Source organism: Chironomus tepperi, unplaced genomic scaffold, assembly GCF_022539635.2.
Source record: "Chironomus tepperi strain 1889 unplaced genomic scaffold, CSIRO-AGI_Ctep_v1 contig_445, whole genome shotgun sequence".
Classification (NCBI taxonomy): domain Eukaryota; kingdom Metazoa; phylum Arthropoda; class Insecta; order Diptera; family Chironomidae; genus Chironomus; species Chironomus tepperi.
In genome coordinates this window covers 3286508-3530300 of record NW_027226567.1, presented here as the reverse complement: position 1 = coordinate 3530300, position 243793 = coordinate 3286508, and the positions used below count along the sequence as shown (strand labels likewise).

At 32.6% G+C, this 243793-nt stretch overlaps 14 protein-coding genes, 3 non-coding genes and 1 pseudogene across 31 annotated transcripts; 9 read left to right on the top strand and 9 right to left on the bottom strand.

Annotated features, from left to right (window-relative positions):
• Nucleotides 1-387: 387 nt before the first annotated feature.
• stg1 (stargazin-like protein) lies at nt 388-22070 on the top strand. The gene is made up of 9 exons (XM_070650621.1): nt 388-766; nt 1414-2339; nt 4861-5033; nt 8025-8153; nt 14388-14528; nt 18037-18251; nt 18460-18560; nt 19197-19904; nt 21545-22070. Exons 2-9 carry the CDS (start codon nt 2014-2016, stop codon nt 21963-21965), a joined length of 2214 nt encoding a protein of 737 aa, XP_070506722.1. The 5' UTR covers nt 388-766; nt 1414-2013; the 3' UTR covers nt 21966-22070.
• On the bottom strand, nt 22021-24030 carry LOC139098418 (putative autophagy-related protein 11). Its single transcript, XM_070650622.1, has one exon. The coding sequence runs from the start codon at nt 23943-23945 to the stop codon at nt 22626-22628; it is 1320 nt and encodes a 439-aa protein (XP_070506723.1). The 5' UTR covers nt 23946-24030; the 3' UTR covers nt 22021-22625.
• Nucleotides 24031-26601: 2571 nt separating this feature from the next.
• LOC139098257 (excitatory amino acid transporter 3-like) lies at nt 26602-31189 on the top strand. The gene is made up of 5 exons (XM_070650391.1): nt 26602-26864; nt 28160-28667; nt 29716-30437; nt 30499-30598; nt 30685-31189. The coding sequence occupies exons 2-5, from the start codon at nt 28219-28221 to the stop codon at nt 30911-30913; spliced, it is 1500 nt and encodes a 499-aa protein (XP_070506492.1). The 5' UTR covers nt 26602-26864; nt 28160-28218; the 3' UTR covers nt 30914-31189.
• ast (protein asteroid) lies at nt 31174-34015 on the bottom strand. The gene is made up of 2 exons (XM_070650390.1): nt 33503-34015; nt 31174-33436 (listed from the first exon to the last, which is right to left on the bottom strand). Exons 1-2 carry the CDS (start codon nt 33933-33935, stop codon nt 31344-31346), a joined length of 2526 nt encoding a protein of 841 aa, XP_070506491.1. The 5' UTR covers nt 33936-34015; the 3' UTR covers nt 31174-31343.
• A 360-nt stretch (nt 34016-34375) lies between these two features.
• Nucleotides 34376-35279, top strand: PIG-X (Phosphatidylinositol glycan anchor biosynthesis class X). The gene is made up of 2 exons (XM_070650335.1): nt 34376-34515; nt 34596-35279. The coding sequence occupies exons 1-2, from the start codon at nt 34394-34396 to the stop codon at nt 35197-35199; spliced, it is 726 nt and encodes a 241-aa protein (XP_070506436.1). The 5' UTR covers nt 34376-34393; the 3' UTR covers nt 35200-35279.
• LOC139098203 (putative inorganic phosphate cotransporter) lies at nt 35239-39654 on the bottom strand. 2 transcript variants are annotated; one of them, XM_070650333.1, is made up of 6 exons: nt 39447-39654; nt 36997-37400; nt 36563-36832; nt 35974-36504; nt 35463-35595; nt 35239-35398 (listed from the first exon to the last, which is right to left on the bottom strand). In XM_070650333.1, the coding sequence occupies exons 1-6, from the start codon at nt 39538-39540 to the stop codon at nt 35355-35357; spliced, it is 1476 nt and encodes a 491-aa protein (XP_070506434.1). In that variant the 5' UTR covers nt 39541-39654; the 3' UTR covers nt 35239-35354. The 2 variants fall into 2 exon arrangements, with proteins under 2 accessions (XP_070506434.1, XP_070506435.1); XM_070650334.1 differs by lacking the exon at nt 39447-39654 and adding an exon at nt 37570-37737 and having other exon boundaries at nt 35242-35398.
• A 3349-nt stretch (nt 39655-43003) lies between these two features.
• Nucleotides 43004-58666, bottom strand: LOC139098202 (uncharacterized). 2 transcript variants are annotated; one of them, XM_070650332.1, is made up of 21 exons: nt 58215-58666; nt 57883-58070; nt 55378-55449; nt 54738-55210; nt 54337-54677; nt 53708-53915; nt 52202-53047; nt 51682-51858; nt 51144-51287; nt 50381-50492; nt 50258-50299; nt 49613-49770; nt 48843-48966; nt 46906-48258; nt 45069-45137; nt 44685-45008; nt 44429-44632; nt 44006-44157; nt 43829-43940; nt 43632-43729; nt 43004-43501 (listed from the first exon to the last, which is right to left on the bottom strand). In XM_070650332.1, the coding sequence occupies exons 2-21, from the start codon at nt 57950-57952 to the stop codon at nt 43325-43327; spliced, it is 5256 nt and encodes a 1751-aa protein (XP_070506433.1). In that variant the 5' UTR covers nt 57953-58070; nt 58215-58666; the 3' UTR covers nt 43004-43324. The 2 variants fall into 2 exon arrangements, with proteins under 2 accessions (XP_070506433.1, XP_070506432.1); XM_070650331.1 differs by lacking the exon at nt 46906-48258 and having other exon boundaries at nt 58215-58664.
• A 2174-nt stretch (nt 58667-60840) lies between these two features.
• Nucleotides 60841-61865, top strand: LOC139097965 (cytochrome c oxidase subunit 5B, mitochondrial-like). The gene is made up of 3 exons (XM_070650019.1): nt 60841-61010; nt 61289-61462; nt 61536-61865. Exons 1-3 carry the CDS (start codon nt 60932-60934, stop codon nt 61640-61642), a joined length of 360 nt encoding a protein of 119 aa, XP_070506120.1. The 5' UTR covers nt 60841-60931; the 3' UTR covers nt 61643-61865.
• A 523-nt stretch (nt 61866-62388) lies between these two features.
• Nucleotides 62389-65534, bottom strand: Ccdc85 (coiled-coil domain-containing protein 85). The gene is made up of 4 exons (XM_070650018.1): nt 65353-65534; nt 64865-65269; nt 63613-63999; nt 62389-62950 (listed from the first exon to the last, which is right to left on the bottom strand). The coding sequence occupies exons 1-4, from the start codon at nt 65422-65424 to the stop codon at nt 62663-62665; spliced, it is 1152 nt and encodes a 383-aa protein (XP_070506119.1). The 5' UTR covers nt 65425-65534; the 3' UTR covers nt 62389-62662.
• A 133-nt stretch (nt 65535-65667) lies between these two features.
• Nucleotides 65668-87565, bottom strand: LOC139097963 (uncharacterized). 4 transcript variants are annotated; one of them, XM_070650013.1, is made up of 9 exons: nt 87010-87565; nt 72140-72526; nt 71881-72081; nt 71216-71335; nt 70738-70812; nt 69103-69211; nt 68776-69035; nt 68044-68106; nt 65668-67260 (listed from the first exon to the last, which is right to left on the bottom strand). In XM_070650013.1, the coding sequence occupies exons 2-9, from the start codon at nt 72504-72506 to the stop codon at nt 66407-66409; spliced, it is 2049 nt and encodes a 682-aa protein (XP_070506114.1). In that variant the 5' UTR covers nt 72507-72526; nt 87010-87565; the 3' UTR covers nt 65668-66406. The 4 variants fall into 4 exon arrangements, with proteins under 4 accessions (XP_070506114.1, XP_070506115.1, XP_070506116.1 ...); XM_070650014.1 differs by lacking the exon at nt 68044-68106 and having other exon boundaries at nt 87010-87563; XM_070650015.1 differs by lacking the exon at nt 70738-70812 and having other exon boundaries at nt 87010-87562.
• A 364-nt stretch (nt 87566-87929) lies between these two features.
• sw (short wing) lies at nt 87930-94628 on the top strand. Of its 9 annotated transcripts, none has more exons than XM_070650090.1 (10): nt 87930-88012; nt 88354-88542; nt 88604-88747; nt 88809-88942; nt 89388-89420; nt 89779-89799; nt 91000-91050; nt 92821-92973; nt 93033-93189; nt 93247-94628. In XM_070650090.1, the coding sequence occupies exons 2-10, from the start codon at nt 88400-88402 to the stop codon at nt 94430-94432; spliced, it is 2022 nt and encodes a 673-aa protein (XP_070506191.1). In that variant the 5' UTR covers nt 87930-88012; nt 88354-88399; the 3' UTR covers nt 94433-94628. The 9 variants fall into 9 exon arrangements, with proteins under 9 accessions (XP_070506191.1, XP_070506188.1, XP_070506189.1 ...); XM_070650087.1 differs by having other exon boundaries at nt 89358-89420; XM_070650088.1 differs by having other exon boundaries at nt 87930-88063; nt 89358-89420.
• A 1371-nt stretch (nt 94629-95999) lies between these two features.
• On the top strand, nt 96000-101737 carry LOC139098269 (alanine--glyoxylate aminotransferase 2-like). Its single transcript, XM_070650405.1, has 7 exons — nt 96000-96203; nt 96268-96386; nt 98698-98935; nt 100299-100398; nt 100469-100723; nt 100786-101355; nt 101420-101737. The coding sequence occupies exons 1-7, from the start codon at nt 96136-96138 to the stop codon at nt 101513-101515; spliced, it is 1446 nt and encodes a 481-aa protein (XP_070506506.1). The 5' UTR covers nt 96000-96135; the 3' UTR covers nt 101516-101737.
• Nucleotides 101738-102589: 852 nt separating this feature from the next.
• LOC139098108 (location of vulva defective 1) lies at nt 102590-141858 on the bottom strand. Of its 2 annotated transcripts, none has more exons than XM_070650229.1 (7): nt 141724-141858; nt 135339-135806; nt 120815-123771; nt 117525-117612; nt 117279-117384; nt 112809-113003; nt 102590-112149 (listed from the first exon to the last, which is right to left on the bottom strand). In XM_070650229.1, the coding sequence occupies exons 3-7, from the start codon at nt 123309-123311 to the stop codon at nt 111220-111222; spliced, it is 3816 nt and encodes a 1271-aa protein (XP_070506330.1). In that variant the 5' UTR covers nt 123312-123771; nt 135339-135806; nt 141724-141858; the 3' UTR covers nt 102590-111219. The 2 variants fall into 2 exon arrangements, with proteins under 2 accessions (XP_070506330.1, XP_070506329.1); XM_070650228.1 differs by having other exon boundaries at nt 141728-141858.
• A 59133-nt stretch (nt 141859-200991) lies between these two features.
• Nucleotides 200992-205200, bottom strand: LOC139098502 (ubiquitin-like modifier-activating enzyme 1 pseudogene; annotated as a pseudogene).
• Nucleotides 205201-222756: 17556 nt separating this feature from the next.
• LOC139098262 (phospholipase B1, membrane-associated-like) lies at nt 222757-225533 on the bottom strand. Its single transcript, XM_070650398.1, has 2 exons — nt 224572-225533; nt 222757-223625 (listed from the first exon to the last, which is right to left on the bottom strand). Exons 1-2 carry the CDS (start codon nt 225478-225480, stop codon nt 223359-223361), a joined length of 1176 nt encoding a protein of 391 aa, XP_070506499.1. The 5' UTR covers nt 225481-225533; the 3' UTR covers nt 222757-223358.
• A 13193-nt stretch (nt 225534-238726) lies between these two features.
• On the top strand, nt 238727-238798 carry TRNAM-CAU (transfer RNA methionine (anticodon CAU)). Its single transcript has one exon. It is a non-coding gene; the product is annotated as a tRNA-Met (tRNA).
• Nucleotides 238799-239269: 471 nt separating this feature from the next.
• TRNAM-CAU (transfer RNA methionine (anticodon CAU)) lies at nt 239270-239341 on the top strand. The gene has a single exon. It is a non-coding gene; the product is annotated as a tRNA-Met (tRNA).
• A 2121-nt stretch (nt 239342-241462) lies between these two features.
• Nucleotides 241463-241534, top strand: TRNAM-CAU (transfer RNA methionine (anticodon CAU)). The gene has a single exon. It is a non-coding gene; the product is annotated as a tRNA-Met (tRNA).
• The last annotated feature ends 2259 nt before the right edge of the window (nt 241535-243793 follow it).

Here is a 243793-nt window from a genome sequence, read left to right as displayed (position 1 = left end):
AGGGCTTTAACCGCATCTAATCATTTTCTATTGTAAGCAACGGCACTTCCACTAACTAATACAACAATAGCAATTGGAATTGCCTATAGTAAAACTTGTAAAAGCTTTAAATTCTCTCAGCATGCGGCATGTCTCATTGATGTTGTTGTTGTACTTCCATGTGGAAAATTTTGTATTTTTATTTATTTTTTTCCTTCTGTTCATGCTGCTGCTGCTGCCTTTTTTTCTTCTCCTCAACATCGTTTCGAGAGCAAAAGGAAAGTGTATGGCGTACACACATTTTTTTTTCATCATATCCTGCACTTCGCTACGAATAAAAAAAACAACATCATCATCATTTTGTCTCGTGATATTGAGCGGTTAGGACGTGAAAAGTTTGAATTCTTCGAGGATAAAAATTTTTTGTGCTTCTTGCCTTTTTCCTTTATTTTTATTTTTTTAATATTAATGACATCACAAATTGAACAAGTTTTTGTAATAAAAATAATTTTTATGCTAAGGCATCTTGTGCTTTAATTTTTTTGTTGGCGATACAAGAAGATGAGAGGCAAATTCCTATGAAAATAAATGGTGGGAAAAGGACCGTCCGAGAAAAGCAAAAGAAAAACTGAAATGAAGTGAAATGAGAGTGTGCTTAATTGGGCAAAAATTGTAACATTTTGGATAATAAATAAGTGAAATTATTCTGTTATTGTTGATGAATGAATAGAAATGGAAGGAAAAAGCGAATAAGAGAACAAAAGGAGGATATAAAGATGGGCAATGAGTGAGATAAGATGAAAAACAGAATCATAAAGAAGAAATCAAATTATATCAACAATCAACACACCGTCAAACTTTTTCCATTACTTTAGCGTGTTAAAAAAATAATATAATAAAATATAAGTGAAAAACCGGGGAAGGAGGAGTGAGGGAATCAACCTTGAGAAGCCAGAAGAGTAAATGAAAAGCGAAAGGAATTCGCAAGCGTAAAGGAGGAAGTTTTGAGGGAACAAGAATTAAAATTCGTCGTTAGTTTTATTGCCATACACGCATTTCTCTGTAATTCTAGATTGCTTCTTCTGAGAGTTTGAAGAATTAACGTGCTTTTGTGGTTTGAATTCATAGTTTTAACCCCTTTGGTTTTGATTCTTTCAAATTTAATTTAACGGGTTTTTGAATTTATAGTTTTAAACCCTTTCACTTCAATTCTTTCAAATTTCACTGGATCCGTATTCAATTTCTAAGCATTAAGAAGGAATTTAGATCCATAATACTCATTGTTAATGCCAATTGGATGATTTAATGATCAATTGTTTGATAATTTGACTTATTTCATTATTCTGTAACGGAAATTAATTCAAATTTTTCCTAAAAAATTCATAGTTTCAAACCCTTTGAAAATATTTTTTTCTTTGTTTACTTTACAAACAGAAAATTCAATTAATTTGTGTAAAAATAATTAAAATTCGTACAAAATTGACTAGAATATTCAAATAAACAACAATTTACAGCATAAACAGACAGTTATTAAGACAAATCAAATTTAGTAACACGAATCCATAAGTGAATTTGCTGCAAGATGAGAAAGTTTTTTTCTTCTTTCCAAAAAACAGTGTGTCGGTGTTGTGATAATATGTTGATATTCTAACCGCGTAGTAAATACGAAATGGAATCTAAAAATATCATTTAACATCGAGATTCATGACGATTTCGACGAGCATCAAATAACATTTGGATGTTGTACATCTTCTTCGTTGACTAAGAAGAAGTAAAGTTACTAAGTAATCATCATATTGTATCACGAAGGAATAACAAATTTCTATAAAAAAGGAGCAAAAAAAAGTGAGAAAAAAACTGGCGAAGCAAGAAAAAATGTTAACAATAGTGAGTAAAAGTGAAAGCACATATAGAACACAAAAGGAAGGTGATCAAGTGGAAAATTTCTTGAATATAATCTTGATGGTGTGAAGAACCTTGTAACAATAATAATAAAAAATAAGAGTAAGCGAGGAATGAAAATGTAAAAAATATATGAAAAAAATGGAAAAGTCATCATTGAATATTAAATCTTTCCGTAACTTGCTTTCGAATCAGAGCAAGAGCTATAAAATTCCACCAGATAATTATCAACCAACTGAGGTTAAAATTATTAATGGCGCCATTATTGATAATGCGGCAAACTGCAGCATTGAGGACATTTATTCAATAAAACATCATAAATCCAACAATGTTGCTAATAACGAGCAACGTTGTGATCGTAAGCGAATACACGATATGATTTGCGGAAATTTCATTAAATTTTTCAGCCATTATAACAGCAATTTTTGTCTCCCTATTTGCACTCCAATATCGTCAAGGTAATTGCTTAAAAAAATGACAATTTTTTTTCTAGGATTAGACACTTTACGCGATGATTTATCATTAAAAATAATGAAGCTAATGAAAGGTGTCGTTATCTAATTAGTAGCAAACCTTGAATCATCCTTTAAGATTAATTACACGAGCATTAAAATGAAAAAGCATTATAGCATTTAAGATAAATCAATTTCATCCCATTAATTTCTAACGCGTCTCATATGAAATTTGTTGTGGGAAATAAGAAGACTTAATTCTATAATTGAATGAGGATTAATTTAAATGTTGGTGGCTTCAGTTTAATTCCTTATCGTAAAAAGAAATTAAATTTCAATACATTATGTGTATTAATTGCGCTGATTGGATGTAGAGTTGTTTTAATGGGAGGTTTTCAGGGAATATTGATGAGATCTCGACTGGATTTCGAATATTAGACAGAAAACAAACTTTTAGAGACCTATGAAGAGACAAGATAACCTAAACAGGTACTTGCATTACTGGAGTTCGGTCAAAAACCACAGACTTGCGTTGCCAGATATTTTAGATGCTCAGATTTGCAGTTTTGAGCTGTATCTTACAGTTGGTTTATGTATTACCTAACTAAAGACATTAATATGTCTGAGCAGTAATTTAGACATGGAAACCTCTCTAGTCAACGAAATTACATTAGAACTAGATTTTAATTGGATTGTATTAAGTTTCACTCAAGCTCAACTAACTGGTTAGGCAAAATCAAATCGACAGAACTCGATGTAATAATTGAGAGGTTGCCCTTTAGTAGGAAACGAACCCAGGTTCTCACAAAACAGAGAGAGTTACTGATATTCGGCCTGTTGACTAACCGCTCGACCATAGCGGCTTAACTCTCACACTAGCAAATTCCCTATTAATTATGACTCACTAACTCAGATTCCAGCAATCTTTTAGTTTAATTAAGCATTTTCCTTGACTATTTAGCAATTCTATATAGCTTAGTTCACATGATCATGCCTTTCCAAATCTCAGGGGATTCTAGTTCAACTCCTACTCAAACCAAGAGATTCAGACATTAAAACTAAGATTCTAGACCATTCTCAAATCTACAAGTAGTAACAAGTTGCTACTAGCAACTCTGACTTAAAACCATCAATATAAATCTTTTTAAGGCTTCTTTCAATTTAATATTTGTAATTACGACTCTTACACCAAAATGTTAAATGCCAGACATTCATTTAATTGTCTCAAAAACATTATGGGGAAGTGTCTACATGAAAGCTCTGCCATTTCTCATCCCCATTATAAGTCTTTTAATCCATAAATATTTTCTCTACTTTTTAAGGGTTTTAAGATTGAAGGTCAAAGTGAAAAAAGGGAAAAAAATACCTTTAGGCTGAATTAAAGCACAGAAGCTTTTTCAGATCCGGTAAATGATTTTCGAAAAAAAAAGTTCTGCTTGTAAACTTCTTACGATATATATACAAAATACGTTCCAATGAGCAGGAAACGTCCTTGAGTGAAAATTAATTTATTTTTGTAGGAAATTAATGGAAAAATCGAGATGTAATTTGACTAAAGAGATTATTGACAGTCAGGGATTTAATTTGAGAGAATTTTTCAAAGAGACGTAAGTTCAAAGGTGGACAACCAGCGTGTCGCGGCACGCTAGAGTGTCAAAAATTGTTGGAATTGCCATGAATCAAGGACTGTATTCCTAATTCAACGGTATTCCAACTCTCGGAGGGGGACAAGTGCACTCAATGCTCCCATCTCCTGGCTATGTCCATGCCACGAAGAGTTGCTCGTGTGCTGTTTGTGTCGAGGCTTACCACCAATCAGAGTTAATAAACAGGCACCTGTGACAGGCAAAAACCATACAAATACTTGATAATTTGTAAAGTTTTGGAAGAAAAACTATTCAAATTATCAATGATTTGTCACGTATCATGTAGCAACTTTGCCTCCAATGTATGCCGCGAAAAACCAAAGGTTGTCCACCCCTGCACTTAGCCTTAAAAACATTTTTCATCATTTCTCAGAAATTCCATTTAAATTGAGAAAAAAAATTTAGGTATGGGATGAAATTCGATCAAATCAACCGTAAATTTAAAATGTGACAGAAAAGTGTCAAATCCTTGAAATTCGCCAATAACTAGATCAGCATCTGAAGATGACGATAAATTTATTTATTTTTCATGAAAAAAAAACGAGAAATAAGACGAGAAATTTGATAACGTGAGCTGACAGTGAGAAAAACATCCTAAAACGATATAAATTTAATATTTTTTTGGAATTTAATTTCTTTATGTCGGAGTTCCAGCTAGATGACTTGCGTAGCTAAAAAAAAGTCTTTGAATTTTGACATATTTCTGCTTATTTAAATTAATGAATTAGTGATAATTTTTCATGCAAAAACGTCACTGCCGTCTTGAAGGATCCAAATTTAATGCTCTTTTCTTCTCCTTTTTTGTTTCCCTTCCTTTCGCTTGTGTACACACAAAACATACGCATCAAAAAAAACCTCGCTGCTTCAATATAATCCGTTAGCATTTGTGTGATAATCGTAATTGCTGCTCTTTTTGGTACCTCTTGGATATCAACAGAAGAAAAAATACCATGGCTTCAGGTCAATTCATCATTTTACCGTACTAATAATTTCTCAGTGTCGTATGTAATAAAATCATCAAATGCGAGTTTGTGGATTATTTGTACAAGACTTGGTAAGGATTTATTGTATTGTGTTGTTGTGGGCAGCATAAATTGGTGCCCACCATATGATGAAAACGACCATCTATAATAACGATAATAAAGTGATGAGAATAAATATAAATCATATTGTGCCTGTGGATTTAGCGCATTTCTGTTGAAAAGGGTTTTTTTTTGGAATGGGGCAATAAATTGTGGTTTGGGGTTTATTGACTGTGATTGTTATTTACTGGACTTTTAAAATTTGAATTTTAAAGCGTTTTGGAGATGCAAAATTTTGATGAGATGCAAAATATTTTGGCATCTTTTCACCTCGTTTTTGCTTGTTTTTTGATAAAAGTCAAAGCCTACTAAGTCAAATTGTTCAAATTCATTAACAATCCTCAACAGAAATTCGCTAATCATGAAGTACATAAACGAAATAAGAAGAAAGAAGGTTATGTTCAATCAGTAAGACGAAATCAAAAATCAAAGTAGTCGGAGAAGTTGGAAGGAAAAAGGAAAATAATGAGGAAAAGAAAATAAAAAAAATATCGAAAAGAGTATATTTTCCCATTGACTGACAGAAAATTGAATTCTGCGATTTATAGAGTGGAAAGTTTCTCGTATCCGCATTTAACGAATAAGTTGAAATTGAATTGAATTTTATCAAGTGACACTTTAAATCAATCGACTGTATTTACCCAATCTTCTTTATATTCTGTCTCTCTTTTTTTTCTATGGTTTAACTTGACAAAACTTTTTCATTTTTCCTCTTTACAATCTGTCGTTCCATAGACATTATGACTGTGTTTTTTTTTATCTTATTTCAAAATGATGAAGGGAAATAGGAAAGAGCGAGATGGAGCAAATTTGAAAAGTGACGGGAAATGGACAAAACGATTATTTCCTCTCACCTGCCATTTGCTTTGCCAAATTCAATTTTCATTTCTTTTAAATTGAGTTTCCTTCATCGCAAAGTTAAATTTCTCTCAAATTGCTTCGAGGCAAACAAAAAAGAAATTTTTTATTTTTCCGCAAAAGAATAAATTTCGTTTTCCTGCAATTTGTTTAAATTCCTTGTGTATGTTTAATCAAGCTAATATCAACATGTCCCAAGCTGAAACCTTTTTAGTGGTATAAAAAAATTTGTTAAGGCTTCTTCGTCTTTCTTGTTGGCTCAAATATTGTCCATTCGACTGCTTCCTTTGATATTTTAAGGGTGAAAATTTAACTTTTAGAATCTTAAAAAGTTTGAAAAGTTTTCAGAGTTGAAGCACGTCTCTTTTTGGGAGATTTCTTAGGTTAAAAGTGCTCACCTGAAGAGTTTGATAGCAAAATTTAGCTTGAATTTATGGATTTAGATGGATTTTGGTATTGCAATCTATCAAAAAAATGTGAGCATACAGTATGCCTCAATAATTGACTGCCAAATCGCACTAAATCATTCAAAAACTCTTTGAAATCATTTGCAAATAAACGCGTGAAAAATTGCGGGAAAAAATCAAATTTATGAATAATTGCTTCTGTTTCTAACATAAACCAGTCATTAAAATTAAAATTCAAACAAAAAATCAAATCCAACGCAGTCAATGAAATTTTCCAAAACAAAACACAGCCAACAATTCTGCTTTTAAGTTGACTTGTTGAAAAATCAAGCCCAAAACTCGCTGGATCGAAATGATTTTTAAACAAACGCGACCTTACCCAAAAATAAAAAGTTTCGGTGTTTCTTCTAAAAATATACCCAACACCTTCAGCAAGCAGAATCATCGATTTTTTTCCTTTCTCCTTTCTCGTCAATCCAATCAATAGCAATTAGGAATAATCTAGCAACCTTTAATGATGTCCGTATAAAAAAGCAACGTCAACATCTAATTTGTTACGGAAGCTGTCAAACTTTTTCTTTTTCTCTCGGGGTAGCTTTCTTGCTATAGTAGATACATGTTGCATTCTTAGTGCCTTTAACAAAAGAATTTCTTATCTTATTACGTTGGGAAGTAATTTTTCTGCAAATCTTCAATGGATTTGTTGCTGAGTGAGGTGTAACAGTTGGGGATTCTTGCTTTGATAGGTTGAGAGTTTGGTGATGCCACAAGATATGGCATAGACCAGTGATGGGCAGTCTTGATTACTTACTTTGCTGGCCGTACAGATTAATTGTTATCTAAAGCCTTCCTCAGATGACGCTTAAAGCTGGCTATATCGCTGGCTTCTGTCTGGCAATATCGCAGGTACTATCGCTGGCTTCCATCTGCCAATTACCAATACCATATGTCGAAATCGACAGTTTCCTTCCAAAAGTTCTTTGGTCTTCCACGAGCCTCTTTTACAATCCACAAAGACAGATTTAAAGAGCTTATTTAATGGAGTTTCTAGAAGGATGGGCAACCTGCGTTTTGAATTGTCATGAATCTTATGTCGTGTGCGGTTTCAGTCGTGACTCATCATCAAGATGTGCCCTAAAAAATAAAAGCTCCATTAACTGCTTACCAAAGTCGCTGACATCTGCAGACACAATTCTATAATGTCTATGTTTGAGAGACAGACGTCACTGATGGACGTCCCCCCACAAAAAAATCTCCATAGAGAGAAAAATATTCTGTTGTTATGTGAAAAATTCTCTTTGAATTTCTTCTTTCCATTTCCATCAAATGATCACAAATTTTCCTTTTTCCTTCTCAATCTTTTCATCCTTCAATCCGACAGAAATGAATGCAGAGAAAAGGATTCAAAAATCCTTTTTTTTCATAAATCATTCATTGATAATAATTCAAATGGAGAAAGAAAAAAATCCTATCCATGAATATCTTTACTCATAACAATACACAGTATAGGTATACCGAAAAAAAATTCATGTCACATTAAGAATGCAAATGACTGTAAAGATTCATACCATGAGACATGCTTGGCAGAAGCACTTCTTTCTTCTGAATTTTTATGTCTTCTCATCTCATTAAATTTAAAATAAGAAAAATGAATTATGGAATTATAAAATAATCAAAATATCATTGTTGGCAATGCAGCTTTAGACGACAATCGTACAAAGACAGATTTTACGCATAAAAATTGTACAAGAATAGACTACTTTGACGTAGATAAATATCAACCGGATCCTAGGGATTCAACAAATGACTCTACAAATGTGATTCCATGTGAGTATTATGATAATTTTATGAGTTGAAGTAATTTAATTTTGGATAATTTATGGATGTTGGCAAGGGTTGGATGCTTATTGCGACTTAATGTTCTTTTTTCGGATTAGAAATTCTGGGCAAGCATCCTAATATAAATTCACCAAAATACCATAAAAAAGTCAATAATCTCTCAATAAACCCAAGATCCATAACTCAACATATCCTTAAGATGCTCAACTGCCTTTTTTTCGTCAATCTTTAACTATTTCATCATGTCGAGGGGAGACGCAAGCTTAACACATTCATAAAATTTTACAGCATTTAAATTAGGCTCATATCACGCTTCACACTGGCGCACATATGTGTCAACAAGCTGAATAAAAGGCAGTAACAGCATGCAAATTCTTTTTGCCTTTTCTTTTCGTATTTGTCGTTGACTGTAAAGATTTTTGGGGAGTATATGTCAAATACATAATATTGTCACATTCTCATAAGATCTTTCGTCATAAAAAAAAGGCAAACGTAGACATAAGAAGCATACCTCAAAAGAAAATAAGAATCGCCATCCACAACCGAGAAAACCACTTCCCTCAAAAAAAAAAACTTTATGCCTTGACGAAAAAGCAATTGAGTAAATATATGCTGAATGTTGGTCGACAAACTTTCTCATTCATTATAATATTTCCAAGTGCTTTTTAGCTATTTAACCATTAAATTTACATTTTGTCTATTCAACAGCCTTCATCCGCAAAAGACAAAAGAAATTGAAGGACATCCACCCATAATTTAGCGATTTTCTCAAAAGTTTTCTTCTTTTTTCTGGATGTCAATAGATTTGTCTGAGATTTGTCCGTCTGTCAATTTGTATTAGTGATCAGGAAAGGTCAAGCTTCTATCAGCAAACAAACTCTTTTTTTTAGAACAATTCATTTTACGATTCCAACCTGTTGCTCTGTGTATGGGGAGATGTTAAGTATCAATGTCTTTCTAGTTTGTTTGAGCAGTTCTTTGGTTTGGAACTAATTGCAAGGCTTCATTTCATGAACTTTCAAGAAAGTTGGATAGAAAACTTTAAGTAAAAGTTTTAGTCCACATGCTGCAATGAGAAGAAAGATGTCAAAAGTAATTTGCTGTTTTGAAAGCAAATGAAATTCAGAACCAACAAAATGTCTTAGGGATGATATCACAAAATACTTTTTTCATCCAAATGATTGCTTAAAGGCGTACTTTTGGAAATTGTTCCATTTTTATCATAAAAATTGTTCTTCTTGTCAAGGGTAAGACATTTGAGAGGATTAGATTGAGGCTGGGGTGTAATTCTACTTAAGGGGAGGAGGGGTGGGTTTTAGGATTCAAACCTCCTTCTTTTTGAAGTAATGCTTTATTTTGCTAAGGTCTTAGAGGTCAAATCCGAGGCAAATTATGAGTTTGATACAAAAAATCCTCTATATGGAGATTAGGATGGATTCCTTTGGAGTAGAATTACTTCCACTCCTTGATTGCATGTACTGACATAACATCATTAGTCTTTTTCTGGTCAGTGAAATGCTTCACATGAAATAAACTTAATGCTTATTTATTAATTGTTAATATTAACCTTCTCGGTCAGAAAAGATTCCAGAAAGTTAGGCAATAAATCAAAATTTTCAATGCTAATGACTGGACTAGTCACAAGTATTATATCCATAAAGAGCATGTAGATGAACCTGAACATTTTTTTGGTGCTAGCATCTGCATTTAGATACTTAGATATGTAGCAGGATTCGGTCAAGAACCACATCTGTGGACCTGTGTACTTACTTACTTACTTCGCTGGTCGTACAGATCAAGTGTGATCCATGGCCTTCCTCAGTCGACTCCTGAAGCTGACTCTATCGCTGGCTACCGCTTGCAATTATCAGTTGATCTGTGTACAGGTCTACAATTCCTGCATTTTAAATGCACAAGTCTGCAATTTTCGGCTGTACTTGGTAGATCGTCCAAGGCTAGAATCCATCAGTTTTGGATGAACCCTATTTAGTAGTCATCATATAATATGTATCAGCACTAAAATATCTCGACTTGAACTGGTTTTGCTTATCTAAGTTCACAATTTGAAATAAGGAATTCCCAAATTTCTTGTTTTAGCACAATTAAGTTTTGATAAACTGCTGATTCAAGTGCTTTCTGTTTATTTTGCTGATGTTAATATCAAGACTTCAAACTGCCAACTTTCAAAAGACCAGCTATTTCATAAGAAACTATGCATGAATAGACTAGAAAATTAATAATAAATTTTGTAAACAAAGATTCAAAAAATATGAAATTTTTTGAAACCAATTCAAAAGTCAGTTCTCTTGAAAAAATATGCTTTCCATTCCATAATTAACCACAAACCTCAAACCTTCTGCCTAGTGACGAAAAGTTCTTATTTTTCTGGCTTGAAAAAGCTAAAATTGAAAATTATTCAAATTTTTTGTAACTTCTGAGTGAAAATAAGAGCTTATAGAGGTAGGTTTTTATGAACTTCAAAGCACATTTTAATTGCCCATTTTGTGGTGTTTTTCTATCCACTCAATCGCTTTTCTGTCTCAATTCACACCTCAATGTGGAACGAGGGAAATGACTCAATGAAAGATAAAAGAGGCAAATTTATCGCGTTTTTATATAGAATGTAGCACAAATTTCACAGTTATTTGAACAATGAAAGGAAGGAGGACATAGCTACAAAAAAAAATTATGACCACATTGTGCATGTATATTCTAGTCTATAGTGATGAAGCGTGCGGCAGGCGTGTGGCCAGAACTTCATCAAATGTGGCTTAATATTCAATTTCTATTCATTTGAATATTCTTTTTTTATTACGTTGATGTTATGTCCTCGCCCAAAAATAAATGTACTTTTATTATTCAATTGAAAAAGTTTTTTTTTTTTTATGCTGTGTCTATTATTTGTACAGCACATGAAATATGTTGCGCATGTTGTAAATCTAACTTTTTAAAATAATGTTTTCCTTTTTTTATATTCTCAGAAGATAATTTTTTTAGTTCTGAGCAGTGGTGGGCAATCTGTGTGCTGCGGAACACTATTGTGCTGCCATAAAATTTTTGGAAATGCTGTGAATCATACCCAGAGCGACACAAATGAAAAGGGCTCCTTCATGGAGCTTTTAGGGTTAAGCTAAACCGTTAAATGAAGGCAGCTTCAATTTTGTATTAGTAAAAGAGGTTTTGAAAGGGTAGTGACGAGCAATACAGGTGTTCAACGCCCTTCAGCCTGTCCTACCTAAGTACCTACTTTCACCTCTATCTAACAGACAAAGAGCATACTTTGAGTACACTCACTTTTTTGAGTATGCTCATTTTTAAGAAAAAAGCATGCTTTGAGCTCATTAATGGGAGCATTCTCATTGTATGTTAGGCTACATGGTGCACTCCTGGCTATGCCAAACCGCTAAGGTGGTGCGGTACTAACGAAGCCGATTAAGTTTGAGTGTAAGGTCTGGCGAGCACATTCTTGTTAAGCATTCAAAAGCCACGAAACGCAAAGAGAAGAATCAACGGACAGTGGATAGAGCTGTAGACAATCCCCTAGTGCGCCCCTGCCAAGGAAGCCAAAAGGAATTATGGAGCCTTAAAAGCTTCATGGCGGGGTCTTCTTCATTTGTATCGCTCTGGTATGATTATGATCCAGCCTTACAACCAAGGTGTGCCACAAAAAGTAAAGATTAAGCACCACTGATTCAGAGCAAACTATAATAAAAAAAGAAAAGCATCCATAAAGTCAGGCATAACAAAAATCATATTCACAAACAAGCTGAAGTACAAAAGAGCATGACAAATGTAAAAGAAGTGTTGAGTACGAAATAAGAAGCTAACCCTTAAGCGTTAAGAAAATAGAATAGAAAGTCATAAATAAAATTTTCATAACTTTTTTTTTAGAAGGGCACGAAGCCATCAAAAACTGTTTTCATTTCCCTTTTTTGTGTCTCTCTCTCACTCACTCACTCACTTTTTACAGCATCTAGATTCGACGTCACTCAAAATAATAAAAAAAAGGCTTCTTATCGTATATACTCAATGCTCTCATCCTCGAAATCTCATTTTTCATATAGATGTGCCTCATGTTATTATAATGTTTTGTCATGACTGTTTAAGGAACAGAACAAAAAAAAGCCTTTTTTTTTGTATCAATCGATTGAAATGAATTTGATGAGACTTTTCACATAAGTATTTCAAATGCTTTTTTGTGCTTCGAGCGGAACATCCATAAGATGATGATATTGCTACACTCAATTTGTTTTGTATAAAAGACCATTCTGAATATTCCGCTGGATGTTCATTCTACATTGAAAATATACAGCATGAAAAAGTTTCAATGCTTTTGTATTTTAGCGCATATCTTTAGGGCAAGCTTATAAATTCTTAGAAACATTTTGTCATAGAATATTGAGGGGATGTCCAGCTTATGGCTAATGGATTTTTCCTTTTGTAATGGAAGTGGAAGTAAAGTGTCTTGTGTGGTCAAATACTTTTAATACTGCTTATGATGAAATTCCTATCTATTTAAAGAAGCATCAAACAAAGTAAATTCCTGTCCATCGAATGTGAAATACAAGCTCGACAAATTTTTTTGAAAAGGATACAGTGCTGTCTTTTGTGTATCACCAGAAGGGGTGAACCGATTGTGTGTAAAGTGCAATAAGGATTACTTTTATTAAAAACTGTTTGTTAGAATTGAGCGAATGAACGTTTGTACAGCGTTTCTGCATCATAAGCTTAACAATGTCCTTAATACCCTAAAATTCATTCACAAAATTGACAAATTGAAGAATTTCCTCTAAGGACAGTTAAGGTTTAACTTAAAAAGGAAATGAAGTTTCTTGAAAAATTACATTTTTTGATGGATAGCAGTCTTCACTAGGGAGCCGCTACGTCGACGTATTAACGGTAATAAGCGAAGTTGCTGTTAGGCTTTCTCGGTAGCGGGGCGGATATTGGACGGAAATTCCCCGTCCTGTTCCGCGGTTCATAAATCATGCTTACTTACTTACTTCGCTGTTCGTACAGTACAGTTGTGATCCATGACCTTCCACAGGAGTCGCCTAAAGCTAGCTCTATCGCTGGCTTCCATTTGTCAATTTCCGATACCAAGTGCAATACTTTCTAACCGTAAATCATGCAGGACCGGAAAACCTAGAAAGCCTACTTGCACTGTAAGAACCATGGCTGTAGATTTCGACCAAGTTGACAGTATAAAGTCCAGTTTGTCGCATTATTCCACTCGGTTGACGATATTATGTTCATGAGTACAGTAGAATATTGAGCATGCTCAAAAGAGGATACTCTTTGCATGTTATGATACACAATTTCAGATTCCATACGCATTTTAATTCCATTGTTCCTTGTTAAAAGCCAGAATTATTCATATTTCAAAGTAAGCATTATTTACACATAAATTTAAAGTTGTTAGCCTCTTGTACACAGCATATGAAATAATTTTATACAAAACAATAGAAGCTATTCCCACAATAATTAAGCTCACTCTCTTCCCCTATGGAAATAACGCTTAAAACAGATGAGCAACGAGGGGAAAGACACAACAAAAATGGAAGCTTTTCAAAAAAATTTAAAATTATTGTTTGTTGTTGCTGTATTGCGCCCTCAACATAGAAAAAATATTTAACATAGCGCTATGTAATTCTATACTTTAGGTAAAGAGCAGCAAAATTGTTCGATGCTCAATTAAATTATTCACATCAGTGAATCTTTATGAAACTTTGCTGCTCATTTTCATTGAAAATAAGAAGGTGTTGAGAGTTTTGTGCTGTCTCTCACATACATACATTGAGTCCTATACATTTTTATTCCCGTATAGCTATGCATTGAGCATATGAAGTGGAAAAACTTTTACATCATCAAAAGATGAGATGTATAATATAAAGCACTGCTCTATATTAATATGGATGAATAAATTGATGTGAAAAGTGTTGTTGTTGTTATGTTATGCAGGATGAAACTTTTGCTTCAATAACTTATTAATAACTACTTAATTCCTTTTATCATGAATACGATAATTTAATTCTTTTCGTGCTTATTACTCCAGAAAGTAGCGTGATATGAGGAACTGATTTATTGCAGGAGAAAAAAAAAACAAACTTTTGCGTATCCATATTTACCTTATATACTTTCTATCATCATTCTTATTATTAGATTAATTACTTTAATGGCTAATTTATATAAATTACTTTTTTTTTCTTATCTTCCTTACAGATACAATAACCCTTTCATCACCATTGCTGATAATCTCTTTTATCATTCTACTGATTAGTTATCTCCTATTTTTATTGGCAATTTGTTCACAAAAGTATAAAATATTCTACTTTGTTGCCGGAATTTTATTCATTATATCGGGTGAGCATTAATTTTCTTTTCTTTCATGAATGTTGTGCGGGGGTTAACAGGATATTACGTAACGGAAATGAGAAATGGGATGATTAAAGAAGAAAATATGAGCTTATGGAAGCCATAAAGGCTTGTTTTTGAAGTTTCATCAAATTCTGATCTAAAAGCTCATATTTCAAACTATTTCCTTTAAAAGAACTGACACGTGTGTGATTGTGAGAGGCTGTATGCTTCATTTATAGGATATTTGTGTGATGTCGAGTCATATACTTATGCAAATAGACAACACTCTATGTAATGGCTGAGAGATCCGTCTCAAGTGGGAATCGAACCCACGTACTTACAAGATAGTGATGTAGATATCAGGTTTGATGTCTAATCACTCGGCCACAGGAACCTTTCCGTCGCACTGACAGATTAGACTATATATGGCTCGATAACCTGGATGACATCCTACTCAGACACAACAATTTGACTCGAAAAATGACAACCAGTCTTCTCGAGTCTCGAACTAAAGTTAAATGAGTTTAATGTTTGGTTCTAAAGATGACAAACCTAAACACGACTAGATTTAAGGACCACAAATAGTATCACGATGACATTAGTCGTCCTTATAGTTGGCCATATAACTAATCAAATAAGAGCCTATTCACTCGGAGCTAGACTATTTTATCTTCAAAAACCTACTTCGAACTGGTCGTACAGATCAAATGCAATCCATGACTTCCGTTAGACGTCTCCCAAAGCTGACATTATCGCTGACTTCCGTCTGCCAATAACCGATGCCAAATGCAAAACTGCCTCTAGCTGAAAGACCTTATTCAATGGAGGTCTTTCAATGAAGGTCCTCACAAGTCACTTATCAATATATTCTAACCATAAACAGCGTTACATAATATCCAAACGTCTCCCCCCTAACATCTTGTTCTTAATATGTTTGTATTGATGAAGTGAATGTTTATTTATGTTTTGGATGCTTTGAATTATAAGTTGGGGCTATATATATTTTTTGTTGTTTCCACCGAACTGATACGTTTTTTGGTGAATTTGATCAGCTTTTCCTAAATCTTTATACTAACTTATTTTTTGTTTCCCTTTGAACTTCATCCTCGTAATACACACAGGAAAATTTCCTTTTTAAATGTAATTACTCGTGAGATGGAAAGAAGAGAAAATCCTTTTTGGTTCTCGTCCGCCCACATCTTTCTTTTAACTTCCTATCTCTCTATCCTATTATTTTGTAACATATACTTTTTTTTTGTGGTCATGTCTTTTTTTTTTTTGGAGGTGAATGATAGGTGGGATGAAAAAAAGCATGAGGCCGTATAATATTATACTTTATGTTTTCATTATTACATGCGGATGTGCTTAATGGGTAGAGTTTTGTTGAAATTAATCATGTCCATTGTTTTTGTTCCTTTTATTTCCTCTTGCGATTATCTACTTTTATCATCATCATAGTCGTGCGTATTTTTTTTTTTTGTGATTGAACATTGTAAGTCTGAATAAGAAGAATATAAATCGCTGTTGATTCTAATGATATTCAGAACGTACATACGCATTCATTTTGCGTGAATTGAATAATGGGTGCCAATGGAATTTTCATTCTTTTATTTCACTTTACATTTTATGTATTTATATTATTTTTTTTCTTTTATTCATCTTCAGCTGTGACTTGACTGTTGTGAGCCATATTTTAGAGACGAAGAAAATGTTTCTTCACTTTTTTTTATATGCCGTACAGATAAAATAATATACGAGAATTGCAGAAATAGGAATAAGAAATATGGAATACTGTACTGCAGTGGTGGGCAACCTATTGTTTCTTGAGGCACTCCTTAGTGGAAGGCCTCGATTGAAACTGTATACGGAACCCTAAACCTGACATTTGCCACTTTTCAGGCGATGATTAAGATAGCCACGTCACAAATTGACGATGAAAATCATGATCCTGGCCTCAAACCATAGCCACGTCAGCCCGGAGTTATATCTATGGCGAGTGCCTTCCGGTTGACATCCTGCAAGTTCAAGGCACCAACTGTCAGTGACCCAATCAGTAGCTTCCAAAGCAACACAATATAGTCACTAACATGCCCCTGAGTCGCTATACAGAAATACGTGAAAATGTGAGGCGTTTCCAAAAATGTTTGGCGGCACACAGGTTGCCCACCATTTTACCACTGTGTACACACAGTACGTAGTGCAAAAAATGGAAATGAAATAGAAAATGATAATTTTACCTCAGAGTAAAGTCAAAAAAGAAAATCTATGAAGTTTTATTTTTCACTCAGACATTCCTTCCTTCCTTCCCATCCGCACACTTTATCTGAAAGCTTTCTATCTCGTCTTAAACAGAATTCACTATAAAAGGGAATAAATGAAAATGTCATTTTCCCTTTTTTTGTTGTGTGCGAAATGAGTTTTACGACATTTTATAGCTTAAGTAGCTTCTTCAATAAAATTAATTATTACTGCTAAAGCCAGTTGCTGCGTTTGAATCTTAAGACCCGATGAAAAATGCTCTTAGAAAGTAAGCAAAGCAATTTATAAAGTAATATTCTTCATTTTATCCAGCATAAAATGCGGAACAAAAGTTTTCTTCTGATGATGAAAATTGTTTTGTCTTCCAACTTAAAGAATTTCAACTTTGAATCTCTCCGCAAAAATAAAAATACAAGCTTTCTTCTTCCATCTGTTTGTAATTTCCTTTTCATGCCTATACTTATAGTGCTTTGGCTGTTTATTTTTATAGTACACCCTTGATACACATTAAGATTTTTTTTTTGGTTCAATATTTGTCCATTATATTTCTAGTACGATTATTGATCCGTGCTTTGCTATTATTCCTTAGTCATTTAACATTAATGTTGTGTGTAGTTATTATTATTTTAATGTTATGGAGTTTTTAAATTGATTTTTTGGATGTAGGGCAAGAGATTTGGTGAAATTTTACTAGCTTTATGGTTCTTTTATGATTTTATGAGAATGTTTTGAAAGTTTTAATGAGTTTTTACCTTTGTTTCTGCTTTTAATGATGATTGAAGCTCTTCTATTACTGAAAAACTGCTTAAAATCTGTTACTATGATTGAATTTCGATTTAACAATAAATTTTCTCGTAAAATAAACAAAACAATAGATTTTTACAATATTCAAATTTCAAAAAGTCGTTAAACTGAAAATAAATAAAAAAATGTAAATTTCCTTTTAATTTATTTGTAAATAAATGCCAGAAGTATTCCATAGTAGTTATATCATCCCTAACGACTGTTTCCGTACATTCTTCTATGTTGTGCATGTAAATTTTATCATATATCACATAACAATGTAATGACGAAACACAATTCACATGCTTTTTAAGCTTTTTTCATATCATACGACGAATTTAATAATAAATATCATACAGCATAATAATTTTTACATGGATCATTACCTTTTTTATGGATTTATCCGTCATCGTAAAAAGATGATTTTCATGTTTGATTTGAATATTTATTTATATTCTTTCTTATTGTTAAGGTCTTTTAATGCTATCAGGACTGATTATGTTTATATCGATCTTCAAGTCTGAAGTCTTCCATAAATTGCGCCCATCAAATGTGGATCCTATTTTCAATTTCCATTATGGTCATAGCTTTATACTCTATGTTGTCGGATTTATTGCAGTTGAATTGGCCGGAATATTAAATGTTTGCCTCTTCAACAATCTCCAAAAGGCTGAGGAACTAAATCAGGTAAATTATATTTTTTCTCAATAGACTTAACAATCCGACTTAATTTAATTCATTTCAAATTCAACGATGTGGACAGAAATTGTTAAAATCCACGTAAATTTAATTTTTTACGCAACATTCTTTTCTGCATATCATTCTGATTCCTATTTTCATTTCCGATTCTTTTTTTCTACTTCCTAAAAAATATAAAAAAATATGAAAAAATCAGAATCGTTTGCTGAATAATTATATCAAGCCAGGACACACGACATCGTCATCAACAGCTAGCAATCATCACAGTCATATTGCCTATCCAAATATAGAAAATGGGTAAGTCTTTATTTACACTCAAATTTTAGCAATTTTCTTATTCTCATCACGTTCCAATTTAGACCCTTCCTCGCTCATATCGATCTTTAATTTGGTCACGACTCACTATTGCCAAGCATATTGAAGTATTTTAGTTTTTCTAGACGACTTTTAATAGATATTTTATGTTTTATTGTCTTTTGGGGAGGACCTTAGCATGAATTTAGGTTGAATTTCTTGGATTTGATTATGGCTTAACCTTGAATTAAATACATAACCTCAAAATATTGGGGGGAAATCCTTTTTTGTGGAAAGTTACTTGACCTCGAATTTCTTCATTTCCATGGCAAGCTTTTTGCCAATTTATTAGACTTCCATGATCAGTTCAGGATTTTTAACCTCAAATTGCCTAAAATCTTCCAGGAAGCATCATCTTTTGAAATTTTAGTGCTGTTTACATTCTTATGAAGCATGATAAACAGAAATTAAACCAAATTCCAAACAGATTAGAGTCAATTCTCATCAGACAAATAAAAAGTTCTTCTTAAATGTCTGAATACTGACAGTTTTGCGAGCGAATTGACTGCTAGGGCTGAATAAATATATGTTGAACATAATTGGAATTGACTTGTGCCTTTTACATCTTCTTTTTTTCAGATACATTCCACGAAATAATCTTCATTGTTCGATGCATACAGCATCATCTGCGATATCACCAAATGTAAAAGTCACAAACGACTACTTAAGCATGCCTTTAAGAACAGCAAAATCACCACATCATCATCATATACTGGATTCCACAAATCATTTCAATGCATTTAATCATGTGCCATTCACACGCAATGCTTCAACGTCAACATTAGATCTTGATAATGAGCATGATGATGGTGACTTGATGTCTGGAAAAAGCAATCGTAGAATATTGAAAGATAAATCAAACAATAATAAATTGGACTTTAATAATATTTGCGGAATGATGAGATCGAATAAATCGAAAGATTGTAATACAAATTCTAATATGTATCATCGTATAAAGCCAGCCAAAAATATTTATTACATTAAGGATCAAAATGATGACGAGGAGCCGAATATTTTTATAGTCGATCCAAGATTCTATAAAAATCGTAAATGTGCTCTCCAAAAGTCCCTTGAGGATATAAGAATGCAAAAATTAAATAACAATACATTTACATCATCTAGTCAATATCGTCATCATACAGCATGCAACGGATGGAATAATACTTTAACGGATCGTGGCGTTTGTGGGAGTAAAACATTACCACGTGACTTTTCGCGACCAAAACAAGCACGACCAAGTTTAGGAGGCTTTTTGGAGAACTTTTATCAAGAGTCGAATGAAAATAGGTGAGGTATAGGCACGGCAGACATAAAAAAATAAACTTTAACTCTGATTAATGATCTGAACAGATGGGACTTGGTTGGCATTATTCTCAATAACAATGCCAGTTTTATGACGTATCATTTTTCAGCGTTTTAATAATGTTACATCAGCTCCAAAAAAATTGAGTTTGACAATTTAGCATTTTTATGGAAATGCTGTGCAATTTGTTATTATTTAAAAAAAAAAAACACTTTTTTTGACATTTTACAAATGTGGAATTAATATCAAGTAAAATGATAATTTAGCACTTCTCGCGAAAAGCTGACAATACTTGGAATTTTTGATGTCTTGCATAAATTTTAACTGTCTCGCAAAAATCAAAATTCCAAAAAAGAAGTCATTGGGGTGGAATTTTCTTAGAAGGAGTTCGCCAACTCTTTTTATTCAGTCTTTGACTTGCTTTTTTAGCTCTTTATTAATTCATTTAAATTGCTTTACGATATTTCTGAAATAAAATAGCTTGACGGATACTATAAGGAGCTGTTCGTAAATGACGTCAATTAAATTTTATTTTCTCATTTACACCACAAAATTAATTAATTTAAAGTCTCACACAGCTCTTGACGTCTATCACCTTATTGATATAGTGAGACTAGAATACAACCTCATCAAGCATAGTGGTTTCAATTTAATGGTTACCCGTACATTTTTGGGGTTGCTCATTTATTATCCCGATCGCCACAAACGAAGAAGGCTCCGCTAAACCTCTTTAACTAACACTAATTGGCGTCCATATAGCTGTCAAACGTAGCAGGCTTTGATTTAACAAAATATTCATTTGAGCCTTAACTTAATCACAACCCTTCCTTGCATAAGCATTAAGAAAATGTGTTGTTTATGGAAAAAGGAGTTGGAAAGAAGTCGGTCACGGTACTTGTCAAGTAAATGACAGAAAGATAAATGACCTAAATTATATTATTAAAATTTAATTTGTAAGGACTCTTTGATGGAAATTAGTTCTATATAATTCTATTTTGTGTTATACAAATGCTGGTATACAGTTTATAATGTTCTCTAAGCAGTTCTGTATCGAGCAGCTAATTGAGTAGTCATTACGTTTTAGAATCAGATTTGATGTCAGGTTATATTCCATTCAGAGCTTGAAGAAGACTCGACAACATGAGCCGACTCGACTCTATCCAGTATTTCAGTCGACTTCGAGCTATTGTTCCAATTTCTCAGAAATTTACAATATTTACCCTAGTTAGATCCACTACAATAATTCTGATCCATTCAAGTACATGTCCTTCACGGTGAATTGACAGCCATCGTAGCTTTATTATTCTAAACACTTCATTCATTAATCCATTCATTCATTAAGCTTTTTACCAAATTCCTAGAAAGCTTGCTCTAATGAAAATTTGAACTTAAAATAAAAACCGTCCGAAACCCTCAAAGAATTAGAAATTTAAATCCCACTCAGTCAGTCAAGCAGATCACTCAATCTAATATTTTTTGTCAATAAAGACACGTTCAGCATGGAAATAAGGGCAACAAAAATTATGCCTCATTATGTACATGTTGTTATCATCAAAAAATATCAATATTTATTATATTTTCGTCCTATTTATCATCCTTTTATTATCCTTTTCGTTACTTACAGATTAAATCAGTTAAACCACAGCCATAATCATCATTCACATCATAATTTACACAATCATTATCACTCGAGCGGACATTCCTTTCATCACCATAATTCGTGTGACGAGCTTTCATCATTAAAATCAAATAGGAGTTCATATTGTCGAAATGTTTTTGATCCACAACAACAACAACAACATCACCAAGTTCATCATCAGGAATATCAATGGCCAAAAGTAATTCCCAAATCTCCATCATCGTTTTCAATGAACTCGTTTCGTATCAATCGTCATGCGGCGATGTGCGATGATGGCACAAATTACAATCCTATTGAAGGCTTTGATTTAGATAAAATTGAGAATGAACGGAGGAAGTCACATACGAATTTGTTCAAGGAATGTCGACAAAATGATTTAAAGAAAGAATTTGGAACTGCCGTATAAAGTTAAAGAGAAGTGAAATAAATAAAATATTTATTAAATTAAGCATATTTTATGTTTTTAATGTGATCATATGAAGGTTTAAACATTGTGTGATTTATTGAATAGACGTTGAATTTTCCTAAATAAATAAATTGTTGCTAATGTATTTACTAAACAACTAAACAAGCAATCATACATAGACAGGACTTTGATCATGACTGATAATTTGTCTGCTTACTATTGTTAATTTTACAGAATCTCAATTTTTCCCGCTCTTTTTGTTTTCTCACTAAAAGTTTAAAATGTAAGTTATCTAGCTTATTTCACAGAAAATCATTAAGTAAGCAATGTAAATAGACATAAAAAAGTGGCAAGAAAGGCATAATACTGTCTAAATATCTCCTTTAAAACTCAAATCAGCAATTGTGCAAAAAAGTAATTATTTTGTTATCTATTGTTTACGTCGTGTTTACGTTATTTCGCGAAATGAATTTCTAAGAACAAAGAACAAAAGAAATTCTGAATGGCAGTAACTGCTAGCAGGCAAAATATTGCAGTAAAAAAAAAGAACTTTAAAGTCACAATCTTTAAGAGTAATCAATTATTCTGAAGGATTCAAGAATGTCCAGCTCATTAGAGCAAGACCGCCTCAAGTCTCTGTGAATACTAAAGATAAGGAGATCAAATGTTTTTGTCATCACTAATGTCATCTTCAAATGATGTCGTACTGTAAGAATGTGGTTCATTATTCTTGATGGATGAGCTTTCAGCTGAATGAATTTGTCGACATTCATTCAGATCTAATTTCGCGAGTAAATTATTTTCTGCGACATTAGATTCTGGTTTTTGATTCTCTTCATTCCTTACTTTATTCTCGCTTTCCCTCTTCTTATTCATGATATCAATTTCAAGTGTTTTCTCAAGAATTTGATTTTCTTTTTCCATGTTCTCAATTGTTAGAAATGCATTACGATAAATCTCATTCAGATCCTTTGTTATCTCTTTTTCAAGTGGCTCTTTTAAAACCAAAGTTTTATGAACATGTTCTGCTTTTAACGAACTCTTATGATGAAACTTGGAAAGCTTCTTCTTTTCCTTTTCCAATTTTCGTTGATAATCTTTTTGGATTTTCTTCTTCTCCTCGTTTAATATTCGATAAAATGATTTTGAAAACTTTTTGAGAAACTTTTTACCATTCTCTGAATTTTTCATGTCATCAATATACTCTTCATAGTTCTTCTTACTGTTCTTTTCCTCATTTATTGTCTTGATATCATTACACAACTTTTCAAAGTTATTTACACATGAACTCAACTGTTGCATTATTCCCCCAACATAGGAGATAATTGATTTTGTGTCATCATGACTTGAACTTTTCTTCAAGTCTTCTAATTTGTTCGTAATCATGCTGATATTATGTGACATTTTATCTAAATTCTTAGCAATTAGCGACACGCCACTCTTTGACCTGTTTCGTTTGATATCTGGATCTAATAGACTATGATTCCTTCGTTTACTAACTTTTTTTGTTGATTTAGAACTACATGATATTTGTGATACGTCCATGACCTGCGCTTTTATTTCCGTTTGTGCTCCTGACGTTTTACTCTCTACCACACGATGATTTAGGATTAAATGCTTGAGTAAAAGGCTAATTAATGATTCATTCGATGATTTGTACTTTGTTATAATTTGCTTAACTGTTTTATCTTCCTTATTTAGTCCTAAAATTTGCATATATTCAACAATTTCTTTATCCTCGTACCTAAATTTCTCTTCGTCAAAGTTTGGAAGGACGTGTGGCTGTATTTCGGCAGATAAGACTGATAATGTGAAGAAATATTTCTCACAATATAAATGTTCAGCATGCATTGAGTTGAGTACGTAAGCCTTTGGATTAAATGATTTTTTAAGATTCTGGATTTCAATTGCCTTTCCGATTGCTGTCTTTTGAAAATCACTGAATAATTGTTTCCTTAATTTCTTCTGTAAATCCTTCATAACTGCTTTCTGATCTATCCATGATTCGATTATGTCTTTAAATTCCTCTTTTGGAATCTTGTTAATTTCATCTAAATTTATTTTATTGCACATTATGCAGCTAAAAATAATTATACAAACAAAATATCGGAAATATCCTTGTTATCAAAACAAAAACACAGAAATAAACTGAAATTTTAATTTATTTGAAACGGAACGAAATGGAATGTGAAATTAACGGTCATTTGAATTTAAATTTTACAGAGTATGAAATTCAGAATCGTTGTGTAATATTTTATGTCTTGATTATTTTTAAATAATTAATCTTATCTGTCCGTTAAATTTTTAGAATAATTTTTTTCAAATTGAAAACTCTACAAATTCTCTTTGCATCACTTTAAAACCGTACAAATTTTTTTTCGCGTCTTTATTTAAATTGTTAATATTTTCATTATTTATTTCTTAATTTGTTAATCTAACTATTCAAAGCTCTCCCCCTCAATTAAAGTAGAATCTAAGTTGTGAAATTAATTGAATGTTTTAAGAAATCGCAAGTGCTTTGTTTAGATAAATTATCGAGTAATTGAAAGTGTTTGCATATAAGTTCCAGTAAATCTAACAGCACGAATCAATTACATCATTAAACAATGACTAGTAATATGTGATATGAATAAATTAAGATTCCATTCTGATGAATAGTCTGGATAATCATCAAAACTGAAGTTATGGAGAAAGGTAAGTGGAATTTATGCATTAATTCTCGGAATATTTTAAAGTTGACAACATTCATTTCACCGGCTTATGTTTATAAATAAACTAATTATGGATTCTTGTCCATGCTTTATTTAAATACGTCAATTTACTTTTGTTTCTCTTCTCTGAGTCTTATAAACAGATCCATATTTTTGGCTCAAAACGGCTTAACAACAAGCATGAAAAATAAGAAGAATCTATTCAAGGTCATTAAAAATACTTAATCGCTGGGCATAAAGGCACACATAGAATGAAAGGTTGTTTATTGCCTCATCTATTTGAAATCTTTCATAGAAACAAGTTCCGAATCTATTAAAGCTTTTAAGGGCATGATTAAAATAGTGAAGAACTATTTTGCATAAAATCCCAATAAATTAAGGTGATTCCTGATGACGAAATCAATAATACTATCCAAAACTTAATTCATTTACATATGTCGCAGAGTGTAACGGTCTTGACTTCATAAACAGGAAGTCAAAGGTTTTATTTTTTGTGCGATCTACCACAACAATAGAAAAGTTAAACAAAAATATCTTCAAATAATACTTGTTCACCTCGAGATTCCAATTAGTTGTTCCCTTTAAGCTGCGTCACACACTACCGAACAGTACATCACATTTGTATTCAAAGGGCTATGCTTAATATACTTAAAATAAATTGAAAAAATACCCGAGAAAGTTTCATTAAATATCAATTAATTTCAACTGATTAGCATTTCTCAGAATGCTAATCAATGCATGCATACCAAAAAAGTTTCCATTAAGTCTGAAGATGTTCGTTCTGAGAATTTTTTTTTTGGAATTCCCGTCCACTTCCAAAAGTCAATCGTAGCGGTATAAATTAACTTATAAGCACATGATTATTATTCGGAATTACCAATAATTTGAAGACTGCAGCTTATAATTGTGACTGCTCAGGATATGAAAAGGAGTTTGATTAATAGGTTGCTGTGATTAATGAATGTTAATACTTAGATTTAAATTAAATCCGACGATTAATATTAAATCCGGCTTAAAATCCAGAAAAGTTCTAAACTAACTCAATCCAGTATCATAACAGTACAGCTCGGGTGTTCAAGCCACAATTGCTCAATACATTTTTCGTTGATGACTGCCCATTAAAGTATGTATCAAGAGAAATTAAAAGGGCTTTGATTCGCCGGAAACTAGTTTTTACTTTCTAAATTATTTGGAAATACAAACAACAATTTTGTAACATATTTTGATGAATTTCATGTGCTGTGCATGTGAATGAGGTAGACAGAAGGGCTTTCGATTTCAGCTTCAATTGTTATTATAATATTATTAACTAATTTACGCACAGACTATTACGTAAATTTTTAATGATCATTAATTTGGTGAAAAAAAAGTTTATTTGACAAATGAAAATTGATGAAATTTTGGATATAATCAGCATGCTGACTAATTTAAAAGCTTCATGTGAGTTACTTATTTTAGAATTTCACGCTTTAATCTTGTCATGTTAATCTCGGAAAAATTTTGTTGCATTCTAAGTCTCATTAATTCCGTCATGTTCTCATCTCAAGCTACAAACAGGTTGAAGTGCAGCTTTTATAAAGGGAAATGGTTTTATGGCCTGCATTATGCTGTCTGTCTATTTACTGTTGAATTATCAAATCTGAATTTAACCGCTATTTTATTTTTGAATTTTCCAAAAATCAGAAAATTTCAAATATTTTTCTACCGTTAATTTTTAAATACTTTTTGACCGTTATTTTTCAGTCAAAACATTGTTCATGTCATTCCAGTGAAGTGCGCTTTGAGTCACATTTAACCACATCCATAACTAGTTTCTACAGCTTAAAGAAAATTTTTATGAAAAATATTGTCAGATATAGTAAAAATAAACAATGTGAATGTTATAATAAAGCTCTCTCGCGCCTCAGTTATTTTCTGACTGTCAATCGGTGTGGTTGAATTTTAAAACAACTGCGTACATAGCCTCACATTCGTACCAGACAATCGATTTGCTTTTATTAAAATAATTTTTGCTAATAAAAATTATTCTTATTTATTAAAAAACGATAAACGCGTATAGAATAAAAAATTTCATTGTATTCGCCGGAAATTCAAGGTGTTTTCAACAGACAGCAACTTTTTTTTGGCAGTCAAATTATCACTTAACATTGTTTTTTATGAAATTAAAGTGATCATCGTGAATATTCTTGTGAGTTTTGTGTATTTTTCAAAATTATTTTGTGTTTGCATAGAAGGTTAACAAGTGGGAAATTAGACCTTAATTGAGTTATTTTGGGATATTTGTGGAAATTCTATTAATAGATGTGTTAAGTTAAGAATTGGTGATAATGAAAGAAACGGTTCCAAATTAGGAACTTCTTAAGATTTATTATTTCCACGAATTAGTGTTAGTTAACATCTAAAGCATTGAATTTTTATGTGCGTCATGAGTAAAGCAACAACTTAGAAGCATTAAAAGAAGTCAGAATTCAAAGCTAGAAAATAACGAACTTTCAAAATTTAAATGTCTAAAAAGTTACAATTTCGCTTCATTTTAAAAGAAATTGTAACGTTCTCAATTGATTTAATCTTTAAAACCTTATAACAGCCACATCATTTGAGGCAAAACCATACAAATCCATCCATATTGTCAATGTAATTTGTATGGTTTTCAGACATTCAAATTTAAATTTTCCGTTATTTTCAACGTTCTTATCTCCACGAAGATTTGAAGCTTCAATCTGATAAATTCAATAATTCATCATTCGCCCAATAAAATTCCAATAATTCACTTCCAATTTTCTGTTAATGAATATACGAAATTTATTCCAATAGACAATAATTAATTAAATATGTCACAACAGCTGTATATTGAAAGACAATCTATTGAACCATGACCGTCTGCGTTCGAAAAAAATTTCTAGTTCCTTCACAACATGATTTTTTATCACAATAGAATGTTGGCAAAAAAAAAAAGCTTTTTAGAATGCAACACAGAGATTGCAACAACGACGCAATGATGTGGAAAAATCAACAATTTATTTAAATAATTTATGCAAGAAAAACAAAATATTTATAGTGACAATAAAATTAATAAAAATAAGGCAGAGATTATTATCTGTGCTGCATTGAGAGCGCTTAGTGCTGGAAAAAGTTTGTTCTTCTTGATATTAAGTTTGAGTAGTTTTCAATGCCGATTTATCTTAATTAAATTATAAACTAATTTAATGGGTGATTAAAGCAGTAAAAATGTGTAAATTTCGCTGACATGCTTTGTGGAAATTCCAATGAAAATTGTGAAATTTATACATGCAATTTTCTAAGATCCAGAAAACATCCAGCGATGAATCTTCTTAGTTCTAGACATTAATCATCGCGATAATGATCATAAAATAATCTAATTGAGTTAATATGAATTACTAGCTTGTTAAATATTTATTATTTGATAAAGCAATGTACAAAATCATTAAAAATTAATCAGACCTTTTATATTTCCATTTCCAGAACAAAGTGGAATCAGATCAAATAGTAATAAAATAAGGAAAAGAAGAAAAGCAATCAAAATGAAAATAAAAGTGAATAGTCCGAATGTAAAAGAGCATTTGCTGACGATACTGACAATTGGTGCTGTGATTCTTGGCGTCGTCACTGGAATGATTGTCAGAGCTGCTGGTCTAGATGAGGAAACGCCGAGATTTAATCCACGTACTGTTATGTACATCAACTTTCTTGGAGATTTATTTTTGAGAATACTTAAATCTCTAATCTTGCCACTTATCATCTCGTCATTAATTGCTGCTGTTGGGTCATTAGATATCTCACTATCAAAACGAATAGGAACACGTGCCATTGCTTATTATCTACTTACAACTGTTATGGCTGTTATTCTAGGAATTATTTTGGTTGTTACTATTCGACCTGGAGGTGATGGGCTGGATAATCGTGATAATGGAGGCAGTAAACCGTCAACACGAGCTGTCACGACACCTGACACATTATTAGATTTGGTGAGGTAAGCAGAAAATTATGATGTCACGGAATTCAACATTTTGATTAACAAACAACGTTATTAACTCAATCTGCTGTTTGTTTGTTATGAGTGGGATGTGCTTTTCCGTATGTAGACATTCGAGAAAAAAGTTTAATTATGCTGTGTTTATCGAGGAATTTTCCATTAATCTTGAGCTTTAAATCCTTGATGTGGAACGGAATTTTCCTTAATCCTTTTTAATGACATGCAAAAATTTTGGAATATATTTGCATTTTAATTGAAAATTTAACGGATTTTTTTGAATTTTCGCATCATTTTTTAATGGGATGCAAAAATATTTGAATAATTTGTTGCCTCTTGATTGAAAATTTAACGGATTATTTGAATTTTCGCATCTTTTATGAACGAATTGCAATAGAATCGATCAATTTATGACTAATCAAATGTCAATTTAATGTAAATTTCCTGGATTAATCAGACATCAATTTAAATCATCTCAATTGTATTACACATTCTACATGTCGGAAAATTATCAAGAAGTCGTGATTTTAAATGCCTGATTCATCAACACAAATCAACTGATGAAAGTAAACTTGACCGTGAATAGCATGAATGAAAACAAAATTAACATATGTACATAACCGGGCTTGTTCATGCATTTAAATTCAATAATTATATTCTGAACAGAATTAAACTTTTTATATTCACACTGGCTTTTGATTCTGAGAGGATATGGTGCGTTTGGTCTTATAGACCGAGCTACATAAATGTAGAAGGCTCCGCCACGGGTACAAAATAGAAGCTGCCCCCGTTTGGTGTTCCTATATCATAACAGGTTCTTATACCTTTTAACGTCCATATGGCTGTCAAAAACTGTCAGCTTCCATTTGGTGCTAATAAAAGAGGTTTAGCTGAGCCTCAAAAGCTCCGTAGCGGATCCTTCTTCATTTATGTCACTCGGGTAGTTATATCACTCATGAATGCTGTGAATATTCTCATAAAGCATGATCCCCTTCATCACTAGCTTTATATTTGATTTTCATTTTTCTCTTGTTTGTCATTCGTCTAGAAACATTTTTCCACCAAATTTGGTACAAGCGGCCATTCAGCAATATCAAACAGTTCTTGTAAACAACTCACATCCAGACATGAGTCAATGGAAAATAACAGGTTCTTATACAGACGGAACAAATATTATGGGACTTGTTGTTGCGTCTATAGTATTTGGTATAGCTATTAGTTCTATGAGGTCACAATCGAAGCATTTATTGACTGTTTTTAATGAGCTTAGTCATGTTATGATGAGAATTACACGATGGGTCATTTGGTTAAGTCCTTTGGGAGTTTTCTTCTTGATTTTATCAAAAATAATGGAAATGGACAATATTTTATCAGTATTCGCAAAACTTGGTCTTTACTTCCTGACTGTCAGCGGTGGAATAATTTTTCATGGTTTTGTCATCCTTCCTTCAATTTTCTTCTTCCTTACACGAAAAAATCCATTGAAATTTATTGGTAATATGGCTCAAGCTATTGCAACTGCTTTTGGAACAAGCTCATCGTCGGCAACATTGCCTGTCACAATGGAATGTTTAGAGGATAAGAACAAAGTCGACGAAAGAGTTTCAAGATTTGTATTGCCAATTGGAGCTACAATTAATATGGATGGAACTGCTCTGTATGAAGCAGTTGCTGCCATTTTCATCGCTCAATTGAAGGGAATTCAGCTTTCGATTACTCAAATTATTGCTGTTAGTGTAACAGCTACGGCGGCATCGATTGGCGCTGCAGGTATGGTTTTGAAGCATGATATTCATGATTATTGAAAATTAATGGATTATATATTTAACAGGAATACCACAAGCAGGTCTAGTCACTTTGGTGATGGTATTGGACACTGTTGGATTACCCGCAGAAGACGTGTCACTTGTTATTGCTGTCGATTGGATGCTGTAAGTGTCCTAAAGTTTAAGCTTAATAACTATTGATTTATTAAGCATAAATCCATTAAAATGAATCTCCATTCTCTTCCCCACAGTGACAGAATCAGAACAGTCGTAAATGTCCTAGGTGACTCATTTGGTGCTGCAATTGTAGAACATTACAGCAGAAAGGAACTGTCGAATTCATCATCAACTCAAACAATTGAAGTTCAACCAGCATTAAAGGGAAATTCAGTACAGCCGCTCACAATCGATGATAATGAAAATAACTCAGCTAATTCAAATGGAAGGACTAATTCATCATTTATGGATGAACGAGTGTAAATTGTATCAATAGTACTAAATCTTACCAGTGACATGCCTTTGTGATTTAAACTTCATATATTTATTTTATACCTTACCTGTTAAATGTCATAGAAACAAATCATGTTGATTAGTTAACTCACAAAAAAATCGAAGATTTTTATTTCATATAACGGTAAAAATAATTTTGAACAGAATTTGAATGAGAACGGTACAAATGTTTATATTATTCAAATCTCAAATGACCGTTATTTTAAGCTTTTGTGAGTAAAGAACAGTTAAATTAATTTTCTCAGATTAAAAAATAGTTTAGTAATAAAATTTATTTAATTCCATTATTTTTAGTACTACATAGTTCAGTATTAGGGGATCCTCATTATGAAAATGTTATATATTTTCCAGAAAATAAAGCTTTTCAAATTGAAGATCCCCCACAGTAAAGTAAAACAATTCATTCAAAGCTTTTCAGCAGCTGTGAAAATTTGTTATTCAAGTCAACAAACTCATCGTTATCTGTTGATTCATTCTTAATACAATCATTCTCAAGTGCTGTTTGTTTTACACTTTTATTGCTGCTTTTGGGTTTCTTAATTTTCTTTGGCACTTTCGGCACATTTTCATCAACAGACGAGATTTCTTTCGATAAATATGGCAGTGCTTTAAGACATATGCTCAAAATTCTATTGTATATTATAAACAGTGCTGTCGAGTGCTTAAATAGATGATTCCTGATATAATCTATAGGATTTGTGCGGGATTTGAGGCTTATGTACATATTGTATAGGAATAAACCGTTGAAATAATTTTCAATTTTGATATTCTCGTATGGTTGATTAAGGATGGCATTAAGAGTGTACAAATTGTAAACTACAGACTGTAGTTCTGCATATGTATGCACAACTTTTCTCTGGAAATCTGCATGCTTTCTTGCGAATTTTGAGCTTATTGCAAAATATCCAATTAAATTTTCCATGCACAGTAAAGCTTCTTGTTTTGTGACACTCTTAATTACTGCCTTCAGATCCATGTCTACATAAGTCGTTTCGGGTATTAAAGCTTCTTTTGCTTTTAATTCCTTAAAGAGCTTTTCGTACTTCTTTTGGAAAACTGAATTGTCGCGATTGATTTTGTCACACTTTTTATCGACAATAGTTAATGCAATTAACGAAACTATAGCTGCACTAAGATAAACTGAGTCTGCTGATGATGACCGTTTGATCCAATAAATTACAGCAAGCATGTAGAGCTGATGTGGTTCAGGGATGTCCTGCATAAATCCCATAACTTCCTCGGCATTCGAAAAACTTCGATTAAATATTTGCTCAATAAATTTGACATTTTTCTTTTGTGTGGGATCAAAATCAGTCACGACTGGAAAAATGTCACTTTCAATTTTCTTTATTTCGTACCTCACTTGCTTTACAATTCGCGTGTAATAATAAAGACGCGGAATTCGCGGTGAGTGTAGGAGTGAATAAATAAGATTTAATATTGGATATGAAACGGCATTGCTATCATTTCCGCTGAAATCTTCAACCTGTGGATAATTTATATATCGATGACTGCGGAATAAATCTACAGGAAATCTTGGAGTCGATGCTGTTTGATACAAATTAATAAACCAGTCTGGAAATTTGAAAATTCTCTTTTGATAGACTTCAACAGCGACTGCTTCTTCCTCCTCACTTTCTACATTTTCCACAAAATCTTCATCTTCGCTATTTTTGGCCTCAAAGCCATCACCTTGCCCGTCTGAATTCTCATGCTCCTCTTCCTCAACTTGCTCATCGTCTGACTGCTCTGCGTTACTGCCATTTTCATCCACTTCGCTTTCTTCTTCCTCTTGCTCTTCTGTTTCACTCTCGTAATTCATGATTTCATCTAAAGTCATGTCCAAAATGTTACTTTCTTCTTCTACCTCAACATCATCCACAAAACCAAAATATTCATAACTTTTTGACTTTTCAAGTCTGTATCCACTCATAGCTAATTTAATTTGATACCAAAGTTTGGGTCGTTGATATTGCTTTACACATTCGAGAATCTTCTTTACTGCTGAATGTAGAGTCTCGTGCTGTAGCCAATTTAATAAACTATGAATTCTTTTCTGTTGTGGAGATAAGTTCTTCTTGCTTTTCTGTCCTTTACGCTTCCTGACATTTCTATAAAACTTATTGAACCATCGTCGACTTATAAAGTCATTTCCAAGCATTATTGCAAATAGTGGCAACATATCGTTGTCCAAAAATCCATCTGTTAAATTTTCAATTGTATAAATTGAACAGTCAAGGTAATTGTATTGAGTCTCTTCCACTGTCTCATCCTTATCATCTAATTCTATCGTGATTTTCTTATTTTTTCGTTTGATGTTCTTATGACCTTTCTGCTTCTTCCCCATAATCTCTACTTCTATGGTATTGCTTGCAACTGTCTTCTTGTAAACTTTTGGTGTAATTGTTACGGACGGAATATATTGGCCATCAAAGATGTAAAAGTCAGAATCATAAGATAAAACTGGACAATTTAACTTTCTTGCGAGTATTGCTGTTAACAATAATTGAATTTATGTTAATTAAACTATTTATTCAGTACTTTTATTGCTTAACTTACCTAATTCATTGTCAGCTTCATAAAGACATCGATAAACTTTGATATTACAGTGCTTAATGGCACTGACAAAAACTTCTCGTATTAACAGTGGAAGGACTAAATAACTCTCAAGTGGAACAATATACTTAATTACTCCAATTCTTGACCTTAATCTTTCTTTTGTTGTCTTCATTTTCTTCATTTCATATCCACCATCCAGCAGTACATACGGTGTGACATTACATTTCTTTAGTAAATTAAAGAATTCGACAATGTGACGAAAGAATTCATCGTAATTGCCACCGAATGCTGACTGTCCATGATCTATTTGCTTATAAAGTTGAGCACATAAGCTGTCTCCATCGATAACTAAACTACAATCGTGTAATTCATGTGGATCTAAGTATTTACTTGCATTTTTTGCAATAAACGTTGTTAAACCGCGAACTCCCATTGTTATGTTGTTTAAAACTTTTTACTTATCGTGTAAATTTAATTAAATTAATTTTACAATATTGGACCACATTTGTTTGTTTACTTATGTTTTGTTATGCAATAAAACGTTATACTTTACATCAACATTCGGAAAATATTTGAATTTCCAAGAGGATAGATTTCTAAAATTTGAATTAACGGCCAATGCTGAAGGTATGATTTTTGTAACCATGCTTTCAGGTAAAGAAAATGATAGCTCTAAATTGACTGTATGTCTCCAATTTTCCAAAATAATCAGTAAAATTTGAAAATTTCATCACGAAAGATTTTAAATTCAATTTGACCGATTAGCTTTTAAAATCAATTAATTTAATCTCAACAATCCATGATAAGAACATGTCCTGGAAAATGCGCAATAGGCAACATGAACTCAAAATCATTTTAAAAGAGCTTTTTATTAGAATATGAAAACAAAAAATGATATTTAATAATAATATAATATTTTACTTAATTTACTTAATCTTTCGAGCGATTCTAGTAAATTCCTTAGAAGTAAAGTCATATCTGAAGATGGAAATACTAAATTCAGGATTTCACAGGTGGGTTTTCATTCAATTTTTCATCAAAAAAAAATTTTCAATTCACACCCATTTAACATAATTATTGTAATTTCTCGTAGGGAAATCAAATACAGTCTGAAATTTGCGCCAACAATGAGTTGTGATATTGTTCTTGTCCAAGAATTTCCAAGTTCCGTTTATGTCGACAATGATCAGTTATTTAATTTAAATAAGTTTAATAAAATTAAGTCATTTGTTTCATCGTACGTTGATGTAGAGGCACCGACATCAAAATCATCACCATTTAAAGTCTACATGTTTGAGCAGATAAAGAAAAGTGTAAATATCACGCTGCCAGTGCACTTTCGTTATCATGATCCAAGCGATAAGAAATTTAATCGAGTAGAAATAGAATCGCCACAAATATTCTTCATGTCCGATTGCCCGGCACTAAATAGAAATTCGAGAACAACATTACTGCCATGTAAAAATAGCTCAGAGATAACAGACTTTTTTGATCATACGTCGCCATATTATTGTCAATGGTCTGAGACTGAATTTCATAGTACACCAATCACCTTAAGTTTCCTGATTCCCGTTGGAAATTCCACATCGTATCCTTTCGTACTACCTGTAACACTGTTCATAAGCTGGATTGCATGTCTATTTCTAACATATGTCATCATCAAAAAGTCACGGGAAATAAGCAAAAAGGTGTTATGAAAGAAAAAGTGAACAAAATTCTTTAATTTTTAAGTAAATAAACATTTTAATAAACTATAAATTAACGTTAAATCTTTTCTATATCGACAATCTTTTTTTTTTATCTACAATTATAACTTTACAGTCTTAAAAAATAGCATCTTAAATAAATAACATTAATATTCCATAGCTGGATTCTCGACTCCTTCTATCGTATCGTCTGGAATTGATTTAAAATTCACTATTATGCAATGATTTTAAGGAACAGCATTCATCTAACTTACTTCTCTTCCTGTGTGCATCTGGATCATTCCATGGCTGTGTGTTTGCTTTACCAAATATGATAAATTGCAAATTTCCAAAGAAGTATACTCCAGCGGCGATGAAGAATATGATTCTCCATTGGAGTGGATCACTCTGTAAAAGGACATAGCCATTAGCATAATTAAATAAAGCTTGAAAGTCCATAAACGGAATATTCAGTCGAATATTCAAATTGAATTTGCATGTAAAGTTAGTCTATCGCAATGTTTTATGACCATTTATCACGACTTTGCTAAATAATTTAGTAGCATTTCAACTTGAATATTAGAATTTTTTGTATTTAATGTCAAATACAGTGCATGCTTCGTTCCGACAAAATACGTACGCAATGACTACGTTACGTCAAAATTCGTACGTAATGCCTACGCTACGTTAAAATACGTACGTTAATTTTTACGTAACGTAGCCATTACGTACGTATTTTAAAGTTGAATCAAATTTTTACGTAAATCAACAAAAATTCATACTTACAGGATCATTGAGAATAAATCCGACCAAAAGTGGAGCAATAATAGACATAATATTGGCACTGCAATTGGTAATTCCCATAAGAGTACCGGAATGATTTGGTGATAAATCAATGTGATTAATTTGAAATCCTAAATAAGTAGCGGCATTAATGCCAACTGCCAACGTGACTAGACCAACAGCCATTGAACTTTGCTCTTGTGATGTGATATACGCCAAGGCGATTAAAGCTAAGCCTGGAATCCAAAGTCCAATTGTGTTAAACAATTTTCTTGAAAATTCGACTTGTAAAATTCGTTTGTTTGTCAGCCAGTCCGCAAATGGACTTAGAATGAAACTCATAATCATCATGACAAAGTATGGTAGTGCTGATAATAATGCATTCTGTTTTATATTGAAATGCAATACACTCTTCATGTATGATGGAATTTCTGTGAGTAATGTCCAGAATCCCCAATTGTGCGCTGAATGTGCAATCACTAAACTTATTACGGCTGATGATGTGAAAATTTCTTTCCATGGTGTCTTGATGATCTGTAAATTAGTGGAAATAATTAGAATTGAATTAGGTATGAAAATTTAAGTGATATACCTTAGCATCTCCAGTTGTATTCAATGAAGTTTCAATAAAGTGCCTTTCTTCGACTGACATTCTATCTCTGCTGTCTGAAGGTGAACTTGATCCATAAAACATGAATAAAATTGCCCAAACTAATCCAAAAACTCCAGATAAATAGAAAATTGATGGCCATCCCATTGCTGAGGACGCTAACACTCCAGAAACTGCCAACATCATAACTGTACCAAATTGTGCACCAGAATAGCAATAAGTTCCAATAGTTCCTCTTTCACTTGGTGGTGCCTGGATAATTTTTAAACAAACATTAAGGTGCTAATTTAATTAATACAAAGATTGAGGAAATAATCAACAAAAAATGGACGTCATTAATAAAATGACCCAAAGTTACTAATTATTGTCATGCAATTATCCTCAACTTTAGCATATTTTAACTGATAATATTTTACCCATTTAGCAAGTAATGTGTGAGTTGATGGGAAAATACATCCTTGACACAGCCCTTGTACGACACGTAATGCAACGACTGCTTTCCATCCAAAAGCAGCAAATGTTGGAGTTAATAAGCATAAAAGTGAGCACAATGTGATGGATACGAGCAACATAATTTTTCCTCCAAAATGTTTGGCCATTTGACCGCCTGGAATTTGTGTGACGACATATCCCCAAAAGAAGGAGCTGAGAACCATCGACTTTTCCTTTTCGTCCCATTCATATTCTGGAAAATCGGGATTTGTTGAGTTTCTGTCGGTAATTGCAACGATGGCAACAGACATATTAACGCGTTGTGCGTACGCGATTGTCAGACATATAAAAATGAGCAAAACTTGTACATGACGAAATCCGAAACCATCTAAAATGATATAAAGAAATGGATATATAATAAATTTGTATGGCATATATTGAGTTTCTGCCAGCGTATGCAGTTATCAGCAAATAAATGCACAAAAAGTAGATTATTGACTTCAAAACTACAAACATATGGAACTATAATAATAAATCTCTTTGTTATTTCTATTGACCTGATGTTCCTTCATATCTTCTATTCCGGACACGAATAGATCCGTAATCCATTTTGGAATAATATAAGTAACTTTAACTTATTTTAAATCCATATGAAATATTAGACTAAGAACTAATAATCACAAAATTAAATTGTAAAATGATCTACGTAGCAAGAAGTACAAATGTACAGCTGACAATGAATGAGTATAACTACATTTACTGCTCACCGATTGGCTTTGTTTGAGTATTTTTTCGTCTCTTTTTATGTACATTTCTCTCCTCTCTGTGTTCAGGCTTGCAACGAATGAGAGATGAAAATGAAAACGTTGATAATCATGCTTAACAGCTGAAAAGCTTCATATGTGATATGATGAAGTCACACAGTGGGAATCAGACAAAAATGAATGCAATTTTTTATCATTTGCGTACAAAAAAATGTTAATGACTTCATCAAAATTTTGACGTGATTAGATTGTAGAATGGAATGTTTTGATAGAAACACATTTTCAATAGGCACTCAAACTAATTAAAGTGATTTGCGATGGGAAATTTAAGGCAAATATTTGGAAACATTTTTTCCACTTCAGATAAGTACGCAAATATACACTGTTTTTTAGCTACTTTTAAGGAAATAATGCAACATTAATTGACAAATTATTATTGACTATCTATTGTACAGGAATTAACAATATTTGGATGTCTTCTTTGCCTTTTTCAAATACCTAATTCTTTTTCAATTGTTTTGACGACTAATTACCATTATCACCTTTTCTAATTAGCGGAACTCGTTGTGGCTTAAACTTTGTATTGTTTATTCTTGTTCAGAAGTGAAATTTTTTGTTTCTTTACCTAATAATTTAACACATTTAACTAATTATAAAACAAATCACAGAAAAATGTCATTAAAATGCCGCTTTGACGCAAAAAAATTACTGAATTTGCAAAAAGAAATTATTGACATTGGATTAGTAAACGAAATTTGAATTTGAGAAAACCGTTATATTTTGATTAAATTCTTTTAAGCAATAAAATGCTACAAAATGATTTAAATGCTTGAAATTCCACGAACAGTTGTTATTTTAAAGATGTAGCAAATGTTTATGTTTTGTCTATGTCGCGAGAAATGTCATAAAATGCACAAAATTAATGTTTTTGTTGAGAATGTCCGAGAACCATACAAATACTTTTAAAATATTCAAAACCATATAATTCCATTTAAAATTGAATTTTCCGTTAAATTATTAATCAAATGATTTATTGACGTAACAAATTTAAATCAGTTAGAGCATATCTTCTTCTATTGATAATTACAGCATTTAACATTATAATTAGGCAATTTCGTTCAATAATATTGAAAGCTTAATTATATAAATTCTAGAATAATTTTCAATTTAATTTATTCATCATCACGGCGAGACTTGAAGGAGCCGAAAAACGAAACTTTCGCACCTCATACATCATAAATTCAAACAATCACAAATATTGTCAATATCAAATTTCCAATCAATTTGTCAACATCGTTAGTGAAACTTGAGAAACCAGTAAATATTTTTGTGACATTTTTGATAAGTTTTGACTTCTTCCGATTAACAGTTTATTTAATTATAATACAAAAAAAAATAATTCTCAAATTAACTGTCATAGTTGTAAAAAGTAATTATAATGGACGGAAATGAATAAAATATGAATAGGTTTTATTTTTTGCTATGACGATAACCGCACAGTGCTAAATTAATGTAAGGCACAATAAAAATGCAAAAAAATTAATATTATTAAGTTTTTGTGGAATTTTTCGTTTTTAAATCAATTCGAGATGCACATGTTTCACTTTTTGTCATTTTTAGATCTGATTTTTTATTGGAACTTGTTTTATCGTGCTGTAATTAACACTTACATTGAAGTTTCTGCTCGTCGTCAATTTTCTTTGATTTTTCGCTTTCTGCATTATTATCTGCATTGGATTTCTCTTGTGTTGTCATCGTTCCCATAATTTTTCTTATCTTTCAAGTTTCACTTTCAATTTTTATTTCAAATTTTTTTTTATTAAATTTTTTGGCACTTCAAAATTATTCCAATGTATTGATTATTTTTTTCAGAATTATTTCTGAAATTAATTAAAGAATTTTTTTTCAATATTTTTCTATGCCGCTTATTTCGCACAACATCACGATTTAAATTAAAAACAAAAACTAACAATTAGTTGTGAGTAAACGACTGCTTTTATATGGATGTTCACATTTTGTATTATGGGGGTTTGTTGCTACTACATGGGCTAGCTCTATTCTCTCTATTATTATTTTGTAATATAAAACTCTCAAATGCTGATTTGTTTTTTGTGGGATTGATTTTTTAATAATTTGATTAATTTCTCCAAAATTAAGATACGTAAGATAACGTACGTAAAATTAAACTACGTAAAATCAAGCTACGTAAGATAACGTGCGTAAAATCAAACTACGCAAAAATAACGTACGTCAAATTAAGCTAAGTAAAAATAACGTACGTAAAATTCAACTACGTAAAATAACGTACGTAATATCAAGCTACGTAAAATAACGTACGTAAACTCATGCTACGTAACATAACGTACGTGAAATCTTGCTTTTTCCAATTTCTAATAGTTTGTAGTCGCCTAACGGGCTCCATTAACTCCTCTAGTTGATAATTATTCTCCCATTTAATGAGACTCATCCATGTTACAAACATTATTGCCTCACATGTCGTTCATACACTTTTTCCACTTGAAGTCTTTAAATTTTTTTTTTCTCAATAGATAATTTATTGATAGTGTATATTTGCTCATTGATTTAATTGGAAGAGAAATAGATAAGTACAGCAATGATAAGATCTTGAACTGAATTTCTCAACATAAAGGTATTAAGACGATGATAAGGTGTAATATAAATTGGATCACTGTCAACATGAAAGGAGCCGTGAAGAAATTTCTTAATTACAGCAATTTAATGTTGTGGAAATAATAAACAATTAATAAAAATTTCTAGACATATGAATCTTGTCCTACAAATATGTTTATTTATTTCTCTCCGACGATATGATCTTCGATCTTGTCAATGTTTTGTGCTCTTAATTAATTATTTGGACTAAGATTGTTGTTGCATTTTGAACCTTTAATTATTCTAGTCAATTGATGATTTTATTTCTAATCTTGAAGTCTGATATTTGTGTAAATTTATGACTGTGCATTCAAGATTGTCTAAATGAAACTAGCTATGCCTGGATATACCAACCATTAAAAGCATATCAAATTCACATAAATAAGTCAATAATACAACAGGTAATTAAGCAATTAAATTTGACTGTATTTAGCGAAAATAGCAACTTGATGACACTGCTTACTGCAAAGAGGTTATCAGGAAAAATTACACGGCAAATGCCTGACGATCCTTGTTTAAAAATGAATTAAATTTTGTTTACAAATTGCTGACAAACTCTAAAACATGCTGTTTTTTTGATAACATTCCGATGAAAATGACTTTATAATAAAATATCTCATGTAACAGCATGCGACACGTTTAATAGACAGGACTGTGTCGGTTAATTCTAAAACATATCAGTTTACATATTGAAAATTTATAGCATTTCCGTAGCTGATCTTTTCAGCACATTCATTCAATCTGCTAAGGGAGTTGTGTGGTGATGACGTCATGCATTTATAGGGAGGGTTTGGGGATATGGATCGGCGTAGGGCTTCTAATTACAAGGGATTGGCTAAGAAAATAGATTGGCTAATTGAACGTCATCTGCGTATAACTCCTCCCTGAATGCATTCGATTTTGAATGAATGAACAGTCATAACCGTTCAATTCAAAGAATCTCCAGCCATAGATGGTATTGTCATTGATTTTAGATATTTACAACAAATTTGTTTCAAAAAGACACAAAAACATTGATGTGCAGCACAATCAGGCACAATTGAATTGCATTTTATTGCGAAGATGCGCATCATTGGAACTACAAAATGCCAATTCCGTATATGATGTTGACCTTATGTTATGATTCGTGATGTCGTTGCGACATCGGGGATTTATTTTTTACTCTAAATTTATTTATTTATTTATTTACATTTAGTCATTGAAATTACAGAAGTAATTATTAGAAATATAATTAAATCTGAAAGAAATTCCGTTATATCCAACTAAATGATCGCACTCGAATGATTATTATGAAATAATGTATTCATATTGCGTCTCGATATTAAAGAGTGCATTAGTCTCAAAGACTTTTCTATAATTAATTTTATTTTTCTACAATTCTTAGTTTGTTCGAATTCAATGACATCGGCTTTCTTGTAATTTCCTGATGCCTCATTTTTTGCATTTGGAATATTAATTAGCCATCACGTGCTCTTCAATACTTTTAATTTTGTTTTGATATTGATATTAAATTGTTTAGATTCAAAAGAATTTTTTCATTGAATAGTTGGTGATTTTGTGATTGATTAAATGAATGGAACGTGTGTGAAATAAAATTGCAGAAAATTGTAGTGTTGCATTCCAAATTGGATTTACTAGTTGAGTTTGAAAGTGAAAAGTCAGAATAGATATTCTGTAATTTAAGACTTTTGTTGATTGTTCTCAAATTTTCAATGAAAGTTTGTTGCATCTTTATGGAACTTTCTGCGTCTTTAGAATTTAATTTGCATCTTCATAACAATTATGTGGTTTTGAACATCAAATTGATCAAATTTGTATGATTATGTACTGAAAAATGATGCAAAACTTTCGCATCTCCTGAAACATTTGTACAGCTTTGAATTTTAAATTCTTTTAACCCGTTAAATTTTAAAAATTAAAGCTTCAGGTTTTTTCACATTTATAAATAACTCTGAATGTTGGTTCAATTATAAACAACTATGAATAACAAGCCAATTTCCAAGAATTCCCATCAGAGTGCCAAAAATAGCAACAATCTAAATTTAAACCCTCAAATTGGGATCAAGCTAAAATTAACAACTTTCAAACTTACTCAATTCCGATCAACTTTTAAAGTCGTGCTATAAAAATTGATTTGAATTGAATTTTCACGTCAATTAGCATTGAACTTGACAGTGTGAAATAAAAAATAAATAAATAAAGCACTTCTGTTTACAAAAACAACAAATTTTCTTTCTTTCTCTTTCTACGTATTACACACAACTTGATATAATCGGCTCGGTGAATTTATTACTGAAAAGATAATGATCAAGTGTTAAATGGATGAAATAAAAATAATTTAATTATTTCCACAAGTGCGGAATCTGAACAAATTTTAATTGAAACACGTGGAGAACATTTTTTACTCAAATTTATTTTTATTTAAATCACAATCTAGCGCGAATTCACATTTTTTTTTATTATTATTCATAACATTACATTAATTTTTATTTTTATTTTTTCACATTTATATCTTGTGAAGTTTTCATGTCATCGTCGATGACATTTTTATAACACTTTAATTGATTTTTATTGCATACAATTAATAAGTTGTATAAACTTTCTCATAAATCTCTCTACATATATATTGTACAATTCAGAAAGAATTAAAAGCATTGACATAATAAAAAAATTGAGAAAGAATACATCAATACGCAATAAAAGGAAATTATAAATAATTAAATATAATAACTGGTAATTAACAACACTATAATAATTGAGTAAGTGACCACTAAACAGCTAATTTATGAAAAACATTCACGTGATTTATAAATTAATTTATTTGATCCCAGATTTACTTCCAACAGACGTCATTAGACTTACATTATATATTGTCTGTTTACAATTTCTCTTCCTCCTGTAAACGAGCAATATCTCCTTTATTTATATAATAAAAACTAGCTGTACGTCCTTTAAGATCCTTCATAACTCTTTTAGCACCATTTTTGATAAGAATTCTACTTATAGCTTCAACATTGTTGATTCCCATTGAATAATGAAGAGCGGTTCTCTCCAACTGAAAGATTACAATTATTTACTGGATGTTTTGGACTTGGATCTTGAAATTTGAGTAGAAAAATACTAAACAGACTCAAAATACTAATTCTATTCAGCAGTTCTTCTCAATTTTCAGTTATTAAACTTACATTATCTCCAACTTTTAAAGTCTGTCTGAAATTGCTAGCAATATACTCAACGATTTCTTCATTCTCAACTAAAACAGCAACATGCAAGCTGCATCGACCTATTAATTTAAATTTATTGATAATAAAAATTGTAACAATACTCTGACGGCAATGGAGATCAATCTAAAGTGTGAAAAAAATCACAATTTGTTGCTTACCATAATAATTTTTTGCACGAGCCAGTTTAGCTCCGTCATTGTATTGGAGTGTCTCCTTGACTGTCTCGAGATCATCATGACGTATGGCAAACAGCAATCTTTCACGATTTTCCTGCAATATTCGAAAGTTAACAATTATAGAATATTATTTACTTTCACAGAATGTCTCAGACTTACTTCAAAATCGCGTATCTGATCAAGGTAAGTCGCTAACTCGTGATGATTTCTTGCTTTTGCTACTTGAGCTATTGATGCACCATCATTATCAGTTACATCGACTATATGATCATAACCGTCTAAAACCATAGCCACAAATGTCTCGTAGTCGCCTGTAATAAAGTTGTTTTTTTTATATGGATTATAAATCAGAGTATGGAATGCTGTGATGTAATGATATGGAAAGTTTAAGCATTAGTATGAAGCTTCAAGGTTATAGGCTCGTTCACTTAAAAGATCATCATTTAGGGAAAATTGGATTAGGATCTTAACTTTTATGAATTGATTTGATTCTCGATTAACGCCAAATCCAGCTTTACATCGACTTGATGTTGCCAAATCGGTACCCAATCAATTTCAAGGTATATCAAAGTTGACACTCACCTCTCGCAGCCATACTTAAAACATATCGATCAATTTCTTTACAATTTTCAGGCTGACTAGCTTGTAGTGAGACATCGCGTGCTGTTCTATAGATTTCATCACGATATGTCAAGCTCACACCAGATTCTTCAATTAATTGAAATAATGCATTCTTGCCATGTTGTCGTGCAGCTGCAAAGTGTAGCATGCTTTGTCCATGTTCATCTGCAATTAGGCAATTTAATATCAAGGAAGCCGTTCCAAAAAATGTTTCTACCTCTTTCATCCATTCCAGGCGTGACGTCATAATCTTCAGCATGATCATCAATAAGATTCTCGACACTTTTCTCCTTTACTGGCATAACTGTTATTGTTTTTGATGATAATGGCTTAACATGATTCTGAATTACAGCTGTTTTTATTTGTGGTTTCGGTGGTTCTGGTTTCGTTTCAATTTTTTCGCTTTTCTTATTGGCCGTTGATGTTTTCTGTCTTCCATCCACCGCAAAAGTTTGAAGATAATTTGCAAGGAATCCGATTGGGTCGCTTGGTCGTAGATTTGCAACTTCAGTGAGGCCTTTGATTAATGGATCTCCAAGTGCTTGAATAGAATATGAGGTTATGAATTGTTGGTGACTTAAAAGTTGTTGGGACTACTTACATGTTGCAAGATAACGACCCTCTTCAGTTCTAAACAATGGGATTTCTACTGGCGCGTTACTTTTGTATTCTAAATATGTCAATTAACAATAGCAAGCAATTCATTTTTTGAAAGAAATAGAAACAGAAGAAAGAGAAAGTACATTCTACATTATTACATCTACTCATTTCATTCAAGCTAGTCAGAAACTAATAAAAAATATAAAATGAGGAATTTTTCTTAAACAACTTTTCCTTCATCAATTTTTCACAGTCAACCGATTCTTATTTACGTTTTTTTTTTTCTTCCTTTTCAATGAGTTTGTTATATGAAAACTTTGTTGGCACAGTTTGGCTTTACACACACGCACACAAATAAATCAAAAACAATACAAATGAAAAAATTCAAGTTTTTACGTGAAAATAATTTTGAAACAATAAAGTTTTTTGAGTGTCAATCAAATCACGTCATGCTCCTTTCAGAAAAATAAATGTGCAAGTTTTTTTTTAAAAAATTTTGAGTATTTTCGCTTGTTTTTTTTATAGCCAAAGCTGTGCAATAAAGGTTTTTTTTTTGTTGGAAAGATTCTGTTCTTTTTTGGATAGAATTTAGTATTAAGCATGGACAGATTAGTGATTAAAGCGAGCTAATAGACCAAGTGAGCATGCTTGTTCTCTGTTTGGAAAGGATGTGATTTTAAGCTTTTATGATTCGTAAATGAATATTTCGGAGTTTAGGTATTAAACCAGGTGTTGAACATGTTTTAGGTAAGGACATCCTTGTTATTAATTATGGATTTCGCAGAATACGTTTTCTTAATTTTTATCTAATCATATGATGGTTGAGTGGCAAAAAATCTTCCGGCATTTCCAGAAGTTAACTAAAATATTTTGGCAGAAATATTTTGGGCTGGTTCCGAGATGTAAACTAAATTTTTCGCCGTAAATATGAGTCCAAGTTTGATGTCATAATATCAGCAGAGCAATTTCGCGTTTTACAATAAATATGGTGACGCATCGATGCCCTAGCAAGCAATTTGTGCTGTTCGGGTAGTCAATTAACACATCAATAATAGAGATTTAAAATATCATCGTCAGATTCTTTTGAAGTATTCGAGATCACATGTCTTAATATTCTTTATTTTTAGACGCAACATTTAAATGCATGACAGTTGAGTTTGGTCATTAAGAAGGTTTTAAGTCTGATTAGAACATAGTTAGTGTAATGATCTAAACTAACGAAGTAATCTAGACAGTTCCTAGTCGGCTAGTTGGATTTTGATGCATTTTTCGTGATTTAGTAATGTAATTCGGTTTTAATGAATTGCAATCGTCAAATGAGGTGTCAACATAGAACCAGTATATGAATGTTGATCCATAAGAACAGCGAAAGTAAAGCAAACGAAAAATTCCAATTTAGCACCTAAAATTATCACAATAATCCATAACCTGTCCATGCATAGATAGTTAAATAAATTTATTTTCATAAAGTAGTTTAAGAAAAACTTATGGAATATATGGAATAAAAGTTATAAGCATAGAAAGCATAGCAAGATGTTTTAAAAAAAATTAAAGCAAATGGTATAGAGAAATATTAAGCATAAAATAAACATTTAATAATTATTACTAACCCGACGTATAATCTCGATATCTATGTCCCATTATACAAAAAGCTTTCTATAAAAATCTTTCCAACATTCGTTAAATAGGTGTGAAGCTTTGAGCATTTTTTTTCATAAATTGAAAATAAGATAATATGTACATCTATGATTAAGTCTAGGTAATTTACTTCTATACACAAAAATATTTTACTGCCTATAATTACTCGTTGATATTTGCTAAGCTATTTTTCTTTTTGCGGAATATTTTCAGCAGCGTTTCAGCGATGTGCATTGAATTTGACATTGATAGATCTTTTTCTAATTGAAGTATGTTTGAGATGGCACTACAGAATTCTTGAAGCAATTTCCATTCTGTTGTGTTCATGCATTGTGTGTTTGATACGAGTATAGAGTCAAAGTTTGTTCGTGTTTTCATGTGTAGACCTCGTATGAGGCATAATTGACGTAAGTTCTCCATGTCTTTACATAAATGTGGCAGTTCAAGTGTCACTGTTAAGCGTAATGATGTTCCGAGATATGATGGTCGAGATGATAAATATCCGAGAAAATAACTATGACGAAAACTCAAAGCATGCTCTAAAAATAGCATAGCACGTCCAATTTTACTGTATGCTGATCCAATGTCTGCGACTTGATTCACTGGTGTACAGCATAAGATTCGCATATGTTCTTGTACATTGATCCACGCTACTAATGTTCGACTTGCACTTACATAAACTCCACGTCCATAAGGGTAATATGGACCATTGATAGCTTGAGATTCAGGCATTTGTTGATGATCCAAATGGTTTAATAATGGAATCAATAAACCATTAGTCGCCAAGACTGTTCGAATTTCAGATGGATTTTCCAGCACCTCATTCATTGTATAATATTGTCCAAGACCATCCTCATTTATTGCTGCTGCAAATTCCTTGCTCAGCAATTTTCCAGTCATTATTCTCTCAGATTGCTCAATTTTTCCAATTGTCAAATTCAACGGTAGCTCATAGTCTTCTAAATTTCGACAGCATTCGATGACTCCTCCTGTCACCCATTTTGCATGTGAATCCAAGTTCCAAGGGATATCCTGTGGCTCATTTCTTTCCACTCTTATTGGACTATGAACTGAATCTTCTGTATCTATTGCATATGGTGGGAAAAACTCCATTTTTGGATGTTCCTTAAGATTATCTTTTTGGTTCATTCCATGAAGATCTTTAATTAATGGTACGAAGAACTCTTGAAATACTACATAGACATCAAAATCAGGTGCAACAACTCCAGCATTTAAGTCTTCATCCACGCCTCTCTCATTTGATGTCTTTTTCATTGCCGGCCAAATTACATCGAATAAATTGTGATCCAATCGCGTTTGTCGATGCTTAATTTTCTCAAAAATCGGTCGTTTGAGGAATTTTGCTAAATGTGACGTAACCGAGATTCGCATAGAAGACGCGCTAGTCGGAAAGGAACCGGTTTTATTACTTACAATCGATTGATCAAAAATTGACGACCGTTTTTCATGAATTAGCCTATAACACCGCTCTAATGTCGAAAGGACGTCGGGATCATCGAGTCTCCTTCTTGCGCTATGGTAATCATCAGGAACTAAGGATTTATCATTGTTATTTCTTATCAATATTATCAATTTTTTTTCTTCTACTTTGGAACATTAAGGAAACTTAACTATTCATTAATATTAATTATGTTAATTATTATTAGATATTTTGCAAATTATATTTAAGATATAGGTAGTTGATGATATCAAAACAAATCAATTTACATGTGATTAAACTTTTTTTTTAACAACATGCTAGAAATGTCTGCAAGCAGGATTTTTTGGAGCGTTTTTCGCGTTTCTTTGGCACTTTAAATTTTTTCTTTGCTAAAAATATAAAATTTTGATTACTTCCAATTAGGTTTTATTATTTTTGAAATAATTCAAAAAGGCACACAGACAAACGTTTAATTCAAGTAAGAATTTACCCCAAAAAGGAAATGGTTAAAATCAAATTTATGGATTTTTAAAAAAGAGAGAAATAGAATTTAGATGAAAAATAAATCAATACGCGAAAAACGCATTATAGGAAGCTTATCATATAACAAAGTTTCATTGAATAAATAATAGAAAAATTAAAGGAAATTAGTTAAAAGTGCTGTGGTGTGGTGATAATAAGAAAAAAAACAAATACCTTGATCATTTAACATCTCATCTGCTAATTCTTCGGCTGCTCCGAATGATTTGAGCAGCTCTTTGTGAGATAAAATTTTATCAGACTCATCGTGGTTCAAGTAGAATTCGGCTGAGTTTCCGTACTGAAAAGAGAATTTAATGAATTGTTTAAATTGTTAACGATTCACAAATGTCGAGTTGATTAGCTATAACAGTCAGAAGGCACAATTTCTTATTTGTTTCTGGATCTTGGAATACGAGCCAAAACTTTAATTTGCGATGAAAATCGTATATAAATATTTAATTTGATAGATTTCTTTAGTCTTTCTTCCCCTATATTTACTTTTTTCCCGTTTGCTTAGATCATCCATGCTTTAGTCTGCTTTGTTTAGTAATTTTCACATTTAAGTCAATTAAAATTCACTAAAAATTCTTAAAAAGTTTTCTTTTTCTCAATGAACGGATTAAAAACATCCGTCCAACTTGAAGTTGACTCTGAACAAATCTAAATAATTTTCAAATTTCCAATGACCAGTAATAATTTAATTAATTAATTCTTCAAATATTGCATTGTTAGCCTTTAATATTAACTAAACACTTTGTGTACAATATTAATAAGGCTAAGATCAGGAACAAGTTCAATTCCTTTGCATCAATTAACTATTCACCCTACAAATCGTTCAATTATCCTCGAATAAATGAAAATCAATTCCCCACAATTATTCAAATACCAACAAACAATAAGTTCAAGGATATACTTCAGCAAATTAAAGTCTCAACAAAACTTACATTGTCAACAGCCTTTGGATTAGCTCCTAACGTCACTAATAAATTATAAAAATGTCCATTATCCTTGATTGTGGCTGCATAATGTAAAGCAGTTCGATTTTCATCGTCGGTTGCAGCAAGTGTTTCAGGAAATCGCGAGCCAAGATATCGAATTATAGCTGCAAATTAGAGAAAATATTAAGAAATTGTATAGGAATTATTATTAATTAATTAATTATTTAAATCACTTTCGTTTTCCTCTTCTTCATATCCAGACTCTGAATTGTGTTGAGACATTTCAATAGCTTGTAAGCACTCGACTGACCAAATTGAAACTAAACACTGAAAGCGACTCAATGCTATGTTCATTTTAAAAAAAAAGTTTACTTCTTTATTCTAAAAATCAATAATTGACCATGTAGATTCCTTGAAGACAGAACTTTAAAGTCTGTGGCAAATACGTGGTGATCGATATGTGCTACTTTTCAATACTAACATTAACTATCAATTTAATATTGACTTTGACGATAGTCTCTTTTAAAACAGGACGCATGGCACAAAGAAGAAGAAAAGGAAAGCACGCATGTGGCTGGTTATAAAATTTTAATCATGGACTTATCCATATCCTTCAGATTATTTAAAATATTCAAATGTATAGTTACATACCTGTATGTCCGAAAATTATAGCGACATGTAATGGCGTGGTACCTGCGGATTGGTCAATCAAAAATAAATTTTTTTGGATCAATAAAGTAGTTCGAGGATTAAAAAGAAGTTTTGAGTCAATACCGTTTGGGGATATTTCATCTTTTGCTGTCGAGAATTTTCTTCTATCGAGAGCAGCCTGTAAATCTCGTAGACTGCCTTCGCGTGCTGCGGCATGAACTTTATGAATTTTTCCCTAGAATTAATAAATTGAAATGATATTGAGGTATAGTCTGTTGCAATATTGTTGATGAATTGTGAAATTTATGAGAGACTTAATAGAAACTCTAGAGTTTCCGAGACGAGTTGGATAGTATCCCAATTTAAGGCAATTCTATTAAATCATTCAATTAAAATTTGATGAAATCCATCGAAATTCATCGAAAGTTTGACAGAAAGCAATAACTTCTTTAAAACTTATCTCGAGCAAGATTCTAACGTGCATCCTAACGATTTTCAGTCATAAACAATCTGTGATAACTTGAAAACTAGGCAGATGGTCAACTTATTAGTAAATTATTAATCTGTCTTGAATAATTTATATTGTGGATCCACTTGGGATCCACATTTATTTGGAACAACAATCAACAGTTAAACAAATAAATTCCTTACGTTTAATAGGAATGTTCCCAAGAACTTCCGATTCCTAACTGTGTATTTTAACACATAAATTGCCTAAAATCAGGTCTATATAAATAGAATCCATAGGAATTGTTAAAATATTCAATCACTAATCGAAGTATGAATAAATAATGAAGCTATGGAAATTCGTAGACGATATCTAACTAATATATCAAATCACATCCACAAGCCAAATCCCACAAGATTATAAATTAAGCATACTCACCATATAAATTGGAACATTGTCAAGAAAAGCCTGAATATCAGGTTGAGTTGTTGTCTTTCCAACCAATTTATTACCATCGCCATTTAAAACTAATATTGCTAATTGTTCCATATCTCCTGAATTGATAATTTTCTGGATATTATCCTAAATTGTCATATTTGTTAAATAAAATGGAAATAAAACAAAAGAGTTTAAGAATCAATTATTAAAATCGTAATTCACATGATGTCTATTCATATGAGAGAATGGTCTCGTCTCTAATACTGTATTTCTACATGCATATTTGTATGATAAATAAAACTGTAATGCAATATATATCGAGCAAGAAAAATAAATTAAAAAAATTATTGGTCATGCAAAGTCTATTATTCTGTGAATTATTATTATATATAGAATATGTATGTTAATGTAAGCAATTGTGAAGCCTTGATTTAAACTTTTTTTAAAACTGTTTAACTGTCCGTCATCAATTGACGTTTCAGTTACGCAAAACGAAAGCATGTAAAGGTAATGGAATAATTTATGTTTTCATATTTACTTCTTCTTTATATGGTTCGTTGATTTCGCCGTTCTCCTCATCGCGAGCTTTCTCGAATTCTCGTCCTTGTGACTCATTTTGCTTTTCAGGCTCTTCATGTACGATTCCCTCAAACGGTGGACTTGGACTTCCAATATCATTCTCATCAATATCCTCATCATCTTCATCCATTTGATCCTGTTCATTTCATTACCAGTTTTACAGTTTATTTTTTCATTTTTTTTTATAGATTTATGTTTTTTTTTTTACATATTAAGAACAGAAACAGGAAACATAGGGGTGGAAAGGATTTGTATCATAGTTAATAGCTTAGTCATAAATGAGTTATAGGTTGATAGGTAATTCTTATCTCCTAAAAATTTGATTTAGATAATTCTGTGTTTGCAAGCGTGTATCATACATAAACTATAATTTTTATATATTTTTTTTTATGTGAGCTTTAAAAAAAATTCTAAACAAAAATAGTCATCACTAAGAAAAATCATAACAAGATATTTTTCATTGGAAGCATTTCATATACCTCGTTTGTATCATTCACATTTGTGCTGTCTCCAGTCTCTCTGGTATTGTCAGCACTTATCATTACATCATCATCATCGTCATGACTTTCAATATTTTCAATTTCTTTATCATTTAATGACTCATCATTCCCATCATTATGTTGCTCATCATCTTCTTCTTCTTCGGGAATGTTTTCTTGATTATTAATTATTAATATGTCGACATTATTATCGTCATTTGGATTGTCGTCTTGTAAATTTTCAAAATTTTCACCTGATTCTGTTTCGTTATTATCATTGTTATTCGTGTCGGACGATTGTATGCGACTGTGAGACTCGATGCCATTTGTTTCATATGCCGAGTCATTATTATCATTATTGACGATCGTTTGTTCATCATTATCGGAAGTGACCGACTCTACTTCTTCTTGTTGTTCTGTTTCTATCAGAGTATCCACGTTTTCAGGTGATTCTTCTTCATTCTGTTCAGGTTCTTCTTCATTTTCTGAAGCTTCTTTCTCAATTTCTTGGTTTTCTTCTCCATTTTCTGAAGGATCTTTTTCAACTTCTTGATTTTCAGAAGCTTCTGGCTCCTGTTCATCATTTTGTGTATCTTCTAACTCTGATGGCCCATTCTCTACTGGACCTTCTTCCAAATTTTCATTTTCTGTCTCTAAATTCTCATTTTCTTCAGCTTCTGCCTGTACATCTTCATCTTCAGGCACTTCAACCTCATAATTTTCATTTTCTTGCTCCAAATTTTCATTCGGGTCACTTCCATCAACATCTGGGTCAGCATCAGTCTCATTAATTTCAACAAATTCATTACTATCATTAGTATCTACTTCATTATTCCCTTCTGATTTCTGAAAGAGAAATTTTGAACTAAGTTGTCATGAACAAGAAATTGAACGATCAAAATTGGTGTAGGAAGTAGTTTATTTTTGATCTATGTTCTGAGAGTAATTGTGAGTCTGAGAGTATTTCTGTTCTATGCAAAAAATTTGTGTGATTTAAGCTGAATTTCTATGTAAAAAAAATTAAAATAATTTGATTGTATGCAGCATAGGGTGCTAAGTAGAGTTGGAAATTTTGAATTTTGAATGTGCATTTAAATTGTTATTACATCTTATTATGTCTCTAAATCTAAATTGCTTCAAAAAAAATTAATTATCTTTAGCTTTAAATTGCGTGATTTATATTTTTGAGTAATTGTGCGACAAAAAGCATTTTTATTACTCATTAGTGATATTTTAAGTAAAAATATAAGGTATTTAAACATTTCATTTTTATTTTTTTGATATCACGATAGTCTAATGTATAGGAATGAAAAAAGAGAAAAATAAAATATTTTCCCAATGATTCATTCACAATTACAGTCAATTTATGTCATGATGAAACATTGCTTATACTTTTTCTCATTAATTATTCTGATGGGGGACACATGAAAACACTCATTATTGTTTATAGAACAAAAAGGTAATAAGAAAAATATTTTAGTTATGGGAAATATTGATTGTACTTACGATATCTGAGTCATCTGGACCTTCGGGGTTGTCTTCTTCATCATCAGCGTCACCATTCATACCGTTTTCCATGCCATTCATACCAATTTTATCTTCAGGCAATAAAGTCTCAGTCTCGGCCGTCTCAACGGTATGTACATCATCGTCGTCATCATTCATCTCGTCTGTTCCATTTGATTTTGCTGAATTATTATTGAGGTCTTTTTTGCTGAGAATTAAAGTAATCATGAGATGGATATTCTTTATTTTAACAGTTTTTTGCATCAATTTGCAGTTTTTTTGCATCGTATAAGTCACAAAAGAACAGTAAAGATGCAAAATTATTGCATCAATATAAAGAAAAGCAAGCTTTTATGCATCATTTTAAAATTCAAATTTAAAGACGCAAAAGCCTTCAAATACCATTTCTGCTTCAATTTTTCAACAAATTCAAAGATGCGAGATTTCTTGCATCAATTTATCATTAAATCAATCAAAATTTTTAAGCAATCGATTCAATTTCACCCAATTTCAAATCAATTGATTCTGTAATTGAGTTGTTGCACAGTTAACTGTGATCCGATTAAATTTTAACTAACTCCATCAATAATAATGATGATGAAATGTCATCATCGACTTTGGAAACTTACTTAAAAGTCTTTGGACGTTCATTTGTCGTAAAATTAGCTTTCTGTACATCTTCTTCAATATCATCTCCATTATTCATATTGCTGTCAGTTGTACTAAGTATTTCAAAGGCTGAACTTGACTGCTTCATGACATTTTCTGTGTGATTATTACTTAAATTAATTTCAGATTGTGAGAACTTAAGAGGTGGTTGATAAAATTTGGCAGGTAAATTATCCCATGAGAAATGTGAAGGAAATCCTTGTTCAGCTATTCGTGGTGCATCGGGTATGACAGTTAATAATCCACGATCAATATCTTCGCTATTCTTTGCCTTTTTATAAAAGGCTGGCGTTCGTCCTTTCTGTTAATTAAAATGAACTTATTTAATTAAAGAAATGAGAATAAATTAATTAATTTTTACCCCATCAATAGCACTTTCATCAGCACCAGCTTGAACGAGTAAATTAAATGTCCTTTCATTGTTTCTAACTGACGCTGCATAATGCAATGGAGTCTTTCCACTGTTGTCAACGTCTTGCACAGCATTTGACCACGTTTCAAGCAAATATTCAACAATTTTTGTATGAGCAAGACCAGCTGCTTTATGTAGTGGAGTTAAACCATTCGTATCTTTACATGATAGCATTTGAGGTGGAACAGGCGGCGATGTTTTTGTTCTTAATAATTCAATATTATTTTCAACAACGGCTGTATGTATTGACTTAATAAGACCCATAAAATGTGGAACATATTCTAAAAATCTTTTAACTTTTATATTGCTTGCTACTTCACGTCTCAACTTTTGTCCATGACCCTCTAACACAACTTTCATTAATTTATCTATGTCCTTATCGTGTATCCATATTCGAATGTTTGACGGTTTGATGACTAATGCTTTTTTTTATTTGATCGAATGAATGAAAGAAGAAAAAGAAATTGAAATGGACAATGAAATTATCGATTATATTTATTGCTTTTTGCCTATCATTATGAATATTTAATGGAACATGCATATAAGGGTTTTGTTGTTGCTGTATAAAGTAATATTTCTGGAAAATTACCATTCGCTTTGCTCGCAATATTTTTTGTAAATTCAAAATGAATTTTACCAAAATCTTCATTATGTGGATAGACTGTAAATTAAGGTCAAAGAAGAGAGAAAAGCAATTGTCAATCATTAATAAAGAATTAATAGCTTTTCTTTAGTTCCTTTTAATTGCGATTAATTAGTCATATTCAGGGCAGTTAATCTGGTGTCTGTGACTGAGTAGCTGAGACAAATATGGATTGTTGTGGATGTTTTAGGGAAGATAGGTGGATGGGGTAAGGGAGTCGGATCACTTGTACAAGGGGCAGGAGGACACAATTTAAATACCGGCACATATAAAGACTTAGATATTTATCGGAATTCGGGAAAATATCAATCAAATCCAAAGATTGTTTACAAAAATGACGACATTTTAATGACCATAGAACTTGCCGAATCCTGCTTTAAATTTTATAATTTCATTCAGAAGGTCACCCGCTCCAGTCCCACGCCATAGAACAACAAAACAAACATGTTAATGTCTTTTAGATGTCACTTAATTACTTTGACCATCAATAATTTTCCAGACTTAATTTAATATCAATTCCTTATGAGAAATTATTACCATTATCTTCGGCACTCAAAGGCATTTTGTTTGACTTTAGAACTTTAAACTTGAACTTTAATATTTCACAATGTTTACTAAGACAATATATTCACTATTTGACTTTCAGTTAATCCAACTTGTTCTGTATTAAGCAAACGACTGAAGGATACGATTTATTGAAACTAAATTTATTCGTTCAAATAGATACACAAATACAGCACGATTGTCGATGTATATAGAAGAAATTATCCATTGGAAAATCGTTAATTATTAATGTCCCTCGGTGATAGGACTCGTATGGCGTTTTAATCATGGTTATTTGATGTCTCACGATGAAAAAACACAAAAAAAAAAGAAAAAGTAAGTACTCGTTTGTGCTATTCATAATAAATGAGGTTGATACATTGATATGAATGCTCTATGGTATGTGCATGAATTTATTTCCAGTCTAATCACTTCCAATATGACAGTCAATTAAATAGATTTTTCATGAAACAAACGAGTCGTCATTACATCCTAATGATTTGCAGAATAAGGAGCAAATTGGATAATCATAATAATAGTGTTAAAAGCATTCAATCGACCTTGGATCTTATGAATATTTGAAGTCTTCGTTATTTTATGGAATCAATGTACGTGAGAAAATACATTAGAGGCAAAAAGGGAAGTAAGGTAAGTAACATAAAGACAAACACGCAATCGCTTCTATTTGACTTGTATTGTTGAGTACTCAGTTGGAATATGAAGAAGTATTCGGTTCAAAGATTCACCCAAATGCCATTAGATAGTTCCTTTTTTTAAGCACAATAAATAAAGTAAGTTAATAGGTGAATATATTTAACTTCTCATGATATTTTTGACAAGGTGAAGTCATGTTTTGGGTAGTTTTTTTTGGGAAATTCGTGTATATGTGTAAATTCGGCTTTAAATTGCCTAAAAAGGATCATTTGCTTAACAAATCTAATCTGAATATCATCAACTGCCATTTTATATTCAAAAATTATCTGGATGATGCAAAAAACTGAAGCAAAAATTTTTTAAATTGAAATAACCGTTAAAAATTGTGAAATCATTCGAGAACTTCAAAAATCTATTTCTAGTTTATACGCACATTAAAAACTCAAAACCAAACATAAATTCTTATTTAAGAAATCATTGCATGTTTTTCCATCCATCTACAAACACACATATTTTTTTATTATCTATCTATTCATCGACAATAATGCATAAAATTCATTTTCGATGTTTTATTCCATATCACGTCGACGTATTTAGATAGTTGCTTAAGTGAGCATGAAAATCATACAATAAAATTGTATTTCCATGCGTGTTGTCACTTATTGCTTTTGTTTTGTGTACATATCCTTATTCAAGATGCACGCACATACTTCTTTTGATAAAGTGTATATATTGACACCAATTGAGGGTAAAATTTAAGGAAATAGGTGATTGATTGGGAGATAATATTTATTTATGAGCTCAGGAGCTTCTTTTATTATTAATTCAATTAAATATCAGAGGTTGAGAATGTCTAGGTATTTTCGGTTAAAAAACCGTTATGAGAATTCAAATTTTGGAACCTTACAAATGTTTAGATTTTTTGAGACTTTGTATGGTTTTTGAAAGGAATTTTACAGTTTAAATTTCAGTTTCATGTTTAAAAACCATTCAACAGTTTCGCATTTAATTCAACATTTGTAAGGTTCTGAAACAATTTTCAAACATTTTTCGGTTAAATAACGTGGACCTCTGAATTAATAATAATACTAAGTAAATAAGAAAATCGTTGGCGACATGAAATAATGACAATAAGTAAATAATAGAAATGGGTCATTTCATGTTCGTGTTCAATAGATAATTAAATTAATCGCAATTAAAGGATGAAATGAAGGAAACCAAATCAATAAGAATTAAAAAAGGAGTAAATTTTACCTTTTGGAGCTGATGAATGGAAGTAAAGTCCATGAGAATTATGTCCCACGTTTCTCTTTTTCCGATTCATATCGACACTTTGGAATTACGTCGCAAAAATTAACACTTATTAACCTTCAACAATTGTTTTTACCTTTTACAATTGCACGTATTTACATAATTTTTCATTTGCATATCGCCGATTGATGCTTGGTAGTGAAAATTAATTAAAACATTTAACTATAAATTGAATTTAATCATAAAATTCCGTTTTTACTTTTCTTATTTTTAAATTAATTCACATATTTTATATTAACTTAATGGGATATTTACTACGTACGTTATTCACTCACTTCTGTTTAACTCCTTTTTAATGGAAAACAAATTATGATTTTTTTCACTATGTACATGCATTAAAAAATTGTTTGCAATGACCAACAACACTATTATTTTTTTATATATTCACAAACTATATATTGCTTCATGTTATACTAGCCATCGCTTTCAACAAAAATATATATTACACTTCCTCCTTTTTTGCATATATTACAAAGTTTATTCACATTATAGCACTGAAAACGGTCGAGCTCATGATAAACATTTTGTATCCTTTTTTCACATTGTATGTACTATGTTATTTCCTAGTCAAGCTGTTTTTTTTTATTTCTTTTACTTTTTTTCAGTCTGATCCGTTCAATGTTCTTTTGCGATCTGATGAATGAAAATTTTCACTCACGAGTAAGGCTTTCCTTATTTTTCTCTGTTTTCTTTTCCCTCCATTCGTGTTTGATGTCTGAAAAAGCTCTTCGAGTTTACATTCATGCAGTCGATTTAAACAGAAAAAAATTGGAAAGGTTCTTGTTATGTTGATTGACTGAAGAACTTAAGCGCACTTTCGAAAAAGTAATCAAAGACTAAAGTAGTAGATTAAAAGAAAAACAAAATAACTAACTTTAAACGTTTAACGGTTTTCAACATTTTGAATTTCTAACAGTTTTGTAAGTTCAAATTTTGAATTCAATGTGTTTCAAATTATCGATTTTAACGGGTTTCAAAAATTTAAATTTTAAAGATTTTTTTCTAACAATTCAAACTTTTAACGGTTCCTCAAAGTTGTATAAAGATTAGTAGTCACTGTGTGTTTCGAGAACAATCTCGTGTGTCACCTAGTCTGCCACTTAACATTGTAATTAAATGCATTAAGTTAGTGTGTAACACAAAGTGCTATACCATAGCTCCATGCTTTAAAAATGCGCTTAAAATTGTCTTTCACAAACAAGAGCGAGAGAGACTGACAGAAAGCTTTCAATATTCAAATATATTGTATGTGTCGTGTTCTTAATGGAATAAATACTTCTTTTTTTTCTCCTCATAAATTATGAACACACAGCTCATTCATAGAGTACATAGTGTCCATTCACTATAGTCATGTAAAATTATTATTTTTTTTATTCACTTAATGCACTTGGGCAGGAAAGCATAGTTCTTGATCGATAGATTATTTGTTTATATTTGTAACGAGAACCACTACTTATCTATCCAATGTCCTCAATTTCTTAGTTAGAAATAAAATTATCTTTTTTAAATTGATTTGGGGGTAATTTAGTTATTGCTCACTATTAATTCATTGACTGCTCTAATTAAATCGAAGGATTTCTTTAGTTCCAATTAATTGCCTCATTTAACATCCAATGAGCATCATTCAATATTTTATGTATCCTTTAAATACACCAATTATTTCAAGCCCTTAAATAAAATATTTTAACATCACAGCTTGAATGCCTATCAATCGAAATAATCAGGAAAAAGCTTTTAATATTGTGCGAACGGCTGAATTGAATGCTAACGTATATACGGCTCAACAAAAACTGAATAAAATTGCAAGAGAGCCGAGAAAAATGGCATGAAGGAAGAGGGAAAAATTGTTTTGTCATGACACTACTTTTCCAATATATTATGGAGTTACTGATACCTACATGTCAGGGTTGATGCGATGGGATTGTTACTTATTTGAGTTTAAGTAAAGGAACTGAAATGTAGAAATCATTCATGCTGAAAATTAGTACTCTAGCAGTTCTCAAAAGACTTAGAAGGTACTGTCCGCATCAGTGGCATTGACACATAAATTACCAGCCATAAAGCACCTTCGTTTCATATCCTAAATAAATTAAAAGCCTTAATTTTTAAAATTTCAATTTCAACCTAATCCTAAAAAATTAATCGTGAGATTTAAATTAAATCCCCGAATTAATTAAAAGCTCATTAAAAGCTTTCCAAAAGTATTGATGTAGTATGTTCAACTCTTATCTGATCTGTCAGTTTACTTAAGGTAATCACGGATAATCACTTATTAATTTATGACAGATAAACGGTCATGTCATGTTTCTTAATTAAACCATATCCAACAAAAGTAAAACAAGCAGTTATTTTAACTTACTGGATCTGCTGAAATATCAAATAAATACTGAAACTTAGAATCTTTCGTCAAGATTCCTTTTCAAATACCAAAAATTCCTCATATTATCCTAGCAACTCTGGTTACATGCTTCATATATGTTAGTTATTGTTGCTTGCATAACTAAATTGTTGTAACATGCGTGTAGATTTTATGGAATTGTCTCACCTGTATAGTATATAAAATGTGTTGCGGAATGGAAAATAGATATCTAATGATAACATTTTTATGGTATTGATAAAAGTTTGCAAATAATGGCTTGCGAAATGTGCTTTTTTATGCCTAATAATAAGATCCAGTCAGGATTCTTATTTTTATTTGAATAATTTATTATTAGGAAGTTATTGGCATTGCCAGAAGTTGTAGTAATAAGAATGTATGAAAATGTGAAAGGTTGCTGAATTTAAAAATTATTAGCTCACATATTTCCAAAAATATATCATCAGACGTACGTGACTAAGGAAAGAAAAAAATAACGGTCGGAAAAATTTCAAAATTTTATAACACGCGTAGTTTGAGATCCTTTCAGGGTTTGAAATTGTTCAGTTCTTCAGGGAAAAAATACGAGCGACAAAATTTCATTAAAAATATTGATAACGAAATTCTAGGAGGAAAATGGCATCTTTAACAGGAAGAATTGTACTCACTGCTGCCCGCAGAAACATCCAATACACTCCAGTTCGTTTCTGCAAAAGTAAGTAGCTGTGAATCATTTTTGGAGTGTCAAAAAAAATTTTGTAGTTGATTCGTTGCATAACACTTTTTTATCATATAATCGGCTAAGAACCACTAGATACACTAGCTAACTATGATATTTTTGGAATATAAGATGAATTATGTCCAGTGAAAAGGTGAAAAGTGCAAAAAGTTTATGAAAATTGTGATTTTTCAACTAATTTTATTTTAACCTTTTTCATTTTCATAAGACTCCTTTTCTTGATTATTGATTTTTATCAAATCTTTATTTTTCAGTGATGAATGACCCTCTTGAACATGCCACTGGTATCGAGAAGCGTGAATTGCTCGCCAAAGCTGCCGGAAACGAGAATCCCTTCGACATGAAAGTATTTAAGCGCGGTCCAGGCACCAAGGAAAGTCCAAACTTAATTCCATCAGCTTTCGACGCTCGTTTAGTCGGTTGTATATGTAAGTTTGCAAAACTATTTATATACTGCCAAACCTGTTAATAGCCTTGAAAATATTATAAATTTAACTTTAGGCGAAGAAGAACAGACATACGTCAACTGGATGTGGCTTTATCAGGGACATCCAAAGAGATGCGAATGCGGACACTGGTTCAAATTAGTTGAAAAAGCTCCAGTCTAAATTCCTCACAACATAAAGAAGCAACTACCTTCAAATTATATGATCCAATTTGAAAATATAATTAACTATAGTTTTTCGTGTTAAAGAGAAAATGGAGTAATTCCCCAGCAAAAGAAGATTGAAATAATGAAACTTAAAATGTGGAAAATTTAATTTCCCGAACAAATTATTTGTGGGAAAATAAAATTTATCAAAAATTTAGTCAAAAAAACTTGAAAACTTACTTGGAGGAGTTGTTACTTAGTGCTTTTTAGATTTAGATATAGCTTTTGTGATTTATTTAAATTGTGCCGAAATTAAGAAGAAGCAAAGATGTCACTCGTGATTGTTTGAAGCGCATTTTCCATGCATAGAATTGCAATGATGTCCTGATCAATATGATTTTGTTCGATGTAAAAAGCTGAAAAAACGCAAGAAAAAAACGTAAAGGAGCCGCAATGCAGTAAAATGTTTAATTTAACGAAAGGATTAACGTTTTGCATCATTTTACGTAACGTAAAGCGTTACGTATTTCAATGTTTTACGTATCGCAACATTTTACGCAACGTTAGGCTGTTGTTGCAATGTTTTACGTAACTTAGAAACTTACGTTCTTCAATGCTTTACGTAACGTAAGAGTTTACGTATCGCAACATTTTACGTAACGTAAGGATTTACAAATTGCAACTTTTTGACAGTTTCTGAAAATGTGATTAACATAAGAGTATTGTATCTTTGGAAAATGTGCTAAAAACAGTCATACAACATTTTACAGTATATAAAAATAAATTCATCATTTTTTTATTGTCATGTACGAAGAAAATCTAATATCTAATACGAGATTCACTTTCTTTTTTATCTGCTAAAAATGCTATTGTAATACTTTCAATTAATTCCTTTTTGTTTGACACTTTGAAGAAATGCATTTTGTAGGATTTGTTAGGAATGGAGATGAGATGCTAGTTGTGGGGGTTAAATAGGATATAAAGGGAAGAACAAATTTAACTTAATTAAATACGATTAATATAATAATAATAATTTTCAATTATCATGTGATGTGTCTTCGAGCTTCTTTAAAACTTTGTTGTACATCTCGCGAACAAGCGGCTCATTTGAATTATTCGCCCGTTCCAGTTGTTCTCTTATTTCAAGTAACTGAAGTGATTTGATTATAGCTTCTGGCCGTTTGTGTAATTGTGTCTCAGGCTGTGATTTACCTTGTTCAAGCTCACGAATTTTTAGCTCCAAACTTCTGACGTAATTAAGTGTTTGATCTGTTGCTGTCGTCCGGCTATCCGAGGTTCCAGCTGATGGCCGTAAATTGTATTCCTAAATTGTGGTCAAGAAAACTTTTTAAGTATGCAGCATACAAAAGTTTTTTGTTAAAAATAGTAACATAGAAGATTAGATAAAAGTCAACATAAAGTCACGCTCTACTAGTGGAAATGACTTAACGAGAAATTTCATGGGCTTGGTCATGCTTTAGACAAGTGTTGAAATGTAAGAATCGTGAAATATGTGTGGATGATTGTCAAACATCAGAACATAGATGGGTACAGCTCAATATTCGTAATTAGTGGTTATTTGCAAACGACTTTTGTGCTTTCAAAATTTAATCATCAATACTCATCTATGTTGAGTGAAATGTTTCGTAATCGTGTAACCAATACGACTATATAATTTAATTAATTTAGTCTAATTTTACAGCTAATCTGACACCATAATCGTTAAATGAACATGTTAATCGTTAATATTCCACGATAAATTTCAAATTAGCATTGCAAATGAAAAAGCTGTCGAGCTCAACACAAAGTCAATTCACGCATCGATACCTCGAAGACCATGAAAATATCTTTAAGACGTGTAACAAACAACGACTTTCTGCTTGATTGGTTCTTTTCAAATGGTAATTCTTGGAACTTATTGTACATGAACACACCCAAACTTCTACTTACTGCAAAATTAAAAATCAAGTCAGACTTAAATCTTACCGGGAGATATCGTGTGATCTGTTCATCGGAACTAGATCCATCACCATCATCCCTCATAAGTGTAGTAGTTGCTCCGCAATTGGCACATAATGTACTCATCCTTGATCGTTCCTCGTCAAGATACAGGCACAACTCTTTCAATTCTAAATTGTCTCTTATCAGCTCTTGCTGCTTTTCGTCAAGCTGCCGAAGCTTATTTTGATATGATTGAACTTCCGATCGCATTACGGATGCTGTATATTTTCCAAATCGATTCCATTCTCTTGCTAATTTTCGTCCTTTTTGTCGATCATCGTCAAGGAAGCAGCAGAGATCACGTAATTCTTGATTGTCGTCTATTAAACGAGCGTTAGCTTCTTTTAAGGCACGTAATTCACCAATTAAACTCTAAAGAAATAGTAGAAAGATAAAAGAATACAGCAATTAGACGTAATAAGCTTAAGATCATTTATGGTCTACAATTATAATTCTCAACCAGTTATTTAACATACAGACACAGAATTTCACTTTTCCTTTCTTTTATGCACACACAAATCAGTGTTTTTTTTCCCACACCAAGATTGCATTTTTATTTATTGTAAAGTTCATTCATAAATGCGAAATGATATATATTGTGAAAATGTTACTTTGTTCCTTTCACTGATCTTCGTGTCTGCTTTTCTTTCAAATATTATTCCTCAACAGGTTCCCGACTCTTTTACATTGGAGCCAGAGAAGATGAGAGGTGAAACAAAGTATAAAAGAAAATTTCACATATGGTGATCATGCAAAGATTTGGTGATGGCCGGAAGATTTTGGACATTTAAATTTTTAACTGTCATTTTAGATTTGAATTTTTGCATCTTTATGTCGATAAATGATGCAAAAATTTGAATATTTCTGTAACGTTTTCTTGATATTTTTAGAAAAGCAGCATTTAAATTAATTTTTTGAACTGGTTCCTTAATTTGTGATACACAGAATTGAAGGATAAACAATTAACTAAAAGATCCAGTGCTTATTTAGTTTCACAGCAATTTCTCTAACAGAAATCAAAATCATCCCACTATTAACACTTATATCACATACGGCTAAACCCACAAAGATAATGAGTATGCTGGATTGGTTAATAGTAAATGAAATGTCAAAAAAAAACTTTCACAAATAAGTGGGTCACAATGAGATCACATTTCTTATCAATAATTTTCCCTTTAATTGATTTTTGCACATGAACTTGATCCTCACAACTATTAACATTAATTAATTAATTTACCTGAATCTGAGCATTTGTTGATGTATGCGATGTCGCAGATGTCGGTGGATTTGTATTTGTATTTGATTCTGTTTCTGATTTTCTAACTTGAAATTTAAGCATGTCTGTTGGAATTCTTGATGGATATTGTAAATGTGATTTTTGTGAATTTTCTGGCGCTGATATTGCCGTCGATGTTGTTGATAATGCTGGCGACGCGAGTGGCGTTTGATGTAATCCAGGCGATGGAATTAATGACGTCGCAGTTCCTGTTGAATATCTTCCTCTTTGTTGTATTCTTCTTGCTGGATTATTACTATTTAACGGATTTGGTGGTGGATTGTATCTTGGTAGTGTCTGTTGAAAGTTGTTTGATGGCTTATGAGTTGGGATATTTGATACTGGCTGTTGTTGTTGTGATTGTGGCTGTGAATGAGAATAAAATAATAAGAAACATAATAAAAAAAATTTATGTTTTATTTTTGAGACAATTTTTTTACGCAACTTACTGGTTTTGTAGCGGTTAAGATGATATTTCCGGATAATTTCATTGGCCCATTACCCTGTGGCGCTTTTTGCATTGTTAAAATGCAACTTTTCGTGGGAAATTAATAAATTTACGTTTACGCATCGAAAAAAAATGAAACCTTTCATTAAGCGTTCGAGTAGCAACTTTTGACTTCAGCACATCCAATTCTCGATCACTGATCAGTTGTTGACAATTTATCGTATACAACTTGTACGAAACAAAACAAAAAACTGTTGACTTGATATTTTAACGGCTTTTTTCCTGTAAAGTAACTTAGACTCAAGTAATCAAATAATTTACTGCTTCTCATATTCGTCTTGCTCTTTTATTATTTCGATTTATGCTTTCCATATTTTAGAACATAAGTTATAAATTAAAGAAAAAAAAATTGTCACAAGAATTAATGATGTAATGCATCAACATTCATACATTTATGGTAGATTAAATAAAAAATTTTTATTATCCGCTTTCTCTCTTTCAATATTTTGGTATAATGAAACTAGATAAAGTTAATCGATACACATTCCTTCTACTTTTTACCGACAGAGATAACAATTATTGACTGACTTCTATGGCTTTATGCTTATCATTTTTTGTAATTGTTGGGGAAATTTTCATGAAATAATAAACGAATTTCTAATTCTATTTTCGTGTCACTTAATGAAAGGTCATAAGTAAAGTCAAATGAACTTTCATGATAAGTAGTTAATTGAAATATAAAAGCCTCAACATAAAATTTAATTCTTTACGTACGTATTTAAAACGTACGTTTTTGATAAATATAGAAAATTTACGTACGTTTTTGTTACGTAATATTTCCTTACGTCTACGTAAAAAGTACGTAATCAAAAATCTTTAAAATCATAATAAAACTGGCAAATTAATGAAATTATAAATCTCAAATCATCCTTCATCTCTGTCAGTCAAGCTTCTACATCAACATGATCAAAACATCATTCTTACATTTATGATTAAAAAAACGATTAGAATGAAATTAATCTCAACCCTTAAATACTAAATCATAATAATTAAATTTAAACATTTTTCGGTGCATCCATAGCACAGATGATAGCTTTAGTTACAGCTGCTGCTGAAAGTGATGCATGATTCTGCCATTTCTTTGTTGTTGTACCATCTTTATAGTCTGATATTCCTTTAACAAGAAGGAAACTGTCTCGGCAATTGCCAACAATGCTGTCAAGAACGGAATTTAATTCAACATCTGTTGCCAATAAGCCGTATTTCTTTGAAAATTCAGTTCTCAATGTATCAGATTTAACTAAGTCATAGCCACTTCCGATAGGTCCCAAATGAAGCCTCATCGTTGGCACTTCACTAGCGTCTGTTGTGTCTTGTGGAAGAGGATGTTGAACTTCAATTACGTCACGATTTCCAATATTCATATAAAGTTTGTCGGTATTTGCAGCTGGTCTTGAATAGTCATTATCAATTTTTCCTTTTAAATGTCCCAAACCTTCCTCGAAATATGTTTCCCATGGTTTACCATTAATTTGTGCTTGTAATGACTTTGCGATATCTTGAAGACATGAATTTACTGGATAATAAGTTTTCAGTTCTTCTTCATTACTGTAAACATAGCAATATGGCTTTTCTTTAGTTTCAGTGCTTACAAAACTGTGGTCTGATGGAACTGATGACACAACAACATCACCAAGTCGTACGTGCTTCTTATAGTCTGTATAATGTGGAATTCCACCAGCAACACCAACAATGAAAACAAAATCAACCTTCTGGAAAGTACCAAGTAATCTTGTACACGTATTTCCGGCTGCAATAGATGCCTCACGTGAACTTCCAACTGATGGTAATTTTGTGCTGACAATACGATGAGCTCCAATATTTCCAAGTGTATAGACATTCGATTCGCCTAAAATAATCAATAAAAATGTCATTAAATTCAGTTTAAAGTCAATAAATTTAAAAATGTGCGAGACAATTTCATCATTTAGACATTTTGTGAGAAATTTCATATTTTTTTATGGCTTCTGATGATGAATTTGGCAATTGAAATGAGATCATCGATGATCAATCTGCTTGTAGATCAAATTTCAATTGCAAAACTTCCTCAATCATTTTAGCAAATAAAATAGCTCATAAATGTGGCTACATTGCATCAGAAATGTAAACCACAGTCTACAACAAATTGTACAATATTTGAATTGAATTATTTATGGATTCATTCCCGAGCAGCACAATATGGTAATGCAGTAAGTTAGAAATCACATGACTGCCATCAAAATCATGTGCTGCCCAGAAAATCCATTCTAAAATGCGCAATAAAGTACAAAATCTCTCAACAAATGTCCAAATTTTCGATACAAATACATTGAAAATACATAAAACGTGATTTTTTTATTCTGTGTATGACCAAGCACCAAGTACAAATGTGATATTGACTGTGTCAATATTGCAAAAATATATGAAGTCACAAAAAAAGTATTGCAAATGTATGATTGATGTCACAAAAAAGGTTCTGAATGAGTATGAATGTCACAATTATTAGGTATATCCAAAAAAACACAAAAAGTAATTAATTTTTGTGAATTTCCGTCCTTTTATCACAAAAAAACGTTACGTGAGCTAAACACACAAGACTTTTGCAATTAAGAAGCGATACGTCATTTGCTTTTTCTTTACGTTAGGTGCTTACCAAATCGTTTTTTCTTAGATTTACGTCTTTCGAGACCATTTATGTCTTTTTCTGGTGATGTTCCTAAATATTTTCATAGTAGTGTTTTTAGAAAAATATTTTCATAATGTTTATTTTTTTGAGTCATTTTAAGTGTTGTCAGTTGTCACATATGCATTTTTTTTGTTTGTATCATAAAATTTAGAGGAAATTTTATAGCTTGAAAGGGTAAATTACAGAATTTATGGTCACTAGAGACCAACAGAAGCGCATTTTCCAGTTACAAGATGAATTTATTACAGAAAATGTTCTTAAAGTTTGTTTAAAGTCATCAAATTATGTTGTACGTAATGTTATTCTTACGTACGTAATTCTACGTAAGCAATTTTACGTAACCTGAACGTACGTAACAAATTTTACGCAACGTATACGTACGTAATCAGTTTTACGTAACGTATACGTAAGTCAGAAATTTTAAATTTATTCTACACAGCACTCTTTTTAGCCTTATTTTAGCAAAATGTGACAATATTATGTACCAAGCTCAAACCTATGAAGCTAAGCAATTGAAAATCAGACAGATAGACATTACAGTCCCTTTCCATCTTTCGGAAAATGCGCTTGTAAAATGTTAATAAAAAATTATTGACTATTTTTCAGTTCTTATTTTCGTTGTTAATAGAAACATATGGAGAGAATGTTTATTAGGGAATAAAAAAATTTTTTTCGTATGTTCTATTTTCAGTAACTCACCTACTGTCGTATATCGCACAAATGTTTCCTTATTTTCCAACATTGAATCAACGGCTATTTTCTCGCAATATTGTGCTGTAATAATGGCAATTGTTGGCTGTTTATTTGATGCAATTGTTGGCATTTGTTTAACGATCTTTATTTCTTTATCTTCATGATGAATTCTCGTGAATGAATTGAATTCCATTGACTTGATGAGACCGCGTTGTTGTAATGATAATAAAATTCTATAGACCTCATCTTCTGGCCAACCGTAATCTCTGTAAGTATAAAAATAATTTAAATATTAAATTGAAATATTGAATTAAATAAGAAGAAGCTTCTCACCTTGCAAGATCGTCTACGGCAACTGGATTTGGATATGCTTGTTCAATAAGTTCAAGTACTTTTTCCGGTGTCAAGGGTATGATTTCAAACTCATCATTTTCAATTGAAACTGTAATAAATAAATAAATAAAAAATTATGAATATTAATGTCACTCATCCTACTTGTAAACAGCCGAAAACAGTGATTTAATTTTAGAAAAAGTAAAATTATTATCTGATTTATTATACAGCATGTGAAAACGACAAGTTCACGATAGGGGTTAATTGAGTTATTTTGATGAAATCAAATGAAATTATTATTTATTTTTTTCTTTATTAAGAGAAAAAAAGCCACAACGAGGAAAGTTTTACACTGCAGTTAACTAAATTATCTTTCAGTTCCCTTTCAATTCCGTCAAATAAAAAAATTCCTTTCTCGCCAAATCTACACGCGATCAAAAACTTTTACATTTAAAATCAATAAAAATTCTTGTTTTTGCTAACCTACAGAAGTTTTATAGCTTTGATTATTTTTAATAATAGCCTTGATGCTTCAAAAACATGTGAATGAAAAAAGTTTTTCCCAAATGAACTATAATTATCTTTAATTGTCTGTTCTTTGTTGGATTATTAACGGAAAATTTGAAAATTAGATGCAAAATAATTTTAAAGATGCGAAAATTCGATTCAAAGATGCAAATTGTTACTGATTTTTCTCACAAATTACGGAAAAGATGCTGACATTCGATCTTTAGATGCAGAAAACTATTCAAAAAGACGCAAATAATTCAAAAACTAATAATCCGTTACAGTTTATTTGCATCATTTCAATGTCAATTAACATTCTAGCCCGAACCCAATTCTAGTTTAGTTCCATCTAGATATAAAAACTGCAATTCCATTGTATTAGTATGAAAAATCAAATATTTTCATCAAACAAATCAATAAAGAGCAGCGGAAAAGTTTCTAATATCTTCCCACATAAAATTTTTCCCCCTAAAACGACGAAATATAGACGTGCTCTAAATCGAAGCCAATCGATCACACGATGTGATATCAAAGAGAAGACTTTGAAAATAGTTTGAAATTAAAATTCGACGCTAATTGAAGTTTTTGTAAAGCATTTAATTAATTATTTCGTCATAATGTTCATTTATCACGAAGTACTTGAGAGATCTGCATACAATGAAGGAATTGCGGTGTTTAAAGTCATTTCTCAAGTCATTGGCAACCTGTTGCACTTAATTAAACAATTAAAAAATTTCCCATGGTTAACAAAACACAAAAAAGTAAGCCGATATAAAAAACCACACAAAACAGACACAAAGGAGTTGTTATAGACAAAAGAAATGTCACTCAATTTATTTTTATCCATTTCCATTATTTTAAAAAAAAATGTTTAAAGTGAATGTAAATAGATCGTTTCCTTTTGAGATTAAATGAGAAAGAACACATAAAGTTTATGATAAGCGTATTTGACTTATTGGATGTGATTGCAAGCGATGGGGTGTATATGAAAAAAATGAAATTTTATTCGTCTTAAAAACTATCGTTAAAAAGTTAGATCGCAGCAAAAGGAACACACATAATGTTAACACGGATGTTATTATTATCCATTGAATTCCAACCAAATTTGCTTCATGACATAATCGCTACCTGCGCTTCCTGATAAGCCTCGACAATATTTACTATCAAAATCACCAAAGCAATAAATTAAATGACCGGGACGAGCTGTATTTTCAGAAAATAGATTAGATATTACCATCACCATTAGAGATAATAAAAATAAATGATTTTTTTGATGATAAAGAGAGAAAAAAAGAAATTTTAACAGTTTTGTTTTATTATTTTTCATCATAGATCAATGTTCTTTTTTTTATGAATTATGTACAAAAATAGAAGTAGGAAATTTTATTCATCAAATTCCCAATCACCATAAAGAAAAGAAATAAAGGAAGAATAAAAAAATTTCTGATTTATGGGTGAATCATGTAATATTATTTTTAATTGTTTATAGATCATGTTTCATCCACAAATCGTACTCTTTTAATTCGTACGCTACTGACATCCGAAGAAGTAGCATTATCCGTTTCCGGTTTATTTACATTCAATCTTTCATCATTTAGATACTCACGTGGACGTGATGGTGGTGCGGATGTTTGCTCAAGTATTCTCAGCTCTATTTCAACTGATTGAATTTCGTTGTAACCTTTCTGCATTAACTTCATTATCTTTTTTATGAATCCAACGTAATCTATAGTTTAATTTTGTTTTAAAAAGAAGAAAAAGAGATGAATTTTTAAAGTCTTTTGAGATTAGGTTGTCTGGGTGCATTTTTGACTTAAATGATTATTTGTCACACATTCTAAAATATGTCAACATTGGTCAACAAAATAAAGAATTTCAATAAACTCGATACGTAAGAAATTTACGTACGTAAAGTGCATTCCGTAAGCAATTTACGTACGTATTTTAGATTAAGTTTACGTAAATATCCTTACCCTTTCTAAAAATACGTACGTAAAACGATTTTCAAAAGCATTTTACGTACGTAATTTATCTTAATTCACGTAAATTGTCTTAGAAACGTAAACTGAAAATACGTAAGGACTTTAAAATCTTAAATTAATTAGCAGAAATTCCCATTCACTTCAAAATGCTTCCCACTGCCAAATCTTGAATATGAATCCATAACTGAATTATAAAGGAAATAATAAATAATCTTTCCCAGACGAGAAAAAAATGCACCCAAAAAACAAAAATTAAGTCATCACGATTTATTGCAGAAAGTTCCATTACCTCTTGGGAATTCTTTGGGTGAGACGAGTTCTCTGAAGAAATCTTGTGCAACTTGTGCTTTTAATTCGCCGTCTTTAAGCCATTCTCTAAACCAAAAGCGAATTGTTCGTGATTCTTGTGTATGTTGATCTGTTTTTGCGCTTACTAAGAAGACTCGGAATTCTAATGTTAAATGCGGTGCAACTTTTGCTGATTTCTGATCTGTAATTTACAAATTGAAATGCAATAAATCATAGAAAAATTGCCATAAATTACATACCTTTTACAATATCTTTATTAATAATAATTCCTTGATGATCTCCACCTGCTACATGAACTCTATCATCGACTTTTTCTACCAATTTTCTTTCAATTAAAATTACAGTGGAGTTTGATGTCTTTCCTTTCGGCGTCATAACGACCTGCTCATCGCTCGGCGGTACAGTTGTATAGTAATTATTATTTTTGATATTATTTTGATGATGATAATTGTCTATATTGTTGTTATTATTATTATTGTTATATGTTGGAGAACTGTTATGCTCATTGTACGAAAGCTGATGTTGTTCTGATCCGTTTTGTATTTTATTTTTTGGCTTTGGTGGAGGAGCCGGTGGAGAATTTCGTGGTCTTGTTGTCGTATCCATGACAATGTTCTATATTTGCACTGTATAGGAAAAAAGAAAAACAAAATATAGAATTTGTTTTATTAATTCATTTTTTATTTCATATACACATAAGTTTTGTCTTACTTATACAAAGACATGACAATTGTATTGCCAGATTTTCATGCAAGCTTTATTCCGTTTTGTGTATAGTTTTTAAAATAGTGTTTCAATAAGGACGAGAAAAGCCTTGGATAAGGATTTTTTGCAATATCGTATTGTAGGTTTAAGTCGGTTTAAGGATGAATCGAGTTGGATGCTGAGTGTAATGTAAGTTGTGTCGACGGACAAACAGTCTATTTTAACGTATAAATGACTATAAGTGATCAATTCGTAAATATTCACATTGTTACTAAATTTTAAAGTAAATTATGACTTAATTGTTAATTATCACGTCAGTAACTGGCAGTTATGTTCATTTATCATCCTCTGATAGCAAAATACCTTCAATAGAACCCCTAAACACATCCCACCAAAACGATCCCGTTCCAGAACCAACATTCCCAAAAAGAGTAATGACATTACATTGACAATATTTACTACAGCACCGAGCAATCAAATGTATATGTAAAACTATTTTTGATACCATTCAGTGCCATCATAAAGCGATTCCCAAAAAGAAAACTTTTTCATTTCCTTTGTGTGACGATAAACAAGCAGCAGACAAGTCAAGCATTGATTTTCATTCCGTTTGAGACTAAAGAACTTTTCAATTACATTTTGTTTGTAAGGTGTAAAGTTTCCATTTAAATCTTCTTTAAATAGCCTCCGCGTCGTCTACTGTATTATCGTTATTACATGTTGAAACGTAATATAATACAAAATAAAGTTAATCTGTTTAAGAAGAAGACAATAAAATATTTTTATGAATTTTAAGGCTGTTTACTTTGGGACTGTTTATGAATGATTGTCAGTAAGATTTGAGTTTTTAGACTCTTTTAGGTATAAAAACTTCTAGATTCCCCTAACAGACAAAGAGCATATTATGGTTCAGAATGATCACTACGGTACCTAAAAGGAGTCTTTTCGCCTGTTAAGATCCATTACTAATAAAACACGATAGTGACCAGTTGAAGAAGAAGCCTCAGCAATAAATTTTGCTGAGGTCACTTCTGATCATCCCTATATACTGTAAAGTTACTGTACATATTTGCTGACGTCACTTCTGATCATCCCAACAGACAGTAAAGAATTTTTTCATCATGATTTTCATTTTACGCTAAAACATTTTTCTTCCCGTGTGTGCCTTTAATTTCGCGAAAAACATTGAGTAAGTCGATGAGCACATGTGAGATCATGAATGCATGTGGCCAAAATATTTTTTGTTCCTCTTCTTCCTTACATTACTGAATGGATAAATTTAGTTTACTGTAAAAAAATGGTTTAATTTTCTTACACAAAAAATACATAAGAAGGAATTTATTATTATTCGATTCGAACTTCATTCGGGATATTTGAAACATGTTGTGGGTATGAAGATTAATTTATATCTAGCCATAATGACTATAGATCATTAAAAGGCGCTAAAATTTTCTCGACAGTTTAGACTATCAGATTTTGATAGGAAAAATAAAGGTATTTTGTGTCAGAGGTGAGATTCTGGGTATATCAGGTGTATAGCCTAGTTAATACATAAGGTATATCCATGTTCATACCTACAAGACCACCCTTGAGTTAGTAACAGCTATTTATAGAAATAATGACGTCTATACATGCAATTTCTCATGAATTTCCACATGTGTCATTCACTGACATTCATTATATAACTTTAATGTTAGTGTCATCAGCTGTGCTGCCTACTTCAATGAAAATAAATTTTCAATGTGAACAGTCTTCAATTTTTGTTCATGTTTTCTGAGTGATCAAAGAGAAGAATTTTCATTTATTGCTTGTTATGCTGCCGTTTTTGTGTATAAACGTAAAATACAGAAAAAATATACACAAATTCAGTGAATTTCTCATATTTAGAATATATGAGTGGATTGGGTAAGCGCAACATCTTGGCACTTAATTTTATACACATATCCAATTAAATTTGAAATTTCGAAATATTTTTGGATTTTTTGATCTGTGAGATATGAAGGAAATTTAGGTTTTGGATGTAAAGTAGCTTCTCATGTGGAGTGTGGGTATCTTTTTTGGATATCTCAAGCTTTAGAGTACTTTTTCTAGTTTATCTAACGCTTTGATTAGTTTTTAAGCATAACCTGAATAGATTTTAGGAACTAAGTGTAATACAGATCAAAAATGTCATAATTTAATGCAGTTGCATGGTCGCCGCTACTTCGTTGCGTAAACGACAACACGTGAATGTGTCCTAAAGGCTAAATTACGCATTTCATACCCATGGGGTCAAAAAATGAAATTCGCAGCATTGAGGTGTACAAGTGTCATATTTTCAAATTAATTCCAATTTTTCCTTAAAGAATCCACAAAATTACACAATAATCACTCAACATTTATGCTTCAAAAACAGAATTCACCCAGCCATGCCTATCACTTACATAACTATTAACACAGATGATTTATTACATAAAATTTTCACGAATAAATCATTCGCACAATCATCATTAATACTTTATAATTTATCGACATTTGAGAGCAACAAACATTTTTTACACTTAATCACAAGTGGCTGACGATCAGCACAAGTTGATTTTCCAGCTCTGGAGAAAATTAGCGTGCAAAATATTTACATAATCGTTTCAAGCACGTTTTTTTCTTTCTGTGGAAATACTGTCGGTAGTAGTATACGAAATTATTTTACAACTAACATAAATAACTTCACCTGAGACTACCAATATTGATGCACAATTTACTCTAGGACAGTAATTTTATGGAAAATCTTTAAATATACAAGAAAGTCCGGTACACAAATTTGTCCAAAAAATTATGAAAAATTTATTTGATGCCTCAAAAAATGCCAAGAAATGAAAAATTAGAAAATGTGTTCATCGGAATAAAAACATTATTTTCAAGCTAATGAGAAGTGCTAAAAGAAAAATCGTTGTTAATAATAACAATCGGCAAGATTTTTTATTTTTTTCATTTATTTCTCATGTTGTGTGTGTTTATAACTTTTGTATTTTACATCTGATCTCTTCTTTTCAGCCTCACCATTTGGGGTCTATATTTCATTCTCGATGCATTTTTTCATTCAACATTGATATTCTCCATAGAACAAAAAGATTCACATAAATTTTAACATAATGAAATTCAATGTCTGATGAGTAGGAGGAATTGAGGCCCGAGCGACACAAATGAAGATGACTACGACAAGGAGCTTTTAAGATTCCGTCAAGTGCGTAAATAGACAGTATTCCTTGGTAATTCTCGGAGGCCCGTCAAGACCTGTGCCCCAATGCCACCCCCCGCCCTACTTCTACCCTCTACGCCTCTGAGCTCTGCTTAACCTCTTTTATTAGTACCAAGTGGAAGCTGCCTCCGTTTGGCACCCATATGGCTTCCAAATGCAGGCGGCTTCCATTTGGTACTAGTAAAAGAGGTTTGGCGGAACTTTAAATGCTCCATGGCTGAGCCTTTTTCATTTGTGTAACTCGGGAAGTTCTCATCCATATAACATTGAAACGCATGATCAATTGTATGAATTTTTGTTATTCGCTTGTTAAATTCTCTAAAGAAAAGAGAAACAGCTTAAATAATCAAACAATGTTTTTTGTGTATATATACAACGACAGTCGGCAGCTTCTTGTGACCTTATTACCCATAAAGTTTTATTTTTTTGTTAATGATTCAAATGAAATAATAATAATATAAAATGAAATGTCTACAATATGCCTACACGATTGACTATGTGAAGAGTATTTCATGTTAAATAAATTACAAATGAGCAGAAAAAAAAGAAAATTAATTTATGAAATAAGAGCACAGAACAGCTTCAATAAATTGGAAATAAAAAAAAAGTTTTGCACAAAATTTAAAGAATGGCAATTTTAAAAAATGCCTACGCTTTAGGAATTTCATTAATAAAACTGACTAGTTCATTCACAGCTAGGGGTGTCGATTACAAATCCCAAGTATTTGGGATTTGGGGTATTTTGTAAGGATTTGGGGTACCCCAAATACTTGGGTTTTGGACCCAAGTACTTGTACAAATCTTTATAAAAGGGATTTTTCCTATATAAATAAATTTTTTCATATTATTATTTTTTTAGTTCTTCAAAATTTTATTATTTATTAATATTTTCATAAATATTTGGTAAGAAAAATCTAGGGTTGGCCAAAAAACACTACAGATCGGCATTTTTTTTTGCCGGCCCGTAGTTGAAAATGCATCCAAGTGAATTTTTATTATATATGAAAGTTTGTTTTGGTTAATTTTAAGTCTAGTGTAAGTTCCAATTTAGTGTAGGAAAATCCAGTCAAAAACTTACAATTTTCCATAAATTTTCACTTTGATAAAAGAATTTTGAGGTGAAAAGTCATAAATTTCCAGGATTTTTCAAATTATTAAGAAATTGTTGGCCAAAATTGCCATTTTTTGCAATTAAAAAAAATTAAGATAAAGGTTGACGTTTTCGAGAGTTTTATAACCTATTTGAGAAAATTCAAGTCAAAAATCGCAGTTTTATTAATTTTAAACAAGATTTACAATAGTAAATAACAATATATGGTTAAAATTTGACTTGCATCTAGATGCGTTGGCCTAAAATCCCAAAAAATACGCCTATTTATAATTATTTTTTTGTTCTTATTTTGGATTTGGGATTTGTACAAGTACTTGGGGTTCAGGGATTTGGGTATTTGGGATTTGTACAAATCCTGAAAACCCAAATAATCGACACCCCTATTCACAGCACATGAAAATAAAAAGAGGGAGTCAACTTGTGACGTCATAATCATGATTGCACATATAATTGTTGCTGCATGATTTATTTATTTTTAGCATATTTGTTATCATTTCGCAGAAATAATATTAATTATTTTATTGAAGCACAAAAGCTTGCAAATTTGAAATATGGAAGGCTTATTCGCATAAATGATAAGGAAATGCCTCGATATACAATAAATGGCAGTAAAACATTTTATTAATATTTGGTGATCACATCAAAATGCCAATTTGCAGCTTGAATTGTGCTTTAAATTGGCATTTAGACGATCGTTTAGCTAACTTAATATAAAAACAATTTTGTCAATTTCTGTCCAAGATCACAAGACTGGAGATTTCAGCGTTATTGGAATACAAAGTAGCTTCATAAATGGATATACAAAAGGTCAATGCAGTTTAGAATAAATAGAAAGGCATACAAGCTAATACATTATTCATCTACATGACCATCAAATCAGATAATCAATGGTGATCGTAAGCCATAACAAATAAAATGGAGTTAATTTCTTGACTTTTTTGTATTCAAAGCTTGAAATCTTCTTTACATTCTTACAATAATAAAGACAAAACTGCTGAGATAATTTAAACATCATAAAAAGTTTGAAGGCCGCTGATCGGTAGTTTAGTAACAAATATAAGTAATGACGGGTAATGACAAGGGCATTTCATGATTGTTGTTATAGAAATGAACCCCTTAGTGGATAAATTTTAGTGTTAATATAAACAGAATCGTAATGAATTCTTCTCTTTAGAATCAGGTCAGTTTGATTTATATGTGTCGTTTAAGTCCAGGCGTTCAAAAGGCAACTTGGTGTAGAACAGCAATGAAAGAATGTCAGCTCAACGTGCAGACTGAGAATTAGTACAAACTAGGTGACAGAGCTAGTAACAGAGTCAGAAGGCTTTCCTTCGGTTGTAACCTAAGCTCCACATATGAACTTGACTGCAGTAAGTAAATCCAGGCAACGAATATTCAACTCGCGATTCTTTATAAATTATCAGAATTTAAAAGTTTTGCCTGCAGCAATCTGCATTAAAGCAATGATTATGACAGACAAGTAATCATAGCATGCCACATACTAAGGTCAAAGTCAGCCAAAGTCGAATGAAACTGATTTCAACTAACTATTGACGTGAGCATTGAGCAGAGCTCGAAGTCGATATGGTTGAAGTCGACTTGAGTCGACTCGACTCGACTCAAAAACACTAAACTTCAAGTCGACTCAAGTCGAGTTCATTTTTTTTAATCGACTTCGAGTCGACTCGAGTCGAGTGTTTTTTTTCAAGTCGACTCGAAGTCGACTCCGGGTCGACTTCAAATCTCCAAGAAAAATAATTTTTTCTTAATGAAACTCATTTCTTTTTGCGCTTGTGAAGTATATATTTACATGCAAAAAAATTACCAAATCAAATTTTTCAGAGTTCATTTATGGGGCCGTTCACTTATTACGTTACGCAAAAAAACGAATTTCTAGACCCCCCCTCCCCCCCTCGTTACAAAATGTCGTTACAAAAAAATTTTTTGGTTGAGACTGTTACAAAATCCTAGACCCCCCCTCCCCCCTAAAAAGCGAACGTAATAAGTGAACGGCCCCTATTCTTTTTTGATTTTTTTCATGCAAAAAACTTTCAAAAAATTAATAACTAATAGTCATTAATTGATTATCTTGTTTAATTTTAAAACATTATAATAAAAATAACAAATAAAAAATAAAGTAAGAGATTTATAAACTTTTTCTAAATTTCTTTCTGTAAAAAGCTGGAGAAATTCCTATTTCATTAATTTTTTGAAAGTATCTTGCATAAAGAATCAGAAAAGAATTAAAAATTTGAAAAAAAGTAGATTTTGCAATCTTTTTATATGTAAATATATACTTCACAAGCGCAAACAGAAATGAGTTTGATTAAGAAAAAATTATTTTTCTTGGAGAATTGAAGTCGACTCGACTCGACTTCGAGCTCTGGCATTGAGTCTACTTCAGTCAATGTTATCCAATTTAGAAACAAGCAGTCTAGCATAAAATTTGGCAGTCTAGTCTAAGATCAGAGGTTGAATAAACATCATTTATCACAGCCAAAACTATCTAGCCCAAAATATTTCAATATCAGCACGCACACTGTCAATGTAATCTAATTTAAAAGCCATTCAATTTATGCGCGGTCTTATAATTAAATTAAAAATTCATATAAACTTGATACAAACTGAATAGTAAAGTCATAAAAGTAGTGATGAAAAGAAAACTACATTGTGAAGGTTAAGAGATCACCGATAATACATTAGTGCTGCTAATTTTATTATCAAAATCGTAATCCTAACAATAAACCTTAATAGATTACATCAAACTGCAATCAAATGTACAATAAAAATTGAACTCTGTTCATCATTCGACACAGAAAAAAATCACGTCCATTACACAATAACTGTAGTAAATTTGTAAATTGATCATTGATTACTGTTAGATGAAAAATATTTTTTTATAACTTTTTTTTTCGGCATCCAAATTTTAAAATTAATTAATGAGATCTATTTTTGTGCTTTTTATTTTCAAGCCAGTCGGAACCTGTGCTGCTTCTTTTTATTCACTATGAGGAATTCAATTATAAAACCGCAAATCAATTCAATTGTATAGAAAATAAAGTAACAATTCATTCCATTATCATGCTAATTTAGCAATTGTTAATTGTTCTTGTAAAACTTCACAAAATGAAGTCTATAACAATCACATGCAGCTGTAAGCATTTTTATGATACAAAATAATGTCAACTTGCTTATCAGCTGACGATCAATCATGTTCCACTTTACAAACATTTATAGAGGACGTTTAAAAACCTGTTTTAAATAACTGACGTCATTTTTGCACCTTGTGACTCATTCAGAATCTCCCCAATTCATATATCTCGTCCTACACATACAAAGTTTTTGATGTAAAAAATATGAACATAGTGCAATGAGAAATTCGAGTATAAACATCATGTTTATTTATAGCACGAGCCACTTCATATGTGTAAATTCTCACTATTTTTTGCTTCTTCTCCTTCCTTTTCAATTCCATTTGTTGAGTTGGAAGTGATTATTATTGTAATTCCACAAGTGAGCATCAGAACATAGACATGTTATACTTTTTTTTTAATTCACTTTTATCGTTTCGTAGTAGCGTAAACACATGACAATAAAAGTCGCATAAATCAAGGTCACGTTGACTTGACTAGCAAGTAATTCATTTTATATTAACGTAATAAAAACAAAAGTTTTAAACATTATTATGAAAAGTGAAGTAGCCAGTGACTTCACTCAATGGAACATGAATATTGTATATATGGATACGACACATCCGTTCACTTATACCAAACAAGTTAATATGGTCATTCGCGTTTTTGGGGTTTGATGTTATGCTTTAAGTGCATTTGTGCATGACTTGCAGACATTTTAACGCTGTATTTGCAAAATTATGATGTCATTCACTCTTACAGATATAATGACTGCTTATGGGAAGTTAAATTTTTTGATAAATGAAGCTTTTATATGTATTAATGGAAACGTTTTGTTAATCGTTGCTGTTTGTCTTGAATTTATAATGATGAAAAATGTTTGTTGAGCTGGATAGGGGAGTGATCGAGTGTTGAGAGTATAAATGTAGCAACAAAATTGCAGCAGTCATAGGTTTGAAGATCAATAAAGATATTTACTATGTTTTGAAGCATTTGTACTGAAGATGAAGCTCAAGTTGAGCTCAAGGTTGTTAAATTTCATCAAATTAAAGCATATCATAGCAGAATCAAGCATCAATCTATATCCTTTAAGCAAGTGTAAACATCAGCTTTTATTGCGATTCTCAAAGCGAATGCAACGTGCATCATGATGAATAGAATGACCTATAAACTCTTAGATGAGTACATCACCCTACATACTTATTCTTTGTGTACATTTTCTAGAAATATTGCATCATATTCTAGCACCTTTCGGTTGAATCATTAAAAATCTACAAACATCAAATTCTGCGTATAAATGCATTCTCATTTAATATTCAATCACGATGAATCATGCTTGTCTATTTACAATACCTATACAGTAAGTAATAAAAATTTGAAGTTTCCGTATAAAGTATTAATTTGGTTAATGATCTGTCTATTGACTGTTGAGTTCCAAAGAAACTGTAAAGTTGATCATAATCTAAATTTATAAATTCCGGCAAGTCCGGGATATATCCACAGCATTTATTTTCCCCCTAATTAATTTTCATACAAAACAAGAAACAATATATCTCCTTCAATCATGAGAAGCACTTCCATCATTACTGTTAATTTAATGATTTAAGTATGTGGTTTATCATCAATCTAGTTGCCAGCAGTGGAAACCACCCACGTATTTTATGGTGGATAAATAAAAATTGAGGAAATTCTACATAAAAAAAGAACTTCTTTCTATGTTGCTGACTATTTAAAAAATGTTCTCATTCTCATAATTAATGGTGTGCGTCGGTTAAGTTAATTATGATTAAGAGCACTGCAGTATTTTTCCAATATTATGCTAGCTCGTGTCAAAACTTTTCATTTATAAAAATAGTTACTTTTTGTTTCAAAAAATAACTTTTTTCGAGGTGCGTCAATGTTTCCATGTTGTCTAAAGCACACCTTTGCTTTCATCAGGATGGGCTTTATTTAATGCAAAAAAAAGTGGCAATATGGGTAACGAAAGAAAATAGTATCGTGTCATGGTTTTTGGCAGCGATGAGTTTTTCCCAGATGATTATCGTGTGAATGTACATTATGCGATGTCTGTCTAATTTCATTATCAGACAGAAAAAAATTGACTGACATGAGAACTTCATGATGAGAAATAGAGAGGATGAACTAGACATGATTTAATGGACATTTCTGTAATAATTACTTCTGCAACATTTTAAGCTTGTTTTGTAAGTCAATAAATGAAAATTTTTATGGATTGATCGACAGTTTTATTCATAATTTTTTATGGCGACTATAAATCGTTAATTATTAATGAGACTTCCGATTAGCACAATGTGGCGAAGCACAATCATGGTGCCGCATGCCATCAGTAGAGTTTTGAGACCTTTAATGCGGCGACGCTGCGTGCCCTAGCGAACACCCATAGTTGACAAAAATACGTTGCAACAAAATGATGGCAAGTTAATGTCCAGTGACTAGATCTAACGTATTTTTGTCAACTCGGGCACAGTGTGCTCTTGAGGATGACTGAAAACCAAATCAGTTCATCTCTTAAACTTTACAAATATTTAGAAACAAATTTATTTTCGCAAAAATATTTAAAAACTAATCTTTGCTGCTCGTTTTTCTTTATGATAACCTAGCATCCTCATCAAAGAATGAATAAAATAAACACAAAATATCATTTCAAGTTTTAGAGCTCAATGTGTTTAACAAATATTCATGAGAAACGTCAGAAAAGACGTTTTATAACTTGTTGGTCTAAATTTTATTATTCAATTTTCCTTAAACATTCAGTAAAATGAGAATATTAAAACTAGGCAAGTGTGAATTATGGTGAAAATGTTACAACAATTGTCATTCAACAGCTTGTAACAATAATATAATTGACCATTCGTATGAATACAAATTAAAAGTTAAGGTATAGCACATTAACAACGTAATGTGTCTTCAAAAATAATCACAATAAAATTTTATACGCAACAAACTCTTTTTTTATGATTAGGCTGAATAAAATTATCGTCTACATCCATGAAATGTGTATTATTTTGTGTCAAAAGAAATACTTTTCAGTCACAATTTCCGGCAGTTGCTCTACTAGCTCGTCAATCTAGTTTGCATCAATATAATCTAATCAATTGATTTCGAAACGAACCGGTTCGTCTGCAAAATATTTTAAGGTGATCAAAAATCATGAATGAGGGACGTTTGACTATGATGTCTGTCATTGAGGCTGACTTGATTTCCATAGCTTAAATTATTCATACAGAACGAGAATAAAAGAACTCATGGTAGACCAAAGAACTCCTAGAAGAAATCTGCTGACAGAGATAGTATTGCATTTGGAATTGGCAATTGACAGGCGGAAGCCAGCGATAGAAACAGCTTTAGGCATCATCTGAGGGAGGCCATGGATCACAGTTGATCTGTACAGCCATCAAAGTAAGTAAATAAGAACGATAATAAGCCTACAAAAATGCAATTTATCACTTGACATCACTCACAATCATCCCCAAAAGCTAATCTGATCTGCATTGTATTTCATCACATGCCAAAATCACTTTCTCAAATTAACAAAGCATGAAAAGATCACTTTATAATATCAAATGACGTTATTATGTGGTTAAGTAAGTAAGTCATGACGATACGCACGCGTCATCAATAAAAATAATATTGGAAGTGAACACCTCAAATGCTATTGAGTGATATTTACAAGGAAATGTTTGTGAGTCACAGCTCCGATGACTCATGTGGCTTTCTTATCACATCACAATTTAGTTTTGTTCATTCATATTTTATTGAGTCCAAAAAAATGTTCTATGTATGGAAATGCCATAAAATGTCAGCATTAACAGAAAACGACGTAAAACAGAAAAAAGGTGTTCAAAAGACCTTCAGTTGCGGTTTATGTCATTCCTTTATTAAGTTTTGGAATTGAAGCAATTTTTATCGCTTATTTTGGTTATAAAACGTAAGCCGCTTCCAAATTTAAACATAAATAATTGAAATTGTAGATTCTAAATGAATTTACAGTCGCATAAATAATAAGAGATGGTTTCTGAATTCGCCACAGTTTATTGCATCAGCAGATACGTGCAGTTCTTTTAAAAAATAAATGTTTTTATTTTCCCGAAACGCAATAAAAAGTGAAAGAGAAAGAGAGGAACAATCGAGTGCAATATGACAGAATGAAGTAATAATACCTAAATTTATATCTTCATATACAGCTTTTGCAACTGTATGTGTGAACCATGTGCCGTAAAAAACTAGGGAGAGTGAGATAAGGAAAATAACAATTTTTTGGAAATGCCATTAAATATTTTTACACTCTTATCCCCTCTCAGGAACTAAGAGACAATACGTATGCATTATGTTTTTCAGGATATTTGAATGTAAACAGGAACAACACAACAGATGGGAAGTTTTGCTGCATCTCTAATACAATGAAAACATTCTCAAGACAATACGTAATAAACCGTATGTGTTAAAATGTCCTCGAATATTTCAATAAATTCGTTTGTTGCACTGCACATTATGGTTTTTGAAGGTCTTCCGTTATACCGAGAAGTAACAGAATGTTGAATGATTATCGGAAGATGTATAATAGAGATATCAATTGAACTCGGAACAGGAAGTAAATTAAAAATTAATATTAAATATTCATTGAGGTATTGACATGCAATAGTAATTGGTCGTTAATTTGAAATTAGATAGGTAAAATTAAGGCTTGTTACCTGCTCGTAAAAGGCCATTACTTTCTAGAATACTTAAATTAATGAGGCTTATTAAAATTTTGTCAAATTGTCAATTTCTCATAGAAATCAAGATTGGCAAACAAAGTTCCAAGAAAGTCTATCCAATTTCAAGAGACCTGTCATTTAGAATATAGCTTCAAAAGTAAATAATCCAATGCAAATAGGATACAAATGAGAATTCTCGTATTTACTCAAAAAACACTGACCACTTTCCCCTCCTTAATATTTAAGTAGTCAAAAGTGAATGACCGCTGTCTAGTAAAAGCCACAGAATGCAAATGAAATATTTCTGATTTTTTTTTATGGCTTCTCTCATGATGATTATGTGGTTGATTAGTTAGACAAATAGAATGCAAAAACGACAGTTACACAATTGGTGGTCAATTCTCATTTAAGATTTTATTACAAATTATGGCGAAATTCTTAAATATTCTAGGCGTCTCCGATCTCTTGTTAATGTCATTACATATTTATAGGGACATTAAAAATGACAATGAAGATGGGGTTAGCATTTGATGTTTAATTGCATAGGAGAACGGACAAGGCTGACTAGTAAACATCTGAATATATGTATATTTAGATTTTTCAGGGATGTACCTAACCTTTACAGGAAAGGAGCATGTTCTCGAGAGCTTGATATTCTAAACTATACTTGATGACCATGCTCTTTGCTTATTCTACACTTGAGAGTTTGCTCTTTGCCAGCTAGGATCAAATGCACTCAATATGCAAAAATATTGCCAACGACCACAAGTCCATTGAATATTTCACACCCCATTCCTGCAATTTTTAATCAATTTATTCAATATTGCATCCCACTTAATTGACATTTATAAAAAATTCATGGATCTCTGCCAGAACGTACACCAATGACATGATTGCAAATTAAATTATCCATAAACGAATCAATATTTAAAAGCACATCACTGTCACTACAGGCTAAAAAATTTCCTAATTAAAATACCTAATGAGAAATTTTTTCTCTCCCATCATTCCTACTCCCAACAATCCATAAGTCACTATACATCTAGATGATGGAAATGACAACTCATTTTCTTCGTACTCAATTTAGCTCAATTGATCAATAACGTTTCATTTCCTTTAAAAAAAAAAAACATTTTCAACTTGTGTCGTAGGCATCTCTTATTTTATATTTTTAAAGAAGAAAGTTTTGCAATAATGACTCATCTAAAACACGATCTTGACGTTGTTTTTCTCATGAAGTGATTAAATAAAATAAAAAATAAAAACAAGAGAAAAGAGCTGCTTGAGGAGAGATGACGAGAAATGTGTCACAGAACAACTTACACCGGTGAATAGACAAATTAAAATCTTTTTTATATTTATAAACAAAGAAAAAAGTCCGATTGAAATGTGACAAGAATGAAGACGAAGATTCCTCGACCCGGTTGTTGTTTTTGTTCCTCAATGTTGTGTGATGAAAGGAATATTTTTAGACTACGAGACGATGGGGAACAATTCATTAGTTAGGTCAGAGCTAGTGTGAAATTGAATATGAAGCAACTTGTGGCAGAAGACTAAGAGAAGAGGATGGATATAGTGCAGTAATGGGCAACCTATGTGCCACGGCACCGATTCGTCGCGTGCGATATCGGTCGATACTTAATACTAAGATTGCCCACCACCGTTATACTGTCTGAATCACCAATTTTCCGATAGACGTCATTAACAGACAACCCATGAGCACGTCTGAGAAATTCGAATGGAAATACTTTCTTTAACATAGATTACAGTAAGATTAATCCAAAGACTACTTAAGTCTTGTTTATGCAGACATTCTGAATACTTTAAAATTATGATTATTACTTGATAGATTACAAAAGAATTTCACGCTACTTCCATTTCTTTGGAGCGCAACAAATTAAGCTTGTAGAGCGATAATGAAACTTATCGTCGTTGCCGACGTCGTCATAATCATTTTTTCATTATTTTGGCATTTTGCTGATGTCATTTTTTCCGCTTCCAACAATGTGATGTATGTGACACTTGCTATTAGCTTTCTATATACCGGCATTTTTCATGTCGGAAAATTTATATTGTGGAAAAACTTAAAATCAATAAATCTTGTCGCGTGAAAATTTCCACTATTTTAAAAACTAACACCAAAGGTTTGCGTGATTAAATTTGGGGGAATTTTCCTGTTATTAATAAAAGCATTTATAGTTGACCTTACCTTAGTTGATGTTTATTAAATTGCTGCTTTTTTTCAATGGCAATTCACTCAATTCTAATGAATATGTAAAAATCCTTGAAACTTTATAACTTTGATGTGAATTCACTTGTAGATTTTTTTGCACTTTTTGATAATTTATTTCTATTGTTATACACTGATATCGAGGCTCAATATACTTTAACTCGACTTTATATACTTTTGATAAGAATTTTTCACACAGACAGCTTCTGCACTTTTTTGTTTAAAATATAAACTCTTTATATATCTCTCTATAAAATTAACTACACTCGCGTGCACGGAAAATATTCGTTCTTATTACGAGAAATGTCAAGCGATGACTGAGAGGAAATTTTATTTTGTCCGTAGACTACTCACTTTATTTTTTATTTCGTACTCTCTGTTTTGCTTGCCTCATTCATTCGTCTGCTGTGCTATTCGTAAGTGTATTTGTGTTAATTCTTTGATGACGCAATATTCATGATCTCATCTTAACAGACTTTCGTTCCTGGATGTTTTCTTTTAGGCGCGATATTATTATTATTGATAACTTTTGAGACTCTGGATTTACTCTCGTTAATTGATGTAATTTAATTAACACTGTATATTAGAATATCAAAGGTTCACTTAATTATTTAGTTATTAACACGTTAATTCAGTTATTTACAGAAATATCCGGCAAGAATTTTATAAATCACAATAATTAACAATTTTCACGGCTTACTTAAACAATATTCAACAACACATAAAATTATCAATACATTCCTGAGATTTTCAATCAATTTGTCGCACAGATAACAGCTTAATTTAATTAATAAATTATAATTTAACATTCGGCTTTTCCGTTTGTTTTCAAATATTTGCGCAACTGGCTGTTTCCCAATCAACGGTCAAAATACATTCAAAAATTGCGATTCGCAGGAAAAAAATTTCTTATTAGAAAAAAGTTGTGTGAAAAATTCAAGAGAAATTTGTTAATTTAGAAAAAAGACTGCTGATCTCATTGGTATAAGCTTAATTATAATAGTTTTTGTCTCTGAAGTGTGTGACTAACAAAGTAATTGACAATCTAACGTCCTAAATGTGAATTTCAAGCTTTTATTTAACTCACAAAAAATTTGCAAAAAATCAATATTTTCACTTTTAGAAAATTGCTTAAAAAAGCTTATTTGGACACTAACTTTTGGCTATTACTGCTATAAATTGCTTAACTAAAACATTAATTGGCTATCTAATTCGCTATATATGCATTAAATGTTAAAAATCTGTTGCTGAATATTTGTGTGATGACGCATACTTTTTCTTCTTTTTAATATTCATTTGTTTGCCTACCTCATCTACCTTTAGATCAGCAAAACTGGAGAGTTTAGATCGTTTAAAACAATTTTCTAAAATGGAAAGAAAGGTAGAGTTAGAGCGTAAAAAGGCTAAATTGCAAGCCTTACGCGAAGAAAAAGAGAGGAGACGAAAGGAGAAGGAACAAAAAGACTTGGAGGATGCTAAAACTGGAGTGGCTATCGAAAAAGATACAAGGAAGTTAGTCGGAGTTGGTATTAATAATCAATTCTGACATTAATGAAAATTTTCATTTGTTTAGAGACCTAGACGAGATGCTTTCATCGCTAGGTGTGGCTCCTGTTTCTGAAGTATTGTCCTCCTTATCTTCCGTGACTTCCGTCACATCAGATCATTCAATGCAAACTCCGGATGCAAGCTTACAGCCAACCTTAAATGGCCAAAGGTAAATTCGAGATTATCACAAAGAAAAAATTTTAATTCTAACGGGATGTCCCATATTGCAGCACAAAAGTCAAGAAAGCTCAAGCTTTATCGATAGTTCAAGTGCAAGTAACGAATATTCAACCAAAGGAAAATGTTGTGTACACGAAACAGACACAAACGACTAGTTCTGGAACTCATCATGAATTACGAGATGGTAAGTACTAAAGAATTAATGATTTTTTGTGTGATTTTCAAACATTTCTTTAGCTTTGACACACAATTTTCAACTAGTAGTAAGCAGACAACCTCATTAATTCATTATTACTAATCACCTCAGTAAGAAAATTCGTAGTTTGGACTTTTTTGATGTTATTTTTGGAACTTTTTTGCCTTATTTTTTTGTATATTTTGATTTTTGTGCATCTCATTTGATCATAATCCATAACTTTAGTCCTGCATTCTTTGAGAAACAATCATGTAATTAGAAACTATATCGTGATTCTATCTTAAAAAAATATCCAATCGTGACAAAAAAAAACTAGCTTAAAGTTACCTATACAGACGAAGAATATATTCTAATATTATTCTTTAAAAAATTCACTAATATTGAAATAAAATAACAAAAATAGTTCTTTCTTGTCATTCTTCGCCTATGTCAGGATTAATTGAAGATTGGTGGCGACCAAGAAAAGGTAAAAATTAACAAAAAAAAAAACAAAAATGAATGTGATGTTAAAGAATGTGCAGCTTTATTGCCATTATCAAAAACACTATCAAAATTTTTCCGGACCACACACAAAATTTGTTTAAATTATTTTAATTTTTTTCGCGATTATAAAGATTGGAAAATAATGTTTTTATGTTGGCTTTATTTATGTTCATGATGCAGACAATTGTCGTTCATCAAAGTCTTAATTTACAACTAACTTTCTAACACATTTATTTCTCGATAAACAGCTTAAATCGCTTAATGGATATCTTTTAATTCAAGAATCTAATTTAAATTTTCTCTTATTTCTCTTTTTTTTCGTGACTTTTTTGTACTTACAGCTCACGCAACCGATTACTATGGTAAGTGATTTGTTAATTTTGTTCCATTTGTTTTTAGAAATAATCAAGTCAAATTCAACACATTAAACAACATTAAATGTAGCAAAGAATGCTTCATAGACATTCTGACTATGATTCTATATGCGAAATTATAAGAAAAATCTATCGAGAAAATGCTTTTCTATTATCTCTTTTTTATATTCAATCAAATTTATTTTATTTTTAATTTCTCCACCCATTTTTTTACCATTAGTTTATAATTTATTTAAATTAAGTAATATTAAGCATGATAAGCGACATCATCAATGTGCTATAAAAACGATGTAATTTTTTCAAATAAATCATGAAGTTAAAGTGATATTTTTTATGATGCGATTTGCGAATATTTATGAATGGATTGGATATTTGCTAAAGGTGGTGCATAAAACATAAAAATTATTACTTAGTAGACTAATACCTACAACATTTGTTGATTTATTTTAAGATTTAAGAACTGTATCGCTATCAAACTAATATAACTGAATTATTTATTTTTTTATATATTTTGTGTAAGAAAATTCATTTCATTTCGTAGGGCGTCTATCAATATTTTGTGATATTAGATTTGCTAACGTTGATTTGAAAAACGTATGTTGTTTTACGTACGTAAATTAGTTACGAAAACACTTTTACGTACGTAAATTAGTTACGTAAACACTTTTACGTACGTTTCTTGCTTAAGTGATCAATTTTACGTATGTTTTTGTTTACTTATACATTTTACGTACGTATTTAAAATATGTAACTTATTATACGTACGTTTCTCGTTATTTTACGTACGTATTTTACTTATGTAATAAATTTAACGTACGTATAATGACTGATCATTTAAATTTAAATTAATTTCAAAATTAGACGCCCTACAGAATAATCTCATCAATATTAAGCACATTGTTTTTGTTTCATTCTTAATTAATTTATTTTATTTACTCCCAATGATCACTTTTAGATTATTTTTTTTATATCTTTTATTAAATTTAATTATTTTCATTCTCTTTTTTTCGTATGAGTGTGTTTCATGTTTTCGATAGTCTATATGCCAAGAAAAATGCATCCAAAAAAATTTGCCAATTTCTTGATTGTTTTGAAATATTTTAAAACCCAAAAAAAATCTTTTTAATTAATGAAAAATGAACAGAACAAATTTAGTTAAATTGAGTTATTCTCTCTCTATTTTTTAAGATGAATATAATCTTAATCCAGGGATCTTAGAATGGGAAGATGAGTTCACAGGTAAGAGATGATAAAAGAAAAGAATACGGTATTCTTTCTTGTATATCTTTCGTACTGTGACTAAATAACTTTTTTTTTTTTATATAAATAATGCATAAATGCCTTTATTAAATATTTGTTTTGCCATTAAATCAAAAATATATATTCTCGTCGCACGATCATAAATATCGTGAAAAAAATCATTCATAATAATTATGAACCTATAAGTAAAACTAAACTATTGCAACGCTGAGCCGAAATATATAATTTATGTTAATTTTTTTTTCATTGTTTATAATTTTTTTTTATTCTGGTTTCTGTGTGAATGTTGAGAATGCTGGAATTTTTTGTGCTTGCTATTGCCTGCCTATCTTGTTGACATCCTTTAAAATGGCTTTCACCTATATCCTAATGTATATTTAGATACTAATCAATCACTCATCGTTAACTATTTTTTATAGAGGATACGGACACTTTGAAGTGGAATTTACTTTTTTGGAATAAATGTGGAATGACAAAATTTTCTCTCTTGGAAGTGTCTGAATCTTTTGCTTGAATTTAGCATCATGACTAACCTATATGCTATTGTAAATAACCATTCATTATTCCCTCAACTGACCAATATTCTAATCACAAAAATAAATGTCAAATAATCGATTTCATGAAAGAGAAAAATTTCGAATAAATCGAGATTAAATAATTTAAAGAAATTAAAAACAAAATTGGGTGGAGAAATGTAAAATCAAAATTTATATATTAATAAGAATTCTATAATTATGAAACATAAGCAATATGTCTAAAAAACAATAGTTGCGTGACAATGCTAAGAAAAAAAAAATTGTACATAAAATCGCAACATTGCACTTCGAAACTCAAAAAAAATACACACAACATTAACGTCAAATAAACTAAAATGTGGTTGAGAATCATCTAAACTAATGAACAAATCATCGTTAACGACATAAGCCATCGGGTAACTTGAAATAATTAGTAATAGTGTCCGTAAATTAATATTTGAAAGAATCTTACGTAATGGAAATACGTACGTTTTTTTACTAACGTAATGAAATTACGTACGTATTTATACTTACGTATATTTATTTTGCATACGTAGTTTGATTTACGTAACTACTTTACGTACGTAAAAAGACTTACGTAAATAAACTTACGTAATTATTTTACGTAAATAGTAGTCATTCGTACGTATTTCTAATAAATCTCAGTTCTATCTTCTTAATCACAATAAACAAACATCCTCCAATAAATAACAAAAAATCCCCACTTCCAAACAGTCATAGGTAACTAAAGCAACTCAGACAGAACCAACCAAGAATAGAAACGGATTGATTAGATGTTTTCGTTTAGTTTCAAACTGCATGATTGACCAACAAACAGATTTCCTAGTTTTTTTGATTTGTTGTCTTATTAGTTTTTTGGAACCACATTTGATTTTATTTGATATTCAAGTCTGTATCAAAATTTTACTCTATGCCTTCTTATTTTCCTTTTTAAAAAACTAAAAAATTTATGCACATTGTACATAGAAACTTATTTATGATATTTGTACGATTCATAGCTTCCAATTCACTTTTATTATTTTTTTTATTGCACAATTGTTCTTACTTAGCTGCATTTTTATGTATGATAGATAAAGAGTTTTGTACATTTTTTTTTTATTAAATTTTATTATTGCAATTTATTATGTCGAAAGAAATGAAAACCATAAAAAAGTTCGGTTCTTAGCAATGTTGAGTTTTACTTATACAGTGCTTACTTTTGGGGACGCTCAAGGCGATGATGAGGAACATTCATTATCACATTTGGATCATGGAGGATTTCATTCGAAGCTACCACCTGGAATATTACCGCATGGATTGCCGACTGTTAAAGAAGTCGCACCAGCTATTACGCCACAGGAACAAAAGAAAGATGATATGAAAATAGGTAAATATTATTAAAAATGATAAAAAGTGCAATAATAATAATTCATTCATTATTTGCAGCTAAGGAATTGTCTGAGGAACAAAAGCAAATGATAATCTTATCAGAGGATTTTCAACGTTTTGTTTTAAAGTCTGGAAAAGTTATGGAGAGGGCATTATCAGAAGTTGTTGACATATATACAGATTATATCGGTGGAAGTGAATCTGACGAGGGATTGTGAGTATTATGTCCCTATTAATATCAAATTTATAACTTAAAAATCATCAAATTTAGGGATGAAAAGTCATCAGCACGATTATCACTTAATCGAGTCTTTTACGATGATCGATGGTCGAAAAATCGATGTGTAACATCATTCGACTGGTCAACACATTTTCCAGAATTAATGGTCGCATCATATCACAATAATGATGAAATGCCAAATGAACCGGACGGTGTTGTAGTCGTTTGGAATACAAAATATAAGAAGCACACACCAGAAGATGTCTTTCATTGTCAGAGTGCTGTAATGTCGACATGCTTTGCTAAATTTCATCCAAATTTAATTCTTGGTGGTACTTATTCGGGACAAATTGTATTATGGGATAATCGTGTGCAAAAACGTACTCCAATTCAAAGAACTCCGCTTAGCTCAACTGCACATACTCATCCAGTTTATTGTCTAGCTATGGTTGGCACACAAAATACTCATAATTTAATCTCAGTTTCATCTGATGGACGTTTATGCTCATGGAGTTTGGATATGTTGTCACAACCACAAGACGTACTCGAATTACAACAGAAACAGCCAAAACCAATTGCTGTCACATGCATGTCATTTCTTCAAGATGAAATTAATAATTTCGTACTAGGCAGTGAAGATGGATATGTTCATTCTGCATCACGTCATGGCAATCGATCGGGAATAATTGAGACATATGAGAAACATTTAGGTCCAGTTACTGGAATATCAACACATCAAAATCAAGTGTCATCAGATTATTCACATTTGTTCCTTACATCGTCTATTGATTGGACGATTAAATTATGGAGTTTAAAAGACACAAAGCCATTATATTCATTTGAAGACAATTCTGATTACGTTATGGATGTTGCATGGTCACCAACACATCCGTCATTATTTGCTGCAGTTGATGGAAGTGGTCGATTGGATTTGTGGAATTTAAATCAAGATACAGAAGTTCCAACATGCTCAGTCGTAGTTGAAGGTGCACCAGCATTAAATCGCGTTTCATGGACACCTTCAGGTCTACACGTTACAATCGGTGATGAGTCTGGTAAAATTTATGTCTATGATGTTGCTGACAGTATTGGCGTTCCTAAAATTGATGAATGGCAGAGATTTGGAGCAACTTTACATGACATAAAGATGAATACGAACGAAGATTTTGAAGATATTGATAAATCAGCTTCCATTCCACAGCAACCATCATCACTGACAGGAACATCAGTGGTTTAAATAAAGAATACGTGATAAAGTTAAGATAAAGTGCTTGATATTTTTTATTATACTTACCTAAAATATCTTAACAAGATTTACAATGTCATATTCAGCTATTGTTCTTTTAATTAAAAAAATCATAATTTATTCTCTATGGATAGTAATGCTGAACAGTCTAATAAATGAAAATCATAATCCTTAATCTGGTAACATATTCAACTGTATTTTGTTAATAATTTAACTTCATAAATTACAGGATTTTTGCGTTAAATTATCAACAAATAAATATTTGCGCGGGAATCTTATTATCACACGTAGTCCCCAAAATAAACAAACAATGAGAACTTAATTGCTAGACAAATATTTTTAAAAATAGAACTGCGCTCTAAATATAAATTCCTTCAATGACCTATGTATCAACTACTTGCTTTCTAATCAGTATATTGTTCAATTTATGCATTAGTCAATTGATAGTGATGGGTAATTCCTAGAAGATAATTGTGAGGTGCTTTATAGGAACAAACAGTTTCATTAAATGTGAGCAGTTCAATGTACAAAATTAATGCCTTTGTGCAGTGGTTCTCAAACTAAGGGTCTTCGAACAATACTTAATTTGCCGTTAGTGTTTCATAAACGAAATGGGCAGAAACTAAGATGCCTTGATAGCTCAGTGTACACGATGTAGGTCACGAAAGCTGGTGTGAAGTTGGACTCCCAGGTTCGAAGCCCACAATCAATCTAATGATTTTTCAGAAGTTTAGATACATCAGCTTCTTCCAGGTAAAGGAGTTTAAGATGAAAATACTAAGAATTTGGGCATCGAGAGATGTTGGAACGGATCATGAATGATGTAGTTAATAGGCGAGAGAGATATGAGAGTCGACATGAAAGGACTTTTATTGAAAAGGACCTGGATACGTTGTGACTGATTGAATAATTGGAACGTGACCTGACATGAGCACAAGTTCAAATATTTTATTTACTTACTTCCTTGGATGGGGCGCAAGTAAGCATATTGACGCGCGGTATTTTAAATATATCAAGAGTTTTTAATTATCCGCTGAAGACCCAAAATTAGTGTAGACGGTTGTGGTCTGCTTACCTGGACTTTATAGATCATAATATTGAGTTAAAATTTCCAAAAGCGTTGATTTTGCGAAATTTCGCAATTAACATTGAATACATGCTGATATAAGTCTCAACAGGTCTCAAATTCAGTTTTTAATTGATTAACTAAATTCCATAAGTAGTCCCGAACAGCACAACGTGTTCGCTAGGACACTGTATTGACGGGAAGACGCGAAATTGCTCTGATGGCACCACTTAGTCTCCATATTAAACTATAGTACTGCAAAAAAACAACAATCCCAATTTTCCTACAACTCATTAGTCCCATCCGTGAGAAGCACGTGTTTGTGTATACTACGAGGAAGCATTAAAAGATAAAGAAACAAAAAAAAAGTTCGTAAAAAAAATTCATTCGTATTTTTTTTATTCATATCATCTTCTTTTTTTTCGCCGAGCACGTCCATAGAGTCGATCGCATACGAAAAAGAGAATTATTTAAGTCGGCTTTTGAGGAACAAATTCATTCACTTCTCTCTTGAGTGTCGACAAAGTTACACGATATATATTTATTATTCCTGTGCTTTACAGAGTGATTGTGTATCAAGTTGTAGATTTTTTTTGCACTTGTTGTGTAACTTGCTGACCGTAAAAAAATGTGTGAATCTGGTGCTGAAATTTATCCAAAGGATCAAACGATTGAGCTACGCAATAAAATCATCGGGTATGAAAGTTTTTTAGGGATTCCTAAAATCGAATTTCTAATTCCAATGCTGATGCCTTTACAGAAAGTCTTGTTCTCTGTTCTACAAATCGGAACCATTAAAAATTGTCCGCGGTGAAGGACAATACATGTTTGATGAGAAAGGAACCAAATATTTGGACTGTATAAATAATGTTGCAACGGGTGAGTCCAATTAAACCTTAATTTTCGTTATCTCGTAGCTTAATTTCTTCGCGTGTGCCTTAAAATGTTGTGTGAAAAAATAGAAACTGACCGTACCGAAAAGTTTAAAGTACGAAAAATTAAACGGCATTGAACTTTTGATGCATGATAAAAGAGAATTTAGGGCATAAATAGTACATGATTATCAGCTGACGTCCTTTACGGATAAAAATAACAAAAATTTGCTGCAAAAATTGGCGATAATTTTTTTTCAATGTCATGATAAGGAGTTGTGTTTTGAGAATATATTTAGAAGCTGTATAGTGCGCACGTGCGAAAACAGGCTTTTTTTGCTCGCTCTCAGAACGACATGCTAATAAAAATATTAATCAGCTGTTGATGATTCTTTGTTTATTATCACTTAAAATGCGAACAATCATTGTGTTTATTAAATATTGAATAATCTCTACTGATCTTGGAAACTTTCCTTTCCATAAAAAGTTTACTTGACATGATTTTAATCAAGTGACAGTTGCAAAACTACTTTCAATACTTTCCAAAATGGTTGAATTATTTTTGTGTTGTTCTGAATTTTTGGGAGATTTTTGGCATACAAAGTTGATGATAATTGTGTTAAAAAATATTTTGAGGTGTGTGTCAAGCATGTGCATTCCTTTGGCATTAAAAATGGAAATATGAATGAATTGTTCGTGGTAAATTTCATAACATATTGAGTTTGGTTAACAGAGCTCGAAATCGACCCGAATCTTGAATGAATATGAGTCGACTTGAGTAGACTTTTTCATACAAAATTCAAGTCGACTACGAGTTCTGATGGTTAAGTTAGCACGAACTCAATCTCTTAGGGTTTAAAAGATTACAGCTGGTGAAAAATCCAGCACCAGGCAGACGTTAGATTACTTTTGATTCGAATTTTGTGTGTAACTGTCACATGGTAGTGCAACACTGTCTCTACGACACATATTTGCCTTTTGGAAGAAGTATTACTTAAGATTTCTTGCGAACAAAGATCATGACTTCTCAGTATTAGTTTCAAGATTTGTCGAGTCTTCGGCAAACCCACAAGGGATTGAATTCTCGGTTTCAATCTCCACAATCTGTCAAGGCCGATAATTCTGTTAATGACATTCTATAAGACACTTGTGAGTGAAGTCCAAACTTTAGCCTCAAACTAGAGTCATGTCGTTCTGAGGTTGGGGAATAGACTGGGTTGTTGGCTATTTCTATCTCGTATGCTTTTCTGGAGTACAGACGTCATAGTAACTAATTTAGAGCTCATTATTCTTGTGGCCTTAATATACGCAATTTTGTGCTATATTTTATATATCAAAAAATTCCTCATTAAACCTTAAATCAACCTTGCTATTAAGTTGTATGAGATATCGGCAATTTCAAGTAAGTCATTCGTACCATCAAACGAAATGTCAATCCATTCCTTTATATCATTGTTGCAACTCAGACGTTGATTAAACCTGTTATAATCTAGACACAATTTATGGCCCAATCAGAATCAAAACTTAATAACTCGCAATAAATAAATATAAAGGCAGTCTTAAAATCTTCTTAAGTCATTGACAAGCACACGACCAAAAAATTAATTAATCAAACTGACAGATAACGACCCAATTATCAAGTACTGACCTACAAAATTCGTGCCATCCAAGTCAAGTAAAATATAATCTTTATGGACACACACTCCGTAGTTCGCGATGATTATAAATAAAGCATCAATCATATTCAAATCTTCAAGCTTATATTGCGCGCCATTGTAATCAGTGGATTATATGTCTCATATCAAGTATGGAAGATGCAGAAATTATGGAAAAATTTTCATTAAGCTTGTGCGATTCTGTTACTTATCAATTAGCATCTGTTCCATTTTTAACATCTATTAGTGACTCAAAGTCAATGCTTGCTGTGTTTTTCTATTTACTATCGAAACTGAGCTCTTCCAAAAAAATGTTCTACACGTGATTGTAGCATGTGACATAAATGTGCTGAAGCATGTGTACTTATACATCCAATTTTTTTTTGTTATTTTATTATCAGCTTATTCTGAAAAGTCATTGGAATTTGTAATGCAAGCTATAGGGAAGGCTTGTTAGTCAGTGTATGCCTCTTATTTCCAATCGTACTGTACATTCATGTTACTGATAAGACATTTAGTACAATTGAATCATGAAATAAAATAAAAAAAGTGGAAGTGATAATGCCTTAATGTACAGTTCACGTGCACATCATGAGACTCGTGATACAAAATGCGTTTACAAATAGCTTACTAATCGCTCTCTTTATCGTCTCTTTTTTACAGTTGGACATTGTCATCCAAAAGTAGTTCAAGCTGGATCAAAGCAAATGGGAATTATATCAACAAACTCTCGATTCCTTCATGATGAGATGCTTGTTTGTGCACAAAATTTACTCAAACATTTACCGGGTGATTCACTGTCGGTGTGCTATTTTGTCAATAGTGGATCGGAGGCTAATGACTTGGCATTGAGATTGGCGAGAGCTCATACTAAGCAAAGGGATATTATCACTTTGGACCAGTAAGTATTTGAGGATGAGATCAGGAATAAAGACTAAAAGACATCATGTTGGAATCAGGCTTTTAAGGAATAACCCAGTGTATTAACTTAGTGGATTTATCATAGCTCATTGCTGGAAAAATGAAAATTCAAGATTGAACATGATTATCATTATTTTAGAGTAATTTCATTTACTTTACTTACCTTCAAGTTGATAGAAGGAATCAGATCAAGTGTATGACTTATCAAGCTTATCTTTAAAACTCTATCTCAGGGTTTGGGCTATGATTTAAGTGTATTTTGTAAGGTCAAGACGGAGAGCTGGTAGTCGACTAGGGTAATAAGTTGGTATCGAGCTCTTGGTCTCTAAAAAGTAACCTTAAAGGAAATATCCTGAAGTCTCTATTAGTGTGCCTGCTCAAGGCTACATCTGTGAAGTTATTTAATAAATTTTTGTTTACAATTTGCTTCAAAGTTCAAAATTTGATCCTGAAAATTTTGTAGAGTTCAAAAATTTAACGGTTTTTGGAGACTTACCGAATTCAAATTATTTTAATAACGGTTAATTTTAACATTCCTACAAATAAATCAGCCAATAAATAGAGTCTTGTTCAATCCTAAGCGTGATTTCCTAAACCTTAATTTTCATACTGCATATCGATCAAGTCTTTAAATCAAATCATAGCTGTTAAATCACAAATTCATTTAAAATCTCTAATTTCTACAAGCAATTTAATCTGCTTCTTCCTATCCTCTAAAAAATCGAAAATATAAAGCTTGCCAAAAATTCATACACACCTCCGATTTTTGTCTCGTGCCTTTTCCTTTGTTGTTTTCTCTATTTTAACAAAACAAAATAATAAATTCTCTAGTTGCCGAGCATGATGACAATTCTGTATACGCGAAAGAGCTAAAAATACAAACTCACGTTATTTATACTTTATCATGATGAGCGCTGTCATGTGAGGACGAAATGATATACAGAAATGATTTAAGCTTTGGACTCTTTTGTTTGAACTTTCTATGACATTGATAAGAATCTTTATTTGCAATCTGATATCGTGTTGGAATTAGAGAATGTAAACTTAAGCCTTAAGGCTTTTTTTATCAATTGAGGCTGTTTATATGTAATTAATGACATGATTAATCGATTTCTAATCGTTTTATTGGGGATATGATGCTTGACATTCGTACATAGTGAATTCCTGAGGTTATTCTCGCGAAAACCAGTAAGATTTCTAAAAATAATGCTTAATCTGTGCCTGATAAGCATTGATTGTATTAACCTTCATAATGTCTTTAAGTACTTTCTTATCACTTTTCTAACTATCTGCAATAAATTCTTGAGAAATTAATAAAAACATATTTTTTTGCTCCCCTACAGCGCTTATCATGGACATCTGTTATCAACAATGGAAATATCGCCATACAAGTTCAATCAGTCATCGAATATTGACGTGAAAAAGCCAGATTATATACACGTTGTAAGTTACATCAGCAATTAATTGTTACTTGTCATGTTTTAGTGATAAAACTCACCTTTGTTGTTTTTAGGCTTCCTGCCCAGATGTATATCGTGGTAAATATCGTGATGTCGACTATCGAGGATGTGATATGGCTGAAGTTTATGCAAACGATGTCAAAGATATCGTTGAGAAAGTTAAGAAAGAAGGTCGTGGAATTGCTGGATATATTGCTGAATCATTACAAAGTTGTGGAGGTCAAATCATCTATCCAAAAGGATATTTACAGAAAGTTTACGATATTGTTCGTAAGGCTGGTGGTGTTTGCATTTCTGATGAAGTTCAAGTAAGTCCTCAAACCCGACATTAAGCTTTAAACTTCAAAATTAACTTATTTTATTTCTTCAGGTTGGATTCGGACGTGCCGGAACGCATTACTGGTCATTTGAAACACAAGACGTTGTACCTGATATTTTGACAGTCGCTAAACCAATGGGAAATGGACATCCAGTTGGTGCTGTTATTGTTACAAGAGAGATTGCTGAAAGCTTTGCACAAACTGGTGTGATGTACTTCAATACGTATGGCGGCAATCCAGTCTCATGCGCTATTGCCAATGCTGTCATGAATGTTATTGAGGACGAGAAGCTGCAAGAAAATTGCTTGCTTGTTGGAGATTATTTGAAACTTAAAACAGGAGAACTTATGGTTGATTTTGATTTAATTGGAGATGTGAGAGGATTGGGATTGTTTGTTGGCATTGAACTTGTTAAGGATAGAAAGTTAAGAACTCCTGCAACGGAAGAAGCTACATTTGTTGTTGACAGAATGAAGAATGTGCATAAAATCTTAGTCAGCTCTGATGGACCTGATGAGAATGTTATTAAGCTCAAGCCACCAATGGTCTTCAACAAAGACAATGCTGACCAATTCTTGGAAGGCTTCAGAGAGTGTCTTACGAAGCTTAAGGAGATGGAGGTAAATTTATTAAATTGGCAATCTTGTAACTTGATGCTAAAATTGAATTTTCGTATTTTTCCAGAGTGTAAAGTCAATCACAACACAAATTCCATGCAATTTGACTATATCTGCATCCAAGATCATTGAGAATCGGGAGCTTACTGTCAAATCTATTTGAGATTAACTTTAGATTTTAAGCTTTTAATATTAATGTGTAAAGTTTCTAGAATTAATTGACTAATGTATATTTAAAGACATAAAATTAATAATTACGAACTTAATCTCATTGCTGATTCTTTAGTTCTATAAGTCATTCCAAAATTTTGCTATTAAAATATTTAAAGTACCTACCTTAATTCATGCATAATTATTGCAAATAAAAAATAATTATTAAAATTTTTTTGGATTCTCTTTTCATTTGACAATATATTAAGTAACGAACGATGGATATCGCTCATACAAACTGACCAGTAACTCCATCTTTTGAGAATATTTTTAATTTTATGAATGTTTAATGTTGTTGCTGTAGTTCTGTTAATATATTTTTATTTAGTGTTTTACTACAAAAAAACATAGGTATTTATTTCTGAAAGATCTTCACATTTTATGTGTCTCAGGGCTAATGACAGTTCATCTCCGACCTAGACCTATAACTTATAGTGGGATCCGAACCAAATTGTTATGACTTTCAAATCGAGGCGACTTCCATTTGATTAAGAAAAGATCTTATGCAGAGCCTCAAAAGCTGCGTGACGGAGCCTTCTGTATTTGAGCTGATCGGGAAGTATGGCTTACTAAGAGAACGTGACAAAAGAAGTGAATGTTTATGGACAAACTTTTAGATGACAAAGACAGTAATGCACTTAGAATTACAATATCTAGTGATAGAATAATCTTCAGGTGCCAGTTAAGTAATTTGGTAGTAAGCAGAGTTCGAAGTTGACTCTGATCCTGAATTGACGAAGTCAGCCTGAGTCATCTTCGAGTTTTCTGTCAGTAAGTACAGTAGTTTTTAGAGCTCCTAGTCAGTATGAAATCGATTCGGCTTTAAATTGAAAAAGTTCAGACTGCAGTGACAAATTCATGTGAATATGTTGTTCAACTTGTGAATTAAATTCATACTGATGCAATATCATTCGACATAGACGAATTTGTTCGACATAGACGAATTTGACCCTGCTGCCGACCTATTAGAAAAATGCTGTAAGATATTTAAATAAAAACAATTTAATGAATTTTTTGAATCTTTTTGTTCATTTTTTTATTACATGTTTATGAAGTTATATGTGTGTTAAAGTACATAGAAGTTAGAAGGTAAAATATCCATGAAATTTCATCTTCATGATGACTATTGATTTATTTTTCTCATTTTTTTCTGTTAAAAAGTTGCCGAAAATTTTGAATTTTAAAATATTTAACCTTAAAATTCAAAATATCCAGCCACTGAAGTTTCTTGTCCGTCAAACATTGATTCATCTATTTTTGTCATTTTTATTTTCAATTTCTTATCAAAATGGTGGTGCATGAATGTATTTATTTCCTATTTTTTATCATGATGTTTATGGGTGAGGTTAGTCACCCTATAAAGGAACATCAATCGACTTTAAAAGTTAAGGATTAGGTAAAAAGATTAATTGAATTTGATTTTTTTTTCATTTTTTTTTTTGTCATAGTAATAAATTTCAACTACATTCACTATACTATATGGAAAGATTCTAACAACAGCGTTCATCTTATTACATAATAAATATATGAAGAACTTTTTTTTTTCTTTTAGATACCGAAATTAAAACTTAAAAACGAGAATTTTTTATGTAGGAAATTGCATTTTATGCAAACGAAATTTTTAATGTGGGAATTAAGATTTTGGTGCAAGGGGTGGTAACTTTTTGGATATCTCCAGTGGATAAATCAACTAGTTATAACGTATGTTTGTCCAATCGTGTATATTTCAGCTAATGAAGTCGACTCGGGTTTTGAAAGGGAAAGTCGACTTCTATCGACTCAACTTCATATAGAAAACTAGTCGACTACGAGATCTGAAATTTTTATTTGAAGATTTTAGCTATTCAAACAACCCAAGTGGACAAAAAAAACAGAGGTCGAAGCCAAGTTGAGTTCACCTAGTTCGCTAAGAACTGATTGAAATTTGTATGAAATGTTATACTTCACAAACGATAGCAGAAAATAATTGCATGCAAATTTTAATCTGTTCTTAGCAGAGATTAGACTCAGACTCAGATTTTGTCGAGTCGACTTAAATTGACTTTTCCATACAAAATCCGAATCGGCTTCGATCTCTGGTTTTTGGCGAGCCAGATCAAACACAAAATCTTTGAAAAATACGTTATAATTGGACATAAACTTGTCATTAACTAGTTACAACGTATTTTTGTCTACTCGAGAGAGTTTGTAGTTTAATTTCTCAAAAGCACATGGCATATTAATGGCGAATAATCTGGCTTTACCTGCTTGAGTCTACTTCCCTCTACGCCATGTGCCTTCTGGGATTTTAATTTGATTTTCCGGTATTTTACCAATTCAAATTTCAGACAAATCTAATTTAAATTCTAATATTCTCTTCAAATATTTTCCCAAAAAGTTACAATCCCTTGCAATTCATTTTAGTGTCTTTTTTTTTGATTTAATGAAACTATCAATTTGAATTTATTTTACAAAATTTTCTTGCATAAAACTATTATCAACATTTATTTATAATATAAATTTTTTCATTTCATTTCATTAGCTTAGGGAAATTTTTCGTGTATTTTCTTTAAGGACAAAATTTTTCATTTTTTCATTAAGGGGAAGTGAAATTTACAAGCATTGGCACGTGAAAAAATTTTTTTTTTGGCATTTTTCAGCACAATATTTGGCTAATTTTTTGTCTTTGGTTTTACGCTTTAAATGTATCAAATTTTTTTGTCTTTTTTTTTGCAAACTTTTTTGGACATTTAAAAAATGTTAAAAATTAAAACATCAATGTGTCAAAAAATTAAGTCTCGAGCATCACACTCGACATCCTTAACATATTTACTTAGCTGCTGTTTATGACATTTTTGAAGGAAACTTTACATGGAACTTAATTTGACAAAATTTGTACACAAAAAAAAGTCACAAAAATTAAAAATTTCATTTTTTTATTCATCTACAGATTTTTACTTCCTTATGTAAATGCCTTTCACACAAATCATGACAAAATTTGATCGCTCAGAAGTTCTCTTCGTTCATTTTCATCTCTTTAGTGAGTTCCTATAATTCCTATGATTATATTTTTCTTAATTAATTAACTACTAAATCTTTTTTTAAATGGACTGGAATGGATAATAGTAATGGAATTTTCATTGTGCTGGGAATTTATGAGTATTGAAAGTTATTGCTAATGAGTTTTCTGAAAGTTTTTTATCGGTTATTTATGGATGGATTGGATTATGTTCATCAATTTCTTCTTGGATTGTGAATTATGGAATCTCAGTTCTTAATGAATTTGGTAGAGAAAAATTGGGCTAAATGGGGTTAAATGGGAGTTGTAGTCTTAATTGAGGAGGATGTAACTGAGTGTAGGAGTTGATTTTGAGCAATATCGTTTAATTGGACGTGACTAAGGTTTACTGAAGTATCGGTTTTGATGAATTTTGGAGTTATAGACCGAGACTGAGACCGATATTTAGACTTCAAGAAAGTTCTTTGAAGTTTCGATTATGATGATTATTCGAGACTGAAACCACAACGGTATATGTCCCGATATTGACTAATCTCTAGAATTCGAAGACTGTTCTTGGTTTCGAGAACTCTTAGACGTTCCTAGGTGCTTCTGTATTTAGTTTGACTTAAGATTATCTAGGACTAAGACTAGGGTTTTGGTCATTTGTTATGAATGATATAATCGGTTGCACTACTAGACTTTACTCCTAATGCCATCCTAGACTGAGCTTAGGTTATATTCTCAGACATCCTTAGTACGTTAAACAATTACATTTGTATGACTATGTAGAAGTGTTAATACCTAGTATTTGAGTTACTCAACAAATTTCAATAAATCTACTCGAGGATCAATCTGTCGACTAGAGTTACCCTAATCTAATGAGATATATTCTTATGAAACACCTTGAATGGTTGAATCATACCCTAAATTTGGTAACAAATCACCTCAAATCATCAAATTTCTACACATTTATCCTTAACCCTTCACTTCAGAAACTACTCTTCATGGCTCTTCATCATAACAACAACTAAATTTCATTTCAATGTCATATTGAAGCTTAAAATCCAAGCATTCCTCAACACAATTTGAAAATTTCATCACTAATCCCTCCCAAAATCCCCATTTCTTTGACATTTTTAATGCGTATTATTTTATCATCAATTTATTTTCGTTATTTCATATCTAAAATCCACTTAAATTCGAGCTTTACCACTACTTACTCATCATTAATTTATTTTTTCATCATTTTTCAAAATATTATCCATTATTGTTAATTATCATTAAATTTAAATTTTTATTGTTTGTTGTAGTAACTGGAAATAAAAAATATTTATTTTGTTCTTATTCTTTATCCATTCATTCTGTCTCATCTATCCGTACCGAGGTCAACAAATTGCGTTACTGTAAAAAGTCTTTCATTTTATGTGTGAGCATCGTAAGTGAATTTAATGGATGTGTTGTAAAATTAATTTTTTTTTTTTTGGTCAGCTCTAGGAAACAGTTACAAATTGGCTTAATGTAGCATGATATGATGTTATTTTCAATGGAATAGACAACATTGTTTGTGCATGAAGTCTTTTTTGTGTTCGGAAAATGTCAATTTAAGGGTTGGAAAATTGGTGCTTTCTGGTGAAATTTAGCTTTAAAATCATAGGTACGGCCATTTCTATGACAATAAACAGCTTAGAGCAGTTATCTAAAAACATGTATCCTTAAGAATTTTAGGTATGCTGCGAAGTATGATGACATCCCAATTTTACATCAGATACATATGTGGGTACTAACCTGGTGCTTAAGCAACTTTGTGAAGCACTGATTTATTCATCAATTTAAAGCGATAAGGGTAGAGTGATAATGGTTACCACCACTAGAAGTTCAAAGATAGGCACATGGATACAAGAAGCTATTGCAACTATCTACATGTAATGCGCATCATATCCATACTAAGTCTTCACGATGTCAATTTCGACTTTATTGGAATCTCTTGTAGTCTCGGTCTCGAAAATTCATCAAAACTGAGACTTCAGGAAACCCAAATGTGTGATATCACAGCTTAAATCATTGCTGATGTCGAATCAGCTATAGACTGTGTACTAGAGGGAATCGCAAAAATTCAGGAAAAGCTTTAGGGAGAGACTCTCCAAAAGAATCAGGGGGTTTGATTCCCGAAGTCGCATGCATTTCCAAATGACATTCACTATTGCTAACTTCCCATAAAAATCCGATCGATTACAAAACATCGATTAAAATACATTAAATTGAAACAAAATTTCAGCAAAACTTTTCCATTTTTCCTTTCCATTTTGATCTCTTCATGCTACATTAAATTAGCCATAAATTCAATTTTATTTCCTAGATCGTAAATTTTTCCTATTTTTTTGTGACATTTTTAATTTTTTTTTTCTTTCTGTGCATAAGGTTTGAAATAGAAATGTGAGTACAATACCTAATACACTACATGGTATATGTGGATTTAAGGAAGTTTTAAAGTCTGAGGAAGAGAGATATTGAATGCTGAATTTATATTTGTGTCTATTTTTATATTGTTCAGGATCTAATGTCATCATGATACGATTTGTAATCTTTAAGACTAGACATCCATACAACTGATGAGATAAGTCAGTCTAATCGGGTTATTTAAGTTTTTTTTTTTTGCGATTTTGAATATTCTTGAGCAGCACAATTCAATTTTAAATGGATCAAAATCAGCCGTTAAGGGGTCATCAGGGCAACTTCGTGAATTACCGATGATATGGACATGAAAAAGTGTTCTGGCAAACATGATGTGCTGTTCAGGGCAGTTTAGAATTTGCAGAGCCAATAGCCTGATTCGCCATTTTAGCACAACAAATTTAAGCTCTTCTCTTAGCTCTAATTGTACTTATTAAGGATGCCTCCTAGACTACAAAGTTCGTTGTCCTCACTGAATTTTTGACCTCTGACCCATTTTAATAAGAAGATTCTATCTATGCCAAACTTTTTATCCGATTATCTTCTAAATCCAGTCCTATTTACAACAAAAAGGGTTAAACTTCTTAAAATATTCAACTTAGCGATCCTTTGGACATTTTTTCTCAAATCTCATTAATAAATCAACAAATTCCTTTTATAACAAATCGCCAATTTCTGTTACAGATCGGCTGATCCTGATAAACCTTTCGTCCCTTTTGGCGTTTCGGCTTCTTATTATGATGATCTGATAGAATTGAACATACATGCACGATGAGCAGAACAAGAAAAAATATTCTTTTAGTCAGATCAACAGACCCAAATAATAAGAAGAATATAAAAGGATTGGCTAACAATAACAAAAGGACATGAAAAGTCCTCAGCATGTAAACTTGATTATTTTCTCGACACAATTCAGCATAGAATATCTGTTTCTAGCTCAGACCTTTAATATTACATCATGAACGCATGTTTATTACATTTACTTTGATTCCTTTCTCTGTTTTTTGTTGGATCTAATGAAAATCTATTGACCTACCGACTACATTTTTTGATTTTTATCTATCCTCATGCCTCGTGTATGACAAGAATGAAAATTTGTTGATTTTTTTTTGTCTTTTTTTACATTAAAAAATTAAAACTTTTTTTTTTCATATTTTTCTTTTAAATTCTTATCAAAAAACATTAGTATCACTTATTTGACGAGGACGGCTGTGCATGACATGAACCGGAAATAAAAGGAGATTATGAGAGTGAAATGAGTAAAATATGCAATTGCATGAGCTTTTTTCTTTGGGGATGATGATAATAAGTCTGTTGGAAAAAGGTTTTGGGATTTGAAGATTCATGGGAAGTTGGAGTTAGTTCCCTTTGCGTTTATTTTTCTGTTGCTGGCTGGTATTGTAACTTGATATTTAAGTTCTTTGGATTCGTGGATTGAATCTTGTCACTTGTACTTGCATCATTCTCAGAATATCTTCTGACTTATTCTATATAAGACTATGCTTGACGATACCTCAGTGTTCTGATTCAGGTATCGATACTCAATACTTAACACTCGAGTTATTCAATATTTTTTCTGCAAAATTCACTCGATATTCAATACTCGAGTACTAGAAAATCGATCAAGTATCAATCATTGGTACTGAAGAGTCGATATAGATTCTTCTTTTTCCTTTATCGCATAAAGCAACTTCTCGCATAGATTCTTTTCAGTCTAGAGCATAATAAAGTCTCGAGTAAACCGATGTCTAGTTAATACACATCAACAGTAGCACGAGCAGCATCATTTTGTTGCTAGGCTTGGCTCAGTAACAACAAGATATGATTGTAGTCTAATGGTTGCATAGCAGCTGATTTAGCCCTATTTTCATGTTGAAATATGAAATTGGTAACTTGATACTGTTCGGTAAGGACCATTAAGGACCGGCATAGAGGTTAGGTAGTCTCGGTCTCAATATTTGTCGATATCGAGACATCAATATTTTTAGTCTTGTTCTCTATTAAGTCTTGGTCTCCAAAATTCGTCGAAACCGAGACTGCAGGATGCCCTTCTGTTTGAGTTAGGGTTAGGTTCTCTGCTAAAACCATGAAACAATTCCAAAAGCCCATTTTCGAAGATCATGTTTGATTTTCCACAGATTAAGTCAATCGCCAGCATTTCAATATTAAACTATTCTCAAACTTGCTAGACCTTACCTTAAAATCAAAATCGAAACCATTTAGTCAGCATTTTAATCCATTTCTAAAGAATCTACATGGTTCCTCCAAATATATTCAATGCCCACATCAATGAAAAATCAAACAATACACATTTTTTCCAACAGATCCCATTTGTGCCTTAAACATAAAAAGTAACTTGATTCTATTTTGAATTTTAAATTTGTTTTTTTGGTCCTCTCACGGAAACATATTCAAATGAGTCAATGAGGAAATGTGCTTGAAAGAACCATTTTTGGAATAATTTTTTTAAGGAAAAAAAAGTCAAATGAATTTTTAAGCCTTTTTCAAAGTTCAGCCTTCGTTTTTAATTTTATCAGATTCCTTTTCCTTCACAAGATTCTTTTTTATAGCATTTTGAGTGGGTTGAGATAAAAACTTTCTTTTTTCCTGCTGCTGTTAATGATTTTTATAGGCTGAATCTCTAAGTATTATTAGATCATACATTAAATCATACATTAAAGATTAGGTAAAAATCGGAATGACGCAGTAAAATGCTTGAAAAAGCTTTCTTTGCCTTCTAGTGCCAGCAATTAGAAGTGGGTTGATTTATAATTGATCCATTTCAGTTTACGATTTAATGCTCTGCTTTTTGCCGTTGATGGGAGTAATTTTTTGATAATAATCTTGCTAATGCTTCTTGATAGACAGTAATTGATCAAGAAAGGATTAATATCATTAACAGATTAGTTTTGATAAGGTATTTATAGAATTAAGATATGATGTTTAGCTTGGAGCTGTGAAGTTTTGAGTTTTGAATTTTAATTTTGATATAGCTTGAAGTTGACAAGCTATTTTTGTAGAAATGGGTAGATTTGACTTAACTTTTTCATGTAAATGACTGTGCCAATTTGAAGTTCTTTATACAGATTTTAAGAAAAATAAAGTCAAATCTCAGTTAAATGAGCATACTTCATTCAATTTAATTAAGCATGCTCAATTTTGTGAGCATACTTATTGGCAAAATCCTTATCTATTCGGGATACAGTTTAAGGTTTATTGAAGATAAGTAGACACTGCAACTCTGAGGTATCAATCCCTTTATTGTGAGCAATTTACGTCCGTAAAGATAACAGCTATTATCAATGGTCTATATCATAATTATTAGGCTTCTATGCTCTTTATAGAAATGTTTTAAGTATTAATCCTATTCTTGGACAGATCAACAATATAATGATTGACTATAGGAATCGAACCCACGAAATTAATACTCAGACCTATCATTTAGCTAGTTTATAGTTTAACTTAGTCGACATTTATATTAAAAACCGATGTGACTTCGAGTTCTACTTCAGACTTTTTCAGATCAAAAGTTCCAGATTAAAAATTTTTCCATATAATTTCTCAATATTCTTCTTTTTACACTGGCTTTAAACGGCATCAAACTATAAACTAACAAAGCACTTGAACCCTTCAACCCACCCACTACACAGATCAACCTCATTTATAATCCTCAAAATCCGATAAAAATCATCCAAGAGGAAAAAGAATCATACGCAATCAATATTATTTTTTCATATTATCCATTGTGATACTTGACATTTTAAACAATACAATCCACTATCACGTCCAGTAAATTCCATCAATTTTTTTTTTGTCCTCCCCCTTTATATTCAATCATTAATCACACTACATTGATTAAAATCCTTTTTATTTTTTACTTCCGTTCTTATTTTAATCGATAAATAAATAAATGGAAATGACTTTTTTCATTCACAATAATAAAAAGAATCACATTCACATGTAGTTTGGCGAATGCTATACAATCTCTACTATATTTTCCTGTCAATCCTTAGTTCTCTTTTGTTGAGATCTGTTCATTCGATTTTCAGCATCACTAACTTACTTATCATCTATTGTTCTTCATTTTCAACCTTGTTTCTACTCACTGGCTTCTTCATCTCAGCATGTATTTATCTTAAAAAAGTTTCTCATTTGGTAATATTGTAATGTTGTAAAAAAACGACGATTAAAAAGCTTTAAGAGTTGATCTCACGACATTGATTTTATTAACTTTGCGCTAATTGTGAGTCACTCTCGAGTGGTGGCGGCGGTGGGAATGAGTCCATTGACATAAGTTCACTAGCATTTTGTTCAACATCAACTTCGGGTGGTGGTGCGGGTAAAAATGATAAACTATCCATTGTTAATTCACCATTACATTCACCTTTTAAGCATGATGGTGACGGAATAATTGCATCATTACAATTTTCATCTGGCACTGATATAATCTCATCCAATCCGTTCTTTATGCTCGATATAATTCCATTCATTTTATTATGGACTTTTGCCTTATCGGCATTATCAGATTTTATCGTATCATTGCTTTCATTACCATTTCGTGCATACATATCAGACTTGAGTGGTTCATTATCCTCTTGTGAATCATTCTTGTATATGGCTGATGTTATGACGGGTTTATTAAGATCATCAATTGGTGCTGGTGGACTATTTTCAATTAATGGCTTTAGATCATGACAATGAACATTAATAATTCGCTTTGGTGATGATCCACGATAGCCTTTCTCATCAAAATTATATGAATCTCTATCACCATATGTATAATTTTGATTGGAACTACTTGATGATGTAAGACTCAAGTCTGACTGTGATAAGCCTGTCTTTGTTCCATTACAAATTACAGCACCATCATTATTTTGACCCTTAACATCAGCAGGCGGTGTATGAACTTCAACTTGTTCAGGCTTTGGCTGTTTACGCTCCTCTTCGGGCGAACTGGGCGTAAAGTGACTCTGAAGTGTGTCAATTTTAATCTCCTCGGGTATCTCTAGGGGTGCTTCTGTTGATTTTTGTAGCAATGGTGATGGCTTATGACTGCCATTTTGATCAGCACCACGTGCTGATTCGACTATAAATACGCCATCCTTCTCAGATGGTGAATAATGCATTTTTGTTTCGCGTGTGTCGCGTGAAATGTCCTAAAAGGAAAGAAACAGAACAGAAAGAAATATGTGACAATAAAATAAAGGAATAAAAAGTCTCAAAGGTGCTTTCTTTTTTTTTGGCACACCTTAAAGAGAATGAAGAGATATTTGGATTTATTGTGTCTTTTATGTCATATTTATTGTGAAAGTTATTAAGTTTATGAGTTCTTTTTTTTGTGCTTGAGAAATTAAAAAAGTTTAGATTTTGTAGATATAAAGATGTAGGTTGAATGTGAGTGAATGGCAGGTGACTCTTGCCACTTTTTTCCAGGCATACTTAATTAAAAACTAATCTATATGATTTTAAAGCTAAAATACCTAAAACACTTTTCGAAGTGGAAATTTTCAACCATTTTGAATTTTTACAACAAATTTAAAATTTAAAAAGCCGTTAAAAATTCATAAACTTTTTCCTACACGAAAGCCATTCAATATTTACAGTTTAGCACCTTTTTGCCGTTCACAAAAGACACAACAAGCCTCTCACATGAATATTTTTTGAGTTTTGAATTTCAATCGCTTTCGTATTTGCGTATCATTTACTTGAGCATGCAAGACAAAGTCACATGAATTGTAAATTTTATATATCTTATAAGAATGGAGAAAAAGATGGCAGCTACGCGTACTTATGACGCTTTCTGCATTACACTTACATTTCGTTCTTCCGTTTCGACTATTAAGTGATTATTTTTCATTGTCATTTTGATAATGGAACCGTTTGTATCATTGTGATTGTTTGTGTTGTTGGGCGTTACATCACCATTAACATTAGCTAAAAGCAATTCAGTGCTTGTCTGAAGATTTCCATTTCCACGATTTAATGTCATTGCCGATTCCGTTGATTTCATCTATTTTGGATGTAAGAAAAATAAAAAGAAACAATTTAATTGAAAAAGCGGAAATTTATATATCTTAAGTATCTGTTCTGGTGAAATTATGGAATTTTGTGGGCTAGAGAGGAAATTCTTTTTTTTGTTGCTGCTGCTGCCTTTTATCGCTTTTATCTTTGGAGAAAATTAAAAAGTTTCGGAAATACATATTTCGTTCTATTAATAGGGTATTTATGTGTGGCAATAATTTAGCATGAATTTGCTCATTGAGTGGAGTTTTTAATGAGATTTTTAAATCTGTTTGATGATTCTGTTGGTTTGGTGACGGTCTAAGGCTTTAAAATTGCTGCCATTAAGGGAATCTTAAGGGATGCCAATTAATTTGCATAAATTTCAGTTCAAATCATCAAAATTGGCCTAGATTCCATTGGAACTGGTCAATGTAGAGAATGATACTGTCAAAATTCGAGAATTGAACCCTCATTCTTCTGTCAATCGCTTCTACAACTAGAGCAACACAAGAAAAGATTGTTCCATCTTGGAAGACAAATGGCATTAACATCGATGTCACATGGAGGCCTCATCCTTCGATTTTTGGTCAGTCGCTTGAAAACCCGAGAGACACAAATGAAGAAGGCTCCAACACCGACGCCAAATGTCAGTTATATGGATGCCACATGAAGACGGTATCCATTTGGTGTTAGTAAAAAAGGATAATTGGCAAGTGGAAGTCAGCGATAGAGTCAGTTTCGACTCTTGTGGGAGGTCATGGATCACAACTGATCTGTCCAACCAGCGAAGTAAGTAAATAAGTAGTAAAAGAGGATAAACAGAGCTTTGTTCATTTGTGTTGCTCAAGAAGTAAGCTAATAACCTAAAAGCTTGACAGAATCCTTTCATATCATTTTGCATAACCAAAAACTCTCAAAACTATCTTAAAACTTATCAAATCACCACAGACAACCCTTCAAGAAAAACAGTGAGCAATCAACCATAGCAATCATCACTAATTGTGATGACAAACTTGTAATCTACAGAATCCTATCAAAAATCTTGATTGCAAGGACAAATTTCCCATAAAAATTCATTTCACCTTAGAAAGTCCTACAGAAAAGAAGTCTCTCTCGTTTCATCTACGAAATTGAATGTCCAGCATAAACTTTGACACGTCGAAAAAAAAAATTATTTCTCTTTTTTTTATCAACTCTATTAATCTACTGTCTGAAAAAAAAGTCCATCTCCAACAAATGGCTTTCTTTTTTCTCATTTCATTTCTAAAAATTATTGATCGATCTTTATCAGAAAAAAACCAAAGCAGAAAGCGTTCGGACGAGCGGCAGCGTAAGAAAGAAAAGATCTTCATCATTTCCAATTCATTTTTCTTATAAATTTGTTTTTCTTTTGCTGTTTTGTTAGGGGTTTGTAGAGTAATTACGTAAGTTGGATTGGAGTTGAGTGACAATGAGGATGAAATGAAATTTGGACGGGCTTAATACGAAGGATACTTGAATTTTGAATCCTCTTGGCTTCCAAATGGAGCTTTGTTTCGGGAAAGAAGCTAGGCTAAATGGCAACATGCCCAAGGTAAAGTTCTAAGGTTGTTTATGGATTTTAGACTATGGCAAACATTAGCATAGCTAGGGAATTATCAAATCATCCACTAAGGTAGTGGTGTCTCAGCTTCTTTGTATCACGATACACCTTGATGATGAGTCTCGACCGAAACTACATCCGGCATGCGGTTTATGGCATTTCCAAAGAGATTTAACAGAACACAGTTGGGACAACACTGAGCTAACGTCTTGCTAGAAAGAGCCCAGCATGAATCCACGTGTTTTAATTGCATAGTCGACTTTATGAAGCTTAAGCCACTTGAAATCACACAAGTCCATCTTATTTAGCTATCGACGCTTCATCTATGCTACATGAATTCTTGATATTGGTTCAAAATATCCTTAGATTGCCTCAATTTTAAACCGTTCTTAATCTCGAGATTATGACTAAATCCAAACTCAAATGTGACTCTGTCACAAACCAAAACACACAAACCATAATGTCACCTAACATCAGAACATCCCACCTTATAGCCTCCCGCAGATGAGAAAGAAAAAAAAAGCAATTTCTTGCCTTTATTTTAGCACATAAAATAAAAATATATATTGAAAGAAGCAGTGAGAAAAAAAAAGATGTGATAACATTTTCAGTGAGCGAGAACTGATGTGCTTTCATGTTTCTCCATCCACAACATCATTCCCATATATTATTCAGTCTCTATCTTATTTGTATTCATTTTTTCACTAAATTTTCATTAGCTTTTGCATACAAAAAGAAGATAAAATAACAAATTTCTCGTTTTGCCACATTTTCTTGTGCTACACCAAACTGCGTTGTGCATAAGGAATGATTGTTGTAGGTTATTGAACTGGAAAAAACCTTCCATAAAGATATGGAAGAAGTTGCTTGATGAAAATGGCGCATTTTTCTAGAACAAGAACTGCTAAGTAGTTGTTGGAATGCTTTTATGGGTATTTAGGCTATTGGACGATCATTAAGGAGAAAATTACTGGAAATAAGAAGCAGTTGACTTTCTTAATGAACCTTTTAGTATGAATAATTTCAGATGCTGAGACGTCAATTTTCGGCACATTAGACAAATTGGAAAACAAAAGTCTCTGGTTGGGGTTTTGTTGTTGGATTTTTATTTATTTTTGAGCTTCTTATTTGCTGTCGCCGGGCTGATTTGCTGTGAAGTCATGAAAGCTTATGAAGTAAAATGTTTTGGAAAATGCTGGGGAAATTTAACGAAAATTCCTGAAAACTTTTTGCTCCTTTTTTGAGTGTTTTCTTGACATTGTGGTAGGTTTCGAACTCAGGCTCTGTCGGATGGTGCCTTGACGTCTTACTGAACTTACTCTTAAACTCCTGAGCCACAGCATCACTTTAGTTCCCATTAGCAAAAGTTGTTAAATATGCATTAGTACATTGAAACCTAACTAAACAAAATTAAAAGCTCGTCAATCACATCCTAATTGCCCTAATCTAAGCACATCCCACAGAAAAAATAACATTAATCCTCCCTAACAGCACTTAAATTGCATTTCATTAATATACATAGAAGAATTATACATTCCAACTAAGATGTCACATAATTGACACATTAAGCATCATGTAGACTCGAGACATGCAAGTCAATGTGCACTTTCAACTTCCTCGAAATGCACTCAGCATCTCCGTTTTTTATTCAAGAAAGCTTTTTCTTGTTATTCACAAAAAAATAAAGAAACTTTTTCTTATTGTGAGAAAAAAATTTTCAGCTCCCGGCAACTTTCATCTCATTCAAATGTGCATTTTAATCCACACGAGTTATGTAACATCGACATGCTTTTCATGTTATAATCTTTACGTAAATGCAAAAAGTCTGTTCGTCGTTACATTCTTAGCTTTCTTCTTTTCTGTAAGAGTTATTGATGTGAGAAGCAGCAACGCGGCTATCATCATCACCATCACTTTAAAGCTATGAGATAATAAAAGTTTATTGCAGTAACGTTTACAGTTTTCCTTTTGGAAAGTTTTGTCAGGATTTTTATGTTGGTACTTATGGATGGAGGGTATGGATGGGATAAATAGTTTTATTTGTTGAGGACTGTGTTTTTTCGTTAGTTTTATGAGGTAGATTAGAAATTTTAGTAGATGAAGGACATGTCTGAGAATTTTATGCCGCATTATGTCAAGGACTAAGTATGACGTCAATGCTTTCATATTAAGGTAATGTTGAAGTGTGATGATTTCTGTGTATTTCAAGTGTATTTGTAGGATATGCTGAGATATTACCGTTTATTGGTGATTTTTTAGGGGTCATGCATCGATGAGATCAATGAACTGTTAGAATTGATTTTCTAGAGGCACATCCATGAGGATATCCTGGAGTCAATTCCCTTTTTCCTCTGTTTGGACCAGAGCTCGAAGTCGACTCGGATTTTGTATGGAAAAATCGACTCAACTTGACTCCAACAGGAGAATTAAGGATTCAACTCCCTGGTTTGGACAAATAAGATTTTTTATTTGTAAGAGGAACCGGCCTCTAGAGGTATTTAAAAATTCAACCCCTAGCGCCCTCTTAAACGCCCAGTAAATTGAATACAGTGGTCTAAATCGAGAACTTGACTCAAAAATCCACTTCTTTTGTGGATACACCTCTGATACCCTATAAACAACCCCTCAGGACATCCTGAACTTCCTCTAAGACCCACCCATAATAACACAAAATTTAAATCTCTTTTAAATTTTCCTCACCTCATCAATCGATCCACCAACATGCTTCTCTGCTAACGGATCTGTGCTTTTGTCACTAATCAGATCATTTCCACAATCGTGTCGTCTATATTTTTGCCAACAATATCTGATATAATAAAGAAAAGATAGACATGAAATTTAATTATTTTTCACAATTGCACATCGAGCATAAAAAAAATAAAAGCTGCAGACGTAGAAGATGAAAATTAAATAATTCCTTGCATCTTCTTATTTAAAGACACTTACCGTATCATCAGCGCTATTATGACACAGAGGAAAAGCGGCGCCAAGGTAGCTAAGCAGGCTAGGAGCAATGTCTGGATATCATAGAAATCTGCACCGGAAAGGAAAGGAAAGACAAAATTTATTAAATAAATATTCGTTAAGAGAAGTAAAAAATTTAATTTTTTTCAGTCATTTTTCTTCCTCATTTTGTGCTACTTCCTTTTTTTGTGCTGTCATCATCATCATCAACATCGTAATTTTTTATTCACAGAAGTGCACACAGCGCTGCAAAAATGTACATTTACATGAATTATTACCATTTTCAAGTTTGCAAATGTAAGCATTAATGACTCTGTGCATTTGTTTCCTTTTTTAATTTCTTGGAAAAATTGCACTCATTTTCTCTTTGTTGAAGGGTGCTTTCGTCATTGAGGAAGGATTTTTAGTAAGAATAATTATAGAGAAAGCTTGCATTTACTGTTGTTTATGAAGGATGTTGCTTGACAATTCTCACTGTGTTAATTAAGAATATTTTAATGCTGTAAATGTGCTAAGTGCTTTGTTTATTCTCATTTACAGCTTTTGAGAGCTTTGGAGATTTTTCTTACTTTGAAGGAGAATCAGTTCCTGCAATATTATTCTAGATCCACAAGTCCAAAATTGCAACTTCAATGCCAGTATTGAAAACCCTAATTCGGGCTCCGATATCCTCTTGATCAAGTAAAGCAATCAGACACAAGAGGTTACTGCATCTATCCAGCTTCCTGACGACTTAACTGCCAAAGGAATTGACCTGGTGATCTTGGAAGCAGACTAAGAAAAGGACTCAACAAGTCAATACCAATAAGTAGAGCTCGAAGTCGAGTCGAGTCGACTTGAGTCGTCTCAAAAAAAACCGAATCGACTCGAGTCGACTTGAAGTCGAGTACATTTGAGTCGAGTCGAGTCGACTTCAACCATATCGACTTCGAGCTCTGCCAATAAGGTATCAGAAATTATTAAAGTTCCATATTTGCTTCTGAATACTCAAAACTGTTCTAAATCTTAAACCGTACCTAAGGGTAGTCAAGTAGATGGTTTGTAGCCAATCCGGGCAACATCTTCAGAACTGAATAATAGTGATACAATACTACACAGCAGTCAGTCCAAAGTCAGTTAAAAACACAATTCTTTAGTCAATCAAATCCTTAATCCCCTCCATTCACCCTTCAAATCATTGATGACCCCCCAGTAATTGTAATTAATTGCACGATCAACAAAAATAATTTGATACTTATATTTTTTAATTTTCATCACAACCTTTTACGAATCACTGAGTTTTCATTACATTTAACACGTTTTATGCTTGCCTTACAGCTTACAGATCATATTACTGAAAGCCACCGGTATACGCTAATGAAAAATAAAAAGGTCCACGTGCATAATGTTAAAAAGAAAGTTAAGCTTAGTCAACCGAACTTGGCCATCAAATTTTAAAACTCTTCTTAATTTCTACGGCATGCTTATGAATAATTTTATCCAGAAATAAATTGAAAATAAATCAAGAACTTTAACGGATCTCTAAGGACTTTTGAAAAGAGGCGAAGGATTAACCTGAGTGGCATTAACCTTATTTACGAGGTAGAAATTGAAGCTTTTCCAAAATATTTGCTTAATTTTTTGTATAAAGTAGCATAAGAAAAACATTTCGTAGAAAAACATTGAAGGGGATATTGAGGATTTAATTAGATGTTTTGCTCACAATTTTAAAGCAACAGAAAGGTTTTAGGTATCTATGACGCAATTAAATGTTTGTAATTAATTGGATGAGTTGAAAAGACTTTAATGATCAATATTGTGGATGTAGATTGAAATTATATAATGGTTATTATTCATATAATCAGTTATGTGCTTCTGTAGAGCAATGAGACATGATGCCTTAGCTGAATTTTGGTTTGATGACTTGAATTCTGTCGGTTCGAATCTCAATTTTGAGTTTATTGGATCATTGGACAGAGTTGAAGTGAAGAATGAACTAAGAACTTAAAATATAGTAAGTTCAAATCCTAATTATCCAAAAATTGGCTTACTGGAAAGATTTGAAGTAGGAAATCAGTAAGAAATTGAAAAAATGTCAGTTCGAATCCTAAAATTTCATAAATTAAAATTTGAAAATTCCTTAAAAATTGAGAAAATCCCAAATGTCTTCCAAACAAAAACTAATTTAAGTGTCCGAACCGCATCAAAATCCTATTCCCACAATTAAATCCAATTGCCACATACTTCTCATCTACGTCAATTCCACAACATCTCCTCCATGAACTCATTTAATAAACAAAAACCATCGCTTAATTTCCCATCGCATGTCATCCAACATCCTGACAGGATTTATCACGCAGATGATCTAACGTCAAGCCAGAAATAGCACCAATTGTGTACTATTTTACTTAAGTGCCATCCTCAATGTCATGAAAAATGACATAAACTCTCCATGATGGGACAATTAAAATGAGTACATGAGGCACTCCGTTAAGAGTACTTGGATGTATTTCGGTATGAATATTCATCAAAAAAAAAAAAAAAAAATGAAGGTGAGACTAATTCGAATGTTGTTGAACGTTGACTATGTGACAATGATAATGATGATTATATTAATATTACATTACTTAATTTAATACAATAATGGCTGAAGAGCTTTTAGACGTGAATATTTGTAGGATGACATAATTGGTGGTTCTGTTGTCATTTGGGATTATGTTTGATAATTTTCTGCATGGAAATTGTGTTTAATGTAAAATTTTTGGGGAGGCAACTGCTGCTTTAAATAGATTAGCATATTTGGATCGATATTTCTACATCACAGTAAGCTTTGCTTAGTTAAAATTTGAAAATTTTCTAAAAATTCCTTAAATATCAAATTGTGTGACAAAATCTACCTCAACAATCCATCCGGTACCCAAAAAAAATCACAGCAACTGTTCCTCAATCACGGAAATATTGCCCACGAACCTCTCACAGTAAGAAAAGAAAAGAGCTGCGTACGTGACGTATTAATAAACGTACAACGGAATTAAATTTCCTTTTTCCTACCAAACATGTGTCAAATAAAGACGAGAAAAACTCCTTCCTACATGTCGACTATTCAAGTTCTAATGTACATGACAAAGAGCTCACGAAAATTCTACCTTGTAGCAGTTGTAATGACATGAAAAACATAAATGTCACAATTCTCACTAACAAATTGTAATTTAATGAAAAGCAACAAAGTTAGTCGAGGAAGAGCAATGAAGGAATAAAAAAAATTTATTTTACAATTTTCACTGCCTACAAACCTGCACCGTCAATGTCCTCGCTATCAAGCGTAATGGCAGCTGTGACATTTGAGTATGGGCTGGCGACTGTTGTCATGTTTGTGCCATTAATCACCGTGTTGACACTAATACTATGTGTCCTATTCAATGGCGATAATAACAACGTACCATTAGTTGTTTCAAGATCACGTTGCTCATCAACATGCAGTTCATTTTTCACTAGACGCCCGTTGACGGCAAATGGTGAGTATTCAACATGATAACCTGTTTGGGGTCGATTGTTATTACCATTTTCGTAGTCTTCCGAGAACATCAAGTCCTCCAATTCAATTTGTGGTGGTTCACCAATAATTGGAATATTAATCGATGGCATATCCTTAAGTTCAACGGGTTGTACAACAACATCCGATGTAAGTGGAATAATGTGATGATTTTCCGATAATGCGCCATTATTTGAAGATTCTTCAACATCCAAAAAGGCTTCGCCAATATAGTTTATGTCTTTGGGATCGAAATCGCTGGTTAATGGCGACAAAACAATATCTTCTTCATATTTATCGATTGGTGGTGGACGAAATTGATATTCATTATATGTACGATTTTTAACAATGACAGTTGTGGATGGAACATCAACGATTACATCCTCTTCATAAATTGCTGGATATTTTTTTCTCTCTTGTGTCTCATTCGGCGATAATGTCGGTATTGATTCAATCAATTTCACTTCAGTATTGGATATATAGAAAATTGTATCTGAATCCTTGTCCGTTGTCTTTATCTTTATGTCATCTCCACTTTCGCCGTTATTCATTTCAATCTTCTTATGCTTCACGCTGGGCAATTCAAAATGAATTGTTGCTGGTCGAGATTCATCGTCATCGGATGTAGTTTTTCTTTCATCATTCATGCTGTTATCAGATTGAGTCGTTGCTAAATTATTGTTATTATGTTCCTCAATATTTCCTTTTGTTGTCACTTCCTCCTGTCCCGAATCTTCAACTAAAACAATCTCTAATGAGTTTGTCTTGTTACCGACAGTATTTATTGGAGATTTTTTTGTCATATTTGATGCTTTCTTACGTAATTCCTCCTCAGCACGATTCAATAAACTGATATCGATACTGTCTATAATTAGTTCACCATTTTCAATTGACACATTTACATTCTGATGCGGCAAATCGATATTGTCAAATGTTATTTTAATATCACCGTTGCCCTCGTTATGTTTCACTTCATTCCACTTAATACCATGCGATATAGCAGACGATGAAGTAGTCAATGTCTCACTGTTGCCTTCATTCACTAAGATTATGTCATCATTTGATGTTGTCGTCAAAAGTTTCTCATTCTTTTCAACTTGCGATGATATTGATGTCGTTGATGATGTTGAGACTGTAAAAATTTCATCTTTATTGTCAGGAACGATTGTTGTCGTTTCACTTCCATCATCAATAAGATCCATTTTGATTTCAAATGAATTTGTTGAATTTTCTTTACCAAAATTCTCCATAACATCGACGACAATAAGACCACTGCTGTTACTGTTCAGTACAATTACATTATCTTTATTATTATTATTCACATGTACATCTGTGGTTACAGATGTTTTCATTTCATTTGCATTTAATGTAACAGGAATTGGAATTTCTGTTGTCGGTACTGTTACCATTTCCATTGTACTTGTGAGAGTTGTGGACTTGATTGTTGTCGGGACTGTTTTAATTGAAGTTGAAATTGCGGTTGATGTAGTTGTTTCAATTCCATCTGTTTTATACATGGTAGGAGTTGCGCTTGTTGAATAATTTATGTCCATTAAGGTTTTATGTTGTTTAATTTTTTGCTGTTCATGCTTTTGCATCCATGATTTACCAACTGTTTTTGAATCATTTAAAATTTTCTTTTTTGTATCCTTTAATTTTGTCTTTTGAAGCTTTTCTTTGTCACTTTTTGGATCTGAACTAATTGGCATTTCAATTGTTGACTGAACACTGTCCTTATCGACATTTGACGTGATTGGAATTGCCGTAACAGTTGATGGATCAATATTAATTGATTTATTTTTATTATTCATTTCACTTGTAGCTGGCAATTCGACAGTTGTTGCTGTCATGGTCGTTATATCCTGATCCATAATGGTCGATTTCACACGAGTTGTGCCTGATTCATGATTCTCATGAATTTTTATCGTTTCATTATCCTTAAACGTCTGTGTACTTGATGTCATTTCCGGTAGTCGTGTACTTTCATCTGCCGACGGTGTTGTTTTTTGAATCGACGCAGTCATTGTTGTAACTAGATCATCATCTATTGTTGTCGGTGATTTTTCGAGTGTTGAGGGCAGCTGTGTTGATTTCATATCCATAATTGATTCAACAGCAGATACAGTACTTGTTATCATATCATTCATTATATCTCTTGACGTTGTTCGAGTCCTCTCGTCTATCACTGTCGGTGTTGGCGCTGACAGTGTGAATGTAATGTGCGCTATTACTAGCAATGATGATATTAACGTCCTCATGGCTGGATGATCAAAAAATTGAAAATTTCTTTATGATTATTGGACTGGTGCCGTAAGGATGAACCTTTTTTTATATTCTATAAATGCTTATGGACTTCGTTACGTTCTCGTCTCGTCCTTCCGTTTACCTTCTTCGTTACTTCCTTCTTATTCAAATTAAAATGACGACGGATGATGATAAGAGAGAAATTTTTTTCTTCCTTATTCCTTATACTTATTACTATTTATTATTACAATCAAGGAGCTCTTGGCTTTTTTGTCATCTGTTATCATTCTAATGCATAATTTATTAACAAAATGACTTTCACTTTTTTTTCTTGCTTTTTTAGAATTCCTTATCTGATGTCTATTTGTTCACTCTAAAATGTGACTTGAATGGTGAATGATCATCGTAATCATTACTTGCTCTTTTGTTTGATTTACATTTCATTGATGGAGGAAGTCGATGGAAAATGCATGCCTGAAACGAGAAATGAAGGATGAAATATAAAGGTTAGTGATATTTTTTCAAATTAGGAACTGTTTTTATAATTTTTTATAACGTGGGTTGGATGTCTGGTTGATTTATCGGCATTCGATGTATAAAATGTGATAAAAATTCTTGGAAGGCTTTGTGATCAATTATTCAGTTGTGAAGTTTTTTGAACAAAATATTGTAAATATGACTTATATTTTGGATATGAAGATTATGATAGACGTCATGAACCCTTAAACAATCCCACTTAGCTATTCTTGAGAAAATAAAACCATATATGGGAAGGTTCATAGAAGTCCTCTTGTGAAAAGATTATTGCAAAAATCCAGGCACCTGGATAATCTTTTATAGTGGCCATAATGATATTTGTGAGATTGAAAGTGCTTGTGATTAATAAGCTAATGAGCCACACCCTTCAGATCAACAGTTTACAGTAGAATCCGAACCACTTGCAAGCTCTACACATTGTATGGCCATGAGTACGTCATAAGCTCTAATATACCATGCAATGTATTCAGTTAACTAGCAGTAGAGGCACACATTATGAGACAAAGACCTTAAAATTGCACCTAACACACAAACCGAGATTTGAACACTGAAAAAGAGCTTCTTAAATTAGCCATGACCTGAGATTGAACTCAGGATCTTTGGCACGTAAGGCTAACACTCTGCCATTTAGGCTACTAAACCTTTTTTACTAAATGAATTGAAGTACAAGTTGTTGTACACTAAAATTAAGCATAAACTTTGCTACAAGCTGCCAAAAGTAAAGAAAATTTTAAAGAACCTATAAAATACGGTTCCTTTGACAACCTAAAGGCGACTATAGCGACCATTCCTACACACTAAAAACATTCTCTTTCTTGTTCATTTTATTTTTATTTTTAACATCCATTGATGCCCGCAAAACAGTCAGTACACAGAAAATATATCTAGACAAAATCTCAACAAGAAATTCATCAAAATTTGTCTAGATTCTATTGTGTTGTGCTACATTTTCCTCGAAGAAAAATAAAAAAACAGTCCACATTTATCTTCCAAGAGGATGTACAAAATGATGACATGAATATTGTTGCCTATACATTATTGAAGGTTACAAATTTTTATGTCGAAAACAATAAAGTACACAAAAGTTACGCTACAAATTTATGCGATACGTAAATACGTTCAATTTACATAGATATTCTGTTTGGGATGAAAATTGATTGTTTTGGAAATTCTGAAGAAAATGAATTGTTTAAGCCACTCGAGCATTAGAAAGGAAAATTCTGAGAAAAAATACTTTATAAAAAAAAACTTTTTAAAAAAACCTCGTTTTTCGCGTGGACTAAAAAGGAGAAAATAAATTTTATTTTGTATTGTAGAGAAATTGGTTTGAAAGTTGAGACGACACATGAATTACAAACATGCACCTTGACCTTATCGTATAGTTCTACAACTTAAAACGAGGGCGCAAAGCTTTGATGAAGTTCTGTTAACAAGCGCCCTCGTTTTAAGTCGTAGAACTATACGATAAGGTCAAGGTGCATGTTTGTAATTCATGTGTCGTCTCAACTTTCAAACCAATTTCTCTACAATACAAAATAAAATTTATTTTCTCCTTTTTAGTCCACGCGAAAAACGAGGTTTTTTTAAAAAGTTTTTTTTTATAAAGTATTTTATTTTCAACTTTTTAGTCAAAAGATTATTCAATTTATCAAGTTTGAAGAACTAAGCTATACCGATAGGCCAAGCTTCGCTTGGCATAAGTTTGAAGAACTAAGCTATACCGATAGGCCAAGCTTCGCTTGGCATAAGTTTGAAGATCTAAGCTAGACCGATAGGCCAAGCTTCGCTTGGCATAAGTTTGAAGAACTAAGCTAGACCGATAGGCCAAGCTTCGCTTGGCATAAGTTTGAAGAACTAAGCTAGACCGATAGGCCAAGCTTCGCTTGGAATAAGTTTGAAGAACTAAGCTATACCGATAGGCCAAGCTTCGCTTGGCATAAGTTTGAAGATCTAAGCTAGACCGATAGGCCAAGCTTCGCTTGGCATAAGTTTGAAGAACTAAGCTAGACCGATAGGCCAAGCTTCGCTTGGCATAAGTTTGAAGATCTAAGCTAGACCGATAGGCCAAGCTTCGCTTGGCATAAGTTTGAAGAACTAAGCTAGACCGATAGGCCAAGCTTCGCTTGGCATAAGTTTGAAGATCTAAGCTAGACCGATAGGCCAAGCTTCGCTTGGCATAAGATTGAAGAACTAAGCTATACCGATAGGCCAAGCTTCGCTTGGCATAAGTTTGAAGATCTAAGCTAGACCGATAGGCCAAGCTTCGCTTGGCATAAGTTTGAAGATCTAAGCTAGACCGATAGGCCAAGCTTCGCTTGGCATAAGTTTGAAGAACTAAGCTAGACCGATAGGCCAAGCTTCGCTTGGCATAAGTTTGAAGATCTAAGCTAGACCGATAGGCCAAGCTTCGCTTGGCATAAGTTTGAAGATCTAAGCTAGACCGATAGGCCAAGCTTCGCTTGGCATAAGTTTGAAGATCTAAGCTAGACCGATAGGCCAAGCTTCGCTTGGCATAAGTTTGAAGATCTAAGCTAGACCGATAGGCCAAGCTTCGCTTGGCATAAGTTTGAAGAACTAAGCTAGACCGATAGGCCAAGCTTCGCTTGGCATAAGTTTGAAGATCTAAGCTATACCGATAGGCCAAGCTTCGCTTGGCATAAGTTTGAAGATCTAAGCTAGACCGATAGGCCAAGCTTCGCTTGGCATAAGTTTGAAGATCTAAGCTAGACCGATAGGCCAAGCTTCGCTTGGCATAAGTTTGAAGAACTAAGCTAGACCGATAGGCCAAGCTTCGCTTGGCATAAGTTTGAAGAACTAAGCTAGACCGATAGGCCAAGCTTCGCTTGGCATAAGTTTGAAGAACTAAGCTATACCGATAGGCCAAGCTTCGCTTGGCATAAGTTTGAAGATCTAAGCTATACCGATAGGCCAAGCTTCGCTTGGCATAAGTTTGAAGATCTAAGCTAGACCGATAGGCCAAGCTTCGCTTGGCATAAGTTTGAAGATCTAAGCTAGACCGATAGGCCAAGCTTCGCTTGGCATAAGTTTGAAGATCTAAGCTAGACCGATAGGCCAAGCTTCGCTTGGCATAAGTTTGAAGATCTAAGCTAGACCGATAGGCCAAGCTTCGCTTGGCATAAGTTTGAAGAACTAAGCTATACCGATAGGCCAAGCTTCGCTTGGCATAAGTTTGAAGATCTAAGCTATACCGATAGGCCAAGCTTCGCTTGGCATAAGTTTGAAGATCTAAGCTATACCGATAGGCCAAGCTTCGCTTGGCATAAGTTTGAAGAACTAAGCTATACCGATAGGCCAAGCTTCGCTTGGCATAAGTTTGAAGATCTAAGCTATACCGATAGGCCAAGCTTCGCTTGGCATAAGTTTGAAGATCTAAGCTAGACCGATAGGCCAAGCTTCGCTTGGCATAAGTTTGAAGAACTAAGCTAGACCGATAGGCCAAGCTTCGCTTGGCATAAGTTTGAAGAACTAAGCTAGACCGATAGGCTAAGCTTCGCTTGGCATAAGTTTGAAGAACTAAGCTAGACCGATAGGCCAAGCTTCGCTTGGCATAAGTTTGAAGAACTAAGCTATACCGATAGGCCAAGCTTCGCTTGGCATAAGTTTGAAGAACTAAGCTAGACCGATAGGCCAAGCTTCGCTTGGCATAAGTTTGAAGAACTAAGCTAGACCGATAGGCCAAGCTTCGCTTGGCATAAGTTTGAAGAACTAAGCTATACCGATAGGCCAAGCTTCGCTTGGCATAAGTTTGAAGATCTAAGCTAGACCGATAGGCCAAGCTTCGCTTGGCATAAGTTTGAAGATCTAAGCTAGACCGATAGGCCAAGCTTCGCTTGGCATAAGTTTGAAGATCTAAGCTAGACCGATAGGCCAAGCTTCGCTTGGCATAAGTTTGAAGAACTAAGCTAGACCGATAGGCCAAGCTTCGCTTGGCATAAGTTTGAAGAACTAAGCTATACCGATAGGCCAAGCTTCGCTTGGCATAAGTTTGAAGATCTAAGCTATACCGATAGGCCAAGCTTCGCTTGGCATAAGTTTGAAGATCTAAGCTAGACCGATAGGCCAAGCTTCGCTTGGCATAAGTTTGAAGAACTAAGCTAGACCGATAGGCCAAGCTTCGCTTGGCATAAGTTTGAAGAACTAAGCTAGACCGATAGGCCAAGCTTCGCTTGGCATAAGTTTGAAGAACTAAGCTATACCGATAGGCCAAGCTTCGCTTGGCATAAGTTTGAAGAACTAAGCTATACCGATAGGCCAAGCTTCGCTTGGCATAAGTTTGAAGAACTAAGCTAGACCGATAGGCCAAGCTTCGCTTGGCATAAGTTTGAAGATCTAAGCTAGGCCGATAGGCCGCACAGAATCCTGTACAGAATCAAATCATTGAATTTTATGAAAGAACATAAAATTATCAACAAAAAGAAAATGCTAAAAAGAAAGTTTGCTCATGCCTAGGCTTGAACTCATGACCTCATGTTTGTTAATACCTGTACTATAACCATTACGCCACGACGACATATTATTTATAATAACAAAATGGTTAAATTCATAATATTAATAAAAAATATTTGTTTGAAATTATTATAATTATAATTATCAAGAAATTCATATATTAGCTTTAATTTAAATTTGATTTCTGATAATAAAGAAATAGTTTTTTCGATACTTTCCATCATGAGGACAAAAACGTAGAATTTTATGTGAAAATGCATGATGAAAAATATTAAACTCCAAGAAAACATTAGAAAATAGCTTAGAAAAGTGTGAAAATGGAAAATTCTACTTTAAAACATTATAAATTATCAAAAAAGTATGAAAAAGAATTGAAAAAGTACGACAAAAAAAGTTAGAAAATTTGAGACTTGAACCCTTGACCGGCTTGGAATTTTATAATAATTGTCTTTTTTAAGGATTACGTAAAAATTACGTACGTAAAACGTAAGCCTGTTTTAAAAATTAATTAATTATAGCATAACTAAGCTATATTGTGATTAATTAATGCTTGAATATTGCATTGTCATCGAGAATACACATGCATGAAAAATTTCAGCTCGATTGAAGCAGTAGAAATGGTCGAAAAATTGATCGCAAGATTTGACCAAGACAAACAGAAAGACAAACAAACAGATAAGAAAGCAAGTTAAGAAAAACGAGGTAAAATTCGTTGTAAAAATTTAAATTCATTTGAAATTCTTAATTATATACTAGATGAGATTTGGTGATGCTGCTGGCAGAACAGAATTAAATTTCTAGGAACTTAATTTGCTTTTTAAATTGAAAATTTTTCGAATTTTTATTTAAAGTTAGTTCCAATCAGTCCTACTCAATGAAAAATCTAGTCATTATTTATTTAATATCTTCAAACTTTTTTTTTGACAAGCAATAAGATCCATAAACAAGTCATCCGAAATATTTTCTGAAATCAACGAAACGTTAAGAATAATAAACCGCAGGGCTTTATTCCGAAAATGTTCAAAATTTTCTCTTTTTTTTTTTCAAATGAAATATAAAACTTTATTAAGTTTCTTGGTACAATTCAGCTTGAGCGATTTTTGATTGTTTTTGTGGAAAAAATTTATTAAAAAAAAAAATCAAATTTTACTTTAATTTTTAAAGGATTTCATGAGAATCATGTTCTGCAGGCTAGCTGAACAGAGCTTTTCATATTTCATAGAAGCTTTTGACATTAATATTAAAAGTTTGGTCAATAATTGCTAAATTTTTGGCAATTGCTTGTACGAAATGGTTCTGAGAATCTCATATTGAACCTATGGGGCACTAAGTGCGCAAAAGAATTCAAATGGATATCATACAGAGTTTAAATGGATCTTCTTCGAACTTTGTAAGTGTTTTCAATGCAATATTATGTTGATCAGATCCCTAACATGCAAAGAGACTGCTTTTAGATAACATAATGGTATTTTTGTACCAGGGGCGTAGCCAGTGAAGCTTTAGGCAGTGCTCCTGTCTCGTACCATGAAAGCATGCTCTTTGTCTGTTAGAGGATTAGAAAGTTTACACTTCGAACGGCACAATGCGTTAAATCGCATTTTTTGCTGTAAAACTGGATAAACCTTAGGGAAAAAAGAGTGCTGCTTGGGTAGATTACGACTACAAATTGATCCTTTGTCTCAAAAATGCTTAAGTCTAGCCTGGGATGAACAGTTTTGCGTCAACTTTGAACAATAACCTAGAGCGACACAAATGAAAAAAGCTCTTTCTCAGAACTTTAAAAACTCCATTTTTTATTATTAAAAGAGATTTAGTGGAGCCTTAAAACATCCTTGGCTAAGCCTTCTTAATTTGAAATGCTCGGAAACTCAAGTTCATTTGAATCAATCTAAATAGATTGTAAAATCACCCAAAAGATTCTAAAATCTTGATTTTATAGACCTGATTCATAATAAACCCTTAATTCTATTTAAAAGAAGAATATTCAAATTTATTTCAAACATCCAGCTTGACCCAAATCCACAGAAAATCATATTTAACTCAAAATTTTCCTCTTATTTCATCCCAATTACGATTTAATTGGCCAGAAAATGTCTAATTTTTGCTTATTCAAAAAAAGAGAGTACCTTTACCATTCTCAGAAGATTAAATTTTTTTTACTTCAGACTTTTTTTATGAGGACATCAAAAAAGGCTTTTTTATATTCATCAAAACAGGAAATATACTGAAAGGTATCCACTTTGTGAGAGAATCCAATAAATCAAATTCAATTTACGGAGAGAAGTAGAAACTTGGAAGAGATTTCTATTGCCAATTTTTTTGACAACATCATATAAAACAAGTACGTTATTTGAGTAGGAAACTGAATAAGAATCAAGAGCTAATTTTTAAGGAATCTTATGTACGAGGAACTCTATCATAAAAATACGAGGGAGGAAAAAAATTGTAAAGAAAATTGTTGAAAATTCTTCCTGTTCATCGTTGCTCTCTCTTTCATTCAATTCATATTTTATGAGTCAATTATGGTGCTTGTTTCATTCACTTCTTGCTTGAAAATGCTTTTCACGAAAAATTTTTGTGAAGGTTATGACATCGATTCTTACGTTTTGTCTGAGTTTCGATTCGAAAAGGGATGTTTTATTGCTTTTGTCGTGGAATGACTGAATAAATGAGGCAAGGATGTAGTTTTTTGATGGATTTTTGCGAAGATTGAATAAGAAGGAATTGGAAATAGAGAATTAAAGATATGAGAATTGATTGGAAATTTGAGTTTTTAATGTTAATTTCATAGTTTGTAATTTATTTGGTAGAAATGTCGGGATTACTTCTGTAACTTGTAAATGGAGGAACTTAGAAGGTGCTAATTGAAGATAGGAATTATATTGAATTGAATTGAACTCAATTATATAACATAAATGAATTTTATTGTTTGAAAATTGATAACAAACCGAATCTTTTCTATTAAGGGGATTAACAACCATAACAGGGATAAATCAACCAACTGTAGTTGTATAAATAGTTTGAATATAAAGTAACCGTTTATATGTTCTTGTGCCTTTCAAATGCATGGTTGGATTATTGGGCTTGTAAAGATGATTACTTAATCACTCTTAAAGGGGTTTTGCATAAAGGATCACTGTTTTAGGAAGGCAAAGAGTCAATTTTCAAAACAATCATATAAAAATCTTTGAAAAATCCGAAAAGCTTTACATGTTCCTTCATAAATTCCCAACAAAATTTCCTTACTCGCATCCATCTCCAAAATAGAATGTGTTATAGAAATCTCGATAGAGATGATTGTCAAATAAACATGTAACATAGCTAGTTAATAATAAAGCTTTCAATTCAGCAAGCTTCACATTCTTCTCATTCCACTTTTACGTCTATCGAAAGTTTGTTGCAAGTTGCATTGGAAGCTACGAAAATAAATTTTTTATATCCAATGCAACTAAGCTTACAATGTTGTAATTCTTTGCAAGTATCAGTCATAAATATAAACTATAAATTTTAACTTTACCATTGTAGCTAATTGACTTGTAAATTTGAAATGGGATTGGGAATGATTTATGGCTGAATATCCTTGAACTTTACCAAGCTAACGATATGAAAAATGTATTTTATTTTTATGTGAAATTGAAAATTAAATGGAATTACATAAAACTGTTGGTAGTGGCTTTTATAAAACTCTAAACAATTAACTAAAGTATTCAATGTTCTTGGCTTTTTAGCACATAAAAATTGCACATAAAAATAAAAAACTTTCTCCATAGTTAGGTAAAGTTTTTGTAGTTTCAACTTAAATTTAACCCAAAATGATTTAAGGGAATTTGAAAATTTATTTGAATTTGTTCATTTTATTGCTTAACAGAATTTAAAATTTTTTATTTATTTAGTTTCATGAAACTTCTTAGTTCCATTTTTTATAGCCGACATGGGAAAAATGCGAGAATATTGAGTGTAAATGGAAAGGAAATGACATGATAATTTGTAGTCAGATAGAACCCAACCCTTAATGATAATCAAGAATATTCTTGTTGGGGAATAAAAGCAGTTGTGGCTGGAATGTGTGATGTTTATGGATACATCAAATTTTATTGATGTTACAACATTGAATTTAATTAAAAAGTGCTGAGTTTGTGAAGTTTGTTGATAGTTGTGTCGATGGATACAATATGAGGAAGACGCGAACGGAAAAGGCTCGATTCAGTGGCGGAGCTAACACATCATCAAATTTATTGATTGGGATGAAGAAAGGCACCCTTGGGTAGTGGGTTGAGTTTAAAGGTTAAGCGGAATTTCGAATTTTGATCTCAAAAATCGCAGGAAATTGATAAACTTTATTCAAAAAGGAAGATGTGGAAGGACAGTGGCCAACCTCAATACGGTCCTGGTTAACAACTCAGAAAAGACTCTCCAAGCGACACAAATGAACAAGGCTGAGTAAAGGAGTTTTAAAAAGCCCTCCAAAATCTCCTTTAATACTACTTAGGATTTGAAGGGTTTTGCTAGTCAGAACATGAATTTAGTTTCATTTCCAAAAGTACAACATATGCACTGTAATACTTAGAAATTTAAATAACATCAATTTTTTGTCCAGTACTCAACAAAATTTCCGCATTATCATGAATATCTAATTATCTCCTTCCAAGAATCTAAAGGTCAAATAAGCAATATTCTATTTTTAGCGCAGCCTTACATTCATAAAAAAATTTCAAATAAAAAGAGTTCATGCATTTTTCGAGAAGATGAGGCATACAATTTGTGTCTTGAATTTTTTACAGCCTTAATAATAAAAATATGAGCTGTAAAATTATCAATAAAAATACAATTCCTTCTTATTTTTCTCGTCTCAAATTTCTTTTCATATTCTTGAAAGTGCTATAAATTTATATAAAGTCATACATTTTCATATTAGAGGGAAATGTTTTTAGAAATTGTGAATCTAGCACGCCAACCATGGTCAGATACTTCAAATTGTAGTAAGCACAGTGCACAGTACCTTATACATTACCCAGTACAGTACCCAGTACTGTATCCAGTACAGTAACCAGTACAGTATCCTGTACAGTATCCTGTACAGTATCCAGTACAGTACCCGGTGTAATACATAGCACAAGGCCCAGTACCCAGAACAGAACTCATCACTCAATACAGTACAATGCTTACAGTAGTTTGAAGTATTTGACTCTGGATTGCGTGCTGGATTCATAGGAGGACATTCGGAGTGACATTCATAGTAGGATTCATAGGACAATTAAAGTGTCTGTCCCTTGCACGCAACTGCTAAGCCGACTCCATTAGAATATTATCTCACTTTATGGAACATCTACAGACACAACTCGAATAGTTCCTTACAAAAAAAAACTCTTGTGAGGCACACTTTTGTGTCAGAAAACTTTCATGAAACATGTCTAAAAGTAGAAAATCTTTTTCAATTGTTATTCCTAACGTAACTTATTCACTTAAATATATTTATTTAATGCATCAATAACTTCAAAAATAAATACATAGCAAATTGACGTTGAAAATTTCTTCTTCTTCTTTCGGCATGAAAAACTTTCCTATTGAAACTTTTATGCATGACTTCGGAACCCTTCGACTGAACTTCATGTAAAGTTCACACAAAAGTTTTGCCTTTTTCCTTTTTTTTATGATTTATTAACCATGAATGGATGAGAGAGAGTCGAAAAGTTTGACCTTATACTTTTTTTCCTACTGTGTGTGCTTTTTTTACTTCCATCCTGGAAATGGGAAGAGTTTGATATTTAAAAAGGAAAATGGTCTCATTTTGTGATGAGGACTGAATGGTGCGTGATTTTGTGAAAACTTTGTGATTTTAGGAATGTTTGTCCAATTTATTTTTTATTTTTAATTTTTTTTTTTACTTCATTTGACTAATTGATTGACGTAGTTCCATTTTTGATGACATTTTGGGAGGAGAAATATGAAAAATTAAAAGCTGTTGTAAGCTAGTTTATGTTAATGAAGTTTTCGTTGCTAATTGCCTGCTAAAAACTAGTTTTTGAATATTTTGGTAACTCCACCCACAGCAATTTGAAACGAAATTTTAGGAAATTAGTGAGGGGAAGCAGGTTGAAAATTGTTCTTAACTACACCATCTCGGCTAATTCATATGTAGACTACGTTTTGGAGCTTTCCTCATTTGAGTCGCTTTAAGACACTGAAGGAGATTTTGAAGATTTTCTTGTAATTTTCTGTCAGATTCCTTGTCATTATTGACAACAATCTATATCAGTGCTTTCCAAAATCATGTGTCTCGACACACCAGCACCCGAAACCGGACACGGAATGCAGTTCATGACATTTTCAATTAAATTAAGTGGCACACTAGTTATGCTGCATTTATTTGGACAATGACACAGTTTGGACAACATTGGTCTAATTATAGAGAGAACGGTCTTGTTGAGAATTGAACCCAACTGCTCATAAAAGAGTGATATATAAATACCCGATCTGTTGTCTAACTGCTCGGCCATAGACGCCTTATTCTCGCATAGTTTTCGCAATTGCAAATTCGCCCATATATGACTCAATACCCCAGATTTCACTCTACTCAGTCACTACAGAATCTTAGACATATGCCTAATAATTTAATTATACTAATCTCACAATAGCTTCTTAAAAGCTTCCATTATGCTTCCAATATTCTCAGAACAAACATCTCAAACCCGACAATCAACATTTATGGACATGCCAAATCATTTCATAATTCCAACATTGTATGACACCAAGTCAAACAACAAAAACTAACCACAACACTTTATGACCTTTATGTCCTGCGAGAAATATGCTCTAAAAAATTGGAAAACTTTTATTTTTTATTTTTTCATTCTGCAGAAGCACAAAAAGTTTTTCCACGGAAAATATTTGAAACAATAAAATAATTTCCCATAAGACCATTGCCGCACATTTAAAATATTTATGTGTTTTTTTCAGTTCCTTCAACCATTTTTATTTCTCACTAAAAATTGTGTTTGAGCAACAAAAAAAAAAAAAAAATTGTTGTAACGACTTACCATAAAATTGTAATTAAGACTCTCAATGAGCTGCTTATAATCCAAAAGAAAATTGCGAATGGAAAAATGTGTCTTCTAAGTACACTGGAGAAGAAACTTCTTAATAACTACATTAAACTTTTCTCATTTCCATTTCTTCTTTACATCACACACACACACCAAAAAAAAATACAGCACAAGAATTCCTTTCGTTTCTGTTCCTTTTTTTTGTTCACACGAGAGTTGACTTAAAACTTTTTATTTTTATTTTTTTTTTTTGGCACTTTTCACGTTGTTTGGGAATTAAGATTTGAAGCACTTTATGTCTCGTATTATCTTAATTAGTAATACTTTCACTACTTTTTTCAATGTCTTTGTTCTGAATTATTTGCTTTTAATTTTCAAGTTTCTCTTTTTTTGGCACACAATAAGCATCAATTCTCTGCTGAATCCTTTTGTTTCACTTATGGCAAGTTTCACTCTTGTTCACTGATGTCCATACATTGAGGACAAGGGGAGAAATAAGAAGAATAATAAGAAAATTTAATTAAGACTAAAGCAAACTGTCATTCTCGTTTGTGAGAAAATCACACAATTGAAATATTTCTACTTCTTCTACTGTTCGTTCATGTTGGACATGATTTGAGTTTGACGTAGGAAAAATAGCCACAAGAAAGTTTTCTTTTATTTGCGACTAAATACTACAGATAATTGGGATTTTCTGTTGTGACAAGGCTTTTTTGGGGTGGGGATGGTGTGTGGAGGTGATGAGAAAATCATTTGTGAAAGTTTGTTAAGGTTTTTGGGTGAAAATGATGTTTTTATGGCATTTAAAGCTCATTGCTAGGTGATTAAGTTTACTGACATTAAGATTGGAATGAAAAAATTGAAACTTTTTCAGTTTATTGAGCTTTAGACATGCAGACAACTTTAATAATGTTGACATTACCTAGCCCGATAAGCCATGTCAGAGCCATGCCAGAGCCATGTCAGAGCCATGCCAGAGCCATGCCAGAGCCATGCCAGAGCCATGCCAGAGCCATGCCAGAGCCATGCCAGAGCCATGCCAGAGCCATGCCAGAGCCATGCCAGAGCCATGCCAGAGCCATGCCAGAGCCATGCCAGAGCCATGCCAGAGCCATGCTAGACTAAACATTCATTCCCAGACCTGTAGCATATAAGACACTTAATCACTTAGTCGTTAAGCTATTTAATCATTCGATACACACTCCAGCTTAATCAGATCCTCTATCTAGACTAATATCTTATTCCAAATTCCTAGCAACCATAGTCAGACTATTAATGGAACTAAATTCATACTAAACAACTTCATTTTCCATTAAAATGTTAATGTTTATGTAAATTTATTAAGATACTGTCTAAAACAATAGAGTCCAGTAAGCTCCAGACTAATAAATATTTTCTAATCCTTATCTGGATCTAGACAGACAGTCTCTATCATCCCACACACGCAAAAAAAGAGACAAAATTAAATTCTCACGTTTCCCAAAAAAAGTTTCCACCCCTTAATTCACGTAATCATAGACACGAGCATGCATACATTCAGTCATACGACAAGTCTGACTATAATAAAATACACACAGAATATTAAAGAGCATGAATGTGGATGGAAGTGAGTAAATGCTTAAATTGTCCTTTTTAACTTTCAGCTAACATGACGTTATCCTTTTTTATGTTCATTACAGCAGCGTTAATTAGCACAAATTTTTTATACTTTTCATGCTGTACTCTTTCGACTAGAATGTTCTCTTTGCCTAGCATCCATCCTTTATGTCTCCATTGGATTGAAAATTCTTACAGCTTTCTTCTTTAACGTCTATCTTCTTTCCATCTGTTTATGGTTTAAGATATCCTCTTTGCCATTGAAGGATTAAACGGAAGGATGAACGGAAAGTAGCGGTATATTGTACAAAAAAAAGAGAGTATATAATTGTGGGAAATTGAGGGTGAGTGTGGAAATGAAATGAAACGAAAAAAAAGGCACTTGGAGCAAAAAAAAAAATTAGGAAATGAAAATCAATGCAAAGCTCTTTTTTTGTTGCTGCTTCTGCAGCCATTCTCATCTCCTTCCTAGTAACGAGGTCGAATTCAATTGTTTTTGATAACAATGGATAATTTATTTTGGTCATTATGCTGCAATGGATGATGATGATGTAATTTTTTTGCTTCTGTTCTAAGCTCAATGCATACAGCAATGGTTCGATCTTGATGGTGGCTATTTTGCTTTAATTGGGATTTCTTATTATTATTGTGAAATGGATGAATCCGATGGGAGCACAAAAAAATATTTTGTGGATAAAGGAAGGAGCTTACAGCATCGAGAGAAAAAAAATTACATGAACATTAGGTCTTGATTGCATAACAAAAGGGAAATGAGCACAAAGAGCTTTGTTTGGTTTCTGTTGTTTTTTTTGTGTATGCATTGTGGATGTGCTTTGTTCACCTTTTTGGAATATTTACTGACAATTTTAAAGATTTCTGTTCCTACATGACCATTGGAATGTCCAATTGACGTCATTTGCGTGCAGTCACACACCACAATCTACAATACTCAAATCATCAATTCGATAAAACCACATCTCACATTGTTTAACTCAACTGCACGTACAGCACCCTAGGGCTATTGACAGAAGAAGTGCCAGTAGATGAAGCCAGCACCATTGGTGCCATAAACTTGACAACAATTTAATTAAGACTAGAAACGACCGCTTTGTGCCTCGTTTACTATTTATTCATGAGATGATAAACCAATGTGACTAACCGCATAAATCCACAATGAATTTCCAATTATATCTAAAAGTGTATATCGTTATGGAATCACGTACATTCAAATCCCATATCTCAAATTCTTTAAATAAAGCCGAAGGAGCATTGAGCGTTGAGTATGAATTAAGGTATATACATTTATAATGTAAAGTATGAAGACATAAAGTAAATAAGAATAAAGGTACTTTATTGTGTTTTTGCTTTTTATGCTTGTGCCTTAGTCACACATCCACACGCACACACACACACACACACACAAAATCCCTTTCTAAAGAAAATATTAAATTTTTAATAAATTTTCATCCCAAATGGATTTTGTTTTTGGGATATTGATGGGAATTTATGTGAATGGTAAGGATATACAGTGCCTTTAGGTACTGAACATTGAGATTTAGAGGATTTGTCCTTGAACTCACGACACAATCCAGTCAGATTTGAATGGAAAAATCTTCAAAAAATTTCTAAAAACTTTTCTGCTCAATAATTTCAAATATTTACATCAAGAACATTTCCATTCAAACATTCTTCATCTTTATTCATTCATTCTTGGTAAATTTTTATCAAAAAGTTTGAGCTCATTTCGACTCCGTTACATGAAAAATTCTTCGTCTTTCCTCATTCAAATGTCAGATTCTTTTGAACAAATTTTATGAATTTTTCGTGGTGGAAAATAAATAAAAATATATGATGAATTTTGATGTTTTGTTTCTTGAGCGATGTAAATGAAGAAGGCTTCATTATTGAGCTTTTAAGGCTGTGCTGAAGCTCTTTTGTTAGTCATCATGTGAGAGGCGTCTAAATTTGGTAGCAATATGGATGTTTGGGGTTAATTTGTGAGGTTTGGAAAAATATAAAGACTAATGACAATTGAACGAGTAAGATTCGCCTAGTCACGGCACTCACGCCTCGACCTATAGTTTATAGTAGGATTCTAGTCACTGTGACGCTCGGGACGTTATAAATTTTGAATGTTTAAACATTAATATTGAAAAATTCATTGGAATCAATTATAATTGAAGTTAAAGCGTTAACTACAAACATGACTGACTTCCTGAGTGACACAAATGAAGAAGGCTTGGCCATGGACCAAATGGAAGTCGTTTACGTCCATATGCAGTCAGAAAAATGCGTTTTCTATTTGATGTTGTTAAACAAGTTCTAGCGGGGTATTAAAAGCTCCATGGCAGAACCTTACAAGCTCCGTGACACAGCTTTCTTCATTTGTGTCACTCGGGCATTTTACCCACCTCAGAATTTATTTCCTCCAAATTTTTTAAATCTCCATCAAAAAATCTTCATTGAAAAAAAGGGCAATAATGTGTTTTATTCAAAAAAATATTTGAATACTTTTAAGGGCTAATAAATATTTAATGAAAGCTCAGATGAGAAAATTTTGTTCATTATTTACAGAAGTAAAGTTTATTTTTAGTCTTGTTGCGGAATGAAGGGCATATTTGCGTTGATTATATAAATTACCGGTTGTGGTGTAAAATTTTAAATGTAAATTTTTCAAGTTTGCTGGATAAATAAAAGGTTTTAGATTTACTTTGCTGACTGATTTTGGATTTTTTTTGTGGCGATTTAATTAGGAATTGTTGGAAGAATTCTGAGAATTGTTCTGATTTTTAATCATTAACATTTCGAGTTTCATGGATTTAAAGATTTGAATTTTTATAAAAATTTACCAAAAATTCTAAAAATTCGTCGAATTTTTTAAAATTCTAAATTCAAAATTCCTCAAAATCTTCATTTTACCCAACATTTAATTTCAATTATTGCAATCCAAATCGGCTTACCAATTCATTGAAAGCACTTTATCAATGAAAACAAAAATGCTCAAAAGCCCTCTCACAAGGCTTAATTTAGTAACTTGCTAAATGAGTTGAAATAATCCCTTTGAAATTAATTTAATCTGTTGGTGATTTTGAACATCGTTGAATGTAATGCACTTGAGTAGTCAATTTAAAAATTTATTTTCACAATATTATCGATGGTTCTCTTTAGATTTTAATTGACCCGAGCAGGAGATTGTTGGAAGTTAGAATTTTAATTTCACTTTTTGGTCTTTGTCAATGTTATGTCTGGGCTTGGACTTGGTACTGTGATACTTTATCAAATGTAGACTTCAAAATTTAAACTAGATTTTATCTCACTAAATATTTTTAAATCAGTTTAAATCCGGAATCATGCAAGAATCACATCCTCTGAGTACCAGATTTTGGATTGATTAACTGTCTTGTGCTATTCGGATTTGACTTTGAATTCGATGATATAGCAGTATCTTCCCTAATTCGAACAATTTAAATTTTGAATGCAAATTTGACAAATTTTCAAAACTCGACTTTAATGACTAGTGCAGTTCTTTAAATTGTACTCATTTTGTCTCTACTTCTATTGCTAAAGCTCGTAAAAAGCTCTTTTATCAACACCAAATTTGAGACACTTCAGGTCCCACACAGCATCTCAGTGTGGCCCTTTTAATATCTCAGTGATGCCTCATTTGACAGCAGCTTCCATTTGAAATTATTAAAGGAGCTTTAGCGGACCCTTTGAAAGTTCCGCGGCAAAGCCTTAATAAGCTCTGATGCTCTATAATTCTACGGTACCTCAAAGCGGTCTCTTTTTCTGTTACGGTTAAGGCTTATACGTATTACTAATCAGGTAATTCACAGTAACATCACCAAATAAGAAGAAAATTGTCAGTTCATTTTAACTCATCACCAAAAAAGACATCACATAAAATTCTACGACTGAATGAAAATAATTTTTCGCCCGAAATAATTCAGAGTATATTCACAGCTCACAATTTTCACATTCACAGCAGCTTTCACATTCACACTAAATCATAAAAAATTCATCAAACAAAAAAGAGCGTACCGGATGTCTCAATTTTTTGCCATGTTATCCATACAGCATGTCTTAAAAATTATATATGTATGTCCAATATAGATCCCACTACTGTCAATATCTCACAAAGGCAATTTCCTTTCACAAATATTTTCTCATCATGACACATATCATAAATTCAAGTGAAGTAAGAAATGGCAAAATTTTGCTATATTTTTTTTTTGTTCACCGACACCATATCTCATCACGTCTTATTAACGTTATCACATCCAAAACACAGAATGAAATGAAAATGAATACAAATTATTTTTGTGTATATTGTGTTGAGAATGTGTGTGGGAGAGAGAGAGAGATAGAGAGACACAAGGGCAAGGAAATATTATGCATTGGAAGTGTAATCGTAATATTGTGTTTATGTCCTCATTATTGTCTAACACACCCAAATTAAATGTGCGAAGGGATGGGAAGTGCTTCTCCAAAAAAAATATATTTATTGTGTATTTCGTACATGTACGTGCGGGGAGCACCCTTAAAAAAAATTATTCTTTTTTTTTCACATTATTGAGAGTTCGAGAGAAGCTTTTACGGCTCGTTCCAAACTCAAACGCATGGAAATTTTCATTCTTTTATTGAACCTTTCCAACATGCGAAGAAAAAAAAAACACAAATTTTTATGAGCTTTTTTTTCTTTTTTTGCTTATTTTTCACAAATTTGCAAATAATTCCGATGGGAATTGACTTAATTAAATTAATTCCATTGCTGTACACTCACTCACAGTAATTAATGCTAATTAAATTATTTTGTTATCCTCGAATTTTCCATTTAAATTTTTCACTTTATGGAAAAAAAAAAGTTTTTTTTAGTCGACGACCAAAACGAAACACGATCCGAACAGATTGAGTTCTGAAACACATCTGATGTGGATGCTGGATGGCGGAGAGAAGAGAATAAAAAAAAGTCATCTCGATGTGCGGATGTAGAAAATGAAATGTTAAGGGAATGATGGAAATGTAGAAAATTGTTAACCCTGCCACGCAATCAGCAGTGCTTTTTTGGATTCTTTTTATATGTTTGAAAATCGTTTCGGGAACTTTTTTTTTTCATTATGCAAACATCAATTTGATAAAATAAAAAAATTTCACGGATTTGTTATTGTTATATATTGAATTATTAAGGCAGGTATGGAAGTATTATTTTTAGGATAAAGGGTGGGTGTCTTTGAGGCGCTTTTTGAATGATGAATTTTTGATGATTTTTTTTGTACTGTTGATATCAACAGGAGAGACCCTGAAAGAATATTAATGAATGTTTACTAGAATTCGTTTATAAAGCAGCAGCTCAATAAACAAAAATGCGTCAGAATTTGACATCAACTGGTCATTAACTAGTGAAGTGTATCTATATCCAACCAGGGAAACTGAAATATTAGAGGTCAGTGAAGTAGTAAGAAGAGTACAATTATGTGAAATGACCCTTAACATATACAACTATAGATACTGACCAACTTCTTCGTAACTAAACTTTTATTGTTTAATGCGTAAAAAAATCTGTCCTCCACCCGCTTTAAGAGCGTTACGTGATAAGTGAATGGCTCCATAAAGCTATATTAATTTTTGACACTTTTGGAGAAGATGGATTTAAATGTCAATGCTCAAGGATTTCATTATTGAATTAGTATTTTTAACATCAAATCTAGAACTAGTATTCCTCATAAAACTTCATTCTCAGTTCCCTCTTTGTATTCTAAATTTGACAATTCGCTTTTCTGAGCTTTGAACCAAGGATTAACTGAATTGATGAACCCAAAGTTGACAGGGACTCTAAAAGTCCAAAATGACTCCACTTTTTCGTGATCAGGCTTTAGTGAAGACACCTACACAATGGAATCCTGCCAACGCTTGGTGAAACCATTTTTATGCACCATGACACTGCATCTTAGAACCACTGTCTAGCAGTCTCACTGCAATGACTCATTCAAATGCAGGAGAGCCACTGTCTATGTAGCTATTTTAGAAGACTGACATTGTAAAACGAATTAAAGTAAACAGAAGAATAGCAAATATGTACGTGAGTAACTTGATCAGGATTGTACTCAGAAGAGTTTTGGAGGTCAATCCTCACACTCCTTTTTGAAAAATTTTTCAATTTGCTAGGGTTTTGCGCGATAAAATTCCCAACCTACATCGATTAATGTAGACAATTTGCTTGAATATGTTACTATATATTCTAGAACATCAGCTATTAAATATTATATTAACAATTTTGAACATGCGATTGCTGAATAAATTCTGAGTTCAGTCAATAGAACATTTTTCTTTCGTACAAAAGAGTGAAAAATTTTCCAAATTTTATTTATCTTTATACAAGTTCTGGGTGTCATAAATCATCTGATTGGATATTTGAATATTTTGACATAACATGCAAATTAATGTGAAAATGTTTAATGATTCGTTTAACGGTATAATAATAAACTTCAATAAAAATTTAATTTACTGTCAATGCAAATTTTTTCTTCCTTTTTTTGCCTGTCCCGTTGTTGTCGTCTCGTTGTTTGATTGATATTTAAATTTATGTTCATTTATACCCCACTACCGTTTATTGCAATGTACATTAAAATCGAGATTAAAATTCAAATTTTATGTTAATTTTCCTTTTGGTGAACCAATTAATTTTTCCTTTTTCACACTACGGCAGTGCCAGTGGTGCTCAACCTTCTATTTTTTCTGGCATACCTAGTTGGCGAGCTTCGACCGAAACCGCACACGGGGTGCGACTCATGCAATTTCTAATCATTTTTACGACTTATTAGTGTACCGCGACACACAGGTTGCCCACCCCTGCTCTTCAGCCTGCACCCTCAACACTAGGGTGAATGAAAAATGTTTATGGAAATTTTTAATTGTGAAAAATTTTTTTAATAAACTTTTATTTTTTTTAATCAGTAGAAAATTATTAAGAGTCAGTGTAATTATGTAGAATAACAGGGAGATAATCACTTTTATGGATGTGTTATGTTTATTGAAAGACGAATTTAATCGTGTGTTGTAATGAGACGAGGGAATTTTAAATCTAGGATGTGATTCTCTTGGGAAATTTGGTATAAAGCTTGTAATTGCTGAAAACATTATTTGAAAAACGACTTTTACTACCGTGATGGGATTGATGACGTAGTTAGAATGGTAATGAAATGTTATATTGTTGCTGAATGTGGCAAAAAGTCGATAATTTTGGATTTAAAATTGAAGTAAATATTATCATTAGTTTTGAGGATTTAATCATTAATTAAGCAACCAAAAACCACATACTTTATGCTAATCGATTGTTAAGATTTAGTTAAAGCATAGTGGTTAGCGTTAGGGAGATTCCTACTATTCTTAAAAATTGTTTGGTCGGATTTGAGTGAAAATATAATTATTCTTGAATAAATTCTAATATGCACAAGATAAAAGATTATTGTAATTGAGTATACTTTACTTGATGAGTTGTAGAAGATATTCAGGTAAGCAGAATAATGATGATGCAAAATTAATGTACATAATTATCATTAAATATATATAAAGATATGCATTTTGAGTGTTAATCATCTTGTTGACGTCTCTTTGGATGATTAAACTAATTTACAGATCTCAAAATTGAATGGAATTTGGATGAACAAGTTGACTTGACTCCATATAAATCTCGAGTCGATTTCGAGCTCTGCCAATTGTTATCTAACACGCGTAAGTCAAACACATCTCTTGTTACCTTATTTTCAAGTATGAGCAACCTTCCTCAATACCATAATTCGGAGATCTGCTATTTTGCACTGAAAAACTGGACCGAAATTAGCCATCACTTTGTCATCAGTGCAATATCGCGTTTACCGCTTATGCGATGATGTACTGATGACCTAGCAAACATGCTGTACTGTTCGAGGTATGATCCCAATATCTCCCAATAAAGCCTATTTCCCCGAAATACACAAGGTGAGAATAATTCCGATAGGTTAAAAAAACCGTTAGAACTAATCATCAAATAGACATTGACTTGTCTTTAACTAGTTTTTACGTATTTTTGTCTACTCGGGAATAGAGTCCTCAGACCAACAAGACTATGTCTTCGAATCGTTTCCATTCAAATCTGACCTCATGCCTTTGGGGTCAGATTCTTTTAATTTATGATATACAATTCAAACAAACTCAATTAATTCAATTAAAATTCTGCAACATTTACACAAATTTTCATGCTATCAATATCTTTTATCTGATGTTTCCATCTCAAAATTGCAACCAAATTCAATATCGATTACCATACAAAAAAAAAATTCATCCCATTAAATTATGAAGCAATACTTGAAAATTTATTCAACTTCAAAATATCCATTGCAATGCTCGATTCTGAATAATTCAATTACTCACCATGGTTCCCTTCAATTTCACAAAACCATACCACGAAGTAAAATAATTGCATCAAAAATGTAGCTTAATGCAGAGAAAATTGCATAAATTACTTCAATTTTCACTTTCTGTCTGTAATTAACTTAATTTTCAGCATGCATTTCATATCATTTGACTAATTAAAATTCACCCAAAAAAATGGGGGAAAGTCCAGTGCACTTTAGGGAATGTTCGGAAATTAGGTAACGTAAGTCCAAAACATGGGCTTATTGAAAATTCTTGGCGATACACTTAAGTGCCGTGGCTCACAGGTTGTTCACCTCTGCTTTAGACCTTCGTCCCGTAATAGCTGAGTAATGAAATCATGAACCTGATTCTGCTCTCCCGAAGCGTTACGTAATTTCCGGACATTGTGTCGCTCGGGCCTTAATTACATTTAAATTGTATTCAGACGAGAAATCCTCTAGCACCTCGAAGTGTTCTTCATTATCATTAATTAATGCACTTTTTTCAGAACTTCCAAAAAGTTTTGTTAAAAAAAAAAACTTTAAAAAAATTCTCATCAAATCTCATTTTTTCGGGGATTCCAAAATCGTAGTTGAGCTACCATAACAAAAAAGTCATTATACCTTCTCACACTCTGACGCCTCTATAATGGGAGAATAGGAGAAAAAAGGCATTGGCAGTCTGTGTGCCGGGAGGTAGGTATGCTGAAAAATAAAGCAAGAAAAAAAAAGTTTTTTCTTCTTTTGTGTCCTTTACGATGGGAAAGAGAAGAGAAAAAAAAATACAGCATATAGGCAACAGAGCAGCATGGAATCAAATTCCACCGGAGTCTGCACACATACATAATATTCATTCTCATTTTTTTTGTGCTTTTGAAGTATCGTGCGCAGCATAAACAAACGACTGAGCACTTTCGCGTTATTTTAGAGTCTATCTAAATGGAATCTTAATCTATTTATACATACATGCATAAACAAATATCATGGACGTAGTGTCGGGGCGATAAAATATTTTATTTATGGCATTTTAATAGCCATGACTATGAAATAATGTCCTGTCATGTGGATATTGGATATTCTTTTTTTTTTTTTATTTGTTTTTGGCTCGATTTTTTTTTTGTTTAGAAAAAGTAGCAGCAAACTTGACAAAATTTATTGTCGTTTTTTTTAGTCAATGGAGGTTGTAAAAGAATCATGGAATGAGATAAATCTATTTTTGGTGACTGTTATGAGTCATTTTTCTTGGAATATGGTAAACAATTTGTGGAATTCATGTGCAATATAGTAAAAATGTTGAAGATTAAAGCTAGTTTGGTCTGTTTTGTCTGAACACAAGTCTGTAAGACTGCGACTATTCAATGTTATGTTTAATCAAGTACAACTACACATACAGTTGATTAATTCCAGCATGTTCCGCTAAAAGTTTATGGATAGTGTCTCAATTATCTCTAAGACTGAGGATATAATTTCAAAGGATAGGTTTTTATCAAATTTTTATTGTATTTTGCTGCATAAAAACGTGAATGAAATGGTAAATATTCCAAAACAGGAATTAATGTTAGTAAGCAATTAATCGTCTCATGGACTAATTGGTGAAGTACTTGGTTCAAATTTGGTCGAAGGAATTTGGTTCGAATCCTCCCATTTCCGAAATTGATTGATCATCAAGAGTTATGACTCATCAACTACTTGATGAACAAGTTTAAGACAACTTTATCCTTTCTGATCAACGATGGATTAGAGAACGAGTCAACAACTTGCAGTGTAGTACAAAAAATTAGAACAAGATCTACATGATTATGTTGCAATTGAAATATTGATAGAACGAACCTGAGAATATACCATGCAATGCTATATAAATTGGAAAACATTGTGAATTGTCATTATTTGTAATATATATAATATGTAATATTCATAGGACAGTTTGGTCAAGTAATCATGCAAAGAGCAATATGGCATAAGACGCCTCGAGGGTATGTCTTGATAATTTGTATAAGTTTTGTGATGAAGCCGCTAGAGTCAGGAAGAAAGGACTTGTAGTATGGTTCAAGTAAGTAAATTAGGAACAGGCAAGGAACATGGTGTCGAGAGATAAACAGGCGAGGTTACCCAAATAAACCAGCTAAGCATGCATGCAAACGTTAACCTCAGCTTATTTAGATCTTGAAAGCATGCTCTCTATCTAATAAGAATACGTATATACATACAAATGAAAAAAAGCTTTAATGGCATCAAGAAGCATCCAAACAAATACCAGCATACATCCCGACAATCCACAATCAATAGCACCACTTCCCCTACACAAAATGCTCCACAAAATAAGAAGGAAAAAAATGCCAAAACAGATAACAAGCATAACATAGAAAGGTATCGAGAGACGATGAAAAGCAGACTTTCCGCTGTCTGAATACGAAAAGAAAATCATCGAGAGGCAACAACAAAAAAAGAAGAAATCCAGGGGAAAGTGTCAAAAATCAGGTCAAATAGGATTTTCTATGTTTACCGTCTCTATCATTCTTCCTTCAATTTATGCTTAATCTTTCACCATATTTGCATGCATATTTGGAATTAAAATTTTCTCTCAATAGCAGTCGCATGCTGTATGGTAAAATAGTGCATAAAATCTGTGCTAGTCGGAATAGACAAAAGCACCTTAAAGAATTTTTTTTTGATTACTATGCAAACACTCACAGCTGGATAAGAATCATGATGATGATATTTTAGTACTCTAATGATTGTGGCATTTTTTTATGGTTTTATGGCACTTTTTACCATTTAATGACTTTCCCATAAATTCCTTTTTTTGTGAAAATAAGAATAAATTTTTTGAAAATTCAGCAGAAAAAGGAATTGCTGGATCGAGTGTGAATTTTTAATGGGATTTATTGAGGAACTGATAAATTTTAGTGGTAATGTGATGTGTGGTCATATATTATGCAAATTTATGGATATGAAAATTTTAAGTCTTTTTTGTTGGAAGTCCATTAAATTGGTTAAATTTTATAAGTTAGACGTTTGTGACTATTTGTTCTGTGACACAGTTTGAGATGATTAATGGAGAATGATGGACAGGCTGTCCATAAAAGGCCATGAATCGCATTTAGTATTCAATTTTAGTCATGGCTTACCACTAATGTTTGCCGTAGAAAATGGTCTATGAAGAGTCTATGTTAGGACACTGAAGATTGCTTGAAAACAGGCTAAAACTGAGGTCAGAGTTGGCATGCCGGTACCGGAAACTGTTGAAAAGGTGGTTATTGCACACTTACTTACTTCCTTGGCTGAAGCGCACGGGGGCCCATTGCCGCGTTTAAAGAACGTCTGTAGACTGCTCTATCTTTCGATAACTTCTGCCAATTTGGGATATTGACAACTCAAGCGTCCATATCAACACAACAATCCAGGACATTTTCGGCCTTTCTCTTGATCTTTTGTCGTTCATAAAGTCTGTATTGTACACGGTCACTATGAATAGAAGGTTTCGATGAACAGTCAATTTCCAACTCTTATGAGATGTTAAATGCCAAATACCATAGACTTTTCAATAGGTAGCACATAATTTGTGAGTTAGATTTAACTAGATTAAAGCAGAGCTCGAAGTCGACTCGAATTTTGGATGAAGTTGAGCCGACTGGAGTTGACTTTTCACCAGGCTGAGAAACTCCGCGGTAGTACCGCGGTATCCATACAAATACCGTTAAATACCGCGGTATCCATACAAATACCGCGAAATACCGCCAAATACCGCGGTATTCCATATAAATACCGCTAAATACCGCCAAATACCCCGGCATTTCATATAAATACCGCCTATTATTTAGGAATCAAACACTCAAATAGAAAATTGTGAAAATAGTGAAAATTCAATTTTTATGCTTAAAAAAAAATCAAATTTCACCTTAGTATTCTCAATCCTTTATAAATAAACCTCGGAAAAGTCGAATTGTTGGTCAGATATTATATTTTTGGGTGAAAATCTTCAAAAACTTTCGGAAAAGCCAACTTTAACCTCAATTTTCCCAAATTATGGTCAAAAATCCTCGGAAAAGTCAAATTTTGCCTCAATTATGGTCAAAAACTCTCGGAAAATCCAACTTTAACCTCAAATTTCCTATATTAAGGTGAAAAACAATTGGAAATGCCGAATTTTGACTCAATTTTCTATATAATGGTCAAAAACTCTCGGAAAAGCCAACTTTAACCTCAATTTTCCTACATTGAGGTGAAAAACAATTGGAAATGCCAAATTTTGTCTCAATTTTCCTATATAATGGTCAAAAACTCTCGGAAAAGCCAACTTTAACCTCAATTTTCCTACATTGAGGTGAAAAACAATTGGAAATGCCAAATTTTGTCTCAATTTTCCTATATTATGGTCAAAAACTCTCGGAAAAGCCAACTTTAACCTCAATTTTCCTACATTGAGGTGAAAAACAATTGGAAATGCCAAATTTTGTCTCAATTTTCCTATATTATGGTCAAAAATTCTCGGAAAAGCCAACTTTAACCTCAATTTTCCTATATTAAAGTGAAAAACAATTGGAAATGCCGAATTTTGCCTCAATTTTCCTATGTTTTGGTCAAAAACTCTCGAAAAAGCCAAGTTTGACCTCAATTTTCCTATATTGAGGTGAAAAACAATTGGAAATGCCAAATTTTGTCTCAATTTTCCTATATTATGGTCAAAAACTCTCGGAAAAGCCAACTTTAACCTCAATTTTCCTATATTAAGGTGAAAAACAATTGGAAAATTCAAATTTTTACTCAATTTTCCTATATTGAGGTGAAAAACATTTATAATTGCCAAAGTTTCCCTCAATTTTCTAATATTAGGATGAAAACTCCTCAAAAAAGCAAAATTTTGCTTCAATTTTCCAATATTAGGGTTAAAAACTCTCGGAAATGACTATTTTCACATGGATTTTCTCTGTCAAGAGTGAAAAACTACCGGAAAATACTATTTTTCATCTCGGTTTTCCCATATTAAAAAGATAAAACCTTAAAAAATACGATACCGCAAAATACCGCAAAATACCGCGAAATACCGCCAAATACCGCGGTATTTCATATAAATACCGCCGATACCGCCTAGTTTCTCAGCCTGGACTTTTCACCAAAAATCCGAGTCGCCTTCGAGCTCTGGGTTAAAGACAAAAATATCCAAATTCAGGTTAAATAAGTGTCCAAACTAACCTCTTAATCATAGTTCATAAGTTTCCAACTAGGGTTTTCAATCCCGGGATTGATTTGTATGCAATCATACATTTTGACCCCGGGATCGAAAACCCTATTTCCAACCCTGAATTCAACCATTAATTATAAAATAATTATTGTTCCCTCAACTTTATTATCTGCAACTTACATGCATCAGCATTCATGACCACCTTCGTAGAAAAAAACTTAAAAATATTAATAATCAAAAAAGTTCATGAATATCACAAACAATAGCTCAATTAGCAAGAATCATGCTTATCGCATGTATTTCAACACAACAGTTATATGTTAATTAAGCTTCAATTTAATATAAATGCCCAACTCGCACTTCTGCATCCACATGATTATTGTTAAAATTTATATAATAGTGCGTTGCACATACGCATCCATACACACACAATATTGATTTTTATTTATATTCAATTCAATGTACAATGGACATACAACAATTCATAAATGTTGAGGGGTGGCATGAAACTTTTTTTTTTGGAGGGTATTTTGGGGTGGAACTGTGTTTGCATTATTCAGCATAAAATTTTGCTCTCCATTTTCGGAGTCGACTGAATGAATTCGAGTGGATGGATGAGGTGGGGAGGAACTGTCATAAACACAATAATGGATCATAATCAGAGTTTAATGAATTGCTCTGGGACACAAAAATATTTTTGTGCCTAGCACACGATAGACATTCAGTACATTTTAAATTAAATTAATGTCAATTGTGATTCTTTATATCGTATCCCGTATACCGTTTTATTTTCGAGGAGGCTCTCGACATTTTTTTTTTTTATTTTCTGTTGTGTATGCTTATGGAGAGGAAATTTTCATTTATGAGGCGTTATGAGTAGGCACACTCCGTAAATTAAAATGTTGGGGAATATATTTTTTTTTATCACGCGAGAATGAGGAATAAAAAATAATAAAGAATTTGACGAGCGCAGCACAAATGTAATTAAATGATCGCTTTTGTGGAGGGTATATTCTTGAGTGGTTGTAGTAGGCATAACAAGGAAGGCATATTTAGAGTTGCAGTCTGCAGATAGAGAGCGAAAATGTGTTCAAAACTTCTTTCAAAACTACTTGCTGCTGTCGAAAATTAAGAGCCAATAGGCTTTTTCTGACCAGTTGGATTTTTGCTGTTTTGATGCAATTATAAGTCTTTAGAACCAGACATACAACTAGACAATTGTATACATCTCTACACAGAAAAAGAGCTGTCCAATATCAATGACTGTTATGTCTATAAATCACTACAATATTCTTCATGAAATGATGCTGTTTACAGAGACAGTGTTGCATTTGTTATTGGATATTGGTAAGGGAAAGCCAGAGATCGGGCCAGTTTCAGGTGGCATCTGAAGGAGGCCATAGATCACAATTGATCTGTACCGCCAACAAAGTAAATCGCTACAAAAAAGTATTGAAATAATCATCCCATAATCATAATAACAAACGCCTTTTAATCAGTCAAAAAACTGACTCCAGAGGTGACTTTGACTTGGTGTCAGATTTAGTTAGCCAGCGTCACACTGGTCTGATGCTGAATTTTGGCTAATTAGTTATCAATGTAATGATTTTTCTTGTTAGTTATCTCGACTTAATTCCAAGTATACTTAAAATCAAGGAATAAAGGAATATCTGGCGAATATACTGCCTTTTCGACGTCGTACTGGCAAAATTTCAATTAATGCCGATCATACAATTAACCCTACCTCCTCTTCCTTCTTTTTAAACTCATCTATACCCCTAAGAGCTTTACAATTTAGTGAATAAACGAACGCCGAATTTACAAAACTTCAAAAAGCATATCCTGAGTATATGTGTGTCAAAAACTAATACATGGCTCTGCCTGCTGATAGAAACCATTTATGACTTTTTCCTCAATCAATCAAAAACTATTACTTCATCACAAAGCGCGAAAAAGTCATTTCAAATTCAATCAAAAAGCAAAAAAGCCTTCATAAACCGCTTAAAGTGCTACAAAAGCTTCTTTCCATATACCAGAAGTGCTCTTGAGGATATAAAAACTTTTCCATTCACAGTTGATTGATTCTCATTTCATTTGGTCTTTTATATTTCCATTTCAACCTATACATAAATAGAAATTGTTTTTCTTCTAAACGAAAATGGAACTGAATAGAAAATTCTCAAGGAAGTTCCGATTGAGTGAAATTTTCTACCCATTAAAGGCCCGTCGATGATAAATGTCTTTCAATTATTTTTGAATATACATTTGGAACTACCACAAATAGAAATGGGAAACAATTTACAATGAAAACAATAATATAATGCATCGGAATTGGAATTGGAATTGTCTCTCAAAATAAACATTAATTTTTTTTTTCGAAAAAATAAACATTTATACATACACATATATCCATAATAGCTGTCGTTCTATTGGCGACATCAACATCTTATTTACTTATTTATATTTTTCTTCATCTCCTTTGCTTCCTCGTAAAGCAGCAGCAAAAAGCAGAGAAATTATTTTGTGTGTGTTTGTTGCTGTCTTTTCAATTGCTGGATGGAATGAATGAATGGCAAAAAAAATATAACGTAAAGGAGAGTGAGAAAGTAGACCCAAAATGGAAATAAACATTTTTCATTGCCATTTGATGCTTTTTTTTCACAGAATTTTTATCGGGAAAAAAAGTGTGTACAATTGTGTGCTTAAAAAAAGGAACATTCAAGGGGTGATAATGATCAGATGTTAAGTGAATTGTTGTTTTCACATTTTTCATGCTGAAAGTCCCGAGCAGCACAATGCGATGAACCGCATCTTTCTGTAATTTTGAGGCAAAAAATACGGTTCATTGCCAGCAAAATGTGTCAAAATCATCTGACTTGGTACCATCAGGGCAACTTTGCGTCCAACCGTTAATACGCTAACCTAGCGCAACCCTAACAAACACGTTGTGCTACTCGGAAGTATCGTAATAATTTTGACTTTTGTGATTGTGAGTTTGTACAATGGATAAGGAAAACCAAACATCGTTAGCGACGCTATGTAAGGAAAAAAAAGTCGAGAAAAATTCCAATTATAATGTATTCCTTCAGGAGATGATAATGTCAATATTTACAAAAAAAAGTATGGAAGGAATTATGGGAGATTGGAAATCAGAGCATGTTTTTAAATTTTAAGAGAATTAGAGAAACAAATAGAAAAATTTGGATGTGATTGTTTTTTAAGCTGCTTATTTTTAGATACTTTTTAAAAATCAATTGATTAGATAGAAATAGAACAGAAAATGAAGGGCTTTAAAGGTCGGTTGGTGTTCATTATAACTCATTGTTGTCTGAACTTCCTCGTAAGCCACGACGGACCGCTGTGATTGACACTTTACTTCGACCGACCGCTGTGATTGACACGTGGTTTAAACAACACTTTTCTAATCATTAGAACGGATGAAATTACGCAATCAGGGTGTATTTTGTAGAAAGGTTGGTTGATTTGGAGATCAAGCTCCCCATTTTTGAACCAAATTCTTCAATTTTCTAAGGTTTTTGAAACAAATTCTTAATTGACATATATCCAATCTGTCATAATCAGTCAAAACTGCCCGAAAATCATGAATACAAGTGTCCTGCCCCAAACCATCATCAGATCAGTTTTAAATCAGATGAGGCTTATACCCGACACTTAGACGGTGTTTCCCACATACACAAATTTGGTTATTAGGGCAATATCCAGACTAAGCTCATAACGTCCACAACCTCACCACCAATCAGATATACAAAATTAATAACTAAAACCACCACTTCCATCCCTTGACATCCCACAACTCTCCCAAAAAAAATAGCAGTCAAACTTTGATCATGTTAAATGCCAACTTCATATCCACTTCAGACTCCCATTAAATCATCCGGAAATTGCAGAATCATCAACTCGATATTTTTATCCAAACCTATAATATATTGTGAGTCGCATCATTCGCAATTCTTTTTCCATTGCAGCACACAACTAAATGAGATGAGAAGGAAAAGTAGAAAATGATTTAAGGGAAGGACCAGCACACGTTGTAGCAACACATATGTAGCAGTAAATTGCAGAAGAAAAAAAATAAATTACCGTCCGTTAAAGAAGAAAAGAGAAAAAATTTTCTTTAATGAGCCATAAGGGTCTAGTAGCTAAAATGATGAATGAGATTACACAATGCTCAGAAATTCTCATTTCTTTATTGCCATATTTAAGGAATTCCGTTTGATTTAGGTTCCTCTTCTTTTCCTTAATTGATCGTTTGATTTATTTCCATTTTGATAAAAAAATAAGGAATTGCATTAAAAGGTTTTTGGGGAAACTTTAAAGCTTTTTGGAGCTTTTAACAAAATTAAAGGCACAAAAAAGGGGTGATAGACGAAAAAGAAAGTCTGTTCATTGAAATTCAAATGCTGTTTCTCATTGAGGAATTTTTTATGGATTCTCATCGTTTTTTTTTAGGCCATGTCTGTAAGCATCCATTCGTATTCTATGTGAAATTCAATTTATTGATTGAATGATGAAAAATCGAAGGATGGCTATCGTTTGTCAGCAACAAAAAAATCCTTTCTAGACTCAGAAATCAGACTCTTTTATTGGAATTTTAATTTTCTCGGATGAATAATGAATTTAGAGAAAAACGATGGCAATGACAGAAGCTTAAATGCTTGTGTATTGAAAATTCTTTTGAATTTTTATTTGTGATTTTTTGATGTCATTTGAATTTTATGCGGTTTTATAAGCGTTTTAGCAGTGCTGATAGCATTTTATCTTGTGGATGGAAGCCAGCTTCAGTAGACGTCCAAGGAAGGTCGTGGATCACAATTTATCTGTACGAACAGAGAAGTAAGTAAGTAAGTTTGCATTTTCTAGAATTGAGTCATTTAAAAGTTGCTATTTAGCTTAGTAAGGCTAGCCTTAGTCACCTTATTAAGGCTAAACCACTGTCTGAAGCTAGCGCAATCACTGCCTGCCTATTGACAATGCATGACTCCAATTCAAATGAATGTATGAATGTGACACATATTTAGTCCAAATTTGGTGTATCGTCATATTTTCTGTGACTCATCTGAAGATGAAAAGCTTTGCTTTGAAATAAGCTTGAGCATAAGAACCATACTAACATCTGCATTGCTTTTCCCAATTCCTTATTCCATGTTTAAAGCCAACAATTCTTAAGCATAGCCTGCAGGATAGAATGTTAAATCAGGCCATCACCACAAGTATCACCTTCCCAGTAATAAACAAATCCTTACAACAATTTCCATAGCATTACAAATTCCATTTCAATATGGACAACAAAAGATAAATCAAGTAACCACAAACCAGCATATACAGTAAATTATGTAAAAGGGCAATAAAATGGAAATCTTTCAAATTCAATCAATAGAATTAATGTTAATTACTAACAAATTCAATCCTTCTTATCTTAATTCCAATTTCAACCTCAAATGGTAGAATGAGGAACTGAAATTCTGTTATCAAATCGAAAACATACATAACAATGTCAATTAATTATAACAAAACCTTTTATGGTTAGCTGTAGCTTCACATTTCGATAATACCCGCATCATTTCCAGAAACTCAAAATCAATCTGGACGTACTAATTGCTCCACTTTGTGAATTTCATTTATTTAATGCCAGCAATTTATGCTCTTTGACATAAAAATGTGCCAGAGCTTAAAGGTATTAATAAATTTTTTGGAAATCAAAACTGGAGCACAGAATATGACAATTTAGTGACGATGAGAATTATGACATTCAAAAAAGAATGATTTGTGGTTTTTCATGACAAAAATATGAAAATACAGTTGGTGGTGATGTCAACGTGACATAGAGCGAATATATGTGTGAATTTATCTTATATTTTATAATTGATGTGCAGTGTGAAGTGTAATTAGAAATGATGAATGATTTTTTGGATAATATTTAAATATGTTGAAGATGGGGAGGGGTGATGATGAAGGGGAAAATTGAGCATGTTGAATTCATTCATTCGAAATTAGAATTTTCGATGGTCAGATATGATTTTGCAGCTAATTTTGGAATTAAATTTGATTTAAAATTCAGAGGGATTTCTTCACAAATGATGTAAATTCAAAATTATTGATTTTTTGAAGAGTAATACTGATTGAATTACCTTTTTGAAAATCATACGGCACGAAAATGGCCAAAAATCCAGCCATGATCCAGCATGACTCTAGTCCTTGTAAAATTCGTTGATCTCTAGCCTAAGTTTAGAGTCAAGTTGATCTGGAGCTGCATTTTCAGCATTTTCTACATCGTTTGACTTCTGGGATTAAATATATTCGAACAAGATTGGATTGAACCTAACCGATAACCCTATAACCTTGGGTACGACTGATATGAATTATTTGTAAGTTTGAATCAATCTTAGGCATTAATTAAGCTTCGAGCGAGGATTTTGGAAGTTTTCGGATTTTTCAATGATTTTTTCATGAAAACTCTACCCCCGACCAGGGAAAATGGCTTGTTAGGCAGGAGGTTTTGGCTCCTAAAACTCCTCATCAGCAACAATAACGCCATAAATGAATAAATTCCAAGAAATCTTCAAAACCATAAAAATCACATCATCAAAATCTAATTAAAAATCATTCCCATCTCCCATACCTAATCCTCATTTCCCCGAAAAATTTTATTACCTCAAAAAAAGTCCCATCGATCTAGCTCAGCACGAAATTTCATTAAAAATATATATATACATATACACAAAACCCATTATATCATCACCGATTCAAATCCACTACAATATTTTCTTTACCAATGAATCTCCTCAATTTCATGCATGTACAACATTTGTGCTGTGTTTGGGGGGGTATTAAGAGCTTAAGAGACAAAACAGTACGCAGCAAAAATTTTCATAGATTTTGATAGAATATTTCGTACACTAAGACTGTTTAATGCCACACGAAATGCAATATAGACATGGATATACATACATGGCTGTGATATATTGAAGTAATGTTTATTAATCATACATTCGGAGTTGAATTTACATACAACACATGAAAATAATTCATTTTAGATTCATTACATTTTGAATTTTAAACTAACTAGGGGGAAGGATATGAGATGATTATTGGTATGAAAATGCATCGTTTCCTGTCTGTCTACATGTGGATAATTTTTGCGGTTTTACAGTCTATGAGTTTCAATTCTATATTTTAATTTGAAGTTAAAAGAGAATTTGATTAGAAAAAGTTAAATTTTGAGTGGTTTGAGGGGGAATAAAAGGAGGATTTTGACATGCGTTTAGTTGGGGATGGAGATGTAAATGATTTGTTTCCTCTAGAATTGAATCTGGTGCAAATTTTCAAAATAAAAGTTTGTGACCAGCATGTGGCTAAACTCGGCAAATTGACGACGTTTCGAAAAACGCATGTTTTAAAATGGCCAAAAATCCGATTTCAGGCTGAGTTGACTTTTACATGAGGCTGAACTTAATTAAATCTAGTCTAACGCCAGATTTACACTGACGTGTGTTATCCGGGAATGGTTTCTTTAATTGACGAGCATAAATGAAGAGTTTAGACACAAAAACATTGATTTGCCAAGTTTGATGTCTCTAACATCGTCAGATTAATCGTCCGTTGTGAGTGGACAGGACTCCATTAGAGAGATGCCTGCACTTTTTTGGGGTCCGAACTTGAGTATAAGCATCTTTTTGAGTTTTTGGAGTCTGGATTCTCAAAATTGTGCCAAGTTTGACTTCAAGTAGAAAATTCTGCCAGTTACACACCAAATCCAGGTTTTTATTGAACTGAGTATGGCTTAATGCAGAATTTAGCTAATTTGTTTCTCTCTGTACCACACACATTGCACTAAACATCCATAACATCCAAAACACAAATGACTTCACAATATAATTACTCAAGAACCAAAAATTACATTCTAGACAATATTAAAAGACACAACTACTAACAACACCGCATCCCACAGCACACTTCTTTGCTTTACATTCTACAAAATTTCTATTCAAGAAATTTAATTGCTCGAATATAAGTTCATTTTTATCATTCTTCCTCATAACTATCTCATTGCAGCAAAAATCTTAATTATGAGCCATTAAACATTTACAAATTCATAAACATGCAAGGATACAGCAACAGCAGTTAGAACGAGATTATTTGCATCATCTCACTTATCTGCGCTGAATTAATTTTCATTCACAAGAGTTCATGACGGTGGATGAAGGAGGTATGAATACAAAAAAAAAAAATTGTGGGTTAAATGGATGCAAACAGTGATAAAGGCTCTCTTGCTTGCTGTTAATGTTTTTAAACATTTAATATTTTATGTCACAACCAAATTCATGACATGAAAGGAAAAAAAAAGAATTTAATAAACATCCAGCATGAATATGTCTACTGTCATTCAGACATAACGTAATTTATGTCTGAATGTGAAATGAGAGTGATGAGGAACGAGGCACAGAAAATTGTTATTTTTCATCCAATAAAAGTTCAAATAAATTGCCATTTTGTAAGTCAGAAGAAATTACTGTCAAGCTGATGGCTTTTATGTCCTCCTTATTGTGATAGGTTAAATCTTATTACGGGGTTATTTGAGCTTTAACCTCATTTTTACGGATGATTAAAAGGAAGTCACATTTGTGTCAACATTGTGACTTGTCTGTGCCTACAACAACAGCGAATTCCTTTCATGTTGCCTTACCTTTGAAAATTATCTCAAGTGCACAGCATTTTCATTATTTTTTACACAGCATATACGACAGAGTTATTTTTACGGCATATATCCTTAAAGCACAGGAGATAAAATATATGTGAGACATTATCTTACAGCCGCAGAGCTAATTTTCTACCAATGTTATTTATCGATTTTTCTTTTGCTGTTTTTTTAACATTTTACTTCCGTTTTTAAGGTTTTTCCTTTAATTTTAGCTCTGTAGTAACCTTTGTAGCTGATAATATATGAAAAATTAGGAATATGGCAATATATTTAGATAAAAGAATGTCTTCTGCTTCAGTGTCGAAATGAATAGGTGTCAAAGCATTCGAATTTGAATCATTTAAGATCATGAGGATATAAAGACATCCTACTAGGCAAGGCAGAAGTCCAAAGAAATGCTTGAATCATGTCAAATTAAGAGTATTTATCGATATTACTAGGTCCTTCCTGATTTAACAAGTTTACCCGGATCAGCAGTAAATGGAGTCCTACTTCATAAGCACCAGGACATCATACTGACCCTGAGTTGAAAAGGCTGCGTTTAGGCAACCGTAGTGACACTTGAATAGAATAAAGATTAGGGTCAGTCGATGACGAAAGGGCACTGCGATCTACGATCTGTTGAACAATCTCGGAGTGTCATTTAAAGTAATCTGACACTTGAGTAGCTCTGATACCGTGTCGGATTTAAACCAACCCAAGCCTGATCGGGGCCAGAATTTTGATCGATAACCCTTTTGTGCTTCTCTGGTGGGACCCATACTTACAATTTCTATCACATTCAATGAAGATTATACCAATTTTAAGCTTAATTCACATAAATATTTGAGTACTTGTCACCATGTCAATCTTGTATATTAAATTTTAATGTTACAACAAACTTACGCAATTTAAAATCCACTACATCCGTCAAATATTATTTTTACACATCCTTCAACGTCATAAGCATACCATTACATCATTTTCCACATTCAAGCATCCCCAATTCCCATATTTTCCATGTTAAAGTAAAACTTTAATTATTATCATCCTTTTCATGCGTTCTTCCTGCCTCACATCCTCATTTACTCTTTACTTTGTCTTCCCTTACTGTTCAGCCCATAAAAATGCATTTAAAGCATTACATTTTAAAACTCTAGACGGAATTTATGATATCTCGTGAAAAATTCCTTTATCCCAGCACTTTTTTTTTAAAACAAGCACATTATGTAGAGGATGAAGGAAGGACTGAAAGAGAAGGGAAAAAAAATTAAATCATAACTTTTGTGTGCGATTATCGTTGGCGTTGGTGAGAAGCCAATTTATGACCCTGAAAACCTCCAACCAAAATGAGAAAAAATGTGTTTGCATGCTGACATTGTCAGGCTTCTCGTTTACTTATTTATGTCTCTTACACACTTGGCGCATTTTTTTTCTGGTGAATTGAAATTAATGTTGAGTGCTTAAATGTCGGTAATAAAACGCATTTTATGGGGGGACAGGAAAATTTTGTTGATTTCTTTTGGATTCAAGACGGGAAGCTGCTCAGAAAAACTGAACTTTAAGTCAAAATTTTTAGTGCTAAAAAGGCAACAAGATGCGATGAAGATAATTCAAAATATCTTATCTCGAGCTGTATGATAATAAACATTCATTTCATTGTTGATTACGATGCGGCATGTCCTCTCGTTCTCCGTCGTCGTTGCCTTTTCATCCTCAACAAACGTTCATAAATCATCATTGTTGTCCGGATGATGAGAATGAGAGGACATGAATAATCCCGACTGCCGTTCAAAAACATTAAATCGTTCTATTTTTAAACAGGATAGTGAAAAAATAAATATTTATTGTCTACGCTTGCATAAATATTATGATATAATCTGTAGCATTATATCAATGGCTTATTTTTAATTATTGAGAGGAAGTTGACATGCTAGGTTGAGGTTGGATGTTATTCCCTGTTATTATTTATAGAAAAATTGGGGTACTTAGGTATTGTAAAGAATTAAAATTCAGGAGTTATTCAAAAATGATTCAACTTAACAATGGTTCTGCACACATGGAGTTTTAGAGCTCTTGTTGCTTTCCGAAGTGAATTTTGTAAGCATTTCTTAAAAACGCATTCAAGTGACGATTAAATCCCATTTTTTTGGAAAACATAATTCAATTTGCTTGAACTTTTCCAAGATTTTTCATGAATTAATACTTAACCCAGAATGTGGCTTTCTCAAAAAGTTGTTCGACAATCAAATGTCGAAAAATTCGAATTTGAGACGGACACACTCTAACTTAACCTTTCCTTCTTCAGTCTCTCCTTTTCCGCATTTTAATCGAATGTTAAGATTTCGAGCCATATGTAGGCGAATCTACCACTTTGAAGGTTAGTCTCCTGATATCAAGTAGTAAGACAATAGGCCGGATATTTATATACTTTTCTCTTTTGTTAAGACATATGTTTGATTCCTACTAAAGCCTATATCTTAATATAGACTAAACAACTTCTTAGATCAGTGATTCTCAATCAAATTGAAGCAAATTCAGGGGAATCCGATTTGTAGAACTAGGACAACTTGTCTAAAAATTGAACATTGTAAGGAACCAAAGTTTATATTCGCCTTCAAGAGCTCGAGACACATTTCGTTCTAAAATTTCAAGCCACGCCATTAGGCATGTCACATTGAGACACTAAATAACATTTTGGAAAACATATTTTTATTATTCTCTTCATTTCTAGGCTTAATACTTGAGCTCTTACTATGCTCTCTATGAGAATAAAATGTAGTATAACTTTATGCGACACACCAACAATGACGTGAAGGTACTCAAGTGTGCCCTTGAGCATAGTTCTAGAAACTTTGTCTTACATATTCCCAAGGAGATCACAAATATATTTCCTAAAATTTAATAGAATGTTCACATTCAAATTCCTTAGAAGAGTTCAACAATTCCTAAAGGAAAGTTCTTCTGTGAACTATCTGCAGCATATTGAAGCATAACGATGGTTGCTATAAAAACAATCTTGCTTGAAGTGAAATTCGATCCTTTTGAATTTTACTCTTATTTCATCCTACATAAAAAAAGTTTTAAAATCAATTAATTTCCATGACAATTTTTTCAACGCGTTTTAAGCATTCGAATAGAATTTGAAACCATCGAAGTTCAGCAGCATCATTACAAAGTCATTTGGAAGTATTTTATTTATTTTAAAAAAACCTACACGTGAAAATCAATTTAATAAGTTTCAACATCATAAAATATTCAAGTCGGAGCACTTTGCATGAACCATAATTCTTCATAAAATACTCATCAAAAAAAAGGCAGACATCCAAGAGCGAAAGGATTTTTCATGCTACCAAAAACCACTCGACATAAATTAATTTTCCTGCCTTTTTTTTTGTTGCTCTTTCAAAATTGAATTTTTTTCATATTTAATTGAAAGCCCGAAACAATGAAACATGAGACAAACACCTTTGATAATGATCCAATGTGTTGTGCTTTATTATAAAAATTTTTTTCCTCCTTTCATTCTCACAGGCTTCATCTTTTTTTTTTGTGTCCCGTGCTACTTTTAATGAAAAATCATGCCAACATGATTTATATCGTTCCATTTTCATCATCATGCTGGCTACAGAATAGGAAATGAGTGGAAGTGAGAACGATGGTGGGAGATGAGAGGAAAACTGAGTGAGATGGAATGAGCCGTAAAAGTCATATCACATGAAAGGAAACAATCCTTAGAAAATGAAAATAAATCATAATTTATGTTTAAACTAGAGGTTGTGTCTCGTTGAGGAAGTGATGGGAATGAATGGAATGAATGAGGCGAGGTTCAGGATATTTGATGAGATTATTGTGAGGCTGTTGTGGTGGGAAGAGAGGTGGTTTAACTTCCGGTAATCAAAAATTGCTATTTATTTACTGAAAGTTGATTATTAAATGATTTTAACGGTTTTGCTTGTTAAGGTACATCTAATGAAAGGAAAGAGCAGGGGAAAGGATCAATGAAACAAGGATCTTGGTCGAGTATTGTCTACGGACCTTGTATAAGTCGATTTGTACAATCTAGGTGACAGAATCAGCAACAGAGTTCCATGTAAAGCATTTTCTTGTAACCAAAGCTCCACATATGGGTATGGAAATAGTAAGCAAGATTCTATCTCTAATACGCAATGAACATACTCTGAAAGCACGCTTTGCAGCAGAGCCATTTGCATGCTTTGGTTCACCGTTGATGCACTATCTTGAGCATTGGATTTGTCATATCTGAAGGAACGAATGAGTGATCGGCCTTTGTCAGGAATCGAACCTTCGTCTTCATACAAAATCCTTCACTTTCGCAATGACTATTCTTCCTAGATATGAAGTAATAGTAGTATTACTGAACCATGAAAGCATGTATGCTCATTGTTTGTTAATATACCCTAGAGATTCTAAACTGCTCTGCCAAAGTCAGGATAAACATCACATATCGAACAACACATTTCTATTAACCGAGTTCCTATAAAGAACACACAAAGCAAAGTATACAATTCATACAGAAACGAGAATTAAAGTAAATAAGCCCAAAGACGTTTGTGAGTGAACATAAAAAGCGTGTTTGTTATTTTAGTAATATTATGAGAACGACCTATGCCTATGCATTTATGACTTTGGCTTTAGAAGTCAAACACGGTCTATATTGTACCGTTTCAATATATAGTAAACTAGAGGAGTAGAAGTGGGAGGATATAGAAATCAGTTATGTGCTAGGAATATCTAAACAAATATATACACACAACTATGCCTACAAATGTCCTAGTTTCTGTGCGAGAACAAGCCCTAAAGCATTTAGGCAAATAATATGGAAGCGAGAATGAATAATCTTTAGAAATGGAAGAAGTGGAAATAAATTTTCAGTGTTATATACAGTAACAGTTTTCTCTTAGTTACATAATATGATTAATTGGATCGTCTCCCTTCTTACTCTATTTGCCACATTAAATTCCAATGGCATATGACTTACACATATTTCATGTTCAATACGACACGTGACATATAGCAAAATACTAATGTTGAAATGCATGAAAATTTATGTTACTGTGCTGAATTTTGAATCATAATTTTTTTGTGCTTTTTTTGAGCTATGCAACATGTTGTTGATGAAACTTTTCTGACTTGAAAAATGACTATTTCTAGTTTATTTTAGAATGCGAGAAATGTTTTTGCGGATTTCGAGTGCTTATGTTGGAAATGTGTATGGGGGAAATTTTCTTAACAAGCTCTAGCAATTCATGTATTCATATCATTTGGGAAATTGTGTTGTGCATGTTTTTGATGTTTTAATGATTTTTTGTGAATTTTATGTCCAATTTTTCGAAACTTGATTGAAAAATATTGGGTTTTGGAGTATTACCTATAGCTGACTTCATGTAGCTTTATGCTGATTTCATGTAGCTCATACTGACTTTATTTAGCTTTAAACTAACCTCAAATTATTCAAATGAAAAATTCATCTTCTACCTCTCTGCTATTTTGGCCGATATTACTAAAATTATGTCATTCAGAGCATTACTTACTTACTTACTGAAAACAAGCTCCGTCTTGGAGCCTAGGTTGCTAAAAAATGCTTTCCATCTGACTCTGTTGCTGACTGCATCACAAAGCTTGTACATATTGCCAGTTTTGACATCTAACTGGCATTCATTCATTACCGTACAACGTCATGTTGCTCTTCGAGCACCTGGACGTCTTTTTCTTTGTGGATTCCAACCAAGGGCAGTATAGCAAGCTTGTGCACTATTCTGTTGTCCAAGTGAGTGGTCTATCCAGCCATATTATTCAGAGCATTGAGCATCATGAATAAAGGGCTTTTAATGCAATTGAATCGCGATTGAGTTCAACTGAATGCCGAGTACACAAAAATGTTTGAATTAGATTCCTCTAATTGCCTTTCAACGGTATATATGGGACTTTTACATATAGTCGAATAACTCCTGATAGCTCAGTGGTAGGAGAATGCGGCCACAAATCGTTGGACATTGGTTCAAGTTTCAATCGGAATCCGTTTTTCGGGATTGTGCTTTTGCTGTCATTTTATTCAGGATTCGTAAAATGAATAGATTCTGTACTTATATGAAAGTAGTGCTAGGGTTTTCAATCCTGGGGTTAGAATATATTTAATACTTTGCAGTATCTGACCCTTTGAATGGATCTTATTGTTTTTCGGACATTTTAACGACAAATAATGAAACATGCCATAAAATGCTGCCTGCCACTCAAATGTATCACTATTTTGCAAGAAAAGCTTTACAGTCATCTTAAATCCAATAAAACCAACCTCATTCGTACTTCCAATGTGTATACAAATTCTAAATCAAATTACAAATCTATCAAACCATTCAATACAAATCATTTCCTCTGATTTATTTCCATTTGATTTACTTTTTATTGCTTTCCTATTGTTTGATAAATCTCGCAATAAAACTTTACATATTTTATTTATTCCAATAAAACTTGTTAAACTTCAGTCAACGTTCTATCCACTTTTGTATTATTTACATTTAAATGAATGGAAAATGTGCTCATAAAAGCACCAGTGGATGATGATGGAAGTAAAGAAAAAATTTAATTAGTGAGCAAGTAAATTAATTACAAAATTATTTATTTGCAATTTCTCTTGCCTGCTTCTCCTCAATAAATTATAGCTTGTTGTATATTAATAAAAAGAAGCTGTAGTGAATGGCGAGTCATATTGTGTGTGTGTAAAGCATGAAAAATTTCCTTTTTTTTCATTATAGTCTTGCAAAATGAAAAGGCAAGTTACAGCAACTACAATAAACTCATTCATTATGTTTTCTTGTATTTCATAAGCTCATAAAAGAGTAGGAAAAAAAAGAAGGAAAGCTTTTTCACTTTTCATGGCACCAGCAGCAGTGCTTTCTATTGTTTGCAATCAAAGCATTTTGCTCCTTTTGCTCGTGATGATAAAACAAAGAGAAGTTTAGAGGTTTTTTATTATTGAGATGATGCGGATGGAACGCTTTATCAAATCTGAGAGGTTTTTAGCAGTCAAATGATAAAGGATGACATGTACAAGGGCCAGTTGATGAAACTGAACACGAATATACTTTGGCAGATTCACAAAAGCTGGTAGACACAGGTCATTTCGTGGAGACACCGACAAATACATGACAATAAACTAGCCCGAGTAGCACAGGTTGGTTAATTGATACAAAATTCAACAACAGGCCAGAGTCACGTCGGCTTGAGACTGGGATTATGATTGATTAACCGATTTTCCTATCAGGCAATGAGACCGCTTTTACGTACCGTAGTGTTCTTTCTGTAACATGTAAGCATGCCCATTGTGTGTTAGGGCTTGTGTTATTTGAGTAGCAGAAACGTCCAATCAAAGGCATACAAACGAGATGCAGGCAGACATGATCAATAATAGGCTGACTTAAAGGAATACACCCAAATATTGACATCTGCAAGCAAATACAAGCAAAAACAGACAGTTATAGGCAAATGCAATAGTTAACGGGTAGATCCATGCATATTATGGTACAAAAAATCAGAAATGGACATTCATATACTGGCTTATATGTAGAAGCTGAAGATATCTAGTAGGTAGACAGGAGCCATTCTCTTGTTACGTAATGCAAAAACCTTAAATTTTCGATCATATGTCGCAAAGCATTATTGAACTTTTTATTGATAAGCATCCGAATCAAAGCTAAAAGCAAGTAGCAAGCGACAAGATCCAACTACAAAAGCCATCTACTGAAGCAATTAAGGAAGTAAATGATAAAAATTTTGATTGTCACAAAATGTCAGACCTGTCCCTAACAGCAATTACACAATAAGCAAACAATCTCCGAATATTCCATCTAACGAACGTCAAATTGATTCCTATCAAAGCCATCACCTAAGCAACTCCACCATGACTCAAAAATACCATCTAGCTTTCATCCTGGTTATTGCATTGTAAATTTTTTCTCCCACAACTCACTTTTTCCTCTACATTTTCTTTATATTCCACCATTATTGTTGTGCATCATAAGCGAAAGAGATTGTATTTAATATGAAAAGGAACCGATGAGAAAGTGTAATGGAACTAACTGCTTTTGTCATTAGCAGACAACTCGACGATTTTAATTAAAATTTTCCATTCAACCGTAACGATGCTCAATTAAATATTTGCAATTCAACTATTTCAATTTTGCAGTTTGATGGTTTCGAAAAGCGCGTTGAGGATTTTTTTTATTTTAGGCATCTCATTTTCATAGTTTGTATACCGTCGGTTTTGTGCATAAATAGATCGATTCATTGTGGATTTACCAAAATTGAACAATTTAACTCGCTTTAATGCTACACGTAAAGGATGTGGAAAAACTTTTATGTTTTCATTATGCAAATTTTGTTGCTTTCAAACTTCAACTTGTTTTGATTCCAACAGGATATTTGATTGAGTATTTTATGAACAATGAATGTTTCATTTCATAATGTATATAAATATTATCTGAGGATGATGTATGAATTTATGTTTAAATTATCGATATAGATTGAATCAATAATCCAAGTTATTGAATGATGAAATTGAGTTATGGAAAAACATTTAGATTTGGATTTTGTAGATTGTAATCTAATTCAATATAAAAGAGAAATACTAACATTATTGGAGGAACATCAATGGATGACGTCTATTGGAAGTTCTGAGATTTTTTCTGATTTTCATTTCTAGATTGAGTAGATTCTCATCTATATCAAATCTCTAGAATAGTCTGAATGCTATATGACAGCTTCCTAGGAACGTAGCCAGCACCCTAAGAACTCTATCTTGCCTTAATACACCCCTGCAGCTTCCTGTAAGCAGCTTTTGAAGTACAAGTTATGAGATTGCGATTCATTCAAGGTATGTTGCATTACTTACTTACTTACTTACTGGAACCATTCTCTGATTTGGAACCAAGGTTATTACAGAAGGCTTTCCATCTGACTGTTTTGCTAGCTACATCATAAACTTGGAGTGCTACAGTCATAAATATCAATCTTCTATTCTCGTTTTCAAGGAGGGATGGGGAGCATGCTAAGTGTTTGGAGGATCAAAATCTACCTCTTTTTTTTGCAAGCATTACTTCATTTTGTTTGGGTTTTTCGAGCCAAAAATCTAAAAATCCCATCTTAATTATTGCTTTTGGTACAGTTTCCAAACACCCCGTTCTTCCCAGCACCTTACACCTTGTTGCACTCAACACCTGATTCGCATCTAACATCTTCTGACACCTAACCCTGCGCACCTAGTTCAAACTTTACAAGTCCTCAACGATTTCCTATATCTGCTCCATCATCTATAGATGCCTGAGTTATAAGTTTTCCAATAACTCAGGCAATAACCTCTCTACATTCAATAAAAGGATGCCATTCACAAAACATTGTAATACAAAAGAGAGTTCCAATAAAATGCACAGTCAACAACATCAAGAACTCCAAATTAGATTTAAAATTAAGTTGTTTTCTCCACAATTTCTTTCTTTCTTATTTTTATATTTATTTATTTTTTTGCACAAAGTGTGCATTCATATTTGCATAAAATCAATTTCATATGTTGTTTATATTATGAATCCTCGTCGTCTTCTTCTTCTTATTGTTGTTGTTGTTATTGTTGCAGTTGTTGTTATCATTATAATATAAAGAGTCAATATTATGTTTGATATTTATAGAAAAGGAAGGATGGAGATAGGTACATTCATATATCATATTGCCTTTTGAATCTGCATTTTCTCCACTCAAATGATGCAGTATCCGGAAGCAAATAAGGAAATGTTTGTTGATAAAGTGAAGTGAGCGTATCTTTGGATATTTTGCAGACAAAAGTTTAGAGGAAAAATTCTAGGAACAGATGGAAGTTGTTCTATTGACGATTGTTTGGATGACTAACTGGATCCAATTTATGAAAAATGCGACTTGAGGTCGTTGTTCTTAATGCAAGTTTCATGCTTAGGTCGAATAAAGGTTCATTCTAACCTCCTTTTGAATTCAGAGAGAATTTAGGTAAATTAGGGTTTCGGCCAGCAGCTACAAGTATTCCTGTATTCCCTGCGTTGAACTTGTCCAAGCATGCATTATTCAGCTGTACCTAATAGTTCGTCCAGAGCTGCAGGACTGCAATGTTAAATCCCCAACTTAAATAAAGAAAACGTGTAGCTTTTAGTTCTATTTTAGTTCCAGCGTACTTCCATCCATCAGTTAACATCTCAATAAGTAGTCATACTTCTTTGGCATACCCAAACCACACACAGTACCAAACTGTTTACACAGATTCAATCAAAAAAGCCTCAACCGACAAAATGCACCAATTCCAATCCCCTCCCAACTCCTTAATTAGACATCTTCAAACAAGAAATATGATAGAAAAAAATGATAAATTTATGTTTTCCAATTTTTCATTCGCAACATCGAGAACAAGTCTTCTTTTGATAGAATGAGAAAGAATAGAATTATTGATACTAGAGAAAAAAAATATTATAGTGGAAGTGGAAGAAGAAAATGAGCAGAACATGAAAGTAATAGAGACTTATATGCTCATATCTTTAGAAAGTTATCATTTTCGAGTAATACATTCGTAGAATAATAACGAGTATAAAAAATGTAGTTGAACAATTGTTTCATTCAATTCACTGAAGCATGCTGCATGCACCAACAACAGTTGAACGAGTTGAATAATAAAAACAATCGTTTTAAATATAAAAAATGGAAAAATTATTAAAGAAGAAAGTAAAATTTGCTTGAGGGTGGATGCATTGATTTGAGTTTATGTGGAATGGGTGCGCATTTGGATTTATTGTAGTTTGAAATTTATAGCGGCAGTGATAAAATGAAAAGATTTATTAAAGATTTGGTTAAGTTGAATTATCGATTAAAAGACCATTCGTGGTAAAAGTGGTAGAGCGCTGGCTTTACATTTCAAAAGTACTAGGTTCGATCCTATTGAAAATTGATTTTTCTAAAATGTTTTTAGGACCGTTTTCTGTTTTATTTTTGTCAAAAATTGATTTGTATTTTACACAATACTTTTTATTGATGATTGGTTCCTATTGTTCCACTGTGAATCTTAGGAAGTTAATAAAGCGGTTGAACAGGTCTCTGTTCCGGGCTATAACGGCTACTTCTGCTAACTTCTTTTGTTGTTACTTTTTATTGCCATGATTAAATTTGTACCGATATCCTTGACATGGATTGTTGTGTCATTGCTTTTCATATAATTGGTGATACAGCTATAGTTTTGAAATTGACGAAATCATGAACTATGTATATTAGTTCTACCAAACGGATGTTTAACGAGTGTAGGTATATCGTAAGAGTTGATCTAAGTCAGTTGGTCATGAACCTTTATGAAAAAGTTTGTAAGAAAGTGTAATTAGCTCAAAATCAAGTTGTTCTTGCCCCCAGAGTTTAAAAACGATTTAAATTTTGTATTGATTGAGCTGATTTGAGCTGATTTGAGCCGATTTTTCTTTACAAAATCGAGTCGACTTTTAGCTCTGTTTACAACACACTAGCACAGTGATTATATATTTGAAATAAACTCACAGTCTAATTTGTCAAGAACATGTTAGAGTGCTGTAAATGTCAGTATAAGTCGTTAGTCTAGGTGTAGATCCGGATTAAATAGCTTAAATATTGGTTAAATATCTTGAGTTTACCTTTCTAGAAGTTGTTTAAGATGTATAGCCATGTAAGCAAGTATTAAGTGAATTCTCACTCAATTTAAATTACATGCTGTAAGTTTAAAAGATTTCCAGGTGACATCACTTAAAACTCCCTCAAATTGCACCTTACCAACCTCAAAACCTATCATCAAAATTCAGCTAATAAAAATTCCCCTTTCAACAGGAATTGACTGTCTGCCAAAAACAATTTGTTGCACTACCACCACTATGGATGATGCAACACAAATGTATGCACAAAAATTGAAATTTTTTTCATTTTGAAAAACACAAAGTTTTTTCCTTTTTCCTGTCTGTTTATTGAGACAGCAACGCAAATGTTATTTTTATGAATATGAGATGAAATTTTATTTTAAAGTTCCTTAAAGTACATAATTTTATCAATTCGCCGTGGTATATATAGCATTAAGTTATGAAGATATAGGAAAATGACTATTTACATAATCATTTAGTATTTTTCCCATTTCACATCCTTGAATGGTACTTCCTTCCGATTTTATCCCTGATATCTTTTTGGAGAAATTTGCATATTTTCATTTTTCTTCGTTCCTTGACATGCTTTCAGGGATAATTGGATAGCGAAGAGAAATAGTTTTGGAAATTAATCGATATTTTCAAGAAGTTTTTACTTTTTTTCTTCGAATATTGATGGAAATTTAAGCTCATTTAAAAACAATGAAGTAATTTCTATGCTTCCTTAACGATAACTTGATAGTTTTGTGCTTACATAAATGTTTTGTGTACGATAAGAGAATTTTCGATAACAGCGTCGATTGGAAGTTTTGTAGAATTTATAGGAAGGTGGGAGAATCAAAGTTTTGAGTGTCTTTAAGAAAGTGGAGTGATTTGCAAGTTAGGGGTATTGAAGACTCGACTTCGACAAATTCGTGGGTTCTATCAGGTGCGTTTTGGATAGGATTTTCAATACAGGCATACAATCGAATCCCGGCATACAATAATCCCGGTAGGATTTTCAGTCCAGGCATACAATCCAATTCCTGGGATTGAAAATCCTATTTCAGGGGGTCCTCTTTCTATCAATATTCCATTTGTAAGGTAATCTCTGTAGCACTCTTTCCCAAATTCTCCTGTTGAACTTCATATTTTCGTTGTTGAACTTGCAAAATTAGCAGTTGAACCACCGAAAAATCATAAATTGAGAAATTATAGGATTCGAACAGAAATTTTCTAGTTATCATACCAAACGTCTTGTCTATTACTCCACAGAGGCACGTTGCTGCTTATATCAATATTGGAACATACTTCCTATACGTCATTTTAGACCGACTCAAAAGAAAAATTTTAATTTGCAAGAAACTCTTTAAAAATTTAATTTTCTTAATTGCCTCGAAAAAGTTTTATCATTTCCAAATAAATTCACAAAATGTCTGAATGTTCACCATGATTCATGCACCAGCTAAAGCTTCTCCGCATTTCCCAATTTTTCATTCATTCACTTCGTTTTGTTTTCTTTTAATTTCATTGAAAAAGCATTGAGAATATTTCAATTTAAACTAAGAGCTTAGAAAAAAATGCACAAAGAGGCTATGAACATTGAGATTATCAATATTCATCTTAGTCTGAAGGCTGTTGTATATTTGAATGAGATTAGATAGCAATACTGGGCTCTATTTGAGAATCGTAGGAAGTTTAAGTGGGTTTCTTATGGCTGAAATCACCTACTTTGTGTCGTTCGGTGAAATTTGAATGTATTTTGAAGCAACAGAACTAAAATTGGAACTTTTGAGGAATTTTGTAGGGTGTCTCTCATTGAAATGAGACTCTAACTTTGTCTCACTTCCATTTTGTCTGTTGAATAATAGTCTATGTTATTTGATAGTCTAGTTTAATAATAATTCGATATTGTATGAGCCTTTATTTGAAGCTTTTTAAAGATATTATTATTTTTAAATCTTTCAGAGTTGTTAAGTATCAAAATTAATGTACAATCTAGATTAGAAGCCCATAGAAGATTTGGCTGCAAAAATATCAAAAATTGGGTCTGAATAAAGTGCCAAACTATTAGAGCAATGTAGCAGTGGCCTGGCAAACAAGACTTACCAAACGTTGTTTGGGGCTTACTTACATATTTACTGGAACCATGCTCCGAAATGGAGCCTAGGTTGCTACAAAATGCTGTTTGGGGCTTATGTGGTTTAATTTCAGATTCTTGAGTTTGAGACAATCTGAGGACTATTGATCTATACTGAACACTTTTTATAGAATCATCAATCTAATGAATTTTCCAAAAACCAACACTGTCTTCTCTTCCTAATTCCTACTTCAAAGTGAATTCTATATCTCCTATCTATCTATCTATCTACAAAATTTGCCAAGAAAAATAATAGGGAACAAATTGAATAAAAATATTATTTTGAGTAGTGCAACGAGAAGGAAATGAATATTTTTTTGTATATATGCCAAATCATGAGCCGGAACTTTCCATGTCAACGAGCTTTCCATGAGAAACTTTTCTTTGGTTTCCTTACAATTTTTGATATCATATTTTTGAAAAATTATTGTGAAAGCTATCATGTGGAGTTTGTAGCTTGAATAGGTAGCTTTAGGAGATTTTTTACAATTTTGTTGCAATTTTATTCAGGAAAGTTTGGTCTCTAGAATGTTGGAAGTATGTAGAATGGCACAAATCATCCATAACAACTCCACAAACTCGTTCTACAGCTATATTCTTCATTTTCATTAAATATAACGATAATTTCCGTATCTATGAAAGCTCATAAACATCATACAGCCATATGATGCGTAGATAAGTGTGGAAATGTGACAAAAATTGAGCAACGACAGCAAACGCATATCAGACATCTGATTTGAATGATGAATAAATTTGCTACAAATGAAATGCTTATATTTGGATTAAAGATGATGATTTTTCATGTCTCGCATTTGCCGGCAGACATCGTTTTCAGAGAATCTGTTCGAGGAGAGAAAAAAGACATTTTTTCATAGCTTGAAAAGCTTTTTTTTCTAGCACAAATAAAGAATTTTTTGATAAATTTTTTGTAATCTCTTAAATTAGCATTTTTGATTAAATGGCAAAAGTTTTCTGGTGCTTCATATTTTCTACTTCTGCAGACTTGATAGCAAATTTCCAAATAAGTTTTCAGACTAGAAGCTCTTTTTGATCGAATTATGCTGACGATAATGATGACTGAATGAATTTCACTTTGGTATGGATTTCTTTGGATCAATTTCTAGGTCAACAGCTTCAAAAGGATGATAGCAAAACACAAAACTCTTTGGAATTAAAATTTAATCAAATTGGAATTAATTTTACATTTTTTTCTGTGGTGGAAAATTAAATGGATTTTCTTTAGTCTAGATTTAAAATTCAAATAGTAAATTGGAAGTGCTGAATTTATTTAGAAGTCAATTTATGTTGTCTTGAGATTGCTAGATTATTAAGCAATTAAAATATGGTTTTATAAGTGGCTGATTTGTAAATTAATTAAATTTGAATAATTAAGATGGAGGTTTTATGGCTGTAAGTGTATCTCGAGTAGCACAAGTCAGTTAATCGATCTAAAATCTGGTTTCAAGCCGACATGATTTTGGGATGGTGTGGAATTCAAATTGAAATCGACAACAAGTCAGACTAAAGCAGACCTAGGATCAGATTTTTGATCGATTATTCAACCTTTAGGCAATCTGTGTACTGCGACACACTAGTGAGGCGTTAAAATTTTTTTGAATTTCCATGAACTGCATGTCGTGTGCAAATTCAGTCATTAACTGATTTGTGTGATTCTGGGAATGAATTGGATATTTTAGTCATTGCTGCTACTGACACCGTGTCATGTTTGAATATTGGAATGCCGTAAAGAGCATGAAATATGTAGATATCGTAGGAATTGGGAATATCAAGTTACAAATGATCAAATCTGCAACCGCAAGAAGAATAAGGACTCTATAGACGGATATTGACCGATTTCTAGGCATCATGCCAAAGTCATCTTGGTACAGATCAATGGTAAAAGTGTTTACCTTACCTTGGGGCTCCCCTAAACTAGGAATGGGCTGATTGTGGAGCTGCCATCCTTCAGACTTTGTATTTTGTATAGACTTTCACTAAATCCTCTAACGCACTTATCCCAACACATCTTAAAACTCAAAATATCCTCATAAATTCTAACTTAAGGAATTTCTCAGCACTCTTAATGTCATATACAAAACATTCCTTAAAAACCTTTAAACATCAGCAATAAAAAATGAGCAAAATAATTCATTACAGTACAAAAATCAACTCGAAATTAAAATTAAATTTCCTTAACTCAACATTCGGGTTATAAAAGCAAGTCTTCATTAAGTACAAATGAAATAAAAAATTCAGCATCAAATAAAAAAGAAGGCAAAAAGTACAACAAGCCCTTTTCTTCAGCCATTCGTTACAATTTCTTCTCATTTTTAATAAGAACAAAAAAAAAAAGAGGAAATTTTTCAAGTCACAGCATTTGGTGTGAGAATGAACATAAAAGTTATGCTCATAAAGTGTGATGGAAGATGTAGAAGAAGAAGGAGGCACAACAAAAAAGGCAATAAAAGAAAAGGAAAAATTATTCATTTTAGGAACTTGCAAAATTATGTAATGAACTTCCCATTTTCTTCCCTCCATCCACTTCTAGTCTCACATCCATGTGGTATTTATGGATGTATAAAATCATAGTCATCTTGCCATGCCAAACAATTTGCCTCACTTCCTATACTCATGAATACTTTTCATGTTCCGAAAAAAAAGCAATCTTCTAAATTAAAATCCAAAAGAATTTTTTTCCCTCATACCGACATACAGGCATGATTCTTGGACCCAAAAAAAGAAGCTAAATGTATTATAATATATTGGCAATTGTTCGGTAAAAGACGAAAAAGCATCCCTTTTTTCACTAAATTAAATTTCCTATGGTGCTAAATATTAAATACAAGGTACGCATGCATTGTTGTGTATGTTGAACAGCAAAGTATGATGAACTGATGATGGAGTATGTAAATGGACTTTTTTCTTCTAGGAAAGCAGGGATTTGGATATGAATTTATGGGGGATAGAAGTGAAATTTATATCCTTTGATCATGCTGTGAATTTTGGGGTTCAGCTTGTTGGTCAGTTTGACTTTCTAGTTGTTATTTTGTCAGGATATTGATAAGGCTATCGAAATGATTGCTGTTAAAGTTGAACAAAACTGTAGGGATGCTAAGGGTGTTCATCATGAGGGGGTTATTCAGGATAGATTGTATTAAGGAATGTCCACCCATTTTCATCTGTCATAGATTTGGTGCTATATGATTACGTACTTCCAGTGGTTAACAACAGGGGAGTCTAGGAGCCGAAAATCTTTAATATGACACTTCATACTTTCTCAGTCTTGAAATAAAAGTCATCAACTATAGATAAGTTGACTTGGAATACACAGATGGAAAAATAAGGCGCTAGGTCTCTGCCAAGTCTGTATTCTGAGCGTCACAATGCGGTTACTTGCATTTCTTGCCATTAAATGGGTAAAAATCCGATGTCACGGTGCTATTAGGGCAACTTTGCTTCTTAGCGGTAATACAGCGACGCAGTGGTACCCAAGCATATACGGTGCTGTTCTGGTATAAAACCTGACTTGATTCCAAACTGAAACCAACTTTACACAAAGCTGTCCATATTCAAAGTCATTTAATGCTAAAATAATTCGATCGCGTCTCGAATACTCAAAGTTCCACAAAGTCCAGTATTAGGACTGTATACTAATGAGATTGATGAACTTCTATCAATATTCTGCCCAATCCCTCCATCCAACAGTCACTTTCAAACCCCTGACTGCATTTATCATCTCCAAAAAGCAACCATTCAAGAATTTCTCTCCAATATTCAATCTATTCTACCAAGAAAACCGCCTAAACACCATCCAATCGACACCTTGACATAAAGACAAATGAACCATGCAAAAAGATGGACAAGTCATTCAATTTCCTTCTTGCCTTTTTTCTTCTGTAAATCCCCCATAAAAACATGAAACATTTAAAGAATAACAACGGAGGGTTAGGAAAATTGAATAAATTTCAGATTGATGACCTTCTTATCTGTCAATACTTCCATTTACTTCCTCCTAACATTTCTCATAAGTGACACATACATACAGCAGAGGCAGAAAAACTTTTGAGAATGGAAATGATGATGTACATGAGGGGTAAAAAAAATTGTTGTTGTTGTGCTGTTCTAGAACGACAAGTAAGTGTAATTTGAGATTCAATTAAGTGTAAACGAATATCCTCGTTGACATAACATGAGTAAACAATGGAATGGAAACGAGCATGGGAAATGGTCACACAAAAGACAATGAAATGACGGGAAGCGGAATGGAAAATAAATGAAGGAAAAAAACGTACAAAATTGTGTATTAAGTGCTGATGATAAGCAAAACACTTTTAAGATACTATAAAAGCACTTGATGGTGCATGGAATGAAGGAATTATGTAGAATTTAATGATGGTTTGTGATCAAGTTACGTCACATGGGAATTTTTTGATGGGGAAATTTGAGTGGAATTTTAATTGAGAATTGGTCAATGACTTTTGGGACTGAGACTACTTAGTTGGCAGGAATTGAGTTTAGTGGTAGTGTTAATGATATTATTGTTGGTATGATATTGGTATTAAACTAAGGAAATTGATACTTGCCTGTGATAAAGGCAGTTTTAGCCACAACCTAAGGGATATCATGAATTACAATTCTCTAATTGACAATGAGTAAGCGCACATGGTACCAGGGGCACCCGTAACACAGGGGCATAACCAGAAGGTTTGAAGTAGAGGGTGGAGGAAGAGGGTATTGGGGTTGTGTTATGAATTTTTTGTATAAACCCAAACTTACGGATTATTTTGGAGTTTGAGAAACTCTACCAAATAAAAGAATTTTGAACCCAATTTTAACCCATTTTGGACAAATTGGGAAGGATGATCCTTAAATCCCATTCCTGTATACGAGGATTTATTATAAAATTTACTCAATTTCAAGAAAGTCTTTATTTTACGCCTTGAAAAATCCAATTTAAATTCATGTACTTACTTACTAACTTCCTTGGCTTGGCGGACGAGGGCCCATTGGCGCATTTAGAATTCATCGAAAGTCGGATCTGCCTTTAGATAACTTCTTCCAGTTTCTAATGCCCAGCATTTTTGCATCGTTGTTCACACAGTTTTTTTTTTTTTTTTTTTTAAATAAACTTTTTATTCATTAAATTTTTTTGTTCACACAGTAATCCCATGAGCTCTTTGGTTGAATTCATGTATCAATCAAAAATTAGACACTCAACGACTCAATCCCTATGAATTTATTGTTAATCAAATACCTTTATGGTAAATAAAACCCATCTATCTATCCCTAACTTCCTAACCCTCCCTTCACCCTAACTCATGAACCCCACCCATTTACCTCCAAGTACACATTCATCCACTTATGTCAAACATTATGCATTTAGTACAACGTATACATGTAATATGAATTAATACCTCTTCTAAAACATCATTCAAAGTTGTGTATAATAATGATAGACTATTCATACACAGACAATCAATATTTGTGACATCAAATTCAGATAGAAGGAAAATTTCATTTCGATTAAACGACTTGATATGCTGAAATGAATGATGAATAAGTTTTTTATTCTAATGATTTTGGATTTAAGGATTTAATCGAGAGATGAAAATTTCATTTCTCATCATTTATGAGCGTGGGAAAAAATTGTTTGCGAGTAACATGATATCCTACATATTATGATGGGAGACATAAATGGGAGTCTACATTATGGAACTTCTTAATGTGAAATTTAATCATGCTCATTTAATTTATTCCAGTTATTTGTGGTTGTTGTGGGATTATTTACATAATCTTAAAGCTGTACTTTAAGAGTGTCCCATTCTGACGTCCAAGACAGTTATGGACGTTGGATGTGCATGATAAGTAAAATATAGATTACATCCTCTAGAACAGAGGTTGAAGTAAGTTGAAGCCATATTGAGTTAGCCACAGTTCACTAAGAATCGATTGGCATTTGTGTGAAATGTTATACTTCACAAGAGCTAGCAGAAATATTTTACATGCAAATTTTAATGAATTTTTAGCTAGTTGTTGCGAATTTATACCGGTTTTAGTGAGCCTTAGCGAATTCAAGTCGACTTCGACTTCTGCTTCTAATACACAATTCCAAGTGAACAATTAATAAATTAATAAATGATTATTTTAATGACAACACCATTAAGGAAATTAAATTTCTGCTTTAAAAGCCGATGCAACATAGTTGTCGTTGCATTAAAACGCTAAAATGCTGTTGAAACACTTTATTTTAATATTGTTGCTTTCTGTGGTCATTACAGTAGTATCATCTCAACCACGAAGCAATCCGGCTGTGATAGAAGTTGAAGACAACAGCTTAAAGTGGGAAAAATTAAGCAGCCGATTAATGACGATGATGCTGACGAGTGAAGTAGCTATGAGGAAGAAATCCATCAAAGTGATAATTGTGTTCATGATTAATCAGAACATCTCCTTAAATTTCAATGGAATCCAGCAATTTTTATCAAAATTTGGAGACGAACGAGTGCTATTTAATGTAATGACGTACAGAGTTCCAACTGTTACACCTCCACATGACTTTGCTTTGCTATTCATGCACAGTCTTGTTCAAAACTATCAGTATGCCTTAAAACAGCGAATTAATCTAATATTCCCCGATGTGTCAACGAAGTTTATTATTATCATTATTGGTTCATTAAGTAGTCGCGCGATAGAAGACGTTTGGTCTACATTAACAGTTATGGGATACTATAATGTCTATGTAGTGATTCACAATAGCTTCAAAAGCTTTGAAATATATCGTACGTATCTGATTGATGAATACATGAGAATGTTGTTAACTGAAGACATGAAGTACCTGACTGTAAAGGAGATGACGAAAAACTATTGGATACACTACATCCATGTTGTTTTTTACAACTCCTACCCAATGTCTTACATTCAAGATGGTGATATTATCGGTGCTGAAGGAGAATTGATCAAGGAATTCAGCAAAAGGATGAAAGTTCCGTTCCGAATTGTGAACAAAAATGTCGAAATATTACAAATAAATGAAGCTATACAGTACATGTCTGAATACGGTGACATAAGTTTGACTTCAAATATTTATGTGGATGGAAAAAATATTGAAATGGTTTGGCAGAATGAGATGAATGGAGTTTGTGTCCTGGCACCTAGAAATATTCCTGTATCACGTGATAATCTGGATGTTCCTGTCGATGTAACGGCTCTTCTAATATCAATTGCTTCAACAATATCAGTCATTGTGTCATGGAAAGTGATTTCAATCTATACAGCAAATGGAAGATCATTAAAGTCGATCATAGTGTCAGTTATTGAGATGATGTTCAACATTGGTGCTTCTGGAATCGAGCATCTCACAAAAAAGGAAGCGATTCTTGTGTATTCCTTCATATTCAGCTCAATTATACTTGTTTCATTCTATGAATCTCTGTTATTGGCTATGATGTTAGTTGAGACATCATGGAGATCAGCATATAGTTTGACAGAGTTAAATGACAGCGGTGCTAAGTTCTTCACATTTTATAATAATCTTCAGCATTTACCTCGCGTACGAGAGGATTCGATCTACAATATTGAAAGTGTAGAAACAATGGATCTTGTTGGAATTCCTGAGAACTTTGATGAGAATCTAGTTTATCTTGTGAGTTGCAAGTATGCTGATTCATTTATGAAGTCAACAAGGAACTTCCGTCAAAATAGACGAATATTTGATACAATAAAGATAATTGAGATGTTTCAAGGATATGCATTGAAAAGAGGATTTCCATTTTCCGATGAATTTAAGAAAATAGTGAGAATATGGGCTGAATCAGGTATACATAAATATTGGCAAACACAAAGCATTGATAAAGCAATGAAAAGGAATAAACAAAAGTTTTATCAAACAGAACAATCCAATGATGTGCAGTTGCTTTTAATACTTTTTATTATTGGAATTTTGGTTTCATTTATAACATTTTTGTATGAGAATATAATCGGCAGATTCAAGCCTTTATGCATGAATCAAATAGAAGCGATTGACACTAAACTGAGAATTAGTAAAGCCAAGAGAAAGTTAAAGTTATCCAAATGGAAGGACAAATTTATTTACAAAAAGAAACTGAACAAATGCCAATTTATGTCGATTGATGTTAAGCATGAAACTGTTAAGTGTCGGGAATCTGTAAATGGTGGATATTTTGTGATTAAAAAAATTAGGAAGATAAAGCAACAACATCATAAGATTATCCAAGTTCGTCCATATTTGTCAAATCAAGAGACTAAATAGAGATGGGTGTTACAACGGTCGGAACCCCAATTTATTCCGTCTCTAGACCGAGACCAAAACCTCCCAGTGTCTGGATTAACGGTCACCAGATATCAGGATACCAGTCTCGGAGATCAAAACTTCGAAAAATTTCCTTATAATTTCGGTTTCGGTATAGATTTCAGAAATTCTTTGAAACCGAAACTTCGAAAAATCCGTATTTTGACCCCAAAATCTGCATGGATCACCCCTCAGTGGTTTCATGCTGTTTTTTCAACATTTCCAAGTCAATTTCAAGTGTTGCTTCTGTTTAAGCACAAACGCCAAGATTCGAACCGACGTTCTTCGAGTTACCACATCAGACTTGAGCTATGCTCTTTGCTGACTACTGTACAGACTATTGCTTCTTTGACTACTCTGTATTCGTATTAATACAGTTGTATACTCGTATTGATATAGCTTTTAATAACTATATAATTAGCTTTTGTGTACACTTGATCAAATGATTATATCCTTTTATTGTTGACTACTGCAATTCGGTATTGAACACATTCAATCCTTTTACCACATATCATAAAAGTGTGTTAGTGTATAAAGACCCTAAAATGCATTTAGGACTAAAACAAAATATTATATTAGCAGTTCTTACTGTTGCTGTCATTTTCGTGGTTGATTCAAGATCAGCAAGTAATACCGCGATTATGAAAGTGGAAGATACCAACATTAAGTGGAGAAAATTGGTTTAACGATTAGTTCTAATGATGTTAAACAGTGACGTGGCTCAAACAAAAGAATCAATCAATGTCCTGATATTCATAATGGACAATGAAAATGGATCTACAGATTTTTATGGAATGGATAAGGCTTTATCAAAGGTAGCCAAAGGGAAACTAGTATTTACAGTCGAAGTCTTGCAAACTTTATCAATATCTCAATTAGTGGACACTAAATTATACCAAAGAATCAGCGCTGAAATGTCATTCGAGTTTACAATACTTCTCATGCACAGCAGTAACATCCAGTATGGATACTTTATTCGGCTAAATTTTCATTTCATTTTTCCTGATAAATCTATGAATTTCTTTATAATTAAAATTGGAACTCTTAAGATTAATGATCAGTTCGTTGAATGGGGTGCATTGACCGTGATGGGATACTTTAATGTCTTTCTGGTCCTTCAGGAACAACCTAAGACATTTTCAATATTTCGAACTAATTTACAGCATAATGAGTATACAGTTCAAAGGACACGGAACTTAAAATATTTGACAATTAAGAATCTTCATGATAAGCTATGGCTGCATAGCATTCATGTCATATTTTACAATTATTATCCAATGTCATACTATAAATATGGAAGGATACATGGCATTGAAGGACAATTGATTGAGGAATTCAGCAAAAAAATTAGAATTCCATACAAAATTATCAATCCACAGCCTGAAATACTTTCATACATAGAAGCAAGTTCCAATTTGGTATATGCTATTGCCGATATCTGCTTATCCACAAACATTAATCTATTTGGTAAGAATTTTGATATTGTTGTGTTAAATGAGATGGATGGAGTATGCATCCTCACACCTAGGAACATTCCTGTATCATCATATGACAATCTTACTCTGCCTGTCGATGTGATGTCTCTTGTTATGTCATTTGTATCCACGGTATCAGTCATAGCTGCATGGAAAATAATATCAATGCACACATCGAACGTACGGCCATTAAGGTCGATAATTAAAGCTGTGGTTGAAATAATATTCAATATTGGTGCATCAGGAATCGAGGAACTGACCAAGAAGGAAATTGTTCTTGTCTATTCCTTCATATTCAGCTCATTCATATTGATATCATTTTATGAGTCAATTTTTATGGCTTTTTTGTTTGTGTCACCGACATGGAGATCAGCAAATAATCTAACGGAACTAAATAATAGTGGAGCTAGGTTCTATACATTTTACAGACAGGAACTAGCAACTCGTTCAAAGCTACCATATATTCGTAAGGAATTAGTTGAGAATAGCATCGATATGTCATCAATGGATGATCTGATAGTTCCTGAACATTTTGATGTAAATTTGGTATATCTTGTGTCTTGTAAATATGCTGACTCTTTTGTTAGGTCTACAAGGAATGTCCATAACAATAAGAGAATCTTTGATAAGATCAAAATAACTGAGATGTTCCAGAGCTATCCAATGAGGAAAGGATTTCCATACGCAGACGAATTCAAGCGAACTGTTGAAGATCTCATTGAGTCTGGAATTTACAAATTTTTACTTACGGAACAAATTCAAAAGTCATTGTCGAGTAGCAAGCAAGTAAGAGATGAATCAATCAAACCTATTGTTATGGAATTTCCATTAATTCTTTTGATCACTGGATGTGTAGTGGCTTTTGTTGTATTCTTGCATGAGAACATCATTGGTCGATGGAATGATGCATGTATTAATCGAGTAGAAGTGATTAAAGATAAGCTACAAAATCAAAGAGTCAAGAGAAAATTGAAGCTGACAAAGTGGATGAACAAATTCATCTATAAGAAGACATTAAGTTGTTTTCAATCTAATCCTTGTAAGGAAACCATAAAGTGCCGAGAATCAGTATCTGGTGGATATTTTGTAATTAAGAAGGTTCAAAAGATTAGAAGGCTAAAGCAATTTCCTCAAGTCATTCATGTCAGTCCTTATTTAGAAGATAAATTGTCATAAATGACGTTTTGTCCAACTCTGCACAGTTTCATGGCCCAGGATATATCAATAGAATGCATCTAGCCACAATTTGTGTATCACGAATACGCTAGTTCTAGTTATGGCGACTAGAAATCATGAAAAAGCACCCGAATTCGGTTAGGCTTTTTCCTTGGGATCGATCCCGGGTCATTAGAATCGGTTTTCCGACGTTCTAACCATTACGCCACTGCTGCTTTTTCGCTGCGTTTGGTTTTCTTAAAATTTGAGGAAATGTTCTCTGTTTAAGTCAGTATTGCCCAAAATTGTTTGGAAATGCCATGAACCGTATGCCGTAAGTTAAAATATTCGATGACATTTGGACTTAAATGCTGTGCCAACATATCGCTCATGTTTGCATAGCTGATTGTTTGATAACATTAAAACTGCTTTTACTTTTTATTCATGTAATCTAGATTTGAATAGTAAACTAAATAAACATTTTGATATGCAATTATAAGCAATGATCGATATTCTTTGATAAAACTGATTGAATGTTACAATTATGATCATATATCCTGTGAATTATATACGTTCATTCTACAAACTACATTTTTCATTGCTGCAATTTATTCAAATGAAGCTCCAGAATTTTCTACAACCAATAATGCTATTTTTAGCATCAATTCCTATTTTACAAGTCCAGTCACAATATACGATAGCAAATGTCGAAGACAACAACCTAAAATGGCGATCACTGACTAAACATATAGGACAAATGATGCTTAATAGTGACGTGGCTCATAAACAGAGACCAATCAATGTCATAATCTATTCCATGACCGATCGAACATCGTTCTTTGAATTCAACGGATTCCATCAATCGCTATCAAGGCTCAATGGAGAACAGTTTGTATTTCTCTTAGAGCAATTTAACGTTAAAGCATTAAAAGCAACCTATGACTTTTCAATTCTTTTAATGCACAACAGTATCCTAAACTATCGAGCACTTATTAAGCAATACTTCATACTACTTTTTCCTGATTTTTCAACGAAATTCTTCGTAATTATGACTGGTACATTAAACATCCATGAAGTATTTATTGTGTGGAATACATTAACTCTGAATGGATATTTTAATGTTTATATATTACTACACGACAGTTCCGGAAGCTTTAATATTCTACGGACATACCTAGAAAATGAACAATTTGCATTGATTCCAACAAATCACTCGAAATACCTCACGGTCAAGGATATGTCAAAGGATTCATGGTTGCTGTTTATTCGGGTTATTTTCTACTTTTCATATCCAATGTCCTACATCCAAAATGGCATAATTATTGGAACTGAGGGAAAGTTGATGAACGAATTCAGCAAACGTATTAAGATTCCGTATAGAATAATTAATAAAAATTTAGAAAATTTGTCTGTACGTGAAGCTTTGATGTATATGACTACAATAGCTGATATCTGTCTGTTTTCAAACCTCAACTTAAAAGGTGAAAATATCCATAGTGTATGGCTTAACGAGATGGATGGGCTCTGTATCCTTACACCAAGGAACATCCAAGTGTCTTTTTATGAGAATCTTGTACTGCCTATTGATCTATTGTCGATCATTATGTCAATTGTGTCTACACTATCAGTCATTGTGTCATGGAAAGTGATTTCGATCTATACATCGAGTGAAAGATCATTAAAGTCGATTATAGTGTCAGTTATTGAGATCATGTTCAACATTGGTGCTTCAAAAATAGAAACAATCACCAAGAAGGAAATTATACTCCTGTATTCCTACATATTCTGCTCAATCATTCTTATTTCATTCTACGAATCTCTCCTATTAGCTTTTATGTTGGCTGAGCCATCATGGCGGTCAGCATATAGCTTGGCAGAGCTAAATGACAGCGGTGCTAAATTCTTCACATTTTATGACAGAAGTGGTGGATATATTGGAAATTTGCCTTATGTACGAGATGAATTGATACAAAATGTTGTGGATATGACAGCAATGGCACAACTTGTTGTCCCAGAGAACTTTGATGACAGTTTGGTTTATCTTGTATCCTGTAAGTATGCTGATTCCTTTATGAAGTCTACGAGAAATTTTCATGGAGGAAGACGAATCTTCGATACAATCAAGATCACTGAAATGCTTCTTGGATATCCGTTAAGAAAAGGATTTTCCTATGCAGATGAATTTAAGGATCTTGTCAGTATTTGGATGGAATCGGGGATTCATAAATTCTGGCAGCGACAAAGTCTTGAAATGTCATTGACAAGTAATAAGCATGCAAACTTTTATCAGGACGAAAATTTCGACATGAAATTTCCATTGATTCTTTTGTTGACTGGATGTTTAATTTCATTGATTGTATTCCTGCATGAAAATATCAAATTCAGATGGAAAACTGCACTTGTTACCCGAACAGTGACAACTAAACAAGTCAAGAGGAAGTTGAAGCTGACAAACTGGATGAACAAATTCATCTACAAGAAGACATTGAGTTGTAATACAACTAATCATTATAAGGAAGCCATAAAATGTCGAGAATCAATATCGGGTGGATATTTTGTGATTAAAAAGGTCAAAAAGATTAAAAAGACAAAGCAATTTCCTGTAATCATTCAAGTTCGTCCTCATCTAGCAACTCAATCGATTGAGTAAACTGGACTAAGCATTTAACTCCTCCTGACAATCTGATTGGATGTTCTGTGAAGGTCTTAAACTGCAATTTAATTACTGTTTGATGATTTGTTGACTGGATTAAGAAGAACTCGATGATTCATACTAGATTGACGCTAAAATGTATTTTTGTGATGGTTTAAAGCTTGATAATTGCTCGTACTTTGTGTTCATGTAATCTAGATTTGAATAGTAAACTAAATAAACATTTTGATATGCAATTATAAGCAAAGCTTGATGTTTTTCGATACAACTAATTGAAGGCTACAATCATACACTACCCGAGTGGACAAAAATTCGTTAGAACTAATTATAATCAAGTTAATCGTTAGCTAATGACTAGTTCTAATGTACTTTTGTCCACTCGGGTTGTGAGCTATTAACTTCACATAATCAAGGCTACGTTCATTTTCTAGAATCTTTTTGTCATAGCTGCAACTAATCCATATGAAGCTCCAGTTTTATTTTGTAATAATCTTGTTAGTTTCAACATCTTTCGCAAATCTGCAAGTGCAGTCGGGACAGTCGATAGTTAAAGTTGAAGATGACAACATAAAATGGGGAAACCTGACTAAACGTATAGGACAAATGATGTTGAATAGTGCTGTGGCTCAAAAACAGCAAGGAATCAATGTCTTAATCTGTTCGATGGTTGATCGAAAATTGTTCTTAGAATTCAACGGATTCCAAAAATCGCTGTCAAGACTGAATGGTGAACAGCTTGTATTTTTCTCAGAGGAAATGAAACATTCGACAATAACATCAGCATATGACTTCTCAATCATATTAATGCACAACAAGATCTACAACTATCACACAATTATTGATGAGAACTTTGTTCTGGTTTTTCCGAATTTTTCAACAAAATTCATTATAATTATGACTGCCTCATTAAATGTTCGTGATGTATTTAATTTGTGGAATGTATTATGTTCAATGGGATATTATAATGTCTATATTGTGCAGCATCATAGCTCTGGTTACTTTAAAATCTATCGAACATACCTGAGGGATGATAATTTTTTCATTACACCAACAAATGACACAAGATATTTAACTGTAAAGGAAATGTCAGATGATGCATGGATGCTGTACATTCGGATTGCTTTCTACAATTCTTATCCAATGTCTTACATCCAAAATGGTGTAATTATTGGTTCTGAAGGGAAATTAATCCAGGAATTTAGCAAGAGATTGAGGATTCCATTTGCAATCATAAACAAAAATGCTGAATTAGTTATAGTGCGTGAAGTTATAGATTTAATGAGTTCAATCGGTGATATTAGTCTGTTTTCAAACCTTAACTTAAAAGGTGGAAATATCTACAGTGTTTGGCTAAACGAGATGGATGGGCTTTGCATCCTGACTCCAAGGAACATCCCAGTTTCATCTTATGAGAATCTTGCATTGCCACTTGATACAATGTCGATCATTATGGCAATTGTGTCTACACTATCAGTCATGGTTGCATGGAAGGTGATTTCAATCTATACAGCGAGTGATAGATCATTAAAGTCGATCGTAGTGGCAGTTATTGAGATCATGTTCAACATTGGAGCTTCATAAATTGAAACCATAACCAAGAAGGAAGTTATTCTTCTATATTCCTATATATTCAGCTCAATTATCCTTGTTTCATTCTATGAATCTCTGTTATTAGCATTTATGTTAGCAGAGCCATCATGGAGATCAGCATATAGCTTGTCAGAGTTAAACGATAGCGGTGCCAATTTTTTCACGTTTTATGACAAAAAAGCTGCCGAGTTTGGAAGAGTTCCTTACATACGTGAAGAATTGATTCAAAATATTGTCCTTATAGGATCAATAACACAACTTGAGGTTCCTGAAAGCTTTGATGACAATTTAGTTTATCTTGTGTTCTGCAGGTATGCTGACTCGTTCATGAAGTCGACACGAAATTTGAATGGAGGAAGACGAATCTTCGATACAATCAAGATCACTGAGATGGTTTTAGGATATCCAATAAGAAAAGGATTTCCATTTGAAGAAGAATTTAAGGAACTAGTCAGTATTTGGATGGAATCGGGAATTCATAAATTCTGGCAGCGACAAAGTCTTGAAATGTCAATGAGAAGTAATAAGCTGGTGCATATTGATGAGGAAGAATATTTTGACATGAAGTTTCCATTGATTCTTTTGCTAACTGGATGTTTAATTTCATTGGCTGTATTCATGCATGAAAATATAAAATTCAGATTCAAAACTGAATTTGTAAGTCATGCAACAACAGTTAAACAAAAGTGGCAAAATCAACAAGTCAAGAGGAAGTTGAAGCTTGTAAACTGGATGAACAAATTTATCTACAAGAACCCATTGACAAAATTACAGCCAATAAGATCCGTGGTTAACTTTATTCCTAGCAATAATCTAGAAGCAGTTTTAAAATGCAGAGAATCTGTGTCGGGAGGATATTTTGTGGTTAAAAAGATCAAGAAGGTTAAGAGATCAAGACAAAGACATAAAGTTATTCAGGTTCGTCCTAGTTTACAAAATCAATCGGTTGATTAAGTGTTTTTAGAGTTTTAAGCCAGACTATTGCTGTCAGTGTATCCTATCGTACTAACAACTACGTAGTGACGTCACAGCATCTCATAACTGACGTCAAGCTTATAGAACTAGTAAAATCGTGTTAAAAACTATGCATGGAAGTTCGTTATGTATTTAAACTTAATAAAAAAGCTAAGTGAACTTGAAAGCTTGACATGTGAAGTTTAATTTAATACTTTATCACAAAGAATGAACACTATCGTTAAAATCCTGAAAATTGCAATTTTATTACGATTTTGATCTTTTGGTAGAATATTACGATAGAGTCTATTCCTGACTAATTATGTTTACTTAAATTAATTACTCGCAAGAATTAAACTTTATCCTTAACATTAAACTACAAGTTTTCATCATCCCCAGCAACACATGACCTCATTTTGAAGCCACGATTAGTATTCAGTTCACCCTCCTTCATTATGTTACTTGTGAATCCTCCTCAAGTCAACATTAATGAACAATACGACATAAAAATTTAAGTTCATTAAAATACCAAGAACAAAAAATCTCATTTTGATGACTCTCAATGATGACTGTGAAGATGAAGTATATCCACATATAGAAATGAAGAAAAAGTTTTTCCATAAAAAAGTGCTTCTTTCCTCTTCACTCAACTTGTATTGTACAATAATATTTAATTACATTATTTTTCTTTATCATCATCTCAGATAGCATTAATAATTATAAGTATATATACAGAACAAAAGAGCAAGGAGAAGAAACAATTCATCTTGTAAACATTCGAAGGATTATTTTCGTCAAATGATTAACTTTTATTTTTAAAGGAGTGGGGGTTCATTTGGAATGTACACGGTTTAGAAATGGCTGAAAATCCAGACCCAGGCCAGTGTGACTCTGAATTGAAGTCAGATTCAATAAAGTCCATTTTTAGGTCAGAGCCAAGTCCTCTTGGGTCCGGATTATGACCTATCTTTATGTCATGTGCTTTCCGAGTCAGAAACTAATGCCTGTCTCAAAAAAATCACAAATTGAAGACTCTAAACTTCAAAATCCACCTTGAAACATCCGAATTCGCCTTAAAACGTCGGAATCCTCTTCAAAACATCTAAATCCACCTCAAAACATCCGAATCCACTTCTAAACATCCAAATCCACTTCAAAACATCTGAATTCACCTTAAAACATCCGAAACCAACCTCAAAACTTTCAAATCCACATCAAAACATCCAAATTCACCTCAAAACATCCGAATCCAACTTCAGAACATCCAAATCCACCTCAAAACATCCAAATCCACCTCAAAACATCCAAATCCACCTCAAAACACACTTAATCCTCTATCCAATCCAGCAATATATTCATAAAGTACAAAAACATAATTCAGATTTACCAAAGTGCCAAAAGAAATGAAAATTAATCAAATTAGAACTTTTTATTTTGATAATAATGATGATAATCCAATAAAAGCCTTCACATATTGATTAACTGCTAATTCAACATCCGTAGATAATCATCATAAATCTTTTAATTAATAATGACAGTAATGCTCTAAGTAATCAACAATATCACGCAAATAAATCACATTTTTTTCTTTAAATTCGCAACTTTTTATTTTGCAATAATAAATTTTCACAACAGAACAGAACAGAACAGAACAGAACAAAACGACAACAGATGAGTAAAATGAATGGTTGTGGAGTCTGTTGGGTAGAAGAATAGATGATGGCGCCGAAATGTATAGAAGCATAAGCCAGACAATATAAACTCGTTTAGTTAAATGGAACTTTAACAGTTATTTTTCCATTCTCATCCCAAACAATATTCAATAAAAATGGATGAAAAACGAAAAAAAATGGAAAATAAATTGGTTCATCAATTTTCCAGTTGAAAACATTTCAAAGAAAATTTTTGCGAGTAGGAAGGAAAAGAAAAAAAGAAAAAAATATAAAGTTTGTGAATCGAAAGTTTTTGATTGTTATGTGGATTTAGGATGGAATTTTTTCTTAGATTTTATGATTATTTTTGCACAGTTTTGGTGCTTAAAGGAGATTTTCTTATTTTTGTACACATTTGTAAAGTTCATGACCTTCTTACAATATACAGTTGACCTCATAAAATACATTAATTCACGCTTAAATCAAATTTAAACATCCATAAGCAACAATCAATTGAATTAGAGGGGGAAATTGATCCAAAATTGTCAAAAGATAATTTCGGGTAAATAGCATCCGTGGCCTAAATGATAGAGCTTAGGCCTAACATACCAAAGATCCTGGGTTCGATTCCAGGACATTTCTAATTTTCAAAAATCTTTTTTGATTTCATAATTCTAGTTACGAAGCTTAATTTGTTCATTGGTGTGCAGTTTTGAGGACTTTGGCACATAATGTTGCTCCACTGCTAGGTATACAAGGATATGTTTAGTACCTGGATGATTTTCTTTACGAAAAATTGAGCGCACGAATTGAAACTCGTTACCATTGCAAGGGACGGACATCAGGTGTTATGATGTATAGTGTCCTTGCAATTGACAAAGCTTACAAGTGGTTCCGAGTCCTATTTATAATCTGTAGATCTAAAGGATATTGTACAATAGATTATTAATTGCAGTTCCTCGAGCGCATAAAATTTGGACAATTTATCGTTATATATGATTTACAGTTTGGAAACTGGTCTATGCAGTGGTCTTTGATAGACAATAACTATCCTGAATAACCACAAATCGGGTTCTTCGATCTGAAATCCAGCAAAAGACCGATGCGACTCTGGTATAGAGCTAGATACAAGCTGAATCCCGCAACAAGTTAGAATCGTTACGCTTTTTGATCGATTGCCCGATTTGAAAATATTCTAAACACTCTCACCAAACTGACAAACTGCTCCATTCCAACATCCTATTAAAGCAATCAAAAAGTTCAGCTCCCGAAGAAATAAAAAAAGTTGTAACAAAAATTGAAAAAGATGCCTTTTACGGCTTCCATTTATTTCTATGCTTTGTAGGCCAGAATGAATACGTTTTTTCTTGCTTATTATTGATCACAAAGCTTCTGTACCTTATCAAAAAAAGAGAAAGAAAGAACGTAACAAAGACTGATTCACTTTCTCATTCGGACCACCATAAAAAAGTATTCAAACATAAATTCATGATATGTTCAATCAATCTATTAGGGTTCCTTTCTATTCTTATTATTATGATGGCTCAAATGTCATTTTGACAGGATACAAAAGGAAGATGATGATGATGATAAAAATGGAATAAGTCATTCACATCGTCTTTTTTGACAATACTTTTTTGCCATCTTTAGAATCCCTTCTTTTTTTGTGGGCTATCATAAATATCCTTTTTGGTTATTCTGCCCCAAATTCAATGTGATGTGGCTCTTAGTTGTTTGTGTGCTGATGTGAAATTTATGAATGAAACTTACAACAGTAAAAATGGCTAGCATGATATCAGCGAATATTAAAATTATGTTATAGGGTAATAAAGTCATTGAACATTGTGTAGGGAGGGGTATTGATGGTGTTATTGATATGTAGTAAACCATTTATCGAGTTTAATGTGATATGATACGTCTAATGACTGTCTTATGAGTTGTTGTTGTTGTTGAATGAAGAATATGGATGGAGTGGGGGATTATAAAGATTTAATGACATTTTGATGGTTTGAGCGGTGCTTGTTGTTGACTATATTGAGTGTTGGAGTTTGATGCAGTTGGTTGCAGAATTGAATGAAGATGATGAGCTAATGGTTGACAAATTTTGTATATTGATGCTGTGCGTATGGTTTTTTTTAGTAACTAACTCTATTTTATAAAGATTTCAATTTTTAGGGATTTTTGTGGATTTTCTCTGGATAAACCATGGAAAATTGAAGAATTTCTAAGAATTACAGAAGATAGGAATCACCATGGGGGTGAGTCACCTCAAAATCCATTCAATGAACACGCATCTGCAGTAGTCAATACAAATTAAGTTCAAATCATCTATAGACATCTTAAGAACAAGTTTCATTCACATGCTTTATACATAAAATGTCGTTTGTTTACCAAACAGTCAGTCACTTGAAAAAAATAGACATATCTAGCATCTTTAAGATTCATTCACCCCGAAGAAATTCAAGTAGATTCATAATGGGTCAGTTTTCAGTGATGTACATGAGTTTTTGGACAGGATCACAAGCTGGTCACTGAATGTTCATACAAAAGAATTTTTCTAGGATGTTATTCAAGTATGCGCGTACGGACAGGCAATTTGTACATGCTAGGTGACAGAACCAGCCATAGAGTCAGATGTAAGCATTTTGTTGTAACCTAAGCTCCTCATAGAGGCATGGTTACAGTAAGTAAGCTAAAAGCTAGTGGAAAGCTAGCTCCATCTTGAGGACTGAGGTCACATACCCGCATTAACGAGAGACATCACTACCAAATGCCCTAAAATATCATTTTCTTTTCCCATCAACAACAAAAAAACAGCAAACTTATCGCACAGAACATAAACAATAAATCATTTATAACAAAAACAAGATCGTAGCTTAGAATGAATGCAGATTCAAGCAAGTCCAAGTGTTACTTCCAATAATAACGTTATTAAATAAACGAGATTTCACCCAAAAAAATATCCCATTCAACATGAAAAATTCATACTTATGATGGTAGATGGAATTCCTATCTGGAACATCATGTGTATAGAATATAGATATACATGCATTCATATGACTGACACAATGGTGATTTTTTATACTCCGTGCTTTTTTTTCGTCCACATAGAATAAAATCTGGAGTAAGGAAATCTATGGCTTTTATGTCCTCCTTCAACCCCAACAATCATATATCGCGTGTCCTTCCTCCTGTCATATCGTAATGCCATATTTTTTGACCAGTTTTTTAGCACATATACTTCCTATACCGATTTTCATTTCATTTTGTTGTGATGCTGCAAGATGCTTCTGAAAAAAAGAAGCATATACATCGAATGAGAGACAGCAGTGAAACGATGAAGAATGAGGAAAAATTCTCATTTTTCTTTTCATTGCATTTTAGTTTGCTTTTTTTTTGGTTTGATGGGGTGTTGTATAGTTTCTGTTGATGGTTTGTATTGAGTAGTGGATTGAATGAAGTATGACGTGGAGCATAATTTGAATAGTATTTGTAAAGAATCAGAAAAGCAGTTAAAAAGGTGTTTTTGGGTTCAAAATTAAACATTCATGACTTTAAGATCTGTTATATTGTGCAGGAATGCGACACAAAATTGGCAAATGAAAATTACCGATAGAAACAACTTTAGACGCCACCTGAGAGAGGATATGGATTACAATTGATCTGTTCGGCCAGCAAAGGAAGCAAGACCAATCTAGAAGATGATTTTGTTCAATTTTCTACTGATTTTTGGCTTTTAGGCTTAGTATTCAGACAATCATTTGAATTTGGAGTAAAGAAGCTAGATGGTTAAGTGATCAACCCTGTTAGATTGATCAGGAGAACTTCCATTCAACGTATCATTCAATTTCTAGGATCTAAAGTATAACCAGAAGCATTCGATACTCAACACACTGCTTTAAAGTACCCAAAATACAAGGAGTTAGCTACATTATAACTTTAATTATTTGAAATAGTAGAAACGGTAGTCTAATGCTCAGCAACACTTAAAATAAAGACTATCTATCAATACTACCTGATAAAATCACAATCATTGCCAATATGAAAATGAAATTTTAGAAACTTCAAATTCTATTAAAAATTCAAAAACCATTAAAAATTCACAACAAAAAAGAGCTTATTTATCCATTTTAAGCTTTTATTTGAATAAGCATTCAATTCCGCATCTCAAATGGATCCGAACACTCTAGTTTATTTATATTCACTCAGATTCACTCCTTCCTTAAACGATAGTATGTCTTTAATATTTCCCGAGAACATAAAAAATGAGAATGTGACTAGCATGGGGACATTCAAAGACGCTTTCGACTTCTCCTTTTATTTCCACTTCCACATATATATTTCTTTCTATCGCATTTAGTTTAATACAAGTGCGATGAATGAAGGAGCTTTTCGGATGACAAGAAAGGTTCATCTGTTATGCTTCTTATTTATAACCAGAAGCATAGAAAATTATTTTTTTTTTTACTCTCTGGATCTTATTTCATCCATTCTTCTTGTGGCGCTTAAACGCTATTTTCCTCTTGTCCTATTTTATTTTCACAACAATACTTTTCACCGTACTTACGGTTCTCTATATTTTGTTGTCGTTTCATGCAATATCCAAGGGATGGATGAGCTTGTTGTTGGATAAGTTTAATGGAAAACTATATAATTAAAGGGAACAACGCAGATGAAGTGAAAACAGAGGACATAAATTATGTAGTGAAGAACTTTAAGGTATTTTATTTATTACTTAGTTTTAATGAATGCTCTTAGGATTGTCAGAACAGGTCTGAGATGGGAGAATGAAGCTAGGAAAGTTTTCAATTGAAATGTTCGTAGATTAATAATGAATTTCGTAATAATTATGCAATAGTTGTGGATGTTTTGCAATGAAGTGTGTTAAATTAGTGGAACTTGTTGCATGTGATACTGAGTTTAGGAAATGATAGCTTTAATTAATGATTCATGCAGTCAATTAGGTAAAATGACCAAATACACCAAGATTCCAGATCATGTACTTGCCGTGGTCCAAGAGTTAGATCTAAAACTGGTCTAAAACTGATTCTATCGTTGACTATCCTTTGCCAATTGGCAATTGCCAATACCTAGTGCTACATTATCTCTATTTGTAGCAAAAGTCGTTTACTCAAAACAATAGACCGACGTGACTTTGGCATGATCCCATATTCAAATTGACCAAGTCAGGGTCACGCCTGTCTGAGGCCGGATTACTTACTTACTTATTGGAACCATGCTTAGATTTGGAGCCTAGATTATTACAAAAGACCTTCCATCTGACTCTGTTACTGGCCACATCACAAAACCTATGGATGGATTGTCGACAGATTACCCTTTTTGAACTATTCGTCTTGATTTGTAGCCTTTATAGCTTTACTAAAGATTGCAGAGTCAAGTCGACTCGATTGAACCCAAAATATCCACATTCCAAATCACCAAAAATTTCCCTCAATTCCATCTTAAAGTTCATCAACACATAACTCAATTTAAATCCATTAAATCACACTCAATTCACTCCATCTCTCAACCATCACACAGACAGAAAAGAAAATCAATTTAGACAATAACCTTGTGTCCATTTTGGTCAATAACGAGAATACAATTCTACCTTAATTCAATTATAGCCATACATTTCACAATCAATAAGCAAGCGAGACTCCCAAACGTGATTTTCATGACATCTCATACCTTGAACTTCTACTTCCTCGTCATTTCATACAATTTTTTTTTATTATTCCTGTATTGCGTCAACAATGCAAAAAGTTTCAAAGAAATACAGAACAAAAAAAAAATGATAAAAGAAATGAAATAAAAATCTGAGTGAAAAAAGAAGAAGAAGAAGAAGGAATGAGATGAAATAAATTACGGTTGACAATGATGGAAGTATTGGGTTATATGGATAAAAATCTGATATAGCATTGTGGGGTGTTTATTAGTGAGGTACAATATTTGAGAACTAAAGGGGTGTCAGGAGATGATTGACAATTTATAAAATTGATAGAGACGTCCAATTGCCACACATTGAATAGTTGCTATCACAGCACTAAAACGGCAGTACACTTATAATCAAGTGACAGTCAATGTACTACCATTTTGACGCTTTGCTGGATCCAGAGGTCGATATCGACTCAGATTTTTTATGGAAAGGGAGACTCAAGTCGACTCAACTTCATGCAAAATTCGAGTCGACTTCAAGCTTTTGTTGGACTTGATTGTCAGCATAGGAGTACTGAAGAAGCACAATGTGGCAATACGTTTTTTGCCTTAAAAATGGATTACCAGCAATTCAACAGGTCAACTTTGTGTCTTACTGTTAATAAGATGTACAAGCGGTGCCCTAGCGAACATGTTTTGCTGTTTGTGATAGTATTAGCAAATGGAAGCTAAAAATGGCCTTGTTATATGCCTTGAACTTGCTTTATTTTAGCTTATAGATCACATTTGACCAGCAAATAAATTAACACTTCTAAATTTAGAAGTGGAAATGAATGTAAACAATTAAGTTCATTGACGTCAGTTCCTCACGACTCCCTATTCAATTGCAACCGACTAAAGAAAAAAGTACGAAAGACAAAAAAAAGAAGCGAGAATATAAATAAAATTGAATGAATGAGTTTGCAGAACCGAGAAGAAAAGGAGATTTTTAGCAAGTCTAATTTAATTTGTTCTGCACGGTAATTTTCATTAAATTTCATTTCTCTTATTTTCTTTCTTTTTCATCATCATCGTCGTCGTCATCCTTATGCATGCGATGATTAAGATGAAACAATTTGTTAGTCAAACGTCTTTGATTACATAATCCTTCCATTTTTTGTTGATTTCCTCACATACATTTACATTTTTTAAGCTTTAATTGCTTTATTATGGCATTAAATATCCTTTCATCTTTTCCACTCATACATCATAAATTATGGATGAAAATGAAATTTGTTGAATTACGTCAAGAGTTGGAGTGGCTGGTGATTGCTATGCAAAAATTGTACACTTAATTGGCACTTCTGTATGGAAATTTTTTCGTAGAAGTGTTTTTACAATGTAGATTTCAACAATATTGCCGTAATTGGCATAAAATACATGAGAAGCTTCGAAAAAAGATTCAAAATGCCAATGAACTCTTACAATAAAAGCACATTCGAAGCTTCAACATTTGAAAAATATTTCCGAGACTTTAATTGTGTGAAATTCACATTTCATACCCAAATGTGTGTATTAAATTTATGTAAAGTAATAAAAGAGGAAAAATATGAAAATGAATGCATGATATCTGCCTGGTGTAAAAAAAGGAATAAAAAAAGAAAAGGAAAATGTATAAATTGAAAAAATATTCAAATTATTGTTGAAATTCAGCAGGAGGTTGGAAGTAAATAATGTTAGCGTGGATTTATTTTTAAGGGAAATTTGATAAGTTTAGGGAAAATTAAAAGTTTTTTGAAAAATCGTTTTAAAATGAATTATAGTCAAACCAGAGTTCGAAGTAGATTTAAATTTCGTATAGAAAAGTCGGCTTGAGTCAACTTGGCTTCAGGTCGCCACTATCGGGTCGACTTCACAGAATTTGGGTCTACTTCAAGCTCTGAGTCAAACACTATCAAAACAAAATTCTGTAAACATCTCTTAAATTTTAAATTTTTTTTTTCAATTTTTTTGATTCAAATTTCGAATTTTTACACGTCAAAATTTTTTGGGGTCCTAATTTGAAAATTTTGTCTTTGAAAAATTTAAAAAATCTCAATTTTCACAAGTTTTCCTTACAAAAATTCAATTTTATTGAAATATTTCATATTTCAAAATTCTAACTCATTTTTATTTCAATTTTTCTATCAAAATCTTGATTTTATCAATTCTATAATTACTAATTCATTGTAAAAATGTATTAAAAACTAAAAGTCAAACTACAAACTCATCATTAAAATGGTTGAAATAAAAATTTACGAGTTTCAAATTAAGTGGCTTACAATGTAGTAAAGTAAAGTTTATCGAGAAAATGTATCCAAAGAGAATTGAAATAAAAATGTTTGCATATAAATAGATAACATGAACAATTTATTTCAAATGAATCCCTGTATTTTGATAAAATAAAAATAAAATATGAATTTATTCAAAAATTTGTTTTAATTTAAAGTTTGAAGCTCAAAGCAATTTATGAAAACTCATATAAAATTTCAAAAATTTTGAATTATTTCGAGTGAATTTGGCTTTATTTACTAAAAATCAGAGCTCGAAGTCAACTTGGATTTTGAATGGAAAGGTCGATTTAAGTCGACTCGACTGTATTTAAAATTTGGGTTGACTTGGAGCCAACTTGGAGCTTTGTATGAAATTTAATAATTCAAAATTGCCAAAAGACAGAATTTTTTCGAAATTTTGATTAAATTTTCAGCAAATCGGAGTGAATTTCAGTTAATGTTGACTTCTGTACCATATTAGTAATGTTCCTAAGTGTAACACTGCTTACCCATCATCCAAAACTTCCAAAAACCTCAAAAAATAATCTCAAAAATCCCTCATTTCCCCCAATTCATCCTCATCCATCCACACAAAATAATTTGTTTCCTACATCTATTAAAAACTTCATCCATACAACATACACATCACCGTCGAGACTGTACAAAAGTAAAAAATATAAATTTCCACAAGACCGCCCGAATACGCATTAAATTTCCATTAAAACTTTTACATTTTGTAGCATTTTTAGTTTCATCAATTTTATCTTCTTTTTATTCCTCAATTTTAAAGAATTCATTTATCAATTCGGATACAACAGTGCAATCATCATAAGATATGTTGGTGTTGTGTACAGTGGGATGTCTAGAAAAGGTTGTCTGGTTCCAAAAATTGATTTTTAAGCTAAATTCTGTAGCAAATTTGAAATAACTTCAAAATTGCAGGTTTAAAGTCATATTTGAGGCTGATATGAGAGCATGCATGAAGTATTCAGCATGAATCTCAATTTCCCTTAAAGCTGCACAACATAATGTCCCAAAAAACTACAAAACTAGTTGTACAGTCCACAAAAACTATGTCATTAAGCACAAAGAATCAATAAATCATGTCACATAGCCTGCACACTCTCTACATAGACTAGCAACACAACAGATGGACATCCAAGTACATTGAAGGATGCTACAGAGATAGTAAAATTTTATTTCATTGTTGTGTTGCCATTTTCTACTTCATTTTCATGCTTACATATTTCATTTTATTTTTTGTTCCATTAAAAAAAGAAGGGAGCTTCATATGTTGACGGGAATGAATAAGTATGGGATAGAATTTGAGTATTTTGAAGCTTATTTGGAATTAGTTGCATTGAGAGTTCACTTCAATGTTACTCTGAAGGATAGAAACGAAGGATGCCAAATGAATAGTTGCATGTCCAGTTCTAAGGATGACTAGTGTCGTCTTGATGCTATTTGTTTCGACAACTACATAATGTCAGGGATATTGCCGAGCGTCACAAATAAAGGACGCTCTGCTAAGGAGCTGTTAATCCTAAGTTAAAGCTCTGTTATTGACACCAGATGATCAGTATAGCACCTTATGTTTGCCTAATAGAGACGGCTTGTCTTTAGTATTCGAGCCTCTATTAGACAGCTTTATATGAGCCCTAACAGCTCCCCTAATATACATAGAGCATGATTACATTGATGAGCACACTCAAAGCATCCTTATTTCGTACAAATGAGCATGCTCACAAAAGTGACTATACTCAGAGTATGCTCTTTGTCTGTTAGGGCTCCATGGCACCATACTCCATACTCTGACTCCATGGAGAAGACTTCTCTGGTCTTACTCCGGTTCATGTTTGTGTTACTCGGGTTCATATTGTAGAACCTGCAACCTGGCAACAGCTACAATATAAAAAGTCATTTTAAATCCACTTGACATGACAATTGTAAAGAAATATTGTAAAGAAGCCTTTAGATAGACAAAAATAAAAATTCAATCATATGAAGCCAATCAAATGTTTCCATATTGCACAAGCTTGAGAAAATCGAGCTAAGTACCTGAAAGAAAGGGATTCGACGACGATACATTCAACTTTATATTTTTTACAACACATAATATGTATTTCTGAAAAAAGCTACAAAACGCACGCTTGAGTAATCAATATTATTATTGAGATATCTTCATGTACAGGCAACAGTAACAAAAAAATATAAAAAAAGAAAATAATAAAAAAAAATGTATTTACGACTTGAGAACGTATCTGATGTACGGTACATCAACTTCAACATCATTCTCATCGACACAGTATGCTTCTAGTATCAAGGACTTGATATGTGGCTCAATTTTCTCCTCCATTATATGCTCAATGCATTCGTCTATCAGTAAATTTTCACGTTCCCTTAGTTTCTTCTCCGACATAAAGAACGTATATAACATTGTCACATTCTGTGACAGCATTGTAATTTCAAGTTTGTGTTCCTTCTTAAAGTAATCAAGTAGTTGTCTCAATGTTAGTGGATTGCTTATTTCAAATCGATCCCAAATTGTGTAGGATGTTTGATTAAATTTACTTATTAATGCTGGTTTCGGTTCTGAGAAGGCATAGGTGTTGTCGGCAAGGTTGAAGTAACGATTTTGGTATTTTGTCACGTCGTCAAATCTGAAATGATTGGAATGGAAGTGAGTTGATGAGAAAATTGATATTTTTTTTTTTTGGTGGCTAAAAATAAGTAAAAATTTTCACTTGAAATGAATAAATTTGATGAGTCTGATGAAGAGAGGTGTGGGTGTTTGGTTGTGAACTTCCGTGCTGAGTATGGATTTGACTATTCTACTAGTACTTTCAGAAATTTGAAGGAATTTCATTCAAAATTGATCAATTTTTGATTGCTTTGACAAAAAGGCTTGAAATTTTGCATCGTCGCGCAATTAAAATTAAAATTAAGTCTATTTTCCTATTCCTGGATATTTTCCAAAATTTTTCTGGATTAAAGTATGTGAACAGCACTTTAAGTTACATGTGTAGCTCTGTGTTAAGACCAAAGCTATGATTTGTAGACATTAAATGAAATGGATAATGTCCAAAACTGAAGAATTCTAATAAATTTTAAAAATGTCAAGTCCTACCCCAGCGTGGAAGTCACCTACCAAATTATCTCTTCCAAAAAAATCTCTCCATCAACCTCAATACACTAAAAAAAACTTTTTTGTCTTCATTTTCTTCCTTACTTACCCCTGAGCAATTTTATAAATTTCCAAGCAAACAAATCCAGCAACAACAGATGTGCACGTGGCAATGGCTGCAATAATTTTTCCAGCTATTAATTTCGTTTTAAACTTATCAGCCGGCGATATTTTATAATTAGCCGCTCTCAAGTTGCTCGCAGCCGTCACAAAATCCATGTGCAAATTATCGTCATCATCTTTTTCGAAACGCAACGAATGGAAGTTCAGTGTTGACTTATTTATAGTCATTAATTCATCTGCTAATTGTTTAATGAGATTTTCATCAGCTTCTGCATCATTATTACTGTCCTCAATTTCTGTATCATTAACGGGTATTTTAATTCCAGATTTTGGCTCAAAATCCGGTACAACAACTTTAAGTACAGCCTCAATTGCATATGCATAATCACGATTCTGTTTAATTCCATACATATCAGCTTTTAAATTGGCACATGATACAATAAAGTCCATATGTAAACGTTGATTGACATCAAACATAATATGAGTTGGCATTTTTTTCATACCTGACCAGAATGGTTGTCCACTCGGCATAATTTGATCCGGTGGAAAATTGTATAACAATTGTCGAATTTGATTTGTGTACAATTCCTCAAATTGAATTCTAGCCCACTGTATACAATCAGTAAAGTTTATTGGACGCTCATCAATCAGTGCCTTTTTGATGGACTGTAAACACTCTAATGTCGATACGGTTGATTTTGATAAAAGATTTTCTAAATAATTCTCATCATTTAGAAACTTTTCAGCATCGATTGCTTCACTTGTAAAGAGACCCTCAAATTTATCACGAGCCCATTGTATTGTATGCTCAATGGCATTTGGAAAATGACGTAAAGTACACACGGGTACATTTTGTTCTGGTGGATCGACAGATGATGAATATGATTCTGTCAAATGTGGAATTATACATTGAATATTTCCCATAGCACCTAATGTACCGGAATCAATTAATGGCTTATGGTAAATGACACACTTTCGATCGATAAATAGACGCGCATCAACATTGTCTAGTGCAGTTGCTATGCCATCGATTTTATCAAAGAAAAATTCACTGTAAATCTTTTCAGTTTCAGCACAAACTTTATTCTCATGATGTACAATGTTGAGTTCGGGATTCATTGCTTTCGCTGCTCTTGCAGCTATACGTGATTTTGGTTGTCCCACGTCCGATGGACGAAAAAGAAATTGTCGATTTAAATTGGATTTTTCAATAAGATCCATATCTGTTATTATTACACCGCCATTTCCACATCCAATGCCCATCATTGAGAAATTCTTAAGCAATTCACATCCAATTGCACCAGCACCGACAATAAAATAACGTAAATCCTCAAGTTTTCGCTGTACGTCATCGCCAAATACAATCGATTGCGAATCATAACGTGAACCACAGCCTTGTGATACATATTTTGGCATTGACTCTTCATCACGTAAACATTCGAGAGCGTCAAAGCAAAAGTATTGAGAAATTGGCATAAATTTACCGCTGCATGCTTTCATCACTTCCTGTGCTGTAATACCACCAATAATTGCATTAATTGGTGCTAAATTTCCTGTACAAATCTTTGAGAATGTCGTCACAAGTTTCGCATCCACATCCATATTCAATTCACTGGCACGGTCAAGACAAATGCGCATAAATTCCATCGCATCAGGTTCATTCCATGACTGCGGTTCACGACCATTCTTTTCGACAAAACGATGATAAGCCGTAAATGCCATTTGAATTTGTCGCGGATTTTCAAATTTATTTAAGTCCATTAACATGAATGTGAACTCGGCCTCATTTTCGGCTATGTGAAGCGGTTTGAAGGACACAGTTTTTGGCATCTTTATTTGTGTGAATGTTCCGCCGTCAATATAATCGTTAAATTTAGTCGTGTCGCCAATGCTGAACGAATAATTTCCAATTTTATTTACTTTTATAGCTTTGCATTGATTTAATTCAGTCATTCCTGAAATCTAGATAAAGGGAAATTTTGGTTTTAGTTCTTTTGGACTGGTTTATGAGGTAGAATGAGATATGGGTGATGTAGATGATAAGGATGATGAAATGTTGGTGAATTTGAGATGCTTATGGAACTGGAAATAGTTAGTTCTATTTTCCGACACAGGACTTTTTGCGGAGCACAGTGTGAGGAGACTTGAACTGGATCAAACTTTAAAATACCCGGATATGCATAAAAATACTTATTTTAACCTCAAAATACTAAGAATCCAGTTTTGGACAACCTTTTGTTTTTCATGGCACACCCTGAAGTAAGCCTCGACCGAAACCGCACATGGCATATAGTTCGTGACATTTCTGACATAGTATTAAACTACCGTGACGTACAAGTTACCCACTGCTGGTCTAATCCCTCAAATTCACAGCTAAAGACTCAAAATTCATCAATAAAAACCAAATTGCATCAACATGCTCCAAAAGCACTTCATCAATCCCCTAAAACAAGCCTCACATATTCCACAATCCATAAGCAACCAAATGTACATTACACACGTAAATCATCATCGCATCCATAAAAAGCTGTTTTATTAAAATACTGTACTTACTCCAGAAAACGTGACATAATCACCATCGTAAAGATTATGCCATTTCTCTGTGGTTATAACGCCTTCATTTTCCTTTGATATTCCAATAATGTGTCCAGTTTTTGGTGCGATGCCATCGTCATCGTAAACGATAAAATTTTCGCCAAAATCACAAAAAATTTGACCAAATAATCCTTTTGTATCAGCAATGATTAGAGCGACTTTATGCTGACGACAAATTTCAGCAATTCTTTTTTGCTCTTTTAAACTCGTTTCGGTCAGCACAACGACACGATATTTATTGATGATATTCTCACACAATTCATCCGTAATCGCACTGGTTGTGACATAATTGTTTAATTCAGCTAACTTTTCAGCACAACTTTCAGCACGATTACGTCCAAGGCAACACTTGTTGAGATAAAATTGAGATGCCAAGTCCTTGACAGTACAGACTTTTGTATCATGTAATGTTACAGACTTTACACCACTGAGTATGATACATTTTGCAATTTCAACACCCAATCCACCAAGTCCTGATATTAAAACGTCTGCATTTTGCATACGTCTCATCGCATCATGACCGAGTACGTATAGCTGACGCGAATAAAGACTCTCGTCAATATCATCTTTTTTATTATTATTATTCACTTCAATTATCAAGTCTCGCATTGTAGAGATAAAATATACTGTGCTTTTAATTTAATTTGAGGCTTTTATATTCGTCGACTGACAAATGCAGTAACGCATTTAATGCGAAAATTGAATTTTCTCGAAATGAGAGACACACATTTTTTTATAGCTCAATAGCTCAGCAATATCGGTAGATGTAAAAGAGAGAATTAAATTATCTTTATTTTTTTTTTTTGTGTAATATGCTTCTCTGATCTCATTCTTGTTTTTGTTTCTGCGCTATCTGATTGTTTACTAGATGCTCACAGGCGGTCGAAATTGATGATAGAAAAAATAGTTTTTTTAGGGAGGAATTGAATTTAAAATTGTTGATTGAAGCGCATAAGATGGGGATTTGAGAAAATGGAATATTGAGTTAGGTGAATAAGGAAGCTGCAGCTATATAGAATTAATAGTTATAAAGACTAAAGTGAGTCGAAGTGGTTCGGTGGCGTAAAGGTTTAGACTTCTGCACTTAATTGTTGAAATACTAACCAAGCGGTCATGGGTTCGAGACTCGGTAGATGCAACTTTTTCTTTGTCCTTTTTCGAATCATATGTAGGTGAAACGCGACTGAAAACCTCTCTTTGTAGTCTACTGACAGTAATGTCATCAAAAGAGTGGTTCTAGATTCCACTTTAAACAATATCCGGTCTATTTTCGGACGGAATCGAATCTTCACTTGTTAAACTTTCAATAGCTTTGATAAACGTTTATTACAAGCAGCTATGGACCTCAGAGGTCTGAACACAAGGTTGTTGGGGACTAGAGGTATGAAGAGTCTTAACCAAAAAGACCTCGAATCCCTTCAATATTTTCGCTGGATACACCTCCGCTTTGTAGCTGCTAGCCTGGTTACCAAGACTTACTATTCATTTACTGCGTGCTCACAGTTCACTGTTACAGCATCTGCGATTGTTACTAATGGTTACACACCTCTCATATCCGATCACGTGATTGTGTGGAGCATAAACGTAATGACTTGGATGTATACTAACATTAACGATTCATTTAAAGCTCTTCCTTTTCAAATTCACTTCCTCAAACTCAAAACTTTAAACAAATCTCTCTTTAAATGTTTCCAACAGTAACAAGCATCTCATATTTCACAAAGAGGCACATAAACAAAAATTTGTTTTGAAAAACACTTCCTTTGAAGCTAGTAACAGTCCTTGAATTACACCCACCTACACACAAAATGAACGCTTGAGCTTACAGCTTTACTAAAAGGAACGCTAAAATATTTTTTTTCTTTACATCTGCAAACGGTTGGCAATTGCGAACAAACAGAGCAATAAAAAAAAAGCTCTATGCATGATGATGTGTATTTTTAGAATGCTCATGCTATAAATATATAATATATAACGTACAGCACAGCTCACACAATAATAACCGCATACAATATCAACAACATGCATACGTTAAATTTATTTTTATTTCTCAGAGCACTTTTTTTCAGCAATGGGTATGTTTCGGAAGTAACTAATGCGTGAATTTTGTCGGATGACCTATATTAAAAGTCGTTTATTTTGTCGGATGAGATACTCTGGGGGTGATGCTTGAGGATGCTGAAATGCGTTGTTATGCAGGTGTGATTTTTGGATGGGAAATTGTTTGGAAATTTATGGTTTAATTTGAAATGGAAGGTGGAATGGAGCTTTTTGGGAGGATTTTGACAATCAACAATATTTTTTAAGGTAGCTTGGATTCATAAATTCTTTAAATTACTCAATAATTCAGGAAGTGTAAAAAATTTGGAGTTTATAAGAAAAAAAGCTCGAAATCGTTCAAAAAGCTCGAAATTTGTCAAAAATTTCGAAATTGTTCAAAAATCTCGAAATTGTTCAAAAATCTCGAAATTGCTCAAAAAGCTCGAAATTTGTCAAAAAACTCGAAATTTTCAAAAAGCTCAAAATTTGTCAAAAATCTCAAAATTGTTCGAAAAGCTTGAAATTTGTCAAAATTTTTGAAATTGTTCAAAAAGCTCGAAAATTGTCAAAAATCTCGAAATTGTTCAGAAAGCTCGAAATTTGTCGAAAATCTCGAAATTGTTCAAAAAGCTCAAAATTTGTCAAAAATCTAGAAATTGTTCAAAAAGCTCGAAATTTGTCGAAATTCTCGAAATTGTTCAAAAAGCTCTAAATTTTTCCAAAATCTCAAAATTGTTCAAAAATTTCGAAATTTGTCGGAAAGCTCGAATTTTGTCGGAAAGCTCGAAATTTGTCGAAATTCTCGAAGTTGTTCAAAAAGCTCTAAATTTTTCGAAAATCTCAAAATTGTTGAAAAAGCTCGAAATTTGTCAAAATTCTCGAAATTGTTCAAAAAGCTCGAAATTTGTCAAAAAAACTCAAAACATGCCTAAAAGTTTGTAGTTCCTCAAAAGCTCAATTTTAACTGAAAAGCTCTAAAATCTTTAAAAGCTTCCCAAACTCACCTAACCTACAATAACAAATTTCCTCAACTTGTTCATTTTATTTCGTGCCTTTTGTGTGCTCAACTAGCTTTGTAGATTGCAATTGAATCAGTGATGTTTTTATCGCGACCTATTATTGTGGATGCTTTAGCTAGCGGCACAACGTCTACTTCAGATTATTCTCTACATTGCACTATTGTCTACGACGAGCGGAACTGCGAGTGCTATTGTGTTCTGCATGAAAAATTAAATATTATGATATAAAGTTTTTTTTTTATTTAGCTTTGAACTTTTATATTGTTCGTTATTAAATGCATATGAAAAATCTAGTGCCTTTTTTTGTGAAAATATATGAGAATTTTAATAAATTAAAATTTAATAGAAATATTCATTTGGGAAGCTTTCAGATCCGATAGTGAAACTGACTAGTTGTCGAGTAAATATTTATTGAATTTATTTTCCATTTTTTTTTATGTGCTGAACAATTGTACTGAATATATGAATATTAATTAAAGTGTATAGAATAATTTAACATGAAGAGATAGGAATGATTTTTTGTGCTATTTTTTTTAGCTGCTGTATGCAAATTTGACCTAGATTGTGTTGGAAATTGAGATGTGTTAGGTAGTTTTTTTAAGCTGTCTGGATCTAACTGGATGCGAATTGCAGAAATTTGGGATTCTATTATGCATTTGAGATTGTTGAGGGTTGGGATTATTGAGGTTGTATAGGAACCTCATTCCCGGAAGGCACCCGGCGTAGAGATGGCCGAAAATCCACAACTCATCAAAATTGACTGCTGTCGGATGTGCATATGTTTCATGCTCCTATTCGTGTTCGTTTGCTGAAGCTAAAAGTCGTCACCGTTAAAACCTGTCTGTTTCTTTTTGTTTAAGTTTCAATTCCAAGTGAGTTTCAGTTAGTGACATTACAAGCTTCACGTTACCTAGCTCGAAGCTTTGAGCTTGATGATGGGGTTGCCATATAAGACATATTGAAATGCCTACAAAGCCCTATTCATTTGTTCCAATTAGACCGACTAATGAAGTCCAATAGGAAAAGGTCAAAGATAGACACTTGGGTCAGTAGAGGCTATTGCAACTGGCTGCATGTAGTGTGCATCATTGCATTGGATGAACTTCGAAGCAGAGTTGTCAGATAGGTGCCTAGCTGCATCATGGTAGCTTTTGACTTTGTCTAGGCAATGCCTGTGATAGATTTTTGCCTTTTATAGCAAATTGATAGGTGACAACTAAGCTTCGAGGTCATCAATAAAAAATGCGCTTCTGTACACATTTTTGCAGACATTTTTAACTTGTTTCTCATCACAGCAACCATTTTTTATCAAAATATCCAACTTAAATTCAGTAAAAAATTACCATAAACTTGCACAGACCTGTGTTCATTTAAAGTCTCCAAACAAATCATCAAGTCCTGTACATATCTAGAAGCGTCACCGGAAAAACACTTTAATTATGCAAGACAAACGACGCAAATGCTTCCAATTAACTGCTTAATTACTTCTGAAAAACAAAAAAAAAAAATTCGAGTCAAAAACTTTGTTCCTTACAAAAAAAAGCTGAAAAAGAAAACCAAAGGTGATTACAACTTTCATTTTACCATCCTCACATGCTTCACTTGAAAGCATAAAAGTTTCATAAAGATTTATGTTGCTTCTCATATTCTCATTTAAAAGCTCGTCTCTGTAGAACCTTTTTGCTTGCACTCTTTGTGTAATTCAGTGTTTGATGTAAACAGTTCCAACAATTTTTTTTTCTTTTCCTTTTTTTTTTGTTCTGTTTGTTTTCTTTCAACAACAAAAAGCCATCATCATCCCTCATAACTTTCATAATATTCATGCTGACTTAACATTTTACCATTCAGCATATATATAAAAGTTATCTCGTACCCGCGTGTGAAATGAAATTATTGTCTTTTTATGTCTTTTGACAATAAAGTTATACACAGAGACATTCACAAATGAGGAAGTAAATGCACAAAATGTGAATCCACAAAAAACACACGATTTTAGTGACATTTTTAATTACAGTTTTATACTTTTACATTTGTACAGCACTTAAAATTACTAAAAGCTTTTTTCTTTTGTCTTAGTTAAACAGGAAAAGGATGAAATATGTTTTATGGAAATTGTCTCATTTTTGGGATGTATTAAGATTTACAGTTCATCATTTTATGGAGTGTTTTTTAGATTGTCAGGATGTTTGCTGGTGATGGAAACGTTCGGATGTTATGTCACACTGCTTAGTGGACAACTTGTCATAATGGCTAGTCAGTAAATTGAACGTATCTGAGTGCTTGTCATTAGTTGATGGTACCTTAAGGTATTTATTGGACATTATATCATGGCGTCCGTAACAAGAAATAAACCCAACCTCTCTCCTCCTCTCATAGGATTTGGATACAGTAAATTTTAACCCATATTATTACTTTAGGAATCTACTAAGATCGAAGAGAATCTCAAGAGATGCCAAATTAACCATGTAAACGGCACTTATCGACCCTGTTGTACTTTATGGTTCAAAGTCATGGAATATGACGCTGTCGATGACTGCAGATGATTATGAAATTGGTGTTCTTGAGAGGAATGTCATTAAAGTCCTCCATGAATCTTCTTTGGACCAAATAGAGAGGCTGATATCATAAGACGAGTCATAGCAACTAGAAATCGACTGTAAACAATCAAATCGACGACCTAAGTGCTTTTGAACGGAAGCAGTCGATAGAGACCATATTGAAATTGGTATTGAAAATTGACGGACGGAAATCAGCAATAGAGCCGACATTAAGCGTCATCTCAGGAAAGCCATAGATCACAATTGATCTGTACGACCAGCAATGCAAGTAAGTAGTAGCTTATAACCCTTTTTCAATAATTTTCGCTACCGCATCCCAAATTATACCAGATTGTCGACCATTAATTTACTAAAAATGCGCTCTAAAAATTCCATCTAAATCCACACTAACTACCTTCCTTAAAAATGACAAGTAAAATTTACGACAACTTCTTATCGAAAATGTCAACATCATTGTTGATGTTTCAATTATTAAGTTTTTACGAGGTATGAAGTATGAATAAATTAGAAAAGGAAATTAAAGCGTTTGTTATTTCTTAAAGAACTGTTTTTATGTTTATTTTGAAAGCCATTAAGTATGTAAGTGACAGTTCTTGTTAAATACCAAAAGCTCTTTTTTTGCTTTTGACCCAAAATGAAAGTGAGGGGGGAAATGAACTGTCACAATTTTCTTATGGCAACAGTTGTAATGAAAAGTTATAGCGAATATCTAATGATTATCTGAAATAATGAGAAGGAATGGGATGAAGTTGGTGTTGGGATGTTGTGAAGCATTTAGGAAGTGTTTGGATATATTTTAAGATAATTGATGAATTTTTTCATGTCTGGTTTAAAGCTGACACTCTTCCTGCTTCAAATTTTAACATTTATTGGCACTAGGGGTTTCAATCCCGGGATTGATTTATATGATTTATATGCGGGATTGAATCCCGGGATTACATACATTTTGATCCCGGGATTGAAAACCCTAATTGGCACTGCTAGAGTTCGTCCAAAACTGCAGATCTGCTGCCAAATGTTGCAGTTCTGTAGTCATAGACGGACTGTAAAGTTCAGTCGAAAACTGCTGCCATTCACATTTAAAAAGCAGAAAATACCATTCCAATCTTGGATGTGAGGCTGCCACTCTTCAGGCAGGGTTGTTTGAATCTGTCCTTTGAAGTGCCTATCTCAAAGAAGTCGGTCGCCAGCGGTGCATTTAGTGTTAACAGGGAACTCACGAGAAAGTGTGTGCTTGACATTTAGACTGCATTGGAGTCAGATATCGGCTTTCCCGATTTCCCTGACTGAAAACTGAAATAACTTAATTTTGACCGAGATGACTTAATAATATTTTGAGATTTTTAAAATTCAAATGTCCGTTAAATATCGAAATACACTTAAAATGTTGATTCTTCCTTAAGACTTCAAGTCTAAAATGTGTATCTTATTGCGGACAAACTCAACCCATCCTAATTTCATGCTGAATTGAACATCACACTAGAAACTGCATTTTCTATCGGTTAACCGCATAAATGAACAAAAAAAAATATATCTTTCATGTCTGCATACACAAAAAGCTCAACAGTATTAAAACCTCTTTGTTCCTCTATCATGGGATACAGTGCAAAAAAACAAGAAGTATAAACAGTAGAAACAATTGAAAAAAACATTACAATTATTGTTGAGAACAAGAGTAATGACATTCGCATAACATAGACAAAAGGAAAAAGGCACACAAGACACAAACACAAGAACAGAAGCAGTGGAAAGACAAAGAATAATAATAAAAAATAATACATGAATTAAGGCTACACGGAAGGATGATTTCAAACATAATTCTCTATGCTGATGCTTTTATTGTTTTTTTTTTCTTTTGTTCATTCCATGCTGTTAAATATTTTGTCAACTGAGACTTCATTCACATATTTGTGCGATGTTGTTGTGATGATGAGATGACAAAGAGGATTAAAAACTGCTTACAAAAATTTTCCTGCTTCTTAAAATTCTTTTTTTTTGTGTACATGAAAATTTTTGAAAATTACATCATTAAAGAGAAACTGGATGAAACAGGAAATGGAACTAGGGATGGATTAACTTTAAAATTGACATTAATGAGATACGATGATAAAGTTTGTTCTTTTTTCTCTAAAACTTTTTTGTTGCTAAGATAAATGAAGCAAAAATCCTTTCTTGTGTTCCAAGAAATTACGCTTGTAGATGAAGAGTTTTTGTGATGGGAAGTTTGGGAGTAATTGAGGTTGAATGTAAAAAGAGCATTTTTAGGATTGATAAAGTTTTTCAGATCATTGAGATCCAGCTATGCTCTAACTTACTTACTGAAACTATGCTACGACCTGAAGCTTAGGTTATTACAAAAGGCTTTCCATCTGACTCTATTGCTGGCCACATCACAAACGTACTTACTTACTTCTTTGGCTGGGGTGGACGAGGGCCTATTGCCGCACACAGGGAATGTCTAAAGACAGCTCTCTCCATCAATCTTTTTGCCACTTTGTGATATTAACGACTCTAGTGTCCTTTTCAACATATCAAATCCAGGAATTATTAGGTCACAAAGCTTGTACATCAGAAAGCTTGCACTAATTTTCTGTTTTGACACCTAATTGACATTTCCGCATTACTGCTCTGAATCATGATGCTATTGGCGCTAGGGCGATTTGACGCGTGAGGATGCGCTACCCCTATTCACTCAGTAAATCTACAATTAATGACATTACTGGCAGGGTTTCTGGAAGCGGTTTTCCAAAAACCGCAAAACCGCGGTTCAGAAACCCTAATTTACTGCCTGTAGTCTACAATGGAAAGCTGTAGGCCGCGTTTTCCTGTCAAGTGTTCAAGAGATTCTGAATGATTTAGAGTTAACCTTCAGGCTTCTGAATGGACTAATGTTATGCTAAGATGAGTGCAACTGAGCTACAATATTTAGCATTTCAGGATAACTGTCACAAACTTCCATTATTAGGATTTTACATTATTGATAGACATCAAAACAATCACATGATTTCTAAAAAAACGATCTTACATGACAAAAGCAGGAGAATTCATATCAAGCACCTCCCAAAACATCCCTCTTTACATCCACCATACTCAAATTTTCCGATGCTGATTAAATCCTCTCATTGTAAATATGTAAAAATATATTCCATAATAAAAAGATACACGAATTGCTAAATTTTCATCCCCATCTCATCTATTTCGAGTAAATGCGCTTAAATTTTTATAAAAAATCCCTTCCTTTATCAAGCGATGCTTTAAGGTAGACAAATGATGACGTGAATATAAAATAATGAACTTTTTTTTTTAATCATGAAAAAGTTTTACATGCTTACATCTCATACAGAAAAATTTTATCGTACGTGGAAGCTCCTCGAACTTGCTTTACTTTATGTAAGAAGTTTAATTCCTGATTTTTGATATTTTTTTTATTCTGTTGATTTTTCTTATCATGCTCATGTTCAGCATAAAAAAAAAGTTTTGAGCTGTTATGAAAGTACTTTATATATGCAGATTATGAGTATCGTATATCAATCTATTTATGGAATCGGTACTGATCTTTGATGCTGAATGAACTTTTATGGGAACATTTATATGCAGACAGATAAGTGTTTTTGTACAAAAAAAGTTGTATCGAGTAAGCTTCCATGGTGTACAAGTTTTATCGGATTATGAAATAGTTTTTGTGGGTAAATGGGATGGATCAGAGCTTGCACGCTTGAATTTGAATAAAGTGGAATATTTTGAGATGTCTTGATAGCTTTATTGATGGGATTTTGGCTCGTGTTTTGGTATAAAATGTTGTCTTGTCTTGGAATTTTGTTGCATAAATTTTGAAATGAGCTTTTATTGATTTTCTGATTCTTTAGGGGGTTTTAAGGGTAATTTGGATGTTAGGGACTCTATACTTGAAGGCATACGGAAAAGAGAAGGCTTGTCAGTTTGGTCTCAAGCGAGATTTAATGAAATTTGGTCCAAGGCTAGAATCAAGTCAGCTTTTGGCCGGAATTTTTGGCTATTACTAGATGACGTGACTTCCAGGTGTAAATGGAATGGTTGACTCATTTTAAACCGAATCAATTCACACCTTAATCTCAGCTAGATTTCAGCCTATAGTAAAATTGTAATCAAACCCAAAATAATTCAATATAGGACCATATCCAGTGGAAGGGGGAGTTTTAGGGTCATAACCCCACTTATTTTGACAAAGTTCTTCAATTTGTTAGAATTTTTCACCAAAAAATTCAAGTTACGCCCCAGATTCAATTGAACATTACAAAATTTAGTTCCCCTATCCTCCTTACACCATCCAAACAACCCATTATGCAAATATTATTCTCCATGCAGCTTATCACAAAAGAATATTCTTTTTCTTCTTCTGATAGAAAACAAACCCTTAAAAATCAATAAAAACATTTTACAATGATATTAAGGATACCAAACAAAGTCATATATCAGGAGATCTGGAGAAGTTTTTATCTCATTACATTTTGAAGCTTGATACTTCTGTTTACATCCAATTGTATAACAGCATAGCATTATTGTATCCTGATACATTCTCTTACTATAAACAACAATGTCATTTCAACGACATATCAAGATCAAGGAGAGTCGCATGACTGTGGAGTAGAGGAATGTCGCTTAGTTCTTTTCATCGTTGCTTTATTTATGTCGAATGGGATGAACAAAAAGGAAGAAATTTTTGAGAGCAAGTAGGGACGTTGGTTTTGAGTTTTTTGACTGAATTTGAGGTTTTTGACAAAAATTGAGCTTTTTCACAAAATCTGAGCTTTTTGACAAAATCGGATCTTTTTGACAAAATCGGATTTTTTTGACAAAATTTGAGTTTTTTGACAAGAGTTGGACATTTGATAGAATTTGAGCATTTTGGTAGAAGCTGGACCTTGACAAAATAGTACAAATCATCCAGAAAACCAACCACATCCCCAAAAACTGTGCTAAAGAATGAACAAAAAGAAGAAGAAAAAGTGAATCCCCCACTGTGCATGTATACCGCATACTTTGTAACCCATGGATTATTTTAATAGAATTCTTCCATTTTTAAACAATTTCTCGTCTCCATTGAGAAGTATGTACGATTTCAGACATTTATGTACATTTCTATTTTAGAACGAAGAAAAGGAAATCTCAAAAACAAATCTTTGACAAACAATAATTGCTGTAGTATTAAAGGCATTCAATGTTGATGACAAAGGGATGGTAAAAAAATAGTTCTAGGAAGCAAAATGTCACAATAGTTGATGGCAGAGTAAAATGTAGGTTAATTGAAATGTCAAGGAAAAAACTTGTGGGAATTTAATTTTGTTTGACATTCTTTATATGGGGATACAAGTCAGTCAAAGGAGCTTATGTTGACGAAAGTTTGTCTTTTTTTTGAGGAAGACAACTGGAATGATTGCAGATTGTTTCAGAGAATTGATTCAGTATTGAATGATGGGTGATGAAAAATTCATTGGGATTAGATGCTTTGAAGACAGTTGCATGCTTGGAAGGAAGTGAAATTTGGTATAATGATAGTTTAGTATGGTGGTGGAGTTGACTGTTCAGTATATCTTAGCTTATAGTAAATTCCAATCTAAATATACATTCCCAGAGGATTGTGAATATAGAGTATTGCATGGAAGTTATCCTTGATGATCACTCGCAGCTAAAAAGAGATTAGATCAGTGGTGGGCAACTTGGGTGACGCGGCACACTACTTTGCCATGTAGCGTATGTCGTGTGGGGATTCAGTACAGGCTTAACACCAAGGTGAGTTGCGAAAAATAAAAAGCTTCTCATCTCTGGATTAGATACTATAAAAACATGAGCTCGAAGCCTTCTCAGATATTGTATGGACCAGTATGGACAAGCTGACTCAAAGCGACTCAATTCCATAAAATCCACCTCTAAATGTACCATCCAGGCCAAATTCTGACAGTCACTATTTATTTCCCTTCATTAAACGTTAACATCCATAATATATGACACATACCTTCACGCACATGCCTAACCACACATGTTTAATTCCCAGAAATTTCCATTTAAAATGATACTTGAAATTTATTCCATTACAACTCCCTAAAACAGCTCCAAACATCATAAATCACTCGATATTTTTCAACCCTAAAATCAATTACTTTAAAGTTTCCATTCCTTTGCCAAACCCACAAAAAAGCACCAATACTGGATTTTAAAGCCATCAGGGAGTTTCTTCGGATGAGTTGAATTTTTGAAAAAGAGCTTTTATAATCCAAGGTTATTTCAATTTTAGTAATAAAAAGTGTTTTCATTAAAATCTCTCCTAATTTCATGTTTTGTTAGCTTTAATTAACTTTAAACAGTCTTCTGTCATTAATTCTTGCTCAATTTTTAGTTATTTAACATTAAAATGCTAAATAAAGACGAAAATTTGATTTTTTTTGAAAATTTCATTTGGTATTTTTCTGCACGGATTAGGAAAAAAAAGCTCAAAAATAACTCGATCACCAAAATTTGTATTCGAAGAATCAAAATATCTCTTTAATTAATGAATAATGGCCAGAACTAAGAGCATAAAATGATAGATTTAAGAATGTTTTATCATTTGGTACGAGTCATTAAACTGTAGCATTTCTAGTTTTGTCTATTTTTCGATTCTTCGGATGCAAATTCCGATTTTGGTGATCGAGTTATTGACCGAAGAATCGAAATAACTTAATTAATACAGCGTTTCAATATCCACAACTAAAAGAATATGATACTTTTCGACCTAATGAATTAATTAAAACAATAATATGAAGCACTTTAGTGGAAATATTTTCCAAAAAATCGATTCTTCGACAAAATTTTTCAAAAAATCATCCAAAGAAACTCCCATCATCTCCATCTCATCAGTGATATTCATCGTCTCTGCAATTATTTCATCTACAAAAAATGAGAAATTTTTACTAAAAAGCGCACTTAAAAATCCATTCGACAATAATTTTATCATGAATGGGAAGCAAAGCAGCTGAAAAGAAGGAAATTCTTTTGAGTTCTTTTCCTTTTTTTCCTGAAATGAATGTCGATGAAAAGGATTTCATTTATAAAATTTAATTTAACGCATATAATTGAGTTGTTTTGGAAAATCATTTTCAATGAAAGGAAGATTCCAAAAAGAGAATGAAAAATGGAACTGGGTGGGATGATGTGTGGATGTGAAATGAACCCCTTCTTGGAAAATTGTCTGTGCACAATCAAATTTTATATTCAACTAAAAAGTTATAGAAAATCGGATTTTTTTGTTGTGTTTCTTAATAAAAAAGGGGAAATGATGGAAGAAGATTGAGCTTTGATGTTGTTATGTCTTGTTGTCGATTTGAGGAATTGATGTTCAAATACTTTTGGATACAATTGTCATTCTGAGAATGGAAGAGAATTGAATACAGTAGAACTATAAATAGACTCCTGCTATTTTGATGGAATTTTGGAAGAATTTGTGAGGAAAACAGGACGGAAGTAACCGTTAAATGCAAAAGAATGAAGGGATTTTAAAGAATTTTCTACAATTTTCTGTCCCAAAAATTCAAAAATCTGTTTTAAATGAAGGGATTTCTGAAGATTCGGTTCTATTCTCGAGATCAAGACCGAGACCGTGACCGAAACTAGAACTGTTACCAAAACGGAGACTTGGACCAAGACTAAGACCAATACTGGGACCAAGAATGGGACCAAGACTGGGACCAAGACTGGGACCAAGACTGGGACCAAGACTGGGATCAAGACTGGGATCAAGACTGGGATCAAGACTGGGACCAAGATTGGTACCAAGACTGAGAAATGAACAGAGACCTAGAATGAAACTGAGACAAAGAACGGAACTGAGACCTAGAACAAAACCAAAATCCACATTGAGACTGTGCTGAAGGAAATTCTCGAAATATCGGTCTTGATCAATCTTGAGAGTTTTGTCATCTGTATTGGGATTCTAATTGAAATAACAACAAGAGGGATACTTGATGGTTTGCTTGATGACTTAATTCTAACAAATGATCGAATGGATTGCGATATCCAGGTATTCACTCCCAAGAAGCCTTAATAAGGATTTCAAATGTCTCAACTGCAGTACTATTAAATATAAATTGCAGCTACAGTTTTATATGTCTTAATGCGCTTTAAATTCACTTTACCCCATTCACAACATCAAGTCTTATCAATATTACGAAACAATATTTTGTATATTCTTCAATATTCTATCAAAATACACTCAAAAAAAAGAAAAATCGTATTATTAAGGGATCTAAAATAACAAGTTTATGTCAAAGCGAGAACATGAAAAAGGGGGAGAATGGAAAGTTCAATATAATGATGATAAGCTAATATCTTTTCATTCAAATACAACAAAAATGTGTGTGTATGTATCGTAAGGGTAGCAAAGAAAAATATGGAAACTTATGTATTGTAAAATACGATAGGGGAGATATAACGACTAAGACATGAATTAGACTTTAAGGATTTTTCGTATTATTTTTGCACTAAAATAGACAAATCAATAATCATTAACACACTTTAAAAAAAAAAGTTTTTCTCGAAAAGCAGTTAAGCCTCTTATTGAGGATAGTCTTTATTGAATTCTCTGCACTCAGATAGGAAATGTAGGGCAATTTGACAAATGACTATCATTTGATTTTGACATCGTCATCATCTCGGCAATATTGAGTTTGTTTAATCTGTGGAAAAAAAAGTTGTTTGGAGGATGGCTGAGTGGATTTAAAGAGGATTTTGAGTGAATGTTGTATTGCTGTGTTGTACAGATGAAGTAGGTAAATAGAATACTTATGTCTTATTCTCAGATACGAATGAGATACGAGATAGAAGTTTACTTGAATATTATGTAGAGTTGAGTCTAGTTGGGTCGATTTTTTCATACTAAATCCAAGTCGACTTCAGACTCTGTTCTCAGAAACAATAATTTTGAAGGTAGTTGTTGTAGAAAAGTCAAAAATGTAGCCCAAGTCTGTATGTGTTGCGTAAGATTTACAATTTTACAAAACTAAGCTTGATACCTTTATTGGGCAAAAACGGTTTGCTGAGAATTTTATATGGGGCAAACCCATTTTGCCCAGAATAACTCCTATAATTTCTATATTTTATTCTAATTCTATATTTCCAAGCGAAGTTTGGACCTACCCTCTAGAGCATGATACCTCAAATATGTGCCCAGCAAACCTTGACTTACGCGCTGAAGCTTAATTCCTCAAACATATGGCCTACCCGCGAGACTTTTTATGGTACGATGTGAATAAATCCGCATTGGGTTTCTACCCGATACACTAGTCGACTCATGATTTTGTTGCAAAGCGTGACAATGATAAGATAGGATGTCTAAAAAAGCTATTTTTACCGTTATGTAATTTTCGAACGTTCCCTCAAATCCCCTCTTACTCAAAATATTCTAATGTTATACTAATCAATAGCTATGATGATGATGAATAATGTCTAAAATTTACATCCCACCACTTTCACTTCGTACTGTTAAAAATGACCTGTCAATTTGAATATCCAGAAATTCGTACCTACATACTATCTTTAGAACTATCTAACTATATCCCAAAAACATTACCATATACTTTTAATATAAAAGAAAAAAAATAACATTTGGTTTTTCACAAACAAATCTTGAATTTTTCAAATCACTGCAATGAGGAAAATTGATTTTAAAGAAAAACTTTCCCTTTTCAATATGGGGAGCGTTTGGAAGTTACGTCACTGATCCTTTTCAATCCCTTAACCATAAAGTTTTGTAGCTAAATTAGGATCCGAAATTATGAAATCTTGTACAAAACTGAACATTACCTTGCCCCCTGAGGGTTACGTAATTTCCGAACCTTCCCCAACTTTAAAAGACGTCATCCATTTTACCCTCATCACTTCAACGATTTTCCTTTCACAAACCTGCTCAAATGTTTACTAAAGAAAAATGATTGCTCATTATAAATTAAATTATTCATACGAATGTGAGATTTAATTCAATTTATTTTATCTATGCCTGTCTAAAGCTTTCTATCCACATATTAAATGTGTAATTTGTTAGATGCTAAGCATCATCTGCAGTTCTTGAAGAAAAACTTTTTTTACATTTTCTGGGGAAAATTCTTTTTGAATGCTGGAATGGGAAATGCTTTGGATATAAAGGTTCCTAGTAACAAGATTTCAACAGCTGAATTCATGATAATCCCAAAAACTCATCCTCGATATTAAAATAAAGTTTAAGATTATCGCAGCAACGCCGCAGACATTTAAGAGCACTTTAAAGAGCTGGAAAAAAATATAAATAAGGACGATTATTTTTCGTTCATACAGAAACATGATGCGATATTAAAATTCCATTAAGAGAGGAAATCTTTCATAAAAAAATGTTTTTTATCTCCTTAAAATGTTCACTTTTTTATCATTTGAAAACGTGCAATTGCATTCGAAGTCATCGCTGCTACAATTTTTTATGCTTATTTCAGTTTTTCTCATTCGGTCTGTAATTTGTATACATTTTGTATTATGATGATGATAATGATGGAAAGTGAGCATTCAGTAAAATGGAAGAAAAAAACTTTTCTTTCGGGCTCTTCAGTTTTTGAGGATTCTTTTGCTTTGGGGAATGATTTTTGAAGTGCTTGTTGAAGTTTAAAGTTGAACTTTTTGGAATTCTCTTTAATTGCTTTCTATGAAAATTTAGAATCAGTGGAAATTTAAAGAATTTGAAATCTTAAAAATTCAAATTAAGTTAAAATTGTTAAAAAATTTAAATTTTTAATTTAAACCATCAAAAATTTGAAATTTATAAAAACTTTGAATTTCTTAATTCGGGAAAAATTGAAATTTAAAATTTCTTGAAAATTTGAATTTTTAAAATCATTAAAATTTTGAAATTTTAAAATCATTAAAAATTTGAAATTTAAAATCATTAAAAATTTGAAATTTTATACTCATTAAAAATTTAATATTCCTTTAAAATTTGAAATTTTAAAATCTCAAAAATATTTCAAAATTCTAAAAAAATTCAAAAAAATCTTTAAAACTCTTCATTTTTTTATTGAACTCTTTCAAACTTTGAAGAATTATAAATTGATAACTTAATATCCAAAAAGCAGCTCCAAACAACACTCAAAACTTTAAAATCAAAGTGTCAATTTCTTCATCGATAATCCCCCAAAAGATGAATAATCCCATAAATCAAAACATGTCAAATTCGTCATTTTTCCCTATCCCCAAAAAGTAGGTTTTTTAAAAGCCACCGCTTAACAATGACAAAATATTCACGAGAGTAAAAAAAATATAAATAAAAATATTTTAAAACACTTTGACAGCTCACAGAGCAATATTTCATAAATGAAAAATAGCTTGGTGATTATAATGATGCGTGGTGTGTGAGGAAAAAAAAAGGAAACATGTGCAAATATAAACATACTTATTGTATGGTGAGCTCTTCCTTGCTCATGTTGAAATGTTATTTATTTACGCGATGCTTTTGTGGTTTTCGTTGAGTTTTTTTTGCAGCTATTCTCTTTTTTTTTGTGATGGAAATAATCATCAAGTGCTTTAAAATGAAAAGATTTTTTTAAAGAGTTCAGAGTTGGAATGGGTTTGGGAATTTAAAATTTAATTTGAATTTTCAACAATTTAAGTCTTATTTTGACTTTTTAATATTTGAAGATTTTTTAAGATTAATTGAAATTTTAATTTTTAAGATTTTAAGATTTTTAAAATTTGAATTTAAATTAAAATTTTAATTTTTTTTTGAAATTTGAATTTTAAAGGTGGTTTTAAAAATTAAATTTTTGATTAATTAAATATTTCTAAATTTTTACCTAATTGATTTCAAGTTTTTAAATTCTTAATTGTTCTAAATTTAAATTTTGAAAATTCTTTGAGAATTTGAAAGTTTTCAGTTTATGTAATATAGAATTTGTTTGAAATTTTAATGACTTTTCTATAAAATTAGAATTTTTAAAGTTTCGTAAAAATCAAATTTCTTATGAATTTCAAGTTTTTGAATTTTTAACAATTTTGTAAATTTTGAATTTTGAAAATCTTTTAAATTATTTTGAAGAAATTTGTAATTTTAACGGCTTTTTTTTCAAATAATGCGTACTTTTCTCAATTAGCAAGCTTTCCAGCAATCTTGTGTTCCTCATCCCTAGTCACCCAGGTTGAACACCACTGTTATTACCTCCTAATTTCCTATTCACATTAATGACTTAACTCGTATTTTAATCAACTCTGCATTAACATATTTATAATAGAAAATAAAGGAAGTCTACAGCATACAAATGTACATCGTTTAGACTCCCTCATATCATTTACTCATTCAATTCAATTCCACGGTTTTAAATAAACCATGAAAAGATTCATCAAACCGTTGTACACTGAAAATGGAGCTGGAAATGAGGAAATTATGAGTTCTTACTTAAGTTGCCAACGTTTACTAGGAAAAAAGGAGTAAAATGAGATAGAACAGGGAGAAAAATATAATATATGATGTGAAGGAAGTCGGCAATGATTTATTATTGCACACTTATGAATGCTAATGTGGATATTGTGCCGTGCAGCTTACAGATTATTTAATACAACAAACATAAGATTTTTATTTTTCCGAGGGGATAGACGCAGCTAAAAAAAGGGGGGAAACGAATGCTCGGAAATGATAAGAGGTTCCATTAATATTCGTGCTGTGCATGAAAAATACACTAAAAAGGTGAATTAATGGAAATTCATTAGTGATGGATGTTGTCAGGAACTGTTATCACATTCCTAAAATTATGCGAGAATTTTTCATCAATTTCCTGAATCATAAGGAACAACAAAAAAATGTTGTCAATGTTATATCCGCAAAGTCTACTTCCGAAACAGACGTGGAAGTCAACAAACTTCACATAACTATTTATAGCTGCTTTATTCTTCCATATCATTTTTTTATCACAAGCGAGCTTCCTAAAAAATTAAATCGGAAACGTCTTTAAAATGTATTCAAAATATTTATGTGATTCCAGTGTACAATGTCACTTGGCTTAATCATCTAACGTTATATATCCGACCTAGCGGCTTCGGCAAATGCTGACGACCTTGAGCTTGAATGCGAAAATCAAGTTTTTTTGCGTTTTTGTTTTGTTTATATTCGATTATTTATTATGCGGCATTAATTTTGCCGAATATTTTTCGATGTAGCTAAATACGGTACTGATGCAGTTGGACATATGAACTGTTCAAATTCTTTCCGCAGTGAACGTGATCGATGCTTTTCGGGGGTCAACATAGAATTCCAAAGAGCATTTGTTAGTAGAGCATGACCTTTTGGGGTGAAATGGAAGCAGTCTGGTGATAAATAGCTCATGTCTGTATTTCCGTTATGGAGTCTTGGTAGATCGGCTTTGTCTAAGAATGGATGAACGTTGACCTCGAATTCCTGGAAGTGAGAGAAAGGTCAATAAACTTTTCTGGTATTGTAATAGAAATTTAGCTTTAAACAGCAAATATTGAGGAACATTAAGAGACTTAATTCAATGTCGTAAATTTACCAATTAATTTGTCTTAATGCGTAGTTTGTGGATTAATAAGCGATAAGGTCAATTTATTTTTTGGTCTTGAGCTGTAAAGCTTAGAAGTGTTTAGACTAAATTTGTTTGTACAGTAAAATAAGTGTCGAATGAATGGAGATATAGATAGTTGATAAATGGAGTGTTTGTGACTTGTTGTATAAGATTCATTATTTTAAGGTGGGAATAGACTAAGATTATTCATTAATTAGGGATCAGTGGCGTATAAAGAGAGTTATGAATCATGAAATGTGCTTTTATGCAGCCATTAATTTCACTACAAATGATGACCGGAGCCTTGGCTCTATAAAGACCTAACATTTTTCTGAAAATCCTCTGAATGCTTAGGACCAAAGCCTTTGAGCAGATTTATCAGAACTCAAAAGTCGCTTCTTTCTATTTACTTGCCGAAAGCTAGCAACAGTTTTAGACTGTTTTGGTTAATCTGAAGACAACCTTCTTCCATCATCTGACCACACCTCTGCTAGTTCCAAAAAAATTCGTTTCCTTGCCATACATTATTTAAAATTGTTAAAAATCTATAATTGGGGTCATTGACTCTTCGCCACAAACCACAACATTTCGAATACTAGTTCAAAAAACATGCTGAGTGTTTGACCTTGAACTACATATTTTCGTATGCTTTGCCAATATATCGGCTAGTATGTCGTTCAGGTCAATATTAATGACATTGATTTAAAAGAATCTATCTGCACAAGATTTTAATCGATAACATTAAGATTGACCTTCAAATGCAGCAGATAAGTAAGGATTCCAGAAATATCCTTAATCCACAGCTAAAATTCCTCAACTTACCTCAGAATCATGAAACTCAGGCAGTTTAACGACCTCCTCAATCCTCTCTTTCCATAATTTAATTGTTCTAAGCATACGTTCTCTTTGCGATGCATATGTTGGATTAAACAGGCATGCACATGCGAACGTATGAATGATTCCGCATTGAAGTGGAGCATTTTTGAGTTTAGTCAGAATATTCACGTTTGGCGGTAGAACAACATTGACTAAAGTTCTTGGTAAATTAGCTTTTAAAATTCTTAAAGTAGTAATTAAGTCTCGTGCGGCATTATTGAGTATCACGTTTGTATCATGCTGTCTGCATATTCCACTACAAAAGTCATTGGCACCTGTCATGTAAGTGATCAACTTCCAATGATTCTGGACATCAACATTTCTGTCACTTTTCATTCTTTGTACTAAATTTTTGGCTTGACTGATTGTGTGAGAGCTCTGAGAACTGCTAACAGCATAATTGAGTCCAGAAATTCTTCCCGGCAGGTCATTTATTGAATATCCATAAAGGTTCGGGTTGTAAACTCTGAGGATGTTCGGAAGTGTCAGAATTTGTCGCCATGTGTCCTGTCCACCAATACTCCACGACACTCCACGATCCTCACTTCCAATTTGGAATAGACTTCTTGCATTAGCATTTAATCCAACAGTCAGCGAGTCACCAAGTGCAGCAACAACGTCAATATCTCCAGGAGTTAACCTGTGAACACTTTTTGGAACTGTCTTTGATCGACTGCCGTAATTTAAATCACAGAAAAAATTTGAACTTTCAGAAAATTGCGTTTGAAATGTTTCATCAAATTGCCGTCTGATTCTAGGACTTTGGAACAGCATGACACGATTATTAAAGAATCTTTGTGAATTCACTTCACTTGTGCTTATTATCAGTAAAAATGATAAAAATTTCAGCAACATTTTTTATTTGTAATTATTCTAGGCTTAACACTAAATATTCGACTATTCTGAGATACGTCCTAATTAATACTGAGCTCAAAGAAGATTTCGCATATGCTCTGAATACAATTTTTTAAAAACATGTTCTTTGTCCATAGACGGAAGACTTTAAGTTGCAGACAAAACAAGTTTCTTTATTGTGTTTTGACTGCGAGATATATTGGACTTGCTTGTTTATTTGGTGCAACGGAAGGAAAGATATGGATATTTTGGGGAAGGTATAGGAAACTAGTATTGCTTTAGGTTGGAATCACTTGAAGCGTTATGGAAACTAGAAATATGTAAGCTTCGATATTCTGTGCTAAATTATGTTCTTTTTGAATTGACAAATAAAGTTTTTGATTATAAAACTGTTTTATTAGCTAAAGAGTGAAATTATTCTATTGAGGGTCATTAAAGAGTTTATTGACTCGCTAGTTGATGTTGGACCTGTTAATGAAAGTGTTACTTCCCGTTTTATTAAATTCTTAGTTTGAATAGTCAATTATTTGTTTATCACAGTCTGTCAAAGATTGTGTCAAATTAATTGTATATCCGAATAACACAAATCAGCTAATCGATCTGGTTCTAGACCGATGTGACTCTTAATTGATAGATCAAGTAACGTAGGGGACCGTCGAGTACCGTAGAAAATCGTCGAGGATCTTAGAGGACCGTAGAGGACAGTTAAGGATTTTTGAGGACCGTCGACGACCGTAGAGGACCGTCGATGACTCCAGAGGTACGTAAAACGTGAATCGGACTAGAAACATGTCAACCGGGTGCCCAATTTTGAATTAATTAGCCGACTTGTACTATTCAGACTAAATGAATGACCCAAATCCCAAATGTAGAAAAAATCTAATTCAAAATTAACAATTTATAAAAATAAATTTCTCTTAAACTTTTCAAAAAGGAAAGAAATTCACATTTGACTGATCAAAGAGAATTCCTAATAGCCTACATATATATTTTGATAGCAAAACTAATGTGATAACATTTATACATAAAATTTGATATGATTTGATTTAAATATCAAATGAGTATTAATAAAATTTTACGTCACAAATGTTAATGGGATTTCTTTATAAGATGATTCGCAAAAATATTGAATAAATTTGTGAATCATCGATGTCTGTCTGCGAAGAATAATATGAGAAAGACACAAAGAGCTTGCAACTATAAGCTGATAAATTAGTTAGACTGTGCATTATTAATATTACGCAAGAATTGTGTAAAACTTAAGATGCGGAAATATTTCTATTAAAATGGACTTAAAAGGTTTAAACAACGATGATTTGTAGGTGAATAATATACCTGACCGTTATTTTGCTGTCTTATGTTGATGACGGATTGTCTTCTACAGAATTTAGGTATAGAGTTCAGGTAAATCAAGAATTATTGAGAATTCATTTGTTTTGTGCTTTGTTCTTTATAAAATACTTCTGGTTAGACTTTTCCAGAATTTATCATTATGTCTTATTTCCTAACAGGCAAGGAGATTGCTCATCATGAATGCATACTCAGGGATTTTCAGGGTAGCATGTAGTAATTTTGACCTAAATCCCCCTAAATGCGCCCTTGAAAATTGTGTATGAAAATTCTGAATAATAAAATATTAAGCACAATTGCTTGTACCTTGACTAGTACAAAATTATCCCAAAAGCCCATAAACAAGCTGCAAACCTTCAAATCTAAAAAAGAAAATTCCAAAAAAATTCAAACACGAAAAAAAGTTATTTTTGTCACATTCATTCCCATATTTCACAATTTTCATGATTTTCACGTCATCCTCACTTCGTTTTCCCATTTTTACATTTTTTTCACTTATCCAACATATATCCATCTCGTTAGCAACAATGACAACCTGATATGAAAAAAGAGTTGTGTATCATAGTAATGCAAAAAAAATGTGAAGGGAAACTGGGTGAACAGATATCAACTAAATAAAATATGAAAAGGGTTATGAATACCAAACATTTCAAATTTATTAATTCAAACCAGAATGGTAGATGAATGGCAGATATGTACAAAAAAAAAAACGAGAAAAATGAAAAACTTTTTCTATTTCATGTCATAATACCTTGTTTAAAATCGCTGGCATTAGTTTAATGCTGAAAAACATGGGATAGACAAACTTTCCAGCTACTTCAGAATAATTTTTTCAGTAATTTTGATGTTGCTCGTTTTCAGGAGCGTAGCTAGGAATTTTGTGAGGACTAGGAGGAGGGATGGTGGGTGTTTGTTGAAAAACCAGGAAGTTTTAGCACTTTTATCACGTTAAACCTTAACAAATTAAAGGAACAGCTAATCCAACAGGAGGAAGTGTCAGGATCTATGGATTTTGACCCCCTGAATACGCCCGTCCTCATTCCTGACCAGGATGACAGTGAAAAAGAAAATAGAAAGGATGCTTCCACATTTCTCGTCCCTTTTTTTTGTGTGCTGTATAGATAATGTAAATTAAGAGATAAATGCTAATTTTTCGTTAAATTTATTCACAGGAAGATTTTGTTTTTCACTTTATATTTAGAGCGAATTTCTCGTAAGGTAATTTTATTTTGAGAATTGCTTGGTCTTGCTGTCTTTTTTTAATATTTTCTACTTAAGTATGTATGTGGCTCATGGGATTGTTGTATGAGCAACGATGCAAAAGTGCTGGAAATTAGAAACTGGCAGAAGTTATCTAAAGACAGATCCTGCTTTCGACTCATTCTAAATGCGACAAGGAAGTAATTAAGTATGTTTATAGAAAGGTTTCTTAAAGTTTCGGGTTTGACAATCAGGCAAGACCGATTCCGGAACTGAGACCGTGACTACAAAGCAACTCTTCTATCAATTCCTAGAGTGCCATTTCAGTTTATTTTTGAAAAAAGTTCTTTATTTTGTAGTGAACGGCTCCTTCCTGACAACTCATAAAAATGCATTTTTGTGTCCCCAAAACAATTTTTGACATCCCTTCCATAAACATTACAATCTCCAGACTTTTAATAGACTACAAAATCACAATGAAAACATGTTCCTTAACAGTTTGTGCACAATCGATTCTTACTGCTAATAAAATTTATATAAAGTCATAAAAAAACTTATTTCATTGCTCAGGAAAGTGCACATAAAACTATTTTAAATCATTTTATGATTCATAACTCTTTTCTTAACAATAATTTCAAACACTATAGCATCCATGCACACCCGAAAAACTAGTGCAAAGTTCTTAAACTTGTCCGTTTTTTTCTTTATCGTGACAGACTTTAAGTCGTCTTATATTTTCATGCTCCATTGGAGAGGGGGTCGTGGACTTATGATGTCATAAAGGGTGATAACATGAAGTAAAGGAATGGAATGAAGCAAGGTTTACCGATGCCATGATTTCGGTAGATTCTCGAGTCTGTAATGGCCCATTTCGAGAGCTTCGAGGGTTCATCTCAATTTTGGGGGCTTAAAAATGGTGGAAATGGTCATTTGCGTATTGTAAGAATTTTGAGTAAGTCTAAGAGTTCCCGCTGTACCAAAGAAAGTCTCTGGGATGAGCCAATCTACGCTTAACATACTTACTCATTTGGTTACTTCGCTGACTGCCCAGATCAATTGTAATGCATGGTCTCCCGCAAATGACACTTAAAGCTGGCATCTGTTTGCCAATTTTCAATCCCAAGTGCAACACTGTCTCCATTTTACAGACATCACTTGCAAAAAATCCCTGTAAAATAATAGAAAAATTTCATTACTTTTAACTTTCAATCTTCACTGCACAAAAAGAAAAACTTTATCATTTGAACTGCATTTTTCATGTTACTAAGTGCGTCATATTTCACTTTCCGTAACATTCCCATAACTTTTCCTTCCACTCATTTTAAATCCTTTTCATCCGATTTGCAAATGAAGACAAAAAATTCAATTTAGATTTTGAGACGATACAAGGAGCAATGTTGTGCTGCATAAATATAAAGAAGTAAAAAATTGCACATTGAATAAACTTTTTCAATGACTACACATGGACAAATTGCTTGCTGTAAAATTTATTGAAAAATTATTCTTCATTAATTTTAAAGAATGAATCTGAAATTGGATGGGAAGAAGAAAGGAATAAAATATGAAAATTTACGATCGTCATTATTGCTTTCCGTTATTGACGTCGAAAGGCATTTAAAAATCCTCTCACCTTTCCATAGCACAGCAGCCGTTGCATTTCCATTTTGATGAAGTGGGTGAGGAAATGTGCTTATGAACCCCTTCAAGTGAATAATAGGAAAAGATGAAGTGGAAGTGAGGATGAAAAGGGGAAGAAAATTTTAACGCTAATATTTTTTTGCTGCTTTTTTGATATTCAATTTTCGACCTGGATTGAAAGTTGAATGTGATAATATGTAAATAGAATTTATGCTGGATTTAAATCACTTCTTTTATGAGCTAAAAATAGCCAGGGTTGAAGTTGCAATTAATAATTAGGAATTCATAGATTTTTGTGTTATTCTACAATACAATATCAAGCCAAATAGCTTGGGACATTGGTAGGTACTTATGTGCCGCGGCTAAAACTATTGTAATATATGCATCAAATAAACTATACCTCCAAAATTTTCCAAAAAACCTCATTTCGGTTTTAAAAATTACTTGACTAGTGAGGTTGCCGCCAGACCTCTTACACTCAGTAGAGTAACACAGTTCATAATGAGAACGAAAACACTGGATGACATTCTTGCTTGTTAATAATCTCCAACATTTTATGCTTTAGTAACTGCCTTGAAAGAGATCTCGAGGTAGACCAAAAAGCTCATGGGATTGCTGTGTGAGCAACGATGCAAAAGTGCTGGGAATTAGAAACTGGCAGAAGTTATCTAAAGACAGATCCAGCTTTCAACGAATTCTAAATGCGGCAATGGGCCGCCGTGCGCCTTCGCCAAGGAAGTAAGTAAGTAACTGCCTTAGCAATGTTTTCCCTACTTATGATTCGAAAAAGAACAAGAAATAAGTTCCCCTGCCGAGTCTCGAACTCGAGACCGCTGGGTCGGCTGTTGCAATTATTATGTACCGAAATACTAAACCATTCTGCCACCGAGATACTTCGAGTTATTTAATTTTCTACAAAATTATTGATATTTAAAGCAAAGTTGGTATGACTCCAATGTGGAGGCGTTTTCACTGTCAGTTCCACTGGCGTGTTTTGGACTTTTTGGGTTCTGAATCCCAAAGTCCCGTAAATTTTGATTAGAAGGCAATTAAAAAAATTTAAATTCATAGCTCGAAGTCAATTTCAATTTTATATGGAATTAAGTCAACCTTTTCATACTAAATCCGACCTCTGTAATTAATCAAATCGAACAGCATATAATTTTTAAATCTTTTTACAAATCCTGCAAATACCTATTCATCCGCATCCATCAAATTAAAGAAGAAGAATCCTTCAATTTAGGAACATCAAAGGATAATATTTCACAAAGTGAATAATCCTAGTAAGGAAAATTCATTCAATAATTCAAACCACAATATGCTTTTATGTAATTTGACCCACGAGAGTTTTGAGATTTTTCTTAATGTATACACAAGACCGCTTTGCTTTATCTACATTCGTAGAAAAAAGAAGCTAAATAAATAAAGAAAAATGGAATAAAAGGAGAATAAATTCAAGGCATTAAGATGGAAATTCGAGCTTCAAATTTTTCACCATCCAAAATAAAGGAAAAAGAAAAAGGAAAAAAATGATGAAAAATTTGCATTTTAAATTGTAGAAGATTCCATATACGGGGGAAAAAAGGAATGAAGACGAAGAAGTTTTATGTGTGCGTGAAGCATAGAACATTTTTCATCCTCAAATTCTTTTCTTTCTACATTTAACACGTTCGGATGTGAGAGATGGATCTTCTTATTCTTGAAGGAAATACAATTTAAAGTGAATAAGATGAAGATTTTTTAAAGAAGTTTTCTTCAGCCACAAGATTTGGTAAAAAAAAATCACAATTTTTCATTTACATTTTTGCATGACAAACAGGCAGGAAATGCCACAACTTTACAAATTGCAACACGAGTTTTCTGTCCCTTTTTTTGTCCCACAAAAGTTTTAAAATTAAATTTAAAGTTTCATTTACAACAAAAGAAGTCATGAAGACGCAGCAGTGCTTACAATGTAAGTAACGATATGCTAATGAAATTCATTTAAATTTTATGAATCTTCACTTGTTCATGCGCTACTTTTAGCACCACATAAATAATCTACTTTAATGCATGTCGACTTGAATGAATACTTAACTACTACCTTTATGGACAATTTCGTCAGGTTTTTTAGGGGCGATGACTTTTTCTTGGGAATTGGAAATTGAGTTAAAGTAACAGGCTCGGATTACTGGATACGTTATTAGAAGACCTGTAAAAGCTCCACTAAATAAGTTTTTAAATCAGACTTTGTGGATGGTAAGAGAGCTCGTGGTAGACTGAAGAACTTCGGAAGAAAGCTGTCGATAGAGACAGCATTGCATTTGTTATTGGCAATTTGCAGACGGAAGCCGGCGATAGAACAAGTTAAAGGCGACATCCGAGAGCAGGCATGGATCACAATTGATCTGTATGACCATCGAAGTCGGTAGAGTAGTTTTGGGGATAGGGGAAGCCGTAGGCTGATCCAAAGCTGATCAAATATCAAGTGCGTACCTTCATGTGGTATCCCCTGTTACCACTAAACCTGACAAGAAATTTTAAATAGCTAAGTCGAGCTTTAAGCTCAATTTGAATGAACCTAGGACCAGAAGTTGGGACGAATTGATAGGTTTTCCATTATTCGAGCATTAAGGATGAGTATCGAGCATAAAAGGCTTCAATCCCTGTATAGGACCCAGTTTCCAATACTTAGAAAGACACTTTATTCAGCTATAAATGGTAAATTTAGAAAAACTTTTGAAATTCTTAGAACTTTCTTAAAAATTTTCTAAAATTCCTTTCAAAAACTCACAACAAGTAGCACAAAGAACTCTTTAAAAATACATCATCATCTACCAGTTTTACAGCAACGCCATTTCATCCCTGATGATTATTGCAATACTTTACAAATTATGATGAACATTTACGACTCATATCGTTATCATAAATTACGCGAATTTATCAGAAATGGCGTTTTTTTATTGATAAAAATTTAAAAAGTTGCTGAACGAAGGAAAAAAATTTTTTTTATTTCCATTTGTGATTGAATGGAGTTTTTTATTTCCCCATCCATGAAGCATATACATAATGATATGTTATTAATAACAGCGAAATTTAATGACAGCAAAATATTTCATTAATATGAAACTTTATGATGATAAATATTGGAGTTGAATCTCATGACTGAAAATGTTGCCATTGGATATATTTTATGAGTTTTTTAATAAATAATTAAACTTTACGAGATTATTGAAAAGTTTTGTATCACATTTGAATACATCAAGAGCTGTATGAAATATTGAGAGTATTTTAAGTGCCATTTTCAGGCATAAGTGAGGCTTATAGAAATTTTTTCAAACGGAATCAACGTTTGAGAGCTTTTTTGATGTGAATATTTCAGGTTACATTGTAAGGACAGCTATGGTAACATGGGTTGTGGATATATGAGCTATGGCATATGAGTTGTGGGACTATGGTTACTGTCGGTTACAGTTTATTGGTATAGTTGCTGATTTTTTTGTAAGAATATTGCATTTTTGAGTATTTTATGCTTTAAAATTCATATAAAATTGTAATGCATTCCTTTACAAGGCATTGACTTAATACTAAATCTATCTTAGCCTTAAAGATGCCCTGATTCCATCGCTCTGGCTGTTTTTGGCCTATTCATGTATCAAAAAATGAAATTTGCCACCTCAGAACATCGACTTGATTCCAAACTCAAATCTTCACAGTACAACTTGCTAACTGCTTAAAATTCAACATCGTAAATGTCATTCCAAGCATAAATTTCCTTTAAATCAACTCAAAAAGTTTCCCAACCGTTCCTCTACACACCAAATTTCTCAGAAAAGCCAACGCACAGCCTCATTTATGAAAATTATTGAAACATCACCAAATTGTCAAGTAGAAAAAAAAGAACTCCTTGATTTTTAGTCAAACCTTCCAATTACGCTGCCATCAACCATCAAGTCATGCAGACAAAGTGCTCCATTGGACCGTGATATGAGCACCAAAAATTTTTCCTTAAAAAAGAACAAAGAAAAGAGTTCCAAAAAAAATTTCTCTTTTTCTCGTCGTTGCGCATTCACTTACTTAGCTGACTTAATATTTTAGGTCTTTGCACTCTTTTAAATACACGAAAAAAACTTTCCATTTTCCTTTTTTCTTCTCTCTCTTTCCTTCCTTTTTGATCCTCTTTTTATTGCTTGCAAATAAGTTTTTCTGTTGTTCGAGAAAATAAAATGAGGCATTTGAGTTGTGTACGAAGAAGACATGCCAAAAAAGATGAGGAAAAAGTTTTTTTTTTCTTCTCGGTAGATGAAGGAAAAAAGAAGGAATTTTAGGCAGTCATTAGACCTTTCGTTATTTATGATTTTATTCAACTGAGCGCGACATTTACTAAAGATACCCTCATGAATTCTCATTAAATCTCATAACAAATTGAAGTCCGGCAATGACTTCTGAGTAAATGTCGATGAAGCTGCTTAGGATCGTAAAGAAGGAATTTTAAATTGTGAGAGATAAGGTAGGCAGGGATGGTGGTTGTGAAATTGAGAGTTTTGAGAATATGTTGTGTATTTCAGGCATCCTACACGATATTTTGATGCTTTGTCGTCATCACGCGACGTATCGTCTCTCCAGCGACCTTATTGAAGATATTATAGTCAATTCCCGTCAGCTGCTAATCGGACGGAAGCAGCTCTGGGTTAAAGGTTTCCGATGTTGAGTCCGAGACCTAGACTTAGCGGGTATTTTCGGCCTAGGTCTTGATTTCGTGGATTTGTCAAGACCGAGACGTCGGGAAACTCAACTCTGGATAAAAAATCACAAAAACAGCTCATAAACTACACATTCAACTGCATTTCATTCCAGTTCCCTCAAATTCACCACCCTCCCTCCCATAAAGATCACTGCATGATTGAAAGATAACAAGATTCTCACATAAATAAATCTCATAATTAGGTCAAACGCATAAACATTATTAAAATGTTATCAATAGACATAATTTTTGACATAATGCTGACATAACAATCAGTTAATGATCCGACATAGAGAGCAAAAGGGGTAAAACGCAGCAAGTTAAGAAGCAGAACACAAAAACCGCACGTTTTGTGATGGCATATCGTAAATCGTAAGGGTTTATAGCCTTTTTGCACACAATCATCAACATAAATTTTTCACACACATACATCCGTACACATATTGTTGTGCATGTGATGGCCCTTTAACAGAAAAAAAATTTATTGTAGAAAAATTATGATCCCCTTTGATCTCCCACTCCTTAACATTCTTTCATTCTTCCATTTATAGTAAAAACTTTCTAGAATGTAAACATGTGATGCTATTGCGTCCATTAAATTATTCAGATGTAAGGGGCAAGCATAACGAATATGGTACTCATACATGCACAGGAATGAAGAGGAAGGATGAAGAAAAAGTTTTTTTTTTTGAAATTTATGTGCCTTCTTAGCTGTTCTTGCCAGCTTTTAATATTGGACATAAAATATCAATGTGAATAGTGAGGCAAAAAGGCATGTGCTCATAGTTAAACATCATGCGAAGTGAGAAGGAATAGGAAAGTTGAAAATGGAATTATTTTGTGGATGGATGTAGGTAATGGAGCATTTTAAGACATTAAAATACTTTAGAATGTGATTCGATGTTGAAATTTGATTTGAGAAGCAGGATATGCTTTGCATTTACTTTCTGTACTCAATGAATATGCTTAGTTTGGCCTTTTTTCCAACTAAGTATATAACAAGCTTGAATCAGATTTCCCAAATGGTATTACTGTACTGAAATAGCACGATACTGCGAATTTCATTTCTCACAGCAGGAATGGACCAAAATACGATGCCGCTAGTGCACTTCCAACCCATAAATTCAACTTAAACGACGTAGGCTACAACCAAGTGACTATATTTGACTGTTTGTGGTACAAAGCTATCAGTTCCTATCGAATGTCCATTGAATTTCCATTTACTTCAAAAAATGGAGAGTTTGACCATGAAACCCCTTTGGAAATTCTAATTCCTTTCAAAATCCTGTGCATACAGTCTTTAATCAATCTTAAAATTCAGCCACAATTCAAATTTAAATAGGAAATCCCTCTTCTCATCTTCAATTCCATACAATCAAAAGTCAATTGCCAACATATTCCTATACCCATTCTACCCATTTGACAGCCAGACTAACCACACATCCAACATCCAGACACACAAAGCCAACAAAAAACTTGTCCTTCAAAAAACTGAAAGTGAAAGATTAAATCGAATAAATTGATATAAAATTGAAACTCAGCAACTGGGCTGTAGAAGTCTCTCCCTTTTTTGATATTATAACTTTTATAGAGCCATTACATGTCTACATGCTATGCCAAAGAGCAGTTGTTTAAGGGAGTTAAAGGAAACTTTTTTTTTTATACTCACAAATGTGCATACACAAGTGCACAACTTTTTCAATTTAAAACAGATTGGCAAACATTTTGAAAAATTGAGAGGAATTGAAAACTTGAAAGTTTTTTAAACTGTTTCAGCCATCCTTGTTCTCCTTTTTTTATGTGTAGGATAGTAAAAATAAAAACTGAGAGTCAATTATGCATGGATACAATTGTGATGCTTGGATTATTATTGCTGTGAGCGGACGTAAATTATTATTGGCATGGCAGTCATTCGACAACGATGAGATTGTTCGTACAATTTTTAGTGAAAAATTGATTTTAATTGAAAAAGTTTTTATTAGTTTTTAAAATTTATTTTCCTTTTTTAAGTTGTTTTATAATTGTTGAAGGATTTTTGAAAATGTTTTGAGAACAAACGAAAATTAATTATTGAAATTTTTTGAATTAAATTGCAGCAGACTTGAAGGTTTTTTAAGAGTTTGTGTTGATAATTGAGTTTTAATTAGAAATCAGGTCGATTGAACGTTGGCGTAGTATTAGAATGTGTAGTCAAGGTGGCAGAGCTAGCAACAGAGTCAGACGGAAAGTCAGCGGACGGACCAACTCAGTTGACAAAGTTTGATACTTTTGTTTCAAATTTTGTCACATTTTTGAAAGTTTATCACTTTTGTCCTGTTAATTTGACCAGTTAAGTCTCGAATCCAGGACTTTAGACTCGGTGTTGGAAGAATTAGGCACCGAATTACTAATCATTCCACCATTGAGCTACTTCGACACACCCTGCAAATCTCAATATTCTACTAACAGATAACCAATCGAATATCAACCACTGGACACAATATACTTATGTTCCTACTCAAAATTGTAGACCTGAGTAATTAGAATTGATGCTATTCCAAACAAATTCAATTTGCAGTCTCTCAAAACTTTAATTAACTATTAAGTCACAATTAACCATTCCTAACCCTTGCAGTAATCATAACACACTCTCTAACTTCTTCATAACAATCCCAAACCCAAAATGAATCTCAATCTCAAACTTTAAAGTCATTATTGATCATGACAAACTCATAATCTTATTCCAATTTGGGTGAAGGTTAACATAAGTCTCTGTCCAATAGGCATTTTCGGAAAAGAAAAAGAGAGCAAGAAAATCAATGTCAAAACTGTAGTTTGGGAAAATCAATACACAGTGGCATCATCTTGCGAATCTAATAAATTTAAACGACTTGGAATTAATGGGCTTGTTGACAAGACCATCAAATTGAATATAGTTAAATGGAGTTTGAGAATCGAATGGATTTCGGATTAGATTGAATTGGTGTTGGATGAATGTTTTCTATTTCAATTAAGCCATGATGGTTGTTTTGTTCTGGGTTATTTTTAATCGCATTATCTACATTTATAATGCTGCTAGTGCAAGCTTAATAAATTTTTTATATCACTATACTCTTTAGATGCTGGGTAAATGTATGATTTATGAAGCTAGGGATGCAAGAAGCCATGGATAATTTACTGAACTATACAGTGTGGTAAAGGCTTCGATTAGTCAATCATACGTCTAATTAAAAATTGTAGCTTAAATGTAGTTTCATGACAAGTTACATAAATTTTAGGAGCGTATTCAAGGAATAGAAGTGCCCAGGTCTTACTAGGAAGGATAGTTGGGGTTCAAAACCTAGACATGGAGTCTACCAATCGCTGTTTGTTAACCTCGAATGTATTTCATTTCTTTAACAAAAGAGTTCATCAAAAGTCCAATTGTTTCACGACAAAGTAACTGCCATGCCATCAACATTCGTAAATTAATTGTATCATCAACATTGAAGTCAATTTAAAGGTACAGTTTCAACAAAAATTCCAGCAATCAATTCATATTTACCCTCACCAACAGTATCAACAATCCCGAAATCATCAATCCATTCAAAACTTTTCGATATTTCCGTATGTCCACATTAAATAAAATGTCATATCAATTATTACTTTCACAATTACAATAAATTTGCAATATTGTAATATAGTCCAGGATACGCTTCATCTCCATAAAATATTCAGCATCAAAAAGCAATTTTATTGAAATATTTTAATTCATCCTTTGTGATTTAAATTGCTGAATTTTTCACGCGCAGAAAAACTCAATTTGGAAGATTTTTTTGACTCTGACCGAGCGATACAGTTGCTGTGACTTAGTTCCTTACGTTGCTGGCTATCTTTGATCTGTTGCCATCTTCAGTTGACTTCTCTGTGTCAATTACTTTCATCATCAACAGTAGAACCAAGAGTCCTTTGGCTGCTCTCGTGCTCAATTGCCATCTACAAAAATCGATAAGACACCGCAACATGTTGATGACAAAACGTCAAAATGACGTGTATGGCTGACATTTTTGCTTTTTTAGAACCTTTCAGACGATAGCTAAATTGAATTGCATCATTCGTGCTGCTCGGGCTCATGCATGAAAATGTTATCATTTGCATATGATGTATTTGTCTGATTCCACTGTTTAACTTGCAAAAAAAAGTGTTTCATGTACAACATTGGAACATCAAAAAAAGTGAAACTCTTCTTGAAATCAGGTAGGCATCTATACAGCATCGTCTGCATATAGTAGGTACAAAAACTGCATTTCTTGAGGCTATACAGCCTCTTAACGACAAAGAGGTAATTTAGTAAAACATAAATAACAGTGATTTGACAGCAGAGTGGCGCAGTGGAAGCGTGCTGGGCCCATAACCCAGAGGTCCGTAGATCGAAACTACGCTCTGCTATAATCTTATTTTGAAAAAATCTCAATTTGGACTTTGACCGAGCGATACAGTTGCTGTGACTTAGTTACTTATGTTGCTGGCTATCTTTGATCCATAGCCATCCTTAATTGACTTCCCTTTGACAATTAACTTCACCATCTACAGCATCTCTCTAAGAGTTCTTTGGCTGCTCTCGTGCTGTCAAAAATTGTTGAGACACTAAGCAACATGTTGATGACAAAACGTCAAAATGACATGTATCGCTGACATCTACCTTTTTAAAGTGTTCTTAAGTGTTGGATTTTAAGAATCCAACAGATGAATCAGTTCCATTCTATCATCCACAATTTTGAGGTTTGTGTGACATCAGCCATAATATGGACGTTTAAGCAGGTACCAAACATTTATTATTCTGGAAATCAGGTAGGCATCTATACAGCCTCTGAACGATAAAGAGGTTATTTAGTAAAACATAAATAACAGTGATTTGAAAGCAGAGTGGCGCAGTGGAAGCGTGCTGGGCCCATAACCCAGAGGTCCGTAGATCGAAACTACGCTCTGCTATAATCTTTTTTAGAAAAAATCTCAATTTGGACTTTGACCGAGCGATACAGTTGCTGTGACATACTTACTTACTTTGCTGGACAGCTTTGATCTGTTGGCATCTTCAGTTGACTTACATTTTCCAATTAACTTCATAATCAACAGCATTTCTCCAAAAGTCCTTTTGCTGCTCCCGTGCTCTTTTGGCATCTACAAAAATCGCTGAGACACCGCAACATGCTGATGACAAAACGTCAAAATGACATGTATCGCTGACATGTGTGTATTTTAGAACCATCTAGACAACAGTTAAATTGAATTTTTATATTTCGTGCTGCTCGGGCTCATGCATGAAAATGTTAACATTTGCATTTGATGTATTTGTCTGATTCCACTGTTTAACCTGCAAAAAACAAGTGCTTCATGTACAACATTGGAACAACAAAAAAAGTGAAACTCTCAATTTTCTCTCTTAGTGCACCTATTTCATGTTATTCACGGAACAAAATACGTGAAAAAAGTTTTACGTTAAACAAGGAACAAAAAAAAAGAATCAAAAACTCGTACTTTTTGAAACATTGAAATAACATGAGTGCATAAATTATAGTTTATATGGCACCAAGAGAGTATAAAAAAGTTCTTTTTTTGCTCATCTTTTTTATATTTTTAAAAGTTTTATGTTATTGCTATTAATTCTAAAAACACAGGAATAGTTTTGGAGTTTATTTATGGTTAATGTGATGATGGATGAATGTTGATGATTAAAGCGTCTTTTTGTGGTTGTTGGATGGAGATGTACTGCATTTAGTGTGGTTGTTTGATGATTAAGTTGAAATTATGTGGATTTTGGTCCACATTAGTCTGATTTGGGGGCTGCCATCTTTCAGATGACGTAAATTTGGATAGACTCTTACTATATCATGGAACGACCATGTCTGGGCACTCAGCTTGGTTGACAGCAGGATATTCAGCAGTATCTTTAATATAAAAGTTGTAGATCTAGGTTTAAAAGATGTTGTAGCCTCGTTCATTCTCACCAAGGACTTATTTAGGGCATGTTGAGGTCTTTTTGACTCATAACTCCATATTAAACACATATTAAGTTCAATATGCAATATTTCATATAGCAATCACCTCCGTAGTTGACATTTTAATTAATATTCCAGCCATCAAGCTTACCACTAACCCAAAATGCTCCCAAACTTACAAAAAATCCACAAACTCAAGCAAACACACTCGAAACATAACAAAAAAAGACTCCTACATATGACAACTTTCTCCGCACATCGACATCATATCCACACAACAAAAAAAAACGAATCCATTCGATGTGCTCGCTTATGCAGGAATTGAAGTTGTATAAAAAGCTTGTTAAGCATGCATGAATGAATCATTAACATGCATACGTTAAAAATTATTCTCGAAAACTTTTTCATGTGAAAAACTGAACAGCAATGCCATAGACGTAAATGAATATTTTTTCAGTTCTGTAGATGTTCATTGGAGAGACTTTGTTTGACGTAGGAGCAAATGTTGATGTGATGAAAATTGAGAATGGAATAAGTTTTCTGAAAGGTAGGATGGTATTGAATGATTTTCTATGTATCGAATTTTTTGAGGAATAATAAAGGACCTTTTGCGTTCCTTTATATCAAATTCATATAAAAAATGTTAGTCACCTTGGTAAGAATAATGTAAATATTTTATTTCTTTTAGTTCCAGGAAGGATGAAAAATTGAAAATTATTTGTTGTTATATGTCTGTTGGGTACGATGTAATTTTTGAAGAGGTATCAAAGAGATATCTACCTTTTTAAAGTGTGCTTAAGTGTTGGATTTTGAAACTTTGAAGGAAAAATTTATCGATTTTCGTGGCATGTGTATGAACTTGAGATGAATCCGTTCCATTTTTATCATTTACAATTTTGAAGTTTGTGTGACATCAGTCATAATGTGGACGTTTAAGCAGGTACGTTTTCTCCTACAAGCCTCAAATAAATTTTATCATTCTTGAAGTCAGGTAGGCATGTATACAGCATCTTCTACATGCAGTAGGTACAAAATCAACTGCATTTCTTGAGACTATGCAGCCTCTTAATGACAAAGAGGTAATTTAGTAAAACATAAATAACAGTGATTTGAAAGCAGAGTGGCGCAGTGGAAGCGTGCTGGGCCCATAACCCAGAGGTCCGTAGATCGAAACTACGCTCTGCTATAATCTTTTTTTGAAAACTTTTTTAATGCATACACTGTAAATGCAATATAAATGTAGATGGCTGAGTAACGGTTCAGCTTTGAAGACTTCTTAAAAGCTTTTCTATTGGAACACCATTTGGAAGTCACTTGTGATCCATTGTGTGGAGGGAAAATTGTAGTCATATGCAGATGCAACATGGATGTGGCGTCCATTTGGCGTTGATTAAAGAGTTCTTCTTAATTTGTATGGCTCGGGATGGTCAATCGTGGAATGTGGAATATGAAATGGATCAATTGTTGTCCATGCCGTTCCTCGACCGCTAAAGTTACCTAAAGTTACTTAAAGCAACTCGTGTCTCGAAAAAAAAAATGGAATTGGCAGGAACTTTATGTCGTCTACGGTTTCGGTTGAAATGCATTTTACCGGTGAAAAATGTGACTTCATATTCCTGATCTCACGTTTTATCAATTTTAATTGAATCCATAAACTCATCCAGCACCGAAAAACTGTCAGACTATTCAAAATACATCCATTATGTCAATAAAATTGCCAAAATAAATCATACTGACGTTTAATCATCATGACGAGAAGTTTATTGCTTTTAATGTTGAAAATGTTCCCTTAAAAATTTTAAATTTAATTTTCAGCTCAACTCTTTTCCACCTGACAGCATATCCATTCTCAAAAAAACTTTGTCCATCGCATAAAATCTCATTAAAGTGACGCAAAAATTTCATTCCCTATGGTAATCGCATAGCCAAAATCAAACAAAAACGACTATCACAATTCTCTGTCAATCATATCACTGCTGAAAGTCATCTGAATGCGTCTACAGCATATATAAAGCACATTGATTGGATATACCATATTATCCAAAAAATACAAAATTGTAAAATGAATTTTCAATGACAATTTACATAAATTTTCCTATCTCTGGAAAATTTTCAATTTTTTCCGAGTCAAATGTGACAATTTAAACATGCTGTAATAAAGCACCGAGACATGGACATAGACATGGATTTGAGTTAGGGATATATCAAAGGCAGACCGAAAATTTCCTTGTTTTGCATGAGAGTTATTGACATTTGGTCAATAAATTGAGACTGTAATGGCAAATTTTCCGAAAAAGTTTTTCCATTTTCATTTTTTGCACCCCTTTTTCCTGTCCCAATTTTCAATGGGATTTCATTAAGACTTTTTGTAGTTTTAACTTTGCCTTTTAGTAAAAATTAGCACAAAGAGACTGAGAGTGGAAGTGACCCAAAAGCATTAAGCTATTTGTTTGTGCAGTAGCACAAAGAGATTAAATTTGTAGGAGGAGGAAGCAAAACTTTAGAGAAAAATAGAGACATTTAGGAAGGAAATTGTAGATTTTAGAATGTAAAGTGTTGCTTTCAAATCTCTACATTTTGAGAGTAAAGGAAATAAAAGGAGATGGATAGTTTTTTTAAAATGCTAAATTACATTTTTGATATGTTAGTTGTAAAAGAAAATTTTTGATTTTTCTCACAATGTCATCCAAAAATTCGAGCTACAAAAATATGAAAATAGAGCTTCCAATTGTCTCGGTTTTGGGCAGTTTTGACAAGTTTCTTGAAACTAAAATCAAGATCCAGAACGAAACAGAATTCGAAACTACAAGGGAATTATACGTAGTCTTGGCAAATCTTGAGATCGAGTCAGGTAACCGTATCTAAAAACTTTTACCTGAAATTCTTCGTCATGACTCCGTCATTGGTCTTTGTATCAATATCTAATTTTTTCGCCTCAGTCATTTAAAAGGTTTAGCAATTTGCAGGCGAAAGCCGACGATAGAACCAGCTTTAGGCGACATTGGAGGGATACCATGGATCATAGTTACTCTGTACGGCCAGCGAAAGAAACAAACAAAACAGCCATTTAAATGACAGACTTTTGTGAAACCTATGTGAAGGTTTTGATAAAAGCAATCATGGCGGTGCCTAAACGAAGTTATGACTGACTATTTTTTATTTGTGTTCCATTTTTGATCCCTAAGACCCATTTGAAAACACTAGCAACAAACCTGGAAGACACATTACTTAAAAATGCCAACATATCTTGAAGAAGGCTGGAATTTCTATATTTGAGGCTAGATCTAATGAAATCAAGTCTAGAACTAAACTCATAACAGCCTGAGTTGAATTTTTTGCTTTTCTATGTCATGTACCTTCAAATATATGCAGTTCCATACCAAAAAACACCAAAGATTATCCGATCGAAATTCCCTTTAAATCATATCATTAATCCATTCATATA

Bases quoted from the DNA above. Each gene is read 5' to 3' on its own strand.
- stg1 (XM_070650621.1), top strand. From the start codon at position 2,014: ATGAAAAAAATGGAAAAGTCATCATTGAATATTAAATCTTTCCGTAAC. The intron at 18,561-19,196 runs GTAAGTCTTTAT...TCTTTTTTTCAG, and splicing joins TATCCAAATATAGAAAATGG to ATACATTCCACGAAATAATC. The intron at 19,905-21,544 runs GTGAGGTATAGG...CGTTACTTACAG, and splicing joins CAAGAGTCGAATGAAAATAG to ATTAAATCAGTTAAACCACA.
- LOC139098418 (XM_070650622.1), bottom strand. From the start codon at position 23,945: ATGAAGGATTTACAGAAGAAATTAAGGAAACAATTATTCAGTGATTTT.
- LOC139098257 (XM_070650391.1), top strand. From the start codon at position 28,219: ATGAAAATAAAAGTGAATAGTCCGAATGTAAAAGAGCATTTGCTGACG. The intron at 30,438-30,498 runs GTATGGTTTTGA...TATATTTAACAG, and splicing joins GGCATCGATTGGCGCTGCAG to GAATACCACAAGCAGGTCTA. The intron at 30,599-30,684 runs GTAAGTGTCCTA...TCTTCCCCACAG, and splicing joins ATTGCTGTCGATTGGATGCT to TGACAGAATCAGAACAGTCG.
- ast (XM_070650390.1), bottom strand. From the start codon at position 33,935: ATGGGAGTTCGCGGTTTAACAACGTTTATTGCAAAAAATGCAAGTAAA. The intron at 33,437-33,502 runs GTAAGTTAAGCA...TATTGTTAACAG, and splicing joins TGAAGCTGACAATGAATTAG to CAATACTCGCAAGAAAGTTA.
- PIG-X (XM_070650335.1), top strand. From the start codon at position 34,394: ATGATATTTAATAATAATATAATATTTTACTTAATTTACTTAATCTTT. The intron at 34,516-34,595 runs GTGGGTTTTCAT...AATTTCTCGTAG, and splicing joins CTAAATTCAGGATTTCACAG to GGAAATCAAATACAGTCTGA.
- LOC139098203 (XM_070650333.1), bottom strand. From the start codon at position 39,540: ATGGGAACGATGACAACACAAGAGAAATCCAATGCAGATAATAATGCA. The intron at 36,505-36,562 runs GTATATCACTTA...ACTAATTTACAG, and splicing joins ATACAACTGGAGATGCTAAG to ATCATCAAGACACCATGGAA. The intron at 35,596-35,973 runs GTAAGTATGAAT...GTCCTTTTACAG, and splicing joins GATTTATTCTCAATGATCCT to AGTGATCCACTCCAATGGAG.
- LOC139098202 (XM_070650332.1), bottom strand. From the start codon at position 57,952: ATGAATCGGAAAAAGAGAAACGTGGGACATAATTCTCATGGACTTTAC. The intron at 50,300-50,380 runs GTATTGACTCAA...ACCAATCCGCAG, and splicing joins AGATGAAATATCCCCAAACG to GTACCACGCCATTACATGTC. The intron at 49,771-50,257 runs GTATGTAACTAT...TCTAATTTGCAG, and splicing joins TATAATTTTCGGACATACAG to CTATAATTCGATATCTTGGC.
- LOC139097965 (XM_070650019.1), top strand. From the start codon at position 60,932: ATGGCATCTTTAACAGGAAGAATTGTACTCACTGCTGCCCGCAGAAAC. The intron at 61,011-61,288 runs GTAAGTAGCTGT...TTTATTTTTCAG, and splicing joins TCCAGTTCGTTTCTGCAAAA to TGATGAATGACCCTCTTGAA. The intron at 61,463-61,535 runs GTAAGTTTGCAA...ATTTAACTTTAG, and splicing joins TCGTTTAGTCGGTTGTATAT to GCGAAGAAGAACAGACATAC.
- Ccdc85 (XM_070650018.1), bottom strand. From the start codon at position 65,424: ATGCAAAAAGCGCCACAGGGTAATGGGCCAATGAAATTATCCGGAAAT. The intron at 65,270-65,352 runs GTAAGTTGCGTA...TCTCATTCACAG, and splicing joins TCTTAACCGCTACAAAACCA to CCACAATCACAACAACAACA. The intron at 64,000-64,864 runs GTAAATTAATTA...CTATTTCTTTAG, and splicing joins CAACAAATGCTCAGATTCAG to AGTTTAATTGGTGAATTACG.
- LOC139097963 (XM_070650013.1), bottom strand. From the start codon at position 72,506: ATGGATACGACAACAAGACCACGAAATTCTCCACCGGCTCCTCCACCA. The intron at 70,813-71,215 runs GTGAGTATCTAA...CTGAAAATACAG, and splicing joins CGCACCACCATCACGTCCAC to CTCGTCCCGGTCATTTAATT. The intron at 67,261-68,043 runs GTAAGCACCTAA...TGATTATTTTAG, and splicing joins ATCTAAGAAAAAACGATTTG to GCGAATCGAATGTCTATACA.
- sw (XM_070650087.1), top strand. From the start codon at position 88,400: ATGGAAAGAAAGGTAGAGTTAGAGCGTAAAAAGGCTAAATTGCAAGCC. The intron at 89,421-89,778 runs GTAAAAATTAAC...TTGTACTTACAG, and splicing joins TTGGTGGCGACCAAGAAAAG to CTCACGCAACCGATTACTAT. The intron at 93,190-93,246 runs GTGAGTATTATG...CATCAAATTTAG, and splicing joins AGTGAATCTGACGAGGGATT to GGATGAAAAGTCATCAGCAC.
- LOC139098269 (XM_070650405.1), top strand. From the start codon at position 96,136: ATGTGTGAATCTGGTGCTGAAATTTATCCAAAGGATCAAACGATTGAG. The intron at 96,204-96,267 runs GTATGAAAGTTT...ATGCCTTTACAG, and splicing joins CTACGCAATAAAATCATCGG to AAAGTCTTGTTCTCTGTTCT. The intron at 100,724-100,785 runs GTAAGTCCTCAA...TTATTTCTTCAG, and splicing joins GCATTTCTGATGAAGTTCAA to GTTGGATTCGGACGTGCCGG.
- LOC139098108 (XM_070650229.1), bottom strand. From the start codon at position 123,311: ATGAGGACGTTAATATCATCATTGCTAGTAATAGCGCACATTACATTC. The intron at 117,613-120,814 runs GTTTGTAGGCAG...TTTCCGGTGCAG, and splicing joins CGAGGACATTGACGGTGCAG to ATTTCTATGATATCCAGACA. The intron at 113,004-117,278 runs GTGAGGAAAATT...CATCCAAAATAG, and splicing joins TTGGTGGATCGATTGATGAG to ATGAAATCAACGGAATCGGC.
- LOC139098262 (XM_070650398.1), bottom strand. From the start codon at position 225,480: ATGTTGCTGAAATTTTTATCATTTTTACTGATAATAAGCACAAGTGAA. The intron at 223,626-224,571 runs GTAAGTTGAGGA...TCTCACTTCCAG, and splicing joins CTGAGTTTCATGATTCTGAG to GAATTCGAGGTCAACGTTCA.